Source organism: Balaenoptera ricei, chromosome 21 (assembly GCF_028023285.1).
Source record: "Balaenoptera ricei isolate mBalRic1 chromosome 21, mBalRic1.hap2, whole genome shotgun sequence".
NCBI classification, from domain to species: Eukaryota; Metazoa; Chordata; class Mammalia; order Artiodactyla; family Balaenopteridae; genus Balaenoptera; species Balaenoptera ricei.
Genome location: NC_082659.1, coordinates 29153508 through 29441865, shown reverse-complemented (window position 1 = coordinate 29441865; position 288358 = coordinate 29153508). Strand labels below are relative to the sequence as shown.

General features: G+C 40.8%; 2 protein-coding genes and 1 pseudogene across 2 annotated transcripts; 1 reads left to right on the top strand and 2 right to left on the bottom strand.

Annotated features, from left to right (window-relative positions):
* Nucleotides 1–68504: 68504 nt before the first annotated feature.
* Nucleotides 68505–70373, bottom strand: LOC132356603 (exocyst complex component 3-like; annotated as a pseudogene).
* A 7141-nt stretch (nucleotides 70374–77514) lies between these two features.
* On the bottom strand, nucleotides 77515–212679 carry KCNU1 (potassium calcium-activated channel subfamily U member 1). The gene is made up of 29 exons (XM_059909343.1): nucleotides 212461–212679; nucleotides 209326–209442; nucleotides 198824–198885; nucleotides 197623–197713; nucleotides 195773–195884; nucleotides 194744–194819; nucleotides 192957–193032; nucleotides 186797–186967; nucleotides 185764–185855; nucleotides 183153–183263; nucleotides 171386–171491; nucleotides 170255–170337; nucleotides 169101–169170; nucleotides 165647–165799; nucleotides 161555–161667; nucleotides 161118–161186; nucleotides 157557–157646; nucleotides 157320–157417; nucleotides 129490–129503; nucleotides 126613–126643; nucleotides 111190–111214; nucleotides 103941–104079; nucleotides 100418–100642; nucleotides 98922–99108; nucleotides 93311–93382; nucleotides 90208–90347; nucleotides 82515–82709; nucleotides 80567–80691; nucleotides 77515–78062 (listed from the first exon to the last, which is right to left on the bottom strand). Exons 1-29 carry the CDS (start codon nucleotides 212653–212655, stop codon nucleotides 77657–77659), a joined length of 3444 nt encoding a protein of 1147 aa, XP_059765326.1. The 5' UTR covers nucleotides 212656–212679; the 3' UTR covers nucleotides 77515–77656.
* Nucleotides 212680–282758: 70079 nt separating this feature from the next.
* On the top strand, nucleotides 282759–284865 carry LOC132356553 (dnaJ homolog subfamily C member 14-like). The gene is given in 4 exon segments (XM_059909412.1): nucleotides 282759–282793; nucleotides 282795–283477; nucleotides 283480–283622; nucleotides 283624–284865. Coding segments are annotated over 4 exon segments (2103 nt in total).
* Nucleotides 284866–288358: the final 3493 nt, after the last annotated feature.

Below are 288358 nucleotides of genomic sequence, written 5' to 3'. Positions count from 1 at the left end.
ACAAAAACCCAGAGAGTCTCCCCTGACCAGATCCTCATCTGTGCCAGCCTCGTGGGCTCCCACCGCCCCTGCACTGCCTGTGCCACCGTGATGCGTGTCACCTCCAGAGCCCCCCGGCCTCTCCTCAGCCTCCTCATGCCTTTGCATGCCCCGTTTCTTCTTCCCCCATCTTGACCACTTTCCAAACTCAACCTTTAAATCCCAGTTTAAATATCACTCCCTCTTTGAGACCTCCCCTTATTCCCCACATCTACTTGGATGTTTCTTCCTCTACGCAAGTTAGCTTATTCATAATCCCATTCAAGCAATCTCTTGGTGTATTGTAATTAATTGCTGCTTTCTCCCCTAAGTCCTTAAGCTTCCTGAATGTCTAGATAGAATCTTTTCGTCTGGTCTTCTCAGGACCTACCATGATGCAGGCATGTAACGGGTATTTTATAAGCACTTATTGAATAATAAAGAAATGTTTTCACTTCAAAACTCATTTCGGAGTGTGAGTCCAACTTTAGTAATAAGACCCTCAGGGCCAAATGTTTCTCTAGATTTTTTTTCCATGGCATGAGTGTAATTTTGGCATGTGACTCCAATGGAACAACTGCAGGTTTGCTTTTATGAGGGATTTGCACGTAAAGTATCCACCAGCAGGATCCCTGAGTTGGAAAAATGGGAGCTGGAGGAGATACGGCATTGACATGGAAGATGGGCCATCCGCTGTTTGGGACTCCTTGGCCATTTGGAGAGCTTTTCTGAAGTTAAATGAACTAATATAAATTGAATGTGTGTGATAAAACCTTTACTTTCTGCATCTTATGAAACGTATTTGGAATACTACACCAAAATGCCATCATCCCATGTGAAGAGATGCATGAGATTCACGATCCATGATTTGCACATCAGACACTTTCCCCGAATTGAGAGGTTTCTTAAGAAATGGACATCTCTGCTTCCCGTCTAGGCCTTGGTTTGACACCATGGCTTGAGGTGTTATTTGCATCATCGCGTGCTTTTTTCAAACGTAAAAACAAAAATATTTGGACCAAAGACTTCTATTTCACAACAGGACTCGCAGAAATATACGCAGAGCCACGCTGCAGTCTGCCAGCTGTCAGTTGTTAGAAAAAGCTTTGCTGGAAATTAACTTTCAAGTGCATTTTTAATAGTTGTTGATTTAAAACCAGGGAATAATGAAATGAAACAGATTCGAATTAGGATCTGCAGATTCCTAAGGATGAGAAATAAAAAGTATTATACACGATTTCTATCCAGGCAATGTGTTAGACAGTTCACATATTTTGTCTCTTTTAATTCTGATAACAGCTTTTCACGGTATCTTATTCTCACTCTCCAAATAAGAAATTAGAGGCTTTGAGGTCACATAGCTAGTTAGGAAAGAGAGCCAGTTTCAAAACAAAATGCTGTCAAATTACTAAGTTCTTTCTACTACATCCTGCTCTCTTTCTGCCTTGGTTATTTCTTATAATGAACACTTTTATTCCTCAGATACATGCACTGTTTAAATAAGCTTTTTTTGTGGTGTTTATAAATCATCTTTGAATAAGGTGACCTTATGTCTTGGTTTGCCCTGGATGGATACCCCTGGATTATGCCTGTTGCCTTGGTGAAATTATTAATAACACTGCCTTTCACTCTCAGAATTGTCCCAGTCTGGAAGGTAAATTATGTGGTCACCCTCTCTTTGGACTTGTAGATCACACTGCTTATTCAGTTACTTCCTGGTGAATCCTTTGTCCAAGCCCTAGGGGTAGTTTTTTTTTTTTTTTAATCTTAATGGCTTAGTCCCTAAGATCGTCTAGATCTTCATAAACGCAAGAGAAAAATCCATACAGAATCATTACACCACAGAGCCAACAAGGCAATGCAAGCTGATTTTAGTTCACTGAACAGATTGAGTGAAAATTTTTCCAGTTGTTCATCTGGAGAACCAGATTTAAATCGTGTTGTGTTAGAAACACTGATATGTTAAAAATGTATATATAAAAATGTATATATAAGAATCTATATACATATATAGAGATATAGATTTATATATATATATAAATTGTGTGTATATACACACACGCACACATACACACACACACATGCATCATGATGGAGAACAGGTCTCTGAAGATTTGGCAGTTGGCAGGCAGAGGCCCTGTGACTTTCAAATAAGAAAGAAGTTGATCCTCTAAGCCCTGTACAAAAATAACTTATTCTGTATTTCTTACAATCTAGAATCTCCCCTTGGATGGTAAAGCATGCCCCTGCTCTGGGTTATATAGGAGTAAAGCTAGAAAACCCAACCTTTCTTTTGCCTTAGTAAGCCTCGTCATAAGGATAAAGATCTGGTGATAAACCTTTAAAATGTGGGCTAAGCAATTCCCCCGAGCCATTGCACTCTTCCCAGCCACTGGCTTACCTTTTTAGGGGAGCCATTCTTCATCCGTGCCAGTTCTCCTTGTGGAACTCCACTTCCTGTTTTGCTCTGGCTAATTGAATTCCCTAGCGAGATGAAAGCATTTTGAGCTGGCTTGAGAACGGAAGAGCCCAAATGCATAACTGTAAATACTGATGACAACAGAATCTCATCCCTCCTGTTATTTATTTTGAGATTTTTGCTGGAGCCATAGTTTTACGTTTGACATTTATATAGGTCATGGTGAGTTAATAGCCATCTGCCATCTGGGGACGCTTTTGTAATGAACATTATAGAAGACTATGGAAGAATGCTCTGGCATTTCTGATTTGCACACAAGCTGAGATGGGGCTGATCTTTACAATATGCTCTTCCTGCTCACATTAGTCACGTGATCCACTAAGGTGCTCACTCACGCTCATGCAGGCACGCATGGCGCCCTGGGAGCCTGGGCTGGGCTGAGCCGAAGCTAATTTCTCAGTCATTCTCAGGTACATCTTTTGGCAGGAAGATGAGCTCTGACTTTCAAGCTATGGACTTCAAGAAATCTCACATGGATCTAATGGTACCTGGGCTAGACAATGGGCTTCCACTGAATCCTGCTAAGTTTGTGTTAGATTTTCAAAAGAATAATGACGTAGGAGAGTGGTCTCCAACCTTTTTGGCACCAGGGACCAGCTTCGTGGAAGACAGTTTTTCCATGGACGGGTTGGGGGGGGGTTGGTTCAGGCGGTAATGCGAGCGACGGGGAGAGATGGGGAGCAGCAGATGAAGCTTCGCTCACTTGCCCACTGCTCGCCTCCTGCTGTGCGGCCCGGTTCCTAACAGGCCATGGGCTGGTACCGGTCTACAGCCCAGGGGGTTGGGGACCCCTAATATAGGAGACAACCTCAAGTGTGTTGCCTGCAGACAGGCTGGTGCCATTAAAAGAACACATAGCGTCCAATTAGAAGACCCGCACTCATTCAAATCAGACCTTCACTTGAGTCCTTTAAGCTTCCATCTCTTCATCTATAAAATGGAAATACAACATCAACCTTATTTGTCTTGGAAATTATATGAAACACCTAACACACCACTTGGCAAATAGAATTTCCACTTTCAGTTGTTCATTTTATTTATTCTTCTTTATCTCCCCTACCTTCCTAGTAAGGATAGGGAGCCCTAGGGAGGTAGACGTAGGTAAGGAAGGATGGAAGGAGAAAAGCTTCCTTTTAATCCATGCTGCTTCTTCAGTTCTACCATTAACACCCTGGTCAGTGAGGGCCCGAGAGATTCTGATTGACGTTACAATGGCTGGTTTGTGGGTGTTGGTAAGCTCAGTTTAGCTCTTCCCAGAGGTGTGGGTTCAGCAACTGATGGAGCAGAAAAGTGCTTCACTTTATTGCAGATATTGCACTTTTTACAAATTAGAGGTTTGTGGCAACCCTGCCTTGAGCAAGTCTATAGGCATCATTTTTTTCCAACAGCATTTGTTCACTTCATGTCTCTGTGTCACATTTTGGTAATTCTCAGAATATTTCCAACTTTTTCATTATTATTATATTTGCCATGATGGTCTGTGGTCAGTGATCTTTGATGTCACTACTACAACTCACTGAAGGCTCAGCTGATGGTTAGCGTTTTTTAGCAATAAAGTATTTTTTAATTAAAGTATGTACTTTTTAAAGACATAATGCTGTTGCACACTTAATAGGCTACAGTATAGTGTGAACATAACTTTTATATGCACTAGGAAAGCAAAAAATTCTTGTGACTGAATTTATTGTATTATTTACTGATTGCAGTGGTCTGGAACTGCACTTGCAATATCTCCGAGATATGTTCCAGCCTTTCTTTGTGGGCTGTTGCCTGAGAGACCATGCAAATATTGGATTATTTTATCCCTGTGTGAACTATTATTTAACATTATTTTATCAAGTATTTACTGGCCACTTTGTGCCAGGAACCGTGCCAAGCTTCAGACGTTGATCTGCCCTGTTCCTTCGTTCTTTCTTTCATCCAGTAAAGATAAGATGACATAGAACAATTTACACTCCCTTTTGGGAGTCTAGGTCTCTCTGGTCCCCACGCTCCTTATTTGTACACTGTAGACAATGAAATAGATGTTTTCTGGTCCTAACATTAATGATTCTAAGTCTCTCTACCCAGTTCCTCTCATTCTTATTATTTCTTTCTTCTCTGGACTTGCCTCCCTCTTTTCTGGGCTTTTCTACAGACTGTCCCTGAATGGCCATATTGCCAGTGTTTCCATGATTAGGTGAAGGAGGCCAGCGACAAGTGGTCTTTCATAAATAGGAAAGGCACCTTGCGTCCATTCCAAGAGGTGTAAGTTGACAGAATCCCGTTCTTGCCTCCTGAACCATTGTCTCTTTGGCTCTGGAAATGCCCCAGCACTTTTGCACATAGGACTCCACAGCAGTGTCCCAACCACACACCAGGGATGCGAGTTTTAAACGTCGGCACTTTACGTTTCTATTCATCAATGTTTGCATATCGTTTAAAGAAACTATAACTCACAGGTCACATCGGGCATTACACCTCTCTCCCTCCACAGCAGAGTGGGGAGCTGGGCTTCGGGGAGTTCCTCCATAAGCCCAAGCCTTGTAAAGAAAATAATAAAATGAAACCAAAGCCCAAATCAGCAAAAAGCAACAGGGACATTTAATTTTATTTCCTTTATTTGGAGTTTAACGGTAAGTCACTGTTTCTGATTAAGAAGCTTCAGAGTGGGAACAAGGGCCTTTAAAGAGAAACATGTTGTGTTTTGGCAGGAAACCTTAATGACTTAGAATATAAACCTTTGTCAAAGAAGCATAAGGCCCTGAAGTTAGAGAGGACCAGGCTGAGTGCAGGAACTCACGTTGGGACGTGTTTGCTCTCTCTGCCCAGGCCAGGAAGTGGGGGACCTGGAATCTCCATCTCATATAAATGAGCTGGCTCTATAGTGTCTAATGGGGGGGCCTATTACTTTTCCTCGACTGAAGCCAACCCTGAACTTGATGAGAGCCCTGTGCAGACGTGCAGGGGGGAAGATGGCAGTCATGTCCAAAGATCAGGTGAATTTCTCCTCTGGGTTTGGGAAATGTCACCAGATGGAGGACATCTGACCAGCTTGTGGGGACCATGGGGGTAAGCTATAGAGCTGGGAGTACATTATTCTCATTCATGTATCTTTCATTGTTTCAACATTTATTGAAAACCTTCCACATTTCAGACCTGACCCCAGGCCTTGGGACACTGTGGTCCAACAGGTGCTCATGGAACAGACAGTCTCTTGAGGCAAAATGTTCCATAGCCAGATAAGCACAACACAGTGTGGTAGGCAGTGTTTTTGAAGTTCTACGGGAAGGCAGTTAAGGGAAAAATTCCTTCTGCCACAGCTGGGGTAAGGGGGGAGGCGATGGAAGTCTTTACAAAGGAGGGGAAGTTTGTGCTGAATCTACAAGCACGCATAGAAGTTCATCGGGTGAAGACGAGGAAGCACCTTTCAAGCAGGAGGAAAAGGCAGACCTTTATGTAAAACAAAGGCCTGTCGCTGAACTGGGCTGGAGTTCAGGATGCTATGCAGTGAGGGGTCCAAGATAACACAGCTCTGCCTGTAACTGTGACTTGATTTTCAGCTCGTGGTATACAATCACTTCGACTCCTAATGATTTCTTTGGAGGTTATGCATACACATATGTGAGCTCAAGACATACATGTGTATCTGAGAGCCCCAGTGACACCCCCTGCTTTAGCAAGTATTTCCCATGTCTCTCAGACACTAGGACTCTATCTGCTCATCTTGTCTACTTTTGAAGTTTAAGAAAATTCAAGAGAAAGTCACAAACAAGGATAGAAAAAGGATAGGGCCTTTTGTTTGTTTTCGTGGTGGTGAAATCCAACTTTTACCCCAACCTAGAATCATCCTATGGTCTCTGCCTTATGGTCAGGAAAAATGTCTGTTTTTTTTTTTTAAGCAGCTGAGTGTACCATTCATTATACTTAATATGAGTTATCATTATGAAACAACTCAGAGCAGGGTGGGTTAAATGCTACCTAGGTCATAAAGCCAGAGCCAGGATTTTGCAAGAAATATGATCAAAGTTAGGTCAAAATGGCAGGAGGTACATATTTTAAAAATAGAGTTAGAAGTATGTGTGCTGGACTGGGTATTTTGGAAGTGTGTTTAAATTCAGATGATTTAGACCCAGATCCAACTATAGCCTGAAGTGGAGCACGATGGACTCCTGGACCATTCATGGCAGACCTCATCCTTCCCCTGAGCCCTGGTGGAGCCAGCAGACCCTGAGGTCGAAACACATGGCTCCTTTCCACGGGACTACCAGAAGTCCAGAGAAGGGAACCTACTTCTGATGTGCAAAGGATGCAAGAGGTTTTAAAACTTGTGATTCACGTAGTGAGATTGGCCAAGGTGACTTGAACTCTTTCACCCAACAGAATGTATGGAGCACCTATGTGTGGCAGTAACTGTAATAGGGAAGAACAAGCCTGTCTCCATATTAGATCTGTTCCTTTTTCTTTAACCTTTGTGCTCTGTTGCCTGTGCTTAGTCATGCTGACTCCGCACCTTTTATAAAAGAATGTTGCCTATAGTCTGAAATATACAGGATAGCCTATTCTCAAAGCTCTGACCTTTAAGAGTCCATTCATAGAGAGATAAAAAGTTGCAGAACAGAGAATAACATTTGTCTTTTTGGATGTTTACAGGAACATCGTGACCTTGACCTACATGGACAGCTGCGAGAACAAAGGATGCCGACACCAAGAAGTTTGTAACAACCAGCCACACCCCTCCCTCACCTGGCCTTTAAAAATGCTTTGCTGAAACCCTTTGGGAAGTTCGGGGTTTTGGGGGCATGAGCCACCTGTCTTCTTGCATGGCCCTGCAATAAACCTTTCTCTGCTCCAAACTCCGATGTTTTGGTTTGTTTGGCTTCACTGTGAGTCGGGCATATGAACTTGTGTTCCGTAACATTACCATCCTCGGTGCAGTGGCTACCAGCCCACAGCACAGGAGAAGTGTTCAGGGCGCCTCCTGTGGTTGTGAGGCTTTTGCCTTGGGCAGGAACGGTCCACTGAGGGATGAAGTGGGTGGTTGCACGCAAGGTGAGCTCCTCTGGCCGAGTCTGTGCCTGAGGACCTGTGACCACCTGAGTGGGGGTGGGGCAGAGCCATTTTCTAACTCTCACAAGGGTTTATTATGCATCCTTAGAGGTCATGCAGGTGGTCTTTGCTCTCATGGAGGGGTCTTGCTCTCAAGTGGGGTGAGAGAGGCATTAAATAGGTGGACATTTTGTAAATGAGAGAATGTCATAAGAAGTGCCATAGGTGATACCTCTGACGTCCCACCCTATCCTTTTGGCCCACCTCTGATTACAGCCTGTCCCCATGGTGGACAGAATTTCCTAGATCTGCCAGGGTTCCCCTTCCAGCCTACATACTGTGTCTCCCTCTGTCTGCCACAGGGTTTTCTCAGATGCCTCCTAGGAGCTCCTTGACCAGAAGCAGGCCAGCAGTGAGGGGTGGTCCATGCTTCCAGGAGCAGGCCTCAACTCACAGGGGACACCAGGGATGGATGCGTGAGTGCCCTAGTCTCCCAAACTTCTAGGGGGATGGCGCCGGGCTGTGTTCTAAACTTTCCTCATCTCAGGAGTCTGAGTGGAATCGAGCTCCCTCTTGCCTACGTCAGGGACCATGATAATACATGTTCATGTTGGCTTTTCTCTTTTCCTCCTTCCTCACTTCTCCTTCCTGGGATCACCTGCCAAATAAATGACCTACCTTGCCTCAGGTTCTGCTTTTAAGGAAACCCAGACTTAAGACACTCTTGATGAAGGAAATAAAAAATATGGTGACTAGGAGTTGGGAGGGAACTATTCTAACTAGAGAGGCCTCCCCGAGGAGATGGTAAGTGAATTGGGATGATCACTACCTTCTTCAAGGAAGACTGTGTAAACTGTCATCAGGGCCCCATGTGCTTTTTTTATCTGGAAAGATAACTGTGACAGTAACTTCCAGATTTGCGTTAATGACCACCTGCCACCCCCCCAATGAATACCAGCGTCATCCCGTGGACAGCAGCCTCACCAGGCACCATGGCACCTGCCAAAGATGACCTGTGCTTCCCTGACCGGAGAAAGAGCAAAGCCAGTCCCTCCAACCTCCCCCTGCAGAGTGTCACAGGAGAGTGACTCCCGAGGGACAGCCCAGGAAGGCTTCTGGCACAGCTTTGATGTCACATCTGGGAGTCTGCTTCCAAAAGGAACTCAGGATCTCGCACCAAGAAAGGCAGAGAAGGTGGGATCTGAACTGGTCATGAAGGCAACATGGGTGAAGTAATTTACTAATAAGGAAAGGAAAATTGAGGATCCCCCCTCCCCCCGGGAAGTGGAAAAACTCGGGTGTTGGCAGTGAGGCAGGAAATACCATGTGTGTGGCCTTAGATGAACCAGCCTTCAGCTCCAGCTCTTTCCCCCCAGTTAGGACTGTGTAGGGACGTCTCAGGGAACACCTGGAGGAAGACAGCTTCATAACGGAAATGCCCTTCATCTCTGCAGCTCTTAACCCTTCGCAGCCAACGACATCACTGTTCCCAACGCTTGTCTTTATAGAGGACTGCGGGGCTGACCTCTGGTCCCAGCACACTTTAGTAAAGCCCTAGACAGGGACATAAAATCAGCCGGGGCTGGTATACACACCACACTTCCCCGCACCTGGAACAGACAGGCCTTTGGAAACAGTTCAATAACTGGGATTTTAAATTAATTTTCCATTCCACTCTTCTTCTCAGTTTTTGTTCCAAGGTGCTCACCCTGGCATCTTTCTGGTGACCTTGCTTCGTGCCTCAGCTCTGGGATTTTGTAGTCTGTGATGAATGACCACCACTCAGATAAATCAAAATAGGCGTGTTCGAAGGTCAAGCCGGTGCAAATGTAGCTCATTTTACACAATCAGTTGTTTCCCACAAGTGTAAATGGCTTCTCTGGGCTTATTTTTTGGAGGAGGCAGGTGCTATCTGCTAACCTAGCCAACTGATTGTTCATCCTCTGGTGATATGGCCCTGAAGTCTTGCAAATGTTAATTGCCCTGCCCTGCTCCAGCCCCTGAGTGATATATGCAATCGTACAAACATATTGTAGGAGATTGCCTTGAAAGAATCATTTGTAACATGCAAACCCTCCAATAATCATTAAACCCCACACACACCCCTCTGTTCTGTGACCTTGGTGTAGCCCTGTTGCCCGTGGCTGCCCTTGTCCACTGTCAACTTCATTTCCCACCATCCGACATTCCCTCCTCGCCACATCAGAGGCAGGTTCTTTGCGGCAGTTTCTTCTTACTGGAGCACTGCCTGGTGCTTGGTTTTTTAAACACTGAATTTTCATAAAGTGGGACTCATTTATAACAGGATATTTGTTTTGGCCTGATGGTTCTCTAGTAAATTCTAGACCATCAGAGAGAGGTCAGTATTCTATGTTGGGGGGAGTTCAGCAAGTAGCTTTGCTTAATTTGGCCTTCCCGCTACTTTATTTTATTTTAAAATTGGGTTTTAATATAAAAGTAACAGAGAGTCATGACAAAAAATTTGACCTCCCAGTCTGGGGGAGAATGCATACATGTATATGTATGGCTGAGTTGCTTTGGTGTGCACCTGAAACTATCAGAACATTGTTAATCTGCTATACTCCAATATAAAATAAAAAGTTAAAAATAAAATTTGACCTCCCACCTACCCCCCAGAGGTAACTACTGTTAAATTTCTTATGTATTCTTCCAGAACATCGATAAAGTCAATTTAAATAAATGCACACATATTCAATAGAAATTGGATTTTATTATGCATACCCTTCCACAACCTGCTTTTCTCCCATTTAAACAGGATATCTTTTCACCTTAGTGGAGGGAAGCTACTTCAGAAGCTTCTTCTTGCCTTCCTTTCCCATTGTATCTCTTGTGAAAATCTCAGGTGGTGAAACGTATGTGGATGGAATTAGGAGAAACCCAGCTAGGACTCAGGATCAGGAAGGAACAGGGTTCAATGTGTAGGTTAAGAGGCAGAAGTTGGGAAGTGTGTTTAGAACAAGAATGGGCTTTGGAGGGTGTGAGTAAAGACGAGACTGGTAATATTATACTCAAGATTGGTGGATCTGAACTCAGATGAAGGGCATGATGACCGCGGGGGCCCATTTTAATTTCTTTTTTTCCTACTAAATAGTGGGAAAGGTGTCAGACCTGCATATGCGGTAGCTTTTGCCTGGTACAAGGTTAGGCACGGGGACAAGATCTATCACAATAATTGCTACCATTTCTTGGCCACCTGGTTTTCAGAAAATGCTCACGCAAGACCTCACACATATTCTGCACTGTGTATGCATGAACCCAGATGCCTGCAGGTAGCTGTCATTAGCTGCATTTTGCAGTTAAAAGGAATGCGGCTCAGAGAGCTTAACTGATTCGCCCACAGCCTCAAACCTCGCGTGAACTGCTATCTGGTCAGCCAGTAGCCTGCCCATCGCCGGAATCCACACTCTGTCTGCCGCGTCCCTTCAGCTCCCATGATGGCGACATCCTTTTAAAATCAAACAAGCCTTTGTGAAGGAGAAAGCCACATTCATAAAATAGGAAAAACACCATTAGTAAGAACGAAACAGCTGAGCTTATTACATTTTGAATGGGCTTTCAAGTTCATGCTGCCTGCTGCCTTTTAAGCAGCCGATGCACAACCTAGTACCGGATGCCAGAGGCCCTATCAGCTGAGTCCACCATCAGACACTATCGGGCCCAGAGGAATGAAGTCTAGAAGCCATGCAATAATAATACCCGCTTAATACACAGAGTTCTAGCATTTTTTTGAATTTTTCTTTTTAAATGGAAGATATTTGTGACCTGGTTTAAGATTAAAATGGAGATTGGTAAACATGACTTTTACCTTCCCAGTCTTGGTGATGTGACAGTCCCCCTGCCTGACTTTGATTTGTCTAATTCCAGTGTGTCCTTCACATTTAACTACTTGAGTTGTTTGTCAAAGGAATGTGGTTGTATTGTAATTTCTAAGGGAAATATACATTGATTTAATGTTGCAACTCAAGAAACACTCCTAGAGATTTTTCTCAACAAAGAAATGTGTGCATATGCACAAAATCGATGTGGACAGTTGATTAGATGCAAGTGTGTCCACCTTTGGGCTGAGACCAGGCATTTACATTTTAGCCAAGGAGCAGCTCTGGTTCCCGGAGCCCCGCTGGAACGTCGGGAGCTCTGCTGGTCTCTGTGGGTGCACAAACTTCTGAGATCAAATTAGTCCCATCAAAGCAAAGAGGGTGACTGGCTGTAGCAGCTAGGCCAGCTGACACTTCTCAGGCCCCTCCAGCAGCTCCTGTAAAATAACGCCCAAACCCAGCAGTGAATAACCTAATCAAGCCACTCAAGGAAACAGAAGCCCTCTGCCCTGTTTGATTTCTTCCCATAACGATATAAAGTGCCGTTTAATGAAGTCAGAGGGGTCCCAGGCCTCTCGGTGTGTTCAGACATTGGAAGGCAGGGCTATTGAGTCCGCGGCTGATGTTCATTACCAGCCCACCTCCAGCCGGCCCAGCCGACAAACAGCCCGGGCGCTCGAGCTGCATTGTAGCTGGGGCTTTGGGGGGCAGTTTTCCGGTTGCCGTGGCCCCGCCTGCATTTTGTCTACATAAATTAGACCTTGTGCAGCATATTGGCCTGTCAGGGGACTAGGAAGAAACTGTATATTGTTTCTGGCATCCTGGAGCCCTTCTGCCCCTGACATCTGCTGCGTCTGTGACAGGGAATACATTCTTGACTCATTATCCGGGCAAGTGGAATCCCACCCTGACAGGACCATTAATCAGAATCAAGCAGTCCGGCAAATAAAAAGGAGAGCGAGCATGTGAGTGAGAGAGCGACTCCGGGAAAGAAAAGAGACACTTTCTAACTTTGGCTTTGGTGTCATTCCGGGGTCTGGACAAGTAGCAATCTATCTTTCTGAGTGACAGGACTGATGGATGGCATTATTTATGCTTTTGTGTATTAAAAGACAGCTCTGGCACTGGCTTGTCATTTTCACAGAGGTTTACAAAAAGTTGAAATTTAATTTGGAGGCAAAGGAGGGCAGGGATCAGAGGAGCCTGGCGATTTGACAGTCTGCAAGACAAGAGTGGGTGCTGAGTCCCGGGACCCGCTGGACGGAGGCGGGCAGTGGAGGCTGCCGCGTGGGCGGGTGTGCGTAGGTGTGGCTCTCGCGTGTCTGGATGGACTAGATCTCTGGGGGCTTTGAAATTGCATTCGGCATGCGTTAATCATTTTATTGAGATGAATGGGGTTTCGCTGAGAAAATAGGCAAATGGTAAATATACTGGAGGCTTGGGAATATGTTTTCACACATACGTGTGGATAAACTTTCAATGGTTATTTCCAACACTAGAGGATTGCCTGAAATTGGACCTTCATAAATGTAACTGGTGACGCTGTCATCCAGTACCCACTGAGTTCTGGCTAGCAAGTATTGGTAATTTACCTAATTCCATTCATTAAACCACCATGCTGGACCTGTGAATGTGTCTGAGTATAGCAAAGTCATAGAGATGGGTAGGGGATAAACAATTCTGTGGCATGAATTTCTCACAGTCTGTGTCATTCCTATGACCTAGAGTAGGACACAGGGGAGAGAGGAATAAAGGATATAACAAAGAGATTACAGGAATACATATTAATTAATTAACTAATTAATTATTTTCCCAGCTTTATTGAGATATAATTGACATATAACATTGTGTCAGTTTAAGGTGTACAGCGTGTTGATTTGATACATTTATATTTTGCAAAATGATGACCGCCATAGCTTTAGTGAACATCTCCATCATGTCACATAATTACCATTGCTTTTTTGTGGTGAGAACATTTAAGACCTACCGTCTCAGCAACTTTCAAGTATATACTACAGTACTGTTGATCACAGCAAGGCCTATTTATAACCTTCAGTTATAACTCTTTGCTCTTAAATCCCTTACACTTGGCTATTTCCACAGACCACCAGCCAAAATGCATCACTTGCTTTAAATTAAAACTCAAAAAACTTCCAGTCCTTGACTTGTTCTCTCTTTTCTTTTTTTTTTATCCTGGCCATGCTGGCACCCCAAACGTTCTCCCTGAGGGGTCCCCTTGGGCAGCTGCAGCACTGATGGCATTCACTGGCAAGACAAGAAAGCCCAGCTCCTGGTTCATGAGCCACAGAGGGGACAAAGCCTGCAGCTCAAGTGGGCCCAGCATCAGCCTCCAGCCCAACCATCAGCTGTTCTTCCTGCCCCTGAGTCTCCCTTTTTTCCTGGAAGGAGATCTATGGCATTCCTGCTCATCAGCTCTGCTTTTGCCAGAATCTTTCTAGGTGTTGTCGGCTCTAGGCCATGACCCTGGAGGATCTTGGGGAGGTTAGAGGATCACTGATATACCATATGTTGAGAATATACAGATGGCGTGGAATCAGAGGGCAAAGATGCTGCAAGGTAGACTATCTCAAGTTGGAGTTAAATTTAGTCTTAAAGGGAGGGCTTAGTGCAGGATAAAGGTCTAACACAAATGACTGTATGGTAACAGCAGCCTTCAGCATTTAGGATGGGATCACGTGCTCCTCATTCCAATGAACAAGCTGGTTAGAGACAAAGTAACAGGCATTAGACCAACAGTTGGCTAGTCAAGAAGTTGATGTCAACTGCCGAACTAAGTGGGAGAACTATGACAGTCAAAGAATTCTCTTGGGAAGAAGAGTTATGCTTTGTGGCAAGGACTTAGAATTCCCAAGCCACCCCACTTGCTGGTTTTGTTGTCAGACAGTCTTGGGTTCTAATATCAGCTCCTTCACTTTTTAGCTTTTGAATTCTCAATGTCCTTACGGATAAAATAAGGCTAATTATAATTACTTCTTTGAGACATAAAGATTGAAGGTGACAGCGTATTATATTGCAACATAAAAATGCTGACACATAGCAGATGCTTAAGGAACATCTCAGACTAAAGGATCTATGGGTCTCAAAAGAACAGAGTTCCCTCCTAAAGTTTTCACTGATCTCTTTAGTTCCTTATGCCCATCTGGGAAACCTTTCCTTTGAAAGACTACCTTGAACTTTCATTTAACATCGTAATGTGTCATACAGGCTTATGAACTATGTCTCAATTTGAAACTAGAAAATTAAGGATTGAAAGGGCTGAGAAGATAGAATGACCTGTGGGTAAGTATAAAAACCAGGTACAGGGGCTTCCCTGGTGGCGTAGTGGTTGAGAGTCTGCCTGCCAATGCAGGGGACACGGGTTCGAGCCCTGGTCTGGGGGGATCCCGCATGCCGCGGAGCAACTAGGCCCGTGAGCCACAACTACTGAGTCTGCGCGTCTGGAGCCTGTGCTCCGCAACAAGAGAGGCCGCGACAGTGAGAGGCCCGCGCACCGCGATGAAGAGTGGTCCCCACTCGCCGCAGCTAGAGGAAGCCCTCGCACAGAAACGAAGACCCAGCACAGACATAAATAAATAAATAAATAAATAAATATTTTTTTAAAAAAAACCAGGTACAAAGTGGAGCTTTCTAAATATGGCATTTTACCTGTCAGAAAATACCTCATCGCGTTATACTTCAGATCACGTAGAGCAGCACTGGCATGGGAGGGCACAGAGGGACAGACCGTGGGGTGTGTTTCTCGGTGGCCCCGTGGGGCTCTGAAGTTTCACCTCTCCAGGACAGAGGCTGCCCTCAGGGGTCCCCTGCAGAAGTTTGGAGCTCGCTCTTCTAGGCACACCAGCGTGCTTCCCCCTCTCTGCCATGAACAGCTGTTCCATAAACAAAGGGAAGAGAGGTGAGCTCATCTCCAACAACATACCTTTAAGACAAATCAGTTAACATTGATGGGCTTTAGTTTCTTCGTTGGCAACATGGTGAGGACCACATTTTCTTTAGAGGGTCATTAAATTACAGATATTGTCTGGAAAGTGCCCAGCCCAGCACAGTGCTTGGAGCACAGGGTTGGGTGTTCAATAAGTGGGTCTATTATTATCGTCATAGCCTGGCTCTCGGAAAACAGATTTGCACAAATGGACTGGGTGTTGACCCAGGGAAAGAATCTATAGGCAGTAACGGTCCCCAACCACCAGTGTCTTTTAAGAAAAGCCTGCTATAAATAGATGTGCTTTTATATAGGTGTCCTCCAACTGAATATTTGAGTTTGAGTGTTCTGAAACTTTTAGTCACTCCTGACAAAGATAATTAGAAAGAGAGGAACCTGTAGGTTGGGCAGAAAGAAAGGGCTCAAGGCAGAAGAGATAATAGAAAGAATAGGCACAGAGATTCCTACAATGCCTCTTTAAGAGGGGAAAAGGCCATGGAGACAAACTAAACCTGGCCTTTGGAACACATTCTTGTCCTCACAGCAAGGCAGGAGCTGAGACTTGAGTGAGAAGATGGGCAGAGCTGGTCAGGGTTAGGGTCAGGTCAGGGTTCTACTGTATTAAGTTATCAGGGGTGGAGCAGGGCTTCAGTATAAGGGGGTGATGGATTGATTAAGCTCCCCCTTTACCAGTGCAGGAGTCCAAGTTCTTCTTCATCTCTGGTCCATGGTGGGATCCCAGAGGAGGGAGTCAACAGCTGAGTCATTGTAGATAAGACTGTAAACATTTGGATGGAGCAACCACAGAGGGAAAAATCCTCTTGGTATCCATATTATCTACCACTTAAGAAAAGACATTTATATACCTCTCACTGAAACTGAGAGCCTGAAAAACTTCTGGCATGGGGACAGTGGTAGAGTGAATGGGAGTCAACTGTACAGTAGCCAATAGTATATAATTAAACATCTGCAAATAATAGTTTTTTGATAGTCTCGTTAGTGTATTGTCTTCATTAGCAAACTCAAAAATATTCTCAAAGGCTTCTATTTATCCCCTGGCCCCTTCAATTTTTCCCATAATATTTTAAGTCTCTCATTTACAAATTCTTCTACTATGGGGATTTGATGGCATGGGGAGGAAATACTACAGACACCTGCCCCATTTTTTCCAGGTGAGGTAGGTAGAAAACTTCCTGCAGATCAGGTCACCCAACTATTAGTGGAATGGACAGATGTGTCACCAGCCACTCTGGATCTGCCCTGGACTAGTCCTGTGACCTTAAGCAAATCGGCACATCATTTAAGCAACCTCTCAGCCCACCCTACCTAGTCCCCAAGCATTGGTCATATATTTTAAAATCTTGATATACTGCTTTCATGGTTTGTTAAAAAGTGCATACAGATTTCTTAGCACAGTGCCTCGCCCTTCCAATAAATGGTTTCTTTTTTTTTTATTAATTTTTATTGGAGTTTAGTTGCCTTACAATGTTGTATTAGTTTCTGCTGCACAGCGAAGTGCATCAGTTCTACATATACACATATCCACTCTTTTTTAGATTCCCTTCCCATCTAGGTCACCACAGAGCACTGAGTAGAGTTCCCTGTGCTACAGAGTAGGTTCTTAATATTTATCTATTTTATATATAGTAGTGTGTATATGTCAGTCCCAATCTCCCAATTCATCCCTCCCTTCCCCCCTTGGTCACCATAAGTTTGTTTTCTACATCTGTGACTCTGTTTCTGCTTTGCAAATAAGTTCATCTGTACCATTCTTCTAGATTCTACATATAAGCAGAGCTACCATATGACCCAGCAATCCCACTCCTGGGCATGTATCGGGAGAAAACCATAATTCGAAAGGATGCATGCACCCTGATGTTCATGGCAGCACTATTTACAATATAGCTAGGACACGGAAGCAATAAAAGGTTTATATTCTTATTGGTGTATCACATCCCTATGATAGCAGTGATCAAGTATAGATGGAAAGTCTAGGGCTGATGTATGTTATTGGTGGAGAGGGAGAGGAAAGCCACGTGGAATTGGACAATGAGGCAAACCATCTCAGGAAGACCTTCTACCATCATTTATTCCCACACAATGGTTAGCCAACCTCTCTACTTGGTGCAGAGATGCAGAGGTGGAAAGACACAGTGTTTGCACCCACAGTGGAGGGAATAAATGCGCAAACACGTAACCCCTGTGGAGCCTGGCACAGAAGAAGAGAGAGCTGCAAAGAAGCACTCCCTAAGCGGCCTCTGGGGTCAGCTAGTCGCCTCCATGTGGCCCTCTCTTTGCTCTTTGGACAGCTGAAAGTGCTGCGGTCATTCGCTCTGCAGAAAAGGGAACTCTTTCTTGCTTTCAGCTTGGAAGTTCTAAGCCCTCGGTACCTCCGAGGACCAATCTCTATTAGGCAGGCAGTTCTTCTGAGGCCCTGAAGTTCAACTGGTGAACTCAGCTGTTTGTGGAACCCAAGGGAGTTATCATTAACATCAGTAAGAAATGCCTGACAAACATCTGTCTTGTGGGGGGCTGGGCTTTGTTCATTCTACTTGGAACAACACCAGTATTAGTTCTGCTTGGATTAACACCAGCACTAATGATGACATAAGACTCTTAGTTCATTAGCCTGATGAAGGGAAAATCTTGCAGGTTCAGCCCCAGCCAAAGAACGGAGCCCAAGTCCAAGACTCAGGGGCTGAGCCTAATGAGAAAATCAGGCTAAGTGGACAGAGGAAACGATCCCAGCACGGAGGGAGGGCTGCAGTGATGTGTTAGATGGGGTACCCTGAGCCCAGGGAGACGTGTTGGGAACATCTAAGTATTTTACAGGTTATGAGGATTGGAGGCATACTGACCTGTCTCATTTTTAAAGGATGGTTAAAACAACCAGAGCACCTCTTTGGTTTTTATACCTCTAATGTTCAAATGCCTATTGGTAAAGGCAGAAATGGTCTGTTCTCAGGAAATAAAACCATCAGCAGTTTGATTTGGGGTCCGTTTCTTCTTCCCTACCCCCATCATTGGGCTCAAACACATATATACCTATAGACACACAGCTTTTCTGCTATCCACGCAGACTGCAAATATTTCATGCGTGTGCCATAAGCCTTGCCTGGTACCAGGGCTACAGCAGTAGATGAGGTAGACATGCCTCCCCCCACCGCCTCATGAAACTCAGATTGGAGTTGGACACGTAAGGACAAGGAAGCAGAAAACTGAAACCGAGGACACAGTTGAACAAGCACTTCACTCAGACGTGGGCAAAGAGGGTGGATAAGGAACCCCTGAAGCCGGAGTGAATAGGAGATGTTCAGGAGAAGGATGATACTTTGGCAGAGAGGATAGCTCTTCTAGACCCTTCAGAAGAGGGAGGCTGGTGGGTAGAGGGCCTGAGAGACTGCCAGTGAGTTTTGAAATAGAACTGGAAGCAGAGCAAGAATGGAGAAACAGACAGGAATCTAACCATAGCTTAACCATAGCTTGCCCTTTGTATTAAGGAATTTGTCAGCATCTCTGTTTCAGATGATACCATTGAAACTCTCTAACCCAGAAGCACGGTCAGAAATTCACTTCAGGAAGAACTGTCAAGTCCTACTGGCCGATGTGTTCCTATTCTTTTCTCAGGTTTAAGATATTGAGTAAGCCTGTGGCTTTGTGGTTTGCCTTCAGATTCCTCTGTAACTTCCTTGTTTCTCCCAACCTGGAAATAACAAATGTTGGGAGCAATGATTGTGTTTCTGCTGTCACTCTGACCCAGACGTGAGCAGGACACCCACCCATGGCTGCCAGTAAAAGAAGACTCTCGGATCAGGAGGTCCTGGGAAGAAACCAGGGGACCCCTTGGAGACAAGAAACCCCCTCCTTGGGGTTTGGTTTGGCTGCCTCAGCTGTCCAGGGTCACCCCACACTCAGCCCCAACTTAATAAAGTTTTATTCATCTCAACTGTTGACCTAACACTTAAGTCTCAATTGCATGTTTTTGCAAAGATAACCGGGCCCCTGTTTAAGTAATGCCATAAGTGTTTCCCATGACTCAAAAGGTAGGTCCCCTTGTGTTTACATATTGTATTAAGTGAATCCCATGTGGTAAATGAATCAAATAACCCCACAAGCTCTGCATTAGCTCCAGATCTTCAGCAGCCAGCAGATTTCATCAGTGTAGTGAGAGGCTCTAATCTTATTCCAAAACCAAGTACCTCGTTAGGGCAGGATTTGAAGACTACAGCTTAATTCCCATGAACAAACAGAAAACAGTTTGCTAGTGAAACTTCGTTGAGTTTATTATAGTTGACAATATTAAAATTAAGAGAAAAAATGGTTTTCTGCTGGTTCTACTTTCCACTGGCCTAAAGAAATGGAAAGAGACAGGAGGCAAAAGCTGGTGATTTCATTATGTTTTTCTCTCTGCGGCAGAGAGCTGAGGTCTGAGGCCTTTGCTTGTTCCCCTGGCAGCAAGAAAGCTTGCAGAGAGGGGCCAGGAGCAGCGCAGAGTGAATTCTGGGCTCTGAGTTCTTTCATGTTTTCTGCCCCTGATTTGCTGATAGCCCCTGTTCAGGAGGTTTTCACTGCCCTGTGGCCACCCCTGGTAATAAAAGAAAATGGCTATAAATGGTAGGTGGGGTCTTTGCAAACGTAAAACTTAACGAAGGCATCAGATGAAAGGAAAGTCAGTTTTAAATCTTGAGATTTTTTGGTGCGAAGAAATATGTTCCATGAGATCTGATTTAGGAGGGGAATAGATCAGATTTAGATTTAGATTTCCATGGAGAACAAGAAGTCTGAAGTAAGTCATTGCTGCTGATTAAGAAAAGCAGGGTCAGTTCTGAATCCCCATTTAAAGAAGGCCATTTCAGATATCAGGTTCCATGAATATTGAAGCCAATATTGCTTTCAAGGGGCTCTAATGTGGATTGAGTGTATATATTAAATGAATTACATATATCACTTATTTTGTTCTGCAGCTGCGTGAAGTAGACACTGGCCCTACTTACAGAGAGGAAAGTGGGGCTCAGAGAGATAAAGTAACTTGCTTAAAGACACACAGCTAAGTATTAGAGTTGGGACTTAATATGTCTGATTACAATGCTGTTCCCCTTCTGTTATCCCTCCCAAAAGGCATGGGAAAATGTGATGGGGTTTAACAAATACTGTGGTTTTTAGGTAAGATGTGTAACCACCTTTTCTATGGTGTTTTCTGGGTAGAGGAGTTGGAAGGATCAACCCTATGGTCTCTCCCACTGGATTGTCCATTGTAGGTAGATACCCTCCTCCCACCTCCAGCCCATAGGCCAGGGAGGGGTCGATACTCTCCCTATTCTAGATATGTCCTTGGCCAACCCCTTCTGCAAAGGGAATGCACATACATGCACACACACACACACACACACACACACACGACTAACTATGAATGAAATTTCAAAATCCTTTTCCATGAATCTGACTTCTCCCAAATTCCTGGATTTCTCCCCTGGCTGCAGAAGAGGATATCAAAGGCGGGGAGGTGTCTTTGCAGGGGTGAGGGGTGTGTAGAGATAATAATCACCTTACTTTTTTTTAAGAAATTCACGTTCTTTTATTTACTTATTTATGACTGTGTTGAGTCTTCGTTTCTGTGCGAGGGCTTTCTCTAGTTGCGGCAAGCGGGGGCTACTCTTCATCGCGATGCACGGGCCTCTCACCATCGCAGCCTCTCTTGTTGCGGAGCACAGGCTCCAGACGCGCAGGCTCAGTAATTGTGGCTCACGGGCCCAGTTGCTCCGTGGCATGTGGGATCTTCCCAGACCAGGGCTCGAACCCGTGTCCCCTGCATTGGCAGGCAGATTCTCAACCACTGCGCCACCAGGGAAGCCCATCACCTTATTTTTATAACCATTTACTCACGTGTCTGCTGTCTCAGCTTCCAAAGGAACCACGAATTTCAGTTTTCATACTCCGCTTTTCATTGTAGTTTCAAAGTAAAACTCAATTTAGAATTATTTTCTAGCTAAATAGTTTGAGGCTGATGTCTTTTGGGTCTTGCATAGTGGATTCTCTTGCTATCTACACATTCTGGAAACAGGCAAGGGTTAGATCCTCCAGGGTCTGCCTCTATGCTTGACTCACATGCTAATATTACCCATCTAGGAATTTCCTAGAGCTGCCCTACAAATTACCACAACTTTGGTGGCTTAAAACAACAGAAATTTTATTCTCTCACAGTTCTGGAGGCCAGAAGTCTGGAATCAAGGTGTCAGAAGGACCATACATTCTCTGGAGGCTTTGGGGAAGAATCCATTCCTTGGCTCTTCCAACCTTTGATGGCTGTCGGCATTCCTTGGCTTGTATCCATCTCTCTCTTCTCCAACTTCACATCATCTTCTCTGTGCATCTGTCTCAAACTTTTTCTGCCTCTCACCTATCACGATACATGTGATTACATTTAGGGTCCACCCCAACAACCCAGGCAAACTTCCCGCAAAGTCCTTAACGTAATTACACCTTTTGCTGTATAATGTATTATTTTCAGGTTCCAAGGATTGGGAGGTGGTGGGAGCCACCATTCTGCCCACTACACCATCTCCACATCTTGCTTTATCCCCATCTCCTGCCATCAATCCTTGCAGCATGGAACGTCTGTTCCTTCTTGAGCTGCATCACTGAAATGATGGATGATCTTTTGTCACAAGAATGATCTTCCATCTCCTCAGATCCTAAGGGCAATGGTGCACACATGCACCTGACAGTGGTGGCCACTCTCTCTCTCTCTCAGTTTTTTTTCTTTCTTGTCAATCAGCTGCAGGATTCCAAGATGGAAAATAAGCCCATGGTCTCTTGCTCAAGAGCCTATGATGCACTGTATCTCCCCTTCCCTGACCCATCCCATGTTTTGTCCCACCAGAACAATGGCAACTTCCCACAGCAACACCACCCAAGAAACATCAAACACTGCAGTACTAAACTGAAATTTTCCTTGGTCCTGGATGAGGAACATCAAGAAAGATTAAGAAAAGAAGCAACTAGTTTAGTAAGGGACATTTCCATCTTCCTTTAAACCATTGATTTCCCCTGAATGAAAATGCTTTAGAAGAAACGTGAGAAAAATGTCCAGTTCATGCAGAGCTATTGAGTCCTAGAAAATAAAACCCTGGCTGGTGATGAATTATTATTCTAGGCAAGAAATTCTCTAAGATCAGGGATTGAGAAGAAGTACAATCCAGCAACAAACATTTAGACCTGGGAATCAGGAGACCTGGATTCTAATCTTAACTCTCTCACTAAAAAGTTATATACCTGGGAAAGTTACTGTATCTTTCTGGACCTCAGGTGACTCATCTGTAAAATGGGGTTAATAGTGTCAGCTTTGCTTGCCTCACAGGGTTATTGTGAGGCTCAAGTGAGATGATAGTTGTGAGAATACTTGGGGTAGCTTGAAACACCACAGATACTGTGTGCCTTTCTTCTAGGAAGCAGACAGGAGCTTGAGCTTGCTTTATGTAGACCAACTTCAACCCTGGCTTTGGGAGACCTGCTGCCTCTCACTCCACCTTCTCCTCAGCAAGTCACTGGATTTAGAGTCTGCAGACATGGGTATGAATCATAGCCCTGCTCTTAATGTGCGTGAGATCGCAGGTAAATATTACTCTGTTCGAACCTAAGCTTTTGCATCAGAAGCATGGGGATTCTTGTCCCTATTCAATGTAGTCATGTGAAATCATGTATTGAGAAAGCCCTTTTTGAAATGACAAAGCACTACACAAATTGAAGGTCATGTTATTAAGATCACTGAATACCCATTGTCCCTCTCTTTGGATACCCAAAAAACCAAGACAAGCTATCAGATGTAGACCTCTCACCCAACCTGACCCAAGGTCAGTTCTGTACTCTGCCATGGTGCGTTCTGTACTCTGCCTTGACTTAGTGTGACAGTGGACCTGGGCTGGGAGCTGAAGGACACATCTCAGGTTTGTCCTCTTTTGTGCATCTCACCCACTAGAGTGGTGCATTAGTCAGGATGGGATAGCTGCTGTAACAAACAACAAATCTCAGTTGGCTTAATACAACAAGAGACTCTTTCTCACTCATGCCTCAGCCCAAAGCAGGGTGAAGGGAGAGGGCTGGGGGCTGAGCTCTCCACAGTCATTCAAGGTCAAGGCTCCTCCCATCCTGTGGCTCTGCCATCACCTTGAGCCTCAGAACCTTCCACTTCATTCTATGCATCCAGCCTGTTGACGAGCAAAAGGAGACAGTCTAGAGGACTATGTGGGAGATTTTAGAGGTCAGTCCTGGAAATGGTGTCCATCACCTCTACCTACACCCCACTGGCCAGAAATCAAGCACACGGCCTCACCTAATTTTAAGGCAAAAGGGAAATGTAGCCCAGTGGTACACCTAGTACACAAGGGAGAGATACACATATTGGGGAGCCCTAGCAAGCTCTGCCAAAGTGGAATCGTACAGGTTGATCTAGAGACATTTAAATTAGGATCAGTTTTGCTTGGTCCATAGCCATTGGCAATAGACTATATCTAAAAGATATTAGGCATTACTCAAAGCAAGTGGATGTGAGTACGTGTGCACCTGCACACACATGTACATTCCATACCTAATGGATGGGTGAGGTTCTTAGGATTTATGTGTAAGTCAATTGTTTAAAGTTTAAACACATTTCGTACAAAACCAGAGGAAGCTATAGAGTATACCAGTTAAGGTCTAAGACTTGGAGTCAGATAGTCTGGGTGCAAATCCCAACTCACCATGAGCTAGCTGAATAGCCTTGACAGAGTTACTTAATCTAGTGGCTTTCAAACACTTTTGAACATGCATATGCACACACATCATGTGTGTGTATATATGTATTACATATACATATGTATGTGCATATATACATACATGTATGCATATGCATTTTATGTTGTACACATTTAAGCGGGTGGAATCAACTTGATTAATTTATACCAAGTAATGGGTCATGACCTTCAGTTTGAAAATCCCTGACTTAACCTCTCATTACTTTCAGCTTCCTGAAATGAAAAAGGGGCTTGTTGAAAGCATCAAACAAACTAATGCTCATAAGAGATTTCACACACTGAACATTTGACACATTAGCAATGAATATTAATATTATTATTATGTCATTTGTAAACTATAGCTTGCCACAGTAAGAGGTAGAGACAAAATTCAAGCAAAGAATTGTTGTCTCCTTTCCATGTTAGCCCAGTAGGATCATTTAATTATTTCTTCTTTCCTCTCTTCATTTGGTCCACTAAGAAATATTTAGTGTGAAATATGTCCCAGGCATTGTGATAGCCCTGGGAATAGAGGATGAATAAATCATGACTGCTGTTCTTACACAGCTGGAATATCTACAACTGTACTGTGCAATAGTGGCTATTCACCATACGTGGCTATTTGCATCTACATTTAAATTAATTAAAATGTAATAAAATTACAAATTCATTTCCTCAGTCGCACTAGTCACATTTCAAGTATTCGACAGCCATAGGTGGCTAGTGGCTACTATATTTATCAGCACGAGTATGGAAACTTTCCATCATCACAGAAAGTCCTAAGCATAAACAAAGAGCCTTGACAGGATGGGCATCTATTCCTCAAATTTAGAAGGTGAAGAGAAAAAGAACTCACATGAAATGGCCTTCATCTTCCAAAAAGTCTTGAGAATTTCTCAGACATTTCAGAATGCCACCCACTGATCCAGCTGAACGCTGCTTTCAGTTTGCCCTGGTCTCACATACCTGGGCAGGTGCCCCTTGCTGCTGCATCTCTTCTGCTCTTTGCTGAGGGAACTACTCCCTGCAATATCCAGGCAGCTATACCTGAATTGGAAAATAGAATCCTATTCAGGAGGAAGCAAAAGGAACACAACTGATTTCCAAATACAGACGTTGGTCCCAGCTGGAGTCATTGCCTTTCTAGCATGCCCAGCTTCTGAATATAATAAATCCCTTTCTCTGGAGCCACTGAAGGGCAGACCTTTCCAGGAGCATCTTGTTTACTGGAGTGAAAGTCTGGGGAATGTCTGCAGGTGAATGTAGCCCCAGGGGCCGACTGAGAATGGGGCTATGGTCCCCTGTGTGCTGACAGTCTGACTGGATCCTGGTTCTTGCTGGAAATGGAGCCTGCCTGCTCAGCTGGTGACCTTGACCTTCTGCCTGATAACTTCCAGCCCTACTTTTGAGGTTAGATTCACTCTGGATATTCACTGGCCAGACTCCACCTTAACTTGAACAATTCTCCCTAGACATGTGGTTCTGACAGATCCCTGAAGCATAAATCTACTGTGCCCTAGAAGCATCTATCCTAACATACTGCCCCCGCCTTAAGAGAGAACCAGCACTTATGAGAACTTCCAGGGAGCAGAAACGAGTCTGATTGGGACTTGACAACTTGATGTGGATGGGATCCACTGTATTCAATGTAATGGAAAGAGCGAGACCTTTGGAAACAGTCCTGGGTTCAAAATCAGAGTCATTTACTAACTGAGAGCTTGAAAAGTTACCCATTCACTCCCACCCCCGGGACCTTTGCTCTGTAAAACAAGGATTGAAGTAGACATGCCCGTTGTCTAGGACTTAATGAAGTGAGTGGTGTAAAGGGACTTACACATGGTAGGTACAGTTTCCTTTTTCCCTTCTCCTCCACCTCCTCTCCTCCAGGCTTACCTATCCTACCCTTGAACCAGCTCTCCCTATGTGCTCTGTGCCCAGGGCCTTGCAGATTTTGCCCCCCAGTCCCTAACCTTCAAAGGATAGAGGGGAACGTCCAGAGGCAGAATGATGCAAGGTCTTGTCCAAGTGAGGGTTGGCATTGCCCTCCCTGGTGCAGTGGGGTGAAGCCTTGACCTGAACTAGGGCTGGTGGCACTGAAGGGTAAGAGCATTCCGCCTCTGAAGGCAAGTTCCCTGGGACCATGGAGCTGATGACCTGGGGACCAGCCGGTTATGAGACATATGTTTATATGGTCGGTTGGTTTATTTGCAACTCTGCAGTGAGCAGCTCTTTCACGTGGGAATGAGGAACATAAATGAGAGATCGTCATGCTGAGTGAAGTAAGTCAGACAGAGAAAGAGAAATATGGTTATCGCTTACATGCGGAATCTAAAAAGAAATGATACAAATGAACTTATTTACAAAACAGAAACAGACTCACAGACTTAGAGAAGGAACTCATGGTTACCTGGGGGAAGGGTTGGGGGGAAGGATAGTTAGGGAGTTTGGGATTGACATGTACACACTGCTATATTTAAAATAGATAACCTACAAGGGCCTAATGTATAGCACAGGGAACTCTGTTCAATATTCTGTAACCACCTAAATGGGAAAAGAATATGAAAAAGAATAAATACATGTATATGTCTAACTGAATCACTTTGCTGTACACGTATAACTAACACAACATTGTTAATCAACTATACTCCAATATAAAATTAAAAGTTATCAATACATTAAAAAGTAAATGAACTTCTACTGGGTGGAAATATGAGAGGGTTGACAGATGCAGTTCTGAGGTCACACTGGTTTCTGTTCAGGTCTTCCAACAACTCAGCTCTTTCCTGCTATATGACCCTCACATACACTCCTGCCAGGAATGCTTCTCTCCCTCCCAGGTGGCTTTTGGCTGAGCCTCCCCTGTTCAATATTCATTTCTCAGGTACCCGTATAGCCATCCTTGACACCATCCCCCTCAAAAGAAACCTTGCCACCTGCCCATTCTCCTCCCTAAGAGCACATGCTCTATTCATAACACTTATGAAAATATGGAATCACTGTATGTGTTCATTTGCATGACTAGTTTTTTATCTCTTGAGCTGGACTAGGATGCCTCTGAGACCATGGATGCATGCTTCAAGCATGGGACCATGCTTGACTTTTTCTCTCCTGCATATTCAGTGTCTAGCCCTGTAGCGTCATCCCTGTTCTCATGGCGTGCTAGTCGATGATAGCAAGAGGGCTGTGGTCCAGGTGTACACTGTTCACTCATATGCTGAACTCTGAGAATAGATACAAAAAACTGAGAAGGGCTGAGCTGCGATTGAAGAGTGAATGGATGTAGGCATTGGTAGGTAAATCTGGAGAAAGACTGCATGGAACGTAAAATTAATGTGTCAGATAATGAACTAGGAGGGGATTGACAATCTCAATTAGAAATTAGGAGGACGAGTGTAATTGCACATCAGTGAGATGGTATTGGGGCCGGCTTGCTAAGGGACCTGTTTGATTTGCCTGCGTTTATTAGTAGAGGAAACACATTCCTCCAGCCATGTTCTCTTAGACTTGTGAATAAGTATGTGTCTGGATCAATAAATACTTGTTGAATAAATGGTAGAGTTAAGATGGCTTTGAATTAAACTAAAAATAACTATAAAAAAAAACAGGATGGGGGTGGAGTCAAGATGGTGTACTAGGAGGACACGGAGTTCGCGTCTCCTCACAACTAGGGCACCTACCAGGTACCAGTGGGGGACCACGAACACCTAAGGGGATGGGAGGAACCCTCAGCAAACATCTTGAAGGATCTTGGTTCCCAAGCCAGAGGTTGGGCTCAATCTCCTGTGGTGGGAGTGCTGAGTCCAAACCGCTGGACTAACAGAGAACCTCAGACCCCAGGGAATATCAATCAGAGTGAGGCCTCCCGCAGGTCCTCATCTCAGCACCAACACCCAGTTCTATCCAACTGCCTGCAAACTCCAGTGCTGGATGTTTCAGGCCAAACAACCATTAAGACAGGAATAGAGCACCGCCCATCAAAAAAAAAAGAAACAACAAAAAAATTTGTTACAGACAAAGGAGCAAGGTTAAAACCTACAAGACCAAATAAATGAAGACGAAATAGGCAACCTACCTGAAAAAGAATTTAGAGTGATGATGGTAAAGATGATTCAAAATCTCAGAAACAGAATGGAGAAAATGCAAGAAACATTTAGCAAGGATCTAGAAGAACTAAAGAGCAAACAAACAGTGATGAACAACACAATTACTGAAATTAAAAATACTCTAGAAGGAACCAATAACAGATTAACTGAGGCAGAAGAACAGATAACTGAGCTGGAAGATAAAATGGTGGTAATAACTGCCAGGGAGCAGAATAAAGAAAAAAGAATGAAAAGAATTGAGGACAGTCTCAGAGACCTCTGGCACAACATTAAACACACCAACATTCAAATTATAGGGGTCCCAGAAGAAGAAGAGAAAAAGAAAGGGTCTGAGAAAATATTTGAAGAGATTATAGTTGAAAACTTCCCTAATATGGGAAAGGAAATTGTCAGTCAAGTCCAGGAAGCACAGAGAGTACCATACAGGATAAACCCAAACAGAAACACACCAAGACACATGTTAATCAAACTATCAAAAATTAAATACAAAGAAAAAATACTGAAAGCAGCAAGGGAAAAGCAACAAATAACATACAACGGAATCCCCATAAGGTTAACAGCAGACCTTTCAGCAGAAACTCTGCAAGCCAGAAGAGAGTGGCAGGACATATTTAAAGTGATGAAAGGGAAAAACCTACAACCAAGATTACTCAACCCAGCAAGGATCTCATTCAGATTCGACAGAGAAATTAAAACATTTACAGACAAGCAAAAGCTAAGAGAATTCAGAACCACCAAACCAGCTTTATAACAAATTCTAAAGGAACTTCTCTAAGCGGGAAACACAAGAGAAGGAAAAGACCTACAATAACAAAACCAGAACAATTAAGAAAATGGTAATAGGAACATACATATCAATAATTACCTTAAATGTAAATGGATTAAATGCTCCAACCAAAAGACATAGACTGGCTGAATGGATAAAATAACAGACCCGTATATGCTGTCTACAAGAGATCCACTTAAGACCTAGGGACATGTACAGATGGAAAGTGAGGGGATGGAAAAAGATATTCCATGCAAATGGAAATCAAAAGAAAGCTGGAGTAGCAATTCTCATATCAGACAAAATAGACTTTAAAATAAAGACTATTACAAGAGACAAAGAAGGACACTACATAATGATCAAGGGATCAATCCAAGAAGATGATATAACAATTGTAAATATTTATGCACCCATCATAGGAGCACCTCAATACATAAGGCAAATGCTAACAGCCATAAAAGGGGAAGTCAACAGTAACACAATCATAGTAGGGGAATTTAACATCCCACTTTCACCAATGGACATATCAACCAAAATGAAAATAAATAAGGAAACACAAGCTTTAAATGATACATTAAACAAGATGGACTTAGTTTATATTTATAGGACATTCCATCCAAAAACAACAGAATACACTTCTTTCTTCTCAAGTGCTCATGGAACATTTTTTTTTTTTTTCAGGCACAACTTTTTTATTATTTTTTGTTTGTTTTGTTTTGTTTTGAAAACAGTAAAAGAAACTGGGTCTTAGAAGCTGCAGTGATCTAAGCAGCAGCAAGTTTGTGCATTCATCCTTTTGTTGTTTCTTTAAATACATTTAAATTCTCCAGGATAGACCATATCTTGGGTCACTAATCAAGCCTTGGTAAATTTAAGAAAATTGAAATCGTATCAAGTAGCTTTTCTGACAACAATGCTATGAGACTAGATATCAATTACAGGAAAAAAACTGTAAAAAATACAAACACATGGAGGCTAAACAATATGCTACTAAATAACCAAGAGATCACTGAAGAAATCAAAGAGGAAATCAAAAAATACCTAAAACAAATGACAATGAAAACACGACGACCCAAAACCTACGGGATGCAGCAAAAGCAGTTCTAAGAAGGAAGTTTATAGCAATAAAATCCTACCTCAAGAAACAAACATCTCAAATAAACAACCTAACCTTACACCTAAAGCAATTAGAGAAAGAAGAACAAAAAAACCCCCAAAGTTAGCAGAAGGAAAGAAATCATAAAGATCAGATCAGAAATAAATGAAAAAGAAATGAAAGAAACAATAGAAAATATCAATAAAACTAAAAGCTGGTTCTTTGAGAAGATAAACAAAATTGACAAACCATTAGCCCGACTCATCAAGAAAAAAAGGGAGAAGACTCAAATCAACAGAATTAGAAATGAAAAAAGAGAAGTAACAATTGACACTGTAGAAATACAAAGGATGATGAGAGATTACTACAAGCAACTATATGCCAATAAAATGAACAGCCTGGGAGAAATGGAAAAATTCTTAGAAAAGCACAACCTACCAAGATTGAACAAGGAAGAAAAAGAAAATATAAACAGACCAATCACAAGCACTGAAATTGAAATTGTGATTAAAAATCTTCCAACAAACAAAAGCCCAGGATCAGATGGCTTCACAGGTAAATTCTATCAAACATTTAGAGAAGACCGAACACCTATCCATCTCAAACTCTCCCAAAATATAGCAGAGGGAGGAATACTACCAAACTCATTCTACGAGACCACCATCACCCTGATACCAAAACCAGACAAAGATGTCACAAAAAAGGAAACTACAGGCCAATATCACTGATGAACATAGATGCAAAAATCCTCAACAAAATACTAGCAAACAGAATCCAACAGCACCTTGAAAGGATCATACACCATGATCAAGTGGGGTTTATCCCAGGGATGCAAGGATTCTTCAATATACGCAAATCAATCAATGTGATACACCATATTAACAAACTGAAGGATAAAAACCATATGATAATCTCAATAGATGCAGAAAAAGTTTTTGACAAAATTCAACACCCATTTATGATAAAAACTCTCCAGAAAGTAGGCATAGAGGGAACCTACTTCAACATAATAAAGGCCATATATGACAAACCCACAGCCAACATCATTCTCAATGGTGAAAAACTGAAACCATTTCCTCTAAGATCAGGAACAAGACAAGGGTGCCCACTCTCACCACTATTATTCAACATAGTTTTGGAAGTATTAGCTACAGCAATCAGAGAAGAAAAAGAGATAAAAGGAATCCAAATTGGAAAAGAAGAAGTAAAACTGTCACTGTTTGCAGATGACATGATACTATACATAGATACTATACATCCTAAGGATGCTACCAGAAAACTACTAGAGACAATCAATGAATTTGGTAGAGTAGCAGAATACAAAATTAATGCACAGAAATCTCTTGCATTCCTATACACTAATGATGAAAAATCTGAAAGAGAAATTAAGGAAACACTCCCATTTACCATTGCAACAAAAAGAATAAAATACCTAGGAATAAACCTATCTAAGGAGACAAAAGACCTGTATGCAGAAAACTCTAAGACACTGATGGAAGAAATTAAAGGTGATACAAACAGATGGAGAGATATACCATGTTCTTGGATTGGAAGAATGAACATTGTGAAAATGACTATACTACCCAAAGCAATCTACAGATTCAATGCAATCCCTATCAAACTACCATTGGCATTTTTTCACAGAACTAGAACAAAACATTTCACAATTTTTATGGAAACACAGAAGGCCCCAAATAGCCAAAGCAATCTTGAGAAAGAAAAGCGGAGCTAGAGGAATCAGGCTCCCTGACTTCAGACTATACTACAAAGCTACAGTAATCAAGACAGTATGGTACTGGCACAAAAACAGAAATCTAGATCAATGGAATAGGATAGAAAGCTCAGAGATAAGCACAGGCACATATGGTCACCTTATTTTTGATAAAGGAGGCATCAATATACAATGGAGAAAAGACAGCCTCTTCAATAAGTGGTGCTGGGAAAACTGGACAGCTACATGTAAAAGAATGAAATGAGAACACTTCCTAGCACCATACACAAAAATAAACTCAAAATGGATTAAAGACCTAAATGTAAGGCCAGACACTATAAAACTCTTAGAGGAAAACATAGGCAGAACATTCTATGACATAAATCACTGCAAGATCCTTTTTGATCCACCTCCTAGAGAAATGGAAATAAAAACAAAAATAAACAAATGGGACCTAATGAAACTGAAAAGCTTTTGCACAGCAAAGGAAACCATAAACAAGACGAAAAGACAACCCTCAGAATGGGAGAAAATATTCGCAAACAAAGCAACTGACAAAGGATTAATCTCCAAAATATACAAGCAGCTTATGCAGCTCAATATCAAAGAAACAAACAACCCAATCCAAAAATGGGTAGAAGACCTAAACAGACATTTCTCCAAAGAAGATATACATTTTGCCAACAAACACATGAAAGGATGCTCAACATCACTAATCATTAGAGAAATGCAAATCAAAACTACAATGAGGTATCATCTCACACCAGTCAGAATGGCCATCCTCAAAAAAATCTACAAACAATAAATGCTGGAGAGGGTGTGGAGAAAAAGGAACCCACTTGAATTGTTGGTGGGAATGTAAACTGGTACAGCCACTATGGAGAACAATATGGAGGTTCCTTAAAAAACTAAAAATAGAACTACCATATTACCCAGCAATCCCACTACTGGGCATATACCCTGAGAAAACCATATTCAAAAAGAGTCATGTACCACAGTGTTAATTGCAGCACTATTTACAATAGCCAGGACATGGAAGCAACCTAAGTATCCATCAACAGATGAATGGATAAAGAAGATGTGGCACATATATACAATGGAATATTACTGAGCCATAAAAAGAAAAGAAATTGAGTTATTTGTAGTGAGGTGGATGGACCTAGGGTTTGTCATACAGAGTGAAGTAAGTCAGAAAGAGAAAAACAAATACCGTATGCTAACACATATATATGGAATCTAAAAAAAAAAAAAAGGTTTGATGAACCTAGGGGCAGGACAGGAATAAAGACACAGACGTAGAGAATGGACTTGAGGACATGGGGAGCGGGAAGGGTAAGCTGGGACGAAGTAAGAGAGTAGCATTGAGATATATACACTACCAAATGTAAAATAGATAGCTAGTGGGAAGCAGCTGCATGGCACAGGGAGATCAACTCGGTGCTTTGCAACCACCTAGAGGGGTGGGATAAGGAGGGTGGGAGGGAGACGCAAGAGGGAGGGGATATGGGCATATACATCTGCATATAGCTGATTCACTTTGTTATACAGCAGAAAGTAACACAACTCTGTAAAGCAATTATACTCCAATAAAATTAAAAAAAAATAGGATAGTAAGGGCAGAACAGAAATTTCACACACTTTGGTGTAGCTGGGAAAATTAAACCTTGTGCCACCAGCTGGCTTTCTGAGGAAGGTTGGACTAGAGGCTCTCGCAGTCGTTTCCCACCAAGAACCTGTGACTCATCTGACAGCATCTTACATTCATTATAAACACTGCTTCAGCGAGAAAGGGATTCTGAGTTCCAAATGAGGAAATCAGGACACATCCCCTTCCTGTTGAATAGAGGAATTGATGAGCCTTCTTCCAAGAGGAAGGTTACGCTCCATTCGGGCATAACTCCGTCCCAATCACTCCCAGTGTATTCTGAGGGATAAAGACTGATTTCCCTGGAAGCAGAGGAAGGGTGTAGATGGGAGTGATAAGGGTGGCTCCAAAGATAAACTCTGACTTCTTTCTCTCTCAAGAGCAATTTATTTGGTGTTTGTGTGTCTGAAAATGCCTCTACAAGGAGTGTGATGAAAGTGTTGGCATTTCATATTCTTAACTGTCTGCTGTCCATCAAGGTTCCCTCTGGGACCCAGGGAAGCAAAGTTTCCCCTCATCCTTCACGATCCAGTTCAATTCCCTGGCCTTCCTTCCATGAGGGCTTATCTGACAACTCCCAAATGAGATGTCCTCTCTCTCCTTTGACATCTTAGCATTTGTTACACTTCTCGTTGTTTCACTGGATCTTAATCACATAGAACCTTGTGGCAGCTCTTAGCTGGTTGAATTATATTGGCCAGGATGGACCATCCATTAAGGATGTTGCAATAGACAGAAAAGTGGCCCCGGAAGACATCTACATCCTATTCCCTGGAACGTGTGGATGTGTCAATTTACATGGCAAAAAGGACTCTGCAGACGTGTTCAGGATTTTGAGATGGTGAGATTACCCTGGATTATATGCGTGGGCCCAGTGTAATCACAAGGGTCTTTCTAAGAGGTAGGCAAGAGGGTATATTCAGGAGAGAAGATGTGACAAAGGAAGCAGAGGTTGGCGTGATGAGCATTAAAGATGGAGGAAAGGCTGTGAACCAAGGAATACAGGTGGCCTCTAGAGACTGGAAAAGGTAAGAAAACAGATATTCTAGAAACTTCGGAAGGAATGCAGCTCTGCTGGCACCTTAATTTTAGCTCATAAGGCCTATTTTGGACTTGTAACCTCCCGAAGTGTGAGACAAAAATGTGTGTTGTTTTAAGCCCTGACGCTGGTGGCCATCTGCTCCAGCAGCAGTAGGAAACAAATACAGTCTCGCTCAGCAAACACTTGTCTGCCTGGATTAAGGCCTCGTGGGACATTCTGCAGGCTGATAGAATTTTGAACCTATTTGGAAAACAGTGAAATGGCCATGAAATTTTTATGTAATCTATAAAGAAAATGTGGTTGTATATGGCGAGCCCTGGAGGCTGGCTAAGAATGCAGCCCCAGTCTGCTCTGAAACTAACAGTTGTTGGGCCTTAGCTGTGCTCTTAGCCTGAGGGTCACTTTGCTGGGTGGTTTGGAGCCATTAACAAAGAGAGTCGACATAGCCACCAGGAATCTAGGAAGAGGATATAGTTCATAATTTAGCTTAAAGTGGGCAAAGCCTCTGCCACTGACATCGTGGGGCTTGTCCCAGGCAAATGGAGCGGCCTTTTCTTTTCTGCTGGACCCTCTCCAGGATTCCGGTGGAGGCAACACGGCGATCCCTGTGGACATCAAAAGGCAAACTATTTACAAAAATGGTGAAGGAATCCAGCTGTCTGGCTCCCAGTTGAGACGGTGGTAGTTAAGCAGATTTCCTCCAAGCCAAGGAAGCACAAGTCTGCCAGGGAAATCAAATTAAAACAGGAAGGTGGAGAAATGATCTTCATTAAAAGCATACCTGCCACACTATTTCTTCAAGCCAATTTGGCACGGAACCTTGCCTCGACTGCTTTTAATAGGTGTGAACTGATGTTTTATTTAACTGTCCACCTTTTCCTGGCTCCTGATGCTGCCTAGAAAAATAAAGGTTTTAAAATTTATTTCTGATTTAGCTGGCCATGAGTCCAGGCTATTCCCAGGGCTACAGCCTCAGGCAAACATTAGAAAGAATACTCAGTTTTTCAGAATTAGGTATTTCATTCAAAAACTACTAAGCTCCTATGAATCACATTTGGAAACATCTGAACTGTCTTTTTTTTTAGAGGCAGTGTTATTTTTGTTTTTGTAGTATTCTTGATTTTTTTCCTCAGTGGTCATTCATCATTTAAATGTTCTTACTTTTTGAAGTAATTTGTGAGATTTATATTTTTCTATAAAATCCTTAGTTTCATCCATTTTTCTTTTTCTTTTAAAAAATTTTATTGAGGTATAATTGACATAACATTATGTTCATTTTAGGTGTATCACATAGTGATTCAATGTTTTTATACATTACGTGATCACCACGACAAGTCTAATTACCATCTGTCACCATACAAAGTTATTATGACTTTACTGACTATATTTCTCTCTGCTGTACATAATATCCTGTGACTTATTTATTTTATAACTGTATTTTTATCCATTCTTCAATTTTACTAGTGTAGTAGCAAATGAAGGGTTTTTTTTTAAAGTCATCCAATTTCCGTTAAATGTCCGGTGTTGTATACTTGTGTTTTCTTTTTTATTTCTTGATAGACAAGTTAGTGGATTCATCTGTTTTGCTGTTAAATTTTACAACACCTTAATTGGTTGACTTTTGGTTTAATCCATGAGAATTTATTTCATATGTTTACTTAGATTTGTTCACTTATACTTCCAACTTTTTGAATTAAATATTAATTATGTATAGCAGTTTTGGTTAGTAAGGATGTTGTTTAAGGCTATGAATGTTCCTCTGAGTACAATTTTGTTCACATTCAGTAAGTTTGATTGTGAAGTTTCCTTTATTGTTATTTAATGTTTAAGATTTTGACATTCTCTTTGACCTGAGGCTTTTATTAAAGTTTAAAATATTTTTATTTGTGAATTATTTGTACTTCTGTTATTTATTTCTTGTTTTGTTGCATTGTGGTTAAAAAAGGTGTCAAATTATCCTTGGAATTTATTTAAATTTTCTTCACATTTTATATAATCAACTTTTAAAACTAATGTAGCACTTACATGTAAAAAGTAGGTATATTTTTATCATATATGAAGCTTGATATACAGAGTTTTAAATTATATAATATACATCATTTGTTTTTATTCTGGATAATTTCCCTATTGCCTTGTGATCTGTGCTTGCTTGTGTATCTTTTGCTATATGCTTTGTTCCTTGTGGATCAGTTTTTTGAGACTTGTACTCTGTTTCTTCTGATTGTGAATATTTGGTGTGTTTAACTATTGTGCCAAAATTTATAATCATTACTTAATGAAAGTGAGAAAGTAAATAATAGATTAGTTTTTTTCTACTAAAGAGGCAGAAATTAGGTCATTTATACTTTGCTGTCTGGGTTTTGTTCTATCCTTGTATGGCTCTCTTAGTGAAATTATTATTACTACATTAAATTATTAAATTATATTTCAGTTATTTTCTATATTACCTACCTTGACCTTGAAGAATTAGATATCTACAATCTTTTCCTTCAATATAACTTTTTGCTAATTATATTGAAGGAAAAGATCGTAGATATCTAATTACTTGGGTCCAACTCTGTGTTTACATACATTAAATGTCTGACATTTGCTTTTTCCAAATATTCTTTATTCATGGCCTTTTTATTTTGAGTAGTTACTTAGTTGGTTAGACTCCAACCTCAAGTAGGTTTTTCAGGGGGCACAATGCTTCAATCTTTGAGTCTGTCTTTTTATTATCAATACACATGAATAGAAATTTGGCTGGATATAAAAATTCTTGGTTCACATTCCCCCACCCCTTTAAAATTCTATAAATATTGTGCCATTTCTTTCTGGAATATTTTGTTTTTGAGGTTTTGCTTTGAGGCCAGTCTCATTGTTTTTCTTTGTAAGTTAATTTTTGCCTGGCAACCTGTACCATTTTTTTCTTTACTTTTGAAATTCAGAAGATTCTTTAGGATATATCTTTAAGTTTATTGGTAATTTTGATGAAATAAGGTAATTTTTTTTTCATTCTGTAGATTGACATCTTCATTAACTCTAGATACATTTTCTTCTATTATGTCTTTGAATACTATTTCTGTCTCATGTGTTCTGTTTTCTTCTTCAAGCCCACTTATCACCTATACACTTGTTTTCTGCCTATTCTACACAAACATAACTGTTTTCAGTGTTTTGTGATTTGTCTCTATAGTTTAGCTGCTTTCTTTTTGCAAGCACTAGTCCATAGCCCTGATTCTATTGTTGTATTATTAACTCTGATCTTTGCTGGATCTTATGACATTTAAATGCAATGGCATTATCATATCAAATTGTTTTATTATTTCTAGCAATGCTCTTTAAAAAACTCAGTCAACTAATTATCCCTCTCTTTCAATTTGTTTCATAGTCTATTTTCTTTAATTGCCCTGAAAGTGTGAGGGAGTTCACATTTTCTTGTATTTCATTATTAAATCTTATTCTAGAGGATGAATGCTATCTAAAATGTATGATGTATACTCACTTTCATTTTGGGGTGTACATTTATCATTGCAGGATTTTTGCACAGGTTTGCATTTGCTTGTGTTGTTTTCCTATTCATCATTTTTTAATGAGAGAAACTCTTTCTGGGCTTGCCATTTGCCCAACTGAAGTGAGTTCTTCTTGTTTCTATTTTCAGTTTACTTGTATACCATTTTAATCTCCCCTTTAAATTTGAGCTGGAGGCCTGGATGATGGATGATGGGTTCAGTTGTTCAGTAGTCAAAGGTCAAGGAGGTGCAGCCATGGGCAGCTAAAAGAACTTGGTATAAATTCAGTCTCTCTGCAGTAGTGGAAACAACTCTACCAGGGATGTTTCTCCTTCAAACCATGTTCTCCATATTAGGAAGAGTTTGTCTTTGCTGCAGAGTCAGCCTGTGTCACCATTAGGAAGTCATGCTAGAGAGAAAAAAATGTGGCACGACTATGCAAACTTCTATCCCAACTGTTGGGCTTACAGGGTACATCTGACTTCAGCCAGGAAAGAAAATCAGAGTAGGTTGTTTGCTATTTTGCTTATGGCTGATTCATATACTCAATCTTCATTTTCATAAATTGAGGATCACAGTCTTAAAAAAATTATTATACAGAATTTCTTAATCTTCCCATGACACTGCATAGATCTCTTAGGAAGTGGAGATGGGTTGTCAGCCTTTGATGACTCATTTCAATTTGGACCAGATTGTATCTGACATATATTTCTCAGGGCTTAATGATGTAAAGTAAGGATCATTCCCTCTGTTCAGAAATAATAAAGTAGTTTTCTCTATTTTGCTTCTTTTTGGTTCTTTTCAGTAGTATATAAGATGATGGGAGTTTTGTAAACCTTCACTTACATTACCATCCTTCCCCAAAATTCTCCATGGAATTCTGTTTGTTACTTTGCTAAGCAGCTATTAACACAGTAATCTCTAGTGCCTTCTCTCTTTCCTTAACTAATCTTATGTCTTTTCCTTTTCCTAGAAACCACCTCCATTATGTCTGAGTTTTACATATCAAGCAAAAACCTAAAAGAGTCTCTCCCACTATGTGCAATCTTTCTTGAACATCACACCCTGTGGTAATGTTTCCCTCTTCAACATTTTGCATTATTACTGTAAAACATTTGGTACCTGGAACATACAAAGATATACTATTTTTCTGTGTGCCCTATACTCTATCTTCTATATTTTAGTTCCCCAATGCAATGCATTACACATAATAGGTTGCCATACATTTTTGATGGTTTGTAACAAATAGCTTTTAAGCATGAAGAAGAAAAACTGTCTTTTTAGATCCCTCCCCAAAAATGACCCCTACCCAACCCCTTCCTAGTCTGACCACCTGGATTAGTTTAGAGTTCACAAATTAGTTTTCATTACTCTAAAGTTTATTTGGTTTTTAAAATCTCTCTGAAATCTCAATTTAAAGGGTCATGAGTAGGTCAACTGTTTAAATATCTCTACCAGCAATGTAAACAGTGAATCAAATTACCTATTCACACAGGAGGCTTTAATTCCTCCTACCCCTTCATCACTCCTTCCCTTTTTATTGTTCTCGCTCATTTTATCCCTGTGGCAAGAAAAGTTAAATGAGACTGAAAAAAAAATGCAGCTGATTAGGGCAGATGAACAGAGCTCAGGGAGCCATCTTCCTAAGCCCAATCAAGTCTTTAAAACAGATCAATTTTGTTTTCCACAGACAGCCTGGCACCTGAGATATGGGTGATTTTAAAAACTCATTTGTGCTTTCTGGCTGAGCTTTAGCTTTCTAATGCCAAATAGAGTAACAGGGAAGAAGGAGGAAGAAGCAAGTTGTTAGAGGATTAATATTTTCCTGATTTCCTATACCTCCTTCAAAGATCTCTCAGTAAGTCATTTCCAGGAGGTCTTGGACATGGCAGCCTTGTAAGGGAGGTGATGATTTAGAGCAGAATTAGTCAGAGAGGGAATGAAGCTGGTAAATCTAATTCTATATTTTATCTGCAACACACACACGTGCACACTCACACAACAGTGTTATCCAGCTTCTCATTGACCGTGCACTGACCCAATAGGTCAGGATCAGTCCATGAGATTGCTGTTGCCTTTGGGGTCCCCTTGGTGGCGTCCAGGCACTTGCCATTCCTCCTGCACAGAAACTCTTTAGAAATTTGTATTCTGCCCCTTTTATCTCTATCCCTACCAAAGTCCTGCATTAGGGCCCACCACTCTTCCAAAAGCAGTGTGCCCGCTGTTTTGCACACTGCCTTTTTTCAGATGAGGGAGGGGGAAAGAGAATGAGACCACAATCTGGTGGTGGTCGCAGGTGCAGGTAATGGCAGGGCAGTCAGCAGATTCTCAAAGCCTTGTTGACAAACTGTGTGTGTTAATACCCCAGGCTCAGTGTCAACCCTTCAAAACTTCCATATTGCCTAGATGTCAGGCACTATGCTGGATGCTTCAGGCGCTCACATTGGCTGGAGAGAGTATATACACAAACACCTAGAGTATGCGGACAGCAGGTACAGAATAAGGGCTCATCAAATGTATGCATACATGGCCATGAGTGAAATTATGTTCAGGGTGAGGAAACATGCAAAACAAATAGAAAGACAAACCGTCAATGATAAAGTAAGATGCCCCATCCAACTGGAGAATGTTGTTGTCCTTCTTGACCAAGGGCTAAGTTCCTGACTTAGCATCCTGGCAGCCCCACAAATGGAAGAGGTCATGATTAGGGGACTCTGGCGAGATGACAAGTGGGATCTTCCAGGCCACGGATTTCATGAGACTATAGGAGAGGGGAAGCTGATTATGGCTATTTCAGTGTCAGCATTGTACTCTCCGAGGGAAAACTTGAGTCAAATATCCCAACAGGTCATAGGTCAGCAATTCCAGTGGGGCTGTTGATGATGTGTCAGAAGTAAGGAAGACATCAGATTTCAGCAATTTGGAGCAATAAAGTGTGGCCTCTGCTAATTCCAAAAAGGCAGGTAGATCAGATCAGGGCACAGTCACACCCAGGATATCTTGAACCACAGTGTCTGGGCTACTTTATGTGCCCAAATGTCCTAGAACACTAGAACTCTTCCAAGGCTTGGTAGGTGGGTTAGAGGTGCTGACGTATAGTGTTCCATCTTCATGGCTTGATGTTACTCTTATCATCAGTTCTACTCTCTGTTGCCCACCCCATCATTAATACTCACGATCGATCTCTTGCTTTCCCTCTTTTTCCTTTTGCTCCTGCTCTGTACATCTGCTTAGAGCAATAATTCTCAAGTATGGTTCCCAGACCAGCAGCATCAGCACCACCTGGGAACTTACTGAAATGCAAATTACCTGGTCCCACTTCAGACCTCCTGAACAAGAAACTCCGGGAATGGGTCTCAGCAATCTGTGTTTCAACACGTCCTCCAGGTGACTCTGATGTCTGCTAAAGTTTGACAGTCACCGCTTGGGCATTGGTGTTCTTCTAGGCAGTAGCAGATGGTAGCACTCAGGAAAGGAGATGACAATGAATATTCATCCATAGTCTTTCTGATGCTCCCTGTGGGAAAGGCTGCTATTTGCCTTACAAATACTTGTCCTTATTTTCCCTCTCAAAGGAAATTTTATTTTTAGCTAGGCACATTGTCCCTTGACTAAAGAATACATTTCCTGGCCTCCCTTGCAGCTAAGCATGGCCATCTATCTCAGTTTTGACCAATGGACTGCAAGTGGAGAGGTCATGTGGAAGAGGGCATGTTTTCCCAATTATCTTTGTCTATCCTGCTACTTGGATATGAATGTGATGTCTGGAATGATGGCAACTCTCTTGGGCCAAGTGAACAAAGTCTATATCCTGGGTTTTGGTGGAAGGAGCTTGATTTAATCCAGACAACTTTGGAACTACTGTTTGAGTCTTGGACTTATCTACCTACCTTCCACTTCTCTTATGTGAGAGAAATAAACCTTATTTAAATTACTCTTTTCTGGGTCCCTGTTACTGATAGACAAACCCAATCCTAAATAATGTCATCCTTACCAAATCTGCGAAACCAGACCCTTTCTTGTACTTTCACTTCCCTGATCCTTAAGAAGAGGAGGTGATTTCATATTACACTGCTAGTCGTCTCATAGGAATTCAGAGCATTTGACAGAAAATTACCTAATTTATCCACATAGTTTAGGTTTATTGACTGTTAAATGAAGCAGTGTATAAAAGGTAAAAATAATTTTCTCGTAGGTTACTTTTCATTTTGCAATGCAGTACAGGCTGCTTTGACACCTAAGGGAATATTTAGCCTCCCATAAAAGGATGAGGACTATTCTATCTGTTTTGCAGATGAACTGAGTCTAAGGAAAGGAAGTCATTTTTTTCAGATCATGTAATTGTACTGTGAACTCCTTGAGGGTAAGGATTACGTCTTATGACCTGCATGCCTATAAAAAATGCTTGGGACATAGTAAGTCTTCAATAAATTCTGCTGAGTGAGTTAATTAAATGAGAAAGAACTAGGACCAAATTCAGCTGCCCTCAGTGGGTCTATTCTATGGAGATAAATCTAGTGAAGATGAATTCTGGGTCTTCGGTGCTCTGAACTGTGTTTTAGCCTGAACTTAGTTTTAATTTGGAAGAACTGGGGAAGAGGAGAAAGTAATAATAGGAAATGTTGAATTTCCAAGAGGGAGGACATAGTAATTTTCTCATTATGACAGCTGAAGATCTCTTTACAGTCTTCGTTTTGCCTGTAGTAAATAAGCTCTAATAACTGAGATGATTCAAGAAAATTCGGTCTACATTTTATCTGGTCAGCCAGACTCTGCTCTTTGACTGTTTATTGGGGATTGTGTCAAGAAGAGGAAGCGTTTTGATGTTATTAGTCTCATCATTAACCCCCAGTCTGCCCCATTGTGGACTCCGTCACTAGCCTGTTCCTCTCAGCATCCCTCTCTAGGGTGCATTTCCCTTCATTTCTAGACTCTGTCATTGACATGACACCTCGCCAAGCCCATAAGCCCAAGCCTTTAGTTCTAACTAATGATCTACTTGAGAAGTCTCTGGCTTTAAATGCTAGCTTTGTTACCTTCTAGCTGTGTGTGTTGGGTGAGGTATTTAACCTCTCAGGATCTTATTCTCCCCATCTTTAATAGGCGAATGATGATACCACATTCACACAGTTGGAGTAAATTTAAAATAAAGAATATTTTGAATTGCCCATTGGGGAATTTTTCAGCTTCCTTAATGCAAGCAAACCCAGAGACTCCATGTTTGACAAAATTTGTGACTCTGGAGATTTACCTTCTCCTTGCGGATTTCACACTAATTTCTACACCCAGCACCAATGCTCACTGTGAATTAATATTTAAGCCTAAACTCATAGGCTGAGTTATTTTTAACAAGACAAAAAAAAAAAAAAAAAGAGAAAGAGAAAGAAAAAAAATGAGAAGTGGGGAAAATAAGCATAGAGAGTAAGATGCAATGAGCTTGTATGGTCTAGCTCATGCATCTTCAACATATGCCCATACTTGTTCTGTGTCCACTAGTTGCCAGATGCCGTATGCCCTGTGGCTGTTGAACCACATGGATGTGTGTATCTTTGGTCTTATGGAACTTACAATCTGACTGTCTCCTTACCTTGTTTCCACCTTGTCCTTTGTGGAAGGGATCATCTTTCTCCAATCGTCTAGAAATACAGTAAAAGTGGAGACTTGAGAGGGTGAGAGTCAGGAAAAGGTAACTTTCCTTTCTGGGTAGTTCAAGACTAGTTCCAGTTTCCTTTCTAAAATTCACTTCTTTTACACATACTTGACCTTCAGGAAGTCTACCCACTTCAGGAAGAGACCTCACCCTCAACCAAAGGGTTATGGGCTACTTCCTATATTTTACAGTTGTCATGTCAGAGCACAGCCAAAAGTAGAAACACAGGTCACTCTTATTAAATCCTGTCCTGAGTTTACCACATAACCTGTATCATGGATTTCAGTTCCGTTGCTCATAAGAGCATGGAGTCCAAAGAACTTTCCTTTGGAGTCCTGGATTTTACCCTCTGACGTTATATATCATTATTTCTATACTTGAACTGTCTGTTTTAGCCTAACTGGTCTACTTATTGTCCCTAAATCAAACTGTGATTTTATTTATTTTCCTCCTGAAAATTTATTTCATTATTTATTCATTTATTTAAGTCTTTCTTCTCCTTCAAGGTTAGCTCAATTTTTTCTCCCTCCAGGAAGACTTCCTGAATTATCTCAGCCCATTAAGGCCTCCTCCTGTTCAGTATTTATTATCACATTACCTGGTCAGTATTTATTTATGCTGTGGCATGCTGCTGCTTATCTGTTATGGCTAAGCCTTATTTTTCTGATTTGACCATATCTCTCTGAAGGCAGATGGAGATTACAGGGTCATAAGTGTAAGGTGTGCCCAGGAAAATCCATAGATGTTGAAAACAAGTTCTGATGAAATCTCATGCTCTATTAAATGTGTACAGTATGGAATTTTGTTTTTAAGGTTTTAAAATTATTTTCTAGACAACTCAAAATATGGCAATAGTAGGGTCAGTGGACATTTTTTTTCTACTGTTAAAAAGTAGTAGTTGTAAATCAACTATACTCCAATATAAAATTAAAAAATAAAATCTTTAGCTCATTAAAAAAAGCAGTAGCAAGGTTCTATTTCTAGGAATGGTGAGTAGCTTCTATTGGGCCTACTATTCCACAAGTAACAACTATTAATTCTGGACAGAATACAAAAAACAACTACCCAAAGACATTTATGAATGACTCAAACCAGAAACTAGAATGGAGGTCTACACTTGGCAGAAGGGAATAGCATTGGGTGAATTTTCTGATTTTTAAGGCTCTTTGGCTAGGAGTAGGCCTTAGTTTGACCCCATGTAGGGTAGCTAAAATTCTGATAGACCCTTGCAGTTTTGCAGACTGAAGAACCATAAAAGTGACCACAGAAGCCAGAAAGTGAGGGGGCATATTTTTGAACAGAGATATACAGAGAGCAAGAATCACAACTTCTGTACATAAACATCCCAAATATCTGGTTTGTATCTGCACTACACATGTGCAGGACAGACTCCAAGTGTCCAGGTAAGTCTAAAAGAACTAAATGCAGATATTAACTGCTATCCATTACAGAGAAACAGAGTTTGGAGACCAAGTCCTGAAAATTAACTGATTAAATTAACACACATGCAAAAAAAAAAGAAAAAAAATTCAAGACTCTTTGGAGGAATAGGAGGAATAGAAAAGCACCTACAATCTCTACAATTATTATTTACAATGTCCAGGATGCAATCCAAAATTACTAAACATGTAACATGAGCCATACTTAAAAGAAAAGGCAATCAATAGAGGCCATGTAATGACTAATCTTAAATGAGGAGGCTGAGAAGACTCTAAGGGGCTGGATGGGGTCCAGTGGTTGGGATGACCATGGCAGGTTATATCAGAGCTGGAGATAGAAACCAAGCGGTGAGCAGGGTCATGGGAGGAAGGAAGCAGAAACCAAACACCTCACAAAGATACTGCACTGTAATGCAGGGAGGAAAACCCTTAAGCTTTCTTATCATCGTTGGGTATTAGGTCCAAAGCTCTACGTCTTTGAATATGTATATTATGAATTCTATCTGCCATTTCTGTAATGATAGATGTCAGCTTCTGTGGATGTTGGCAGGCGGGTATAAGGAGAGAAGATCTTTCATCGGGAGGGCACACCCCTGGGAGGCGTATACTCACTTCCCTACACACAACACACTTTTCCCATCAACACACTTTTCCCATCAACACACTTTCTTCCCTTCCCCACCTTGTCTACCACTCCCTTCTCTGGCCCAGCGGCTCGTTTCCACCACCCTGAATGAACGCTTCTTTCAGCAACGGGATTTTTCCACCTGGTTGACTTGATGAAAGCTTTATGAATTGACATTATGTGAAGAAAGAACAAAGTGAGGTCAGTGCATGTGTGTGAGAATGTTTGTAGGGGCAGAGGTTGCAGCAGCTAAAAAGAGCTGCTGAAAACTTTATTACAAACTAAGAGACGTCAGAAGCAATAAATCACTCATGTGTCTGCCACGAGGCAACAGAAAACAGGGCTGGCTTTCAGGAAGAACTGGACACATACATGTCTCCTCTGCTAAAAGTCAGGCGTCCTGTTGCCCCTGGAAGTAGACCTGGGTATGGTTATGGACCTTTTCCTTTTTCTATTTCTCTCTCTTTTTCTTATCCCAAAGAATAAATCAAATCAGTCGAAAAGTATAGAATAAAAGAAAAAGCCGTTAGCCGCCTGGGAGGTGGGGCTTTTAGTTTTCCCCTGCCTGCTGGGGGAAAGTTAAGAAATTAGGCATTTGAAGCCAGGTTCATGGATTAGATGTGTATTTTTCAATTTGTTTGCCTATTTCTTGTTCTGAGGTCTCCTTAATTTTTTTCTTAATGGGGAATATAAAAATGCTTTGCCCTTACATCATTGCAGGTCCTTTCCAAAGAACACCAGGCTTTCTCGTGACCTTCACCTAGACTTTGAAATTGTCGATAGCAGTGAGAGTACCACAGGTGTTTTTTTCCTACTCACCCTCTCACCCATTGACAGGTTCCATCTGTTTGCTTCAGTGTTCTGGAGAGATCAACCCCAAGAAAGACTTTTCTAGCTCACCACAAAGGACCATCGGTTATGTTCAATGTTCCTCTCTGTACCTCATTGTCCAAGAAGCTTTGAAGTCTCCCTGGCATTTCCTGACACCCACACTCTCATCCCACAGGGCTCTGGACATTAACCCACCTATTTAATTAAAAAAAGAGGCCATTAAACTGAGGTGCCTTCATGGCTTAGTAGCCCAGTAAGCTAACCAAAACTTAGCCTGAAATGGCTCAAGGTTAAGAAATCACAGCCTAAGGACAACCAATCACAAAAGCCAACAAGAGCCTTTTCCAAATAAGGCAAATGCTTCAGCTATAGCCAATCTAATAATTTCCTTACTCTGCTTCTGCATCTTTCTTATAAAATCTTTCCCCCGGCGTCTCCTGTCCCTGGGGCACTCCTAACCACTTCCCGTTTGGTGCTGCCTGATTCAAATTGACTTTTGCTCAAATAAACTCAACATTTTAAATACACCTCAGTTTCTCTTTTAACACACCACAGGCTTTCACCCTCCTCCATCCCTTCAGATCCTTTCCTAGTGCTGTTTGCCATCAACAAACCTGGATTTGTTCAGATTTTTCTCTGATTTCTTCATTCTCCTGTTCTCCCTGAGATCTGGGTGCCTACAGGGCACTGACCTCCGCTGTGCTCTCAAACGGTGGCTGTTTTTTTTTGCCCAGCAGAGCCTTGGAGTGGAGTACTGCCCACCTTCCCCACCTTTGCAGCTTCCAGGCTTTTACCTGCTCTTTCACCTGCTTTTACCTCCATTCAGTTACAAACTGTGCTCCTGATCCCATTTGCATTCACTGAAGGTTTAGCACCGTTTCCTCCCTGCCCCTCCCCTACTATGGCGGGTCCTACCCCTTCCCCCCACCCACTATTCTTGTTTTCATTCTTGATAACTTCAACATTAAGAGCAGAAAATCATCTAATACCTGGCCTCTCAGTTCCTTAACCTCCTTCTCAGCAAGAATGCATCTTCTACTTCATTTTCGCCACACATTCCCTTGGTCATAGCTCAGTCCTTGTCATTCTCAATAATAGTACTAATCTCCCCACCTCCAATCTTGATTTCTAGCAACCCACCCTTTGATCACCACTTCCTGACATTTCTTCCAAGCAACTTAACTCCAACAAATCTTTGGGTTAACAAGGATCACCAATTTATGGACCCTAGTACTTTTTTCGCTGTTCTTACAGATCTCCACCTGCAGTAACATCATCTTATTCTTCACCCAGCAGCTTAGATCCCCTGGCCCATCACTCAGTTCCTTTCTTGCATATGCCCTCATCGCCCTTGCCTTCTCTCCCTTCATGATATTAACTTGGCAAAACCCTAACTCTGAGTCAATCCCACTCTTTACCAATGCTAAGCACTTCTGATTTTGTAGGTGCTGGGTTTGTTTTTTGTTTGTTTGTTTGTTTGCTTTTTGACATGAAATAGGCCTCATATTTTTTGATTAAGAGTCTGTAAAGGAAGGGGAAATACGTTTGGGAAGAAGTGAGTGGCCTTTTCAATTGGCCTCTCCCAGGTATCTTTAAGGCAATGGGAACCTCAGGGAAAAACCCTTCTTTGGATTAAAGGACCACGGGAGCCTTTCAGTGAAAAAGAGCTGTAAGTGTTATTGAGAGAGGAAATTATGCTTGAACAAAATGCTGGGCTAACTCAATGACTGTTAGGGACAATTTTATTCTTTATATCATCCTCCAAAAGAGAAATACATGCTCATTGAAGAAAACTTAGAAAATAAAGAGAACAGAAGAGATGCCAAAAATCATTCACAATTCCATCACCCAGAGATATCCATCGTGTCTCTACAACATGTATTTATATATGACCGTAACACATAAATATAATATTTACACCTGTGCTACACTTGGAATTGTTTTTGTGGCAGCCTCATAAAAGACTGACCAGTTAGTTTCACCATCTTTTTGATGCCTTCTGGAGACAAGAAGTCAAATCACTCCTTGGTGGCCCAGGGTGAATGATTCTTCACTGGATGATTTAAAAGGCTGCCATAGGGTTTGGTTCAGAAGTTTGAAATTTGAAAATATTATCTGTAGCTATCGTGACCAGAACTTTGTTGACCCAGCAAACTCCGTGGGAGAGAACTTCAAGGAGAAAAGCCTCCAGAATCAAGAATAAAACTGAAGTTTTTGGAGAATGTGGTTCCTTTTTCTTTTGAAAGGAAATTATTACTATTATTATTATTATTATCATTATTATTATTACCACCCCAACTCACATGGTTATTGTTATTACAATTGCAATTCTACACTACTTTAAAGTTAGGGAAAGTGTGAGTTAAAGAGGGCCTTGGTTACAAGGTCTCATTAAGTGCCAAGTGCAAAGCTAGATTTTAAAACTGTTCTTTTGTCTACAAGAGCTAGTGCTTCCTCTGTACCTTATTTCATTGGGTTAGCATATGACAACTCCCATTTTATCTCATGTAATTCTTACAGAAGTTCTTTAAATTATGCATTACTTATCCTGGGTTCTGTCTGATAGGATTGTCTGAGAAGACATACTACAATGAGTGGAAGGGTAAGTCAATGACCTTTAATCTCATGTCAAGGGAAGCTCCCTGCCAGGGTTGTAAAAAAAAAAAAAAAAAGCGGGGTGCACAGGACATGTGGATTATCTCGCAAAATTAGGTAGGTAAGGAAGCTGACATGCTCCCTTCAAGCTTTATCCTTCGCTCTCTGCCAGCTCTCCCAATTCTCCAACAGAACCAACATAGAGAGAAACCCCTGGAACAGCTCTCTTAACCGCATCTCCACCATCACCTCACGCCCAGCTTCCGCTGCCCTGTAATTATCAGCACAGCCAAATTGCCAAGCAAAGCTTTTTACAATCCACAAACAAGACCCGTTCCTCCTCCTCCACCTGGTCAGGCTGCTGTGCTCTGCATTAGCTGTGTCTGCATTCACCCTGCTCTGGTCTCTGGGGTGCTACTCTCTGGGATGCATTTTGCAACATAAGCTATTCTCTTGCTCTGTGAAGCAAAGCAAAGAATTCAAGACAAGCCTGAAATTAGAGCTACCACAGAACTGGGATTCAGAGAATCATAAAATCCTAGCATTTTTTTTTCGTTGGAAGGGACCACTGAGATCTTTTCAATCTGCTGATTTTACATGATGTGATGGGGAAGTAGAGGTGGAGACAGAAGGAGAGCGTGGAGGGGAGCTTAGAACCAGAAACACTGGTGGTGACTCTAAGTGCTAGACTAAGGGGTGGGCCAGCCAGGTGGGAAGAATAAGGGTAAACGTGCTAAATCTTAGAGTTTCCTAGCTAACATCTGAGTCTCCAGTTGTTTATGAACGTTCTGTGATTGAAAAGGCTAAACATTTTAGAACTAGAACCCAGGTCACTCCCTCCCTTTGCCCTTCACATCCTATTTTCCTTCAAATAAGTGACCTGGCCAAATGCTCTCATCCTTTAGATCTGGGCAGAGAAGGGACATTTCCCTGGAAATCATAGCATATTAAGTTCAGCTCATTTATTCGTGTTTTCAAGCAAAGCCGGAAAAGTGGGCAAAATGCTCTGAGGGGGTCTTCTGATGTGCAAAGATATTTTTTTAAAAATCCAAGGATCACTTTTTTTTCTCCCTAAAAGAAGGGATGAAGTCACTTTCAGGGAATGTGAGTTAAAGTGAGAATGGCATCCTTTCATTCCAGATGTTAACTCTTTCTAAGAGCCTACTTCTACAGAAATGTCTCATTCCCTCCTGAGGATTTCATTCTGTTTCTCTTCCTGCCTCTTGAAAGATCAGGTCATCAATGAAGCTTCCAGAGACCTTAGGACATTAAGAACCCATCGGTGGGTCATTGAGGCCATGAATAGTTTGCAAACTTCTGTGTGTTCGCACATTTTCCCAGAGTCCATAGCTTCCAGCACCTTCTCAGAAGGGTGTGTGATCCTCAAAGTTATAAACCACGAGCCTAGATTGTTAGGACTGAAAGAGCTCTGGCTCAGACCTCCCTGTATGTATCTCCAAGCAATGCTGGAGATACCAGCTGGGTGTCCTATAATTCAACTCAATTCTGACCCTGTCTACTTAGACATTCCATAGGTAAAGGGTTCAGTCCCACAAGACCACCCTCCATTTCTTCAGATGCTAATTGCAAACCCAGATTGTTACCTGTGCTTCTGACCGACTGGCTATAAATCACAGGTTCCCACCACCCCTTCTTTGGGTTCCATTCGTTGGTTAGAACAGCTCACAGAACTCAGTAAACCTGTTCACTCACTAGATTGCCAACTTATTACAAAGGTGCACAGGGACGAGGATGACAGAGGGACCACTTCTGCCTGAGGCCACGTGTCCAAGGTGCTTCTAAAAGTCACAGCCCCTGGTACTCCGTTGCAGTATGCAGTGACGGAAAGAAAACTGGATGAGAAAGCAAAATATCCGTGTTCTGGATGCCAAACACCCCTGTGATTGCACTTCCTGGAGATGCGCTCTTCGAGATGGGCAAGAGCGGGAGCTTGGGGAGGGATGTGCGGGCCCCAGCAGAGGTGGCACATTCAGACCCCAGCCTTGCTGACACGTCCCTGATTTCAGGAACCCGTTCTCGCTTTTCTTTTCTCCGGGTAATGAGCTTCTGCCTCATACTTGCGAACACTAAAAAATGAGGCCAATTGCAGCTGGCTGTGGATCACCTTTCAATAGCGGGTTGACAGGGAGAACAATGCGCTTGTTTGCGGCTGGCGAGGCTTTGGGGAGGATCTGTCATCGGTGCGGTGAGTGTCAGAGCGGTTTCAGGCTCCCTGTGACCGGCAGGAGAGAGCAGAGGAGAGAGGCAAGTTCAAACCTGCTGACACTCCTCGGGTGAAACTCTCAGCTTCCTTTTCCTCCTCTGAGTTTCAACAGGAACAAACTTTGTTCGAGTTCAAGAGGATTTTAATTATAACAATTGCACACTGCCAATTAGCGGGGGGTTTTTTCCTAGAGCGTAGTCACCCTACGCGACACATATATATTCCCGGCCACGTGGTGGAGGAAGGGTACCAGCCTTCTATAGACAGAAGTATCCACTGACGCCTAAATAGCGCGATTGTTCTTGCCTTCATTTCTCTGTTGATATTTTCTCTGCTAGAGGTGGTCTCGAGCCTCTTGGAAGATTCATTTAGGCTATGTGGGAGGGAATAAGCAGAGCAATACGCTCACTGCTGAGTCTCTGGTGAAGCTGCCCTGCTATTAGCTGGATGACCAGGGGGGAGGGCCGGCAGGGGTCTCAATTACTGGGAGATTTACCCTGAAGCACTGGACATAACCCGCTGACATGCACAGTCTTCTGCATTTTTCAAAGGACGGGAAACTTGACGGCATATGCAGAGCTGCTCAGAGATCCTGAGGCAGGGGCCCATCCCCGTGAAATTTCCACCTCCAACTGCCTACCTGCCGGTAGTCCCCCAAAGGGAGGCACAGGGGGTCCTACTTAAAGTGGAGCCCCTTGATCATAGGGCCTGTTTCCCTGTGATGCTCGGCTGTGATGATGATATTATTTGAGAGTTATGTACTAGGTCACGGTCCCTGCTTTCAGGCACCATTTCTGCCAGTTTCCTCTATGACCTGCTTTTTTGCGAGATCATTAACTTGAGTGTCTCACAATTCCCATCCCGTTGGATGTGACAGTACCTGCTTATTAATCTGGGATGCATTTTTAAAAGAATGAAATTTAGAGAAAAGCAAAAAAGACTCCTTGATGTCATTTAAATGAACCCTACACTCTCCCTCCCATCTACATTTATGAGGTCACCATCCGAAATATATTTTTTCCAACTGGGGTGGAAAGAAACATGGTGCAGAATCATCGATAAGAGATTCTGTACCATGGAAAGGAGGGAAAAAGTACTGTGAAGACTGATGAGAAAGAGCTTCTGGAAACGAAAGGGGAAGAAAAGTCATTTCCAGGATCCACTTCCTACCTTTGGCTCAGGACTCTCTTGGGTGGCACCTGACCTGCACCCCACAGTTCAATCCAGGGACTATTTATCCCGCAGAGGAGCCCAGAGCACTGAAGCCACTGTGATTCCATCAGTCCAGGAGTGAGATTGTGCATATTTTATCTCTTCTGATAAAACAGCAGGATTCAAATCCTTCTCACGGTCCTCCCTCCACCTCACCAGACAGGGCTCCTCTCCAAGAAGCATTTTATGTTCTAAAAACCATAATGACAAAACCTCCCACCTCAAGCACTTGAGACACTGGCTAAAGGTTCCTTGTCTACTCCTCACTTTTCTGAAAGAGGATTCAATTAGGAAGTCAAGAGACTGGCTCTGCCACGAATCCACTATCAGGAAGGTATTAAATAACTCAGTTTTGAAGGGTTTTTCTCACTGTAAAAGTTCCATGAAGTCCCCTCTCTGACTAGTGTCATCCAACCCCACTTTTCCACTCAATTCCATCTTCCCCTCTTCCATTAAGTTGTCCAGGGACTGTGCCCCTACCAAAGCCCTTTTATTTTGTTTGTCCCTCCTCTTTGATGTGTCCTGTGGTGTTTATGAACGTGTGTGTGCATCTGTCCTACTGGATGATAAGCCCATTGGTCACTGGCACCTAACAGCTCTTCTGAACACGTCTTTGAGTGAAGGATTTCATGACTGATTCTCGGAAGACGTGGTGTCTGAGGCTCCCAGGCTAGCATTTCCGCAGCCATTCGTGGCCAGTCTTCCTTCATCCCGTCCTATAAACAACAGCCACACTGTTCTCCATCTCAAGATCACTGCATCTGCTCTCACTTATAAAAACTGATTGGAAAAGGACTTTGTAAGCAATCTGAGAACTAAGGATAACAAGTCTCTTGGACACAACCACTAGTGCCAGCTGAGAACCACAACCATTTTTGAGGAGGGAGGTAAATCATGGAGAAACCTTGGCAAAACGTGTAGATCTAGGAATGAGATAGGAATGCAAGATGGCGCAGAGGCAGATACAAAACATAATGAGGATTTAGGTCTTTCCTGGGCTCTCACTTATCTTTCATGGATGAAGGTAAAATGTGAGGGCACCAACTACAGAGCATTTCTGATCAATAGCCTGTGAGGATTTCTGAAGAAACAGGATGTTGACATTGCTTTTTGGAACTGCTGCCTCCCCATGTGTCTGGATTGCCACAGGGGGCCTGCTGGACCTCAACTCCAGTGACCTTTTACAAAACCTGGAACGTGCTTCTTTTGAGGTTGGGTGGTTGTCCCTGGGAATGGTGGATATATTGATCTTTATTCTGTGACTCTAAAACGAGGCTATACTCTTCTACAGAAAGCCTTCATAGTAGTTTGCTAAGTTGGGACTACTTTTCTTTTTGCAAAGGAAAGCAGTTTGGCTGAGAAATCCTAGAGAACAAGGGTTGGCAAACTTTTTCTGTAAAGGTCTAGATAGTAAATAAATTAGGCATTTGGGCCACCCAGTCTCCATTGCAGCACAAAAGCAACCACAGATTATATGGAAACAAATGAGTGTGACCATATCCCCAAAAAACTATATTTATGGGCACTGGTAGTTGAACGTCATAAATTTTCCATATGCCATAATATGTTCTTCTTTTGATTTTTTTAAACCATTTTCAAGTATAAAAACCATTCTTTGCTGAACCAGGAAGAAATAGAAAATATAAACAGACCAATCACAAGCACTGAAATTGATACTGTGAGTAAAAATCTTCCAACAAACAAAAGCCCAGGATCAGATGGCTTCACAGGTGAATTCTATCAAACATTTAGAGAAGAGCTAACACCTATCCCTCTCAAACTCTTCCAAAATTTAGCAGAGGGAGGAACACTCCCAAACTCATTCTATGAGGCCACCATCACCCTGATACCAAAACCAGACAAAGATGTCACAAAGAAAGAAAACTACAGGCCAATATCACTGATGAACATAGATGCAAAAATCCTCAACAATATACTAGCAAACAGAATCCAACAGCACATTAAAAGGATCATACACTATGATCAAGTGGGGTTTATCCCAGGGATGCAAGGATTCTTCAATATATGCAAATCAATCAATGTGATACACCATATTAACAGACTGAAGGAGAAAAACCATATGATCATCTCAACAGATGCAGAAAAAGTTTTTGACAAAATTCAACACCCATTTATGATAAAAACTCTCCAGAAAGTAGGCATAGAGGGAACCTACCTCAACATAATAAAGGCCATATATGACAAACCCACAGCCAACATCGTTCTCAATCATGAAAAACTGAAACTGTTTCCTCTAAAATCAGGAACAAGACAAGTTTGTCCACTCTCACCACTATTATTCAACATAGTTTTGGAAGTTTTAGCCACAGCAATCAGAGAAGAAAAAGAAATAAAAGGAATCCAAATTGGAAAAGAAGAAGTAAAGCCGTCACTGTTTGCAGATGACATGATACTATACATAGAGAATCCTAAAGATGCCACCAGAAAACTACTAGAGATAATCAATGAATTTGGTAAAGTAGCAGGATACAAAATTAATGCACAGAAATCTCTTGCATTCCTATACACTAATAATGAAAAATCTGAAAGAGAAATTAAGGAAACACTCCCATTTACCATTGCAACAAAAAGAATAAAATACCTAGGAATAAACCTACCTAAGGAGACAAAAGACCTGTATGCAGAAAACTCTAAGACACTGATGAAAGAAATTAAAGATGATATAAACAGATGAAGAGATATATCATGTTCTTGGATTGGAAGAATGAACATTGTGAAGATGACTATACTACCCAAAGCAATCTACAGATTCAATGCAGTCCCTATCAAAGTACCAATGACATTTTTCACAGAACTAGAACAAAAAATTTCACAACTTGGATGGAAACACGAAAGACCCTGAATAGCCAAAGCAATCTTGTGAAAGAAAAAAAGAGCTGGAGGAATCAGGCTCCCTGACATCAGACTATACTACAAAGCTACAATAATCAAGACCGTACGGTACTGGCACAAAAACAGAAATCTAGATCAATGGAACAGGATAGAAAGCCCAGAGATAAACCCACGCCCATATGGTCACATATTTTTGATAAAGGAGGCAAGAATATACAATGGAGAAAAGACAGCCTCTTCAATAAGTGGTGCTGGGAAAACTGGACAGCTACATGTAAAAGAATGAAATGAGAACACTCCCTAACACCATACACAAAATATAAACTCAAAATGGATTAAAGACCTAAATGTAAGGCCAGACACTATAAAACTCTTAGAGGAAAACATAGGCAGAACACTCTATGACACAGATCACAGCAAGATCCTTTTTGACCCACCTCCGAGAGAAATGGAAATAAAAACAAAAATAAACAAATGGGACCTAATGAAACTTAAAAGCTCTTGCACAGCAAAGGAAACCATAAACAAGACAAAAAGACAACCCTCAGAATGGGAGAAAATATTTGCAAATGAAGCAACTGACAAAAAATTAATCTCCAAAATATACAAGCAGCTCATGCAGCTCAATATCAAAAACACAAACAACCCAATCCAAAAATGGGCAGAAGACCTAAATAGATATTTCTCCTAAGAAGATATACAGATTGCCAACAAACACATGAAAGGATGCTCAACATCACTAATCATTAGAGAAATGCAAATCAAAACTACAAAGAGGTATCACCTCACACCAGTCAGAATGGCCATCATCAAAAAATCTACAAACAATAAATGCTGGAGAGGGTGTGGAGAAAAGGGAACCCTCTTGCACTGTTGGTAGGAATGTAAATTGATGCAGCCACTATGGAGAACAGTATGGAGGTTCCTCAAAAAACTAAAAATAGAACTACCATATGACCCAGCAATCCCACTACTGGGCAGATACCCTGAGAAAACCATAATTCAAAAAGAGTCACGTGCCACAATGTTCATTGCAGCTCTATTTACAACAGCCAGGACATGGAAGCAACCTAAGTGTCCATTAACAGATGAATGAATAAAGAAGATGTGGCACATATATACAATGGAATATTACTCAGCCATAAAAAGAAATGAAATTGAGTTATTTGTAGTGAGGTGGATGGACTTAGAGTCTGTCATACAGAGTGAAGTAAGTCAGAAAGAGAAAAACAAATACTGTATGCTAACACATATATATGGAATCTAAAAAAATAAAAAATGGTGCTGAAGAACCAAGGGGCAAGACAGGAATAAAGACTCAGACATAGAGAATGGACTTGAGAGCACGGGGAGGGGGAAGGGTAAGCTGGGACAAAGTGAGAGAGTGGCATGGACATATATACACTACCAAATGTGAAATAGATAGCTAGTGGGAAGCAGCCGCATAGCACAGGGAGATCAGCTGGGTGCTTTGTGACCACCTAGAGGGGTGGGATAGGGAGGGTGGGAGGGAGGGAGACACAAGAGGGAAGATATATGGGGACATATGTATATGTATAGCTGATTCACTTTGTTATATAGCAGAAGCTAACACACCATTGTAAAGCAGTTATACTCCAATAAAGATGTTTAAAAAAAAAATTCTTTGCTCATTGGCCATGCAAAAATTAGGCAGCAGACCAGGCTTAGCCCGAGGGCCATAGGTTGCCGGCCAACCCCTGGTATAGAAGAAAACTGTTTACTGTGGGAATCTGTTCTTCTGAGCACTGGGTAGGTACTTACACCAGCTCTCACCGTGACAGCCAAATTAGGGTGTCTCTTCAAACCTGTGAAGCTAAATAAATGAGGGCAGGCCCCTCTTAGCATCTAGAATGCAGTGCGTGTACACTGGTGTTATTTCACATATCAGATTCCCACACGGAAAACACTGTCATGCCATTAATAATCTTCGGAGGAACACCTTGAAACTTGACTCGCTGAGGGTACATTGCAAATGGGCTCTAATGGCTTTTATTTCTCATTCTTGTCACCTCAGATCTAATCAGCTGTTTTGTCATTTTTAATTCCTATTTGGCAGGATTCTCCAACTCCCCTGGCCTTCTAGATAAAGGCTCAGAGGAGAACTAGGCCTTGAGGCATCTAGGAGTGGGGAGTAGATCAGGGAGATGGAGGGCTGAGTAGATGATGACCTTCAACCACGGCTGATTCGAGAGGACCGGGAAGGAACCTAAATCCCTGGATGACCCCCAATCCACCCTCCACCTCTCTTCTGGGGTTCACTCAAGTCCTGACATTGCTTTCTCTGGGGAAGAAGATATTTCACTCCTCAGTTCGGAATGAGCTTCAAATCTCATATCATTGTGTGTTAGCTAGGAAGAAATGAAGGTCTGAATTAGACACCTCTTAAATGGGTAACTTTTCATTATACAGAGTGATTCAGCTCCGGTTCAGCTCCTTCAAACAGGAACACCCACCCCCATCCAGCCTGAGCAACCAAAGAGCCACCTTTGATGGTGACCCTGCCTCCCTTGGAAAGCACTGAGGAATTGCGAATAATGAAAAAGAATCCATTCCATAAAAATAAAATTACAATGAAATACATGATAATTAAAAATCAGTAAATAAAACTCTTAAGAGCTATTTTTTAGTGTTTGCATGATGCTAATGATCTTACCTATATTAGCTCATTTAATCCTTACTACAACTCAAAAATATCATTGTGTTCATTATGTAAGTCAGAAAAAGAAGGTCAGAAGGCAAGTAGTTTCTCAAGGGCCACAGCTGGTGGCCTATATTAGTTCATTTAATCCTTACTACAACTCAAAAATATCATTGCGTTCATTATGTAAGTCAGAAAAAGAAGGTCAGAAGGCAAGTAGTTTCTCAAGGGCCACAGCTGGTAAGTAGCAGAGCTGTTTATAAATGCAGATATGTCTTGCTTCCGAGTCTATAATCTTAACTACCTACTAGGTGCCTGTGCATCTTTGCTAAATCATTTTACCTCTCTGAGCCTCCGTTCCCTCAGCTCTGAAATGAAGCCGAAGATGATAAAATCTCTAACCTCACTTCTAAACCAAAATTCTGATTCTATTATTTTCACCCCTCCCCTTTCAGGAGGGGAAAAAGTAAACACATAACTTCATATGGTAACTTAGTGAAAAAACAAAAACTTAATTTCCAGGGTATATCTTTGAGTCAGTATTTATGTAGTACACTCTACTATACACACCTTCTTAAAATAAACCTATGATGCAAGCAAGCAACAGTGAGTAATTAGTACTCATACCCTGCTAGACTTGGTAAAGAGATGAAATGGAGACCCGTTCTGATCTGATCTGCAAAAAACTTAAAAGAAATCTTGAAGGTAGATATAAATCAGAGCAAAGAGCTCTCCAATCAAAAATTCAAGATTTTGGATTATTTTTAAAAAGCATTATGCTTATTACACTATACTTATTAAGACCAAAAAATACTTGGCTAGCAAGATCTTTCAGCAAGGATTGAAGTTCTAGGCACTTTGGAGGTTAGCAGAAACTTGTCTGATTCATTTATTTACTCATTCTGAGTATTTCTGTTTAATTCTGAAACCTAAAGCAGCCAGTTAACTAAAGCTCTCATTCCTGGAGTGTTCCAATATTGAGTGTCAGAGACAGAGGGAAGGATCGGGGTTGGGATGATAAAATTCAAGGCCCTCCCCTGAACACTTCCTGAACAAGAGATGGGAGCAACTTCCTTCCAGCCGATTAAACTCAGAAATCTAGGATCTATCCCAGCAGGGCCATGGGGGGATTGGCTAACATTAAACCCCATGATGCAAGCCAATCAGCTCACAGGGAGAAATCCACCAACCTCCCCTTAGGACACAAGCTGTGGCATTTAAAAACAATTCAAGAGCAAGTAAGTGGCAGAAGGCAGATTTCCTTCCCTGTCCTACAGATCCTAGCAGAGTGACTTGCTCCCAGCCTCATTTATATACTTTGTTTTGGCATTTCAAATATTGATTTTTAAAATATTCTTCAAGAGAAAGCCACCTGGGGACCTTTAAGTTGGGGTTCACAAATGATGCATGCCCAGATGTGTTTATTGCAGGATGGACATATACTTTTTCCCTCTCCTCCTTCCCCTGCACCTAAGTGTCTCTTTATTCACTACTTTAATTACCTAATCGTAAATTTCTTTAGGGGGTTACTTAGAAAATTAGCATCAAAGCTTGGCAGTAAATTCAGGGGCTTTTGGAGACAGTCCAAGCTGTTTCACCTGTGATTAATTAGATGATTTTTTTTTTCCTTTAAGTGCCAGAAGGCTGTTGAGGTCTTTAAGCAGTTACATGACTGCTGGCACGACTGCAATTATGATTGATGCATGCGTCTGGAGTCTGAGACAGCAGCCTGGCTTTTGTTGATGGGGTGTGTGGGTGTGTGTGTGTGTGTGTGTGTGTGAGAGAGAGAGACAGAGACAGAGAGACAGAGACAGAGACAGAGATAGAAGGACAGAGACAGACTAGGGAAGCAATAGCTTGAAAACCTCCAAAGGTTTCCAAAACACGAGTTGCTTTTTTATCCTTGCAAGTGCAAGTCTAGAAGCTTCAGGCCAGGATCTTCTACCAAAATATCTCAGCAATTTCAGAAATGTTGCTTGAGCAGTCCTCTTCCTCACCATGAATCACTGCAGTCTTTGTGGAGTCTTTGCATAAGCTCTCTTTATGACATGCACTAAGGAATGTGTATTTTCAACAAGCCTTTTGCTATATATAAAGCAGAGCAGTCACACCTGTTTTAACATTTCACCCTGGTGAAATTCAAGAAGGGGGGAATGAAGGCTCTTTGGGTAATTCATTGCGTATGAAGTTATCCCCCAACACTGGCATAAAGTTAATGTAACCCCTTGGTATATTTAGAAAAAAAAGTGATTCTTTCCGGTCACCATTAACGTGCTTTCAAGGATGCAACAGAGAAATTCGGTGATTGTTTGATTCAGAGAGCCAGCTTGTCATTTTTTCTTTATACTCTGTGAATGAGGGAGAGAAAGGATCCTGCAAACCATCTGACTCAGTCAAGGTAGCAGAAAATTCAAAGTGTTGGCCAGCTTTTGCTGGTGTCTGTATAATCTTACAAACTCCTCAGCCCCTAGACTGGAGATCGTCTAATATTTGCTCCACTGTCCCTAATGCCCGTGACAATATTTATAGAGCAAATTCAATTATCTGATACTCACCTGCCCTCTGAGGACTAACAGGAGTGTTGGCCACATGGGATGGTGGCAGAGATTTCCCCCCAGGCCAGGGGTTGGCCAACTCCTTTTATAAAGAACCAGAGGGTCACCATTTTAGGCGTGCGGGACACAAGGTCTCCATCACGACTACTCAACACTGTGGTTGTAGTGTGAAAGCCACCTAATGAAGAGGCCAGTGAATGGACACACTGAGTACCAATGAAACGCGTTTGCTGCCCCCTGGCCTGGAGCAGTGTTTCTCAGACTTAAGTGGGCACGTGGAACACCGGGTATCTCGTTAAAATGCAGATTCTGGTTCTGAGGGTCGGGAGTGTGCCTGAGATCTGCATTTCTGACCCTCCTGACCAGATGTCAATGATGCTTCTGACCAGAGGACCTCACTTTGAGCAGCAATCCTACAGTGTCTCCTTGGAAAATGTCCTTCCTTTCTGTGTCCAGGGCATTTCCAATAACACTGAGGCTCAGAGAATAGAGACGGGCTATTGGTTCATTAGGAAGATCGCTGTAGGACTAGTCTTAGGTTTATACCCTTCAAATCTAGACTCTTCAAAGATTCATCCAGCACTCCATCCCTTGGAAGAGCCCAGATTTCCCTCTCCTGAACATCACCTTCCTTTTTTCACCTTTAAGCTTGGTGGTATAACGTCTCCTCTTCCTAAGCGGACAGATGGCTCGGGCTGTGGTGCACCTGTACACCCAGCACATCAGAGTCATTTACACCTGACTGCCAGCACCTTCCCGGCCTCGGCATGGAGGGCTCTAATGGCCAAGCAAAGGGCCCTCTGGCCCCTACCTAATTGGCTGTGATGCAAAAGCTAATGTAGGTTGAGAGACCAATTAACGGGGCTTGTTTCTACCGAGGCTGCATCTGAACATCAATTATGCTAAACAACATGCTGTATTAAGACATTTCCCTGCCACTAACATTTGCTATGGGACACCTCAGAGCAGGGTAGAGAGAAACCGCCTCTCACTGCCTGCCTGAGGCGTTTCTCTCTGTCAGTACAGACGGCTGGCAATAGGGAGCACAGGTTTAGAGCTAGGAAATCCATGACGCAGGGACACATCTGACACTAACTGATTACCTTCTCTGGGCCTCAGTCTCTAGACCATGGGGACTATGGTTCAAGAAGCCAGAGAACAGGTTGGGTGAGGGATGCTGGTAATCCTTCCACGTGACCTGCTGATTCCACTAAGAAACGGAAACCCTGAGGCTCTGGATGCTCAAAGGATACTTTCCTTTAAACTTGAAAAACAATCAATAACTGAAACTGTTGGGAGGGGGAAGATCATTGTATTTTCTTCTACAGGTCAAGCTGGTTTTGAGCTCCATTCCTCCCTCATCTCAAGCTTCTCTCTTAGAATGCATTTCTTGATTTTTACATCAACACTTTGGTCTTTAAGCTGCCCGGTTCATTTAAATTTTTCCTGATTGTGCAGCTTGTATGTACTGAAAACGGTGAGGAATCAAACCAAATTTAAGACACAACGCAGTTGACAGTTTAGCTGGGAAGACTGGACTAACATTCAGACATCTACTCATTTACTCAATCATTCATCAATTCAACAAATACTTGTTAATCACCCACTATACTTCAGGCAATCTGGGCTAGAAGCCTTTCTTTTTACTCTAAGTTTACTTCTAGATAGAAAGGTAGGTAGTCAAATGAGTAATAGTAATGCTGGGTAAGATGTGCTATTATATCTGTGATAGTAAGATGCCAAAGGGGGCACAAAATATACAAAAAACACAGAACAATAAAATTATGTCTGTTCATTAGAGCATCAAATATAATGCATATAAGGTAGGTTTACTAATTTACAATGGAGTGCCATGCCCTCTCCCATTCCTCAGGATGCTTGTATCAGAAACCTGCCACTCTCAAACTTTGGGAACTTTATGAGAAAACTGATAATATTAGGCATAAACTCCCTCAATGCCCAGCATCCAAAAGCTATCTATAGTTGCACTTATTCTCACCTCCATTTTTCTGGTCTTGCAGAAAGAGACGTAATTTCTCGTGTTAAGGCCTGTGCTCTTAGACCTGTGCTCTTGACGGACTCTCCTGCCTTATCTAGACCTTACTGAAGGAGGAAGGGAGATTCCCTTTCTCCTTCCCAAGTTGGCAACTTTGTGGCAATTGGTCCCTTCCGCAAAGCATACAATTATGACCAAGTTTGTGGGCAAAAATAAAGTCCTCCCTTGACTCTGTGTTGGACTAGCATTAGTGCTTAGGTTTGGAAGAGCAAATAAGTGTTTTACCTTGCATGCCATCTACAATCTACTGGCAGTGGCTTTGCTTACCTTCCAAGCCTAGAATTCTTTCTTCTTCACTGTTTTCTGTTATTTCCACTTTCTGCTCACTTGTTCTTCAAACACCTGCAGTCTTTGTTTGACTTCATGTTTCCTGACCTTGACCCGACATTTTCTATTAATGGCTGTCCAACTCTCTGACTCTCTTCTCTCTTTGCTTCTCTCCTAGATCTCCACTACTTCACTGACCATCCTTCTCCTGTCCTCTGTGGGCTCTTATTTCTCTGCATGTGTCTTTGCATATTGTGTTTTTCTATGCATGTTTCTTCCTTGGACTCTTCTCACTTCATACCATCACTGAGTGATCCCTTCTTGTCACCTGCTGTCACTTACCACCATGTGCTGACATTCAAAATGCGTTCAAGTCAACTCTGCTCCTATGAGCGCCGGCCCCGTCTCCCTGCTTCTTAGGCCCCTCTACTTATTCTAAAGTCATCAATTTTCCACCAAAATCTGCAACTCCTTCTGTCCTGGGGACTGGCAGTATCATACAAAACTTGGATGTTATCATCTACTCTTGTCTTTTTCTCACCCTGACACCTCATTGATCAATAAGGCCTGCCAGCTCTATTTCTCGAACCTCTATTAGATCTGTCCTCTCTTCTCTATTCCCATTTCTCTTGCCTTAATTCGGGTCTCATCATCTTTTATTTGGACAAGGGCAATTAGATTACTATCTGATGTCTTTGCCTCTGTTATGATCTCTGATTTTATACCCTTTTAGTCTACCCAACACAGTGTGGCCCGGGTTACCTTTCTAAAATACAAATCTGGTTGAAGAGAAAGGCACACACGGAACCTTCTATGGAGAGCCATGGCCTGCGGTGCTTGTCAAGCTATAGAGGAGAGGTTCAGCTGAGCCATCCGAGCAGCCGCTGGGAGAGGGGGTACAGAGGGTAATTAAGGATGTTAAATTCCAGGCTTCCCCTTTCTGCCCTCTGCACCTCACCTGGTATCGTGCTACTAGATGCTTAACAACCAACTCTCACCAAGTAAACAAACAAACCCCTTATTTGTAGAGTTTGCTGCTTTCCATGGTGCAAATACTACCACTAGGGCCAGTTTCAAGCAACTAACATCACTGGAGTTTGGAAGACATTCGCAGCTGGCTCTCACAAGACCACAGCTTTTGTTCTCTTTCCTCATACTGAGTATCTCTACAGTGGGATCCAGGTTGAAAAAGATGAACCAAAACGTTTCCCTGGCCACCTCTGGTACACTGTGGGTAACTTTCTGACAAGCCTCACCTGGAGTCAGCCAAGCCCTGGATGAAGACAGCCTTACTGGGGACTGTGCTGGACTTCAGGGAGAGGCAATGGTGGGCAGAAACTAAATGCAGATTCACGAGCTGCCCAGGCTCTGTAAACAGAAGATGAGTTGGAGCGGATGTTGATAGCATCCTTTGCAGCTGCTGGTGGGGATGCCCACTTTCCCGCACAGAGGACAGGGAGGCTCCAGAAAGGTCTGCCCTTGCTCATGGGCTGACCCACCAGCATGCTGATACCCCGCGGCCGGCCCGCCTGGAGGCCACCCTCCCAGATGGCACTGCCTCTGCTCCCCAAGGCAACACACATATGACTTTTTCATAACTGTGACGGAATGAATTACTCCTTTCTGCACAACACTGTATGTCATTGTCAACATCAAAAACTTCCCTGCTTTGCTCTGGCAGCAACTGCCTTATTGATAGGGTGCCTTCTGAACAACTCGCTCACACAAAGCAATTAAACCTGTCTGACTTCAAAAGTAACGTAAGACAAGCCACATCAAGCAGTATAGCACTCACCTAATATGATTATTTCTCCTCTTCCTGGTGATAACAGAATTATGCAAAAGCGGCCTTGACCCAGTAAGCATTTTCTCTTCAGAATCAAATCTCTGCTTTCCCCTAACTCACAACCCCTCCGCCAGCCCCCCGTTTCTTCTTGTTTTCTAGCCGTTCATTCGGCATTGCTGCCCTCCTTTGTGTACCAGCCTGCAAATCTAAGAGCTCCTTACCTGTGAAGCGGTGCAAACTGATGAAAATGTGGCCAGATGCATCTAGTAGGTAAATGATGAAGAAAAAACATCCATCTCCGTCTATTAATTCGTTCCGAAAAGTTTCTTGTCTCCAGTGTGACTGCAGTCCACTCAGGTGGCTAGATTTCATTTAAGGAGTGAGACGTTTTACAACTGTCTCAGATTTCCCCCGTTTCTCATTGTCCTCGAGTTGTCTGGATCCTGGGCAGAGGGATGTCTTGTCCCTGGGCTCTAGTAAAAAGAAGCATGGTTGATGTATTATTAAAACACTTCCATGATGGTTGATAAATAGCCATTGCCTTAAGTGACCCTAGTTTCCCTTGTACATTACAAAGTGACCAGCCTTCTAGCGCCATGCAGAATTCAACAACGATGTAACCACCACCAATGTTGGGCAGGGTTTGCTGATCAAGGGCTCTACTCCTTCTATACAGACAGCATCCAATCTGATTTTTGGTGACTGTAATCTACATGGTTCAGAGCACGCTACTGCTTAGACCCATGATTTCCAATGCCAGTAGCAGTCAACTCAGTACTTATAATTTTATAGAGATGTAAGTGGGTTTAGTGTGGGTTACTTTGTGGATATCTATTAAGGGAAACTTCTAAATCAAATCCCTAACTACAGAAGTTGCAGAAGAATCAGAGTTTCTTCTCCTGCCCCTGATTAAGCTTCTGGCCCCTTCAGCAAAAGTCCAGGCTTATGGAGTACGTGTCTTCTAGCTTTACTATCAAAGTAAAACTTATTCCAAGGTTATTCTAGGATCCAGGACAACAGAAATCAGTCAGCTGGGATAATAGTTGCCTGCCTGCTTTGGATTTTATGAGAATAAGGGTGACTTTCAGGCACCCCACAGCAAGAATTACCGTCTCTCAAACATCTGTGCACTCGATCCCCATGGGTCAGATGGAAGCAGATTTTAATCGTTGCTCTGTGCAGCACTGAGTTGCATGGACTCCACATCCCACCACCTAACCCTGAGTCAGCGGATGTCCTTATGTGGACGCTCTTTACCGTTAGCAGATCCAAGCACTGAACCCAGGTACAATCCATGTATACAATCAACTGACCACTTAGAAGAATTGTTAAACTATTAAGGTGATTGGCCTTTTCTGTTCAAAATAATGGAACAGTCCCTGCTGTGGTGGAAGACAGCCAGATATAGGGGAACATAGGAGCTTAGCTCTCTCCTGGTTGTAAAGGCACTAGTTTGGTCTTCCAGGACCAACCCTACTCAGTCACCATGGAGAGACAACAACCCGCCAGGTCCCAGAGGAGATCCATGTAGAGGAAGTATAATTTCATTGGTTCTATAATAGATTACCTTAAGTCACATTTTAAGAAAAGTTAAAGAAAGGGCATAGAAATATGAGCGTTATATAAGAACTATAGAAGCAAATAAACAATTTTATGGCATAAACTGTGTATGTTCCCCCCACACAGACAGCATCCAATCTGATTTGTGAAGCCGCTATGCCACCGTCTCTGCCAGGGAAGCCCTCCATAAGGATGCCAGTATACACGCTAAGAGTGCTTTTTCCTACCTAATTCCTTCAAACTGTCACTCCTCAAATGCGAGATAGTTTTGGAATTCAAAAATATTTTAATTGACTGGCATCCACCTACATCACCCCTGTGTCATACTTTCATTTGGCCCCTACATAGCATTGCTTTTGGCCAGAGTGATCAAAATTACGCGTGAAAACATCTCATTTGCTTTCTAGCCAAAATCAACTAGAAGTTTTGCTTCTGTCGCTGGGGTTGATAGGTGTTCTGGGAGGGCCCTTCCCCTGCAGAACAAATACACCCTGCAGAGGAAGTGTGCTTTGAGGCATTGCTAGCTTCTTCTATTTGGAAGCAATTGATAAGGATTGGCATTAATTATTCTTTAAATGTTTGGTAGAATTCACCAGTGAAGCCATCTTGCTCTGGACTTTTCTTTATTGGGAGGTTTTTGATTACTGATTCTCTCTCCCCACCATCTAAAGATATGATGAAATTCCGATCAGAATTCAAGTGGCATTTTTTCACAGAAATAGAACAAACAATTCTAAAATTTGTTTGAAACCACAAAAGAATGTAAATTGCTGCAGCCACTATTTTGTTAGTTGATAGTTACTGGCCTTTTTTCTTTTTTTTTTACTTTTTTGTCCTCTTTTTTTGATTAATCAAGGTTTTTTTTTTCCCATTTTGCTCTTTCATAGTTCATTATGCATTCCTTGTATTATTCTCTTAATCTTTACCCAAGAGATTATAATGTGCATCTTTCACTTAATAAAGTTACTATGAATTAGTATTTTCATCACTGTTTTCTACCATTTTCCAGCAATGTACAAATGTTAGGCATCTTAAGTTCCATTTATCTCTCTCTCATGTTTATTTTAAATCCCACAAAATGATATTAATATTGTTAAAAAATCAATATTAATTTGTATTTATCTATATATTTACCTTTTTCTGCTCTTCATTCTTTACTGCATTTCTGTACTTCCTTTTATGAACCTTTTCTTTTTGTCTAAAGAATTCCTTTTAGTATTTCTTTTAGTATTAGTTTGAAGGTGATAAATTCTTTCACTTTCTGTTTGGTAATTTTTGTATTTTGCATTTATTTATAAATGATATTTTCACTGGGTATAGAATGATAGGTCCTTAGTTTTCTTTGTTTACACCTTTAAATGTGTTATTCCCTTTCTCCATTGTTTCTGTAGAAAAGTCAACCTTCAATCCTTTTATAACTTTGTTGGATATATAATGTGTCTTTTTAAAAATTATAGATGCCTTTAAAATCTTTTAGTTTAGTTTAATTTGAAGGTTTTTTACTATGATGTGTTTAGGAGTTTTTTTCACTTCTCATGCTTGCGGCTCACAGAGACTCCTCTTAAATGTGTGTGTTGACGTCTTCAGTTTAGGATAATTCTTAGTATTTCCTCAGATATTTTTCTCTATCCCGTGTGCTCCCTCTCTCCCCCCCCCCCATTTTCCTGAAATTTTAAGTACATTTTAGACCTTATTACCATGTGCCATGTGTCTCGTATACACATTTGTGCATTTTTTCCATGATTTACTCTTTTTTCTACTAACCTGTTTTCCAATTCACTAATTTTACCTTCTTCTCTACTCAAACAGTTGTTAAACCCAACTATTACATTTATAATTTTACTTCTTGTACTTTTAAACTAATTTTTTGATAGATCATCATTCTCTGGTAAATTTCTCCAATTTTTGTTTTCATGTCTCTGAGTGAAGATCCACAGTGAATGAAGACAGGGCCTCTTCCCTCTCCACACACCTTTTCCACCATGATAATCAACCATGAGGCATTTTCCATCAGAGTCCTGCCTCACAAAGGATGTTTACAACAGAAATGTGAAAGCCTGAGGAACCACAGCCAGCAGGGCACTTGTTCTTCAAGAAGTCACATGCCCCGGCACCTTGCATACAACACGCTTGGCATGACAGGTGACAGCCTTGAGGACCTGAAACTTCTGACGAGAACCATCAAGAGTCACTTTTGCTTTAATACATTTCTGAGGGTGGGGACGATGAGTGCAGAATAATGTACACAAAGCTGGAAACCGACGGGTTACTTGAGAAGCTTCACCACGTTCAGACTCGGAACTACGATTTCCTTGAAGATGGGCACATAGTTTGGATTTTCCTGCCATTGGACCCTGCTCCAGATTCCTGACGATGGTCTGCTTCATGTCCTGGCTGCCGTCCCCTTGGGTGGCCAGCAGTGCCAATGTGGCCATCCTTGATGTCTGGGTATTTGCTGACCAGAGTTGAAACTTCCAGGCACAACTTCTGCAAGGGTGACAGGAGTGTTACTGTGCTCACCTGCATGTTTGCTGAATCCAGAGGCCAGCTTCTGGAATAGGAAGTGGAGCAGCTCAGCCTCCCTGACTGTCTTCTCGGCACCTCCTTGTACTCCTTGGTGCTCCAGGATGAGACGTGCTTCTGCGTGATGGCCCACAGGTACCCACCACCACTCACTCTCACCCTCTTTCTGGATGGATTTTTAGTTTCAGCAAAATCATTGAAATATTCTTCCACAGTGACACAGATGATGTGACACAGCATTTGAGCCTAACAGCCACTTCTTTGTTATCAGCTCATCGAGATGTTGCTCCAGATCCTGGAAGACCCCTTCCTGGTACCTGCTGCAGCCTCCTCGCAACAACGGTGTCTAAAATCCCATCCATGTTCGGTTGGCTCAGAGACGCGCCCTCTTCCACTTCATTTTAAAAATACTTCCTTTTAAAATTGATTAGGGGTTCCTTAAAGCTCTGACAGTTGTGATGATTGCTATCATATCCTGAACATAACAGTGTGGTGTTGCCAATTTTTCAGATGTTCTATATACAACTGAGCGTCAACTCTGTGTCTACTTAAGAAAGAATTCATTTGCTGAAGACACAAACTGGTACTTTGTTTTCAAATCTTCACTTATCTGAGTAGTAATTTACAAAATTTGTTGGAACATCTGGAAGATGGTGGTAGGGAGTGTTCCCACTTGGGCCTGCTTTGGGCTCAGTCTCTTTCATTCAGTCTGTAGTGTCTGTGTCTAGTGCTTTCTGCAGCCAGACAATGATGTTTGAAGTGAAAGCTGACATGTACAGATGGAGCAGCTCAGACACCACATTTGAAGAAAGTAAAAGCTCCAGGGCATTGACTTCCACTTCTGGGACCAGCTCCACATTCCCAGTCATCTCTGCGCTTGTATAGGGGTTTAAGACCCAGGTCAAACAGGCTCATAATCTCACTTGCTTCTAGATCTTCCTATGAGATCTGCATCCAGGTTCTCAGGGCTTGGTGGTTGAGGTTTCTGAAAATCTCATAATGGGGAGAAAAGCACGCAACCATCAGGTTTTTGGCAACAATGGGATCATCTAGGACATGCTTCCATATGATTTCCAGGTGGCAGATGAACCACACCTTGTTGGACTCCCTGGGGTTCTGCCTCTGTGCCCTCAATTCTAGCATTCGTGATTCTGTCCAAGATGACAAACATTTCCTCCTTCCAGTTCTTGGACCTCCCAAGAGGAACAAAGCTAGTTTGCATTTTTTTGGTCAAGTATGCACCGATCAATTTTTCTTCCCTTTCCATGATCCTGACAACAGAGACCAGAAAAATGGGGTCCTGGGGGATGGTGAACAGCGACCTCTGCAGCACCATCCCCAGCTGCTTGGCCAGCTCATCTGAGAGCCCCTGTGTGCTCCCAAAGTCACTGTGGATGAGGGTCATGTCCACATGGTGGTGTTCGTACATCAGCCCTTCCCAGGAGCACACTCCTGTCCCAGGTCCATCAGGTTCCAGTGGGCCTGAAGGAGTGCCCCTTGTTCAGTGAGGTCCAGGACCCCCACTCCTCACAATCTGGGACACCGAGAAGATGTTCTTGAGGCTCTCCACAGCTGCGGCGAGCTGGGTGTGCTGTACGACGGCATCCTTCATCCTTGACGTACTTGATGCTCTTGATGGATGGAACAAGTCCGCAGGCCCCCGTTGCTGTGCCAATTGTAGAAGAACTGAGCGGTAATTCCCACCCAATCTTCCCCCATCCCCTGCTTTTTAAAAGTGTGGTTGGGCTTCCCTGGTGGCGCAGTGGTTGAGAATCTGCCTGCCAATGCAGGGGACATGGGTTCGAGCCCTGGTCTGGGAAGATCCCACATGCCGCAGAGCAACTAGGCCCATGAGCCACAACTACTGAGCCTGCGCGTCTGGAGCCTGTGCTCCGCAACAAGAGAGGCCACGACAGTGAGAGGCCTACGCACCGCGATGAAGAGTGGCCCCCACTTGCCGCAACTAGAGAAAGCCCTCGCACAGAAACGAAGACCCAACATGGCTAGAAATAAGTAAATTAATTAATTTTAAAAAAACCTTAACTTTCAACTCTCACGTTGTGCATTAAAAAAAAAAAAAAAAAAAAAAGCAGGTGGAATCCACCACCCTTCCCCGCATCAGAGCAACATTATCCCTTGGCACTGCCACCCGGCGCCTGACTGGAAGTGTCATCCAATTTCTTGAACATGTTCATCACAGTTACTTTAAAATCTATGTCTTGTGTATTATATCTAGATCTGTGAGTTGTCTACATTACATATTTCTTTTCTCTTGATTTGGTCATTTGAGTCTCTCTAGTATCATTCATGGTAATTATTTATTTATTTCTTGAAGGCAAAATGGAATAAAAGAGGCTAGCGACATTGCTGTATCTCAGGAACTAGGGGGAAGCAAGGCTTGCTGGTGTGTCTGAAGGCTAACGTAGCTTGCTCGGGAAAAGCATCAAATAAGGCAGAGATGAGACTGAATCCAGCCATTCTGATTGAGTACTGGATACGGTGTATAAAACGTGTAGAAACTCTGAATAATGCTAACTTCCAGCAGATTAGAATCTATTTATTTGTTTACTCATAGGTTAGCTAGAGTAGGGCTTGGTCCCCTTGATACAATCAGTGGATGGGAGGTATTAAAGCTGGTTTCAGGCTTTGTGAGAACTGGTCTACTAGTTTGAAGTAATCCTAAAGGAAGACCTTTCAAGAATCTCAGCTGAGAGCAAAGGTTGTTAACCTGGGCCCATCACCCTTGCCAGGCCTCAGATGCCACTTCACCTCCCCAGCACTCTGAGATGGGTCAAAGCTCTGCTTAGTTTTCTAGCTTCTTAGCTGGCCTTTTATTTTGTCTTCGCAGCCTCTTATGTTGCAAATATTAGTAATAAATAATATCCTCAACGAAAAAAGCAGCACAGAATCATGCTCAGTGTTTCCATTCTCTTTTCTCTAAAACTTAGTCCTCTCAATTCCTAGCTGCCTTGATAACACTCAACCCCAATTTTTCCCCCTCCTACCCCCATGAAACTGCTGAAAGCCCTTAGCCTTGAAATGCAACTTGATCTCTTGTTTGGTACCACTTACTGATTGGCAAATGCCTTGAGGGAAAAACAGCACAGAATGGTGAACTCACCTCAATGGTTTTCTTTCCTCTTGGATCTTAGACTTTCAAGTTCTTACTGACTGTGTTGCTCTGTGATTACTTCAAACAGGTATTTAAAATTTTTTTTTAACCAGTTATAAACTTTTTTGTTGGAATGAGGCTTGGTCTGCTACAGCTACTCTCTCATGACCAGAAACATAAATTAAAAAGCATCATATTTTTATATAAAAATCAGAATTCTCATTTTCTCTTAAAAATAAAAAATTCTAGCAAAACCAGGCCCACGTTCTTGCATAGAAATAATGGCTAGAGGTAAGTAGCCCCTGTCCTTTAATTTCAGGTATACGCTCTCCAGTTTAATTATCTGGATTACTCAGTGACCCCTGAGAGTAAAAAAAGAAGAAAGTCCATAATTGAGTTTTGAGTGATATTAATACCTAATCATGTTGTATAAAAGGAGAGCTGAAGGGGACGTTGAGAAAGCATAGTCAGGAAAGTAAAAGGTTGATTAAAAGATTGTTGTATCACGCAACTCGAGGGAAGACAATGTTTCAGAACGGAGTTCGGCGGCGGGGATCATCTATGCTGAATTCTGCCGAGCCTTCAAGTTGGGCTAGTACTAAATATTCTCTAGTGAGTGACTTAAATGGAATTGGTGATCTTAGAAAGAGTCTTTTTAGCAGAATCATGGGGTTTACAGACAGAGGTTGGGGTGGCTTAAGGAGTGAATCAGAGCTGTGGAAGTAAAGTGGTGATGTAGACAACTAGTTAAAAAGTCTGATTGTGTCAGGAAGGCAAGAGAAAGAATGGTGTTGGGAAGGATGGGAGCTGAGTAATACATTTCAGAGATGAGTGGTCCTTCTTGGCTGCCTTCTTGGTGTATCAGCTGGCCTTTCCCCACTTTCTTGCAAGATGAAATGCTGCAAAGATATTTTCTTGAAGATGAGAAAGAGGGAAAGCTTGTCAGCATTTCCGTATCTCAGAAAAGAAAGAAATAAGGCTTGCTGGGCTCTCCGGAGGCTAACTGAGGTTGCTAGAGAGAGAGAAAACAGAGGCGGAGAAAAGGCTGGCTCCAGCCACTCACTGGACCCGAGTAGCCCGGCCTTGTATGACGTCATCCCCCTTCCCTGCCTTGACAGAGGCAACAATCAGAAGACAGCAGTGCAGAGGCTGCCTGAGTTTTCCTTTTGAAATACCTTTGGAGGGCTGGGACATTTTCCCCCTAGCTTCAGGGATCTGTTAATTGGCGCCCCAGTAAAATTACAGAAGCAGTCTGCCTGATAATGACTGTAAATGACAGAGACGATCAGGTTTACCTTGTGACGTCCTCAGGGGACTTGCGGTTAGTTTAGTCTGAACACAGCATCAGCTGCTCCGGTTCCTTTCTTTTCAGCAGGCAGTGGCTGGACTCATCCTGTATTCTTTCAAACCTAATTAGTGTGAGGGCTTTCCCTCCCTCTCTCCTGCCCATCCCCGCGGCCCTCCTTCCTCTCCTGCTTCCTCTCCTGTCTTGCCCGTGCTCCCTAAGCATGACGGTCTAGGCACCCAAGCAGAGTGCTTTTAGAGGGTGGGCTTTTTTGTTTCTTTGCCTTGGAAGAAACAACCCATGCCTTTGAGCTGTAGGTTATTTACTGTTCCTCCAGGAAAATATACACCAACTTGACTGAACTCCAACCTCCCTTAACTCCTTTATGGTTCGAAGGTAGTCAGGTTAAGGGTTTTATAGCTAACTAGAGATGTTTGGAATGTATTGTAGGTCTTAAACAGAAGTGAACATGCCAAATAGCTAAAGGTTGGAGGGCGTAGTTTTCATTAAAACCAAACCTCCAGATCTTTTAACTTACCAGAAGCCACCATGTGTGTATTTATGTATGTATGCATATGTATATATGTATGTGTCTGTGTGGATGTGTAATGTATATTACAGATACATGTTACACATACCTATATTGCACATACATACAAAGACACATACATACCCCTTGAAAGCCCTGCTTCTCAAACTTTAACGTGTGGATCACTTACGCATCTTGCTAAAATGCCGATTCTGATTCAACAGGTCTGGGATGGAGCCCACCTTCAGGTACTGTAGATGTTGCTGGTTTGGGGACCACATTTTGAACAGCAAATCCTGAAGAGAGTGTCACGTCTTCCCCTCCAGCTTCTTCATGGTAACCTAGTCATCCTGCTCCCCAGTTCTGTTAATTGTTGCTCCAGTGTTTCTCTAGGCTATGTGAAAGATCCATTGGATAGGGGGCATTTTTGCTATCTCCCCAAATAACAAATGCTTAGCTATTAAGTAAAGCAGACTCTGGATTTGTGTTCTGGTTTCCTGTTCTGGACAACTATGTTGGGAAATATGAAAGGTGATGTAAAATCTCTTTAGATTTATGTTAGTTTACTAATATTTCTTCAATTTGCTACATTGAGCAATTAGCTCATTCATTTTTAATTAATTAGTTTTCGTCTATTTCCAGGGATGCATATAAGGTTACGAATTCACTTCTTTGTACTGATTTATATGTATACCACGATTTTTGAAATTGCGGTCAAAAACATAAAATTTACCATCTTAACCATTTTTCAATGTACTGTACAGTAGTGTTATATATTTATATATTCTTTTGTTATAATTTACCTACCATTTCTCAGTGTTTGTAGGAGGAAGAAAATCCAGTTGAATTCAGTTAGTCATACTGCTGAAATCGTAAGTGCCAGAGTAATCTTTGAAAATATAAATGACAACACATTACTGCATTCTTTAAAATTATTAAAGAGCTTCACATTGCACTTAGAGTAAAATGTAATCTGTTCTCCTGATTAAGAGATTACATCCCTCTGGCTTATGTGCTGAGTTCTAACCACACTGACTTGCTTTCTTTTCTTGGTCATGCCAAGTTCTTTTTACTGAAATGGTTTATCCACAGGACGCTGCCACCCTTCAGTGGTCCCTGACCACCACAATTCTCTGTCACATCAATATGTTTACTTTCTTCACAGTATTTGACACAATCTGTAATTATCTTGTTCATTTATTCATTCATTTATTTTCTCCCTCCTCCATATAGTGTCTATGCTCCGTGGGGAAAGCAACTTTGTCTTCATGATTGCTCTATCCTCAGCATCTAGCACCGTGCCTGACACACGGCAAGTCGTGAATAAATATAGGTGCAAATGAATGAAGATGGATGTAATGTTCAGAATCTTCCAGTTCAACTTTCTGCTTTAAAAAAAAAGTAAAATGAGCTGGGAAAGTAGCTGAGAGAGACTTAAGAACTTGCCCAAGATCACAAATGTTTAATGAAGTATCCAAAACAAGTACTCCGGTCTCCTGACTCCCCTGCCCTGTGTTCTTTCTGGTGATCACTCCACTGGTTATTGAAGGCCTACATCAGGGATCTAGGAAGGTGATGGAGAAACTGTAGAGTGGTCCATGACTTCCCTCTGACCTATATAATGACTTTTGTGTAATACGTGCATATATTATTTTTCTCTGGCGAGGTAGACTGTAGCTTCCATACAATTTCACCAAGGTCAAAGTCTTAAAAAATCTTAAAAACCACTGGGCCACATATTCTTAAGTTCCTTGCACATTTTCTCTTGTCTTCATATCAGTTCTTCTATTGATAAGAATTGAACATCATTATGAATTAAGTATCCACCATATTACCAAAGGATGTAGTGTTATGACTTGTATTAAAATGTTGCCATCTATATGTAAAGGGTTTGGTTCTGGACTCATGGAATCACCTGACACATGAGGGGTCCTCTGTCAGTTTTATTTTTCAAGACTGGCAACATGAATGCTTAAATACTGGCTATAGTTGCATATACCTCACTCTTTCTTTAGCCATATTTTTGGTACCCATTCACCTAATATACTGCCAAATAAAGAACTTCTCATTCAAATTTCTCTGCTGCATTGGAAATGAGATCATTTGACGGCTAAGCTTTTACTCTGGAGGTTCACATGCTAAATTTAGATTAGACAATATATGTATAGCAGTGGGTTTGTGGACTTTGAATATGCGTAGGGCTAATCCATCCCTTCCTAGGAATATTTTGGTTCTACTAAACATGCTTTTGTATAAAATGGCTCGGGGAATGGGCCAGAGGAATGGTACTGTCCTTGCAGTACATGTCTGGTGGCACATCCTCCCAGGCCATGAACCATCCTCCCTTCCCCGAGGACAAGTCCTCCATTCAGAGGTACCCTGTTCCTCATCCATTGATAGCTGGGATGGAGTAGCCAAAGCTGAGCCCACTACATACTTCCTTATAGAAATCAGGATCTGAGAGGCAGAGATGGACCAGTTAAATCTTTGATGTGCCTATAACTCTATCTATAAATTTGGAATTGCAGGAAAATATATTTTGCCATGTATACGGAAAAACAAAGAAAGTCAATCTGTAAAAAGAGAAGGATGAAGATGATCTAGGTAAGCTTAAAAAAAAATTTAAAAGAGGATTTCCTTGGTCTCTGACAACTTTCCTTACAATTACTCTTTTTTCCACATATATTAAGTTGATTTCATTACAACCAAAGCTTTACTAATACAAAATTTTATTTCCTGTGGATGAATGTTTTTGTTTCATTTCTTCTATTTTGCCTGGAGGCAAATGTCTATAGGTGCTGGAGTCAAATTAACTAGGTTTAAATGTCGATCTGATCACTTACTAGCTAAGTGAGATAATTTGGACACGCTCATACTAAAAAGTTGTTTATCTAAAATTCAAATTTAACTGGGTATCCTTTCTTTTATGTGGGAATCCTATTTGTGACATAGTTTCTTCCTTTGTAAAATGGAGGTAGTGATACCAAATCAGCAAGGATGTTGAGGAAAATGTCAAGGATATAATAAACACTACGTAAAACCATTTATGAGAAATATGGCTTATTACTTTCTTTCTTCCCCCCTTCTACCTATGCTGTATCTATAACACAAGAAGGCTTACAAGGCTCACCAACTGGGAGTAAATACTTCCTGGATGTGCTGAACTTTTACTGTGTTAACAGACTAATACCGAGATGAAATGACTTTAAGATGAGGTTTACAGGGAAGTGAACTGGTTCCTTTTGGAACACGGGGAAACGCTTTATTACCTCTCATGAGATGATGTCTTTATTCTTGAATTAGGGAATTTGAAAGGCTGTATATTTCAATCTACCTGACTTCATCCAGGTACCCCATCTTGAGTATACTCTAATATTCATTCTTGTGCTAGGGTGTGCCTAGCTTTTAATTATACACAAATTTGTTTCCAATTCAAACAAGTATCTCCCCATCTGGTCTTTCTCACCTCCTATAGAAAGAGATGAGGAAAGAAAAAGCGTGAGGGAAAAAGAGAAGATGATAATATACTACTTCACTACTTGCCTGTTTGAGGATAAAGAATGTAAGACGCTTGATGTGGGGGCACTTTATTTCTTGTCTCTTATGTCTAAATCCTTCTCGTTTTTACCTTGATTACTTCTTATATTCCCTGTGTGGAGGAACCCAGCAAGTACTGAAGAATGTCTTTAACACAGGTCCAACCATCATGTTTTCTGCTCAAGAGCCACAGAGCAATGAACTTCCCTTAGAGAGGCATTTCTCATCTATTTCTTTATTTATCACACCAGATCCAGTGGGATTTGATCGGACTTTTGTCTCTTCCCAGACAGTGTGGGCTTGCCGATCCCACCCTCAGCAATGGGCACAAAAATGGCGGGCGTCCATCTTTTCCTTCCGTGTTCAAAGTCACCATCTCTGGAGATGCCTTGTAAGGAGTGAGCCAGGAGCTCCTGGGAAATACCAGCAGGTCTAGTCTGACTCTGGATAGGCAGAGGCATCTTCCACTGTGGTTTCCTCCATGTTTTCCTTTCCATCTTCTTTCGTGGTTTCACCTGGATGTATCTGGGATGAGAGTTTACCACTTGGAGTCAATACTGCTTGCTTAGGATCACCAGCGGGGATGGGTTTTGGCTCCAGCGAACAGACTGATATACTGGGCGGCTGGGCTGCAGTCTCGCTGACCTGGTCAACTGAAGGAGGAGGACAATTTATGTCTGTAAGCGTCTCTTCTGTCAGTGGCACCATATTTATAATTTCACACGGACTTGGAGGTGAAATATCCTTTTTGTAACAGGAGGTGCTGAAAGGGATGGCGCAAAACACAAGATCCGAGGGCAGCAGCATAAACTCGTTTTCTGGCCGGGTAATCACAAACCTGTAAGAAAAGCCAAAGATGAATTCTGAGCCCCTGCAGCTGGGACAGTGTGGCTGCAGGCAGTGGCCAGAATAAGAAAGCCATTTTGCTGGGCCAAAAGAGGAAACGTTTTTGTTTTGCTTTGCTTTATTTGGTTTCTGATTAATAGTAAAACAAAAAACAAAAAAAAAACACAACTCTCTGGCACAGGTCAACAGGAGAGGTCCCAGGCTAGCAACCGGGAGACTAGTCCTCATCCCTGCCTCTGAAACCAGCCACCTCTGACCTTAGGCATGCCATCTCCCTTCCGGGCCTTGCTTTTCTCATCATTTTAATGGGAGAGGGATGGGACTATGGTTTGGGCTAATTGATTTCTAATGGCTTTTCCAACTATGTTTCTCTGCTTTTAATATCCACGACCCTAATGAATTCGGTTGGCACAGTTCTGAGCACTTAGCCAAGCTTTATCAAAACTGGAAGATTACGTGCAGGCCAGATATTTCCATCCTGGGTTAGGCCTATTTTCATGTTTATGCCGCCAACTTTCACACAGAATGTAGTTTGGCCAATGGAGAAAAAAGAAAATAACCAAAGGTTTACTTGAAACCTTGACCGGTAAGCAAATAGTGAATGTCAATGAGCTTCAAAGATCACCCAGAGCCTGGACCTGCGTGGACAGAATCTGCAGAGAAGCAGGATGTCTTAGCAGGAAATCAGGCACACGGCAAATCCTCAGAGAACATGAGTCAGATTCATGAAGACGCCCGTGTCCCTGTCAGAACGCTAAGGCAGCAGAACCCTGCACGACTTTCAGTGCTGCCCCGAATAATCACCTCTTCTTCCCTAAGCACCCATCACAAGTCACCACTGATCTTTCACTGAATAATCTTCCCACTTTCCTCTCGCCCACTGAGTCCCCTGTAACCTCTGTGATCTGCTGTAACCACGTACTCTCTTTCAAACAGGAATATCATTTCCTTCCCTGAGGTCCGCCCAAGTATGGGCTGCACCTTCTCCCAATTACCACGGTCCACAGGTTTTCCAGAGGTGTTGGGGGAAGCGGAGAGAGCTCCGTCACAGGCAGACAGACAGACAGACAGAGACGGGGGTGGGGGATCAGCATCATTCAGGCTTCCGAGTGCTGTTTCCAGAGCATCCCTGCTCCCCCCCATCTTTGTGGTCCATGCTCTACAGCCCTGTCACCCTCCTCTTGACTCATTTGTGTTATCCACACACCTCCATGTTTATTTAGGCCTTTGGCACATGGGACACTTTTTCTTTCAAACTCTAGTGCCACTGTCACCTTACGTGCCTGCAGTGTCTCCGTGATTTACGACTCCAACACGCAGACCAATTTCTTTGATTTCCACTACCCAGTGATCTTTATCTCCCAACCACTTTCCTGGCCACATACTGATGTTGTAATTTCCTGACACATCCTGCCTCTAAAATCTTACCCTTCAATAAATCACTCTCTGACCACAACTTCCCCTCGTTCTTTCTCTCTCATTTCCTTACACTTGGGTACATCCGCTCTTCAGGCTATTTCCATCCCCCGTCCTTTCCCTTTGCACTGTTGCTTCTACAGATCCACAGTAAACTCCTTTTTCCATTCCTCTCAGTGACTGATGTAACTTTTACGTCTTTCTCAACTCCCTAGAAACTTTCCCCCTCTTTTCTCTCAGCCAGGGCTATGCCTGTACGTCACCGAGAAATCCTAGTGTTACGTAAACATTCCATAAGCACACCCCTCATCCACAGCCAGGTTTGCCTTGGCATCCTTTCTTTTCCTCTCTTTCTCCTGCGAGCAGAGAAGCTGTCTTTCTTCGTGTTCATGACTACTCCACTTTCAGGGATTTGACTTCCTTCCCCTTCCTCCTGAAACAGGTTCATCAATCCATTTCCACTCTATTATTTTTAATTTCTCTTCTCTACTGAGTGCTGCCCATTCCCACCACGAGACTCTTAGTCTGGACCTACATTACTGTGCTGTCTGTAGCTGGTACCCAGTACCCTTTCTTTTCTCCTCCCCCCTCCATACACATTTTCTCTCTCTTCCCCGCTACTGTCAGAATGATCTTCTTTAAACTGAAATCTCTACATATCACTCCCATATATTAGATGGACAAAGCACAGTGGTTAGAAAAAAGGCACTCAAGAAATATTTACCCAGTGAGTCTGGCAGCGAACAAGTAAATCTTGCCAGTGTGGACAGTGGCTTTTCAGCTTTAAAAAGTCACACAGGCATCGATGAGGGGTAAGTTACAAAAGAACCCTGACTGAAAATCTGGGTCTACATTTCAAATTTCACTGGGGACAGAGAAGCCCTTCTCCTTACATGGCCAATACTACCTGGATCCCAATCATCAGGGTTCATTCATATTATTTATACTGATCCTACACCATTATCTACTTCCCCAGCACCCTTTGTTGCATCTGGGGGCCCTAAGCTCTGGCCGTCTCTTTCACTCAGAATGAAGTCACTTTGGCCCCTACGCTTGGGCGGTGGCCAGCACTTTCTACACCAGCAGACTCCCCTTTTGTGCTCCGGGTTGCGCTCTTCTTCATCTATCATGCGGTATAAGCCCAGGCACAGGACTCCAAGATTATCTAACGAGCCGCAGAATATTTGCCCAAAGGTCCTTCTTGGCTGGGGAGAGAAGAGAGAAAAACTTATGTCTGGTGGCACTCGAATCAAGCTGTAACAAGCACTTACTGGAGTGTCATTTGCCTTTTCTCCCAGTGGAAGTTTGGAAGACCCAAGAGCTGCCTCCTAATACCTCTCTGGTGGCAGTAGCAAGTGGGTTGGAAATCAGGTTCACCATGAGTTTTGAGCATCTAATACCGGCAGCTGTTTTTACCACTCTGGTCTTTCAGGAGCCTGTCTGGGCGTGGTGTGGCAAGGGGCTATGCTCGTTTTTATTACTACTGCTGTCTTGGTAACGATCAAGAAGTCACAGTGAGCACCAGGTTGGAAAATTCCGTTTTTAAGGCACATAATGAGTTGGGATGTTAAGTGAGAGAGCGGCCCTCTCATCCTCCTCTTGACCTTGCTCTCAAGCTGCTGCCAACAGGCACTACGAGTAGACTGCAGGCCCCAAAGCAGCAGCCAGTGCGTTCAGGGAAGTCGAAAGAGAACAGTCTGTTTAGTTCTGTGATTCCTCAGGGTAAAGAACAGAGGACCAGACATAAATGGAGAAGAAAGGGCTGACCACATCTGGTTCCCACAGGAAGTGGCCAGTGGCAGCTGTCCAGGGCTTAGAATCACTCACAAGTCAACCTGAGATGAGGAACCCAGGACCACAGAAATTCGAAGGACCGGACCATGGAGGGAGCTTTGGAATGTTGTTTGCACCTGGAATTCAGAGGCACAGAGCGTGGGGTTCGCCCTTATTGGCAGTACCTGCCGAGACACAGCAGACACAGAGGCAGGAAGAGGGTTGTGAAGAAGGGGTTCTGCTCAGGTCCCTCTACAGGCCGGCCCCTGACGGTGACACCGCGGAGTCGAATGCCACGTCACTCAAAACTAAACCAAAAGGCAGGCTGACCAGTACATTCCTCACTGCAGCCTGGGCTCGACACAGATCCCCAAATGCCCAGAGGCCTCATTGGAATTTGCCAGAATTATTTTCTTCCTTGCTACAATCTACTGTTTGTTAGCTGAGAGGACTAAGAAAACTCAAGCATTTTTCACTAGCTAGCCCAGTCAGATTCTTAGGCCCAAACGTGGAATCCTTCTGCCTGATTTCAGGTGACATGATCAGATTTCTTTCTTTCTTTTTTTTTTTTTTTTTTTTTGGCCATGGCCTGCAGCATGCGGGATCTTGGTTCCCCGGCCAGGGATCGAACTTGTGCCCCCTGCCTTGGAAACGTGGAGTCCTATTCACTGGACTGCCAGGGAAGTCCAGATCAGATTTCTTTAGTAGTTCAAGCGTAGGGAGAGTGGGCAGGCCCTGGGTCAGACTGCCTTAGAGGGACCCTGCTTGGTCACTGGTAGGCAATACGGTCTCAGGTAAGTATTCGTTTCTCTGCACCTCAGCTTCTTAATCTGTTCAATGGAATTAATAACGATGCCTACCATGTAAACCCTTGGAGAGACTAAGTGAGAAACAAACAAACAAACAAAGCAGACAGGCCCAGGGCAAATGTTCAGTGAATATTAACGTTACACTTATTATTAAAATCCTTGTCAAGGGACAAAGTTATGGGACCTCTCTGATGCTTCCTGTGTACTTTTTTACCCAGAGGATGGGGATACTAACAATGGCTTGATCTCTCAGAATTGTTGCAAAAAACAGTTATCACGTGAAAATGCACTGTAAATTGTAAATACACTATGAATATAAATCAATTTTTGTCATTATTATTGTTATTATTTATATGCTATAGGTGATCTAGGAACCCAAACAGGTTGGATCAATTTCCAAAACTCAGGGAGGTTAGGACACTCTATTACGAGAAGAGTTGACTCACTTGAATGTCCGACAAAATGGTTTGGTTTAAGGACAGAAGCCCCAGCTTACACCGCATCTTTCCAGGTGAAACGGTAGAGTAACTGTCATTCAGCCCACAGAACTTTTCTTTATCCAAATGTTGTTCCAGCTGAGAACTTATCCCTCCTGTCACCAGCATCTGAAGTAATTCCAGAACATGGTAATTGTAGAATGCCTGGAAAGCAAGGACGAGGCATGTGCAAAGTCAGAAGGTGGAGGAGGAGAGACGTGGCGACTTAGTGGGCATCGTTGTTTGAAATGGATCTGATGGCACAAAGCAGTGTCTCTCATTATCATTATTAAAATCATCCAAAAGCTGGCAGTTTGGGTAGGGCACTGGGTTAGGCAAAGCGCAGAGAAAATAGCACTGACCCCGTTCCTGCTCTTTTGGGGAGGACTTACACTGTAATAGTAGGAGAAGAGGGGTAATGACACTGACCCCAAGGGTGTCCCCGCTTCCAAAAATGACCAGAGGAGTGTATCAGGCCACAGATACCCTAATAATCATCAACATGTATTTAAAATATGTAATGAGACTTCTAGAGATTTTCCTTAGGGGACTACTGATATTACTATTGGCGTCTACACTTGAATCTTCCAGATGTGAATCTACTTATATTCCTTTTGATTCTGACCTATTTGAGGACAGGTATTAACTTAATCTCCCACAGCTGTTACGGTGTACTTTGAAAACAGTAGGTGTGGAGTATAAAATGAATGGAATTTCAGAATATTTGGCATCAAAATGTAGCCAGAGATTGACGTGTGGGTCAACTTAGTTTGAAAGCAGCTTGAGTCTGAATAAGCCAAGCCATTTTCTTAAACTGTTTTCCCAGAGGATTCCCACACACTCAGTGTTGACTAGGCAGTGACATACATGGAAATATCATTGTAATAATTGCCCATGAGGTTTTCTTAAATCCATTGTTATCTATATAATGTTCTAAATTTCCTACCCTTTGTCTTATCTAAATCGAACTTTTATTCCAGTAGAAATGAGAATTTACATGGTTATATAGCACCTACATAAAAATCAGTAATTTTGTTTTCATTATAAATAATAAGAATGACTTCCATCGTTATTGAGAAATTTTACCATTCACTTTCTCCACGCCCCAATTCAGGGACTTGTCTTCTGAAGTCTGGGTTATGAGACAGACCTCTTTACTAGTCTTTTTCTCATTTACAATCCATTGCTCAAAATGCTTCCAGAGAGGTTGTCTAGAAACACAGATCAGATTCCGCCACCCATCCCTTGAACCTGCAGTAAAATCAAGCTCAGACTCGTTTCCACGGTCTTCAAAGCCCTCAAGATCTGACACCAGCGCTCTTTCTGAGCTCATCTCCATGAGCCATCGTTCTCTCCGGTGCACACTAGTCTATCTGCAGTTGCTCAAGTGACACTTTTACTCCTTCATGCTTTTGCTTTAGAACATCTGGTTCATCTTTCCTCTTGGCAGACTCTATACTGGCCTCCTCATCAGAATGAAATTTTCCTTTCTTTGTGATCCCATGGCCACTGGCTTTTACTCTATTTTATTCTTCTCCATTTTAGAGCTAGTTGTTTGTACGGAACACACCTGAGTTTGAATCTTGGACTGGCACATCCTAGCAGACCGAAACACCTTTGGACAATTCGTGTATTCTTTCTCAGTCATAGTTTTATGATTTTAAAGATGACATGATAATACCCACCTTGGAGCATTGTTTGCAGGATTAAATGAGATATACAGCACACACTACTGAATTGTGCTGTCTTTGACACTGGTGTTCATGTACCTGGATCACCTGGAGTGATATTCATGAGACCAGATTTCTGGGATCCCAGATCTACTGGATCAGAATTTATGTACGGGAGTGGGAATCAGAATTTAAAGGGCACCTCTGGTAGTTTTGACACTGGTGGTCCTCAAATCACACTCTGAGCAACATGCCTTAAATGATGTGTTCTTTCAGACAGACTTTGTCTACTTAACATTCACATCTTCAGGAGCACATTGGACCAGGCAGGTGTAAGAATATTCAGTGCAAAGATTACTGCAAACAATTAATTATTACAAATAATTTTTTAAAATTGAGTGCAAAAACAGCTGTCAGAATACTGAGTGCAACTGGCAGTTGATTTTTAACAAATAAACAAATACTGTTAGCAAAATGTAGAGCCCACTGGAGAAGGAGACCTAGGACATAATATAATCTATGTAAATGAAGAGAAAATAAAAAGAACTTTTACAATATTTTTCAGATTAAAGATGACTTTAAACGCCTTCTCCATCCTAATGTCCAGACTGAAAGAACGAACCCCCTGAGTGACAGTCACCTCCTTATATTCCCTCTCTGTTTCATCCTGCTACCCAGAAGGGTGCTTATGGATCTGGCCCCCTGAAATCTAGGAGGGAGCGGAGGAGGTAAATCCAGATTGGACCACAATCCGTTTAAGAACAAGTGGCCGTAATGTAGAATGATCAAACATAATGCTGTTAGAATATTTCTCCACTGATTAAAAAAAAAAAAGGTGTAATTTCTAGGGTTATCCTGGTATCAATGCCTCTAGGGAAACATGTACTTTACATATTTAACAGAGAGAGGCTTAGCTTTTGACTATATCATTTCTTCAGTTTTGACATCAAAAGGCTTGCAATTCTATATTGGGGAAAATAATGGGATTTACATGTCACCCTTATTCTGAGCTCATCTTATATTCTTAATATTCGGGGTTCCATGGCACTGCCATTATGGGTCTCTTTTTTCTTTCCTCCCTCCCTCCCTCCCTCTCTTCTTTCCTTTTTTTTTTCATTCTTTTTTTCTTTCTCAAGAAAATATCAAAGTTGAAATGTGCATGAAACATTTTAGGACTTCTAAACTTGAATAGTGTTTCTAATATACTCAGATTTATATTATCTAATATCTAATATATCTAATATCTAATGTAATCAGTTCAATCAGAATTTGAACTTCTGATGCTTGAAAATGTTGCAGCCCAAAGTGTTTTAACTTTTAGCTACAGTGAAGTTTGAGGCTTCTCTCATATTACTCCTTAATAACATAGATACTAACATCCTAGCCACTCACTACTTTTAATTCTGAGAATCTCAAAAGGTCTTAAGGCCCACATTTTATGAGAAATACTTCTAAGCTGAGAATGAGGCTATATGGTAGGAAAACTGCCACTAACCAGCTGAGTGAACTTGAGAAAGCCAGGTAACTCTTGTTATTTTCCTTACCTCCCTTATAAGTAAAGGAAAATGCTCCCTACTTCATGTCCAGTTTTGAAATCCTATTGTTATAAAGCCACACGGGAGTCCTGCTCCCATATGGAGGGGTCTGAGGGCGCCTCCATATTTTTATATAGCATTGAGCTGAGGATTAAAAGTGAATCCGAATTCCACCTTAGGGGCATGTTTCTCCACCTGGGCCAGGAGTTTACAGTAGTATTCCAGGGGATACTTGAAGTCATAGCGTTGGCTGAATCAGAAGATTTGGAGGGAAAATCCATTATTTTTATCTTGGAAAAAAAAATCACAGGGATATCAGGGGATAGAAGGGGAAAACTACATGACAGTCTAAAACAGAACTTCAGTACTTTCAGGCAGTGACAAGCTCACGCCACATTTTTCAGGCTTTGTTCTCTCCTCGGGACCTGTGAGTTCATCCTCCTGGAACCAGAACCCGGAAGCACAGTGCAGTTTTCCAGGGACAGGTGAGAAGGAAGAGAGGGCCCCGCAATATCAGGTCGAAACAGAGTTCACTGAGACGTGAGTCAAGGAGGTGACCTCATCCTGTTCCAGAAGCTGCTGAGGTGTCAGCCCCCTTTATCCTGAGGGAGCCTGTTTGGAACGCACCAGTCCGCAGCCTTTCCCTTCTGCAGAGGATGGGCACCAGGGACACACACATTTTGATTCTAAGTATAACCTCTGACTGTGCAGCCATGGGAAACAGACCTCTTGGAGCATCAAGCTGGACGGCAGGTGGGAAGAGCCGAATCTGGAACATGTTCCTTGGGGAGGGAAATTATGGGACAAAATGGATGTGCAAAATGGGGTGGAATGGCTGACTCCTGTCTCCTGGACAAGACTCCCAACTGGGAGCTGGAGACTTGACTCAGAAGACAGAGAACAGGAATCTGGCTCTCTTATTTCATGCCTCTCTGTTGGTCAGATTCTCTAACTTCTAGGCAGTGGTTTTTAAAGTCTTTTCAACAACAGAAATCCTTCTTTGAATCAAATCTTATGCAGGAGCATATATCTGGGTCTCGTATGAGACCAAGATGAGAGTAGAGTAGTTCTGACTAGGGGGAAGGGGTGGGTGGGCACTGGGGAGGGTGGGTGCACCCTGGTCTTCTCCTCCCTGCCCATCCCTCAGGGACTCCGGAGCACCCCGGGAGGCGGATTCCTCCAAGTAGAACTTCAACCTCAGTGTATTGAAAGGACACTCGTAATCACAGGAAGAGCCTTCTGGAGCAGCAGTGGATTTTATCGTAATGGATTTGGTCTGACTCTGGAACCTTAGGAATTTGGGTCTGAAAACCAACTTGTCATCTGTAAGTGCTGTGACCTTTGGCACATTATTTGCCCCTCTAGGCTTCGAGTCTTGATCTGTAAAACAAGGCTAGTAACTGTATCCTCTTGGTTAGGTTGACAGGAGAATTCAACAGATAATGCAGGTAACGCATTCAGCAAAGACCTTAAGTAAGTACCTGAGAGATGATGTTACCATTGTTCTTACCCCAGATATTGCTCTAATTATTAATATTATCTCAACAATGAAACTGTTGGAAGATGCCGCCTCAAGGGCTGTGTTGGGAAAGACTCGCAGGTGTGATGTGGAGGAGGAGACCCGTGAGTGTCAGCGGTGTCTGCCGTGGGCGTGCGATGGAGGGAGTGATGACCCAGGGCCCGTGACTGCCGCCCTAACTTTACGGGGAGATCGGGACCCTGGCCCTCCTCCCGCATGCCTGCACGAGGAGATGCTCCAATACGTATGGAGAATAAAGTGGCGCGCTGGACACATGTGGTGGAGCCACCACAGTGGCCCCAGATGGTTTCAGTGCAAGAGGATAAATGTTCTCTTCTTCTCAGAGGCTACTGCCCTCACCGCCAGTGAGCCGCTGGAAGGTCAGGAGGCCAGCCAAGACCAAACTGTCCTCGGATGAGCAGAGACAGTGAAACTGGAGGCTCAGGCCTGACCCTTGGGCGCTTTCTTTCTGTGTGGCTGATATGATAGAAAGTCACCCCCATCCTTAGAAGCCAAGTGGAGCCAGTAGTACCAGGTCCAGGGGGAGGGAAACAAGCGGGCAGCATCCCCTGAGCATTTTCAAGGGTCTAATTCAGCTCATCAGGGCCAGAGATTTGGAGTTGGAGCTCCAAACAGTGTTAAAGTGTGTTCGTTTTGCTGAGCCATTCGTCATCAAGGATTTGAGAGCTGGGGCAGGAGGCCACTAGGTAGAGATTAAGAAGTTCAAGATCCAAGCCAGCCCCCTTGACGTACAGGGTGCCTTCTACCCTGAAGCTCCAATGCCGTCCTCATGGCCTCGTCAGACGACCAAGTGCCAGTCCCAAACCAGGCACTTACCAGGAGTCCCCAAGGGCAGGCTGAGGGTCCAATGTGGCTTGTGATCTCATGTGACTGTCCCCCATCCCAGGCCACCGTATGTGGCTTTCTCTCTCTCCCACAGACTTCACCATGGGGCCTCAGAATAGACTCCTGAATTTTTACACAGCTTACTTCATTTTCCAGCAGAATGAGATACAACGGCTGAAGGCAGCCTGGGAGGAAGGGGCACTCCTCGAAGAGGTCACAGGGTCACTCTCATAAGGTGAGTGTTGAGAAGCCTCATCCCCAAGTTCGTGTTCCCCGTGCTGGCTCATGGGATGTGCTTATTGCTGGACACTCTCTCGGTCCACACTGCCCAGCCTGCTCCTCCCACTAACTCTAAACAGAGTCTGTGACTTCGCTCCTACCTGTGTGGGCCAGTGGAGTTTAACCGAGGCTGGAGTTTAATTTAAGGCACAAAGCTGCCTGCTGTCTAGGGATCTCTGAAGAGAACGGGGACCTTAAACCCTTCTAAAATGTGTCCTGCAGATAGATCCAGTTCATCACGTCACCTCCTGCCTGACACTCCGGTCCCTAATTATGGGCAGGGTAACTGAAGTATCCATGACAGGCAGGGTTTTAAAATCCTTTCCCTGACGGAGCTACCTTCCCAGGAAGGTGACCTGACTTGACTTCCCTCACTGACTCTCTGGCTCAGTCAAGGCTGAATCCTGCTTAATTTAGGAAATTCGAAGTCTATCAGCCTGTTTAATGTTAAACGATCACTGACATGGTATTACCTTTCTGAGAGCTCAATGGGGTTTATACGGACCCTCCCCCGAAAGGCTTAGGGAGACAGAGCCAAGCCGGGCAACATAATCCACTGATGCCATAAGGGCAATGCATGTGCCCTGACCACGCTCCCCTAAAATGCAGACTGCACTTTCAAGGCACTTATACGATTCAGGAATGATGCCTCTTCTATGCAGAATTCCAGAAGGCAGCCAATCTAGCAAACTGTGCTCAGAGCCTTGTGCTATGTCAGCATCTGTGCATAGATGTTCAGCCTTTTTGCAGCCCTTCTCTTGGAACGTCCGGGTAGGAGGCATCTGTGAGGGAGGGGGTTACAAGGATTTCCCCTGCAGGAGTTCTCGCAGCCATTCACAAATGGCTACGCACAGATTTCCTAAGGTTTAGTCAAATTCCTTGAACACAATGGGAGTCCTCCCACCTGACCTTCCCTCTGCCTGGAATGTTTCTTCCCCAAAGATCAGAAAGGCATGTGCTCTCCTGTTCCCAGAACTTGACTCACATACCACCCACTCAGGGCTGCCTTCCTAGGCCGCCTTATTGAACTTTCAACTCCTTCCACAAACCCTACATGTCCTATCTCACATCACCGTGGCCCGTCTGTCTATCTGACATAATACTTATCATGTGTGTATCAACCTCCTCCATAAGCATGAGCTCCACATGGGCAGAGATTGGTCTGTTTCATCACTGCTGTGTCCTCAGCACCTAGGACAGCATCCTACAAGGTGTTCAATAGGCAGTCACACAATGAATGGATTCTACTCATGGAAATCCTGCAATCCACGCAAGGGAGCTGCTCAGAGAAAGAATGACAGTGCAGTCAAAAATGCGTCCCACAAGAGGGGCAATGTGGAGGGAGACTGAACTCAGCTCTGAATAAAACTCACACCACCAAAGGCCAAACAAACAAAGCCCTTTCCTTGAACCCCGCATCCTTTCATGGCTGATTTCTGTATAGCTTGGGAATATTTTAGAGAGAAGAGAAAGCAGGATCACCACCCAAGCTCTGACGCCAAAGAGCCTGGTCAGCTAAGATGCACTTGAAGCTGAAAGGTGGGTTCTGTGGATGTGTTCATTCCTCCCGGTATTGAGTGTTCTGGCTCTAAGGGCTTCACGTTTTTAATTTTAAAAATGTGAGCATTTGGCTTCCCTTGCCAGGTAGTCATGAGCAAAGGTGAAATAATGTGCGTGGACAAGCTCTCCTGGAAAATGAACAAGCACGCAGAATTGCGAGGCGTTAGTGAGCAACACCCACCCGAGTCCTGAGCCACGCACTCTCCCCGTGGCAGGGGCTCGGTCATGGGGCTCCTCGGCTTCGGCACACCTACCGTGGCCAGGAGGGAATCCAAGAAGCTGCCGGAAAAGACAGTGCCAGTGGCAAAGGACGTGCTGAGGTGCAGGCTCATTCCCGAGAAGTCTCCTTCCATCCCACCGAGCTGTTCAATAAAGTGCATGTTGGAAGGATTTTCTGCAAGTGAAAGAGGCAAAAAGGAAAGGCGGGCAGACAAGACGAAGAATACAGGACTTCCGGACCAGGCAGGCCAAGGAGGGACCATCGCTCAAAGGATTTGATGCCTACTTTAGGGTCCAAGTGGGACCTGCCTCAACTTCAGTATATAGTTTTTTCTTTCCAAGTATTAATATCTTCATCCCCTGAAGATGGGAAGCCCCTCGGGGACCTTCATCATCAAGGAGATATCCTTGTACCTCAGGCTCAGTTTCTCCAAGCAAGTGTCCTGAATGTCACCCTTTATGATTTAACTTTCAAGACAGGACACTTCTGGAAGAAAAAGGGGCCACTTTACATAATCGCATAGGAACAAGAGACATAAATGGGACATCTGCTCACCCCCGTTATCGTCTTTTTCTCCATATACTACGTCATAGGTGGCGTGGTATTTACTTGGGTCCTTAGAGTTATTCGGGCCCAGAACGGGTTAATCAGTGCCTCTCAAAATTTAATGCGCCTAAGAATCAACTGGGGATCTTGTTATAATCTAGATCCTGATCCACTGGGTCTGAGGTGGGGCCTGAGAGTCTGCATGTCCAACAAGCCTGCAGACGCTGCTGCTGCTGCCGATTCATGGGCTACGCTTTGAGCAGCAAGGGCTTCAAGAATCACCCTCATCAGGCCAGTGCAGCAGTGGCCAAATCATCCCTTAGCAAACCTACGCTGGCCCCAGGCTGCAACTCAGACCCCCTGTAGGCAGCCTCTGCAGTCAGTGAAATCGGTCATTTCTAAGAGGACAGCAGAGGCGCTGATTGCCTTCGTTCCAAGACTACTGCTTCAAAAATGTTTGTATAGAGAATAGCATTGGAAGATAGTGATATCTCCTACCAGAGCAAAGGGAAGGCATGCTTACTGCCCATCATAAAAGATGCTGGTTCCCGAAGCTCAGGGTTCCTCTCTTACAAAGCAGTTCATGGTGGGTCCAGGTATCACTTGGACCTTTTCATGTCCCCCTGTGGGAACTAGGGCTTGGGAAGCCAGCACAAAAATGATGATACTCTGGCTACTGCTATTGATGTGAGTAATAAACTGTTCATTGTCTCTGACCCAGTGGTCTCGCATCTTCTGTCCACATCCGTGAAACTGGGCAGATTAACCTGTTAGTCCGCAAGCAGTATTAAGTCTTAGACCCTTCAAACTTCTTGACCGTCATATTACAGATCCAAACAAATCTACTGGACATACAACTCAGAGTATGTTCCTAACTAAGACCGCATTAGTCTCTAATTCTTAAAATTATTCCTTAGTACATCTGGGGGAAGTGACAGACTGCTGGTATTAATGAATCATTTTCTTCCAAGAACTACGCATCTTTACAAAAGATGAAGGAGGTATGACTGGTATCAACCCACATTTCCTATGCGCACACACATTCCTCTTCTTGCACTGCCAACCCTCAACACACACACACACACATCCCAGGAGTCTTTGTCCAGATCTTGCTGTGTCATCCTAAACCAGTGGCCTCAGCATTCCCAGACATTTTCCTGCAGGCCACTGTACAATCTGTACCAAAGTGCTGGCCATCAGACCTGCAGCTCTCATGTCACTGTGACCCTTTCTTGCTGGCCAAAGAACGAAAACTGAGTGAGCTGGCAGGTGATTTGTTAGGCTAATTTGACAGGCGCTGCCTGGTGCCAGAAAGTCTTTCCTTGAACAAAGCTGCACGTCCCTGGAGAGTGACCAGATGCATTTCTGAGGCCGGTGAGAAGCTGGCTGGTCCCTCCTGACCACTCTAACTTACATGACAGTCCTCTGATCAATGTCCTCAGTGTATATACACCTCAGAGTCAGAGATGGCTCAGAAGGGTAGCAAAATAAAAATGAAATATAAATAAGAACTGCAGCCAACAGCTTTAGGGTGGTTACAGATAGGCTGGCAGGTACGAGTCAGGCTCAAGGGATCTGAGATCTTCAAAGGTGGATTTGGAGAGCTGCAGTTCTGGGATCCAGGGTGGCTAGACTGTCGCCCGCCTGCTGCACTGCCACTCCCAAATCACGTGGTGGTGTCACCTACTGGTTCCTCTCTACGTCTGCCTGCTTCATTTCTGGGACTATGAGGTCTGCTCATCTAGTTTGGTATAAATCTCCCTCAGCCTCCACATGCTGAATCATAAAAATCCCGCTAAAACGTTTGCTACACTATGGAATCGAGTCAAATCTCACGCCCAGGAGCAGCTTTAGAGATCATCTTTGAGTTGGTCCAAACTGTGTTAAAGGTACCACCCCCTCTTCGGTAACTTGCCTTTTTCTCACCAACTATTATCAGTATTAAATCCCAGTGTCTACCCTGGTGACTCACAAACAATGCACACAGGCACCTGCCTTCCCTGCCCTTCTTGCTGCCCCCAGGGCTCCTCACGTCTAGGAGAGTTTCATATACGTGCATTTTCCATAAGGTGCTGATGAGAGGTAAGCGCTCATCCTGTTATTTCTGCATTGGGAGTATTTCCATTTTAGAAGAGCACCGCTCAGGGCTGGGATTAAGAAGACACAAGGGACACAAAATTTAAAGACCCCAAGAGTGAGCCTTTCCTTAAAGTCTACACCCTGGGGCCCTCACTTGCCTCACTCTAGTGCCTGCCCTGGTAGCACCGCAGGAGAGGAAGACGTCTGATGGGTAGAGAAGTTGGTTTAGGGAGAGCCTTTCTTGCAGTTTTCAAATCCACGTCCCCTCCCCTGGAAGAATGGAGAAGGCAGGAGCTACTCCTGCAGCCTGACACCCAGATATGACAGGCTCTGCTGGAGGATGTCACCAAAGAGGTAAAAGCCCAATATAACATCCAGTCAAACACATAATGGTCTCTGGGCCCCATTCGGGTCCTCAGTCCTTTGACTGTGGATCCTAAAGACACCCTTGGGACATCATATACAGATACAAAGACTTCTCCCTTGAATTCTGTCCTTGAAACACGACTTACTCAGTTCGGTGAGGATGGGGATCCTTCGGTACTTGGATTTCCCGGGATTGTCACCGAAGCACCGAGTACACTCTGTAGACACAGACAGCAACAAGGGAGGAATGAGATGGATAGATGCAAACGAAGTGGCTTGCGACACAGACAAGGATGCGGAAGCACACCGTGGCGCTTGGTGCTTTATCTTAGCAAAGTGACTCTCATGCCCAAATCCCAATTCTCTATATTTAGAAAAACAATGGCCTCAGCCTCTCCTTTCCAGAAGTTTGGTGTGTGTGTGCGTGTGTGGGTGGGAAGGATGTTTTCTAAATGGCACTTCAAGTGAATTACAAAAAGGGTGACGTTCTCCCTGTAGATGCTTATCGGCAGCCTAAGTTACATCCAATTATTCTCTACCGACTGGGAGTGCCGGGTGACGGCTCAGGCAGGCAGTGCCTCAAACCACATCCACTTGCTTGTGGAACTTTCAGGAAACTGTGAATAAATAGGAGGTGCTGCCCCAGGAGAGCTTGTGGAGACACAGCGACTGGCTTCCTGGCTCCTGGTGCTTCTGCCTCTTTGAGATCCTCTCTGGGCTGAGGGTCTCCTTCTTCTTCAGCAAGACTGTCTCTGCCTCCCAACTCTGGCTGGCCTCCCCAACCCCTAATGTCTTGGGAGTTCCTTAAAGACTGGGCTGGGAGGTCACGGGGCCTCTGTCTTCGCATTCAGTTCCTGCCTTAGGAGGTGAGGCCCTTCATCTCCTTCTGCGAGCCTGGAATCCCAAGGAGATTCCATGCCCGGCTCTGGTCTGGAACACAGCCCTAGCACGCGCGGACAGGTGAGGAGTTTCAAAAACAAGGATGACCCCAGAGTTTTGGTCTCCAAGTTAAACCCCCCCAGAAAAGGTAAAGAAAGAAAAGGGAAAAGAGAAAGAGGAAACTAGGATCCTGATTTTTTTAAAAAAACAACCAAACCAAACCAAACACATGATGATCTCATCAAAAGTTATGCTTTAAAACTACTGGTTACCTTTCTTGAACTTTTCTGAGAATGCTGTGTACGTAACAGGGAAATAATACTGTGAAAGTTAACATTCTGCTTGTCATTCAGATTCTCTGCTGCCTTGAAGAAGGTGAAATATGTGGAGGGTCTTTTGTTTCCCAAGTCAGGTAAGTGGTAGGGGAGGGTGGGTGAGATGAGCGAGTGGGTCAGACAGACAGCCTGAGAGACAGACAAAGGGACGGGGGTGGGGAAACTGGCCACTGAGATGGGGACGGGGGAAAGAGGAGATCCAAAGGGAGGTTTTGTTCCCAGATAGAATGCTATGCTCTACAATATAGTAAGTTCCCTACATACAGACGAGTTTCATTCCGAGAACGCGTTCATAAGTCCAATTTGTTCATAAGTCCAACAAAGTTAGCCTAGGTACCCAACTAACACAATCAGCTATATAGTACCGTACTGTAGTAGGTTTATAATACTTTTCACACAAATAATACATAAAAAAACACAGAAAATAAAGAAATCCTTTTTTATCTTACAGTACAGTACCTTGAAAAGAACAGTAGTACAGTACAATAGCTGGTATACAGGGGCTGGCATCGAGTGAACAGGCAAGAAGAGTTACTGACAGGAGGAGGGAGAGGAGGTGGGAGATGGTAGAGCTGAAGGATCGTCAGCAATAGGAGACAGAGGGCAAGCTGCCATTTCCCTCACGCCTGACGCTGATGGCACAGGTTCTGGTTCCTTGCTGGAACCAGATGCACGTTCTCATCTTTGGAAGTTCGCAACTTTAAGGTTCGTATGTAGAGGACTTACTGTATTTACCTCCACCTCCCCAAGAAATATTCCGTAAAAGAGCCACTTCTTGTTAACGCAGAGTAGAGGTGAATGCATTTCTGATTGCCACTAAAATTCTGAGTCATGCTTTCAGGTAGATTCACGGTAAACACGGAAGCGCCACAGGAGGAGCCCAACACGTGTAGTTTACAGTTAGAACAAGAAATGGCCTTAGGACTTTAGCAAAACCCTTTAGCTTCAGGTGAGGAAACAGAAGCCCCGGGGGCTAACCTCGTCCACACATCTATTGAAGAGGAGGGTTTGCGTGGTGGCTAGAGACCACATCTCCAAACTCACTGGGAAATCTTACTGCTGATGGGATCTGAATACCTTCAACTGTTTTTCCTAAACAAACTTCTGGGATTTTCATAATGCAGGGAGACTTGGGGGAAATGAGATTCTACTTTATTCTCAGAAACGTGCAAGATGCTTTATCTGCTTTAGGTACCTTTCCTTCCTTCCTTCTTTCCATTCTCGTTTCCTTCCTTTGCTATCCTCCTTCTACAAATCTTTAAAGAGTATCGACTGCAGACTAGGCCTATGAACAGTCCCTGTCCCAGTTACATGCCATATGCTGCAAATACAAAATGTTTTCAGATAGCGATGAGTACCGTGAAAAAACCCAACTTTCAGGGGCTAGTGAGTGACCTGGGGAGGTGACCTCAGATAGGGTTTGAAGAGGCTTCTCTGACATTGGAATGTCATCCTGAGTGATGAGCAAAAGCCATCCAGACAGAGGGAATGGGATAAGGAACTTAAGGCAGGAAAGAGCCAGTATGAACAGACTGGAGGAGGAGGAAGTTCGGGCTCCCTACTGGCCTGCAAGACCCTACATGATTTTCCTGTAATTGTCATGAGTCACCATTACAGGGTCTAAAGGAGGAAACTGCCATTAGCCAGTAAATATTTGTAAAAGATCCCTCGGGCTGCTGTGAGCTGGGAGGTAAGAACGACACCACGGTGCCCTCAAACCTGTGAATTAAGTCGAGTTAGACCACCTTTGAAGATGAGGAAACTGACTAAGGGTCTACATGCGTTGCCCAAGGCTACATGGTTTGTAAAGGATGGATGGGTTTTCACACCCCAACTGGCACCAAGCTCAAAGCCCATGCCCATGCCCTTTATATATTATATATGTATTAAAATACATAAGGTTTGGTTGACAATTTCAATAAAATATTGAGATCAGTTTCCCTCAAAGGGGAAAATTCTCCTTTGAGCTGCACTTTGATTCCAGTTCCCTCTAATAACGGGCTTGGACTATCCTGACTTTCAGAGTCAAATGTTCTTACTGGATAGAGAGAGATTCACATCAGCTGATGTAACTGCATAAATATCTGCTCTGACACTGGCTGGAGGACAGCGACAGAATTTCCGCCTTAACTCCATCTTTTCTGGTAGAGCAACGGTTAATTTGAATATGTGTCAGATCATAGCCTGGGTACATTTTACTAATGTCAATATTTTTGCTACCTAGTAGTACACAGTATTATACCTGAAATTCTTCCAGGCTGGCAGGGTGCTATTACAAAAGATTGCTTAATTGTAGATTACTACTGTACGTTTAAATTTCAGGAGCATATTAAGTTGTCAGACTTAATTACTGTTATATGTTTAGATTATGCCACAGATTATTTAGTTCAGTACCTAGGTTTGCCAACCTGTTCTTGTGACGTGACAGGGCAGCAATTAGAGCATCAGTGAGAAACCTAGTTTTCCACGGGGATGTCCAGGAGGCCTGGTCCTTTGGAGAGCCCTCCTTCTTGCTGTCCCCCCACCTCCAGCATCCCTTGGTGAACCACTGTATGGAACAGCCTTGGTGGTCCTAGATGGGTTTTACGTGTAACCTTGTCATGACCATGAAGATGTGGGAAAGCCCGCTGAGCCCACAAAAGGCTCAGCAGGTATGTCAGAGTGAGAGCTCTCAGTTTTGGTCCTATCGACATTTTGCACCTGTGCACCGTAGGATATTTAGCAGCACCTCTGACTTCTGCCCACTAGATGCCAATAGCACCCCCCAAGTGGTGACAACCAAGGCTGTCTCCGGACATCGCCAGACAGCCTCTGGGGTCAAAACCGCCCCTGGTTGAGAACCACTGTCTCAGAAGAAGGGAAAGAAAATGGCTCAGCGTGGAAGATGTTTTCTCCCTCCTGGCAGAATTTCACAATCCTTTATACTGATAATTCTGGAGGTGGGCATTCCCATTGCCACCTGCTTGGCATGCTGCAAGAGGAGTATTAGTATGAGATAGGAAGAATGGTTAAGAGAACCAAACAGGCTTCCCTGAGGGTTGGGAATTTCTACATGCAAACTCCAGGTAGATTCCTGTGATGCCGGAGTAATGGGTGAGGTTTCTGAGGGACAGTCCTTGGCTATTCCTATGTGCTCAGAATGTGACTTTACTGCTGCTACCTTTGTTAGGTAGCACAGGAGAGCCTGTCTGGACCTCTATTTCCTGTCACACAAATACGTACGATGACATCCACACAAGGAAAGGTGCCAGGTCTACACAGTATGTTCTTCCCTAAACTTTCCCTTTTGCCCTTGGGGAGAGCACCTACTCATACTGCATGAAGACTCAAATACTGTGACATTCTTTCATTTCCTCTTCCTTCTTCCCAACCCTTTTCCCCTCTCTCCTGTATTTCCTCCAACCAATCCTGTCAGTTTAGCAGAGTATGTGACACATACAAAATCAATATACTTTTGTTGAATGAATAAATGAATGAATGAAAGGATGAGAATCACCAGATATAAAAGAAACCAGAATTAAAATCATAGGTTTATAGCTTTTTAGCCTGTATAGGATGTGAGATTTAAAAAAATGATAATAGGAAGGACAAGTCACCCGATGATTAGCTAGGTGGCTTATGGTGTTGTCAGCTGATTACCCTCTGCTTTTACTGAGCGGGCATTTTCATTTGTACATTGATGATACTGCCTACACAGTGAATACTTTTCTGTCCAATTTTAGAAAGTTGCAAGCATGATGCAAACACACACACACACACACACACACACACACACACACTCAACCCACACACAAATCTTGTGTAAATCTGAGTGACCCTAATTGCTAAGCTAAGGACTGACATGCAGAATATAGAGGCATTTTTATGCATCTTCAGATTAGCTCAGCAGAGGTATGGCTCACACTTCCTTAGTCGGGATTTTCAATGTACTTTGATATTCAGGAAGTGCTTTGCTATTATTTATTTATTTGCAAAACACCCTGAAATCCTGGGTGCTGAGCGGTGTTTGGTTGTTTAGTGAGGGTCTGTGAAGTAGCTGGCTCACCCACCAAAGTTCACCCACCAAAGACTGGACTAGATTATTTGTAGTCTAGTCCACAAATAGTGTGGTAGAATAGTGTTCTTCATCCTCTCAATCACAAAACTAAGAATAGTAACTTGAACACCTACAGGATCCAATGAGAACCGATTAACAATAATAATACCTGTTGTTAATGATAATAAAATACCAATGGCTATGCTCACTGATATTTGATTCATAACAATAACAGCACTTACAACTCCATGATCGTCTTTAAGATGGGAAAAAAACAGTGTTATGTGTGTTCAGTTTAGAAGATGGACATCATTTTTCATTTGACTAGGATTCCCAAGGACTGAACTGTCCACTAATTCTAGTACAGAATTCTCAGAGCTGGACGGGATTTTACAGGTCATCTAGCCCAACCTCTCCTCCTCTCCATCATTAAAGTTTTTCAGAGAGGAGTTAATTCTTCCTGATCCCATTCTCTCTAGCCTCTTCCCGTCAGGGTATTGTTCTTACGTGGCTCTGAGGGTGTCTGGGCTGAGCAGCTAATCCGAAGTGATCCGATGTTGAGTGTGGCCATGATAGGCTCCATGTCCACCAAGGTCGGGCTGCTGGCTGACTTAGATGGTGAGGATAAGACAGCACACATGGAACATTCCTCTATGTTGACTGCATGGAGGTCTCCAGAATAGAGTGCAGATCCCTATTGAGAGAAAACCGGGTAGATGGTGGTGGCTTTTTGTGGATGATGCAAGTTTTTGAGCCAAAGCCTCCACTGACTTGGTTTTAAGACTTAGTTACCTGATATCTGACACTTTTATCCTTATCGTTCATGAATATCTGAGCGTGACTAAATTTTGCAGATCCTTTCTGAGAGCAAGTCTGGATGAGACAAAGTGGAGTGGAGAGAGGGGAGCCTAAACCCACTTAGATGACTCAAGTGGAAGAAAAGAATCAGAGTAAGGGTAGCAGTGGTGAGGGGAAAAAATCACAGAAGGTCCAGATCTAAAAGCCAATTCTGCGTCCTCACAGTTTTGCTTGCAGGTGACTGCATTTGTACCCTGGATTAATTAGCAAAGTGGCAGTTGCTTCTTTCCTTTGGTGGAGAAATAGGGATAGATCTGATCCCACCATTAGGTGGCTGAGATGCTAACACTGGCAATTTCTAACGCTAGCTGGATCTGGAGACTCCTGCTCATTTTCTTTCCTCCTTTTCTATGGACTAAAGTAAGTGGTGGTGCAGGGACATTTATGGTGACATTTAAAAAAAACAATTTGCTTCTTGAGACAACTGTTTCTGAAGAATATTCCTTATCTGTTGCTAGCATTATTTCTTGAAAAATCAAAAGTTTTGGTGCATTTCACACTGCATATATATATTAATCCAGGGAAATGGTGGCATATAATGAGATACAGTTCTATGACGGTTCAGAGCAAATACAATTACAACCACAATGCCACATATGCATAATGGATCCATTTCTCAGAATTCCTCCTTTTCATACATCTGTCAAGGACTACGCGGCATTATGTGTTCCATAAAAGGCGAGTCTCCAGAAAAGATGAGAAAGTTAGAGCACAAAGGCTGGCTGGTATCAGCTTAGGCTTAGCCATTAGGTCAGAATCGGACTTAGAAATGCAAAGAAACTCTATTACATAAGAAATGCAAAGAAACTCTATTACATAAAGACCATAAACATGGTTAGTGACATAAAATATGAAATATGTCTGGATTTAAACCCTAGTCCTGCTACTTACCTGCCGTGTAAACTTGGACGGGTTGCTTACTCTCTCTGTGCCTAAAGTTCAGCATCTTTAAAATTTATACCATGGGGTTATTTGGAGGGTTAAATGAGTTAATACGTGCAAAATGCTTAGAACAGTTTCTGGTACCAGTAAGCACTGTATAACTGCAAGCTATTACTGATTTATTATTATTATCATTATTAATCCTAGTACTGTTAGTATTATTATCATTATAAATATTCACTATCCCTTACTGTGACACTTACAGGCAGAATGTATATCTGGGGAAAATTCTGGAGAAATCGCCATTCTCTCTGCAGGTAATCCAGAGACCCAACGAACACAATGTCCTTCAGCTCCTGACGGGTATAGTTGCTAGCTCTCAATGGCATTACAAAATTCCGAAGCCCCATCAGTGTTGAGTGGGCATCTCCAAAGACACATGCCACAATGTGGTTCCGAAACTCATGTTTTGACTTCTCAGTTCGTTTCTAAGTATAAGCAGGCCACAGTCTGGTCATTTTTAGAAACAAGATGAGAGTCCCTTAAAGAGGGCTCCTTCCTCACATCCCAACTCTTCTAGGTCTTTACATTCACACTAGCACTTTCATAAGGATGATCGGATTTTCCAAACTACTCATAAAAAACATGGAACTTATCCACTATGGGACAATTAAGCTATGTATCTTTTCCGGGAGTTCCTTCTTATTTCGCTTTTTCCAGTTCTCTATCAGCCTGGAGTGCCTCAGTGCACTCTCAGAGCGGCATCATTGAAATCGTGAAATCATTGAACCAAATGGGGAAAACAGCTCTCATTTTCATTACATGTTTTTAGCCTCGTATGTGCTATAGTACGACTCACTGAAAAACTAAAACATTCCAAATCCCATTGCTAAACTTGTCTTCTAGTGAGCCCTGAAAAACCCCAAGTTGTACAACATGCTGCAGTTTTCAGTGGATTTTCATACATATGAAAATATACATATTAGCTTGAACCATATAAAACTGCCTTATTTCTGGGTCAAAAATGGTTGAATATTGGCAATTTCATATGGCCCCACCTACTATACTGCCCAGATTCAATAGATTCCAGAGTTGAGAAAATTTATCATGAAAAGTGCACAAAATAAATGTGAAGGTTACAAAAGTTCCATTTGATCCCAGACATTTCAATATGTCTCATACTCTTATCAGCATGGCCAATTTTTACATCTCCCCTATACTTTTAAGTTGAAGACAAAATAATATACGTGACGGATATTTAGATTAGGTTTCCCCACATTCATAGAGACCTTTAAAAACAATAAGTGTAACTTTTAGAGAAAGGAATGATATTCCCGTAGGAAACTTATTTTAAGTCTCTGTGATTGATTTCAGGGAATGAGTCGATGTCTTACTCTCCCGGTGCTGGGATAGGTAGAATAAGCACTGATTTTGTACTCTGGTAGTTATGAGTGTATGACCATAAACAAACTAGTTAACCTCACTGACCCCTAATTTCTTTGTTTAAATGGTTTAAAAATAAATAAAAGTTAATTCTTTCGTGGAAATTAAATAATATATTGAAAGTTCAGTGCTCGGCTCCTTAACGGTTGTTCAATAACTATTTAATCAAATCTGAATCTCACTGAATTCCTAGATTTTCAGAGGAGGACCCTTGGAAGCTGGTAGAGAACTTGTTAAATATATTTACAAGCACTTCCTGTTTGAGTGTGTTCTACCTTCCCAAGCACACGAAGATTCAGGATATTTCAAAGGGATGTATCATTCATCCTTATGCCAGTTTTTTGCTGGGTTAAAGGACAAGCTTCTACGAAACAGGGGCTGTTGAAATCTAACAGGATAAATAAGTCACATCTGACATCTCAACAATTAGAGTTTGTCCAATTAGCATAGACTGGGAAATAGCATAGTTTGTCCAATTAGCATAGACTGGGAAATTCCAAAGGGAATGGCCCTGTGCGGGGGTGGGGGTGGGGGGAACAAAGCTACTTGTCTGGAGAGCCTTTCTAGAGAGTGATATGAATCTTAACCAAATCTACTGAATAATTGTCTCTGGCTAATTCGGTTAGTTTTAACTTGAATAATGAAGGCTCCAACAGTATTTAATGTAACAGTCCTGAAGTCCAGAAATTGCTCTTCTAAGTAGACCTAAACAATTAGGAACGAGATACATGGCAGAGTGCAATTAATGGGCACAGCTAGAGAGGCAATTTCTCCAAGGAACTGCAGCACAAAACTGTCTCCCAGTTGAGAAAGATGGTGGCTTTTGGGGGGAGGGGGAGGATGCACTACGTGCTCCAAGTAACAAATCGACAACTTCCATTTGACTTTTCTGCAAACCAAACCAAGTTCAAAGTCGGCCCAAATTTTGTAATCGGGACATTTCTCCTCTACAGTCACAGTTTCAAAACTCTTAGGATTTCTTAAACTAGAAGCCCTTCTAAATTTATCAGAAGACTCAGCTGGTGTTCTGAACTATATTCCACACAGAGTTGCTCTATCACAGCAACCTGTCTGCGGGCTCAGTAAATAGGGTATAAGAAAATGTCTGCTATTGCCATCTCTTGGTCTCTTGGATGCTTCCATCTGCAACCCCCTCCCAACCTTTCTAAAGATTTCCCTCCCACTGGCAACATGTTTGCCTTCCTGATCAACGGATGTTTATTTTGTTTCATTTAGAATAAGACATACTTGCTAAAATGGGGAGTTTCAGCAGCCCTAACAGTTTTCCAGTTGATATGACAGCTCTGACAATTTTGTACTTCTGATCAAATGATTGATCATGCTTTTTACAAAAATTGGAACATATTCTGTCAGGACATTGGCACTGAGCTACAAAATTGTGTGTGTGTGTGTGTGTGTGTGTGTGTGTGTGTGTGTGTTTAACAGAAAAAAGTGAACTAAACTACTTTTGGAAAGCAAGAAAAATATAAAATTATCAATTAGTCACAGTTGAACACATTATATAGGGTTCTTACAACATGCAAACATCTTTTATTAGTTTATTTTTAACTAAAAAACTCCTCTTTTATTACTTAAATTTACCAGCTACTGCTTGCAAGCAAGGTAAACCACTGAGATTATCCTTGAGTTTCCAACTCTGGAAAATGAGAATAGATGGGGATCCAGAATGCAGGTATCAGAGCCTGGGATAATATGCAAGGCTTTTGCATCTTGGTTGCTGGCATTTCAGTGAGCTGAATTAGTTTGTCTCCTTAAGAGGACAGAGACAAGGACAGGATTCTAACACCTATAAGGGTTCCCTTATGCTGTGTGGGGTGGGAGGACTGAGCATTTTGGAGACACATCCTTTGCTAATGTGTTTAAGTATAGCCACCTTTAAGAAAAAATACTACAGAAAATCCAAACTTTAAAAACTAATTAAGGGAATTTTTATTTAATTAAAAAAAAGAAAGACCACAGAGTTCTTGTAAATAGTCTGTTCCCCTGGTGCATTTAAATCAATTAGATTTACTAGCAAAACAGCAAAGTTTCAGAAGAACATTATTCTGAATAACTGACTCAGCTAAACTATTAAAGGAGGGGAAAAGTAGTTGAAGAATCTGATCTAATTATTTTAAATCCCGGCATCATATTACCCACATGGTCCTTGTCAAATGCCACATCTGTTATTCTGCGTACATTCACATGGCTCATGAGGTATGTTTTTCCTTCAAAATTCACAGTTTACAAAGAGAAAGGGCAAGTGCTTATGACTAGTGGAAGGACATCATCTACCCTAAAAGGAGCTTTATTTTACCTGAGATTTGGTACAAGATCACCTACCAGAATCATTTTGTCCAAAGGGGTGGCTTTGCACCAATGAAACATGCCACTGCTATCAAGGCGGTCAGACTCTCGCTCCATTTCGTATAGCAAAGCCCTAGATACGGAGAATGGAGAGTTAGCCTGGGAACACTTGGGGCTCTGGTGTAACAAAGCATGACGTCAAACTCATTGGAGCCTCAAGCCCAAAGTGAAGAATAACATAAGGAAAATGACCTCGGGTCTATGAGACCCCCGAATAAAGATGCATGTCTGAAGGACACCAAGGGCTGAATGTCTTCACAGCTGAAGACATACTAAGCACTTTGGGCAAAAGCCATCAAGAATTGTGTGTATGTGTATGTGTGTGTGCGCATGTGTGTGTGTATGTTTAACAGACACACCAGTCTTTCTTTTTAACTTAGATTAACTGCCTTGAGGGTGGTCACTTCTGCTCTTAATTTTGCTACCGTTCTGGTGCTACTGCTGCTTGGGAGAAATCACGAGAGGTGTTTTGCGCACCTGAATACAGAACTTAAAAGGCCGTGAGATCGAATCATGAGTGGTATACCTCTCTCCTGAACCTGTTTTCCTCTTGTCTCCTTTCCATACCTTTTCTTATGGGTCTCTTTTGAAACATCCTTACTTATTAAATGCATTTTGCATCCTTTACAGCTTCCATCACCAGCCTTCATTTGACTAAAATTTGCTCAAACCTTGGTATAAGTCTCGGCAAAGCCTTCCATGTGATCACCCTACATTGCCATCAGGCACAATGCTTGTCATGTCATGTAGTCAATGACCAAAAGGGTTGGAGGAGCTTTTGAAAAATCCCACTCCCATCCCAAGGAATATATATGTGCTTCTGAGAGGAGAAAGGAAACCCTTCAAGAATCACAGAGAGGTTTGGGTTAGAAAGGGCCTGTTCAAGTCGAGAGAATCCAGGCATTGACTGCAGAAACAACCTCAAATCCCAAGAGCTTAACCCAACACAGGTTATTTCTCACCCACACTATGTATTTTACTGAGGTGAACAGGTGTCTCTGCTCTACACAGCCATTCAGAGTCTTAGGGGGACAGAGGCTCTACCATCTTAAGGGTACACCCCTTGGAACATGCATCCTCCTTGGTCATTAAGGCAAGAGAAGAGAGAGAGATGAGCCCAGGCATTTAACTGCCTTGGCCCAAATCGACAAGTCATTGCACCTCACATTTCATTGGCCAGAACGAGTCACATGGCTCACATTTCATTGGCCAGAATAAGTCACACATGGCTCACATTTCATTGGCCAGAACCAGTCACATCGCTCACATTTCACTGGCCAGAATGAGTCACATGGCTCCTGCTGACTTTACAGGGCTGAGGAACGTGGGAAGCATCTGAAATATCTGCTGAGCATTTCTGTCTCTTTCAGAGACTTTAAAGAACACCCCTTAGTTTATGGATAAAAGTCAAAGAGCTAACAGACTGTAAAGCTGACACTTGAATATAATGCTGAGGTTGAGATTACTGGTGCTCACAATGTCCAATTTTCCTTTCCTGCCTTAGCAGATGGAGGGGTTACGTGGGGCCACATGATTCATTCTGGCCAATGACATGTGAGAAGTGATGGCTGATGTAGGGAGAAGCCCTCATGTGATTCTTCAGGCTCCCTCCTAACCTGCTGCAGAAATGGCCAGCCTGAGTACATGAGTGACTATGTGGAGCCGAGTCCCTGCCTCCTTGACCTGCGCTGGGCATGTAACATGAACACGAAAGACACCATTGTTGCGCTAAGCCACTGAGATTTCACGGTTGTTCCCACAGCATTAGTCTGCCCTATCCTAATACAAATACCTTTTCCAAAATGCACGTTCCATAGTATTAGCAGCTGGAGAAGTCCCGAGGAAATGATTTCTGTAAGCAAATAAATTTTTAGAAAAGTATCCCCTCTTTGAAATTCACCCCACAGCTTAGCATATGAAAGGTTCTGAAAAGTCTTGCAAAAAAGATATCCTTTAAAATTTGTATAATCCAGTGTTTTTCACACACATCTTGGATCACAAAAACTTTTACTATTTACTTAGGTACTTACTACTTAAAAACATCTGTTACTATGCCTTGAAATGCCTTTTCCGATGTACTGTACTATGTCACACTATAGGTTCAGTCCCGGTAACCAGTAGCTTATGACAGCATTCTCCTGTGAGATTTTACTATACATCCTGGGACTAATATGACCTATTGTTCTTTGTGCTGAAGGGTTAGGGGTTTTCCCTGTGAATTAATACAGCTTGTTATTCAACACCTGGTTCAAAGACTCAGATCCAACGTAAGTATTTTGCTCTCTTTAACCAGGTTAGTTTCTAAACTACTATCTGAAGTCATACTTTTTCAGACAAAGGAACTTAAACTTAGATCGACATCAGACCTAAACTAATGGGATAGAGAGAGGACCCAGACAGAGAAGCTGGGGTGAGGGACTTGAGGCACTGGAGAAGGGTTTAGAAAAGTAGAGAGGCTAATTGCTAATGAGATCAGCCAAGGACTAGGTGCAATCCTTTATTTTCCTCTCCATTTGAGGCCTACCTACAAAGTTAGTGGATTCTAGTCATCTACCTAGGCAGAAGATGTTGTAAAGTTAAGACTCAAGGTCAGCTTGACCAAAATGAGTTATCTTGTTAATTCAAATTCACAGCTTTTGGTGGTTTAAATATCCATAAGTCATGAGTCCCAACTCAGCATCCTAAAAGCCACACAGGCTCTCTTAATGGTGATGGCTAGACAGGACCACGGTGATGGCTTTATGCCAAGCTTGTTAAGGGGAGCACACCAAGACCCTAGTCTGGTTTTGATTTTTATCAGGATTTGGAGAATTGCTGTATTACTCATTCATAGCAGCTTGTTTCTCTCCATGTGTAGTTTCCTAGACACCGTCCCTCAGGTGTTGATATAATATACCCAAGCTACCTTCAGGAGGTGGCTTCCTGCTCTGCCCTCAGCACCCATGTCTACAATAACTGCCCCTACTTTTCTTCTGGTCACTTTCTTCAGCTTTTTTGCCACTTCTTCTAATGCTTCCTTTCCCCGCGCCCACCCCGCATAATGAATAAAGAGTCCTTGGTCTGGAAATGAAAGGCCCTTTTGGCAGATGGAAGATGATCTTCTCCCAAGCACATTTAACTTGACTCAGAGTAGCAAATAAATCACTGTACACTTTTCTATCATAATAAAAAGCATGATCTATGTAGCCAAGATGTCACAGAAAACATCTTTCTTCATTCTGATGTTATGGAAAACAGATATGCCTTAGAGGAAACACCTGCTGGAGACCTGCATTAAAGAAAAGGCTGGAGGAGACCCACTTCATCATAAAGGCATCTATCCAGTGTCCTTGCTAAAGCAAAACCTGATGCGATTCAGTTCACCATCCCTTAACTAAAGCTCCCTTTTGCCATATGCCTTGCAAATGACATGATCCTTTCAGAAATATACTTCCCTAGAGAGACTAATAAATCATCTATGAGAATGTGCAGTACTAGCAGTCTTAGAACTTGGAAACAAGGATTGTATCATAAAGGCTGACTCTACTGGAGGGAAAGGTAGCCACAGGGCACCATCCAGGTCATTCAGGGCAAAGAAGAAAAGCCACATCTTGACCACAGGGAGAACCCTCTTGGGTGAGGGGGTCTTTCTGTATAAGACAGCCTGGGAGAAATAAGGTGGGAGTTATCAGAGAGTGCCCTCGGCAGGACATGGTTGGGGTGATGGTGGGGTTGGTTCACTGGTCACAAGATAGGATTCTTACTGTCCGAGCAAAGTGTGGTACCTTCCCTGGGAGAACCGAGGTGGTAACGGACCTTGAAATGTCCTCAGTCAGGTCTTGCCTTCCACCTTTGGAAACCGATAGGCTGAGTGTGCTGGGTGAGGACCTGTGGATGTGCAGAGCCATATGTGAAGGAAGCCGCCAGCTCTCTTTGCTGACAACTGCCTTCTTCAGTCTGCTTTGACATTCATGAAGCAAATGTCTTGTGAGCACAAGCTTGGACATAGCCCAGCCAAGGAAGGCAGGCTCCTTTCCTCTCTGCTTTCTGGAACCATTCTGAAGACAACTTCTATTCCTCCTGTGCCCATAGCAACTTATCTTGTATGAATCCTATCAGTTAAAGGAAAATATAAATGAAGCACCGTGTGCCTTTTGTTTCCAATGGTGGCACCCGATGAGACAGAGATCCAGCCATGCAGGGACACCTCCATTAAGAAGGTGGGGGGGGGGGTTCCCTGGTGGCGCAGTGGTTAGGAATCTGCCTGCCAATGCAGGGGACACGGGTTCGAGCCCTGGTCTGGGAAGATCCCACATGCCGCGGAGCAACTAAGCCCGTGAGCCACAACTACTGAGCCTGCGCGTCTGGAGCCTGTGCTCCGCAACGGGAGAGGCCGCGGCAGTGAGAGGCCCGTGCACCGCGATGAAGAGTGGCCCCCACTCGCCACAACTGGAGAAAGCCCTTGCACAGAAACAAAGACCCAACACAGCCAAAAATAAATAAAATAAATTAAAAAAAAAAAAGAAGGTGGGGGGTAGGTTTCAGTGCCAGGTCAGGAAGCGTGATTTCCTAGAGTGTAAGTCTGCTTCCTTATTTCCTCCAACAAACAGACTTGACTCAGATTATTCTTGAAAATGATCCACCAATGGATGAGATCCTCCCTTTCACAATATCTATTAGAAAGCTCAAAAAGCACCTACAGTTCCCTTTTTTTGTCTTTGCAGGTCTCGTTTTTGGATGTGTTAGGAAATCCTGGCACGTGACCATTCCATCTGAAACCTCTTTAAAACTCCACAGGTGGCCTGTAAATTCTTAGGAGAGAGTTTTCTGGCCTGGATGCAGAACAATATATTTTTTGCTCAAGACTTGAGTTGAATAAAAACAATATGTTTCATCAAGTCTTAGCACAGGGAGAAGGACAAGTCCCTTGGCTGAGTGCTGGGAAGGAGAGGAGGGATGTGTGCCTGTTTCCAGGAGTTTCAGGGCCCTTCTTGGTTCAGTCTTTGGAAAAATCTCTTGCCACTGCCTCTTGAAAGCAGCCATCAAGTTCCCACCAAGAACGGAGGGAAAGTTCTCAGTCCCAGGATGCCTTTGGTGCTGCTGAGGATTCTGTATCTTGCAGGCTACAGCTGCCTGCTCCCCAGGGACTTTGGCACAGGTAGTGACAAGGCTATGCAGTTCACACTTAACCTGGAAATAGTCATTTATCATCAATTCTGACTACCACCTTTTGTGTTCTGGGAAAGAGGAAATCACGTAAAATTTAGGAATGTGAGGGCACGCTGTATAATCTCTGCTTCCCCCCACCTCTCTCTCAGACTTACACACATATACACACACCTCTATACACATACACACACGCTGTAGTCAAACTTCGGAATATGAGTCTTCATGGTCACATTATGATTTCATTTTCCTGGGTTTCACCTGGATGCCACTTACTCATTACAAAGCATTATTTTTACTTTGGAGGGAAACTTAAGGCGTAAAAACGTGGATCACTTTTTGCAGCCCATTCACCTAGGAACCTGGGCACGGGCAAGTGGAAAAGGGCTCCTGTGAGCGCTGAGAAGCCTCAGGACCAAGCAACCGGGGAAGGAGCTCGGGAAGGTGAGGGCACAACTCACTTTCCCTGTTAGAAAGGGCTCTGTGATCACGTCCTTTTTGACGAGAAGGGGAAACGGAGCACCAGGCTCTGCGCCTCCCGCCCCCAGCTGGACCAGACCTCCCTGCTGAGACTCCTTTACCGGGTAAAAAGTGAGAAAGCCTGCCACGAGATCTCATGGGGCGTGACATACGTTGACAGCAGGCTGGTTATCTCCAAAGCTCCAAGCCCTCTTGCTTGTCATGTGGGAAACCTTAGGGAAGGAGGGGAATAAGAAATCCGGGGGGTGGGAGGGATAAACTGGGAGATTGGGATGGGCATATACACACTACTTTATATAACATAGATAACTAATAAGAACCTACTGTGGGCTTCCCTGGTGGCGCAGTGGTTGAGGGTCTGCCTGCCAATGCAGGGGACGCAGGTTCAAGCCCTGGTCTGGGAGGATCCCACATGCCGCGGAGCAACTGGGCCTGTGAGCCACAACTACTGAGCCTGCGCGTCTGGAGCCTGTGCTCCGCAACGGGAGAGGCCGCGATAGTGAGAGGCCCGCACACCGTGATGGAGAGTGGCCCCCGCTTGCCGCAACTAGAGAAAAGCCCTCGCACAGAAACGAAGACCCAACACAGCTAAAAATAATAAAATAAATAAATAAATAAAAATTAAAAAAAAAAAAAAAAGAACCTACTGTATAGCACAGGAACTCTACTCAATACTCTGTAAATGGCCTATATGGGAACAGAATCTAAAAAAGAGTGGACATATGTATATGTATAATTGATTCACTTTGCTGTACAGCAGAAACTAACACAACATTGTAAATCAACTATACTCCAATAAAAATTAATAATAAAAAAAGAGAAACCCATTGTGGGGCAGCTAGGGCAACCAACTCTGCTGGTTGGCTCAAGACTCTGGTGTTCCGGACAAGAGACTTCAGTACTAACACTGGTCACTCGACGGCCAGAATGGGGATACTTTTCCCTGATAATCTGAAAAGCTCCTAGAGAGAGAGGAAGAAGGGGGAAGGAAGAATAAAGCCTTGAAACGCTATGCCCAGAACACCTTCCATACCTCTATGTTTATAGGTAATTCTGGCTGATGTTCAGTGGAAGGAAAGACAGTTGGGTGGCTGGAGCCCTGGAGGTTTTACGACAAGAAGTTTCCAGTAAATTGTATCTTCCAAATTCCATCTTGTTCCTGTCTCCTAATTCCTGGCATATACAAAATCTTCCCTAAGTTATTGAGGAATTATTGACTTTAGTGGTAAAGAGTGTTGGTATGATTTTTTAAAAATCTGAAAATGATATTTTAAAAAAGAGAGGTGTTAAACTTCAGGACATCACTGTATTCAGTGTAATCTTATTTCAGTCTACACAGGAGAAAGTAAACTGTGTTCTAGCGTAAACCAAATCAGCTGTGAGTAGGGCGCTCTGTTTGCCTTTAAATGCTGCTTTCCAGATGGAGTCTATCAAGCCCATGCCCTCTGTTTTCCATGTTTACCATTTGAAATCTCCGCAAAGACATTTTTTCCACCCTCTTGCCTTAGAAGTTAGACCCGAGGTCAGAATGGCCCCGGCCCAGGTTAAGGCAAGAAGGGGAGGGTGTCTCCATTAGACAAACCCACATCTGAGCTCACACGTGACGGGTTCTCCGCTAAGTTTTGCTTTATTTCTGATGAGTGTAAACTGACAGATTCTCTGCAGAGTGTATTCTGTGAAAGCATTCATGTAGGCATCTGAGAACTTAAAATTGTTACCAGACGGGAGATGGAGGAGAGAGATAAAAAAGGACAATTTCCTCTTCCTCACCCATTCCCCAGATGGACCCTCATTTAAATCCCTTTATATTGATATTTTATGGATATTGCATTTGGGATTTCCTACAACGTGAGGACAAATGAGACAATACCCGGAGCAGCAGCTACTTTAATAAAGGCTGGAGTTTGTGCCCTGGGCAGGGGAGGCCAGGGCACAGGGCAAGCCTCACATCTCCTGGGAACGATTTCCTCAGCCAATCTTTTCACCATGAGGTTGTATTTTCAGGTGCCCTTTCCAACACTTTCTAAATATCAAACGACACAGTAAACACAGAAGTTGATCTGAATGAAAAATATTTTCCTCCCTTAGACAGTTTGGGATACAATCTTCCCTGTTCAATGAACTAGGAGCTGAACGATTAAGTCAGTTATTCCGATACTTTTGATCTTAAAAAACACATTACATGAGACAAATGCAAATTTCAGGCAAAAGACTATTACTTTTTGTGGGGAGGTAACGGAAGTGGGAGATAGGAATTTGAAATATCTGAAAACCAGTTCATTTTTCATTGTATTGATATACTTTCTAAGGTTTTAAGGGATTGAGCCTGGGTCAGAGATTAGGGTGACAAAAATGCTTTCCTTATGCAGTGGGGTGAGAGGCTTGGCCTTGACAATTACTAATAATAATACCCCCCACCAAAGACATTAGGAGTGGAAAAAATAGCATCCATCAAAATGTTACAGGTGTGGGTGTGCATGAGTGTGTGTGACAGAAAGAGAAAGAGAGGGAAGGGCATCAAACTGAAAGGTACACAAACTGTGTAGAGGACATAATTCCAGGATACGTGGATACTACTGGATTTTTTTTTTTCTAGAAAAAGGGTGTTATTTGTGAAGTCTTCTTATCCACATTCCTTAGTTTCTCTGAAACCCCAGGGGCTGAAGGTCAAAATGGAGACAAATTATTAGCATGCTGGTGATTACAGATTTTTGGAAACATTGGAAGGACCTAATGATGTGTCGAGGACCACAGACTTTAAAAACTTCCCCACATCTGGAAGCCATCTCTGGAGGGAAGCCTACGGAATAAAGGCATTCTGGGTGCTATAGCATTGTCCTTAGCACCCGTGACCTGTCAAGCAGCAACGGAGAGAATGGAGATGGACGCCACGTGGAATCAGTTGTGACACGGAGCCCTCGTCCCCCGCCATGTGTTACAAGATGGCTATTTTTTAAAAGTGGCCTGCCTCGATTGAAGGTGAAAAGTTAGAATTAGTGGTCTCTGGTGGGAGGGAAATGGTTGTGGTTAGTGTTCTTTAACAAGAAGAAGTGATTAAAGTTGGGCTGTTTGTAGGGGTGAAAGGTAAGAGTCGGGGTTTTTAGGTGGGAGACAGGAGTCACAGGGTGAGAGGGAAGGAAGGTCTCGAGCACTGTTAGCGAGGTGGCCCCTGTGTTTTAGGTCTTTACATTAAAGATGAATGAGAACAATGGGAAAGGAGGAGGATGCCCACACTGCCTTGTTCGCCTCTGAGATTAAGTTTCTGCAGCACATCAAGTACTTGACTTTTCTTATGTGTGACTACATAGGTGACGTTCATTTCTGGATTTCTTGAAGCTGAGGTCTGTTGCATCAAGAAGCCATCTGGAATGAGATATCACCTCACACCAGTCAGACTGGCCACCATCAAAAAATCTACAAACAATAAATGCTGGAGAGGGTGTGGAGAAAAGGGAACCCTCCTGCACTGTTGGTGGGAATGTAAATTGATACAGCCACTATGGAGAACAGTATGGAGGTTCCTTAAAAAACTAAAAATAGAACTACCATATGACCCAGCAATCCCATTACTGGGCATATACCCTGAGAAAACCATCATTCAAAAAGAGTCATGTACCACAATGTTCATTGCAGCTCTATTTACAATAGCCAGGACATGGAAGCAACCGAAGTGTCCATCGACAGATGAATGGATAAAGATGTGGCACATATATACAATGGAATATTACTGAGCCATAAAAGGAAACAAAATGGAGTCATTTGTAGTGAGGTGGATGGACCTAGAGTCTGTCATACAGAGTGAAGTCAGTCAGAAAGAGAAAAACAAATACCGTATGCTAACACATATATATGGAATCTAAAAAAAAAAAAAAAAGGTCATGAAGAACCTAGGGGCAGGACAGGAATAAAGACGCAGACCTACTAGAGAATGGACTCGAGGACACGGGGAGGGAGAAGGGTAAGCTGGGACAAAGTGAGAGAGTGGCATGGACATATATACACTACCAAATGTAAAATAGATAGCTAGTGGGAAGCAGTCGCATAGCACAGGGAGATCAGCTTGGTGCTTTGTGATCACCTAGAGGGGTGGAATAGGGAGGGTGGGAGGGAAGGAGATTCAAGAGGGAAGAGATATGGGGATATATGTATATGTATAGCTGATTCACTTTGTTATACAGCAGAAACTAACACAACATTGTAAAGCAATTATACTCTAATAAAGATGTTAAAAAAAAACCAAACACCATCTGGATGCCCCACCACTTCCCCCTGTTGCCTAAGGTCCAGAAGGAAACTTTGGGGAGTCATGCATTGCCTTCCCAAAATTGTCTACTTAGGTGCAGCCATTTATAGGAGGGAGAGAGGGAGAAAGGGAGACAGAGAGAGAGTGAGAGAGAGAGTTTCTACAAACTTTCTGGGAAACTTCCTATAATTTAAAAATCACCACGAAACATACACACACCTAAATGTCTCCTGTCCCATGGAACCATGGTATATGCTGATAAGTGAGTTGTGACTTGCATCTTTCTTGCTACGTCTCACAGCACAAACAAGATCACCCCATGGTCCACCACTAGTCACCCAGCAGGCAGAAGTGCATGCATGAAGAGGGCTCCACTGCCCTTGTAGACCAAATGGATGACTCAAAATAATGCATTGTCAAGGTTTTCAGCTAAGAAGCTCTGGCTTTTATAAGCTAGAGTAAACTGGCATCTGTTTAGAATTATACGGATACTTAACACAAATATAAATAATATTTAACTTCCTGGTTGGTCATTTCTGGACTGTTTTGCAAGAATGCAAATTCTTTCTTATAATTTCTTTCTCTTCCCTATCAAAATATCCATGGAAAAAGATTCTAAGTTATGCATGAGCTCTCATCACTCTGTGAAAGTAAAAAAACTACACGTTTTGTGAAATCTTCTCTCAACCTCTTCAATTTGACCATCTGCCAGGAACCCATTCTCTTTTACTCAGGATTCTAGGGCAAAAGTCTAACAAAACCACAACAAATTTCAGATGTCTTGATTTTATTCAACTCTTTGATTCTTTTATCGTCTATATTATTTTTTTAGTTTCAATGGGAAACTAAGATTATATAATTAAGGAGTCCATTGCACTTCACGGCACTCTTTATTCACCTCTATTTTTCCAAGCTGTTCAACACCCTTTTAATCTAAACTCAAATTTTTAGTAAGAGTTTGGGATGAGAATTAATGCCTTTGCGAACTTAACCTCTGCCTATTATTTCCAGACATGTGATGTGATACTGGTCAACCTAACTATCTAGAACAGGATCAAAAATTTTTTTCTGTGAAGGGCCAGGTAGTAAACATGTTAAGCTTGCGGGCCAAGACACAAAACTGATATTATGTAGATATATAACAAGACCGAAAATAAATTTTCACAATTTCTCATTGATGATGTTCAAAATATAATAATCATCATAATAAATACATTTTTGTATTACAGATCTAATTTCAAAGGTATTTTGCTAAACTGGCATTCAAAGTTAGTGTTCTTATCATCAAACTCCATTGCAAATGTTCACATGTTAATGTTAATGAGATTTAATTCAAAGATTTATCATCTTTGGAAATGTTTTTTCACACAGATAGGTAGGTACTGCCAAATACTGATAGTGCTCCATGAACGTATGATTCTAGTTGAGGATATTCATCGCTTAGAAGACATTATTAGACCCTTCTCTCCATATCTGCCTTTAGCATGTCATTATACGGCAGATTAACCACTTGCAATGGAAGGATAGGTGGAAACTCCTCAACTGAACAGCTAAATGAACTTAAAATACAGAAATTTCCCTTGCACTTGCATCAAAGTCCAAACAAACAAACAAACAGACACTACTGGAACTGAGATCAGAAAATACATCCACTGGAAATATGTATGGAAATAGTGATCACACCTTTTGTTTTAACTTCTGACATCATGGGAAATGTATAAAAGAGCATGACATTAGTTGTGATTCAAAGAACAATAATTGTCATTTTAGTGACTTTATCATAAAATGAGTTTCATATATAAGCTGTTTTGTCTTTTAATTTTATGTTGATTTCTTTAAGGAAAACAGTCAAACCTTCAGTGAATGCCAAGTTTTGAAGCCATTTAGGGTTCAGTAAGTGATCAAGGGCAGATCTCATTCAGAAAAATTTCAGTCCTGACCCAGAGTTCAAACAATGACAATAAATCTTTACCACTGCTAAGGTCTTAGATGGCTTTGCCATAGGGCAAGTCAGGATATTCAGCTTCTATTTCTGAAAAAATTCACAGAAATAACAATGGTGAAGTCCATAAGAGCAAATGAAATTCACTGCTGATGCTATTGGCCCAATAACTCAGGATAAATTAAAATATTTTCCACAAGATACCAGCTGATGATTATATTCATACATATAATGAATATACATAGTCGGTACACACCTTGCATTTCACAAGTTTTGTAAATTTGCCTATGAATTTCTGCTCCACATATATTTTTACCACTATCAGTTGTAATACATCTTAGTAGAGTCTACTTCATATTGTAATGAATTACTGTTGTCTCACCTTTTCTGAATATATTTTCACGTGGTAATTGTGCCATGCAGACCATTGACAGAGGCTAATTTTTCAGTTACTTCAAATTCAGCATTGGCTTCTTTAATAAACAACAATTAAACAGTATCAGTAACATTTATCGACTCATAATGAGCTAAGGGAAGCCACTCAAAATCATTTGCCTTATTTTTTAAATGACTACTGATATGGCTTCTAATGTCAACTATTCAAGCAACCATTTTTGCTGAAAGATTAATGGTAGTAAACAATTTCATTTTCTCTGGACACGTTTGTTGACTGCTGCAATCAAATACAATATAATGGGCTCACCATCAGAAAATGACTTCCCTTGCTTGGCTACCAAATGGGCCACTTATAAACAAACTTTTTTGCAAATTCTGTTATGATGAAATAGTCTTTTAAATTTTTCTAACTGTTGTAACAAGTGCTTTTGAATTAGGAATACTGCGTAAGTGCCTAATCTGATACTGTCAATGTATATTTCATTCATTTAGCACAGATATACTGTCACCGCAAATTCAACTGCTTTGCCATTGCAAGCCATTATAAAAAAACAAGTGGTGGGCTGGGGGTTTGGCCTGTACGATGTAATTTTCTAGCCCCCTGATCTAGAACACACCCTGACATCATGGTAAATTTTTGCATGCGTTAACTATAATTCTAACATGCTTGGTTTTTTGATTTGCAGATTAAAAGTGGCAAATTACAGTTGAAGAGAGGAGTTGCTGCAAAGAGATAGTTTTATACCAGCTTAAGCAATCATTGAAATTTTAATAGAAAGATAAAAAACAAAACTAGAAAAAGTAGCCATGGAGAAAAGCACTTCCAGATGGCAGTAAGGACATCCAAAAGTCCACTCTTTCATAAAAGCAAGGAGAATACTGACAAAAATTCTCAAAATCAACTATTTCAGAACTCTCGAAATTAGCCAGATGCCTGAAGCAATCTGAGACGTGTTCAACAAAAATGACAGAATCTTGATAAGAACAGTAAGTTTTGTTGCATTTTAACTTGCCTATTCCCATCCCCCTCTCCCCAGCTCTACAGTAGCCTTGAAGTCCAAAAGCCTCAAAATCACAGTAGCCATGAAAACCAGCAGGCTAGCATCTACTGGAGAGGGAAGAATGGATTTGAACTTCCCCAAAAGCCCTATTCACACAAAATATCATTATTTAGCTTTATGGCAGCTCCCTGGAGACACTCAATCACAGGACTTGTCTTTATTTGACCTGACTCCGAGCCTCCTCAGTGGGAATAGCTGGTTCCCCTGGGGAATTTTCCAAAAATGATGAGCAGCAATTGTTTAAAATTGCAGATACTTGAGGCAGAGATAACAGTGTGGCAAACAAGAGGCTAATCAAAATCCTTAAACAGAAAAGCTGGAGAAGGAGAAGTCCATGGGGGTGGGGGGTTTGAAAAGCTTTTACTTATTCATTCTAGGAATCTAAAAGAAAACCACATGCATGTGCAAGGCTGTGCACTTGATACCCAGGAAACACCTGAGACATCCTTAATCCCTCGCATCTGGGTGACTTTGAGACTCTGGCAAGAAGGAAGTAAAGGCTAAGGCAGAGACATAAACTGATGGAGTGTTGAAGGCATTCCCCAACATGCACACAGAGCCCCTTGGCAGAGAGACTTACTGATTCAAGGCTTTTAAGTACTGTTAAAATGGCAACACTATCCAAACTGATCTGAAGTTTCAAATCAATCTCTAAGTTAGCTGTATTTTTTTTTTGGCAGAACCTGACAAACTGATTCTAAAATTAATATGGAAATTGAATGGACCTAGAAAAACCAAACAATCCAGACAAAGAACAAAGTTGGGGAATCACACTTCCTGATTTCATAACTTACTACAAATTCCATTAATCAAGACAGTGTGCTACTTGCATAAAGATAGATATATAGATCAGTGGAATAGAATGGAGGCCAGATATAAACTCTTACTTTAAGGGTCAATTCATTTTAACAAGGGTGCCAACATAATTCAGTGGGGAAAAGAATAGTATTTCCAACAGATACTGCTGGAACAACTGAATATCCACATGGAAAAGAAAGAAGTTGGACCTTTACCTTACATTTTCTATAAAAAATTAACTTAAATGGATCAAAGACTTAAATGTAAGAACTATAATTATTAAACTCTTAGAAGAAAACAGGTATAAATCTTCAAAACCATGGATTAGGCAATGGTTTCTTAGATATAACACCAAAGAACACAGGCAGTAAAATAAAAAATAGACAATTTTGATGCCATCAAAATTAAAAACCTTTGTGGTTCAAAGGACTCCACAAAGAACGTGAAAAGACAGCTCACGGAATGTGAGAAAATATGTGCAAATAATACATCTGATAAGGAACTTGGTCAGGAAAAATAAATAACTCTTAGAATTCAACAACAAAGACAACCCAATTAAAAAATGGGTAAAAGGCTTGATAGTCATACAAATAACCAATAAGCACATGAAAAGATTCTCATCATTAGGCATCAGGGAAATTCAAATAAAAACCACAATGAGGTATCACCACACCCACTAGGATGGCTATAATAAAAAAGACAGACAATAACAAGTGTCAGAGAGGATGTAAAGACAGTGGAGCCCTTACACATTGCTGGTGTAATTGCAAAACGGTGCATCTGCCTTGCAAAATAATTCAGCAGCTCCTCAAAATGCTATGAATAGAGTTATCACATAACCTAACAATTCTACTCCTGGGTATATATCGAAGTGAACTGAAAACATGCATCTGTACTAAAACCTGCACATGAATGTCCATTGCAGCATTATTCATAACAGCCGAGGAGAGAAACAACCCAAATGTTTATCAACTAATGAAAGGATAAACAAAATGTAGTGTGCTGATACAATGGAATACTATTCAGCCCTAAAAAGGAATGAAGACTAGACATGCTACAACATGGATAAACCTAGAAACATTATGCTAAATAAAAGATGTCAGACACAAAAGGTCATATACTACATAATTCAATTTTTATGACATGTTCAGAATGGGAAAATCCATAAAGACAGAAAGTAGATTAGTGATTTTAGAGGATGTGGGAAGGGGTGAATGGTACCAAGTTTTTTCTGCGAGTGATGAACTTGTTCTGAACTTAGACGTGCCAGCTGCACAATTCTGTGACTATACTAAAAACCACTGTACTGAGTTGTATAGCAGATGAATTATATCTCAATAAGTTTTCATTATAAAAACAACAACAAAGTAGTCACAGAAGGGACAAAGCGAGGTATTCTATTTGTCTTCCCAGAGGGTCAAATTCTCCTCCAATTCAATTAACTGTAACTGTACTGTGTATTATGACACATATAATTATTGACATTCATAATGATAACTGAATAATCTATAAGAAGTTGAACTACAGTCAATACATCCTTCCATAAAGAATCAGGAAAAGGGCCTACTATGTTCCTAGGATTATTTTCATCTAAAATTATGTAAATAATAATGATGCTTAGATAAGTTCTAGGCAAAGCTAGCCAGAATGATTTGTTCCAAGATTTTTGACTCACTGAAGTTGAAAATATCTTCCAACTATTGTGAATATCTCATATGACACTGAAATTTATAGACTATAAGAAGCTACTGACATTTCCTCTCTAAGGCTTACAGAGACTTCCACATGTTTGATTGAGCTCCATGAGAACAGAGATCATGTGTATGATCTGCATCTAGCACAGTGTTTGGCACAATGCAATTATTGAGGACATTCACTGAATTCCCAATCAATATTTGTTGACTTACTGACTGGAGAATGAGTAGCTGATGAGAGCCATTGATTGTATCTCTAAACTTGGCCAGTTGCGTTGCCATATGTTACTGGTTTAAGATAGTTATAATAAGTCCAGGCCATCTCTCCTACTATCAGGAAATTCAAAATCAAAAACAAAATTAAGCTTCCTTATAGTTTACACCTTCCATGATTTTAGGGAGATTCACCATCTATCTGTAGGTACATGGTAATTACAGCAAGATGTGTCCGTTACCCACAAACTGGGAAATAACAGGTGAATTTTAAAGTAATTAAAGCCACATGATGAATACCATGGGATACACATGAGAACAAACCAAGGGATTATCTAAAGCTCCCAGATTCCTTGGGAAAAAAAGGTTCAGGATAGCAGGTTGAATATGATTGTAATTTAAGTAATGAACTTAATAAATACTATTTTCAAAGAAATGTTGTCTAAATAAACTCCCTTTGATCTAGGAAATGAAAAGAGTAACTGTAGCCAACATCACCTATCTGACCTCTTCCCATACGAAAAGTTTCTCTTGTTTTGGGGCTCAAACTCATGTGGCAACAGGCTGGGAAGGTGGCTCTGATCCTGACATGCAAATGCAACAGGCTGTGATTAGTCTAAGAGTCCTTCAACCAAGTCATTCTGCTCTAATTTCATGTTCTTCAGGCAAATTCAGATGAGAGTCTGTTTTATCATAGGTGCCATGTATTGAAGGAGCACACGTGGAAGGCATTACACTTGGTGCTTCACGTTTATTATTGCTAATCCTCACAGCAACTCTGCAATTACCTCATTTTTCAGATGAGGAGAAGCTAGGTAAATTAAGATCCTGTTGTTGCTCTGTGAATAAGGAGGGATGCACTGGCCACGCCAACATGAGCATTTAGGTTCTTATGTGGTTTTATTGTAAAGTAACATACGACTGCTTGGTTGGTACACATCTTTTCCTGGAGGGCAAATCAGAGGCTATCAAGCTGAAAAGCAGACTCTAATGTGTAGCAAATAACCAGTATGAATACAATTCTATGAAAGGGCTTGAAAGCAAGCAAATATTGCCAACTTCTCCAACTTATATACTGATATCAACGTTTAGAAAGGCAAAAGTATTGGAAATTCCTTGAAAAAATGCATTTCTGCGGTATAATGAATTCACTGGAGAACAAATGGGATGTAACGCTATGTTTCAAAATAGATACAAATTTGATCTCATTTATAAGCAACCATTTAGCCTGAGTTTTGATGGGTAGGTAATGGCTTCTGTTTTTACTATCATTATAGTTTGGTCTTTTCCAGAAGATCACTAGTTTGAATCATACAGTATATAGCTTTTTCAGACTGACTTCTTAGACAAACTTTAAGATTCATTCATGTCTTTTGCACCTTGGTAGCTCATTTTTTAAAGATTGCCGACTAAGATTCCATTCTGTGGATATAGCACAGTTTGTTATCAATTCACCTATTAAAGAACATCTTGGTTGCTTGCAGTTTTTTTGGTGATTCTGAATAAGCTGCTGTTAACGTTCACATGCAGATTTTTGGGTGGACATAAGTTTTCAAAGAAGTTGGGTTAACACCTCGGACAGAGCCCGATTACTGAATTTTACGGTAAGACTATGTTTAGTTTTATAAGAAACCTCCTGTCTTCCAAAGTGACTGTGCCATTTTGCATTCCCACCATCAATGAATGAGAGTTCCTGTTGCTAGGCATCTTTGGGAGCAATTTATATTGTCAATTTTGTTGAATTTTTTCTAAATGAATAGGTAGGTAGTGGTACCTCACTGTTGTTTTAATTTGCAATTCTGTAATGACAAATGACTTGACCATCTTTTCATGTTTATTTTCCACCTGAACATCTTCTTTGGTGAGGTGTCCTTTTAGTTATTTTGCCCATGTTTTAATTGAATTGCTTTCTTATTGAGTTTTAAGAGTTATTTATTGTGTTTATTCTTATTGAGTTTTAAGAGTTCTTTGTTTATTCAGTCCTTTATCAGACATGTATTTTGCAAATATTGTCTTACTTTTTCATTTTCTTAACAGAGTCTTTTGAAGAGCAGATGCTCTTGATTTTAATCAGTTCCAAATTATTGATTGATATTACAATATATTTTCTGTACTCATCCACAAACCCAAGTTCACGTAGATGGTCTCCTATGTCTTCTATTGATAGAAGTTTTGTACTTTTGCATTTTTACATTTACATATATAATCCATTTTGAGCCAATTTTTGTTAAAGGTGTAATATCTACATCTATGTTGCTTTTTTTTGTTTGTTTTCTTTTTGGTTTTTTGTGTGTGTGTGTGTGCCTATGGATATACAGTGGTTCCATTACCTCTCCTTGAAAAGACTATCCTTTTTCACTTGAATTTCCTTTGCTCCTTTCTCAAACATCAGTTGACCATATTTGTGTGGTCCTATTTTTGAACTTTATTATTTCTTCCACTGATTGATGTGTCTATGCTTTTATCAATACCATTATGTATTGATTAATGAAGGCTTATAGTAAATCTTGCAATTGGGGAGTATGAGTCCTCCAATGTTGTTCTTTTTTAGTACTGTGTTGGCTATTCTAGATCTTTTATCTTTTCAAATAAACTTTAGAATCAGTTTGTCAATATCTACAAAACAACTCACTGGAGGTTTGATTGAGGTTGTGCTGCAACCATAGATCAAGTTGGAAAAAACTGACATCTTAATATATTGCGTCTTCCAACCTATGAATATAGAATATATCTGCAATTTTTAGAGCTTCTTTAATTTCTTTCATCAGAGTTTTGTTTCTTGTTTATAGATTTACACATATTTTGTGAGATTTATGCATAATATTTTGGTGCTATTTTAAGTGGTATTTAAAAAATTTTAAATTCCTGTTGTTTCTATATACCAGTGGCTGGTACATAGAAAAACAATTGACTTTTGTATCCTGTGGCTTTGCTATAATCACTTAATAGTTGCAGGTATATTTTTGTAGAATCTCTAGGATTTTTACAGAGGCAATCATATCATCTGTGAAGAAAGATAATTTTATTTCTTCCTTTCCAATCTGTACAACTTTTATTTTCCTTTTCTTGCCTTATTTCACTTACTAGGACATTCTGTGCTGTTAAATCAGAATGAGGAAAGGGTGTATCCTTGCCTTGTTCCTAGAAATAGAAGTTTATGAATTGCATTGATTATTTTCAAGGAAGTACCTTCGGGTTTGTTGATTTTCTCTTTTGTCTTCCTGTTTTCATTTTAATTGATTTATCCTGTGATTTTATTATTACTTTTCTTCTTGCTTTAGGATTAGATTTTTTCTTAAGGGGGAAGCAACCAGTTTCTGACCATTAAGTATGATGTTGCCTGTAGGTTTTTTGTAGATATTCTTTATCAAGCTGAGGAAGTTCCTCTCTTTTCCTAGTTTACTGAGATTTAAAAAAAATTTATCATGAGTGAGTGTTGTATGTTGTCAAATGCTTTTTGTGCATCGACTGAAATGATCATATGATTTTTCTGCTTTAGTCTTTTGACGTGGTTGATTACATTGGTTGATTTTCAGTGTTGAACCAGACTTGCACAGCTGGAATAAATCCTACATGGTCGTGGTTTATAATTCTTTTTGTACATTGCTGTATTTGAATTGCCTTTATTTTTTTGAAGATTTTTGCATTATGTTCCTGTGAGATACTCATCTATAGTTTTCCTTTCTTGTAATATCTATATCTGGTTTCGGTATTAGGGTAATGTGGGCCTTGAGTTAGGAAGTATACACTCTGCTTCTATTTTGTGAAAGAGATTGTGGAGAATTGGTGTCACATCTTAAATATTTGGTCAAATTCACCAGTAAAAACTTTTAGGCTTGGTGCTTTTTGTGTGTGTGTGTGGGGGGGAGGTTTAATCAATGGGTATCCAATGATCAATAAAAATATATTTATTAAATTTGTTTAATAAATATAAGGCTAATTTGTTTAATAAATATAAGGCTATTCAGATTATTTTTTTCTCTTTGTGTGAGTTTTGGTATTTCTTTCAAGGAATTGTTCCATATCATCTAAATTATGAAATTTTTTGCAGGGAGTTCAAAGGATTCCTGAATTATCTTTTTAATGTCCATGGGATCAGTTTAGTCTGATCTTTGTTTAGTCTGACTAGAAGTGTATAAATTGCATTGATATTTTCAAAGAACTACCTTTGGGTTTTATTGATTTTCTCTTTGGTTTTCCTGTTTTCATTTTTATTGATTTATCCCGTAAGTTTACTATTACTTTTCTTCTGCTTGCTTTAGGATTAAAATTTTTTTTTCTCTAGTTTCTTAAGGTAGAATCTTAGATTATTGATTTTAGTTCTTTCCTCTTTTCTAATATATGCATTTAATGTGATAAATTTCCCTTTAGGCACTGCTTTTGCTGCACCCCACTAATTTTGATAATCTGTATTTTCATTTTTCTTTAGTTCAAAATGTTTTAAAGTTTCCTTTAGACTTCTTCTTGGACCTATGTGTTATTAAGAAGTTGTTTACTTACATGTATTTGGGAGATTTTCCAGCTCTCTTTCTGTTATTGATTTCTAGTTTAATTTCACTGTGTCTGAGAAATACTTTGTATGATTTCAATGCTTTTAAATTTGTTAGTGTATTTTCTATGGCCCAGAATGTAGTCTATTTTGTGCACTTAAGAATGTGCATTTTGCTATTGCTGGAGTTTTCTACAAATGTCAATTCGAACAAGTTGATCGATAACATTGTTCAGATTACTATATCCTTACTGATTTTCTGCTAACTTGATCAATTACTGACAAGGGGGTCATGAAGTCTCCAACTTTGAGTGGATTTATGTACTTTCCCTTTTGGTTTTAACAATTTTTTGCTCTGTGTATTTCGATGCTCTGTTTTTAAGTACATAAATATTTAGGATTGTTGTCTTAAAGGACTAACCTCTTCATCACTATGTAATGTCCCTCTTTATCCGTGACAATTTTACTTGTTTCAAATCTTCTTTGATTAAAATGAATACAGCTACTCAAGTTTTCTTTTTGATTAGGTTTATCATTCTCCATCTTTTCATTTTTAACCCATCCAAATATTTATGTTTAAGGTGGGTTTCTTATCGATCGTATATAATTGGGTTCTTTTCCTTTATCCACCTTGACAATATCTTTTAGTTATTTTATTTACATGACTCTCATTAGAAGTGATTATTGATATAGTTGGATTGTCTACCATGTTTGTAATTGTTTGCTATTTGTGGCATTTGTTCTTCCCCCACCCTTTTTTTCTGCCTTCTCTCGTTTTGAGCATTTTATAAGATTCCATTTTATCTCTTAGCATAGTACTCACATTTTTCTTTAAAAAACAGGAGTTGCCTTCAAATTTGCAACATACATTTTTAACTAATCTAAGTCCATCTTAAAATAACACTGTGCTGCTTCCTGTGTAGTGTTGGTGCTTATAACAGTGTATCCCCAATTCCTCCCTCCCATCTCTTATGACATTGTTGTTATTCATGTATTTACATGCTATAATCACCCAAGACAATTTTACTATTACTACTTTAAACAGTTATATTTTAGATCAATTAAGAATGAAGATACAGTGTGTGTGTGTGAAAAAAAAAAAAAAAAGAATGAAGAAAAATAAAATATTTTATTTTCCCTTCATTTATTCCTTCTCTAATGGTCTTCTTTTCTTCATGTAGATCTGAGTTTCTGACCTATATCAATTTTCTTCTTCCTGAAAAGACCTTCTTACTTTCTTACCTTCTTTTGATTTTTCTTGCAGGGCAGGTCTTCTGGTGATGTAAATTCCCTAAGTTTTTGTCTGTCTGAGAAAGTATTTTTCCTTCACTTTTTTTTTTTTTTTAATTTATTCATTTATGGCTGTGTTGGGTCTTCGTTTCTGTGTGAGGGCTTTCTCTAGTTGTGGCAAGTGGGGGCCACTCTTCATCACGGTGCACGGGCCTCTCATTATCGCGGCCTCTCTTGTTGCGGAGCACAGGCTCCAGACGCGCAGGCTCAGTAATTGTGGCTCACGGGCCCAGTCGCTCCGCAGCATGTGGGATCTTCCCAGACCAGGGCTCGAACCCGTGTCTCCTGCATTGGCAGGCAGATTCTCAACCACTGCGCCACCAGGGAAGCCCTTTCCTTCACTTTTGAAGGACAACTTCACTGCATACAACATTTTAGGTTGATGCAATTTTTCTTTTCTTTCTTTCAATACTTTAAATATTTCACTCCACTCTCTTCTTTATTACAGTTTCTGACAAAAAGACCACTGTAATTCTTAACCTTGTTTCTCCTGAGGTAGGGTGTTTTTTATTCCTCCTCTGGCTTCTTTCACAATTTTCTCTTTCTCTTTGTTGTTTTTTTTTAGCAGTTTGAATATGATATTCATAGTTTTAGATATTTTTGTATTTATTGTTCTTGGTATTCTCTGAGCTTTCTGGATCTGTGATTTGTTGTCATTAATTTTGGAAAGTTCTCAGCCAATATTAACTTCAAATATTTCTTCTGCTCCATTCTCTCTTCTCTTCATATTCCAATTATGCATATATTACACATTTTGAATTTGTCCCATATGTCTTCAATATAGTTCTGGGTTTTTTTTTTTTTTATCCTTCTTGTTTCTCTTCAATATCAGCTTGGGAATTTCTCATGACATATCTTCAAGCTTACGTATTCTTTCTTGTGCTTTGTCCAGTCCACAGGTGAGCCTATCAAGACATTTTTTAAATTTCTGCTATAGTGTTTTTAATTTCTAGCATTTCCTTTTGATTCTTTCTTAGAGATTCCATCTCTCTGCTTATATTACTCGTTTGTTTTTCTGCATTGCCTACCTTTTTCTTTAGAACCCTAAACACATTAATCAAACTCATGTTACGTTCCCTAATAATTCCAAATTGATGGCATATCTGAATCTTATTCTAATACTTGCTTTGTCTCTTCATACAGTGTTTTTCCCTGCCTTTTAGCATGCTTTGTAATTTTTTTGGCAATGGGGTATGATGTATTAGATAATAGGAACTAAGGTAAACAGATCTGTAGTGTGAGGTTTTATGTTATTCTGGCTAGCAGTTGCACTATGTTTAATGTTTGCTGTAGCTGTAGTTTCCTGAGGCTTCCAATTCCTCTAACGTCCTTGTTTTTGTCTCCTTGTCTTTGGATTTCTCAAAAACTCTTTCTTGAATAGTCTGTACCTTGAAGCTCTTTCAACTGTAATTCACTCTTGTTATACTGGAGCCCTGTTGGTATGGTAGTAATGTGTGGGAGAAGGGAAGGTTATGTAATTTTGTGATTAAATCTCAGTTTTTCAGTGGCTCTGTATCTTGGGGCTGTAATTTTTAAGCATCTCTACCTGTTCCCCTCAGGTGAGACAGGAAGGCGAGAGGGGGCTAGAATGGGAGAAACGCCCTTCCCTCACCTGAGATAAGGCATTGGGAAACTCTTTTCTCCTGGAGAGTTGGTCTTTGTTACAGAGAAACTTCTGGGTGCATTTCAGTATAGTTACTCTTCCCCTCCTTTTGCCAGAGTTACTGAGGGAATTTTTCTTGCCTCCTCCATATGAGAATTTGGTAGTATCCCTGGAGGTAAAACCCCCCAAAGTGTGGCGGTCCCTCTGAGCCTCTAGCCCCAAGGAGGCTGTCACTCTTCACCTAGACCTCACTCAACCTCCAGGAATTAACAAAAATTACTATTTAAGTGTTCCTACCAGTTTATGGTTCTAGGGACCTTTTCCCCAGGAAAGCAGAGCTCAGCTGTGACTCTCCAAATTTCAGGGTGATGGTTTGCCCTGCAACCTCAGTTCTCTGATGGGTGAAGAAAAGTCTTTAATTTTCAGTTTGTTCAATTTCTTCCTGTTTTAAGGACAGGAGTGATGAGTTCAAAGCCCTTTACATCTTTACATATGAGCTGAGACTGGAGATGTGGCGATATCTTTCCTCATTCTCTCTGATGCAAGTTTCAGGGTCTGGTTCCTCTGTGTCATGGAATCAGGCAGCTCAGTTTTCAAATATCGTTCACATCTCAGCACATCCCATCTACCTGTCTAATCTGAGAACTCCCCCTTCAGCAATTGAATATACTTTCCTTATTGGGTCATTATGATGTGATTTATGACATGAATGTAATTGTCAGGATTACTGTGGGTAATTAAAACATGAAGTGAATGCTGCCAGAGGCTTCAGTCACTCTCAGTGCCCTCATTAAAAATCAAGAGCTGACCAAATTATAAACAGACTGGTTTGCAGAAGTTCCCAGCAAAACCTAATTATGAAGCTTATCCTTATTCTATCCGAACTCACTCCATTAGTCATGCAAATTCTGAAAATGATTAAGTTATTTTATGTACTGGAATTCTGGAATTAATAATAAAGAGGTGAGTTGCAGTAATTAGACATTACTATGAAATTTTATTATGTCAGGTCGCTCTGGGTCATACTGCACCTCTTCCTGACCCTGCACGCAACAACATAATACGTACATACACACATACACACACACACACACACACACACACACACACACTCTCACACCTATAAGGTGGTTTAATGAATGACTTAATGGTTTTAGCTGATTTATGATAACGTTTTAAATGACAGCTAAAACCAGGAGGAGAAGGATTTGCAAATGCTGCATGAGTATTATCTTGGAATTGGTTAGAGAAAGAGATTTGGTGATTATCATCAGGGGAATCCTTTCTCTCCAGACAAGGCAAAGCACCACAAGGAGAAATCATTTACTATGAGGATGTTTCAAGCTATGGCAGCTGGAACAGGAGCAAGTGATAACTTAGATCTTGAAGGAGCTTTAGATGATCATGTCTCATCTCATCTAATTTTACAGATAGAGGACTTAGCCTAGAGAAATTATGTGGCTGCCAGTGAATAAGAGAGCTAGGCTCCACAGACTGGTGGGGAAACTGGAGCGCATCAGGGTTTTCTCAGCAGGGGACTGGGTGAGAGAACATGGAAGGCAGGTCCACACTTAGTTTGCAGAGAACAGAAAAGGTAAGTCACTGACTGTTTAGCTTGGAGAATCACAGCCTCATCTGAGATAAGAGAGCACTATATGGAAACAGAGATATGATGCCTATCCAAAAGAGGTTAAGAACCTTGATTCAGTACATCTCTGGGGAAGCAAAAGTAAATAAAATTTAAAAGATAAGGGGGGGATGTAAAAAGCAGGGGGAGGGAGAGAGAAAGAAAGAGACAAAAAGAAAAGCATACTTTATAGATGGATGGAAGATTCAAGAGTTACACATTTATGTATCAGTTGGATTACGGAGGTTCAGCATTGCCAATTTGGTTGGGTTGATGATGGGACTTATGCAGATGTTCCTTTGTGGGGAGCAATGGGGAAAACAGAGGTTAGGGGAGAGAAATGTGTAGTTCTTAACAGGGATACAGAAATTCAACTCTGCAGAAAACTTTCTTTGCTGCTGGAGAGAGAGACCTGAAATGAAAGACAGCAAAGCTGTGAACTTTGCCCAGAATGAACCAGTCCTCAGCCCTGCCCGCTTCAGTTGTGACTGGGTGTACCCAGATGGCATCCTCATGCAAATGTGACAAATCAAGAAACAGAAACTCGTATGGAAGGTCCTTGGGAAGGTGACATAGAAGAAGAGGAGAAGGGGGACAAAGGAGTGTGAGGTTCAGCTTGAGAGAACGGGTCTGGTCTTGGGAAGCAGCTGCTGAAGCTCAGCTTATTTGTCTACAAATCCCTCCTAGTAAGGTAACAATTTTAAGAGATGGTGGAGGGAGGCTTTGACATTAAGGGATCTGGGGATGAGGAGATGAGTAAGAGAGTGATAAATTCAAGAAAATGGAGAGCTTTATAGGAGGGAAGGCAAGAGTCTGGTTGCAACATGGTGATTAAAATACCCACCTTTGACAGATGTAGGAGCCAGTAAACTTTAAAGCGTGTGTGTGTGTGTGTGTGTGTGTGTGTGTTGTCTGCTCTGACTTTTTGCAGCAATGCCATGAGGTGAGCAGGAAAAATATCTTATCCACAATTTAGGATGGTGCAAAGTTAAGCGACTCAAAGTCGCAAGATGGTAAGCGGTGAGTCTGGGTTCCAGTCACTCAGACTCCGTGTCTACTGTGTGTTCCTCTACAACACTGCTGGTACTTTACAGAACTGCTCAGAATGGATATAGTGGAGAGCAGGAAGGTCAGTGAAGAAAATCACACGTGCTTCCTCTTAAAAAGGTGGTGGGTTTTTTAGTGGGTTCGTTCTCTCGCCTTCTCCAATGGTGGCGGAGCCTCAGGACTCTGAAGGGGGCTTGTGTGACAATTAGGCAGCTGCCTGACCCATCATCATCATCATCGGAGGAGGGGAGCTACAGACTCCCCAGGATGCGCCTAGCCTCAAAGTGCACGAGGCCTTAGAGACCTCTGTTCCTGCCTCCATGAGGGCCTGGAAAGTCCAGGGGCTCCTTGGATTCCCTTTGTATCGATTCCAAGGGCCCTGCCAGACAATTCAGATTGCACAGAATCCTTTGTGCACACCCCCCCAGGATGCTTGCACATTCGTCACTCACTCAAAACATATTAAATCCTTTCAATGTGTCTCTCTTTTTGTTCTCCTGGGTTTTTTTGAGGTTTTCTTTTTTTTTTTTTTTCAAATTTCTCAGTTTTTTAGGAAGCAAATATGATACATTCACCTCCAAATGTGGAGATGTCTCAGCGAGAGGCACTCCGAGAAAATGCCTTTGAAAACGGCATTTGTTGGCTCACTGGAGCCAGACGCAGCCACCTCAGCTCTTGCCTGAAACCCAAACAGGGTGACTGCCAGTCAGGGGTTCCAACCAGCTGGAGGAATTGGCCTAAACCATCTGACAAAAGGGATCCCTTTTCCTCAACAGCAGCTTCTCCATCTCTCTCTCTCTCTCCTTTTTTTTTGCTCGAGAATGCACAGTTTTGCATTTGCCCTTCATACAAATAACTGGAGGGTGGGAATTATTCAGAAAGCTCGTGTTCGACACCCCATCTGTTCATTCCTGACAGCAATATATAATATAAGGCTATAAAAACTTGAAAAATAATGCAACATAAAAAGGGATTGACTCAGCTCCAAGAGGCCATAAATGGTAACAAATACCACTGGATGATTTATTTCATGCTGTAATCTTTACAGTAAGTCATCTTTCAGACATTTCCTTGTGACAGGTTTTAATAATATTAATGCCCAGAGCAATCCAAATCATCGCCAATAGACGTATTTATCAAGCTGTCAATCCGAGTAAATGAAATTCTATAGGCAATAATGTAACATGTTTAAAAGAAGCTAATAAAACAAGTCAGCAGAGAAATATTACTTCAAAGTATTCTCTCCCTCTAATCCAGTCCTGTATGTTATACAGCCAAAATGCAAATCTTTCCATACTTGATTTATTGCTCCAAAAATACCAATGACCTTTTCCCAAGCTTCTGGATATTCGCTCTCACACATTCATAAAGCCTGCAGTGCAGTGCATTCTGCCAGAGCTCTGAACTCCGGAGTGCTTAGCATTTATTGTTTTGTTTGTCTTGCTTCTACGCAGGTACTTGATTGGCAGCTGCAGTGAATAACATCTAAGTTTCCAAGGCTTATTAAAATGTAACAGCTATCTGAGCCATAAACCAAGCTTTACGACACCCACTCTAGGAGGGCCTTCAAGAATACCTAAGAAAGTGACTTCATGGTTTACCAGCGGCCACGTAAATTTTATGTGAGGGAAAGCCAACCTGTGTTTTCCTTCCATCGCGTGTGCTTTGTGCTAATTACTTCTCATTCATGCAGGTCACACTATGCCAGCTGTCAAAGCATTTGGCATTTCAAACACAGCTCCAGATCTGCTTCCTGCAGGAAGCCCTCCTTATTAATTTCACTAATTTTCTGATCTCTAGCACAGTGCCTGACCCACCCCTCAACCCAACTTTCTAATGAATGAATCTCTGAAAGCACAATGCACACCCAAGGTGCTCACCAGACATTAGATGGAAATATGCATTGCATTGATTTATTCGATTCATTCTACAGTTAACTGACGCCTCGTTTTTTTCTGGCTTCTCACACACATGCTCCTTGAGGACAGATTTAGTGTTTAATGGGCACCATGAGTGTTTCCTATACCACTGGGTACCCTGTAGGTTTATGACACACATGCACACACACACACACACATATACACATATATGAATGATATACACATATGTATCATGTATCTATGCATACAAATGTATATGCATCATGTATATCATACATATATATACACATACACATATATATATTGTAATTGACATGATATTGTTTAAATGTATTTATTTATTATGATTATGGTCTTATGTTTATTTGGAGTAAATCCTTCAAGATGTCTATGAGACACAAACATGAGAAGGGAAGCACATTCTAGGTATACGCACAGGCCCAACACAGGAAAAGAAGTATGATGTGTATTTTCAGAAGTGAAAGAATATAATATTGTTCAAATTCAGAGGACTTTTGTGAGAGGCAGGGGCCATACCATGAAGGGCATTGTTAAAGATTTTGAGCTCATTCCTAAAGACACTGAAAACCCACTGAAGAGAAGCAAAATTGTCATATTTTCATTTTTCATACGTCATTCTATGTATGATACAGGAATAGAAAAGAAGGCACAAGAGGAGATGTGGGGAGACCAGGTCAAAGGCCATTTCAGTAATGGCCTAAGAAGGAAAGATGGCAGCTTGGCCTGGGATTAGAATTAGAGATGGAAAGGGTATAGAGATGCAAGATACTTTTAGAGGTAAAACAGAGAAAACAATGAGACTTGGTGGAACTTAGGTGAGAAACCCGTCTCACAGCATCCACACTTGACTCTTCAACCCCTACCAGGACTGCCAGCCCAGGTGTTGGCTGATGATAAACCCGGCTAGGTTCACTGTTCGTTTTGCCTTTGTGTTTGCCTACCTCACCGTGTGTTTTGAGTGCAGTTAATAGACGCAGGCTAGAAAGCAGGTATTTGGGGAAAGTTTTCATTTTATAATTTTTTTCCCTAATTTGGCACAGGGATATCGTTCCAGAATCTGGTTACTTTTCCTACATCTCTATTTCTTCTCTTGCCTCCTCTTCCTTTCAACATTAGCACTCCCGTCACTGTACATCCCTTATGTACACTGTGAGGCTCAGAGTGGAGACAAGCCAGCCAGGGGGGCTATTAGATCGTGGGTGTGGGTCGGGAGACGTTTCAAAGCAGCCTTCTGTCCCCAAAGTTGATATATCCACGCATATACACACCCATTCTCCTGGGAATTAGTTTCCTTCCGTCTCTACTCTTCTGCTATTTCTTGGCTTGGGAAAAAAATACACCTGGACAAATACTATGACAAGATTCAGTGGCTGAAATGGTTAAAATGAAGAAGAGCAAAGAAGGAGCCAGGCAAAGGAGGTCATGCCACAGATCTGGAGGTGGAGATGGGAATATCTGGTGAGAGAGTGGTTGATTAAGAACAATTTTCCTTTACACTCCTTCCCCCCAAGAAAGAAAAGGGTTCTAGGTGGGAAAGTGGACCTTGAAAAACCATCTGGTTGACACTCTGCTTATGTGGATTATAAAAACATGTTTCTCCTGGTCATCTGACCGAAACCTTTAACTTTGAGAGCAGATGAATGTAAGCTCACCCAGGATGGTTTCCGCCTGTTTTATTCTTTAGTATGTTCACCATTTTTTCCCTACAAATTAGCTGTTAAAAAAAAACCCCACAGAATCCGTATGGAGAAGTCAGAGCCTTGTGCCACTAGGTTCATTGATTTTCTTCCTTCCTTCCTTCCTTCCTTCCTTCCTTCCTTCCTTCCTTCCTCCCTCCCTCCCTTCCTGTCTTTTTTCCCCTTCCTTCAGAGTGTCTTCCTGGGTGAGCTGAAGGGATGCAAATGGAAATCAGTTACTCTGGGTGGAGTGTGAGTCCTGAGAACTCCTCTTGGAAGAATGAGCTCATAGGACAAGCAGATACTTGACCTGGCCTTACAAATCCTTTCCAGTTGTCTTTACCTCTGAGCCATCTCTAAGCCTCCTAATACTGGTTTCTGATACTGATCCAAAACAAGGGTTTCTCAAAGGAGTAAAACAGAAGTGGGAAAAAAAGGAAACACGTCACCCATGGTCCTGGCAGCTGAATACCTACACTGTGGGCTAAAGCTAAAACCAGGGATATTTAGAAAGGTCCAAGAATATTCAGATATATGCCCAAGCAGTGTAAAAGACAGGCACCAGGCTTGGCTGATTGCAATATCTAACGGAATATTTCAGTACAGAAGCAAATCTAGCTAATTGGTATGAAAATGTTTTTTTATGAAATATTTTAAGGACTGGAAATATTAATATGTCCTTTACTTGTAACAAAATGCAAGCATAAAGGTATTAATCATAATGATCACATCAATACAAAAATAAAAACTGAGAGCGTTTTATTTATTAATGTTGGAAGACCATTTGCACTGCTTTCCGTTACTGAGCCTCACCAATGGATTAAGGGGCTAGTTTGAATTAAAGTCTGTTGTTTGCCTCTCCTCATTTCAACCTCTCCTAGATCTTCTTGTAAACATGTACATCTGCAATGTATGTGTGTACAGGAGTGTATAAAGTATAAATGTGTAAAGTGAACCATATACAGATATAGGCACAGATATGTGTGATTTACTTTACCGATTGATTCTTATACAGCAACACCAGAAACTTCCCCCAAAGACTAATTTATCTGCAATATATGCGTTAGCAATTCTAAAAGATATGTATTAAAAATTTCTTCCATTATCTAAACTGAACATTTTAGGAGAAGTTTGAGTCTGAAAATGGCATCTCTTCTCACACTTATAACTTGCTTTACGATTTTTTTTTAAACTAGCTTTTCCCCACTGGCACCTTAAACACGGATGAGCTATAATAATAGCTACATTTTATGATCAGAAAGCAGGGAGGCAGCAAGCCGTCTGGATTAAAATTGGAACTGGGGTTAGAATCACAGCCTCGGGAAGAGGGGCAGAGCCTCGCCTGACCCACGGAGGCTCCAGCGGCAGAGAAAGCCCCCCAGCGAAGGCCAGTGGTGACACCCGTGCCATCTTGTCTGAAGACAGAGCTGTGTTCCCAACACAACACTGGGAGTAGAAGAAACTCCAGGTTTTAAAATGAAAAAAAAAAGGGGGGGGGGATTATTTCTTGTCTTTACATAAGGATTCTCCATCAAGTTACATAAAATAACTATTCATTTAGAGCAATAAACAGAATAATAGTAAGAAAAAATATGTGATGTCTACATGTTTTAAGAAACATGACTATTGCTTAAAGAGAGACGGGCTCATAAATAAAAAAGAATGGTGACGACTCGGCTTTTCCTGGGGCTCTGAGGGGAACAGAGTAGGTTTCCAGGGTTTCCAGGTTATTTGGTTCACTTTTTAGCACTATCTGCAGCAATATTTCAGAGCAAAATAAGGAGAATACCTGTTCCTTTTCATTTAGCAGCAGCAAAGGTTATAGGGAAAAAAAATAAATAAGAAATATGTAATCCCCGTGGTGTAATCCCAGGGTATGGAAACTCACTTCTCTTAAATACCTCCCTCTGGCGTAATTGACTTTTCATGTGCATTTTAATTATGATATTTTAGCAGGTTGCAAGAGAATTTTTTTTCTTCTGCTGTTGTTGTAAATTATGGTTTGGAAAAAAAAAGTGTTATAAATCTAATTACATTTTCACTTATATTAACAAGTCAGCACAATCTTCCAGCATGTTTACCAAGCAATTCCAATATTTACAGCTGACCTAATTGGTTGTGGGGTAGAAGCAATGAACAGTATTTTATTGTCCTGATAGCTGTGCATGTGCTGAAGACAGCTGCTAAGGTGTAAAGCTACCCGGTGACCCTGAAGTTTTGCCTGCCCTGTGTTTGCCTTCATCAACCAGCTGTAAAACAGGATAGAAAGCAGGAGGGAAAGAGAAAGGGTTTCTGCGGTGGGGAGGGAAGGAGTTTGTTAAAGATGTCTTCTCTGAATCCCCTTTTGGCAAGAAAGATTTTTCCAGTTATTTGGGGGCTGTTATAGACTCAAAAGTTAACTTGTTCTTGGCAAGTTTGTATAAAAAGTTATAAATAACTGCATGAAAGCCAGTAATATCTTAGGTCAACATCCCTGATATTTGATGCTAAGTTGAAGCCAATCTTGGTCCTGTCCTTGAATTTCACTGTCAAAGCCCATGTAGTCTTCAGAACCCCAGCATGGGTCTAACACAGGCTGGAAATTCTTATATTCTCACGTCCTTAGAGAACAGGCTAAAAACAAAGAATGCTCCTACCAGGCAAAGACCATATTGCTTCATGGGGAGACAGGAACTGGGTCTACCTCTCACGTTACTCACGGTGAGTTCTGCTGCAGCTTTACCACCCCTCAGATTTAAATGAAGATCACTTTTATCTCTAAGGCCTCTGTCTTTCCTACTAATGCTATTGGTGTTAACACAAATGTAGAATGCCAGTACAATTTTAGCAGAGAGCTGCTTTGAAGTGAGTCTCCAGACCATGGGTTCAATTACTGTGTGGGCCAATCTTGTCTTCTGGGTCATGATAATGATAACAATAATAAATATTAATTTATTGAGCGCTTACTCTCTGCCAGGAACTCTGCCAAGAGTCTAACATTCAGTCTTCTCATCAGCCCTGTGAGATTGGTACCACCTGTTTTACAGATGGAAGAGCTAAGCCCCAGAGCAGTGAGTGACTGGGTCACCATCATACAGCATGGAAGTCACCGAGCTGAGATAGGACCCTGGCCTGTCCATCTCTGGAGTTCCCACCGTAGCCTTGGCAGTGGGTGGCCTCCTTCTTTATCACTCTTGCCTCAACCTAAAAACTAAGACAGCACTGCACACAATAAACTTTGAGGTGTGGTTTTAGATGCACCCAGGATGCCCTTACCAAACGTTGCCTAGAATAACACCTCCCCTTCAGAAATCTCCCACATAGGACTCTGTCCCTTAGCTGAAGTCCTTGATCCTCATGAAAGTAGAACTACCCCTGGAAGGATTAATACTGTAAACTTCTGTTTTCGCAAGTGATGGTTCAAATAGTAGATGTTGACGGGGATGGGAAGTAGCTGGAAATTGTAAGTCCTGAGTAGAGGTGACGGTGGGCATCAAACAGAGGGCACAGAATGCAGAATGAAAAGTCTGTGGCAACTGCCTAAGTCACATTTACTTTTTCCCTAGGCATGTCCTTAGTCCCTGAATAGAGTTTTACTTAGAAACAGTGACTAAGCCTCCCATAATCTTCACCTTTGTCTTGTTGAGTTAGTTGGTCTTTTATATATGACCCTAAACAGACAAGGTCTCATCCCTGCCTTTTAGGAGACTGTAAGTGAGAAGAATGAAAACATGTAAAAACTAACTACTTAATGCAAATAAATACATACACACAGTAAATAATCAGTTGTCCTACAGGAATTTTCATTCCTGTATTACCCGGGCTGCTTCCTCATCTTACCATCCAGCTAAATCAATGGAAATTTCTGTACCCGTAAGTCCTAGGAGACTGTGACTTTATTTTTCTTAAGACCTGTCCACATATTCACAGAGAGGTTTAAAAAGGGCTTTTGTCTCTCTTTCATTACAGCCTTCTAAGCTAGTCAAACAGACAGGGCGAGGAAGACAAGAGTAATGAAAGGAATATGTTGAATTGTCCATGGTATTACTCTGACACTTTTATGAAGCCTAAAGCTATTTTGTCTTCTATTTTTAAGTAATGAGAATAAAATATTGTTTTTTAATATAAAGAACTCATTTATTCAATACATATCTGATGAATTATTCCTATACAGGCAGACCTCAGGGATATTGCCGGTTCATTTCCAGGCGACCACAATAAAATGAATATCGCAGTAAAGCAAGCCACACTAATTTTTTGGTTTTCCAGCACATGTAAAAGTTACGTTTACACTGCACTGTAGTCTATTAAGTGTGCAATAGCATTATGTCTAAAAAGTGTACATCCTTCAATTAAAAATATTTCGTTGATAAAAAATTCCAACCATCACCTGAAACTTCAGTGAGTTGTAATCTTTTTGCTGCTAAAGGGTCCTGCCTCCATGGTGGTGGCGGCTCACTGATCGGGGTGATGGTTGCTGAAGGCTGGGTGGCCGTGGCAGTTTCCTAAAAGGAGACAGCACTGACGTCTGCCACATCGGCTTCCCTGTAGCACGCAAAGCTGCTTGTTAGCGTTTTACCCACGGCAGAACTTTCAAAACTGGAGTCAGTCCTCTCAAACCCTGCTGCTACTTTACCAACTAAGTTTATTTAACATTCTAGATCCTTTGTGGTCATTTCAGCCATCTTCACAGCATCTTAACCAGGAGTAGATTCCATCTCAAGAAACCACTTTCTTTGCTCATCCATGAGAAGCAACTCCTCATCCATACAAGTTTATCGTGAGATTGCAGCAATTCAGTACCATCTTCAGGATCCACTTCTAATTCTAGTTCTCTTGCTATTTCCATCACATCTGAAGTTACTTCCTCCACTGCAGTCTTGAATCTCTCAAAGTCATCCATGAGGGCTGGAATCAACTTCTTCCAAACTCCTCTTCATATTGATATTGTAACCTCTTCCCATGAATCATGAATGTTCTTAATGGCATTAAGAATAGTGAATTCTTTCCAGGAGGCTTTCAATTTATTTTGCCAAGATCCATCACAGGAATCACCATGTATGGCAGCTATAGCATTACAAAATGTATTTCCTAAATAATAAGACTTGAAAGTCAAAATTACTCCTTGATCCATGGGCTGCAGAATGGATGTTGTGTCAGCAGGCATGAAGACAACATTAATCTTGTCCATCTTCATCAGAGCTCTTGGGTGACCAGGTGCATTATCAATTAGCAGAAATATTTTGAAAGAATAATTTACTAAGAAGTAGGTCGTAAGAGCGGGCTTAAAATATTCAGTAAACCATGTTGTAAAGAGATGTGCTGTCGCCCAGGCTTTGATGTTTTCATTTATAGAGCACAGGCAGGGTAGATTTAGCATAATTTTTAAAGGTCCTAGAATTTTCAGAAAGGTAAATGGCCTCAATTTAGAGTTACCAGCTGCGTTAGCCCCTAACAAGAGAGTCAGCCTGTCCTTTGACGTTTTGAAGCCAGGCATTGACTTCTCCTCTCTGGCTATCAAAATCCTAGGGCATCTTCTTCCATTACAAGGCTGTTTCATCCACACTGAAAATCTGTTCTATAGTGCAGTCACCTGCATGAATTATCTTAGCTAGATTTTCTGGAAACTTCCTGCAATTTTACATCAGCACTTGCTGCTTCACCTTGCACTTTGATGTTGTGGAGATGGCTGCTTTTCTTAAACCTCATGAACTAACCTCTGCTGGCTTCAAACTTCTTCTGCAGCTTCCTCACCTGTCCCAGCCTTCACAGAATGGGAGAGGGTTCTGGATTAGGCTTTAAAGGAATGTTGTGGCTGGTTTGATTTTCTACCCAGACCACTGAAACTTTCTCCATATCAGCAATAAGACTGTTTCACTTTCTTATCATTCGTGTGTTCACCGGGGCACCGCTTTTAATTTTTTTCAAGAACTTTTCCTTCACATCCACAACTTGACTGTTTGGCACATGAGGCCTAGCTTTTGACCTGTCTCTGCTTTCGACATGCTTTCCTCACTAAGCTTAATCGTTTCCGGGTTTTGATTTAAAGTGAGAGACGTCGACTCTTCATGTCACTTGAACACTTAGAGGCCACTGCAGGGTTATTAATTGGCCTAATTTCAATATTGCTGTATCTCAGGGAAGAGGGAGGCCCGAGGAGAGGGAGGGAGATGGGGGAACAGCTGGTCGGTGGAGCAGTCGGAACACACACAACATTTATCAATTAAGTTCATAGTCTTAAATGGGTGAGGTTCATGGTGCCCCAAAACAATTACAATAGCAACGTCAAAGACCACTGATCACAGATCACCATAACAAATATAATCATGAAGAGTTTGAAATATTACAAGAATTATCAAAATGACACAGATACACAAAGTGAACAAATGCTGTTGGAAGAATGGCACCAACAGACTTGCTTTGATGTGGGGTGGCCACAGACCTTCAATTTGTAGAAAATGCAGTATCTGGAAAGCGCAGTTAAACAAGGTATGCCTATCTATATGGTACTTTGCTAGAGTCATGGCACACCGCTTCTCAAGAAATCTGATTTCTGCCTATAGGTACAGGACAAGAACTAGAAGGGCGGTATTTAGAGGATCTAAAAGAAAGCATCTACTAATTCTTTCCTTATTCTTATTCTTTTATTCTTCTATTCCCTGGTACCCTAACTCTTTCATCTGTCTTTGGAACTCAGGCTCGTGGTACTTAAAAATAGCACTTCTAGATGTGTCTGTGTCTATCTTTATACCTATCCCCGTATCTATACCTATAATTGAACATAGATACATTTGCCTTACTGTTTTCTTTGAACTGTTAATTGAGACTTGATGAAGATGCTTACTAAACTTCATGGCCGAAATACACCCCTGCTAGTGATTCCTATGTATCCAAATAACACCAATTGAAATGAGGAAGGCATCTTCAGAGGTTCTGAAATGTAAGGTAGGAAACCACAGGATTGGGAACATAAGTGCTACCTGGACTCTTGGAGAAAGGTAACTTGGGGATGAATTACTGGCTATACGGCATTAAGTAAACATGGACTCTAGAACATGATTTGAAATCCTACAGTAAGAGAATACTCAATAAGCATGCATGAAGGAAAAAAATCAAAGACTGCTTCTGATTTACTGGTCGTGGACCATACTGTACTCAAACAGAAAAGCCTATGCTTGTCTAGAGGAAAAGTTATTTTAAAAGCTTAATATGGCAGAAAGGGGGAAAAAAAGTACCTGCTCAGATCATCTCATTTGATTAGTTTCTGCAGAAAGCTCAGATAGGATGTGGAGAGAGAAGAACCACGTATGGTGATTCGTATCCAAGCTTCTCCCCCTGGAAAGACCCTGGAAGCTGGTCCTCAGTAGGAGTTCAGGCATCTCTGAGGTTAAAAGATGGTGTTTCTCTTGCCTGGATCATCTGGGGCACAGAATTCAATAAATGTGAAGAGCTGAGAATAGAAAGAGAAGAAGGGCTCAGCTTCCTTCCCTAACATCAGTCTGTGTGTGTGTGTGTGTGTGTGTGTGTGTGTGTGTGTGTGTGTAAGGGGCATAGTACTCGAAAGTGAGAACTTGTAGGAACAGATGTCCCAGGAGCCATGCCTGGCAGAGGATGCCCTGGCAGTCCTTCTGATGGACTGTAATTTGCTCAGAAACTGAAGACTGCTGTGGGATCAGCTGGAAGACGCTGGGAAAGAGCTAAGGAAGGAGCTGGAACCGCCATGGAAAGAGTGTTCTGGAGGGGAAATGGCAAGCAACAGACAGACTTGGGCGCAACAAAGTGAGTGCGCCAGTGGGAAGTACCACATTAGGTATCTTCACTGAAAACCCTGTTGATCTGCTCCATTGAGCTGACACTCTGTGGATGGGGGGCTGTAGACAGTGCATGAAATTTTGGAAGGTCTTAAACTTCAAGCCCTCTCCCCTTGAATGAGAAAGAAATTGGCTGCAGAAGCATGGGAATCTACGAGCCAGGGAAATGATGGCAGAGGTGGTGGGCGGGGCACAGAGCCACAAGCAGGGAACCCTTTTTCACTTGCCCAATTTTTACTAGATAAGAATTTAATCTGTTTTATCTCATTCAATCCTCACAAATAACAGTTCAATTATTTCGGTTCTAATGTTATCTCTGTTTTGAAGATGAGGAAACCGAAGCCTAAAGGCTGAGGAAGGTGGTGATCTAGGGCTCATGCCTGCTGTGGGGCAATGCTCATGGCCGGTATTGATGGGCCACTTGCCTTTTAAAGAGCTAAGGCTGGACCGGACATCAGGAAAGAGAGAACAAAATACTACGCATGGTCTCTGGTATCTCTAAAAGGAAACGGGGCAGTATGAAGGCAAAGCTGATGCTATAAATGCAATCTTAGTCACAGGTTTCACAGAGACAAAGTGGGAAGGGAAACTGTGTGGAAACTTATTTAGGCTTCAGTAGAGTCTGTAAGGGTTGAAATTAGGCAGACCCAGAGGGAGGGTTTCTAGGGAAGGGCTGATATTCCCAAAGAAGACAAACCTTTCTATTAGAATTGGTTTCCTCTCCTTACCCAGATCTATCAGACACTACTTGGAAATTTCTGCCTCTCCTTGTTTCACTGATTAGCGATCTACCCATGTCCACTTGAGTTTAGAAACACCCACTTTTCAAAATACTGAATGACTTAGTATGGTTGTTGTGTTACTGGCCAGTCACAACATGAGTTAGTTGTATCTAAATCTTTTCTTTCTAATATCTAATCAAAACCGGGTTTCCTGAAGAAGTGGATTTTGATAGAGACAGAAAATAGTCAACAACTGTACAACAGTAAAATGGTCAGAACTTTCCTAAGCTCACCCAAAGTGGGGTGGCCACAGTAAAGAAACTGGAAGTGAGGGCAAAGGGGCTCCAAGAGGGTTTGAGAGGCATTTTTATTTATCACCACATTTTGCATAGGTTTAGGTCTAAGCTTATCACCCTGAAAAAAGTCAGAGGAAATATTCATCTTCCCCCTCTCGTATTATATGACCTCTCGATTTAAGGAAGCAGAACGCTGGTGAACAGAACTAGTATTTGTCTATTTGCTCAATGAATACATATTCAACCACCATCTATTAAACAGAGTTTTGTGTGCTAGTCTGAGACCCAAACTGCTATTTATATGACGTTGCTTGTTGTTGCTTATTCTGTGGGAAAAGAAAGATACCAGGGATACAATGAAATATTGGACTATAAGTTTCGCCTAAGTTAGGGCTCTCTGTACTGCTTCGAGTACTGAGGATAGAAGATAGTAGTTTCTGAACTTACCAGAAAACCCACTAGTGGCCTGAAGATTACATCTTTAAAAGCACCAAGCCCACTGTCAGCAAAACTATAAATAATCGTAGGCTGGTTTTGGAGTGTGCATGTAATACTATTAACACATCGAAAATGGATCACAAATAGCGCCTACCACACATATTACATTTTTTCCTCAATAATGCCTACTTGTCTCTATTAAGCCATCAAGTCTATTTTACCACTCGCGATTGTTACTCAGGACATGTGTTTGCTAATTTGCTAGCTGGAATATCTTTGCCCTACAAAAAGAAAAACAACAAAAAACCCCCCAAAACCAGAAAACAAAACCCACCCTATTCTGTAGTCCCAAGTGGGAGCAGTACCTGTCATATATCCCATTAACACTGGATTTCAAACAACTGAGCTGACCACTCCCTTGAGGAAATATCACAGAAATTCACTCACAAATAGCACTTATCTGTCAACGTGCATACGACCATCTCATCAGCAGTCTGGCTTTGATTAGTTTTTTTTAAGCTCTGTAGTTCATGAGAATCTGTCTTGCTTTTGAATTAAGAGGTGCAAGTGAATAAGCATCATCTTTACAGATGATCTGGATGGCAAACTATCACTATCTTTGACCTTCTTTAGGGGCTTTAAAGCATATTCAGGGATCCCCCAGCCATAGAGAGGGCTGATGGGTCCAGGTTACAGATGGACCAGGCCATCTGGACCAACTCTCCTTTTAGATGCCTGCTTTAGGCCATTTCCTTATTTATCATAGACAATAAAGGGATTAAAGAAAATGGGGAAAACATCAGTAAGTTAAATGATTTTGTTTGTATAGCTGTGTTAAAGAATGGTGGGAAAAGTCAGTGAAACTCAATGGCTGAAATTGCATTTAAGGATCTTCTGTGGGTTTTGATTATCCATGACTTGCTAATCCTCTCTTATCACAGAGAAGACAAGGGAAAGAATAAATGAAAGCATAAACATGGTTGGAGCATTTTATGTGTTACCACATATGTTATCTTTATAGTCTCAAAACACTTTTCAGATTGGAATCATGTTTTTGCAACAACTTTGCATCAACGGAACATAACATACACGCATATATTCACACACATGCACAATACCAACAACCAAGAACATATTCTTGAGAAATCTGAGACGTTATTTCTCACTCCATCACGCATCCACACCTCTAGTCAGGCTACTCGGTACATGGAAGGCTCCATGTTTTCCCCATGCGTTGCCCGTGTTACGTTCTCCACAGGAACTGAGGTTCCCTTTCTCTTACCTTTCTCCAAATCCCACTTCCTATAGGAAACATTCTGGAACAATCCACCCAGCCCCCATTGACCTCTTCCTCTTTGATCTGCTGTCAGAATCATCAATGTAGCACTGGAAGGGATGCTGCCTCATTTGGCCTCTGATTTAATTTATCCGAATTCATCTTGTTTACCCAACTAGGTTGCATGGGGGTGGAAACATGATTTCTGCATCTAAGGGCACACCAGGCATAGTGCCTACTTAGCACACAGAGCTACTCAATACTTAGCTCTTTACCAACCATTTTAAAAAGAAAGAAAAATCTACAAATCCCAATGCTAACCCCTAGCTGTTCTGTTGTCATTAAGAGTGAGGCAAAATTCCTGAAATTCCATAGAACCTTTCCTCCAAACAGATGTTAATCCTTTCCCTCCCTTCCCACAGATTATCCCACTCAGATTTCATAAAATCCTGGAATGGAAGGCAGGGAAGGGCAGAAAACATAATTCCTAGATTTTTGTATTCCTCTTAGAAAGCACACACATGAAGCGGTGGCACCTTTGGTGGCTCAGATATTTGACGCCTGCCTCACCTGCTGGACAGGTACAGCAAAACCTCCGTTAACCAGACCCATCTATCCAGAATCGTCAGTTAAACAGAAGCATGATCCTTCATGCATTAAAAGAAAGAGGTGAATTATAGCAAAAACAGGATCAAGGATTTATTTCAAAATCCACATCCTTGGAGGGCTCTGCGCCTACTACATATTCAGTCCAATCTCGTACATCTTCCTAGATACGATAATTGATCACTGCAATAGTAAGGAACATTTAATGAATGCTTACTCTCAGTCAGGAATCAAGCAAAATGGTTTAAATACCTCATCTCATTCAGTCCTTACAAAGAACCTACAGAGTATTCATTACCATTATACTCATTTAAGATATCAAAACTGAGACACCTAGAAGTAATGCAAGCTACCCAAGATCGCACAGCTTAGGGAGGGCCAGCGTTTGCATGGAACATTGTGGGATGCCAGAGAAGACGATACAGTACTTACCCATTGCCAATCACAATTCTCAATCATGAAAGATTTTCCTGGTATTTTATAGCTACTAAATTGAAATGCTGCCAACACATGACAGAGTTATTCACAATAAGATTTGGGGTGACAGAAGTTTTAGATCAACCCTCTATTTAAAAATTATTCAATAAACAGATCACACTCTTCACCTCCAACCCTGCATTCTGCTTAATCGGGGTTATCTTGGAGTAGAGAGATGCAGGGAAAAGAGAGTAGGGGAGGAAGAATTTGTTGGCCCTATTTTGCAGATTTAAAAACCAAAAGCAATCTCATCAACAATTTGTTGGAAATAAGGCATGGATTAATAATAGAAAAAACATGGGGGAAGAGTTGAAATTTTGCCCTCACCCACATTTCCTGAGTGCCTGGAGGGTGATCTGAAAGAAAACTGGGTGCATAACCTCTGGCTATCATAAGTATAAATTACTTCAGCAATGTTGTGGGAGGTATATTTGCTTAGTTCAGTCATATTGGGAGAAGTTGGGATGAATTCATGTTGGTGAGGAACAATTGTATTAGTCAGTATAGGAGCTGATAAAGCAAATATTCCTGTTTAAGTCAAATTTTTATTGCCCAGTGATTCTTAGAAAAAAAACATAGAGGACCAGGGTTCTCTGCGTCTCTTACCTGGTGGTAAAGCTCAAGTTGCTAGCCATGCTCATATGTGTCGCTGGGTAGGAGTCCTGTGTTTTGGGACCAGAGTGTTCCCTTCCGTTGTTTCTCATCACCATGACTGTTGCCCCTGCAATGTCATAGCCATCTTGGTGAGTTGGCATAATACCCCTTCATAAGGGATTTCTGGACTGTTCCTATTGGCTGAGAGAGCTCTAGCTCCTTGACTAGGGAGAGGCTGAGAATCCTCAGCTACAGACTAGTCCTAAGAGGATGGTTTGTAGAAAACTCTTTTAATTTCCTCCTACAGAGTTAGAGAGTGGGTGAAAATGATTGTGAGGATGTTAATACCATATGGTATCCTTAAAATAAGTACCTACTGAGTACTTTCTTACCCATTCTGCACCTTTCTAATCCATCATTCTTCCCATCTCATCCAGAAGTATAGCACTTGGGGAGCCTTTCGGCTGCCAGCAGTCTACAGCCACTACAGGACTCTAAGAAAAGATCGCTATACAAGGCCCCTACTCCCTTCTGCAGATACTGGTCAGCCTGCAATTCATTCTCCTTGGATACTGCTTCTTTCTACTTCATTTTTCCTTCAAGGCTTCCTTTATTATTTATTTTAACTTTTGAAGAATCTTGATCTTACCTGGGATATGTCTCAAAACATTTGTGAATTTCCACATCTGGAAATAACACAAAAGCAGATAATCTTCTCATCTGCAAAATAGGGAGAAGACTAGGACCTCAAAGGGTGATTGTTGAGGATAAATGCAAGAATGTGTGAGCAACACTAAATGAGCAACACGAAGCTGCTTTGAGATGGAAAAAAGCTGACACCTGAGCCTCCTGCACCCATCTGTTGACGCTCCATCACGCCATTTTTATTCCAGAACGGAGATTTAACCTAGGAATCCTTTCAACGCACTTGGCTAGGAAGCCATCCTTGCTCAATAAGAATTGGCACTTGGTACTGTGATGAAAAGTAACATTCTAAAGGATGCTTTGGAAGTTAAATGCTTTTCTTTCACTATTCAAAAACCCTGCATGATCTGCTTGCCTGAACCTGATTGCCAGGTGATCAGAGATGGGAAGACTGCCTGGGAAGAAGTCATCGAGGAGATGGACAGAGTCAGAGGAGCCATCACTGCTACTCCTCTTCCTTTGCCCACCTAAGTGGAGAAAAGAGACATGACCTTTCCTCCTGTGTCAATTTCAGAATCTCTCTGTACTTAAGACTACTCAGAATGGGGAGTTCCTCTGGAACAAGCCTTTAAACCCACGCCGAGCCAGGTTTTGGACAATGGCAGACAGAAAGAGCCACAGAGACATCTTGGTATCCCTCTTCTTTTGATGTAACTCTTTCTAAGCCATTTTAATCTGCAGAAAATATCAATTGAGTCAAAACACACTTTTGGAAGAAGAGGGACATCCTTTGCATATGTGATTTGTCGGTTTAAATCAGCAGTAATTGCATCATACAGGTGTACTAAGAGCCAAGTATGGAATAAGATTGCTCCCTATCTGTAATCCTCAGAAGCCTTCACTTACATATGGAATTTTGATGGGGCTTTCAGGTTGATTGATGTTTCCTTATTTTGTGGTTACCTTTTGCCCTGGGGGGAACGGCTTGGGAAGGGAACTTCTGAAGAAAAATCTAAGCGAGGACTAGCGTGTTACCAACTGTCAGTCTTTAAAGGCTAGTCGGCTTAGTACTCGTGATAGAAACTGAGCTGTGGAATGCAAAAGGCAACATGCCTAAACTGGCTTGGGAACAATGGAACTTTCGGGAAGTCTCTGTTTTCTCAGAGCCTCACTCTCCAGCCAACAACATTTGCCAGGTATTAAGAAAAGGTGGGAGGGGACATGTGGGTGAGGTGAGTGCTAGGTATGAACCCTGAGAAATTTTTGTTCAATAAAGCTTTGAATATTCCCTTGTGTCCTTAATAAAATCTCTCCTGAAAACACATGAACGATCTGCATAATGTTGGAAGCGTTCATGATTATGGAAGTACGTCCATGGATACGGGGGTTGGAAGGCGCAGTCTCGTGGGGATGGGTGGAGTCTCTGGCTGTGTGCTGCTGGCTGCCCGAAGGGGAAAGAACTGGTCCACGTGATCTCTTTGGTTCCTTCAACTCTAAGTTCTATAATCCTAATGAATTTCGCAAAAAAGTCTGAAAGTGTCCTCTCTACCAGGTTGCAGAGAGGGCTGTTAAGAAAGTGCAACAACAATTACTGCCCTTTCTCCCAGTTTCTTTGCTGCTTCAAACATCTGGGAGAAAAACCAAAGAATAAAATAAAACTAGGAAGTAAAGTCCCCTTCTCTCAAGGCAGTAGATAAGCAATTGAAGTTTCTCTGATTTTACTCTAAGAGCATTTGATCATTTGATTTATTTATATTTTAATCTATTTAGCTACAGCTGACAGTGTCCAAGTAATTATGTTTTCATATTTTAGGCAAGGGAGAAATGAAATGGATTTTTGCCTGACGCCCTAACCAGACTGTTAATGGCTTGCCATGGCTTACTATGACTTCTTCTCTATGGATATTCTAAAGAGGGCTTCCGAATAAAGCATTAGACATCAAAAAAGACATGGCATCTAAGACCTGTGGGTGACTGAAAAAAAAAAATTAAAGTCCTATGCACGGCCAGCATCTTGATTATCTTTCTCTTTTCTTCAAGAAGTGATTTCCTTGACAGCTACAGGCAACCATTTTCCTTTCCTGGCACACGTGATAGGATTGCATATTAAGACACGCCTCATATACGATTTCCATATGGAGAGCAATAATGCTACTCCCCTCTCTCCCCCTCAGGAAATCTTATCATAGTCCAAATGAGTGAAAATAATTCCTGCCTTATTTGGCTGATTCTGAATCTGCTCCAATTTACTAAGTAGCTCAATTGTTGCAAAATTTAGTATCTACCAGTCGTTGTGACACACCTAAGAAGTGATACCATGTATTCTGGATAAGAAACACTCCTCTCAGGAGCTGAAGAAGCAGCAGGACAAAAGATCAAGCCGATGCCTTCGTCTTGCAAAAGTAGGGATAACATTCATCCACCTATTTATTTTTTTATTTATATATCTGTTCATGATCAGAACTTCAGGAAAATTCTTAGAGCCATGAAAGATGGCACGGATTGGCATGAAGAGAGGCTAGATCCAGGGAAACTTGCCAGGATGCTATTATAATCATCGGGATGAGAAATAAAGAGGGCCACGGCCAAAGTGGAGATGGACACCAAGGACTCGAGAAAATGAAGCCGCACCGCCAACGGTGGGACTGACTACAAGAACAATGGCAACTGTCGTGAATACAGGAATGCAAGATACTGGTGTATGGTCTTTGTAGACTATTACCAGGTTGTTTTCCTTTTTGTTGGAATTGGGTGGACATGTGGTCCCTGGCCCTGCTTTAGAGAAGAAGAGGCATTTAGGAACACCTCTGCTCTCTCTGCTACCTATAGCCATTGGTGCAGGAGGAGAGCCAAGCTAGAGAGCTGGCAGATTCACTGCGGTGGTTAGAGCCCAACCTTCCAGGTTAGGAATGCTCATCCCTAGGGAACACTGGCTGGGCTGACTCCCTTCTTAAAGAGGTCACTTACTCTGGGATGCTGATGAAAAAAATGACCCAAGGCCAAACCTAAAGAAAACTATGAAGTAGAATAAATTCAAGTTTGGACCTCCTATTCAAACTATTTCTTATCATTTCTGCCCATCCCTGACCCCTTTTCATGCCCTCTTTCCAATTTCCTCTTCATAATTCCCCTCTCATTTACACGTGACTCCATCACAAACATTAACATTTTAAGAAGGAATCTAAAGCCTTTCTTAGGGGGTGAGGATTAGGGGAATTTGGACACAACTTTCCTAAGGCCACTCTCCCGTTGCCCACTCTCCACGCCATCACATCCAGAGACCGGTGTGTGCTTCTCCCTGCCCTGGTTGAGGACCACCACTCTAAAATCTTAGGCGTTAGAGAATTCAGTGCTGAAATGGCAGGCAGTGAACTGTTGAGTTGGAGCTGGGAAAGTTTCTGCCCAGTAACTTATCTAATTACATATGATTCCTCCTGCTCTTCAGGCTGGCCCTACCATGCATGGTCTTCATGCTCTGGATCCAAAACACACTGGGGAATGGGTTCAAATAAGTATAATCTACCAGGACTTCTCTGCCAATTCTTATTTCATCTGAATTTCATTGATGAGAAAAATAACAAGATTCTTTTTTGTGTTTGTGTTCCCACGGGTTCTATGATAATTACTATATAGGTAGTACTTACTATTTGCCAGGAACTGTTCTTAATGCTTTCTATATGAATAGACTCAACCTGTATACTCTTTATGTACTAATATTCTCATTTAACCCTCTGAGATATGTAATATTATCACCAACATTTTACAGAAATCTGAAACACTCTGAGAGCTTAAATAGCTTGCCTAAGATCACACAGCTAAGAAGTAAGTGAGCAATGCAGAATCCAACGTTTTTAACCACTGCACCCTGCTGCCTCTCTAAAATGTTAGATGATGAACTTAAGGGGAGAACCTCTGGTATGGTTCTATTCAGAAAAAAAAAAAAAAAGAAGTGATCAAAGAAGAGGGATTATAAATCATAGAACATCAGAACTGAAAAGAGCCACAGCGGTGATGAGGACTGCTGAATTTCAAAAGGATGACACTGAGATCCCAGAAGGTGATGTGTCTTCCCTAAACCGCAGTCAATCAGTGGCACTGCCGCCGTCAGAATTCAAGTCTTCTGACTTCTCGTTGAGTACAGGAGGTGGAAGAAGTTGGTGGGACTGAGCAAGCTTAATTAACTCAACGAAGAGATAATTCTTTAAAGGGAGTGGACCGGGGATACATTTCATCTGACTCTGAAATGTAAAATATTCAACCTGGAATCTGAACTATCTCTAAGTCAGTAAATTTTCTATTCTATCATCTATTGATAAGTTCCTTAGTCCTTTTAGAAAGTTAACTCTCTGGGAGAATTTCCAAGACATTATCATGACTTTTAAATCTATAAGGCCAAGTAGTCCCCTTCTACAGTGATGTCCTCTTTGGCACATTTTTGGCTAGAACTAACTCTCCAGGTTCAAATTCACACACAAGTCCACTCCCCTGGCTACCAGACCCTGAGTGTTTCATGGTACTCTGCTGCCATCGTCTGGCTGAGTGAAGTAAGAACAGCTGGCTCACTCAGAGCCTGCTATTTAAGAATCTTGGTACCAGATTAATTATAGTTGTCCTGGATGTAGTAAAAGTGGTGATGGAGGATCAGTATGGAGCAAGAAGGAAAAAAAAAAATGATTCATTATGAGAAGAATGAAAGGTTCCGGGGAAGACCAAACGTCAGATTATAAATTGAAAGTCTTACTGATTCCCTAGATACTATAAATTACCTGTTATAGAAGTGGGTGAAATTTGGCATATCTACAAATATGAATGCAGAGCTCTTCTCTTTAAACAAAAACCTTTCCATCTTTATACTAGACCAACTAACTTCCTGCTTTAAAATATTTATAACGAAAACACACTTAAAAGTCAGCTAAATGATTATTCAATTTATAAGTTTTTGTTTTGCAAAATGACTGACAGCAGTGTATGCATATGAGTGTATAACTTGCGTGCAAAAGTTTGATTTGTACACTGTGTTTACAGGGATATGTCTACTGCATGAAACAATGCTGCATTTTCATATGGGATAAAGATATGTGTAATGAGACGATACTCTTAATGTGTTATTTTTTTCTTTCTTATTCACATCTCTTTAATGGGACATTTCTCCATTTAGTCAGCCTCACCCATTGCCTCAAGAATGATTCATATTGGGCCTCCCTGGTGGCGCAGTGGTTACGTATCCGTCTGCCAATGCAGGGGACACAGGTTTGAGCCTTGGTCCGGGAAGATCCCACATGCCGTGGAGCAACTAAGCCTGTGTGCCACAACTACTGAGCCCGCGAGCCACAACTACCGAGCCCGCATGCCTAGAGCCCGTGCTCCGCAACAAGAGAAGCCACCGCAATGAGAAGCCCTCACACTGCCACTAAGAGTAGCCCCTGCTCACCGTAACGAGAAAGCCCACACGCAGCAACAAAGACCCAACACAACCAAAAATAAATAAATTACAAAAAAAGAATGATTCATATTGTTATAGAATGCAAAAGAGTCAATGTTTAACTTTTGAACCCCAAAAAGGCTCTTGAAGCCCATTTAATTAACAGTATTCTTTAGAGTCAAGCGTTCCGTTGCAAGCCCTCTAGGTAATAGGGATTTCAGGAAATGGCATAGGAATAGTTTCTTTCTATGCCCAAAATTGTCTTAGATTTTCACAAAAAAAGTTAAAGAGTCAGAGAAAATAGACATGGTTAAGATAGAGCCTTTAGGGCTTCCCTGGTGGTGCAGTGGTTGGGAGTCTGCCTGCCAATGCAGGGGACACGGGTTCGAGCCCTGGTCTGGGAAAATCCCACATGCTGCGGAGCAACTAGGCCCGTGAGCCACAACTACTGAGCCTGCGCGTCTGGAGCCTGTGCTCCACAACAAGAGAGGCCGCGATAGTGAGAGGCCCACGTACCACGATGAAGAGTGGCCCCCACTCGCCGCAACTAGAGAAAGCCCTCGCACAGAAACGAAGACCCAACACAGCCAAAAATATATAAATAAATAAATAAAAAATAAAAAAAAATAAAGGAATTCCTTTTAAAAAGAAAAAAAAAAACATAGAGCCTTTAGTTTGGAATGTGGGATGGAAGCATGAAAAGTTCCATGGACCTGCTCCTCCATGAAACAACAGTAACTAGTGAAAATTGAAACACACACACATACAAGCACAATTAAAATCTCTAGAAATTGTCCTACAGGCATGTAGCAAATGTAGACAATTTATTCAAAAAATTATACCAAACCTTAGGAAGAGCTACAAGAGCCACAGGCACTTGAGCCACAAATGGCTTCCTTTCCTCCAACCCCAACTAAGTGTGACAGAAGCTCCATTCTGGGTACGTGTGCCCGGAAATACAGAGCTACCCTTCCCTCCAGCTTCCAGGCGAGGGCTATGGTGTGTCTCGGGGAGGGGCAGGGCACCAGCATTTCTCATTCTCCCAGCCCCATGATGCAGAGGCTAAGTTTCAGGTGAGTACAACCAAGAGGATGGAGGCTCCCTTCCTCCACACAGCTCTCACTCATGGGGCAGAGGCCCTGCCCCAGCATCACAGGGTGAAAACCATGGAGCACTGAATAGCCTCATCCCAGCTCACACCCAAGGCCAAGGTTTTACAGTGGGAGAGGCAAACCAAGACCAGAAGCTACCGCCACTGCCCAGAGACCCGCTCAAAAAGCAGATGTGTCAATTCCAGAGAGGTGGACGACCGTTTCTACCCCACAGCTCCTGGGCAGTGGCTCAGAGATTCTGCCCAGAGGGAGAGGCAGGCCACTACAATACAGAGCTCTGATATTCTTCCCAAGGGAATTGGCTTTACTTGGAGTAGAGTGTGGAGAGGCTCAAGCCCAAGGATGTTCTTGAAAACAATAGTGATTTTGGTGGCAAATCATTAAGTGGATGCTGGTAGTTCCATGAGAGCAACAAGGTAAACCATGGGCCAGAATTTACCATAGTGAACCAGGAAAGAGACAGCTAATAAGTGCTCTCTCAGGGTCAGAACAAACCTCAGACTAGCCTCAGAAACTACTCCTGCAAAGGGGCTCAAATTTAATTGCATAATATTGTAAAGCAATATATGCCTCAGGGTATTGTCAAAAATAATAAGAGTCACTGGCAGCCAATGAGTGTAGCCTAAGAGCTGGGTGTGATACCAACAGAGGCAGAGAGCTTAACAGAGAGTCAGGAAAGGAGACAATTAAAAAGAGCCCAGTTAAAACCACTGTCATCCCAGGGTGACTATGTGCATCCCAAGGCTATACTCTCTGATGGGCAACACCAGAGGCTTCACACCGCAGGGGAAATAGAGTTCAATGAAATAGTCCAGCCAAGCCACTAACCCACTAACCCAACAAGAAACGACAGTACCATCCCTGGTGTCCAGAGTTGCTACAACGAAAAGTTTGTGCTTCAAATTATTTGAAGAAAATGAAAAGCCAAACCACAGGATGGGAGGAAATATTTGCAAATCACATATCTGATAAGGGACATGTATCTAGGATATTTAAAGACCTAATGCAACTTAATAATAGAAAGACAATAGCCCAATTTAAAAATGGGCAGAGGATTTGAATAGACATTTCTTCAAAGAAGATATACAAATGGCTAATAAGATCCTTATTAAAAGATGCTCAACATCTGTAGCCATTAGGGAAATTAAGTTAAAAATCACAATAAGATACCACTTTACACTCATTAGAACAGCTATTATTTTTTTTTAAAAAGGAAAATAATAAGTGTTGGTTAGCATGTGGAGAAATGGCAACCCTTGTTCTTGTGCGCTGCTGGTAGGAATGTAAAATGATGCAGCTGCTGTGTAAAACACTATGGTGGTTCCTCAAAAAATTAGACATAGACTTAATATTTGATATAGCAATTCTACTTCTAGATGTATACACAAAAATTAAAAGAGGAACTCAAACAGATATCTCTGTGCCAATATTCATAGCAACATTATCCACAATATCCAAAAGTTGGAGACAATCCAAGTGTCCATCGATAGATGAATGAGTAAACAAAAGGAAGTGTATCCACACAATGGAACATTATTCACCCATGGAAAGAAGTGAGGTATTGATACATGCTACAACATGGCTATGTGAAAGGAGCCAGATGCAGAAGGCCACGTACTGTATCACCCCCTCTTTATGACATGACCGGAAGAGGCAAATCTGTAGAGGCAGAAAGTAGGCTAGTGGCTGCCAGGGAGAGGAGGACGGGGAATGATTGCTGCTGGGTATGGAGCTTCCTTTTGCGGTATGGAAATGTCCTAAGATTGATTGTGGTGATGGTTGCGTAAATCTGCTGATATACTAAAACCCACTGAATTGCTGGACCCTTTAAAAGGATTTGGTATTTACTTCATAGTTTTTGAATTATATCTCGATAAAGCTATCAACCAAAAATGACAGAGCCTGGACCCCTGAGAAAACACTTAGTCCCTCCCAACCAACACACACACCTGGTGTCTCAGGAAGGTGAGAGGTGGTGAGACAAGGAACATAGGATAATTTTATGGTGTGTAAGGGGAGAAAATCCATAGGAAAACCCTCTTCATATGGATCCTGGTGGGCGCACTTAGAGGAGTATTTAGCAACAGTGCAAGATGACTAGAGAAGAGCTGATGGCGGCACGTGTGTGTTTAAGCAGAAGACGGCCTGAGGGCACCACCTAGGTTCCCACATCCTGACATGCACACCTACGAATGTGGGAAGACTGACAAATCCCACAGAGCAGAGAGACCGAAATAACATATGGAATAAAAAGACTAGGAGTAAAGGAAAAGGGGACTTTGTAGACCTCAAGACCAGAGGCTAAAAACTACAATGAGGCACCACCTCACACTGGTCAGAATGGCCGTCATCAAAAAGCCTACAAACAATAACTGCTGGAGAGGGTGTGGAGAAAAGGGAACCCTCTGGCACTGTTGGTGGCAATGTAAATTGGTGCAGCCACCATGCAGAACAGTATGGAGGTTCCTCAAAAAGTAAACATAGTTATCATAGGATCCAGCAATCCCAATCCTGGGCATGTATCCAGAGAAAACCATAATTCAGAAAGATACCTGCACCCCAATGTTCATTGCAGCATTATTTACAATAGCCAAGACATGGAAGCAATGTAAATGTCTATTGACAGATGACTGGATAAAGAAGATGTGGTACATATATACAATGGAATACTACTCAGCCATAAAAAAAAAACCCCAAATAATGCCATTTGTAGCAACATGGAAGGACCTAGAGATTGTCATACTAAGTGAAGTAAGTCAGACAGAGAAAGACAAATATTTTATGATATCACTTATATGTGGAATCTAAAGAAATGATACAAATGAACTTATTTACAAAACAGAAACAGACTCAGAGACATAGAAAACAAACTTACGGTTACCAAAGGGGAAAGGTGGGGGGATAAATTAGGAGTTTGGGAGTAACATATACACACAACTATATATAAAATTGATAAATGAGGACCTACTATATAGCACAGGGAACTATACTCAATATTCTGTAATAATCTATATGGGAAAATAATCTGAAAAAATATATATATGTGCATGTATATATATATATATATATATATATATATACACACATGCACATATATATATATAACTAAATCACTCTGCTGTACACCTGAACCTAACACAGCATTGTAAATCAACTACACTTCAACAAAAAATAAATAAATTTTTTTAAAAAAGAAAATTCTATCTGAAAAAAAAGACCAGAGGCAATGGCAGGGACGATGGATTTCAGTAACAAACGACAGTACGTGACCTAAATCCAGGAGGAACAGAGTCACTGGTTGCCAATGCAGAGGTCACAGAAGTTGACACTTACAGACCTCAGGAACCAGTAAGGAGGACTCTCATGAAAGGATGCTTGGCTGTCCACTATGAGAATACCATATGGTTAGGCAAGTTTTCTCCTGCATTTAGACAGAATACTACTGGGGAGAACAGAAGAGAAGAACCTTAGAGAGAAGGAGAGCCCTGATAGGAAATTCAAATTCTGAATTAAGTTTAAACGCTAAAACACTGGGATTTTACCCAAACAATCTTAACATACCTGGAAGAGACTAAGTTTCAAATCAGAAGTGATTAAGTTATCATGAATGCTTGAGATCAACTTTTCTCTTCCTGCTTTAAGTGGTAAGGGTTGTTGGTGAGCTATCGAGTTCAGCTTGAGCAAAGGGGGAAAGTTTCATTTCTTCACCACTATGCCAGAATGAGTACATTTTAAGCTCCCTACAATCCATTAAGGAACAGACTACTGTCCCTTAAGGAACGGTTTTGTTCGCAACACTAGAAGAAATGATAATTATGCTGGTGATAGAGGGGTTAGCTAATGCTACAGTGGCAATCGTATTGCAATATAAATGTATCAAATCATGTTGTACACCTTAAACTCATACAATGTTGTATGTCAAAGACATCCCGATAAAATTTAAAAAAAATAGAAATGGTCATGAGGGGGTATCCTTATACCCAACGAAGCAGTCAGATACAGGCTGAACTTTTAGACTGAAGGTGGGAAGACCTGCGTGACGTAGAGAAAAAGCAACAGGCTAATCATCAGCATGTCTGGAATTGACTTGGAAGGTGCCTCCAGCTGGCTATGTGACTTTGGACAAAATTACTGAATCTCTTTCGGAGCTCATTTGCACGGCCCGTGAAGGGGTTGAACTAGAGAACTAGTAAGGTTTCTTCCAGCTCTAAAAGACTGATTCTCAGGTCTTGGATGCCCAGTGGGGAAGTATCTGCCACTTCTTGGCCAAGTTCAAGTGGACACTGTCTTTCAGGAGATAGAGTCCCTCCCCTTTCCTTGGCCACGCCCCCAGAAGCTGGGCTGAGGACAGCCAGACAGAAAGCGCAGTTACCTGTCCTGTGTCGAGGATTCTTGCTTTTGCAGCTACATTTTCCAATTAGCTCGGGAGTATACACATCACTGTGACAGACGGCACAGTAAAAGAAGGCTCTGGACAATGAAAGCAAATCAAGAATGACTTATGTGAGGCTTCACACTAAAGAAACACGGGGCTGACTCAGTCTGCCTGCCATTAAGTTGTATTCGCTTTAGGACTTTCTCCCCATTAAAGTAATAAAAAAAAATTTACCTTTTGACATCCTTTGCAGATTCAGCAATAAAGAACCCTAGTGTGTTCTTACGGAGCTTAACTTGAGCAGGTGGATTTAGTATCAGCCCACTGGAAACAGAAAATAATAATACAGTAATTTCCCCCTCCAATTTCTGGGGCAACATCTGTTTTTACCAAAGGATTCTCTAAGTTGCAGAGTTAATAGGACTCAATCCCTTTTGACTGCCAAAATTTACAGTAGAAAATGTGAATCTGACTGCATTTAATTCATCGACTGCTGCTGAATATACTGCGGGGGGCCAGGTCACAACCCAACTGCTGAGCTGCATACACTCCCCAGACTGTGTCCTGCATCAGAAATGGTCAAAGCAGTTCAGATGCAGGAGGCCTTGCTGATGAAAGCTATCCAAGGCCAAACAGGCCAAGGCCACACAGCTGCTAGTCTTACGGTCATCCTAGTGGTGTACATCCTTAGGCTATTTGTCCTCTAAAATTAAATTCATCTAACTAACTAGCTGGATTCAAAAGTTCCTTTTATTTGCCTATACAATTTTTGAACTTGTTTATCCCTGACTTCACTTTTGTGTATCTTGATTGCAAGATTTTTGAGAGCAGGAACCACGTGAATTGTTTCTATTTCTACACTACTTGAATATTTTGATTGTCTATTTTACTATGGTTTTGTGTGTTTGAAAACGCTGCCTTATAAACTTCATCCGTGATATTTTTTGATAGGGTGCTCCATTATGACTATCTGAGCTCCTCACGTTTCTCCCTGCTGGTCAGGATCTCCCGTTTTCATTTCCTTTCATTCAGACCTCCAGCAAGGTGAGGTCTTACAACCCTATACCTCCCCTCGCTTTGTGTGTGCGTGGTCAAAGTACTCCTTTCCTCCTTTAAAACACACCTCTCCTTTCATATTCACATTGGAAAGAGGTCAAGTCTTCCTTTGGGCAAAGCTTAGTCTGTTGTTAGGATATTCCAAAGTAACGTGCAGGCGTCAGAGCCTTACAAAAACAAAAGAGCTTGTGCAACAAGAGGTCTTCAGCTCTGTGCCAAGAGCAAAAGATGCTGAAGAGCTGAGGTCAGGCAGATGACTGCACGAGACATCGTGTGGCACTTTCTGACTGACTGACACTCACATGTCCCTGCAATCACTGCTTTTAACTTTGAAAAGGAAAGGACACGGATTTGTGCCTCCCCTACCCCAGTATCATCGGTTGATATTCACTACCTAACACGCGTATGTTTAAGTTGTATCTTCATACCTCCTTTTTTAAAGGCAGGGTCCTCTGAGCTCACGTTAAATGCTTAGTTATGAAGATACTGTCATAATAATTTCTCTGGTTGCATTTGAAAGAAGAGGTGAACATCTTTCAAAGAAGTTATTGCTGGATCCTCCCCCCGCCCCCTTCATGAATCACGGCCAGCTGCTCTATTAGAGAACGCAGGCCACTGGAACTAACTCAACATTCTCTGACTGGGGTCAGATCCAGCTTCACCTCTTACCAGGTGACAAACTGTTCCCTAAGACAGATCCTGAGGATTATCCAGAGCTTTTGCACATCTTAGAGTCTAGTCAGGCGCATCAATTAGAAGAAAAAATAAAAGGTGAGAAAAAATAGGTTTTCCCCTAGTTTTTCAATATACTTGCCTGAAGCCCAGCTTTGAGATGCCCTATTTTCCTTCTGTGTACAGTGACCGTGGTGGATTTAGCACAGCCTGGTGATCAGAAGTGCCCCCAGAGTAAGTTCACATTCTCACTTGGCCCCTGGGTGTGGTGCAAGCTTGGGGAAATTATTTAACTTTTCTTGGCTTCTCCTCCGTAAAAATGGGGCTAATTGTACCCTTCTTACAGCATTGTTGGGAGGATTCGGGAGTTAATGTAAGTGAAGTGCCTAAAGCAGTGTCAGTCATGAAGTAGCAATCATGTAAGACTGCTATTACCAATATCTTTGCCAAATCAGGATTTAATTCTTTTGATGCATCTGACTCTTTGGTGAGAAACCAAAATTAAATCTCTGTTGGAGCAGCTGCCTCTTTTATTGGAGGTAGATGTACGCTAGGTAGTAAATAGCACCAGAACTTCTTGAATATATGTAGAACTTAGCTGCTTATTCATGTTTCTGTTCCACAATGTCCTGATAGTCATTCTAATAAAGTTTATAGAAATCTAGGATGTTAAATGTGGAAAGGATATTAAGAGCACTTGGTATAACAGTTTCTGAATGCCAGTGAATAAAATGACTATATCATGGGGACTCAAAAAAATTCATAGATTTTGGTTTTATAAAGTCAGAAGTGAGGTTTTGAATTCTATGTCTTTCAAACTTTGCAAATAATTCCGATGCATAACCCAGGTCATTGAAGGCCAAAGATGTTAAAACCTGATCAAGTTTTGGGCTGGTCTGAAACCCAAACTACCTGGCTCGTGAGGCTAAGACACCATCCTCTTTACTCTCACCTATTTCCCGTAGAAAGGGCACTTGTACATGGGTTTCGATTTCGAGATTTCCATCAGCATGGCAGAATTGTTAAGTAAGATTCAGCCAGCCAGATGGTACTATTCTTTACTCTCCTTAAGCACTTGCTCTGTACTGTATCCCACTGACCCCTTTTGCTCAGATACCTTCTACATCCTCTCTAATTGACACACTGTTTCTTCTTTCTAGCCTTTCATATACTTTGTAGTCCCTCTGGTATCATTCAAAATTATTGAATTTTGACTGTTTCCCTATGATTTTAGGGTTCCTGGTAATGTCAGTCTTTGAGCTGGAAGGGGTCTTAGAGATTAATTAATGTGGCTCCCCCCTTTTACAGGTGATGGACACTTTTCTACGGCCACTGGGCTGGCAAATCATAATCAGGATCAGAATCTAGTCTATTGATTCCAATTTAATTTAAGGTAGCTTCCCACTAAAAAACACACAGAAGCCAACATAAGTGTTTCTTGTTCCCCATTCCACTTAAGCCTCACTTTTTATTTTTCAGCATCTTTTATCTCTATATCATTGTGGCTGATTCTGGACTTTCTTTTTTATTATATGATAACTTCTCTTACTTCTTGTATTATTCAGTACGGATTTTCAGGAAATGCTGATGGTCTGATAAGGTTACCTCTTTCCTTTATCAACAGCACACTTTGCCCAGCAGGCCAAATTCCCATTTTTCCATATTTTGTGGACTAGTTTCTAAGGCTAGAGTTTGTGGGAACATTTTTATCACAAATAATTCTATTTCATGGTATGGTTTCATGGTCAAGACTTACAAGATCTGGTAATATACTGAGGAACAGATCTGAGAAGGTGACCATTTCTTCTGTCTCCTGATCATGAGACACAACTGGGGCAAGGCCATAGGAACAAAGGCAGAGCTCCTGCCCACCCACTAGGGCAACCATTCTAACCTCAGTCATTAGAGACAGTATTAAATGCACCACAGCAGCCTGGGTGCCTTGAGAGCCTGAGGCCGGCTCTCAACAAATAGCAAAAAGCTTAGTTACGGCTGTATGTTTGGAAGAATCTTAATCATAAAGATTCTCCTCAAAGACTCTGAAGCGATTTGAAGTCTCATTGGTACCAGTAACCGTGACACACGGACTTGTGTTCGATGGCTATCAGCATGAGGTGCATCTTCACGAAGCAGAGCCTGGGAAGGAAGACAAGCAATGGTGAGGCAAGAGAGGACAGCAGAGCACCAGGTCACAACAATACGACGGACACTCTGTGCTCTTTGCCTGGGAGGACACCACCCCCTCCGCAGGGAGAGCCCCTCAAATATGGAATGTTCACTTGAAAGTGAATCCATCCTGGAGTAACGCAGAGCCGGTGCACCAACTGGGACAGAGGTGAACCTGTCCCGCACAGACTGTAAACCTCCAGGCTGCAGACACTCAGACTTATTCATCCTTATACCTTCTGTGTTTGTCACTGAGCCTGGTCTACAGTGAGCCCTTTGTGAACACTGGGGAAAGAATGCATTGCACGAAAATGAGGACAGTGTTTCCCTTAACTTACCGGCAAACATCAGGAAAGCTCATTCCAGCAAAGTCATCAGAGAGGCGTTGAGTCAGGATTTTGTTCCTCAGGCCGCTAAAGAAATGCTTCTGCCAGGGCTCTTTAGGGCAGATCTGTAACACACAGTCAGACCACATGAGGCACAGTGATGTGGGAAATGGGATATTCAATATACACATTGTGTATTCTGCTCAGCACCAAACCAGTACCCACTGCATTCAGGTCCCAGAAAGGAGACTTGTCCTCGTGCTTAACTAGAGAAATGTCAAAGGAAGAACAAAAACTCTAACATACATCTCAACTACTTCCAGAATGAAGTAGGAGCGTCACGACTTAGTTCCTCCCCAGATGCCATCCACCCCTCCTGCTGGAAATTAATTCTTCTTCCAATAATTTCAGCAAGGTAGACTGAACCAGGAACAATAAGTCCTGTTTGAGTCAGGAACAGTAAGATGGGAAGAATAATGTGGACTCTAACTCGTCTCCCCCTAGATATGGCTGTTTAAGATTTTTTTAAAGAACATGTTAGTTTTCTACTCACATCCTGATCAATGGAAATGAGCACGTAAAAATCAAGGGCAGTGGTAGGCTTCTAGAGAAATGGGGGATGTGACAAAAGGATTTCTCTCAAAAAGAGCTAAATGTTGTCTAACTGGGGGGCGGGGGCAGATGCTGCTGAGTAACTCATCTCTGACATCCGTGTAAGATTCCCAGGGATTCTGTTTTGCTCTACTTGCATCCTCCTCATCCTCCTCCATCCGCAGCCATGAGAATCACCACCACGCTGCTCTGACCGGGCACGACTGGCCCCTTAAAGCCCAGAATCTCCAATGAAAGCCTGGAATTCCTAGGAACTCAGAAACACCATGGCAGTGGAGAGTAAAGGCCAGCTCAGAAACATTCCTCAGATGGCCATCTTGTGGTTTAGGAAGAACAAAACAAAAACAAACACACAACAAAAAAATTCTGCCCTGCTGATAAAAAGGACCACCTCTTTCCAATATACCTCATCACCGTCTCAAGATGCAGCTGACTCTCCTGCATTTTCCCCTTTCTTAAAGTCCTCTCCCTGTGCAGTTCAAGTCACTAAGTCCTCATGACCAAAGAAACTGGCTTAGTGCTGCTAATCCAAATGTTCCAGGTTTTGCAAGAGGGTAAAAAATAACCGTAAAGATGAAGATGTCCTGAGTCAGTTTTTTTTTTTTTTTTGCAATACTTATTTTATTTATTTATTTATTTTAACATCTTTATCGTATAATTGCTTACAATGGTGTGTTAGTTTCTGCTGTATAACAAAGTGAATCAGCTATACGTATACATATATCCCCATATCCCCTCCCTCTTGCGTCTCCCTCCCACCCTCCCTACCCCACCCCTGTAGGTGGTCACAAAGCACCGAGCTGACCTCCCTGTGCTATGCAGCTGCTTCCCACTAGCTATCTATTTTACATTTGGTAGTGTATATATGACCATGCCACTCTCTCACTTCGTCCCAGCTTACCCTTCCCCATTCCCGTGTCCTCAAGTCCATTCTCTACGTCTGCATCTTTATTCCCGTCCTGCCCCTAGGTTCTTCAGAACCTTTTTTTTTTTTTTTTTTTTAGATTCCATATGTATGTGTTAGCATACGGTATTTGTTTTTCTCTTTCTGACTTACTTCACTCTGTATGACAGACTCTAGAAAAAACTAAAAATAGAACTACCATATGAGCCAGCAATCCCACTACTGGGCATATACCCTGAGAAAACCATAATTCAAAAAGGGACATGTACCACAATGTTCATTGCAGCTCTATTTACAATAGCCAGGACACGGAAGCAACCTAAGTGTCCGTCAACAGATGAATGGATAAAGAAGATGTGGCACATATATGCAATGGAATATTACTCAGCCATAAAAAGAAACGAAATTGAGTTACTTGTAGTGAGGTGGATGGACCTGAGTCAGTTTTTTTTTAAATCAGAAAGGGAAACAGGATGACAAGATGGATTTTGGATTTGGATAGTAGAATCGGGAGCGTGAATAAATCAGTTAGATTAGATCTAATCTAAATTTAAGCTTAAGGCAATTCTCTGTGCCTAGAACCAACTGGAGATGCTCCTCAGACTACGATTTCTCACCATATAATCAATACAGATCAACAGAGTCAGAATACGTGGCATTGACCCAAGGCTTTCTAATCTGACTGCTCAGAAGTTTACAAATATTCATTCAATACCTGGAAAAAATCAGGTTATGAGTAGATTAGCAAGTCTTATTTCACAGATGCAGAAACTGACAAGAGAAAGTTTAAGTGCCTAATCCGAGCAAAATTGGACATAAGACACCAGCACCCTGATCCTTAAACCTAAGTTAATAGGTTTAAGTAACTAAATTAATTTTAGTTAATTAATTAAATTAATTACAGAATCTAAATCGCCAGAGCAGAGTACAACATGAAAAAATCTTGCCCTGTTTAGAATTTCTGAAAGTTTCAGACTTCACTCCCCCCTGACCAAAAAATTATCATGACCACAAATCTCTCTTAATTCCTATCTTCCAAAAGCCACCTTATGAATATTGACAGTGACCATCATCACTGAGGAGGTTCCAACTTCAGATAAACAAACAATAAAAAAAAAACAACCCAAAACCCAACAAACAACAACAGCAATAAAACCACAACAGGGCAGGTTGTACATCTCTTACCTTCTATATTTCCATGAAGGAGACAAAGTTTTCATATAGAGTTCACACTCTATTTTCTCTAGACGCAGAGATTAAAAATCACAATCCTCACAACACATATTGCAGTTATCCTGTACTTTCTAAGCTTACAACACACAGGCAATGTCCTCACAAGCCATTTCCTGGGCTACACACAGTGACCACTAAGCGAAGGTTAAAGCATGTTCGCTGTATCATCACCAAGGCTCATTCCTACTGCCTGATGGTCGATTTTATTTCTCTGTATATGGCATCTCCTCACGTTCACAGGAGGAATTACTAGAGAATGCTGTGGTTTCCAGTTAGCATTTTGCTGACCAGAGTATCTCCTGAATCTTATACCTCTTTTGCTTTTCCTTAACAGCACCAAGGGAGGGACCAGAAAAGGTGTACAGATTTTTTTAAATTTATTGGACAAAAGAAATAAAGTGCAAAGAGAAGCCAAGAAGAAAATTGGGTATAAGAAGAGGCAAACGTGGACGCATAATTAAATGGAGAGAAAGGTGACTCTCTGGAGAGGCTTTGGACAACAGGATACCAGGCCCAGCTGAGGGTTAGAACATCTTTCCCAGAGCATTTCACAGGGACGGCATTTGGAAGGCATACTATGTGCTACAGTATTTCATCCCAGCAGTCCATTTAGCCATTCATTTTGTCTCAAACAAAGGTATCAAAAGACCTGATGTAGAAGACTGGGAGAAGATATCTAACAGCCAGAGGCACAGGGCATAGTGGTGAGACTGTAAGTCAGACAATTCTACATCTGCTACTCACTAACTTACTGTTAGTTAGCAGCCATGACTGGGATACTACCTTGAAATATCGAGGGAAACACAATGTGCTTAAAATGCATGACACACAGTAGGCATTCAACATGTGGCTATTATTACTATTACTGCATAGAATATCCCAAAATAACCCGGAAAATTAGATTTTAATATTATTTGTATTATTATTTCTCTTTGATGAATATAATCTATTATTATGTCAATTACTTGGTATTTAACATATATTTAAATGTATGATTTCTCCACTAATAACATAACCATTATTTATATTTCTACCTTCAATAACTCAAAGTGCTTCTACATTTATGAATACATTTACTATCATAATGTCATGGATTGCCAGGAGGAAGCAGGGTTACGATTTCTATTTTGCAGGTAAATATTCTTAGGCAACAATAAGATAAACAACTTCTTCAAGGTCAGTGTGGTACTTGGGACTTCAATCTAGATGTCTCAATCCCTTCCCAGCTCAAGTAGAAGTCAAATCTCATTTCTTGGGGCCTTCTTGCTTCCCTCAATTTTTATTTTCTATTTCTGATATTAATTTATGAGGACATGGGGACAGAGCCAAGATTCAACATCAGTTTACAAGGTTACCTTCTTGTTTTGCTCAACAAATAGAGATGTTAGAAAGGTACACAAGCCTGGCACCAAACAGCCTTGGGCGATAAATCCAAGCTTTAATTCAGCAAAGCAGATGATGTTGTCTCCAGTATTCCAGTTCCAGCTGGGGATCTTTGGCAGAAAAACCTGTTTCACGGTAGAAAGTAGTAGAAACAGACTTGTGGATACAGAGAACAAACTAGTGGTTACCAGTGAGGAGAGGGAAAGAGGGAGGGGCAAGACAGGGGAAGGGGATTAGGAGATACAAACTACTATGTATAAAGTAAATAAGCAACAAGGACATAATGTATAGCACAGGGAAATATAGCCATTATTCTGTAATAACGTAAATGGAGTATAATCTATAAAAATATTGAATCACTATGTTGTACACCTGAAACTAATACGATATTGTAAATCAACTGTACTTCAGTAAAAGAAAAGAAAGTCAAATATTAGAAAGAAATATACCTCAAGAAAGTTCCCCGAATTTGCAATCATTTTGTTTGCTTGTTTTATGTTTTTGAAATATAATTAACGTATAACATTATATTAGTTTCAGGTGTACAACGTTCAATATTTGTATATATTGTCAAATGATGACCACAATAAGTCCAGTTAACATCCATCACTACTGTAATTACAAGTTATTTTTTCTTGTGATGGGAACTTTGAAATTCTATTCCCTTAGCAACATTTAAATATAAAATAAAGTATTATTAACTATAGTCACCATGACTCTTTTATACTAGAAATTTATACCTTTTGTCCCCGTTCCCCCATTTTGCCCACCCCCACCTCTGGCAACCACCAACCTGTTCTGTGAATCTATGAGCTCAGGGTTTCTTTTTTTGTTGTTATTCAACATATGAATGAGATCATATGGTATTTGTTTTTCTCTGTCTGACTCATTTCACTTAGCATTATGCCCTTGAGGTCCACTCGTGTTGTTGCAAATGGCAAGATTTTATTCTTTTTTATACTTTTTGAGAAGACTGTGTATTCTGGTGCTTTTGAATGCAACGTTCTGTATTTGTCTAAGTCATGCGGTATAATATGTTGTCTAAGGCCAATGTTACCTTATTGATTTTTTTATCTGAATGATCTATCCATTGAAGAAAGTAGGGTATTAAAGTCCCCAACTATTATTGTATTGCTGTCTATTTCTCCGTTTAGATTTGTTAACATCTGCTTTATAAATTTAGGTCCTCCTATGCTGGTGTCATAAATATTTACAAATGTTATATCCTCTTGCAGGATTGACCCTTTTGATAATGTAATGCCCTTCTTTTTCTCTTATTACAGTCTTTGTTTTAAAGTCTATTTTGTCTGATATAAGTATAGCTTCCCCAGATTTCTTTTGCTTTCCATTGGCATGCAATCTATTTTTCCATCCCCTCACTTTCAGTCTGTGTGTGTCCTCATATCTAAGTTTCTTGTAGGCAGCATATAGATGGGTCTTATTTTTTTGGTGTATTCAGCCATTCTATGTCTTTTGATTAGAAAATTTAGTCCATTTATATTTAAAGTAATTATTGGTAAGTATGTATTTACTGCCATTTGTCAAGTGTTTTCTGAAAGTTTTGTAATTCCACTGTTCCTTTCTTCTCCTCTTGCTCTCTTCATCTTTGATTTGATGACTTTCTGTAGCAGTATGCTTAGATTCCTTTCTCTTTATCTTATTTACTATAAATTTTTGCTTTGTGGTTACCATGAAGCTTGCATAAAACAACATACAAGTCTCTTTTAAGTTGATAATAACTTAAGTTTGATCACATCAAAAGCTCTATATTTTTATCCCCACAACCCAAGTTTTGTTTTTGATATTACAATTTACATCTTTTTATTTTATGTAACATTTTACAAATTATTGTAGTTACTTACTACTTTTGTCTTTTAATCTTCATACTAGCTTTGTAAGTGATTAATCCATCACCTTTACAACATTAGAATATTTGGAATTTTACTAAATATCTACCTTTACCAGTGAGACTTATACTTTCATATGTTTACCTTTTACTAATTACCCCTTTCATTATAGCTTAAAGAAGTTCCTTTAACATTTCTTGTAAGGTTTGTCTATTGGTGATGAACTCCTTTAACTTTTGCATGTCTGGAAACCTCTTTACCATTCCTTTGATTCTGAATGATAACTTTGCTGGGTAAAGTATCCTTGGTTGGCAGTTGTTTTTTTTTTTTCTTTTAGCACTTTGAATATATTGTGGCACTGCCTTCTGGCCTGCAAAGTTTCTGTTGAAAATCTGCTGATAATCTTATGGGAGTTCCCTTATATGTAACAAGTTATTTTTCTCTTGCTGCTTTTAAAATTCTCTCCTTGTCCTCAACTTTTGACACTTTAATTAGAATGTGCTTGATATGGGTCTCTTTGGGTTCCTTTTATTTGGAACTTTCTGGCTTTGTGGATCTGAATACCTGTTTAGGAAAGCTGACAGCCATTATTTCTTCAAGTCAGTTCTCTACCCCTTTCTCTCTCCCTTTTCCTTCTGGGACTCCTATAATGTGAATGTTGGTCCACTTGATGTTGTCCCATAAGTCCCTTTAGGCTATCTTCACTCTTTTTCATTCTTTTTTCTTTCTGCTGCTCTGATTATGTGAGGTCTACACTCTCTATCCTGTCTTCAGGTTTGCTGATCCTTTCTTCTGCTTCCTCTGGTCTGCTGTTGAACCTCTCTATTACGGTTTTTTTTTTTTTCAGTTCAGTTATTGTATTCCTCAGCACTGTGACTTCTATTTGGTACTTTTTAATATTTTCTATCTCTCTGTCGAAATTTTTACTTTGTTCATTCATTCTTCTCCTGAGCTCAGTGAGCATCTTTATGACTGTTATTTTAAACTCTCTATCAGAAAGTAACTTATATCCTTTTCATTAAGGTCTTTTTCTGAGGTTTTGTCTTGTTCTTTTGTTTGGAAGATATTCCTCTGTTTCTTCCTTTTATTTGACTCTCTGTGTTGGTTTCTGTGCATTAGACAAAAAAGCCACCTCTCCCTGCCTTGAATGAGTGGACTTGTGTAGTAGATGAATCTTATTGTTCAACCCTGCCCTAGCCCTTGGTTGTTTCTCAAACCCTTGTCATTGTCCAATCTGCCTACTTTATTTTTAGTGGCTCCCAGTACTTAAGGGTGTGCCAAGATCTGTCCATATCCCAAAGGGGAGGATCTCAGTCAGCACCTAAATTCAGAATGACTGGACTCCAGACCATCAGGCAATAGCTTTTAAAGTATGTAAACATAACTCTTTCCAAATTTACATTTTTATGTAATTAACAATCTTAATGGGGCTCCAAATTTCACCTGCAACTGGCAAAAGCTTTTTGTGTGTAGACTCATTATAAAGTAATAAGTTCATACATTACTTAGATGAACTAAGTTCATTTATTTCTACAGACTAAAAGGGGAGGAGACTGAACAGGCTATAATGTTACAATACCTTGTTATGGGACTGAAGTATCTGTATGATGACTCTGGTATTAGGGTAATAGTTCTTGATAGAGAGCACCCTATAAAAATAACAAATATGCTCATTAGTGATGTGCCATATCCAATGTCTTTATAATATAATTCAATTCAAAGTTAAGTTGATGTGTGGGTAAGCACAGGAAAACAGCACATTATAAGGTTCATTGTTATGATCTTTAATAGCACACACATGGAAGAGTGCTATGGTTTTAGTGACTTAGTAAATTAAATCTATGGAAAGGTAAGCTTTTGGTATTAACAGTGGTCTTCTGGGAGCAATTCTTGAGGAGGAAACAATCAGTTTCATATATTTTAGTCTTCAAACTCAAACACATTAATTACAGAAAAAAACAGAGACTGAATTGCTATCTATAGCTCAAAGTAGCTAACAGACTGTCTAATCCAACTTTCTCATTTTACAAATTAAGAAACTCAGATCTATCTTATATTTACTGTACGTTACAAGTTCTCAGCCTTTTCTTGCTTTTTGTAGAGTCACCCTCAACTACGTGTATTTATTTTGCTCTGGGGGCCAACAGTTAATCTGGGTTAGGTACAATGGCATTGCCCTCACAATGACAGTTTGAATCTCTTACCACAAATTGAGTTCCTGCTCATAGAAAGTTCACAGTTCAAGATGGTAACACTAACCCTAGCCATCTTGAAAATACTGCCAATAGTCAAAAGCACATCATACTGAACCATGCACAATCTTTCACCAGGACTACTGGAGAGAAACCCCAGTAAGTAAAGTCTACGAATAAGGTTCACAAACCACAAATGCCGTCTTTATTTTTGAGGGGCTGTTAGTTAGAATGGTGCTATCTGAACAGTTATCAGTTATTCGTATGCTTGCTTTTTAAATTTAGACAGCTATTATCCCTACAGAACTCCAGGAAAGTAAGTGGAGAAGCACACTGACACACAGTAAACTCTATTTTGACTTCCTTTTTCATACATCTGCACAGTCTCTGGGGCCAAAAAATAAGGCAGAAACCTGGAATATGATGAACCCTGTGCTGTGATACATGCCATCTGTTTAGTCCTATGCACGGGGCTTTATTTTAAAAGAGGTAAAAATCAGATCAGCATTGGAGCATGTAAGACACAGTGCCAGCTTCTTACCTCATGATGTTTGAAGTGTCTTCAGCATGTGAATCACTGCACAGAGGGTTGGCTATAATCAGGCATGCTTCTGCAGAGTCCACCTATTCTTCAAGATTAAACAGCAGCCACCTTGTTAATTATATGTGGGAAACGCTCACGTGTTCCCCTTTGGGGTTTTCTTATGGTTTCATCATACAATTTCCAATAAGAAAGAGAGCACACTTGGGAAGGACTTGTGATAAGGATGTCTTTACATCAGAATTACAGTCCCGCAAATGCTGAACGGGGCTGCACAGACGGACCAGGGTCTCCAACATAGATGTAGACTGCTTTAAAATGGAACAAGTGCATAATGACATTTTTCCTATCATCCAGAAACATCAATTAATGACTACTGATGAGTAATAAGATCTTTTTAAGCAACTTCCCGTATATTTATTTACCTTTCAGAATAGCAAAAAAATTATTGAAGTGGCTCTTATAACCCCAAGTCGCAGGAAAGAGAAAGATTATACTGTGCTTGTCAATTTTTGCTTCAATTCTTTGTGCTGACTCTATAGATCTCTGCTTTAAAAAAACTGAACCTTTTGCTCTATATGATTGTGCGAAACCTAAAACATGAGAGGAAGTTGGCCTTGATCTTAAACGCAAGATGTCTAGAGGGTTGGCTGTTGCTCATCTCTTTTAGTCTCAGCCTAATTGGGATCTCTGCTATTTTCCTTCGTGCCTTTCCTATCAGAGGGCATATCAGTGTGTTTAGAAGAAGCTGGTAAAAGCTGACAGACTCCTAGAAATCTGTCATCTGGTAAGAATCCTACTTGGATAGAAAGATTTAACACACTTCTGCTATCCACAACTTTTTCAGATCTCTTAGACTGGTAACATAAAACTGTTCTAGATAGAGAATTTAGTGAAATTAAAAAATTTCAATATAAATGTAGGTAAATAGTGAGGTCTGCTTGGTATCTGTCAAGAAGGATTTGGAGGTCAATTACTAACATTTCTTTATGATCAGTTTTTAAAGTTGAAGAAGTCGTATTTCCCCCAATTCAAGAGTCTGGAGTAATCCTTTGGGAAGAGCAATACACACTATCGTCTTAATTGCTGCAGCTTAGGAAAATGACAAGGAGGTAAAGAACTAGATCTCACCGCAACTCGCCTCAGATCCTCCCACTTCAGTGCAGATCCAGAAATGAAAGTTGTATAGGCCATGTAGCACTTAAATATGGTTTCCAATTCCAAAGAAGGAGGAACCCTGGACAAAGAACATAGTGCCAGATACGGAAAAAGAAGATTGGCTTTGGTTTAGAGATTGTTGTATTATTTAGTGCATTTAATAAAAACTCTAATCTTCTCTTGGAAAACATCCATCCTCCATTATTAATCCATGTCCTTAGGTGATGTAGATACCACTAGCCTAATTCCAGAAATGGGTCTGAAGCTCAGGGGTAATCAATCACAGAGACATGAAAAAATACAAATCAGATTAATGCAAAAAAAAAGGGGGGGGGGAATTACTAAGAACAAAGAAGTTCAGGATCAATGAAAACATTTCAATTATTCAAAAAGACATAGCATTCTAAGACAACTATGAATTTGATAAAATAGCTTCTAAATATACAAAAAATTTTAACAAAACAAGAGAAATAGATGAACCTGCCACTGTAATGACAGATTTCAATGCATCTCTCTCAATTACTGACAGATCAAGGAGAAAAAATAATCATCAAGTTTGATATTTATAAATTCTGCAAACAATATTTAGGATATCTAATTTAAATTTTTTTCACCTTTATTGAGGCAAAATTGACAGTTAAAATTGTAAGATATTTAGTGTACAACATGATGATTTGATGTATGTATACATTGTGAAAGGATCCCTCCCATTATTTAATTAACACATCCATCACCTCACATATTTACCTTTTTGGGGGGTGATGACATCTAAATTCTACTCTCCTAGCAAATTTCAATTATACAATACAGTGTTATCAACTATAGTCACCATGTTTTACATTAGATCCTCAGACTTTATTCATCTTAAAACTGAAAGTCTGTATTCTTTTTACCAACCTCTCCCTATTTCCCCCAATCCCCAGACCCTGGCAAACCATCCTTCTACTTTCTGTTTCTATAAGTGTGGCTTTTTAAAAAAATTCCAGATATAAGTGACACCATGTATTTGTCTTTTTCTCTCTGGCTTATTTCACCAGCTTATAATGCCTGCCAGGTTCATCCATGTTGTTGCAAGTGACAGGACTTCCTTCCTTTTTTAGGGCTGAATATTTTTAGGGCTGAATGATATTTCATATCATTCAAATATATATACCACATCTTCTTTATTCATTCATCCATAGATGGAAACTTAGGTTGTTTCCATATAATGGCTACTGTGAATAATTCTAATTTTCCTCAACAGCACACAAATATTTACCAAAATGATAATTTACTTGACCAATAAGGAAAGCCTCAACACACTGCAAAAAAAAAAAAGTTGCTGTACATATAATGACCTCTGATCACAGTACAATTAAAGTAAAAGTTAATAACAAAAATATTAAAAAATATTCATCATAGTTGGAAATTTTGAAAAACAGACTGCTAAAAATCTCATGAGCTATGAAGAAATTATAATGAAGTTTATAAAATTCTTAGAAATTAATTATGTGAAAACACTAAATATCTAAGTCTTTGGATACAATAAAAGCATGCTTTAGGGGAAAGTTACAGCTTTGGACATTAATATTGGAATAAACCCAAAGAAATAAGAAGAAAAGAGACAATAAACACAAGAGTGCAAACAGTGAAACAGAAAAGAAAAATAAAAGAGAGAAGATGAACAAAAACAAAGGCTGGTTCTTTGAAAAAAAAATCACTAATATAATAGGCAAAGCTGTAGTAAAATTGATGGAGAAAAAGAGAAGACAAAAATGACTCATAATATTGAAAGAAGATAAAAATACCTACAGGCAAAGTAGAGATTAAAAATAATAATCAAAGAATACAACAACCAACCAAATGCAACAGCTTTTAAAACCTAGACAAAATAGACAAATTACTAAAAATAAATCTTACCAGAACTAACTCTAGAAGACTATTAAAGGAAATGAAGTTTAGTTTAAAATCTCTCAAAACGAAACAAAAATGAACAAAACACATACATAGACCCACACATTAAATAAAATTTTTAAAACCACCAGTTCTAAATGGTTTAGCAGGCAACTTCTACTGCACTTTCAAGCAACAAATAATCCCATTTTTATACAGTCTTTCAAACACCTTAAAAATAGAGAATGGTCCCCAACAAATACTACAAAGCCAAAATAACCATTATAGCAAAACTATTAATTTAGTTCACCACATTAACAAATTAAAAATTACACAGCCACCTCAGATGCAGAGAAAAAATTGATTAAAATATCTTTTCACAGTTAAGAAATAAAACTCATGGTATGTTAGGAAGAGAAAAGAATATCCTTAACCAAATAAAGAGTATCTCTAAAATAAAAAGGATGGCCTTAGTGGGAAAATATTAGAAAAGTTTTCTTTAAAATGAGAAATGAAGAAGAGATACAACTATTGCTTTTTTCTCAACATTATATTTGATGTCTTAGCAAGAGCAATAAGAAAATAAAGATACACTGTACACATAATGATTAGAAAGGAAGAAATAAACTCTCTTTATCTGAACTAATATGATTATTTACATAGAAACCCCTAAGCACTACAGAAAAATAAATAGAGGCTAATTTAACAATATGGATGAATGGAAGATTAATATACAAAGGTCAATTCTGGCTTTTCATACCAAAAGCAAACAAGTAGAAAATACAATAAGACACTATTTCAAATATATCAGAAAATATCAAGTATTATAAATATATATGTCACATATATTTATTACATATATACATATGTAAAATTACATAATATATAATAAACATCAGCAAGCCTGGGAAATTACACAATATTATTGAGACACTAAATGAGATCTAAATAAGTAGACAATCATAGTATATTCAGAGTTAGAAGAATTTGTAACACAAAGAATCAATTTTAAACCAAAGTTTCAATTAGATTCCTCCCATCAATTTTCACAGGGTTTTTCATGGTTCATGGTAAAATGATTATAAAATTTATATGAAAGATAAAGGGCCAAGAAGAGCTTGTCAACTATTGAAAAAAGAAGAGCAAGGGGGGAAAACCTGCCCTAAGATATATAAGGATTAATTATGAATCTTTAGCAATTAAAAAAGTATAGTATTAGTGCAGTAAGAGATAAACTGATTAAAAAAAACACAGAATAGACCTATTTATACTGGTAGCATGTCAGATCAGTGAGGGGAAAAGGGTTTATTCAATAACTAGCATTGATAAAATGGTTATCTATGGAAGAAGCTGAAGTTTTATTCATGCATCATGCCATAAAAAAACCAAATTCCAGTATAATTAGAGATTTAAACATCAAAAAAAAATTAAAAATTCTTAATAGGAAATGTAATTAAATATCTTTTAAATATTGGGATACGGAAAAATTCCTAAACAAGAACCAAAAAAATCATTAAATACAATTGAAATGATTGAAACTTTGAACTATAATAATATTAAAAACTTTTGAATATCAAAATACTTCTAATACTCAGTGAAAAGACAAGTTATAAACTGGAAAAATATAGTTACAATTCAGATCACTGATGAAGAGTTAGTGTCAAGAATACATTAAGCACTCCTAGAAATTAAATAAGAAAAACCCCACAAACAATCCAATAGAAAAACAGGTAAAATGAATGAATAGGCTTTTCACAGAAAGAGGAAACAAGTATGGCTAATAAACACGAAGAGAAACTACATACTTAGTGATAAGAGGCTATAAATCAAAACCATGATGAGATTCCACTTTACACTGATTCCACTGCAAAGATTAAAAAGTATGACCACGCCAATTGTTAGAAAGAATGTAGATGTATAGCTACACAAAGTCACTTACACATTGCTGATAAGCTTGGAAAATGGTGCAACCACTAGTAAAAAAAATGATACTATCTCTTAAAAATGAACATTCACATTCTTCACACCATTAAACCACCCTCCCCCCACACACACATACACAGACACTCTTGCACAGGTCCACTAAGAGCCATACAGAAGCCATGTTAATAACAAAATTATTTCCAACAGAAAAATCTAGAAACAATGCAAATCACACCAAGAGTGGATAAATAAACTAAGGTTTACTCTGTCAATGAAATATCATATAACAGTAAACAACTACAGCAACACTCAGAAAAATGAGTGTATCTTAGAAATATAAAATGAGGAAAATCTAAGTACCACAAGATTCCATTGGTGTGATCTTCCTTCTGTAAGTTAAACATAGCTAAACATTTTAAGACTGTACATAATTGCAAGAAAACTATAGGAGAGATAAAGAATGATGATGATGTACAAAACAATTGAGAGAAGTATGAAATGTGGGTAGGATCATATAGTTAGATACGGGTTCTGTCCTAAATTTTGTCTTGATGGTGAGTTCATGTACTGGTGCTTAGAGCATTATTAAAAACAGCTACTTACAAAAACAAACAACCAAAATGTGCTTATGTATAAGTCAAGTACAAAGGCTGTTGTAAGAATTACGATAAATCCAATTCTAATTTCCCAACACTAAAGAAGAAAACTAAATCTACTTATGTCATCCCTCTGCTGAAAGTCCTCCAAGAATTCAGAACTGACTTGGAGAAAAGGCAACTTCCTTAAAGCCAAAACCTTATAATAGACTATACAATACTTTTGTTATCTGGCCCACTATCAACTGCAGTATTTGGAAATTCTCTGAACTTGTCAATCCTCATGAGTAAAACTTCCCCTATTCCCTTAAAACATATGTGGACAAGTGAGAGCTTTGCAGGTTTTCATATATTAAACATCACTAGAGCTGGGGCCTTTGTTTTCAGGCATAGTAAACTAGGTAATTTCAGCCAACCTTCTACTAAGGATATATAAAAATGCTGGACGAAATATAAAAATATCTAATAAATCATGAAAGACATAACCAGACCGTGAAGAATTTCCAGGCCAAAATCTAGAAGAAATCAAGGTCTTGGAGGTTAAGTCCAGTCCCCCCACCCACCAAAGCATTTAGTAATTCAGAAGATACAGCTACCAAACTGAGCTAACATTCTGGTGATGTCATAAGGTAAGGGGTCCAAAAACTTCCAGCTCCCCTGACACACAAAATGAAGACTTTAGTAACTCCTCCAAATTTTAACCTGGCATAACAAAGGTATGCAGGCATAGAAGAAGTGTAAAATTGAATAAATTAGTTTTCAGATGTACTTTCATTCTGAGTTTGTCACCTGGGTAGTACAGTGAACCTCGAGCGTTGAATTTGGATTTACGTGGTCCTAAGGCACAAGTGCCCCATTGTACTTGGAAGAAGTAAATAAATATCCTCTCTGGGGGCTTCCCTGGTGGTGCAGTGGTTGAGAATCTGCCTGCCAATGCAGGGGACATGGGTTCGAGCCCTGGTCTGGGAAGATCCCACATGCCGTGGAGCAACTAGGCCCGTGAGCCACAACTACTGAGCCTGCGCGTCTGGAGCCTGTGCTCTGCAGCAAGAGAGGCCGCGATAGTGAGAGGCCCGCGCGCCACGATGAAGAGTGGCCCCCGCTTGCCACAACTAGAGAAAGCCCTCGCATAGAAACGAAGACCCAACACAGCCATAAATAAATAAATAAAATTTAAAAAAAAATCCTCTCTGGAAGAATGTAATATTTTTCTAGGCTACAAGTTATTTCTATAAATATTTTTTAATAGAAGAATAAGCACATAATCTAAGACAAAAAAGCACACAAAGAAAAGAAGATACTATGTGTAACAACCAGTGGAAACAACAGACAAGAAAAACCAAAGACTTGAGACACTGAATTATGGGACACAAACTACAACATAATTATGTTTATTTTACTGAAATAAATAAAAGGTAACCTTGGAAACACAAGAAACTATGAAAACAGAGAATATTTGATAAAGAACCAAATATAAATTCCGGAACTGAAAAACACAATAACTCAAATTAAAAACTCAATGAATGAGTTTGTAAATAGATTAAACACAGATAAAGAGAGAAGTAGGGGCTTCCCTGGTGGCGCAGTGGTTGAGAATCTGCCTGCCGATGCAGGGGACACGGGTTCGAGCCCTGGTCTGGGAGGATCCCACATGCCGCGGAGCAACTGGGCCCGTGAGCCACAACTACTGAGCCTGTGCGTCTGGAGCCTGTGCTCCGCAACAAGAGAGGCCACGACAGTGAGAGGCCCGCACACCGCGATGAAGAGTGGCCCCCGCTTGCCACAACTAGAGAAAGCCCTCACACAGAAATGAAGACCCAACACAGCCAAAAATTAATTAATTAATTAATTAATTTTTTTAAAAAAATGAGAGAAGTAGGAACCTGGAAGGTAGTTCAGAATAAAGTATCCAGAATGTAATACAGAGATACAAAAAAGAGGAGAAATACAAAACAGAGGGTAAGAAATATATTTGGCACAGTAACAAAAGGACTAACATACTTATAACTGAATTCCCAGAAAAGGAGGAGAAAGAACATAGTGACAAGGGCAATATTTGAAGAAATTATTGAGAATCTTCCAGAAATGGTGGAAAACACCAACCCCGAGACTCAGGAAGACTCATGAATACTAAGCACAATAAATTATCAGAAATTCAAAACTACACACATCATAGTAAATGTATAACATACTTTCACATTAAGTACAATACATAATTTTTTTAAGAAGATAATTCATTAAAGAAGATAGTTTAACAGACTTCTTTAACAGCGACAACAAAAGCCAGAAATCAACAGAATAATACTTTCATGGTTCTTAAGGATAAAATGCAGCAGCTTAGAACTCTATATCCATAAAATTATCTTTCAAGAATGAAAAGAAAATAAAGATGTCCTTACATTAAAAAAAAAAAAAGAGCTTGTCACTGGCAGATCTGCACTTAATTTAGGATAAAAATGGCCAAAAAGAAGCATAATAGAAAATAATAGGAAGAAGAATATGTATATATTAAATCACCTTACTGTATACCAGAAACTAACACAACGTTGTAAATCAACTATATTCTAATTTTAAAAATGGGCAAGATAACAGCCATTTCATAAGAGGGAACCCAAATGGCTTATACATATGAATATATGCTTGGCCTCATTACTAACCAGAAAAATGAGATTATAAACCACAATAAGATACACTGTCTTGCAAAACACTATCCCAAAGAACGGCTAAAACTAAAAAGACTGACGTTTCTAAGTGTTAGGTGGGATGGGAAGCTACATTTCCAAGCGGTAGTAAGGCTGTATGGTGAAAGGAGCTCTCAGGGCTGCTGGTGGAAGTGCAGACCAGAAAAAGCATTTTGAATGACTGACAGTTCTGTTACAGGAAGATTTACTACCCTGCAATTTAATGCCTGGGGACCAGGACACATATATAAGAATTTTCAAAGCAACATTCTTCATAATAGCCAAAATTGAGGAGAAATGTCAACCAACAGTAGAATGGATTAAGAAAAATTGTGGTGTATTCATATAATGGAATGCTCTACTACACAGAAATGAAAATGAATAGGTACAGCTACACCCAGCTGCAACAAGGATGAATCTTACAAACACAACATTGAGGTAAATAAATTTATATTCCATTTATGTGAATTTAAAAACAGGAAAAACTTAAGTATTCTAAATAAACACAGGAGATAGGACAATTAATAAATGTAAGATATAAAGTCAAAATCATAATTATCTCTAGGGACTAAAGATTGGGTTATAATTGGGGAGGGTTTTCCTGGGGTGTTGGCAATAGAATATATCTTGATTTGGGTGGTGGTTACATGGGTGTTCACTTCACAGTAATTCATTTTAATGTATATTGTAATTCTATGTAATTTTCTTTCTGAGTTATAATTTGGGATAAAGAGTTTTAAACATACCGCTTAATTATCACCTTGCTATTTTAAAAATAAATGTAAGTTCTAAGATATTTTTTCTATGCTCCAGTGACTCCTGTGCAACTCTTGGGAATTTTTCACTCAACTTTTGTTCTTATGAGATTATTTAATGCTGAAAAAGTTGGAAAATATTTATTGCTATGCATGTGATATATCTATTGGAAAATATTTAATGATAGACATATAAAAAGCAGGCGATCATTAAGTACTGGAAAAAAATTTGAGGAAATGCACTGTTATCAAAGACCAACATTTATTAGCCATAATGATATAAACACTGTCGCTGTAATTACAAATTAGAAGATAACTATAATGGAACAACTGAAGAAGGGAAAGTGGTGCAGAGGGCTGAATAATATACATCTGCAAAATATCAGGTGATGAATAAATACTGTGTACAACTGAGGAGTCAAAAGAGTGATAAAACATGGATTTAAACTTAGAAGAAACAGTTATCTCTGAGCAGTAAGACTGGAAAAATAGGAAGGGGTTAAATATTTGGTGATAAGTGTTCTGCTATTTGATGTGTAAGTTATGTTCATATATTACTTTCTGGAATAGTACTATCTTCTGGATTCCTACACGGATCTGCCCCATCCCTCAACAACTGCTGAATTAGGTGACCCTTACATCAGTGGTCCGCAACTTTTCTGGCACCAGGGACCGGTTTCATGGAAGACAATTCTTCCATGGATGGGAGGCGGGGCGGTGGACGGCTCAGGCGGTAATGTGAGCGATGGGGAGCGGCTGTAAATACAGATGAAGCTCCGCTCGTTCGCCTGCCGCTCACCTCCTGCTGTGCGGCTTGGTTCCTAACCAGCTGCGGACAGGTGGGGTGAGGACCCCGGCCTTACATGTATGACAACGTGCCTGTGTGTACATGATTTTCATTTACCCTGATCAGCATTATTGTACCTTTCCAATCTGAGAACTGATATCTTTTTTTCAACTCTAGAAAGTTTTCGTCTTTTCATTTGATTGTGAAAAACTGCACATATACAAAGTGTATAGGATGTATGCGTTCAATATAAAGAATAATAAATCAATATTTATGTACCCACTCAGGCACAATAACAATACAAATTACTCAAGGAAATAAATATCTCATCATTGTTCATTGTTGTATATTCTCTAAGCCTAGTTATCTGGCTCTTTTGGATGTTTTGAGAGCTATATAATATCAATTTTTTTTTCTGTTAATTTAGCCATAGTTAGTTTTCGTTGCATGCTACTACTTATCCTGAATTATAGAAACATAAATTAATATTTTACCTTTATGACATTTCAGAACATAATATCTTGGATATTGTTTTGCTTTAAATAATAAGCAAGTAACCAAAGAAAGAAAAGTGTTAATTTCTGTATCAGTTACCTAGGTTTGCACAAAATCTGGCACAACCTTTGTGGCTTAAAATAATGAGTTATTATTTCTTGAAATTCTCTGTTTTGACTGGGCTCAGCTCAGTCAGTCTTCTGCTCCATGCGGTTTTGTTGGAGACATGACTCTGTTTAGCTGAGAGCTCTAGTGGGCCAGAACCTCTGAGATGGCATCACTTACAGGTCTGTTGCCTCAGCTGGGCTTCTGGAGGAGCTGGCAGCTGAAATGGGCCTCCTCCCCCTAGAGGAGGAGGTGAACTTCTTACATAGTGGTCCAGGGTTTCAAGACACTGAGCGCAGAAGGTAACAGGCTCCTTATGGGGTGGTCCTTTAACTGGCTCAGTCATTTACACATGTTTCATTGGTTAAAATGAGTCAAAAGGCCAGCCCAGATCAATAGAAGGGAAGCTAGAAGACTCCACTTTTGGTGGGAGGAGGGAGAATATGTGTAAACATTTGGGAGGGGTTTCTGGTAGCCATCTTTTAAAAAACAATCTACCACAGTCTTCCCTCTGCTGAATTCTATTTCTCAAGTTAAGTCAAAGGCCAGCACAGGTTTATTGAGAGGAGCAGCATGAATGTACAGTAAGGAAAAGTAATGTGAACCTCTGCACCAAAGGAAAATCCACCGCAATCACAGACTGTGATAATTGCTTTAAAGCAAATAAATGGGGTGATGAGATAGGAGGATTAGAAGACATTAATTTAGATAACTTGGCCAGGGAAGGACTCTGAGTGCTGGGAGATGAAAATAAATCAGTCACATAAAGCAGAAGAGCTTTTGAGCAGAAAGAACAGATCAATAAAGTAGCCTTTACAGAAGTTCAGGAGAGACAAGATAGGAACTTTGAATAGGGTTGTGAGAGCGGAGACAATATGGTAGAATTAGGATTTATGTAGGAGATGCAATTGATGATGAACGTGTACACAGGGTTTGAGGGAGACAGTAAAGTCAAAGACAACGCCTAGTTTTCTGTTTTAAGGACCGGCATTGATGAGGTCCCACTTGCTGAAAAAGGAAAAGCTGTTTCCTTTCCTTCTTGTTTTTTAATTTTTAATTTTTTAATTTGCCTTGTGAGATGTAAATGTTGGACATTAAATCATGAGTTTACTTTTGAAAATGTTGAGTCTGAGGGGTCTTTGAAACACTGGGGTGGAAATACCCAGTAAGCAATTAGTTGTGTGACTATGAAGCCACAGAGAATGTCTAGTGGGGGACATCAATTTTGGAGTCTTCAGAGTATAGATGTAATTGACAAAATTCTAGATAGACACTTAAAACATTTTGTACCATTTAAGAAATTTCATTCATTACCTTGACGAGTACCTACAATAACCTACATTAGGCTATGAAAATACATCAGCAGATAAAAGAAGTTACTTTCCACACATTTAATGATTTCCTCTTTGTCTCAGCTGGGTTACAATTATTAGCCTCTTATCACTGGTTTAAGCACTTTGGGGTTTTTTTTGTTTGTTTTTTTTTTTTTTTTTACTATTTTTTAAGTAAGAATTCAAGTAATACACAAATTATTGAACAGACAGGCATGACAGTGATTCTGAAGCAGAACTCTTGGCTGTCTGTCAACAGCACCATAAAGAAATTCAAAATGCTTACTGGTTATCTCACACCTGAGAGCCCAAGGTAACGGTGGGTTGAAGGTGTCAGAATGTAAAGAGTGTACAGTGTTCAACTATGAAATGCGTGAAGGCCGAGGTGATCCGATAGGCAATCCTGGATAAAATCAAAATGCCATTTCATATCTGGGTGACTTATTTAGTGAGTGACGTCTGGATAACGGATTGACCATTTGGAAAAAAATAAAGAAGTTAGTTCCCTACACATTACACAAAGTCAATTCTAGAGAGCTTAAATATAAAACATTTCAATATGAAAACCTAAAAATGCTAGAGAGATAGTTACTTAATTCTAGGACACAGGGGTCTAAGAATGTCAGAGAAGCAGAAAGCCAAAAGGAAAGAGTGGATGGATTACAGTCCATGTAAATCGGCTGCTTCCATATTCGATTTACGACAAAAGCACGCATAAAGATTAAAAAGCAAAGGGAGAGGAAAAAACATTTACAACGTATGACACAAAGCAGCTAATATAAAAATATAATGAGTGCTTAAAAGTCAGCAAAGTAACAGAGGACCCTCCTCATAGAAAAGAGGATAAAAGAAATGAAGAGCCACTTCAAAAAAACCACGAACCATCAAAACACACAAAAATTGCTCAATCTCATTAGGAACCGAAATTGTAAAATAGAACAGTTAGAAACCATGTTGCCTACTTAAAACTCTTTTTGTATTAAATAGGCATTTCCCAGTGCTTCACTGGGAAAAACATCTGGCAAGATATATTTTCAGAGTTTAACTCTGGTCATGAACTGCTTTTTCCTTACTTATTGCTTACTATTATTTCCGAATTTTAAAAATTAATACCGCAAGGGCAATTTTCTTCCATTACAAATATTCACACGTATTTCAAGTATTCCCTGCCCACGGGTCATACAGATACACTTACTCTCCCAGGAAAACAATCTCAGTATTGATCTCCCCTGCCTTATGGCGGAGAAAATTCCTCAGGAAAGCCGTCACACTGTCCACAGTGATGTTTCCACAGACCACAATGAACCTAGAAAGTGAAAACATGGGAGGTGGATCATCCCAGGAACAAAAGTATCTTCCTGTCTAGATTTAGAGATGGACAATTAGCTTAAACTTAGTTTGAAATAAAAGTTGGTATTTGATACCTCATTGTAGTTTTGATTTGCATTTCTCTAATGATTAATGATGTTGAGCATCCTTTCATGTGTTTGTTGGCAATCTGTATATCTTCTTTGGAGAAATGTCTATTTAGGTCTTCTGCCCATTTTTGGATTGGGTGGGTTGTGTTTTTCATATTGAGCTGCATGAGCTGCTTGTATATTTTGGAGGTTAATCCTTTGTCAGTTGCTTCGTTTGCAAATATTTTCTCCCGTTCTGAGGGTTGTCCTTTCGTCTTGTTTATGGTTTCCTTTGCTGTGCAAAAGCTTTTAAGTTTCATTAGGTCCCATTTGTTTATTTTTGTTTTTATTTCCATTTCTCTAGGAGGTGGGTCAAAAAGGATCTTGCTGTGATTTATGTCATAGAGTGTTCTGCCTATGTTTTCCTCTAAGAGTTTTACACTGTCTGGCTTTACATTTAGGTCTTTAATCTATTTTGAGTTTACTTTTGTGTATGGTGTTAGGAAGTGTGTAAGTCAGAAAGAGAAAAACAAATACCGTATGCTAACACATATATATGGAATCTAAAAAAAAAAAAAATGGTTCTGAAGAACCTAGGGGCAGGACAGGAATAAAGATGCTGACGAAGAGAATGGACTTGAGGACACGGGGAGGGGGAAGGGGAAGCTGGGACAAAGTGAGAGAGTGGCATGGACATATATACACTACCAGATGTAAGTAAAGTAGATAGCTAGTGGGAAGCAGCTGCATAGCACAGGGAGATCAGCTCGGTGCTTTGCAATGACAATGACGTAGAAGGGTGGGATAAGGAGGGTGGGGGGGAGACATGAGAGGGAGGGGATATGGGGTTATATGTATGCATATAGCTGATTCACTTTGTTATACAGCAGAAACTAACACAACATTGTAAAGCAATTATACTCCAATAAAGATGTTAAAAAAAAAAGTTGGTATTTGTTCCACCTAGATTTTAAACTTAGAAACACCAAGGACTGCATCTCCAATGTACAAAAGGAGCATCAGATTTCTGTAGGGAATGATTCCACACATTTGAATTACACATAGCTTTTCAGGCATTTAAGGATAACTATCGTAACTGCTAGATTTTTCTCGGTTATTTATAATTTATAATGGAGTTGCACGTGTGTTAATTTCACTTGATTTTCCACTTGACTCCTGATTGGCTGGTGTCATCTTTTTTCACTGAGGAACGACTGAGCTCAGAATGGCTCACTGATTTTCCCATAGTCAAATACTATGGCTGAGGCAGCACCAGAATCTAGGTTATTTCGGTTTATCTTCTGCATCTAAAATTATCTAGTACTCACAAAAGAAGTGAGTCCAATGGAGAGACATCTAGGACAGGTCCACAAATCTATGCATGTAACTTCTATGGTGAAAAATAGCTGTCAATTTCCTTAGGCTTCATATACATAAAGAAGCTATTTTCCTCCCATTAGTCATGTAAGAAAACTGAAAGCGTAATTTTAGTCTAAGTTAAACTTATATTTTCCAGACCTCATTGCCCTATTTAGCATGTGTGAGATGAACTGGGTTAGACTTTGGCTTATCTAGCTTATTTCATTGTTTTCAATATTTGTTTTTCATTCATTTCATTTTGTTACCTTCCTCTTCATACTCCTGGTTCAATGTTGGTTTTTATCCAACTGTGTTAAGACATCACTCCAAAGGAGTTTATCTCCACTGCGCCTCTTTCCTCTACAGCAGGTAAGAGACTAAATAAAAAAGAATCGCTTTGAATTTAAGATTTCCAATTCCTTATCTTCTTCTTAGGTATGAAAAATCATAGTGGCAATGGAGGTAACACATATCCACAGAGAAACAGAGTAAAAACAACTCCAAATCCACTTCGCTCCCAGGAACAAACAGCTGTGGCATGGACAGAACAGGTGATCTGTGAAGGACTGGAGAACAGGCTGAAGCCCTTCCTCACTCTAGCAAACCTCTTCCCATGGATGAGCTTTAGGGGAGTTTGGGCTAAGACAACAGAATTGAATTATTTTAAATTCGAACTGTGACTTTAATTTGATCCATTATGTAAAGTTAGCCATGAGTCAACCACGTGGTTAAAATGAATAAGACAATCAGTAATGGATATAAGAGAACAGTCTGAGATAAGGAATGTACAAATATTGGCACAATCAGCATGTGACACCGAATGACAACATATCTGTCATTCTAGTTTATTTAATCCTCTTATGAGCATCTAGATGGTAGTGTGTATCGAGTAGCAAATATCTTCTCATGGTATTTATTCCAGCACGGCCCTCTTTAGTGAATGAGGACCTTGCCAATATATCCACCTAGGCCAGGCAATAGCGTTTCGAAAGAGAGAGTGACTTAGTGGAATACCTCAAACTGTAGAAATCATACTTGAAAGCTACTTACTTCTTTCCTTTGACCACTTCATAGGAACTGGTGTATTTCCTCTTGTTACCAAAAAGTTCCACCATTTCAGGGACGTAGTTCGCAAACAGAACCTAAAATGATCGGCAAATAAAACCTGAGGTCTCATTACTTCCAAGGACACTCCAAAATTCCAAGATTACAAAGGAGAAAGCAGGTACATAAAACTTTCTCTCTTCTAAGAAAGGCATGACTGGGAACTGTGCTTTTAAAGGCAGACCAATTTTCTTCCTTACTTCAGCCTTTGGATTTGGTTAAAATTTAATAAAATGCTTTTCATCCTTCAAAAAGATGAAAGCAAAGACAAGCAGTAAGGCAACCTCCCCACCCATTTTGTCCTCTCATCACTTCTAACTGCCCTTCTGACTCTTTCACTTGATACTATTTGGGGCTTGGGGAAAAAATAAAGCATATGGGACAGAGTAGGGTTAAGGGAAAATGACAGAAATGAGGGGATGTAACAATGATGTGGACAGGAGGATATCAGAAACGTAGAGTGGAGAACTCGGCCATGGTTATTAAGGAATTGACATTAAAGTCACTATAAGGAAAGGAGGCTTCCTTTGTCCTTGACACACTCCTGAACCAAGCACAGATGTTCACTTATCTCCAGTAAAATGCTGGTTTAGAGAGAGTTTACTCATTTGGGCTGGAAAGAACATAACTTCCTGCAGATCAAATCTCAAATCCCCTTCCTCTTTGGAAGAAAGACTATAATCCGATGGGCAAAAGATGAAGGAAGATGCAGTTGCTCAAATCAATGCAGAGGCTAATTAGGAAAGTCTGCTCTCCTTTGTCTACCACTCTCATCCCTGGCAATTGAACAATTACATCATGTGCTCCAGGGGATGCAGTTTGGAAAATATGGGATTCATATATCTCTTCATTTTCATTTGACACCCGCTCTGAAAAATGCAACATTCACTCTCAAACATATTTCACTTTGTTTCTCACCATTAACCAAATGTTTTTGGTTTATGTAGCTATATTCAAAAGATATAAAAATATTCTTCACCAAACTCCCCAGGGTGAAGACCATGATGAAGGTCCGTCCTAGGGATGTCTTGGCTACCACATCTCCAAAGCCGACAGTCGACGTCGTTGCCATGACCAGGTAAATGGACTCAAAATATGAAATATTCTGTGAATTTCTACCTTTGAGCCAGGGATCACCAGAATTTTCCACCTGTCCAAAGAGAGAGGACTCAGGAAAGGTCTCTGAATGGAATCCAAGGGAAAGTTTATAAAGAATAAGCACAACTTTTCATTTGTTTCATTTAATTCAATCCAAATGAAAGAGTAAATGATTCCCAGGTCACTGTGAAGGGTTTGCAGATTGTGGGTAGTAACTGTGAAGTCTTGTTTCCCTTCATGGTGATTACTGCTCAAATCTGAGGGGTGTGTAGCTTGAGCCCACAATGGAGATGTTCAATGGGGGGGATGGCTGACATCTCTTTTCCTGTGGGCACATCCTCCCGTCCTGGAGCCACAGGATTCAGAGGCTGTCAGACTGAGCAATTATTATTCACCCTCATTTTACACCAGATCAGGATCATCATGAAGGAAAGCAGCACTTAAATGGGCACTTCATCTCAGTGAGCTTAAGCGCATGAATGCTGGAGTCTCAGGAAGAGCAAACAAGTTTTGCAGATTACTTTCCTCTCTCCCTGCAAAAATCTTTTCAGTGATAAAAAAGAAACTCTGAAATAAGCTACAAGGATATACTGTACAATATGGGACATATAGCCTATATTTTATAGTAACTATAAACAGAGTATAACCTTTAAAAATTGTGAATCACTATATTGTACACCTGTAACATATAATATTGTACATAAACTATACTTCAAATAAAAAAAAAAAGAAACTCTGGAAAAATCTTCCTCTGATTTTCCCCCTAAGTCTTCACATTTTAAGAAACCTAGGTTTATCCGATTTTTTTTTTTTTACATTAAACAAAAAGAGTAACTTAGGCAATGGCATTACACTTTATAGAATATATATATAAATTTATACATATATATCATTTGTTATGATATATAACAAACATTAATTATATAGCATATATACAAAATTTCCTTTGTGCTTCCGTTTTTAGACATTTTTTCCCCAAAATAGTACTTATTTCCTAGATGTTTTCCATTTCCATTTTTCCACGAGAGACGGTAAAATGCTAGAAATGGCTAGGAAAAGTAGGTTTTTTGTTTTGTTGCTAAGAACCAGAATGAAAACTAGAAATAATGTACTTTGCTTAGGTATTCGATCACTTTTTTAAAGTGGTGTGCCAACTGCTGCCTCCTTCTTAAGTTGGATGAGTAGGTTAAGAGTGTGGGCTCCTCTAATATTCCACTCCCAAATAAGGAGATTGCATGTCTATACCTAACTCTCAGGGCTGGTAGTAGATTTGGTTGCAAAGTCTACTAATCAGCTTCCACGGATCTGGAGCCTTTACTGCTTTCTAAGATTATTGTACTGCAAGAAAACCAAGTTTAAATCACACAGGTAAAACTCCTAGAGGAAAACATAGGCAGGACACTCTGACATAAATCGAAGCAATAGTTTTTTGGATCTGTCTCCTAAAGCAAAGGAAATAAAAATAAAAATAAACAAATGGGACCTAATTAAACTTAAAAGCTTTTGCACAGTGAAGGAAACCATCTACAAAATGAAAAGACAACTTACTGAATGGGAGAAAATATTTGCAAATGATATGACCGATAAGGGGTCAATATCCAAAATATATAAACAGTTCCTACAATTCAACATCAAAAAAACAAACAAAAAAAAAAATTAAAAAATGGGCCAAAGACCTGAATAGACATCTTTCCAAAGAGGACATGCAGATGGCCAACAGGCACATTAAAAGATGCCCAACATCATTAATCATGTTGCAAGTCAAATGCAAATCCAAACCACAATGAGATGTCATCTCACACCTGTCAGAACAGCCATCATCAAAAAAAACACAAATGACAAATGTTGGTGAGGATGTGGAGAAAATGGAATCCTCCTACACTGTTGGTGGGAATGTAAATTGGTGCTGCCACTGTAGAGAACAGTATGGAGGTTCCTCAAAAAATTAAAAATAGAACAACTATATGACCCAGCAATTCCACTCCTGGGTATATATCTGAGAAAAAAAAACACTAAAAAACACTAATTCAAAAAGATACATGCAACCCAATGTTCATAGCAGCATTATTTACAATTGCCAAGATAGGGAAGCAACCTAAGTGTGCAACAACAGATGAATGGAAAAAGATGTGGTATATATATATACAATGAAATACTACTCAGCCATAAAAAAGAATGACATTCTACCATTTGCAGCAACATGGATGGACTTGGACGGTACTATGCTAAGTGAAATAAGTCAGATAGAGTAAGATAAATACTGAATGATCTCATATGTGGAATCTAAAAAATACAACAAACTAATGAATATAACAAAGAATGAATAGATTCACAGATAGAGACAAACTAGTGGTTACCAGTGGGGAGAGGGAAGGGGTGAGGGGCAATATAGGGGTAGGGGAGTAAGAGGTACAAACTATTAGGTATAAAATAAGCTACAAGAATATATTGTACATCATGGGGAATATAGCCAATATTTTGTAATAACTATAAATGGAGTATAACCTTTAAAAACTGTGAATCACGATATTGTACACTGTAACATATAATACTGTACAGCAACTATACTTCAATTTTAAAAATCATATATATGATATATATACTATAATATATATGTATATACATATGTGTGTATATATGTATTTTTTCCAGGAGTTGAAGTGTTGCTTGGGACAGTTTGCTTTAAGCTAAAACCCCATAGTGTCTTGTAAACATCTTAGCACAGGGCTTCCATCATACCCTTGTACAACATGTTTTACAAACTGAAACTAAACTTATTTCAACCTAGAAATCTCCTTCACAGTAAGTTAAATAACCCTTTCCCATTTAACTCACCCTCTTTGGAAGTACTGCTTTAGTGCTGCGAACCCCTCCCCACTCCTAAGACCTGTCAGCTCCTGCTGGTCTACCTGGCCACCCTGCTCTTGCCCTGGACCATGTTAGCGTCGACCCTCAGCCCCAGATGGGAAATAACTTAAAGATGAAGGATTATGGGCCAATGTGAATATACTGAATTGTTACCTATTTTTAATGTCACATTTCAAAACTGAAACTTTACACTTTTAAACCTTATGTTTCAACCTTAGGTGAGCTGTGCTACGGAGGCGGAGGACGTGAGGACACTCTCCCATCCCTGCCTCCCTCTCCATTATTTATATTGGTTTTATTATTTTTACATGGTACATGTGTGTTCTAGTCTGTACCCACGATTCCCTTGGTCGTGTCTTTGTTCTATTTTCAATTCAGTCAGTAATCACCATCACTCCTTTTTATCATGGTTTCCTCATTCTTGAGATCTTGGTTTTGACTCGTCTCCTATGTGGCTGGATTTTATCATCAAGGTCATTTTTAAAAGGGACTCATGATGCTCTTCTCTCTTCCATGTGCTTAAAATGACGGATGGGTTACACTTGCACACAACCTTGGCAGACACTGCTCTGTCACCTCCTGCACTGACTGATGTTGGCAAGATACCTGAGGCTAGTTTCATTTCCCCCCTAATATAGACCTTTCTTTGTTCTGCTTAGATTCTCTCCTTACCCGTAAAGGTTGGTAATTGTTCCAAACTATGGTTGGACTCATTTAGGGTTATTTCTCCTGGGATACCGTATACCCTCTAATCTACAGATTCAATACTTTATATTCAAACATTTTTCTGATACCATATTTGTGTCCTCTTCTTCAGGAACATGAATTTTACAGTATGTTAAATCAACGTGACCCATCTTTCATGTTTTTTCTCCAGATCACTTAAGTATCTTTGTCCTGTTCTATGGCAGTGTTTTTGCCTCAATCCTGTCCGCCATGTTTCTGAGCATATTTCTGTCACACTTATTACATTTGTGTCCCCTCTAATGTGATTTTTGGCCCTGTAAAACTTTTTTCTTCTTTTTCTCTGGTATCTTTGGGCTGTTTTCCTGCTATTGTTTAGTAATCTTTTATTTAAAACCTTAAGTATTTTGTTTGAAGTACCATTTTCAGTTTTTTAAAGCCTTGTATACGCAGGGCTTTTCCTTAACATTTCCTTTGTTCCGTTGGGCAAATTATCTTGTTATTGTTGCTCTGACAGCCGTTATGTGATGTAATTGTTATACTGATGTCTCTGCTTTCCAACACACTCCCTGTTTCGGGCAGAATTTTAGCACAGGCACCATGTTGATTCCTTTCTGGTGGACACTCACCCTCCAATGGTATCAACTTTTAGCTGAAGGACAGTGTGAACACGGGAAGGGATGACTTGGGACAGTTGGGACAATCATAGCTTTTATTTCAGTTTGTCATTTCAAATATCCTCTGAACAAAATCTGCTAATTTTTTGCTCTGGGTTACAACTTTTCTAGGTTTTTCACATTTCAGATGTTGGTGTGGCCCACAGTAGATGGCCCTGAGTCCAAAACCATCAGGTGGCTTCTCCCTCTTTCTCTGCACACATCCTCGCTGGAGGTCTCCTCCCCAGGGTGACTGGACGCCCCATAGGAGCACATGTTCACGTGCTTAGAGGGGCCTGAGATCGTGTTCAAACCAGACACCTGTGAGATTTACAGGGAGCAGCTAATCTTCAGCTAGGGCTGTTGGTGGCCTTGGGAGAGTCGGTTGCCAGAATCTTGTGTTTTCGCAAAGAATCCAGAAATTCAGGTTTTTTAATGTGAGCTCTCTTAAAAAACTTAGCAACCAATACAAAAATAGCAAACAGATAATACAAACATCTTAGGTCCAATAAAATATGCCTGTAGGCCCCATTCAGCCTGAGAGCCCCTCATTGGAACCGCTATTAAAGGCAAAAAAAAAAAAAAAAAAAAAAAAAAAAACCAAAAAAACCTGTACCATGGTTTCTCCTTTAGCATCCTCTTGCCTACTGTTCTGTGATGGCCAACAGGTCTCTACAGGAACACTGGTGACTGCTTCTCCCAGTGTAGACCCATGCCCCTTGGGCTAAACCTCCAGATGCAGGGATCTACCTTTACTGCTGTGACACTTCTTCTCCAGAAAACCTGTCTCCTGCTTGCATGATGAGGAAGGATGTGGCTTGTTTCAGATTTTTTTTTTTTTAATTGAAGTATAGTTGATTTACAATATTGTGTTCGTTTCAGGTGTACAGCATAGTGATTCAGTAATTTTTCCTGATTATTTTCCATTATAGGTTATTACAAGATATTGAATATAATTCCCTGTGCTATAAAGTAAATCCTTGTTACTTACCTATTTTATGCATAGTAGTTTGTATCTGTTTCTTGAAACACCAAACACATTTGGTGTTTGACACTTTTCTTGATGAACTGAACATGGTTTTTTTTTAAATTTTTTTTTTCCTTTTCCTTGTGATTTTTAAATTAATTTTGAGAGAAGGGCTCAAGTGGAAAAGACTTCTGCTCTATTTTTTTGTTCGATTTTGCTTTTCTCAAAGGCCTTTGCAGGCTTTTAACATCCCACTTCAATTTCTGCATTTTCTAATGATTTCTCTTCAACTTTCCTGGAGCAATAACGTCCAGGAGTTTCTTTCCTATTGTTGAAGTCCATTTATTATGTTGCCGACTATATGGCGTGAGAACTAACCTTTCTTGTACGCGAAGGAGGCAGCTATGTATACAGATTGATTCCAGGAGAACCAAGAAAGTCTCAAAACTCCCCTTCGCAACTCAGCAACTGCTCCCTCACCCAACTCTCCAGCTTCTATAAGTACAAAATTCTCTCACTGGCTTCATTTCTCTGACCCTTTATTCTTTTTCAAATTGCTGGAACCCCTATGATGATACAGTAATAAACTTTACCTATTGCTTATACCTTAGAAGAGTAAACTTATTAAATCCTTTCCTAAGAGCAGGTTTTGAAAGTTGGAAGAAGGAACATCGATACCGTGAGTGTAGGAGATACATATTTGTGAGAAGTATGGGGTGGAGAAAACCCATCCAAAGGAGGTGAAAAGAAAAACCTCACACTGATTACAGTGATGGAGACAGGCGCTCAGAAGGTTTGCCTCCGTTTTTCACATAAAAGACATTCATGCTCACTCGCAACATCAGGGAGCTGGATGAGATGCTCACCAGGTGAATGAATCCGGCAGCAGTGAACAAGGTACTCAGAACGATGGATAACAGCTTGGAAAACTTCACTGAATTGCTAGGGGAAGAAAGACAAAGAGCTGCTGGGTTCTGACAGGTTCCCGAACAACACAAATACCTCGTCCTCTAAACTCTCGCTCCCCAAAGTGTGGGTCATGGACCAGGAGCAATGTTACACTTCCCTGGGAGCACACTGGAAATGCAGCACCCCACGCCCTGCCTTGACCGACTGATCTGCATTGTTACAGGATCCCCTGCTTGCTTCGTATACATATTAAAATCGGAGATGCACAACTCTCAGGCACACCCCGTCACACACACGTGTTCCAAAAGCTTAGGTTCTGATGATCTCCACTAGCCTAATATTATATTGAAAAAGGGCAGTGTCCCAAGGATCCAGAGAGTGGGCTTGCAAAATGAAATTGTGAGTAGATCACAGAAATGTAGTTCCATATTGCTAAACTCACACCAGGATCTTTGAATGAAGAGGATCAAACAAGCTCCTGTCTCCTAAGGGAAGCCCTAGAGTTTAGCCGAAATCTCTGTGGTTCTCAGCAAGGCTACCGACCACACAAGAACAGCCCTTTCCGATCACAAATGCTCCATAAAGCATAAACCCTTAGCAGTGAGACCCACCTGGCCGGTACTATTTGATGCTTCTAGTGAGAATGCAGAGGCATGGGGATTGTGAGTGGGTAATGTTAGACCAAATTGCCTAAAACTTTAACAGGATTGCTGCTTAAAGGTAGGTTGGATTTTTTTTTAACTGTAATTTTAATTTTTTGGAGATATTTAGGTAGCTCTATTTCTGTAAGCAAGAACTCACTGCTGCTGGTGGGCAGCTCTCAGGCTTGGAGGAATTGTCTTACATTCCTAGACAGCAGTGGATCGATTCATGCCAACGAATGTATAGAATCAAAGTGTCTGATTTCTTCAGTGATCCATTGATTATTTAGTAACATATTGTTTAGCCTTCATGTGTTTGTGTTTTTTATAGTTTTTTTCCTATAACTGATTTCTAATCTCATAGTGTTGTGGTCAGAAAAGATGCTTGATAGGATCTGAATTATCTTATATTCACCGAGGCTTGATTTGCAACCCAAGATGTGATCTATCCTGGAGAACGTTCTGTGTGCACTTGAGAAAGAAAATGTATTCTGCTGCTTTCGGATGGAATGTCCTATAAATATCAATTAAGTCTATCTGGTCTAATGTGTCATTTAAGGCTTGCGTTTCCTTATTCTCTGTCAGGACGATCTGTCCCCCACAACCATTGTGTTACTGTCGATTTCCCCTTTTATGGCTGTTAGCATTTGCCTTATATATTGAGGTGCTCCTGTGTTGGGTGCACAAATATTTACAGTTGTTATATCTTCTTCTTGGATTGATCCCTTGATCATTATGTTGTGTCCTTCCTTATCTGTTGTAACAGTCTTTATTTTAAAGTCTATTTTGTTTGAATTGCTTTGATAAAAAAAAATTTTCTTTTCGGTGCGGGGGAGAATTAAAGCCTAAATGGACTGACACACTGTAGGTCCAAGAAAGAGAGAAGAAACACACTCTTCAAGATGATTGCAAACTTTCCAGCCAGTGTTTGAGGTTAATGCAGTGAGAGAAAAGTAAGCAAATGGTATCTTGGAAAGTAAGGGATTTCGTGACTTTTGCACTGAAGTTTCTGATGGGAAATGAGCTGAGTTGAAGGTTCAGTTAACATTTGAATTTCCTAATCCGAATGAGTAAGTAGTACTTGAGGCAGAGCTGGCATTTACCTGGTCCTGATGGCTCTCAGAATTTGCAAGATTTGAGGGAGTTCCAGCAGCCGCAATGCTCTTAAGAACCTTAAACCTACAAAGCAATCAAAAAAAGAAAGCTGCCGAAAGATGAGGGTCACAAAGGGAGCAGTCTGAATTATACCACACCTGGGACTGCTTACGTTCTTTCTTTCCCTGAAATGCTCAAGTATAATATCTTACAATGTCATCAGTTTAAGACCTGAGCACTGGTTCAAATTCTGGTTCACTTAATGGCTGTTGTAATCTAAAGCAACGCCCTGAGCTTCTCTAGTTCCTCATCTGTAAAATGGGAATTATAATGATACCTACCTCGAAGCGTTGCTGAGTATTATTATTACAAAGTATGCAATAAGCACAGCTCACATTTTACTCTATTTAACTCTTCTTTAGAATGGAGAACAAATGATCCATAAACCACTTTAACTCCTGACTATAGAGTCTCTGTGATACGCTCCCCAGGGTTTGCGTGTTGTTCGCCTTTATGTAGTTTGATAGTAACACTAGTAAGAAATATTTTGTAGATAATAAATAATAATATAAGATTACATAAAAACTGACAAAAGCCACAGAATGCCCACATACTGTCAATACATCCACCTTAAAGACAAAGTAACTACTTAAAAAAATCTCTAACAGGTCACCGCGTGTCTGGATATGATGATTTATACTTTTTAAAGACCACGGGAGGCTTTTCACTTCTCCCAGTCATGTGGGATCTCAGCACAAAGGTGCCACAGGGGGCGAGGATGTTGGGGCCCTGCCCCTCAGGTGCGGATAATCCATAAACAATAAACCAAACTCGTACACCTACTGGCATCAGGCCCATCGCCAGGGACTGGGGTTAAAAAAAGAATGGGTTCTGAAAATGTCTTACAAAACCACACAATCACGGGGAGGAATTTTTTTAAACGTCATTTAGGCTTTAAAGGAAAATGAAAGGCTACTTACGGATGAATGTTGAGGGGTTTTTTTTGAGATTGCTTCTGATTCCCACAACTCACCTACCTAGCCAATTACTCTTCAAATAATAAGAAATAAAGGTTGGTGGAATGGTAAAGATGTCTACAATCGAATTCATCTCCAACCAGAACTTGACCTTGTCATCAGCTGCCACAAACTATGAAATGAAAACAGAAGACCCCAAATTCTGTTACCCTCAAAAATTTTACAGTGAACACAAGAGTGGCTTTTTTCAGGTACACTTCATCCACCAACTGAAGCTCTGACCGCATTCTATTACATACATACAATGTATACATACATACACCCATATATATTTATATAGCTATATAAGTAAATACACATTTATATATATATATATACACCTATATATTCATATAGATAAAGAGATTGTACCTTTAGGGGGTATTCAATGAATGAACATGAATCCACCTTACTTACCAGATCTTAACTCTCCTACTTCAGAATAATCACTTTGACCTTCCTACTGCTCCTAGAGCTTCCTGATATATATATAATTATATAGATAAAACCCCCTATTTGTGAGCAACGAAGATACAAGAGTTAGGATGGTCTTCAATGGAAAAGGTCTAGAAGCTTGGCTGGCCAAGGCTTGTGTTTATGAGCTTCCCTATTTGGATTAAGAAAGCAGGCGCTTCCAGAAGGGAGGGGCTGCTGTAAAAATAAGACTGTGATGGCCAGTGTGGTTGAAATAAGTTTGAAGAAAGGTCACAGAAATACATACATAACATACCTTTCATACGCACGTACATATTACATACATACACACTTATATGTGCGTATATATACCTCTGTGTGTGTGTATATATACATATGTGTATATGTTTGTGTGTGTATGTGTGTATATATATGTGTGTGTATATATATTTGTGTGAATATGTGTATATATACATGTGTATGTGTATATATATGTTTGTGTATGTGTGTATATATATGTGTGTGTGCATATATGTGTGCTGTGTATATGTGTGTATATATACGTGTGTGTAGGTGTGTGTGTATATATATGCGTGTGTATATGTGTGTGTGTATGTGTGTGTATACGTGTGTGTATATGTGTATGTGTATATATATGTGTGTGTATATATATGTGTGTGTGTATGGGTACATATATATGTGTGTGCATATGTGTGTATATATATGTGTGTGTGTGTACGTGTGTGTATATGTGGGTATATATATATGTGTATGTATATGTGTGTATATATGTGTGGGTGTATATGTGTGTATATATTTGTGTGTATATGTGTATGTGTGTCTGTGTGTATATGTGCGTATATATATGTGTGTGTCTGTCTGTGTATATGTGGGTATATATATGTGTGTGTATATATGTGTGTGTGTGTGTGTATATCTATCTCACAAACATGAGACAGATAAATCTAGAATATAGATCTAGGGTGGGCCCTCAAAAAGTGCTTGTGGAATGAGAGAACTACTGAATACATGAATGCAACAAAATTAAAGGCACAAGAGTATTTTATAGAGTTATATGGCACATATGCCATCAGTGGAGCCGATGACATTTTCAGAGGCTTGTTACTCAGGTTCTGCTCTCTTGTGATTACTAGTCACTCTTCTGAGTGGCAAGTGGGAAGCCAATGAGAAGGACAGGGTGATAGGGTGACGATATTTTAACAAGGCATCCTTTTCATTTGTGCTAAAATTGTTGACCTGGTTTACAGTTTCAAGTGCAGGAGAGAGTCTGGGGGTCTCGTTATACATTTGACAATTTAGGGCCCAGACCCTCTGGCTTTAGAGCCTGAAAGCATAGGCAGATGGTCTAAGGAAGGCATCTCTTTGTATAACACAGATCTCTTTACAGTGCGCCTGTTGTATTCCCCTGTTTACTCCCATGTTCAATAGGTACTTACTCTCAATCCAAAATAGAAACTAAAGAAAGCATTGAAAGTCAAATCAATCGGGATGGTTTTGTCTTGGTATGAAGAACAGCTTCTAACAGGGCTGGAAAAGAAACAAAGACAGTTTATAAAGGTGGACATTTTAAAAGCTGTGGCTACAGAGGACCAAATAAAGAGAACAGGTGGGCAATTTTCTATTTATTTACCATGAATGGTCAACCCAGACACTTATGTGCACATCTCAAGGAAATTACTTTTCTCTTGGGAGTAGAGGTATGCATGAACAAAACCACTGGGCCGTGAATGTAGCTGAAAATAACAGAAGAATTACCTGCTCTTCTTTTCATAGAGTTTATTGGTTCCATTTTCATTTTATCAGTGGGATTCAGAGGCACAGAGGTTATGTGGCTCTTTTGGGTGTGCAAGACCATCTTACCCAGCCAGGACAACATTTTGGCTTCAGTATACTTCTGATAGAGAGCTACTCTACGTCAAATGAACTGATCTGAAGCAAATTCCAAGGAAATGTCCCTAAAAGGTCAGTAAGGAATCCACAAAACAAGGACTCCTAGTTTCTGTAGGATCTCTAAAGTGGCCTGACCTGTGTGGCCCTGTAACCCCAGTGTTACTTTAGCTGGAAATCCAATAAAATTCCCGGAGGATCAGCATGGAGCTCAGATTAGGTTGGGTTGTGTCCAAGAAGCCGTCCTAACTTTGGCACAGGAGAAGGGAATGCCTTCAGAAAAGAACAGAGGATAGTTTGCTCCTACATCCCCGGTGAGGTCTAGCATTTTCTTTCCTCAGACCATCCAAACTTGTCTAGAACCTATGAGAAACCCTGAAATGACTAGAGAACTTCTGCTTTAACACCTAAGGAATCCAAAGGCACGTAAGGCCCACATAAACGGTCCAAAGGCGGAGACAACAGCTGGAGGCTTGTAGTCCCAGAAACTAGAATAGACATATGCACAGCACCCCAGCTCCTAGCAGCGTAGAATGACAGGATACAGGAGAAACTCATGCATGTTTTTGTTTGTTTGTGGAGTTGGGTTTAGTACTTCCTAGGGGAAACTAAACACTTATCCTTTTCTTATGAGCTTGTGTGTGTGAGTTTACGTGAAAGTATATTAAGCATTATTCCTGACAGAATATTCCAAATTAGCTGGTAAGCTACTGATATGAGCAGACAAGATTGACTGGGGATTTTACTCACTCAGTGGAGTTGATGAAATAGATTATAAGAGACCCAATGCTTAGCACAAAGACAAGGATCACCTGAAAAATACAAAACAAAAAAAAACACAGACAAATGTATAGATCCATTCTATTAGCATGAACATAGATGAATAAACATACCAACAAAATTGTGTTTTACCTTTTTCCCTTGCCTATACATCTGTAGCCATTTTTCCCCACACATTCATTTATGTTAGCATTCATTCATTCACTCAACAAAAACTGATTGGACCTTTACTGGGTATTCAATAAATGGACATGTACCTACCCATTTTACCTACCTAATTTTAACTTTCACACACTTCAGAATAAACAATTTGTCCTTTCTGCTGCTCCTAAGGTTTTCTGAGCTCAAGAAGTCCTGTTGTTTATTCATTCACTCACTCATCAAACATTTATTAAGTGCTTAATATGAGTTATGCACTTTATTACACGCTAGAAAATGAGGGCCGTGGGATACAGACTCTGAACTTGAATTGCCTATGATGTTGGAGAAGAAACAGTCCCAAACATGCCCATCTAAAGGATGGGCAGAATTCTGACAGGAGGGAACATGCTATAAAGTGAGAAGAGAAAATGAGCGCTTTAACTTGCCAATATATCTGGTCTGTAAAATAAGAATTTGTGGAATATAATCAGAAATTTACCCATTTAAAACCCTCAATACATTTGGATGAAATATTTTGCAGCCTCGGTGAATTTTTAGGTCAACTGTAGGTAATCAGTTATTTCTAGTTTCCAAACATTTAAAAAAATATGTTCAGTCCTGTGTAAAACTGTATTTTATTTACAATTAAAGCTTCACTCCCTTCCAGTTCAGGTGTTCCTTGAGCAGGCTACTAGCACGCAAAAAGGGATTCGTTTCTTCTCCGTTAACCCTTTTTGTTTTTTTAGTCCCAGCTGCCTACTGACTAGGCTACCTCTGGCCTCTGAGAATCGTAGGTCAGTGTCAGGCGGTGAACAGAAAGGGGAGCTAATAGCAGGAAATGCTGGACTTGACTGGTGTTAGATCACTACGCTCTCACCCTTGGGCTCTCCGGGCACCGGAGGTGTTTACTGTTTATTTTCCTGGGTTGTTGGAGATTCCCAATTCAATTCATATTTAAATTCAACAGATATTTCTTTAGTACCTATCATGTCTCAAGTATTATTCTGGTGATTGGGAAACATCATTCAACAACATATACAAATATCCCTGCCTTTACGGAGCTTATGGTCTAGACAATAAATAGTAATTAATATGTACCTTAGGTGGTATGTGAGAAGATGCATGCCAGGGAAATAAAGGAGAGCAACTTAAACGGATCAGAAGTGCGAGGGGAGGGGGCAGACGGGCTGCAGCTTGATAATATTTAATTGCTAAGCGTCCCCTCTGCGGTTCCCTTGAGCTGAGTGAAAGCATCCTCTCTCGCTGGTTGCTCACAACTCTTTTCTCAGTGCACCTTGCACTCTTGTATTCTACTGGAACTCTTCCCCCTCCAGATGCCTACCTGGGCAGGTTCGAGAAGACTCTCACATGTGACCCACATCTGGCCCACGGACCAGCTCAAGCACTCTTTGCCCCAGCAAACACTAGAAGGACAGATTCTCTTCAGTGTGGCCATCCCTCTTCACCAACGAGCCAGACATCAGCTCTCTGTGTCCCCAGCGTTCCAAGAGATGCCAGCTGACCTTTCTAAGTGGTCCCTCACTTGACAGGGGAGGAAAACCACCCTCCCAATACCTCTGCCACAATAAGAGCTTGTTCCAAATCCTCTTCAATTTCCAGCTTACCCAAATTTACGTGGAGTTGGTCAAGATGCTAAGAGCTTCAACTGGTCTTCTTCCAACTGCTTTGTAAGTGGCAGTGCTGAAGGTTAATGGGAGTTAGTGGCATCTATTTTTCTTGGGGTCTCAACTCTTACTGTCAGTTCCATTTTAACATCTGAATCAAGTGTTGATGGAGATATCACTAAGACTGTGGGTCTCATGGAGATATTTGGTTACAAATGTAGTCTGAAGCTCAGGAAAAATGCTGGGAGTGGATATGCGTATGTGTGTGTATATATATATATATAGAATTATTAATAGTTTCCATGAAATTGTTTTTCTTCTCCTTACATATGATTACATATTTTTTCTCTTACTAAATCCCATACGTGATTCTTCATCTATAAATCATGTACTGACAGGCTTCCAGAAATATGGTAACAAGGTCATATATTTATAGTCCTCCACACCATAAAGTTAACAAAAATAAATAAATAAAAGAAGAAAATTTTAGTTTTAGTCAATCTAAGAACAATATCAACTTCATGCCACAAACCTAAAAAGGATGATCCAGAAATTATATATAATAAGCAACAAAATGTGTACCAAACCAAAATAAAGCACTGGGAGCTAACAGCTTGTGAAGGCTGTTTGGTGAGTCAGGTAGAAATGGGAGATATTCTGAGAGGACTTATGAATTTCCCTTGGGTTGAAGGGGCAAAGTCTGGAAGCGCTGGCTATTTGGGAGGGGTAGGAAGCCCGCCACCTGAGCTGTGATTTCTACAGTGGGGCTTAAAGCCCGTTTAGTTGGTGGATGGTTATGGGCGTCTTCAGAATCCAGACAGCCACCAACGCAGTTAACAAGGGGCGCTATGAATACTCTAAATCTTCACTTGTGAATATGAGAGGACACCAGAAAATTGCCAGTTATACGGGAGGTATAAGAAAACAGGAGCACCAGGCACACAGAACACATGAGATAACCTCCAGTGAAAGAGTGAGCATAGGATATGTAATTAAACATTTAAGAATTACAATTAGTGTTGCTGGTGAGATTCTAAAAAGCTGTTAAGTAGTACTGGAGGACTGGAAAGACCAAGGAACATGGGGGTGACACAGAGGTAGTAACTGCAAGAAGCTGCACCCCCAAGGACTGGCTGGGAGATCAACAAAGGGAGGTTGGGATTCTCAACATTTAAAAACATTTGATGCCAAAGCGCATCAAAGAGGTGCCCTTTGGAGGGGGGCTTCAGACTTGGGAGGAGGGGTCCTGGGTCAGCTGGTAATGGTACATCTGAAGAGACACTGTGAGCTGGTCCTGGTACTGTTGGAAAAGCCTGGAAACTGAAACCAAGCACTGCTACTGGAAGAAAAAGCCATTGATGAAGTGAGGCTGAAAAAACTAGATGTAAAACACAGAAAGGCAGTTCCCGTCCCCTCCTCTAGAGCACAAGGGAGCTGACCAAAGAGACGTGTGGTTGCTGCGTACTAGCCTCACATCACAAAGCAGAGGAGAGAGGGTGGATTTGGAGCTGAGAGACAAGAGTTTGGTATCCTTAAGTAGCCAGAACACTTTGGAACAGCATTTACAGAGGTTTTAGGAAAAAGGATTACAAGCCAAGGATTCTAAACCCAACCAAATTATTGTTCACTTATGAGAGAAAGGGAAAAAAATTTGGGGACATACAACAATTCGGAAAGTGTACTACCCACAATTTCCCTCGCAAGTGAATATGGCAAGTACTCAAGAAAAAGAAAATTAGAAAGATAAAATACGTTATGTAAGAAAAAATGGTGCCTAATAAAACTGGTAAAATTAATGGAATTTTTAACTCTAAAGCAAATATTAAGAAGAAAATCTGACCAGCTGTACAATGCTAAAAGCCAAAAAAACTAAAAAACACAGTAGCAATCTGGAACTGAGTGTTCAGATTAATTCAACAATTTCTGCAAGGAAGGAGGGGTGGTGTGGAGGAAAAACATGCCAAAGGTCTCAGGCGAGAGCAGTATATAGATATAAAACATGCAGAGATATTATTAGAGAGAAATACAGGTGGGAAGTTTGTTCTGAATTTCATTTACTGATATACCTATGATATTCTATTAAAAATGGAAAATCCCAAGTCAAAAGATACAAAAGAAAATAAATAAAATTAACAAAAAGGAACAAATAAGGAATGTAAATATCAGCGAAGGGTCAGTACTTACTACACCCTTGAAGGGTTTACAATACTCCCTACAGTATTTTAAGGAGGTTATTCACATTATATGAAAGAAGTACAATTTGGGAAAATTAACTTGTTCAAGATGAAGTGGAGAAGCCAATGCTTAAGGTCATGTCTCTCAAAATTCTCAATCACCATGTCATTCCGCTTCTCCAGTAAGACAAGGAACTGAGATGTCACAAAGGTCCTAGTTGTTTATCCAATACCCATTCTCCCTTTCTTTACCAACACACCCCCTGTTTGTTTAAGCCACAGAAATTTAGATAGTCTATTATGCAGTAAATTCAATCCCTAAATATTATAAAGACCAATGAAACAGATCACCATAAAGGAGAATAATTAAATTCTCCAGTAAATGAACAAATAAATGCATTCTTAAATCAATAAACACAAAAGTGCAGCTACATGATATTTAAAGAGACACACTTAAGAGGTAATAAGACAGAAAGACTGAAAGAGAGCTGGGCAAAGACATCCTAATCAAGTATGAATAAAATGAAAGCAATGTTACTGGCTAACATTATGTTCTAAAGTATCCCTTGGGTAAAAAAACAAAAACAAAAACACAACAACAACAAAAACCCACTCAATGTGACAAAAATGGATATTTCATATCAGTAAAAGGCACCATCGACCAAGGAGTTATAACAGGTAACTCTATGCATTGACTGATGTTATATAAAATATATAACTCAAAATCTGTTAGAAATGTAAGATATTTGATAAAACTATAAAATCATAAATGAAAAATGTTGACATGCCCTTTTCAATCAGTCAGCAAATAATTAAGGATATGGAAAATATACACAGATTCTCTCAAAAGTCCATTACACAGTAATAAAAATTGATCATGTACTAGGCAACAAAGAATTTCCCCATAAATTCCATAAACTAGGGATCATAAAGGCAGTGATATTCTTGGACCATAAATTTTACCAAAGTAGAAAAGAGAGCCAGTCCAACACCAAGGAAACAAAAGCATACAACGCTCCTCACAATAGATGATGAATCAAGCAAGAAATCAAAATTAAAACTTAACCTAAAGACGAACTGGGCATTACTAAAAATAAGAACATTACTTGCCAAGGTCTATGAGATGTGACCAAAGAAGCGCTCTGAGGAAAAAAATTTTATAAATGAAATTCAACTGAAAAATCTGTTAAAACGAGGCCAGCCCAGAGGGCTGTCCAGGGTGAAGGCTGCGCAGTGTCGGGACCTGGCGCTGGGCATGCGCAGTGCTGTCCCGCGGCTTCCAGGCTGAGCCCCGCCGGGTGGAGCCTCCGGGATCCTGGATACAGGCGTCCCCAGGCTGACAAGGAAGACGACCGGCAGCCCTCGGCAGAGCTGACTGGGAGGAAGTGTGAGCGCGAGCTCGGGAAGACTCAGCTCATCAAAGCTGCCCCAGCGACGAAAATAAAGCCAGTGATCAGGAAATTGACCAACATGATGATTTAGGAGGGAACGAAGTACTGGCCAGGACCCTCTGACAGAATGAGGAAGGTCTGAAAAAGAAGCAGCCTGAGAAGTACCACGCCGCCTCTGCAGAGGAACAGGCAACCACCTAACATTAACTCCTGCACTCCTTCCACGGGGCACTGAAAAACTGAGCCTGGGATGGGCGGGGACCCGTCCTCAAAGGTGCCCATTCCTACCAGGTCCCAGTGATGGTAGCCAACCAGTGCGGTGGCTTCCTGGTTGGCTAGCAACAGGATATTGAAATTAAGAAGGATAAAAGTGATATTAATTACACACGATATATATATATGTATATCATGAAATGTATAAATCTCCAGCAAGGCTACATGTGACCGAAAGGGAGGGACATGGCCCATCATGAGAGGGGAATGCTGTCAGTTAGGAGTAGAAAGAGAAAAAAAAAAATCATGCTTTCTAGTCAAAGGAGAAAGGTGGAGCTGAAGCTACGGAGTAGCCGAGGAGACCTTCAGAGTTACATTCTCTTCAATGGCTCATTTTCCCTGGAAAATGTCCTGTGGCTTTGAAAAACAAAACTTTTCACTTAAAGCTAAGGCAGCTATGTCATTTATTGTCACAACACATACACTTTTAAGAATGAAAGAGACTCTATTAAACAGTTACACCAGGACAACCTGCAAAAACCTGGGCTTATACTCATCCTGCCAGAGAAGACAGAAAAATAGAAGATGGACATAAAGTGGTGCCTAGGATGATGCTAAAAGTAGATACACTTAACTAAAGATGAGCCATATTTTTGGTTCTTAAATGTTTCAGCTATCAAAACAACAGAGAAACGCAGTTACACAATTAATAGCATCCAAAAGAAGGAACAGTTTAGGAATAGGACTCTTTGGGACTAAATTCAGTAGAAAATCTCCCACAGGTAGCTGTAAAAACATGCTTGTGAAAACTAAAGCAACAAGCCCAAAGATGCTGCAGAGGTGATCGGCACATTGCCTTGTTTTATCTCTAGAAGGATCTCAGAAGGTCTCCGGTTTTGAAGATAATATTTTCTTTCCCTTTGACTATTTGCATTTTCCTCTCCTTTTCATTTTCCTTCTTTTTCATTTCATCCTTTTTTTTTTTTTTAAACAACAACTTACTCTCCTCCTCATCCTCCTCCTTCCTTTTTCTTCTTACACTGTGTTGTTGGCCACGTATCCACGTGTTTAAGACATTAGTCTACAGATGTTATTAAATTTGCCATCATTGTGGGTTTTGATATAGATACTGCACCTTCATTGAAAAAGAAAATCAGATACTTTCTTTCTTGTATTTTCTATGCCCTGGGACTACCTAATTAACATTAGAGAGATTCACTATTTGAAGATCTAGCAGACTGGACCTTGAAATTGTCTGGGTCTCCCATAGGCAGAGGGGGAGAAAGGTAGTGGTGGTGATGTTGATAAAGTCTTTGACAGTATCTTTGTATCTTCCAGTTATTTGGTCTGTTTAAGTTTCTTTCTTTTTTTCATGGTCAGTTTTGCTTATTTATGTTGTCCTAAGGAATCATTTGGTTTTCATACTTAATCGTGTGTATATCTTTCAACTTCCTTTTTATCTGTATTTATTTTCTCATTTTAATGTCTTATTCCATATATTTTGCATTTCCCCTCTTGAATTGTTTAGCCTACCTACTGATTTCTCTATTTTATTGTTTGTTTCAAATAATCAGCTCTTTTATAGTTTGTTAATTTCTAGCTTTCTTATTCTCCTTAGATTTAATGTGTTTTCTTTCTCTGACTTTTTGACATTGATAATTCATCTACTTTAACTATTTTTTATTTATCAAGATAAGTTGTTAATGTTATGCATTTAACTTAGAACAATTCCCAACTTATAATGTAGGTGCAAGGGATATGTGATGTTTTCATCATCTTTACTCTCTAAATATTCTGCAATTTTAAGTTTGATTTCTCTGAGTTAAGAGTCATTTTAGAAAGAGATATTTACAATTTTTTAGCTGTAAATTATTTGTTTTTGGTTCTTTTTTTCTGAGTTTATTATTTTCCTGTCCATTTATTGTACTGTATTCAGTTTATGTCCTCTGCATCTACTTTGTAAGTTTTTTAATTGGGATTGTTTTTGGGGGGCCTATTAATATATACTGAATTTTTACAAATAGTTTGTAGACATTTGTAGGTTTAATTTATGTTTTTACCATATGGAGTTTGATCATTTCAATCAGCTCTTTTGTTATTAATTAATTTACTTTGGTCTTCTTTATCCTTCTCCTTCTTCTTCTCCTTTTCTATTGCTTTTTTATTTCTTGTAATTTTTTATTTATTAATTATCTTGAAGTTATATTTTTGGTATAATGATACTCATGATGTTATATCTTGGTTGAAGTTAGTTACAAATTTTCATTACAAAATTATGTGTTGAATTGTGTCCCCAAAAAGGTCTGTTGAAGTCCTAACCCTTAGTACCTCAGAAAGTGACCTAGTTTGGAAATAGGGTCTTTGCAGATGTATTCAAGCTAAAATAAGGCCATAAGGGTGAACTCTAATATGACTGGTGTCCCTATAAAAAGGGGAAATTTGGACACAGGCATGAACAGAAGAAACACGATGTGAATACCATGTGAAAATGAAGCCAGAGACCTGGGCGCATTTACAAGCCCAGGAATGCCAAAGATTACCAACAAACCACCAGAATCTAGGAGACAGGCATGCACCTGACTCTCTCTCCCAGCCCTCAGAAGGAACCAACCTTTGATCTTAGACTTCTAGCCTCCAAAACTGTGAGACAATATATTTCTGTTGTTTAAGCCACTCAGTTTGTGGTACTTTGTTACAACAATCCTAGGAAACTAATACAGGCTACTTGGCTTCGTTTATTGTTTTTTTGCCTTGAATTCACACTATTGTCATTTGCCTAGTATGCCTTTGACAACTCCTTTATTTTCAAACTTTAGTGCCTCTTGAATTTCTAAAACATAATTAGACCATGTCAATCCATGCTTTAAAACCCCTCGGGTGACTCCCCTTTGCACTAGAATACAATTATTCCATTTGAATAGCCTAGCTCCTTGCTACAAAGCGCAAAGCACTGCATGGTTCTCCTGTCTCCACTCAGACCTCAGAGCCCTCTGCCCTCCTGGCCTCTAGCACAGGAACCTCATTTGGTACTTGCAGTAATCTGAGCCCTTTACATCCACAAGTCTCTTCTCTTTATTGGGAAACCTGTTCCTTCCACCGTTCAATCACTTTATCTTTCTGATTCTTCAAGTCTCAGCTCAAATCTTACCTTTTCAGAGATTTCCTCTCAGATCACTGTATCTAATGTGATCTAACACCAAAACCACCAAAACTCACAAACACATCACTCATCATTCCCTCACAGCACTGATCACCATGTGAATTTATCTTATCTATTTATGTACACATTCATCATCTCTACCCCCACTAGAATTTAAGTCCCATAAGTGCAAGATTTTTGCCTGCATATTTCATCATGTCTAGAGTATATGCTTTGCATGTAGTTGGCAAGCAGTAAATATTTGTTGAAAGAAAGAAGGAAGGAAATTACAAAGGATGGATGGGTGGAAGGAAGGAAATCTATAAGCCACTTTTTTTTCTTTCTCATCCTTTCATAAAACACTTGCTTGGAACCCTCACTGAGAGTCTCAATTCTGTGTTTCAATGCTAGACTATTTATTCTAATTTAACCTTTACTCCATGCTTCCTGTTGTTCCAACCATTTAATCACAAGCTGTAACAGATTGAAAGAACAATTTTTCCATCATTAAAGAAATAATTTTTATTGATATGTAGTCAATGATCATTCCTTCCCCACCCAATCCCTATATACAGTGCTTACATGGTAGATGGTGGAAGTTCTCTTTTGCCTCACCCCAGGGTCCTTTACTACCTAATTTCCAACATTATCCACATATAATCCAACATGATTTGAACACCTGAAGAGATCCTAACTAACAAATCCTTGATAAAAATCGTAGAGAATCATAAAATCCTTCTCTAACAGGTCATAGGGACAAGGATTTCAAAAAAGAGACCAAAACTTTAGAAGGAAAAAAAAGGAGAGACACATTTCCAGATGATTCAGTATTCCCTGCAGAGTTTATCAAAGCAGTTTTACTTATGTACTTTAAGATAAGTTTTAAGAATTAGTTAGATCGGAATTAAGCAACATTAACTAGAAAAGAACAATGTTTGTACTAATTACAAAAAGCAGAGGATAATCTTTAGTTCCCATACGTCTTCCTTCCACCATGCCACCATGGGATGGCAGCATACCCTCAAATTACAGATTGTTTTTGAATGTTTCAGATCAAACGATACTACTGAAATGACGATGGGGCAATATTCATTTACAGGGCATCTGCTATTTCCAGACAATGGGGTGTAGGCATTTCCCTGACAGTCTTTTCTCTCAAGGAGTCCACAGTGCACTAGGGTAGACAGTCTTATGCACAGATAATTTTAATTTAACAGCGTTCAATGGAAATGATAGAAACTTAGAGAGGGGGACTCTTAGCTTAATATGGAGATAAGGTAAAATTTGCCTGAGGAGATGATGCCTGGACTGAGTTTTAATATGTCAGTGTTTACCTAGATTAAAACAGGAAGGAAATGATAAATATCATAGAGGGGCAAAAAAGACCAGTTTGTAAAATGAAGAAAGGAAGCTGTTGGAATCAAAGGAGGGGAAAATAGTTGTACCTCACAGGGCAGAGAATCCACTAAAAACCAACATTTTTTGAGCAACAGCTGCACGCCAGACATCCATCTACATACAAGGAGAATGAAATGCACACAACCTTTGCCCTAATAAAGTCTTTCTTCTATTGGATAGGCTGACAACAAATAGAAAATGTAATGCCAAGTAATTATATTCACTCCAAAGAAAAAGCAAGCAGAATCATCAGTAGAGAGCATAGACAAAAGGAGACAGCCGTTGGGAGGTAGTGATATTTTAGATAAGGCCAGCAGATGCTTTCACACTGACCATACATCACACTCGTGGCTAAAGTTCGTTAGCACGTGAGCACTGGAAATGTACTCACCAACACCTGTCCCACAAAGGTCTGTGCCGAGAGCAACATTTCTACACGATCACGAAAGACTCCCTGGAAAGTGAGACTTCTTGAACGTTTACGGTCCATGCTACGTGACATTACTTCCTAGAAGCAAGAGAAAGAAATCGAGAGTGAGCTGGGTCTCAGAGAAGGTCATCTGTTTTATGTGTGTTGATGGTGTCTCCTGCTGGAGCGTCAGCCAGAACGCACTACACCTTGTCCAACCCCAGGAACCCTGAACTCACTTATTCCCTATTTCACATGATGAATTTTACTGGGTTTGCATTTTACTGCTCTTTGGCAGTATCTTCATTCTGAATTCTGCAGTCTTCACCATGCCCATCTCACATACTCTCAGCCCCAGACCCTTCACACTGACACTATTGTTACGATCAGGGTCGGGAGCAGCGAGCTTCTCTCTGTTCTGGGAATAAGTGTCTTATCCTTTTCTATCAAGATACACAGACAAAGAAAAAAATTACAAATGGATTTCTAGGTGATTACTTAAGTATCTGCTTTTTTGAGTGAGAAAGAAGAAGGAAACTTTTCGCCATTTTATGTTGATTTTAATTCCTTATTTGGTATCACATCCTGTTGAAATTATGATCCTTCCTCAAGTTTACAAACTATCTTTACTTATTATACAATCCCCACTCTGTATCCGCGGGTTCTGCAACTGCCTATTCAACCAACGTCGGATAGAAAATATTTAAAAAAAGAAATTTCAGAAAGTTCCAGAAAACAAAGCTTGAATTTATGGGGTGCTGACAACTATTTACATAGCATTTGCATTATATTTACAACTATTTGCACAGCATTTACCTTGTATTAGGTATTATAACTAATCTAGAAATGATTTGAAGTGTATGTGCACAAGTTATATGCAAGTACTATGCTATTTTATATAAGGGACTTGAGCATCCTCAGATTTGGGGGGTGTGTCCTGCAACCACAAAGGGATACAAAGGGACCACTGTCTTTGAAATTTATAATAATCCTATGAGGTAGCCAAAGTAAGTCTGATTAAATCCATTTTCTATTGATAAGGAAACCGAGGTACAGAGAAATTAAATGACCTGCCGGTGGGCAGGCCATGAGGACAGTGTGGAGTCTGAACTAGCCTCTGTGTGTGTTGACAGCCTTGAACTACCCCCGAGAAAGACGCAGGTGAACCGGGACTGACCACACCACGCGGACGAAGCCCTCTGACTTTTAGAAAAGCTCATTTTATGTGGAGACAGGCTTTTGAAATGATTGAATTTTTCTATTCGTATTTTCTGAATGGTAAGAAGAGAAGTCTCATTAAATGGCTATTTGATAGAGTTTATATCTTGATCAACGATTGCCACTAATACATATGACTCATCCTGTGCATGCCTGGGAAGTGGTCTGGGCATTGATTTTTTTAAAAAACTATTCAATGGCATGAATATGGAACACTCATTTGAATTCCATTATAAAATTGAGGTGCCTTTTGTGGCAAAACAAACTGGCCCTAAGATATAATAAAATCATACTTATGAATGTAGTAAATCTTTTAAAATGCACATTTAAGGAGAAAATTATGACTCTCCAAATAATTTTTAAAAGAACTTTCCACAGTACTTAGATTTGTGACAATTTTGCATTAGGCCAACTTTCCCAAAGGCTTAGAGAAAAATACAACACTCTCAATCTAATTAGATATGGTGAATTATTAAGAAGTCACTCAACTGTTAGGAAACTCTCTCCTCAAGATTTAGAAGCGGAACAGTATAGTCTTCTGGTTGCTCAGACCCTGCTTATTAACAATTTGTAACATCTGCTTCCTATTCGAAATGAAAAGGTACCTCTGGACTGGAGGGCAGACATAAATTATATCAAAAGAATGAAATGAAAAATACAGCAAATGTTTATGGACAAATGCGTTCTCACATTTTTGTAACCACACAAAAATGAATATAATGGGGAAGAAGATACATTTCCTGGAGCAGAAGTCTAAGGAGATTAAACAATTCCACCAATTCAGTTGTGCACTGAAAAAAAAGGCAGAAGGCATGTTCACCATATCCAGTGCCCGTTCACGCACCGTCAGTGTTGTTAAGAAATCAGAACCCCAGGATTCATTCCTCAATTGCTATGCCACTGCTTACTGTCTATAATCTAGAAATAATTAGTAACAGCATAAACTCATTTAGCAACAAAATCTATAAAATTCCATATTGGGCCCTTCTAGAATGCAGACACCTGAATTTCATATGATGACATTGGCAATGACCTTAAAAAGTTACCAAGTGATAAATTCTTTTATTTTATGTCAATGTTTAGCATCAAGAGGCAATGTTTCAAGCAACTTCTCAGTATTAATTACAAAACACAGTTGACGTGTTCTGTTATGGAAATCAGAAAAATAAAATTGGGGAAAGAAAAACCGTGAACAGATCTTTGCTTTCAACCATTGGTACCAGAACAGCCATTATGTAACATTTGAGCATTTTTATTCTCTTAAGCAGAGTCTTACCTGGATAGGATACCATTATTCTTACCATCATCATTTTCCAGTTGTTATTCAATAGTGCCCACCCTTGCAAAGCTTGTTTGGGTGTAAAGAAGTGTCCCTGAGTTTGTGGCTGGATGGCATGTGCACGTATGCATGGGTTTCTGCATGTGTGCACAACTCCATGTGTTGTATTAACGTGTATAAAAGGCAATGTATACTTGTGAGTATATGAGCATCCTGTGTGAATGATCCATGAAGGCGAGGTTGACACTGATGCTCCTTTCTGCCTTCCTCGTGGTACCCAACACAACTGGCATTTTAAAATTTGAAATAGAGGCATAGACCTCATGTTAGCGGATGGTTTTTTCAAAACAATGACATCTGTTTCCAGAGCTCACATGCACCGTCATCCACACAAGGCATTGCTTCTCCCAGCGGTGGGAGAGGAGGCCTGGCCCTGCAGCTGCACCCTTTGGCATGGCGGCCTGGGGTCCTGTTTTCCACCCCTGAGCAGGATGGACCCGTGTCTAAGCCACAGCATCAGAGCTGGCGGTTAACCCGGGAAAACTGAGTGAAGCCTCCATGGTCTTCTAAACACAAACGCATGCCAAACCTGTCTCTGATCTTCATACAGGGGAACTGACCAAGAAAATTCCTTTTCCCTCGCTCTTTTGCCATTTTTTAATGCTCCTCCAGATTAGCCTGGATATTAATAAGATGAGGAGTCCGCTGAAGAAGGTCACAAGGGAGGAAAGAATAAACGCTGCTTGGATCTCAGCTGTACAAGACATTTTCCGCAGGGCTTCCCCACTATTGTCCTCTGACTTGGTTAGACACATCAGGAGACAGAATTGTCGGGGTGCTTCTTCTATGATGTCATGATCACATGGTAATGATTCCAGGACTTGGACTTCGGTGTATTAGAGTCCTAAGCCCCATGCAGTAACAGCGAGAGGGTCCAGTACCAACCGAGGTGCCGACTCACAGGACGCAAATGAATGAACGGCAGAAGGTCCACGACGTAGGTCTTTGGAAGACCAGAATTCTAGATTGGATGCTGTTACTGACTTTCTCCACGACCCTGAGGAAATTGAATCCTTTGTGGCCATGGTCAAAGGGTCATCTATTTGGTTTGTGCAAACAACTTCAGGACAACTCTTTTTGAGTGAAATGACTTCCAACCACATGTGTGTCAACGTGCTGATTCTTCTAAGTGATGCCACATTCTCAGTAACCACAGAAGGACGGATGAGAAAAGTACTTCAGGATTTCTGCATATCCTCTCAGTCGGAAAGGCATGGTACAGAGTGCAGGAGCTGCAGGAAGCAATTTCACCCGGGTGAACGTTGGTTGGTTGCTTTTGAGCTCAGGAATCTGTTCCCCTTATCTCTTCCTTATGGGATCCTCCCCTTTCTTGCTTTTATCCCCACCCTGTCAGCAAACCCTTTGGTCCAGCGGAGGTAAAGTTCAAAATGAGAGCAATAGCTTTTATTTCCTCTGATGTTTTCAAAGGTGTAAGAAACGTCATGCCTTTCAGTGTGCACGAGTGGCAGGCGAAATGTCAGTGCCCGAGGGAGGGGCTAGTTCCCTTAGTTATTGTGAAGATGACCTGACATGAGCTGATGAGACCCAGGAGAAATGTTGTTGTCCTTCGGGGTCTGTCATGACTCTGCTACCAGTGGCAGACCTAACGATAGCATTTCCTAGAAATGCTACCACAGGTATATTTCCTTCCTTTAAGTTTACCTATAATTTGCACAAAATGCCGTCATTAAGCTAGCTAACTAGCAGAGGGCAGCATGATAAAGAACTGTGCTCTAGGAGTTCAGAGCTCTGAGCTCCAGCCCCAGTTCTTCTGTTAAGTTACTGTGTGGTGCCTACCAAGTCACTTTAATTTTTCATAGTCTTATTTTATGATAATACAGACTTGATAGAATCATTGAGGCTCAATAAGGTAGTGGGATCATATTTAGAAAAGCATAAAACTCAATACAAGAAAAGGTACTGTTAGCTATTAGAGTTCTTTTTCTGAATGGCATTGATCGTAAAGAAAGGAAGAGACAGGAGGATAAAGGAAGGAAGGGAAGGAAGGGACGGAGGGAGGAAGGGAGGGATTTATTTGTTTATATCACATACACACTATACGCCTATAGGTATTTGGAAAATAAGATCACAGTTTCCAAGTCAAAGTTCATTCACATCATTGACTTAGTCTGATTAAGCTGTCACCATCAATGAAATTTTCTCACTTCCTAACTTTTGTGATTGAATATTGTCAAAGTATTACAAATTCTTTCCAAGATGCTGTCTAGGCAACTTTCCCCCTTTTCCGGGAAACTGACCTATGAGAACAGAAAAATGTTTAATTCAATTTAAACAGACAGGTAGTTTGTTTCTCTAATGTTCTTTTACTGTGATAATATTATTAGCTTCTGTGGTGAGTCCAAAAATGTGTGGATGGTTTCAAATCAGTCTCTCCAAATTCATCCTGAACCTAGGCTGTGCACCCATCTCCGTTTCCCCAGGACTGCCTCAGGCTCAGTAGTGAAAATCCAGCACCCTGGGAGACAAACTGGGCTAGCTGATCACCCTGCACCCCATGCTGCCTCATCCACACTGTGCTCCAGCCGCACTGCTTCCTCTTAGCTACAAGAACACGCAGGCTCTGCTTTTTCCAGCCTTTACAACACTGTTCTCTCTGCCTGGATCACCCACTCCCATCTCTAGCAGCTGCTGTTTTCAAGTCTTCATCTGAATGTCCCTTCACGACCTCCTGACCATCCTACAAAAAGAAGGGCCCAGCTCCAGGATTCTGTTACGGCATCCCAACCCCCTCTTCCTTAGCACGTCATAGCACTTATAGTTCTGTTATTTCCTTGTTCCCTGGTTTATTTTCTGTCTTCCCTCACCAGACCATAAGCTCCACAAGTTTGGGGATCCTACCTCTTGTCTTCTTCACCAAGTACCCTGTGTCCAATCATACACCCAGCACATACCAGGCAAATCACATGAACTTAGTAAATAACTGGTGACTGAACGAATAAATCATCGATCTGTCAAAATATTTGTTAGGTGAATGAAATACTGAATCTATTGATACATGGATCTTAAGTTAACCACACTTTTCTACTCCATATTTCCCACGTCTCACTACAAACTGTCCTCCGAAGGAAGTGCCATCAGCAGTGTGTATATGCATAGCGTGTGGTGTGTATATGTGTGGGTGTGTACACGGTGACATGATGTGTGTGTCTATGCGCATGTGCGCAACCGCATTGAGCAACTACTATGTTCCAAGCACTGGAAGCACAGTGGTGAACAGAACAAACCTAGTTCATCCCCTCCCAGGGGATACAGTTACTGGAGGAAGACGTTTACAATTAGAAACTTGTAAAGTGTCTGGGGAAGAAGCCAAGTAGTGGAAGGAGGACCCTCACCGAGGTGAGGATCTCTAGAGGTGGTGAGGAGGCTGCCTCAAGTATGTCGTGTTTGAAGCTGGGGTCTGAAGCGTGAGAAGCTACCCGGGCCCGGAGCCCCAGTGGGCTTCGGGAAGCTGGGACAAACCTTGGGAGGCTGGGGGATTCTCGTGGGCAAAGGTGGGAAGGGAAATGGCACTTCTGGAGATGCTGGTTGGCTGGAAAGCAGTGGCCCAAGAGAAGGCTGGCAGTGTCAGAAGGGAACCTTTGTGTTCCAGTTTAAGATAAAAAGAAATACGAACAAACAAAAAATGTTATCTTAAGAGGAAACAGCTGAAGGATTTTAAAGAAGGGAGCTAAGTGATTGAAAGGACGGTCCTGGCTTCCCTACAGAGAAGACACTGGTCGGAGTGAGTGCAGGCTAGTGCAGGTGAGACCCAGGTGCTGCTGGGTGGAGTCGAGTGGGCAGGTGTGAGCGAAGTCCAGTCCAGGGGTCAGGTCTGCACGTGGGGGTGAGGATGTGTCAAGGCTGACCCCGCCCTCCGGCTGGTACTTCCGGGTGGTCGTTGGGGCCTGTCACTGCTGCGCCTTTAAGACGAGGCTTAAGAAATGAAGACTCTGCTACTGATGAACTTTTTATTTTTCAGTTCAGATGAATTTTTTTACCATGCCAGTGATTTGATTAGAAAAACAGCTTCACTTTGTACACATCTCTGTAATTTACCTCCGGGCACTCAGATATTCTGGAAAAATTATACCTTATAATGAGACTAAATAAATGTTTCATTTCAAAAATTTGCTCTCTTCTAGAAACGTGCCGTATCTGAGAAAGAACTTCATTTTTAAAGTGGACAGAGCAGCACTCGTGAATGTGTGTGTTTTGAACGCTTCTGAAAGTAATGAATAATATGGTAATGGTATCTTTTAAGGGCCTGAAACCATCCATCCTAGTTAATGGTTTAACCCTACCTTTTTCTATTTCAAAAAGCAGGGGTTTATTTCATACCCCAAGGGACATCTACACCATTGGTCAAACACACTGGTGAAGACATACGAGGCCTCAGTTCAGGCAGCTAGTCAATGACAAAATCAGGTCTAAAGTCAAGGATGAAGATGGTTTTACCTCCCCAGGACACTCATATCACAGTGGAAGCTGTGTCTGAGGTAAGCATCTTCTTGTTGACTTAATATGTCTATCACTTTGGAAATGCTGCACTGTCTCTCAAGGTATTTCCATGAAGCTATTTTAGGCACCAGATCTTTACCTTTCACCTTCTTCAGTTTTCAATTTTGGTTTAATTCCTCTCCTTAAAGTTGCACGGAATAGGAGAGATAGTAGATGAACCAATTTTAAAGAGAGATTTCTTTTGAGGGAATATGGTTTAGTCCAGGTTCTATTTAGATCCATGATCTATTGAAACTCACCGTACTTAAAAAGGGCACCGTACTTTTTTCTTCACTCTGTCATTCCCTATTTATTCTAAGTGGACAAAGCACAGAAGATGGTCCACTGTGGTAGTTATTTTAGCCCAGTAGAATGTCCATGCTATTTTGGTGAGCATATGGGTTTGTTTTTTAGAAATTATCGGCTCTGGAGAGGCTGGTATTATAAACAATGTACTTGTATTTAAAATCCATACAGAAATCTTGAGTTTTGTTTTTACCTTTTGTTGAATTTGTTGGGTTACTTCTGAAATAGAAGTCTTTCCACAGGATTCTCATGCTCCTCCAATCCTAGTTCTCTCATCAGTAAAATAAGCAGGCTGCTCTGGGGTTTGAGATTCCTACCAGCTTTGACACATTATGAATCTTTGATTCTATAAGCCCAGATTAGTTCTCTAATAGATTGGAAACACCTTTCCGTATTCCACTGTCTGACCTCATTTCCCATATGGATTCTTTTTAAAAATGAACAAGAAACTCATACAACTCAACATCAAAAAAACCCAAACAACCCAATTAAAAAGCGGGCAGAGGATCTTAATAGGTATTTTTTCCAAGGAAGACATACAGATGGCCAAGAGACACATGAAGAGATGCTCAGTATCACAAATCGTCAAGGAAATGCAAATCATGACCACCATGAGATACCACCTCACACCCGTCAGAATGGCTATCATCGAAAAGAAGTAGGAAGGATGTGGAGAAAAGGAAACCCTCGTGCACTGTTGGTGGAAGTGTAAATTGGTTCAGCCATTACGGAAAACGGTATGGAGATACCTCAAAACACTAAAAATAGAACTATCACATGATCCAGCGATTCCACTCCTGGGTATTTTAGCCAAAGAAAACGAAAAAACACTAATTTGAAAAAGTACACACACACCTATGTTCATTGCAGCATTACTTACAATAGCCAAGATATGGAAGCGACCTAAGTGCCCATCAATAGATGAATGGATAAAGAGGAAGTGATGGAGGAAAAGAGAAATAGGTGAGGGGGATTAAGAGGTGCAACCTTCCAGAAGCAAAATATAATAAATGAAGCACAGGTATGAAATGTAAAAAAAAAAAAAAAAATGAACAAGAAGGAAGAAGCATCATTTCTGAGGGTTTTTTATTGAAAGGGTGTCCCCTTTGATAAGTTAACTTGGAACACAACTTTCTTTCTTTTCAGCTCTCATGGAATTACTTTTCTTCATAGAGGAATTATGGTTACCTAGGCCATAATCTCTGATTCCATCTCTGAACCCAGAGCCTCGTTCCATGTGATCTGATTAGAAAGATGCTAACTGTTTTGCCAGAGAGGCCATCTCTTCCCATCTCTCTGCCTGGTCTCTCATCCCTTCTTCTCACTAATTTGTTTTCTGTGATACTGCAGAGTTATACTTCATTCTGGGTGATTGCAAACTTCATGTGTGTCAAATACATGGGGGTTTACTTGGGTGAATTGCTAGGTTCAAAGTGAAGAATTTCCTCAACCTCTTTAATTTTCTGATTTGTGATTTCTGATTATTATACTAGATGTTTGGAGGGTGGTCTTCATAAATCCTAGTACAAGTAGAACAAAGAAGTTGAGACATGAGCCTTCTCCATTTGGCCAGTAGATGGAAGTATTTCATAGGGAAATAACCAGCAGGGTTCTGTTTGGTTGGTTGGTTCTGGTTTTGTTGTTGTTTTTAAGAAGATGGAAGAACCGCCCGGAAAAGAAGTAGAAAGGAGAAATGAAAAACAAAAACCAAGAGACAAATCGTACAAAATACAGGGTTTCAAAAACAAAGAGACAAATCGTACAAAATACAGGGCTTCTAACCAAAAACCCATTTTCTGTTCAGGCTTTCTCTATTTATCCTCTGTGACTCTGTCCTTTCTGAAAAAATAGAAGGATAAATTAGACTGTTGATAACTCTGGAGTTTGGGGGGTTTTTTTTCCAATATAATCTCCATGGATCCTTGAGAGTCCGAAAAATCTTTTCATGAGAATGAATAATGCAATCAGCTTCTTCAGCAATCAGCCCAGCTGAACATGAAGCTGGTGATTTCACTGGAATGCTTAATGCCCACCAGCAAGAGTGGTGTGAGAGCAACAATGGGGAGGTTCATGTTGGCAGCTCCACCCAGCGATTCTGGCCGTGGTTCCAATGCAGGGATCACAAGGCCATTGCTTTGCCCATTCTGTCTACGGCTCCTGTTTGGAACTACTGGTCTACCATGGACAAGCTAAGGTGGATCACCAAGCATTGTCCCAGCAGCTGGTTGCATGATTCCTCTGGGTGCTGTGTGAGTGTGTTTCCAAAATCCCAATTTCAACGAACTGTGTGTCAGAGTCTCCAGGCAATCATATCCAACTTGGAGATCAGATTGAAAAACTGAGTTGTCACCGACAGCAGAGGAGATGAAAGCCATCTTTTCTGTATCAGCTCCCGTTGAATTGGCACGCTAACCCAAACACCCCTCTCCAAATACCCGTCTCTTTGCGAGTTTTGGCAGGAGATGCAAGGACTGGATTTTAGCTCCATCTTTGGTGTGGGGAACAACCCAGCAGTTTTCCAATTATGTCAGGAGGGAAATGAAATCTCTAGAGACACAAAATAACTTCCTAGAAACCAAGTTTCTTTTTATCTACGTATTTTTAAAGAAAATCCAAACAAGTGATATGCATGCACAAGGCAAATGAAATGCTCTGAGACTGGTTAACATCTGCTAAAACAGAGCTTGGCTTATTCGCGTAGCTCTATTATTTCTCCCATCACAGGGTAACGTTGCCCTCTTTATTAGTATTTCTGACTTTCTTCATCAGCATTGTGATTTTCATTGCATTTGTCGAAAAACTGCCTCTATAAGCAATACCCTTGATATAGAGTTTTAATGTAGCTACTGCATTAATACACTTATTTTCTTCTTTCAGTATGTCCTTGAAGTAAGGGCCTTTTGGAATATGTAAAAACTATATAGATAAGCACTGAGGTACAAGAATTACTGAGCATTAAATCTGTTCATTCCCCAAGTTCTACTTATTTTTTTTAAAATGAGGAAACCGAGATCAAGGCAGAGGAATATATTCTTCAATTTGTGAAAGCAGAGCTACCCCCGCCCATCCAAATGCACAGCATTTTGGAGGAAAAAGATAACCCTAGGATGGTGAGTAGTCATCAAGCACTAATGGTCAGCTTCTTCAGTAAAATCTTTGGGCCTCCTGAGTATTTTAAAACATCTTTTGATCTCACTTCTAACAAGCATTGAACTGATTGCTGGTTGGGCAGGGGGGTGAGGCATGGGAAGAGTGCTACAAAAGGGATATGGGTCACATCCTTTCTGGCCAAGAGATAGTGAAAGGAGAAAGCAATTTGGTGGCAAGATTTCATTTGCTGGTTGAGAAAGCCAAACTCCATGGAACGGCCATCGTTGAGCAAGGACCCCTCCCCCTCCTCATTTATACTGTCTATAATCACCAGCGCCAAGGGCCAGTGACAAGTGTCACTGCACCTACAGTCAGCCCTCCATATCTGCATATTGGCAGCTATGGAGGGCAACTTTATCACACCATTTTATATGAGACTGGAGCATCCGGGGATTCTGGTATGAGGTGGTCCTGGAACCAACATTCCCGGGACCCCAGGGACTACTGTACTCACCAAAGCAAATGTTGCTCTTTGGAAATCTTGCCACTAGGGAGCAACGCTGACTAACTTTGGCCTTGAAGGTCCGCCTTGAACCCCTATCCTTTTTTTTTAAAGGAAAAGTTAGGCTTTTTTTTGCTTTGGGGCACATACGAATAAAACCTTCTATAGTCACACCTTTGCAGTTTCCTGCTCTGAGTAGGGGGAAGAAATGGAGTTCTGAGAAACAGTGGGTAAAGGAGAGCCTGTCTCTCTCTGTCTGCAAATGCCTCGGCTCAGCTCCAGGAAGTCGGAGGAGGGACAGATGTTTGGGGCTGTGCACAGGAATCTCATTAGTCTGGGAAAGGTTGCTCTGGATACCTCTCCTCTCTGGATTTCCATACATCAGAGAATTGTTACTTATGTTTGCAAAATTAATCCTTGCCCTGAAGCACCATCCTTGGATTAGAAAATCTAATGAAAGAACCAAAATAGTAAATCATTTTATTGCGTCTCCGCTCAAAATGCTGTCTTCTGCTTGGGTTTTTCTTGCTGCAAAGACCATTTTATAAGAGTGATCTCAATCATAGACAATCCAGGACCACCCCAAAAATCAAGAAATAGGGGAATCTTTAAAAATTTCCCCATTTAATGAGATGATACAAAACAAAGCACAGAAAGGTAGAAGAAATTCAACAAGTGTCCCCTAGAAAGTCAGCGGTGCTGTAAGAAAGATGGTCCAGGACTCTCCCCCTTGGCTTTGTGAGTCCTCCTCTAATCCCTTCTCTAACTGGCAAATAAGTTGCTGGGAGCCCTTTTGGTTTCCAGATTTTTTCTAAACCCGCCACACACTGGTTGTTATTCTTTCTCACCCTATGTCTCCCACCTGCTTCTGGAGTGAAGCAGCAGTTGGCAATGGGGATGCTCAGAGTCTAGTACCCCACCCTGGCCAAATAACACTCAGATAATCACATCATTAACTGGCTATTGAGTGCGGGGTTGGGAAGAGCCAGCTCTGCTTCCCTGAGCGCTGAGGGTCCCTAGTTTGAAAAACATGCACTTCTTTCTAATAGGCAATCTGTCACTTGCCTTCTAATAGAAATCACCTGCTCCTAGAATAATCATTAAACAAATTGACAGCATGTGAGCGCTGGAGTTCTCAGCTTTAATGCTTCCTGGCTGAATCAAGCAGATGGAATGAAAACAACCAGAACACACCACTGCACATCATTTAGAAACTCATTAGTCACAGGGGAACTACAGTCTCTGCAGATGCTGGCTCTTCCCCTGGAGAGTCAAGAGGTACTTCGTGGCCAGGGGTCAGTGCCCTGGACCCTCAAGTGATGGCTTTGAGTCTTGACTTTGCTACTTACCAGATCTGGGGGAAAAAGTCTCCTAGGAGATAAAATACCTACCTTGGAAATGTCTATCTCACAGATTGCATGAGGGTCACGTTAGGTACTATGAGAAAAAGCACCTTGTAAATTTAAAGAATTAAGCCCTCAGTGGGACAGCACTTTGGACACTCAATAATAATAGCTGTCATTTTTTGAACATAGGCTCCATATTAAACACTTTATGCAGACTGTCTCACTAAATCATCACAACTGTGTACGATAGATATAAATTCCCCTACTTCAGAGATGAAAGATTTGAAGTCCAGAGAAATTCAGCAATTTGCCCAAGGTCTCTAAGCTAACAAGTGGTGATGTGGATTCAAAGCCCAGGCCCCAGTCCAGCTGACTCCAGAATCAGTGTTCTCACTGACGGGGTTCAGGACAGGTCACCCCCAAATATGGCATCTTGGCATATTAAATATCTTAAGGAATTTTTAAACAACAGGCAGAAGCAAGAAGGTCACTCTTCCCTGCCTTGTCACCCTTCTTCCCTGAAACAGGTCATAAAACTCCCCTGTGAAAGCTACCCTCCCTGTACAGGGCAGAAAGAAGACTTTCTTATCACCAGAGATAGAAAATTTAGGGCCAAGCAGGCTGTATAAGCAAACCTTGCTAAACTAACCTTCACCTTCCTAGTTACTCCTTCACCATTAACTACCCCTGGCCCAAACCCCTTTGTCTTTCCAATTCTTCACAAATTTACTATTTCCTTGTCGAAAAGGTAGAAAAACTTCTGGCTCTGGTCACTTTTTTGGTCTTCATTTTCTTGTGAAGACTCTCTCATCTACATGTAGAAATTCAATGAAATTTGTATGCTTTTCTCTGTCTTTGTCAGTTTAATTTTCAGATCAAGCCAGGGACCCTAGAAGGACTGAGCAAACATTTCCCCCCTCTGCATCACTGGTAAGCAATGCTGCCTTACAGACTGGTCTGTTACATACAGGCTGCTGCCTTTATCCTGGGCGGGGAAGGCTTCAGCTTCTGAGGCTGCTTCCCCGCAGAGAGGTTCAAGCCTCCTCCTCCCAGGCCTCACTGTTCACTACAAAGGGGCACTCGATGCTAATGAAGGACCTTTAATGGCCTTATGTAACTATCCTGATTGCCTCCACCGCTCTGATTTCGAAATCACGTTGTATCTAAGGGGAGCTCTTCAGTCTAAGGAGGAAAGAAGTGGATGGGGGTTGGAGAAAAGGGAAGGTAAGGCACACTGAAAGGGAGAGGCCAGTCAACACACCTAATTAGCAGCATTTTGCAGCCTGTACGGAGGACAGCTCTTCTAAGGAGAAGTCAGACTAGGATGGTGTGATGCTTTAATGGCAGTGGCCACCTCCTGGGAGACAGGAAGGAGAGGACGCTGGGTGGCTGGGCCAGGTCACGTAGAAATACTTCAATTTGAGGTCTCAACGCTGGAAACTGTTCAGAACAGGGAAATAGCCCCAATGTGCTGAAATGCACCGGGCAGGGCATATAATATAACCTACAATACATCATATGCCATTGAGTACTTGAAGTTTGTAGCTGGAATTATATACTTTGAAGGTGCAAGTTCCTTGTTTAGGGTCAGGCTAGCTGTAGGCATTTACTTCTTGCATATTCATTTCATTTTGATAAATGAAAAAAAAAATCAGTCAGCTGAGATTTATAGATCTTCTTTTGTCTCCTCCACTGCATCTTGCAGAAACTGTTCACACTTTAAAAGATGAGTTTAGTGGAGGAGACTGCTGTGCGGCAAAGGCAAACACACAAAAAACAGTGAGAAACTATGAAGAGGCTTTTAGTACTTAATTAGAACCTCAGGGGTGCAGCCCTAAAGAGGGACATGAGACCAGATAAGATTTTTAAGGAGGAGTGGGTAGAATTTAGAGGATGAAGGAAACAGATGAGAAAATGTCATGAAATGCAAGAATGAACATGTATGCAGAGGGGAGAGGGAGCAGAAACAAGGTAAGCGGACCCAGACCACTTGGGAAGCTTGGTTCTCAGCTCTGTCTGCGTATTAGAATCATCTGGGATGCTTTAAAAATGATGAATCCCCCCCCTTCCCCGCTGATCTCTTTTTTAGAAACTGATCTGTAAATCTCATTTCTCTTTTATAGAATCGAGCACTGAAATTAAGAGGAGACATAGTTTAAAGGAAAGAACACATGCTTCGGGACCTAAAGGTCGGGGCTTCTACCCCTGACTAGGTCTATGATCTTAGACAAGGTAACTAGCATCCTTGAGTAAATTAGGTATCAGAACACCCAGCATCCAGCACTACTGTAAAGGAGAGGCTGGAAAATGGCTAGATCCCAAAGACACTGACTTCTATCTAAGCTATTTGGAAGGGGAATAAGATGGTCATGGATAATAATAACTTAAAAAGACTACAGATAAAGTATCTTACTGGGAATCAAGAACCATAAGAAAACAAAACAATGGATTCTTGGCCTTTGTGAATAACATTTAAGATTTCAATTATTTAGGAACATGCAGTAGTCATTAGTAATTTTGCAGGCCTCGTGAAATTGAACTTGACAATCTAGAATTGGTAAAAGGCCAAGTCTCTTGGTGGGTGAGCTTACTAGGCTCCCCTGTATCTAAACTTTGACTCAACTCTGTTGTCTGCTTGGCCCTACCTATTCACTACAGCTCATGATTAAGTTTAAAAAGTAAAACAAGACCAAAAAAACTGACAATTTTAGATCTTTTGAAAAACTACCTTGAGAGAAAATCAACTAAGTTTGGGATAAAAGTTAAGCTGCTCCAAAGGTTATGTTTCTCAGCCAGAAAATAATATTAAGGAGTCAAATGGTGAGTTCAACTCAGAACTATGATGTATTCTACAGAGAGTCAAGAGTAGGCCATCAGTGAAACTATTTTACAATTGCTTCCACCAGGATTAATTTGAATAGCTGTATAAAGAAGGACTTTAGTACTGAAGTTATAGAATCATTAATTGTCTAAGGGGGTCACTTAAAATTTTAAGTTATACATTATGGCATTTTATGGAGAGAACGATAGATAACGGCAGTATTTTCAAATTTGCGGACTTGAGAAGGCCTTGGGACATTTCCCACAGGAATGCGTATTTCTTAAATTATTGATGATATGGTACAGATAAGATAAAATGACTGCAGGGGCCTGGGTGATGCCTGAGATACAGTTCAGTGATTTTATGGCTCATAGGTAATCATACTATATACAGTTGTGCATCTTTTCATTTTTTCTCCTTCAACTGTACATTAGATAGTGAATATTTTCCATGTCACTGAAATTACTTTAAAACATGTTTCAATGACTGTGTAACACGTATTATATTAATTATTTAGCCATTTCCTAGGTATTTAGGTTTTCAGTGTTTTTCATTATAAAAATGCTGCAATAAATATCTTTGTATATATTTGTCCCCTACTCGAGTGATGTCCTTGGATTGAATCCTAAAAAATGAAATTACTATGTCAAACAACATGAGCATTTTCAAAATGTTTGATATTTATTGTCGAACCTTTTCTTAGAAAGCTCTGTCATTTACATTCCCACTGGAGTTCCTGGGTCTTCTCTCTTCCACCCACATTGTTGTAGTTAACATTTTTCATGTGTCTGTTCAGTTGATAATTTATTGTATCTTATCATTTTAATTTTTATTTCTTGTTTCATGTTTAAATTGAATGTTTGTACACGTGCATTTATAAGTCACAGTTCTTCATGCAGGGCAGAAAAATGTTTTTCCTCAACCTTCTTATGGTCCCTTACTGGGTCTGAAAATTAAACTGACAAAGATGTTCAGAGAAAAGCACACAGATTTTATTGAATTTTTACATGCACAAGGGAGCCTTCATGAGAGAGGAAGGGACCCAAAGAAGTGACCAAAGCAGGAAGCTTTTATGCCTTTTAGACAAAGAATCAATACATTTGCAAAGAATTGACAAGACAAAAGGGTTTGGACTAGAGGTAGTAAACGGTGGAGAAGTAACTAGGAAGCTAAGGGCTTAACAAAGGTTTGTTTGCAGAGTCCACTGGTGCCATCTCTGGGCTGATAAGAGTCTGTATACAGTAAAGGAGAATTTATATCCTTCCTATAGGCAAAAAAAAAGGGGGGGGGGAGCTTTTTCTGTGTTTACTGCTTCTTAACTGCCTTCAGCTCAAAATAATTTTTATGTCAAAGAGGCATATTCTGGGGTGACATATTCTGGTTTCCTTTATTCACTAGTAAATTATCTGCTGATATTCATTGACGTTTTTTCCATTGGAAAGACAGTCTTGTCTTTGTTTCAGTGTTAGGAATATCTTTTTTCTTTAATTAATTAATTAAGTAATTTTGGCTGGGCCAGGTCTTGGTCGTGGCAAGCGGGATCTTCGTTCTGGCGTGCAGGACCCTTAGTTGCGGCACGCGGGATCCTCCAGTCGCGGCAGGCGGACTTCCTAGTTGCGGCATGCATGTGGGATCTGGTTCCCCGACCAGGGATCAAACCCGGGTCCCCTGCATTGGGAGCGCGGAGTCTTACTCAATGGAGCACCAGGGAAGTCCAGGAATATCTCTTATATTAATGATATTATTAACCCTTTGTCTCTTTTGTTGGTAATCCGTAGATGTCCTGGTCTCACCTACCAGTGATTACAGATTTTCTGCAATTCCACAAGTTTTAATGTTCAGAGCCTCCCCCTTTACTCAAGCACTTCGGGGGTCCACATTATTCTTTAGGAACCTGGTTAGGGAAGGAGAGGAACTCACATAAAGATCAGACATCTATACATTTCCGTGATGGCTGCTCCTTCTGTCTCCAAGTCCTTGACACCCAGCTTGATGCTTTTCTCCATATTCCCGAGCCAACATCGGGGCTGTTCTCTCTGGCCAGCCAGCTGATAGGTTCCTCTATGTTTTTACCCAGCTCTTTGGAAGAGTTTTCCACACCAGGGTAGTCGGATTCCTCAATTATCTTGCAGGCCGGTGTCCCCTTCGCAGGCAGCACAGGTGCTCCAAGTGCGAAGGTGGTGCTGTGGCAGGCGGTGGCCAGGCCACCTTCACACTCCTCTTGGAACCCGTCTCCCCACTGATCTCTAGGTTCTGGCACTTTCTTCCAGACATACTCCACAATTTTCCCCTTTCTGTCCAGTCCATCTGTCAGATCTGCAGACACATTTAAGTGTGTTCGATATTCACATTCTCTCTTTCAGACTGGCTCCTAAAGTTCTCCAAGTGCAAGGCAGACTGGAGCATCCCTTTCCTCTCCTGAATGCGCCATGGCAGTTGGGTAGCTTGTCAGCAGGCTGTTCCCTCCAGAGCGCTGGAGGGGGCGCTACAACCCGATGTCACGAGGACTCACAGCATCGGTCTGACCGCTACCCAAATACTGCTACGTATCCTGCAAATACTTTCCCCAAGTTCATTACTGATGTTTCCCAGTGTACAGAGTTCATATTTTTAAATAAACAAATTTAGGATTTTTTTCCCTTCATGATTTGTTCCATTTCATTCTACCTTGAAGGTGCCCCCAAATCTGAACTCTAGTGTTCATCTGGAGAAGATTTTCTACGAAAAGCTTAAAAGGGAAAAAGTAATAACTTGCCCCTCTCATTTATTGGAAAATTTATCAATTCACAGTGATTAAAATGGATTGACTTTGGTGAAACTATCAGGCATATGCATCTAAGTGACAGAGTAGGAAATCATAAAATAGACCTTATGTAAGCATGTAATGTGTAATAGAGAAAACACTGCAGGTGAGTGAGGAGGAAGCCTATTATTCTATGAATAGTATGGAAAATTGGCTACTTAGATAAAATACCGAGGTAGAACTTCATATAACTATGAAGTTTGTGTATAGCTATTTTAACCCAATTTCAGGTAGGCAATTTAACTTAAAGTGTCAGATTCTGTTTTGGGTATCGAGGATACAACTGTGAAATAAGTAGACAAAAACTCTGATTTATTCTAGCAAGAGAACCACACACTAAATGAATGAAAAATAAATTAATAAACAGTTTACAATAAAAATGCTACGAAGGAAAGGAACAAGGTGATAAGTTAGAGAAGAAATGGGGAGGAAGTCGATTGACTTCTGATGGGGTGGTCCTAGAAAGCTCCTCTAAGAAGATGGCGTCTGAGCAGAGGCCACAAGAGTCACCTCCTCACCGAAGGAATGAGAAAGAGCAAGATGTCTGTAGGGGACAGCAGTCAGGAGGGGTGGCACCTCTGGTCTGTGCTGATGGCCTGAGTATCAGAGGGGCTAGGATAGTGCGGAAGGAGGGAGGAGTGGTGTGGAAGAGGCAGTGGGAAGGAGAACACTCACACTGCCCCACTGCCCTGCAGGGTCGGGGATGAGAGGGAGATAAGAGGCCTCTGACTCAGGAAATGTGGGAGAAATGGAGTTCTCTAGAGAGAGACAGATTTCAGTAAAGGTCAAGAGTTAGAGGAAGGTTTACTGTTTCCAGAAAAAGGTTCACAGCAGAGGCTTTGCAGGGGCAGGGAGGTATGGGGAATGTACCAGATGATAAGATGTCCTAAACAGGAAGAGGATGAGAGTGGAGATAGCAGTAAAGAGATGAGAGTACACGTGGTGCTTCAATAAGCGGGGAAGCAGGGCATTGTGGGATTATCGTTGGTGCCCTCCTAAAGGAAAGGGAGCACTTATTTCCAGCTATAGTCCCAAGAAATTAACTAAATGATGTGGAGTGACTGCTCTCTGCAACTCCAGGTGATGTTGGTACCACAGTCACGATGGGGCTAGGACTGAGGGAGGGGGAGCAGGTTGGAAGATTCTCCTTGGGATTGAGAAGCAAGGTGCTGGTCTTTGGGTACGTATTTTCTCAATCATTTTCTATTCTAATAGACAATCATGAATACAGGAATTATTTCATAAGCTAGAGTTATAGACACGGATACCACAAGTCTTAAGTGAAACTGTCTCAACAAACAAAAGGACGTGTAAGCTGTTAGTTCTACCAAAGAGTTGCAAAGAAGTTATCTGTAAGTCAGACTAGGAGCCGTAATAATTTGGAAAAGAATTTTAAGTCCCAAGAAATTTCATCCAATACTTGTCAACAGTGCTGAAAATCACATGTATCTTTACCAGTTTGAGTTTTAGTTGCAAGAAACAGAAAACGACCCTGACAAAAAGAAAATAAATTTATATAAGAATATCAGCTACTCCCAGTAGCTTGAGTAGCTGAGAATGCTGGACAAGTAAGCTTGTGGACCACACAGCCAAAGCAATACTCCAAACAGCACCACAAATCTGGTCTGTTGGGAAACCAACATCATGGCCAACTGTGGTCGGCAAAATGGAACCCCCAATATGTCCACATCCCAATCCCCAGAACCTATAAATATAATACTTTACATGGCAAAAGGGGCTTTGCAGATGTATTTAAGGTAATGGACTCTAAGATAAAGAGACTACCTTATTTTATCCGGGTGGGTCCCATCTCATCACATGAGCCCTGAAGTAGAGAACTTTTCTGACTGGAGGCAGAAGAGATATGGCACAGGGAAGAGTCACAGAGACTGGAAGCACGAGTAAGACGCTACACCATCGGAGGCAGCAACACGATGAGGAGTGCACGTGGCCTTAAGGAGCTGAGAGAGGGTCCCGGATGACAGCTGGCCAAAGCATGGGGAGCTCAACCTACTACTACAAGGAACTGAATTCTGCTAACAACCTGACGAGCCTTAGAAGCGGATCATCAATCACACCCAAGAAAAGGCAAGGCCAAGATCAAGACCCGACTGCTTCGACTGGCAAAGATACAGTGAGCCACTTTTGGATTCAGACCGTTTCTTACTTACATAAACAGCACATGGAAGACTAGCCAAAGGCTCCGGCTGCCCACGGTCCTCGTCCCACACACCAGAAAGGATGACACTAAGCAAAAGGGGCCAGGCGACTCTAACGCAAACTGTGGAGTATCTCGTTGCTGAGGAGCCAATTCTAGGCTACAGCTCAGCAGTTTTCTACCCTACAAATCTATTCTGATGGGGGCAAGGGACAGGGTAGAAATCCCCATACCTCATCATAACCTGGGAGGTGATGAGGAAATGTCTTATGGGGAGACAGGTCCGGGGGAGATGACCTCACAGAAGCTCCTTACGATCCTCCCACGCTCTCCTGCTCTGGGAGGATCACAGGCATTCTGCCAAGGCTCAGATGAGCTGTGGTTCAAGCCTCTGCCTGCCTGGTCTACGTGGAAACCTGCAGGGTCAGCAGAGTGCATGGCAGAGCCATTCGCATACATGGGTTCTCCCTCTGAGCCTCCGGATCAGGGCTCAGGCAGGACACCACCTTGATTTCTTTCTTATGAGTCCCAGAGTGAAGAAATCAGTCAAGTCTACCCAGACTTCTGATCTACAGAACTGTAAAGACAATACATTTGCATTGTTTTAAGGTGCTAAGATGGCTGTAACGTGTTACACAGCAACAGGACACTGATGTGAGCTCTAAACACCAGAAGAGTCAGGACCTTCAACTGAATGCTGCTGTTGGCATTTCAGATGTTGGTGCTCTTGGAAACTGGATGCATCCCACATCTACTTTCAGAGAAGTTCCCTCCTGTCTTGATTTTTTGCTTTACCAGTTTCGTCTTCAAGTTCCAGAGTGAGTGCTTGTTATTGGCTTTGCGATCATGTGCCCATGTGCTAACTATAAAGGGGGCTTGGAAAGGGAGCACCTGAGCTAGAACGACAGGTAGGCTCTGCGTCTCTTCCACTCATAATATGAGAAATTCCCCAAATATTGAAAGGAGATTCAAATTATAATCAGGAAGAAAGTGTTATTACTGCTACATACCACTCTTTTGTTATCCAATATCAAGACAGACCCTGGGCTCCTATGGTTTCAATATTTCAATATTTCAGGAGAATAGTGCTTCCACTAAAAGACTCAGCAATGGTCCCACTGAATCTGAAGCTGTAACACACCTGGCTACCCTGAGCTTTTCCAGCAATTGACTAAACAAAAAGAACTGTCTGTGATATAGAAATATTGATCAAGAACATGGGTGTTGATTAATACGTTGTGCTACTGCACAAGATGAAATTTGTGCGATGGTTATTATGTGTGTAAAACTAAGAGGGGATCCTTTCACTTTGACCTCTTGGATCTTACACTTGTGCCTTCAGGGAGAAAGAGCCCCATTTCTGGTTGCTGGTGTGGAGTGAATTCCAATTCTATGTACAACACCCCTATCTTGTTTGGTGTTTTCCCCTAGTTAACAATGGGTCCTAACAAGGCATTCTACTGACTTATAGAACTAGCTGCTTCTAGATGTTGGATTGGAGGGTAAGATCAGTGAATCCCAAGGGCTTGGATTCTTTCACTGTAAAGTGAATTCACTGAAAAGTGAGTTCCTTGGAATATTGCTCTATTTTCTAAAATTTATTTGAAGTGCTTCAGTTTGGCAGTGTAAGGTGTGTGTGCATATCTAAATTAACATTGATCTAGAGTGCAGGAATGGTCACATAGTATGTGAAGTAAGCTGCTCGGTAACTTGCATTTCAGAATATAATCAGAACTGGTTGGTTAGAATCTGCAAACCTTATTGTATAGCTCCCCTTACACATATCAGTCTGATTTGGCACTGGAGGGTTTATTAATTAATGTAAAGAATATTAAATTATGTCATTGGAGAAATGAATAGTATCAGTATGTGTCAGGCAGAAAGATGTGTACAGAAAAATCTACACTTGCATGATTAACACTCTGACAATCCCAGCAGGCTAATATTTTTTGAGTAGTATCCTAAGTTTAGAACTCTACTCATTCCAGAGTTCCCCATTTGAGAGAGAATTCTTTGCTCTAATCAAACTAGGAACATAGCTGTTTCTGCCATCAGAATACTTGTTGTGGCTGGATGAGCCTTTAGTTCAAGAGACTCGTGGAGTGCCTAGAGAACAGGGTGGAAAGGATGGAGAGTGGGGACTTCACCTGACTTGCAAGACCTCATTATTCACATGTCTTGATGCCTGCTCACTAATCGATATTGGTACTTAGGTATGGTTTTTGCTTTCTTTAAAACATAATATCTGGCAATAACATTGCAGAGAAAACAAATGGCTCCAACCATCACTAATCACCAGAGGCAACCAATATTCACCGAAAAGAACCTAACAACTTGAATAGCAGATTAGCCTAGGTCAGCCTTAATAAAGATATCATTAGGGTGAATAATGCATTCAGTAGGGCCACAGATGGTGATGGTGGCAGGTATATAGTGGGCAGGGATCAATTTTCTGGTTATTCCCTTGATGGTTTCACTGATATGCAGGAATGAGTTGGCTTATGTCAACTCTGTGTCCTTGTGGATGGTGCCTGCTGCCAAATGTCTCAAAATAGGTCATTTGTCACTTTCAGTGCCATCCTTGATAAGATACTGAATCCCTGACCCAACCTACTAAGAGCTTCCACATCCTTGAGATGCCAAATGAAGCTGTATTGTCTTTGAGTCCTCCAAGTGCTAGACCCATGTGATAACCAGGAGAGCAACAGAGAGAATGACCATCTTCCTGACTCTGTGTAGACGTTCTCACCTGGGTGCTTTCTGGGCTCAGAACCTCACAAGATGTCTCAAGGAAATAATGATTTTATCCTGTGGTTTTTAACACCATTCTCCATGAGAACTGAAAAACTGCAGCTCAGAAAACACTGAGAGTGGGAGCCATTGTTCCATTACCTTTTTACACCCAATGCCTCTGTATAACATGACTTCCTCCAGCCAAAAACAAACAAGCCATATACATAAACTCACATAAACAGACACTGAAAGAGAAATAAGTGCTCATGCTTGAGTTTACGTGTGGGGAGAGCAGTGTTTCAGAATCCCATCAGTCTGTCTTTAGGATGAGGTCATATTTCACTAATGCATACCAAGGTGAAAAAATTCTATTTTGTAAAGATTAGTCATCATTCAATCTGGTGTAATTTCCTTGTTGTCCTTAAAGTCTTCTGATGCTTGGAATACTTCAGAACTTTTAGTAGAGTCGACACCTGCAAAGGCAACATCGCGTCTGCAGATACCCTAAGGTAGCTCATAAGGTAGTTACGTTCAAGCACAGAGAAATATCAAGTTGGGCCCAAAGGCAGTGTTTTAAGCTTTAAAAAATAAGTGCTTAACCTTTTTAAATCAAGAAATTTCACTTTAAAATATCCGGATTTCTGGATGTCTTAAAAAAAATGCACCCTTGTTCCTAGATGGCAGGAATAGGCTATGACTTTTAGAGGGGACATCAGTCTCCAGTTTTTTATACTTTCCACTTGCCCACTTCATTCTGTAGGTATTTATGCTTGTATTCTCTGCTTTAGAACCTCACTCAAATGGTGTATTCACATAAGTGCCCAAACTAATGCTACAGAAATCAATCTACCAAAAACTCTACAAATACCTTATCATAGACTCTTGGCCATAATTTCATCTTGTCCAGTGGTTTCCAAAAATCTGGTCATGAACCAGCACCTGGATGGCTGCAGGAAAATTAACTGGGGGAGTTTTCTGAATTTAGGTTATCAGGCTCCTGCCCTCAGAGATGTCCATCTAGATGGACATCTATATGTTTTAAAACGTCTAGCGCAATTCCATTGCACAAATGTGTTGGGAACCATTGGTCTCCTCCAGCCCTTCTTACCCTGGAGTGAGGGAGGGATGGGAGGGGCATGGAAATGCATTGACGTGACTGCTTAACAGGTCCAGGAAAACTGATAAATAAAATTAAATTTATTGGCATTAGTAATGTTTTTTTGATCTGCTAGAGGAGTCCACTGAATGAAAAGATCAAGATCTAAAAGAAAGATGGCTGAAGCCAAAATTACAGAAGCAAAAGCAGCTCAGATGTCTCTGTCCCAGGTCTCCTCTGTTTTCTCCAATCTATTCTCTGATAACACAAGCACCTCTGCCTCTTAGTTACCCAAGCTTCTTGCAAATTTTCAAAACCCTCAGCAGGGAGGTAAGCAATTGAGTGATTATTCAGTTTGATATTTCTCTAATTTTACCTCTTCTACTTTTTTCTTTAAGCTCCTCTGTCCATAGATATTCTTTGAGGTCTTTGCATAGCATCAAGATAGAACACTGACATTCCGATGGTAGGTCAAATAGATAATTATAAACTTTGATAAACTCAACTTTGATATTGATCAATATTTTTCAGGTCTTTATCGGTAGTTTTCACTGGATAATGCCCCACATGTGTTTCCTGATGTACATATTTGTTATACTCAGAGGAGGTGGATGGAGGAGAGGATAAAAAGGAATTAGAGCCTTCTGATTAGCGTCCAGAATTCCTGTGGATTCAGGAATCTGGTCAATGTCTTTACAAAAGATCACCTCACTCAAACCTCTATCAACAGCCTTGCAAAAGTAAAGCATCAGTATCCTAATAGACACAGGAAAGCAATAATGTTCTGGTATGTGGGCTTAATCGAAGGAAAAATTGTTCGGTGAGACTAAGCACCTCCCCATGGCTGGAAGCCAGATGCTGCTTCTGAACTAATGGCAAATGAAGAAATTTCTCCTGAATTGTAATGTGTTCTTTTATCTGTATGAATACTTCAAATCTCAAGTTTGATAAAATAGAAGGAATGCAACATAACTTTTGTGACTCTGCTGAATGCTACCAATACAGCAGCAACCCTGATTAAATAAAATATAGGATTCAGGACTTCATGAAGAAAGTCATCCATATGTTCAGGTCCTCTCTTCTCCCTTCCTGCCTCCTTCTCTCTTCTTTTTCTTATTCCTCCCCTTCTTCCCTCGCATCACTTATCTTTCTCTGTGCAAAACAGCACCGTAAACAGAGTAACTTAAAACAACAAACATTTATTTAGCTTCCAGCTCTGTGCGTCAGCACTTCTGTGCTCAGTGTGGTTCCTCAGTGCACCTGAGGTCAGCTTCTGGTCAGTGAGCAGGCTCTGCTTCTGAGACTTGGCTGCTTCTTAGCTGAGGTATCGGGGACAATAGAGAAACTATCTTTTAATACACAGCAGGCCAGCCTCTGTCAGTTCACATGGTGGCTGGGAGGGTTCCGGGAGAGAAGGAGGCATGCAGGGCCTCTTGAGAAGTAAGCCCAGGACTGGTACAGCATCATTCCTGCCATGTTCTGTGGTCAAAGCAAGTACAGTCCAGATGCAAAGACTGAGGAATAGGTTCTGCCTCTTGCTGGAAGTCCTGTAAAGTCACATTGCGAAGAGGCATGGATAAAGGTCGGAGTGGAGGAGTATAGCATTTTTTTTTTGGTAATCTAGCATCTCCCACTTGCAGTTTTCATGAGTCTCTTGGTGACTTACTTACAATTATTGCAGTACCTGAATGTGTAGATGCTACAAGGAGTATTATGTTGCTACATTCAAGCTCCTTATAATCTACGGGGAAGAAAAACATCAGCACCCCGCTTATAACCATCAAACACACATATGCTAGAGAGACGTGAATGAGAGGTTATTGGAAGCGGGGAGCATTTGAACCACAATGAACTTCGTTTAGCTACTTCAGCTCCCTGTTTATTTCCACCATAGTCTAAGCTCTTCTGAGGGGTTTCCAAATCCTCTTTAATCTTGTTCCACCCAACTAGGATAACCTCTTGAATTTTAAGCATTTTTTTTAAAGATTTTGTTTTTGATGTGGAACATTTTTAAAGTCTTTGTTGAATTTGTTGCAATATTGCTTCTGTTTTATGTTTTGTTTTTTTGGCTGCGAGGCATGTGGAATCTTGCCTCCCCAACCAGTGATCGAGCCTGCACCCCCTGCACTGGAAGGCGATGTCCTAACCACTGGACCACCAGGGAAGTCCCTAAGCATTTTATTTCTAACAATATTAAACATATTTAAAAGCAAGAAGAACAATACAAGCATCCTCCATATCTCACCACCTAAATCAAATTGTCAACATTTTGCCATATTTGTATCATATATACATGCTACACAGCTCACATACATAGATATATGTATAATATTAGAAAACATAAAATCCATATACGAATTTTTAAAATCAGACATTCTCAGCTGAGAGAAATTTATAGTTCTAAGTGCTTATATTAAAAAAGAACAAATGTCACAAATGAACAGCCTAACTTTATACCTTAAAGAACTAGAAAAAGAAGAAAAAACTAAATTCAAAGCTAGAAGGAAGAACATAGTAAATATTAGAGCAGAGAGAAATAAAATAGACAATAGAAAGAAAATAGAGAAAATCAATGAAACCAAGATCCTTGTTTCTGCTTCAAAAAGATCAGAAAATTAACACTCTTTAGCTAGATTAACTTAACAAAAAAAGAGAAAAGTCTCCAACAAATAAAATCAGAAATAAAAGTGGGGACATTAGTACTTACTTTACAGAAGTAAAAATAGTCACAAGGGACTACTATGAAGAACTACATGCCAACAAATTTGATAACCAGCAAGAAATGCACAAATTCCTAGATGCATACAACTTGCTAAGTCTAATCATCGAGAATTAGAAAATCTCAAAAGACCAATAAGAAATAAGGATACTTCATCAGTAATTAAAAAAAAAACCGAACAAACAAGTTTCAGGCCAGATGGCTTCACTAGTGAATTTTACCAAACGTTTGAAAAGAATTAACAGAATCTCAAATTCTTCCAAAAAGTTGAAGGGGAGGGAACATTTCCTAATTCATTCTATGAGGCCAGAATGACCCTGATTCCAAAGCGGGACAAAGACGCTACAAGGAAAGAAAACTACATACCAATATGGCTAATGAATATTGATCCAAATATTCCCAACAAAATACTAGCAAACTGAATCCAACAGCATGTTAAAAAGATATGCCCATGATTAACAAGGGTTTATACCTGGAAGGCATGGTTGGTTCAACATACAAAAATTGATCGATGTGAAACACCACAATAACAGAAAGAAAGAAAATTATTATTTCAAAAAAAATTTGAAAAAATTCAACACACTTTCATGATAAAAACACTCAACTAACTAGGAATTGAAGGAAACTACCTTAAAATAATAAAATTCGTATATGAAAAACTCACAGCTAACATCATGCTCAATGGTGAAAGATGCAAAGTTTTTCCTCTTGCATTAAGAATAAGACAAAAAGCCCTACTTTTGCCACCCCTATTTAACATAGGACTGGACGTCCTAGCCAGAGAAATTGGGCAAGAAAAATAAAGAAAGAAAAGTCATCCAAATTGGAAAGCAAAAAGTAAAATATCTCAGTTCACAGACAACATGATCTTATATGTAGAAAACACTCAAGATTTTTGTAAAACCTGTTAGAACTAATAAACTAATTCAGTGAAGTTGCAGAATACAAAGTCAACATGCAAAAATCAGCTGCATTTCTATACGTGGACAATGAACAACCCAAAAAGGAAATTAAGAAAACAATTACATTCTCAAGAGCATCCCAAAGGACAAAATACTTAAAAATAAACTTAACCAAGGAGTTAAAAGACTTGTACATTGAAAACTACAGAACACTGCTGAAAGGAATGAAAGAAAGCAAATGGAAAAATATTCTGTGTTCCTGGATTGGAAGGCTCTGCATTGTTAAGATGCCAATGCTACCCAAAGCAATCTACAGCCTCAGTGCAATCCCTACAAAAATCCCAATGATGTTTCTTGCAGATGTAGAAAAATCTATTCTAAATTTTATATGGATTCTTAAGGCACCCTGAATACCCAGAACAATATGGAAAAAGAAGAGCATGATGGGCAGTCTCACATTTAAATGCCTGTCAATAAGTGAGTGGATAAACAAAATATGTTTTTATATATGTAGAAAGGAATATTATTCAACCTTAAAAAGAAGGAAATTCTGACACACTCCATAACATGGATAATAAATCTTGATGACATTATACTAAGTGAAATAAACCAATCACAAAAGGACAAATATTGTATGATTCCACACATATGAAGTTTCTAGAATGGTCAAATTCTTAAAGACAGAGAGTGGTATGGTTGTTCCCAGGGTCTTGGGGAAGGGAGGAATGGGAAGTCAAGTTTAGCGGCTACCAAGTTTCAGTGTGGGATGATGAAAGCAAGTTCTAGTGATGGGTAGTGGTGATGGCTGCACAACAATATTGAATGTACTTAATGCCATTGAACTGTGTGCTTAGAAATGGTTAAAACAATAAATTTTATGTTATGTATATTTTATCACAGTTTTAACAAAATAACTCATTGGTGATGCTGAGTACTTTATATTGCATCATATCAGGAAGCACAAAATGACTAGTTGACTCATTACTCATGAGAGTGACAAACAGATTTCTCCACTGTAAAGGTACATTTTCCCCTTTACAACTGGGAATTAATCAGGGTGGCAGTATTTTCAGCACACCCACTTTTCACTTAATGATTTTAGCATTCACCAATGATCCTTGCCTGACTCGAGTATCTATTTGGAGCTATTCAATGGTGGTGTTTTTCTCCCTGTCATTTCATCTATAATCATTAGCTGATTTTCTTTTATAATAAAATAGTGTTTCCTCATCAATTAGGGCCATTTGGTGACATTTCATAGTCACTAAAATAAAAGTATAAATGCCTAATTAATTCTTTCTTGTTAATTTACTTTTAAAGTGAGAAGTTGGTGTAACTGTCATCTCCAGTGAAAGCTTTTTTTTTTAATGTGTGTGTAATTTCAATTTCAAATTCAAATTTCAATCCACAATGAGATATATATACATCTATATATCTACCTACCTATCTATCTGTGTGTGTGTGTGTGTGTGTGTGTGTTTCAGTGGACTGAAATTGTATATATTCAACATGCTGCAATGAAATGCATTTATTATTATTATTTTTGCTCATATTGTTTCAAGTTTTGTCAGTAGAAGCCCTTTCAACTGGGTCCTGGGTCCTTCTGACAGAACTCCATTGGTCTTTGAACGCCTCTTTGCTTACTGGTACAAAAAGATGTCCCAATACCTTGTACTTTCCCTATCAGATCTGAAGGCAGCCATTTTAAGAAAAGAACTCTGTCCCCTTTAGTGGAGAACAGTATTTAGAAAACAAACTTTGGATACGAGTGGTACTCAGTTCTACTTGGATATTCCTGCTCATGGGCCCTTTCATGGATGCATTATTTTTTAAAAAAAATCTTGAGTTTATATAATTTTCATTTCAAGTTTAACATAAGATTTAACTTAATTTCTTGAACTTCAGATTTGTGTCTCTTTTCCCATACATTGAAATCATGACATATAATATGGAAATGACTATTTGTAGCATAATACAATATTCACAAGAAAGTTTCAAAATCATAAAATAAAATAAATATTACCACGGGACTAAAACTACTGAATAAAGTTTAAGATTTCTTTGTACTTCTTTTTAAAATAAGTTTATCAGTTTTTTAAAATTGTGGTAAGAACATTTAACATGAGCTCTACCCTCTCGGCAAATTTTTCAGTGTATAATGCAGTATTGTTAATTACAGGCACGATGCTATAATGACTCTGTTGTGACATCTCTTAGTAATCTTCATACAGACTTAGCTTAGCCATGAAGTATTCCAAGTTTTCTCCAGAAATCTTCAGGCTTTTTCGTGTTACTTAGAGTGCCTGTTGTTGAACACATACTTATGAACTGTAGGACATCATAATTCTCTGTCTCAGCGTAGCCCCTACTTCTCAATAACCTGTTTCGCTGTGTAACCCGTGAGAAGGAGGGCTCATCAGTCCACACCTGACATCCTCTGTTGCATCTGTTCTTAGGAATCTAAAATTGAAATCCACATGATTGATTTCTACCTTAAAATATCTCACCATTGTGAATCCTAAAGATTTTCTGAGCTTTAGGTTATCTAACTCTCTCCGTTCTTCTACTGTTAATTGACAGAGCAATTCTCATGAATCCTCACCGAGTCCAAACTGCCTAGTTCTGAGAATATAAGAAATTTTTAAAGTGATTGGATCATACTGGTTCAGTAACACTCACACATGCAAGCACAGGTCTCTACCAAACATTCACTCAAACGTTGACTACCTTGCTGAAATAGTGTTTCTAATTTGAGAAAGGAATCACGTTTGGATTATTCCAGTGACTTATATGATCAATACAGTAGAATCCTTGGCTTGTTAAAATATATTTTATATTTTAGGTTTCAGGAATTTTGTTCTTTTCAATATTTACTGATTTAAACTTTAAGTGAAGAATATCTTACAGCAGATTCTCTTCTTTATTCTGGGAAAATGTATGTATTTTAAACCAAGAGTTTGTTGTTTTGGACATGAATGGGGGTTCCCACCTCTTACCAAGCATATAATCTCAATTATATGTGGAACTTAAAAACATTGACCTCATAGAAACAGAAAGTTTCCAAATAATAAAATAAAATAAATATTACCACGGGAATAAAACTAACTAAATAAATATCACCATGGGAATGGTGATTGCCAGGGCTTGAGGAGTTGGGGAAATGGCGAGATACCGGTCAAAGGGTGCAAACTTTCAGTTATAAGATGAATAAGATCCAGGGCTCCAGGGTACAGCGTGGTGACCATAGTTAACGATACTCTATTGGATACTTGAATGTTGCTATGAAATTAGAGCTTTAATGTTCTCACCATAACAACAGAAACAACAACAAGAAAACGGTAATTACGTGAACTAACCTTGTTAACTAACCTTATTGTGGTAAGCATTTAGCAATATATACATGTATCAAATCATCACCTTGTACACCTTAAACTCACACAATGTCATTATGTCAATTATATCTCAATAAAGCTAGGAAAAAAGAATTCAGGAAACTTAAGGAAGAGGTAAACATAATTATTAATTTGGTCAACACTAAGGGATACTGCATTATAAAAGCTTATAACTCAACCAAAGACAGTGTGATCTCAAAGTCCTGAGTATTATTTCTTTAATAAAGAAGAAATCATTCAATTCAGTCCCTCCACCCCACCACCAAAAAAATACAAGAATCAACTCCTGGTAGGGGCTGCCCATGTTCTGAGGAACAGAAAATCTATATACACTGCATTTGTTGATGCTGCCAGCTTGATTACTCTACAAATTTGATTAAAGTCCAAATGAATTCTGAGTCTGAACAAAATGCAAGGTCAGAAAATATCAGGTGACAGGAAAACTCAAAACTGGCTTCTAGTTTGGCAACTGTTCTGGGTTATGATTTCTTCTGGATTGGGCTACATCCTGAATAAATCCCAAATCCCATTTTATGCAGGAATCTAAGCTCCTACCTTGGTCTTCCATGTCCTTTGTTTTGCAGCTAAAAGTCAGGAGACAAATGAGGAGGATTAAATCCATTCAAAGCATGTGAAGAGAAGAGACCATTTTTTTCCCGGTGCATTTTTTAAAAGAGGATAAGACCTATTAAGAGAGATTTGTATTCTGTCAGATTTATCTGAGAGAATGATATTCAACATTTCAACCCATTTTTGCTAACATTTCTGAAGAGAATTTTTCTCCTTTAACATAGTGAACTCATCTCTTTGGTTTAAAATCTTACGATGATGCCACAGACATCTGATGGACTAAATTAAACAAAGGAAAGAAACATTTCTTAAACAGGATTATCTACAGTGTTGTGACTGAATGTATATTACTTTACTATTTTAAACTTTACTTCACGCTTCTTCTATGCCACATATATTTTCTTCCTACTCATGCAGTCTTGAATTACAATGTGGAACACGGAACAGATCTTCTGGAATCCAGGAGGCTGAAGTTGCAGCTATAGACATTTCTCCTAATTATATAAGTTTCTTCTTTCCCATTCTCAGCCCCTGGGCTTTGAGGTGACTAGAGAGTCCAGTGGAGCTTCTGAGGACAGAATATGGCCATGGTCCATGCATTTCCTTCAAGTTGGAAGGACAACCAGGGAGCTGTTGGTAGCCAGGGAGCTCCTGATTCTCCCCTGGGGAGCAGGTTAATCCTGGCAGAAATCTCTAGAGAGTGACTCGAAATCCTAACAGCCCTATCTATTTTCTCCATGACATTTTATTCACCAGCGAGTACCTGTGGACTAAGAGATTTCTTTCTTGGGTTCTCTTGTTAAATTTAACATCTCTCATAAGAATTAATTGCAGCAACTCAATCCTAGCAAGTCACCAATGAATTACACAACTATTTTCTGGGAAATTATAGAACAGAGATAAAGGGAAAATTAGAGTGATGGATTCTGAGAGCAGGAGCCTGCATCACCATCTCAGGAGGGCCCTGGTACCGGTGACCCCCACACAGACAGCATCAGCAAGCGGAGATGAGCCAGTCACAGGAGGGAGAGACAGAAACTTTCCAAAGACAAATCGGGCAGTTGTTGCCCCCTCCATGGGGCTGTGTGCTGCAGGCATGTGATGTATGTGTAAAGTGGAGTGGGGTGCAGAATGGCTTTTTCCTACCAGCCCGTAAATCAGGGTGCAAAGCCACCAGCCTAGGAGAGGAAAGGCCCTTCACCTTAATTTCATTTTCTTCCAGGGTTAAGAGGATATGGCCATTTTCGTTTAATCCTGTGGACAAGTTCCTCCTAATTCACCACTGTGGGCACTTTCAGTGGCTTAAGAGTAGAAGAGAACTGAGGAACTATGAACAGTGATGCAGGAATATCACATTTCAGAAAACCGTGGTAAGAGGTGAAAGAAATGTTGAGACCCTCAGCTCAAGCGGAGGGCAGAGCGCATGTCAGTGATCTAACGACACTGGGGGACCCTTGAGCTGCCCCCTCTTGCCTCTCTGCTCTTCTCAAGCATGGGCCTGGCTGCCCCTTTGCCCCACTACTTTTCATGCCTGCTATGTCCCCCGACCTGGGCAGCATGTTTTTCTGTAGTTAGAAGGTTCAAGCCCTGCCTCTGACTCATTCCTAACGTGTAACTTTAAGGGATTATCTTCATCTCTTTGAGAGATGGTACCAAGTGTTTATCACTCATGTTTAGGAGACATCAGCATCCTATTCCTAGCATCTGAATAGTGTTTTCTGATTAACCAAGTCTTTTTAATAGTTCTTTCTTTTCTGCCCTTGTTCCCCCAAATTGAGGTATACTGAAATGTTTTCTGAATTTGTCTTTAACATGCTCTGTTCCATCAAAATCTATAAATCAGGTAAATATAAGCAATGAAACTAAAATGGTATATTTTACTCCATGTGTGCTTCATATTTTTTTTGTGTGATTGATGAATTGATTGATGTATTTTGGCCTTTAAACAAACAAAACTTTTCCTATTGCAGATCCATGGTTTTATTGTGTTTTCCCTTAAAGATTTAATAAAATCCTGCCTTTTAGCACTGGTTTGGAGCTCCCAGCTTGATAACAAAACAAAGCAAAAAACCTATTAACCTTGTTCAAAATTGTTACAATGTAAGTTTCTTCCTCAAATAGATATGCTGCTCTGGACTGAATAGTTGCCCTGGAAAACTTTACAGCCCTGCTAGACAGCTGTCAGCAGTGAGAAGTAAGGGGATTTAAGCTCAGGAAGTGCGAACATACTGACATCAACCACAGTATCGTGAAGCTGATGAGAACTTGCCTCTTTAATATTCAGAGCAATGGGCCTGACATGAAGAAAAAAAAACACATATATTTTCCCAGTAAATGGGACAAACTACCCCTTGGATCTAAAATCACACCCATTCATATTGACCAGGATGATAAGGTAGAACCTCCAAATCAGCCCTAGGAAGATAGTGAGCGAAACTGTTAGCGCTGTTATTTTCCAGCTATTCTCAGTATGCATGCACCTTAGAATTCCTGAACCTATACTTAGTGCGTTTGACTTTACATTTTCCTCCAAAGAAAATTATCGCTATTTACCAATATTTATGGCATTATGAAATAAACAGGAATTGGGTCAGCCTCCCTCATACTTTGGGATCTAGCACGGTATTATATGTTTGCTAGAGATTGCTAATTCCCTTCCCCCAACATCTGGTCTCCTCTTGTTTAAATAGGGAACTCTGATTTTCAGCTGAGCACATTGCAGCCCAGAATAAAAGACTCTACCCCCAACCTTCTTTACCAGCTAGAAATGGCAAAGGGATGAATCTTTACCAAGAAGATGCATGTGGAAATGTGTAGAACTGTGGAAAGGCTCCTTGAAAAGTGCGGTCTCAGCTGAGAGAGGACCCCTCTGTGCTCTTCTGTCATTTCTCCTTCTTCTCACTCAACACAGTGATGCACATCACAAGGTGACCTTGAAAAAAAAAAAAAAAAAAAAAAGCATAGGCTGAAAGTCGTGGGATGAAAAGTCAGGAGCCCGAAGTCCTGCTAGTGCCGTCGAGCTCTCTCCCAGCCCAGAGCTGCTGACTCAGGACTTTCTCTACGCAAGAAAGAAACTTCTCTCTTATTTAAGCCACTGGTTGTTTGTTTGCTATATGAAGGTAAATCCTAAATTTTAAATATAAAGAATATCAATAACAGTGCTGTGAAGGGTCACACTGGAGCTCGAAATAAGAGGAAATTCAGTAATACTGACCCTGTCTTTATTTAAAAGTTCTGACGTTTTGTTTACATGGATTTTTGGCATACATTTTGATTTTTTAAATATTGCATTGGGATTCCCGCTTCTGAGAAGACAAATTAGACAATTTCCCCTATTCCTCCTAAGTACAACTAAAAACCTTTGTGTTGTATGTAATTATATGTAAACCACGGACTTTGGATTATACTGATGTGTCAATGCAAGTTCGCCGACTGTAAAAAATGTACCCCTCTGGTGGGGGATATTGATAAAGGGAGAGGCTGTGCGTGTGTCAGGACAAGGAATATATGGGAATCTCTGTACCTTCTACTCACTTCTGCTGTGAACTGAAAACTGCTCTAAAAAATTAAGTCGATTTTAAGAAAACCTGATAGAACTGAAAGGAGAAATAGAAGACATAATTATACCTGGAGAAATCAACACCCTTCTTTTAATAATTAGTAAAATGCTTGGACAGAAAATCAGCATGAATATAGAAAAACTCAATATGGCCAATGATCAGGATAGAATCCATTTTCATAGAAAATAAACCACATTTGGGCCATAAATCCAACATCAATAAATTTAAAGAAAAATTAATTCAGATTGCATTGTCCAACTACAAATGAATTATATATAACCCCTTAATATACTTATTAAAATCAATACATTCAGCTCTCCTCATTCTCCAAATTCTTTCCAAAGATAATAAAAATTAAGGACATGGCTTTTGGGACTGATTTAAAAATTAATCAATTAGTAAGTATTATTTAATAAAAACGTCACATTAATTGTATTAAGTGTGTACAACATGCTAGACAATGTATACATGCTAACTATTTTAAAAGTTTTAAACAAACCTTCACAGAGGACATTTTCCACTTAAGGTAGTAAATCCGGAGGAGATATCAAAATTCACTGTTGTGTGTCATAATACCCGACTCTAAACAGCTGAAGCAAATAGAAGATATGAACTTTGAATGATCCCAGTGTTCTAGATCCCTACAGACCTAACTGAAGACACTGTCCATAAAAATGAACAATGAGGCTTATTTCAACCAGTTGTGCCGGATCCATGGACTCATTCCGTTCTATCTACAATGCTAGCCTTCAGTTAACAAGTATCTGACACAGCCACCATTAACTCTGACTTTCAGGCACTTAAAATCCCTTTATTTCTTTTTCTATCCAATGAACAACTAAGTGAATTTCTTCACTGCTGTATGTTCCCTTGTTGGCAAGTTAACAGACTCAGATTTGCAATTTTTAAAAACGATATAGTTTTTCCTTCCCTTCTTCAGTCTGTCAGATTCTAAGCCCAAAGCTCTTGTATTCATCCTGTACTGCCTCTGTGTGCCCAGCACTCCCATGGGCTATGAACAATGCACATATTTATGAAATCCTGTCCTGATCCCTCAAGAGGCTATTCATCTGTTGAAGTAAATAGAGATGAAAATAAGAACATGAAAAATATTTGAAGAAAACAGAAAATGTAATTGCTGAAGAGGGAAGACGCTGAAAGCACTGGGGCCTTTACGGTAGAAGAAAAAGAGCAAAGAAAGAGACTCCAGGCAGGGATGTAGAAAATATGTAAGTAACACCAAGTGCACTAATGTTCCTGTATCAGAGGTTGATCAAGTTGTGGGGTCAGGTGTGGCTGAAGTTAGCATAAGGGATTTGTATTTTATTCTCCAACCTGATACACCAGGGGAATGTGCCCTATTCATCTCAATAACAGAAGCTGACATAACAGTGGTCCTCAAAAAAGGGCTGGGATGGGAGAGGAGGTTAAAAACTGACCACAGATTCACTGCCATAAGTCATGGGGATCTACTGGAGACCTTTGAACTGGGAGTGACAATGTAGTGACAATGGTATTTTTAAGAGATTAATAAGAAAAGTAGAAGACGGACAGTAGGAAGAGGGATGAAAAAATGATTACATATTTTAATCAAATCCAAAATTCGTTCTGAGTTGCTTATGTTGTTCAAAGAAGTAGAGTGTGGAATCAGATGTGCTGAAGTGAAATGAAAGAAAGGAGACCTCTGATGGAATGTGAGCTCTGTGACACACAGCTGGGGTGTCTTATTCACAGCTGTGTCTGGAGAGCTTGGGTCAGTGCCTGGCACACCATAGATACACAATAAATATTTTTTAAATAAATGAAAGTTAAATGATTGAATTAAAACAACACTGGAGAACTTCTGGGTTGGGTTTGTAATATGAGAATCTGGCAAATCCAGGAAAGTTTAAATTATCCTACATTGGGCTTTCTTTGATACTAGTGTCCCTAGTTATCTGAGTGGGAATTAAATTTGAGCAAATAGAATCTTTTAATTTTTAAGTTTTGAGTTTCTTACCCTGATTCTGAGATTTTATTTTATTATGGAGAGTTAGGAAGTGTTTTAACAACTAAAACTAGTAGTTTCAGCAAAAGTTAGGTCCCTGAGTCATCAAAGCTACTCTCTTTATGTTGAGACTACTTGCTCAGAAATAAAAAGTCATTTAATATTCAGGATCTGATCTTGGATTATATCAGCATGATCCAGATAACTACTGACCTAAAAACTTTTCCTTTCATAGCAAGCTCACCTAAATTCACTGGCATTCAACCTCGTACACAAGAATCACCTGGGGAACTTCAAATACCCGTGCCTGCAGCTGCCCTCAAGTATCCAGGTATCATTTGGTTTGGAAGTGGGGCCTGGACATCAGTATTTTTTGAAAGTTGCCAGGTGATTCTAATACAAAGCCAGAGTTGAGGACCATTCCCAGGTAACTTCATCTCCTGATACCCCACCTTCCTAGTGCACACACCAAACTGCACCACATGCTTCATTTTTCTCTGAAGGCACCAAGCCCTTTTACGTTTTTGTGTCATTAGTCATACTGTCCCTTGTCATTCTTACTTCATCCAGGGAATAAAAGTTTATTGTCTTTGCGACCTGGATTAAACCCAGTTCCTCCATGACAGCTACTCTGTTTGCGTGGCCAACTCTGGCATAATCCATTCCTCTCTACTGGATGTCGCCACAGCTCTCAGCTGACTTGTTTACCGTTGTTCATTTCATTTCCTCACTAGGTTGTGAGCTTGCTGAAGGGAAGAAACACAGTTCATTTCCTGTAGCATCCTGAGCGCTTGTCAACAATGGTAAACAATTAATATGTATTTGATGGAACCAAAATTATTTGAGACTATAATACAGAGTAATTTCCACGTTATGTTAAAGTCCCATCCAAAGTTTTGTTTTGTTTTAAAGCATCCTTGGTATGCATTTTATATATCACGACACAGAACTGAAAACTGAAGGTCCTATTTTCTGGTCTGGGCAGCCCTTAGATTTCCCTGAACTTAAGTTTCTTCATCTTTGAAATGAGAGAATTGTTCCAAATAATTTCTATACTCTCATAGATTTTGAAAGCAATTCGCAGAATATAAAATTATCAAATAGCCTAATGGGGTGGTAAGAAAACATGCAACTTCCTCTTTTTAAGCTATGTATATGCTAAATGCATATTAACCTCCTGAAATCATACCTTCATGGACTGGAACATCTCTGAAGCACAGAAAATCAAGATATTTGCTGACCTGTCAATCCTTTAATAAGCATCAATCACTTAATGGATGCCTATCAAATGGCAGGAAAGTCACAGCTGATTTGGTATTGTAGGTGTCTACTTCACTTATTGACCATTTATCATCAAGCTGCAATAGTATTAACATATGCTGTACTCATCCTAATAGTGTTTGTTTGACAAACAACATTGATTTCCCCTTCATTACCCTAATAGGTGAGTGCTAAGTGAGACTAATTTCAGAGGGACCACATCACTTATTCTGAGGGAACACATGGGTCCTCACTCTACAACAGAGAATTCCCAGTAGGAGGAGAATACTGTAGAACACTTACTGAGCACTTTCTATGTACCTTACACTGTACCCTATTTGTTCTCCCTCCATATAATTTTATACTCATTAAGATGGCAAGATTTATTTCAAAATTTTATAATGAAAAAATTTAAACATGTAAAAAAGTAGACAGCATAGTGTAGCGTACATCCATGTACCTATCGCCTAGATTTAATAATTTGTTAACATTTTGCTTTTATCTAATTTGTTCTAGGTTTTTAAAACCAAATTACAGATATCATGACACTTGACCATAAATTCCTTAGGCTGCATCTCATTAAAAAAAAGCATAGTTCCTGAAATAACCATTCACAATACCACTATAGCACCAAAATACAGAAATATTTCCTTAATAGCATCTAATATCAAATTCACATTAAAATGTTCCCAGGGCTTCCCTGGTGGCGCAGTGGTTGAGAAAATGCCTGCTAATGCAGGGGACACGGGTTCGAGCCCTGGTCTGGGAAGATCCCACATGCCGCGGAGCAACTAGGCCTGTGAGCCACAATTACTGAGCCTGCGCGTCTGGAGCCTGTGCTCCGCAACAAGAGAGGCCGCGATAGTGAGAGGCCCGCACACCGCGATGAAGAGTGGCCCCCGCTTGCCGCAACTAGAGAAAGCCCTAGCACAGAAATGAAGACCCAACATAGCAATCAATCAATCGATCAATAAATCTTAAAAAAAAAAAATGTTCCCAATAATATTCAGAATGTGTGGTATTTAAAAATACACCGTCCAAAGCAGTTCCCGGCCGGGCGTGAGCGGGGGGCGTCCTGCGTAAGCGTGGGGCCCACGTGCGCGTTCACGGTCAGGGCCCGGCAAAGCCTGCGCCGCCTCAGGCTCCTCCGTCTGCCCCGGGGTGGGGGGCGGGGTCGGAGGTTGTCCCGAAAGGCGGACGGCCCCCTTCGCGTCGCCGGGCCGCCGCCATCGCTCCCACGCCCGCGTGCAACCCGACGAAGGAGGGACACGCGGCGCGCGCCTGGCCAAGCCAGTCCCCGCGGCACGCGACGAGGCGGCACCCGCCCCGCCAGGGCGACAAGCGCGCCTCCCTTACCGTCTCGTCCCCACAAGAGAGCTGCTCACCGTAGCGGGCACCCGAGAGGACGAAGGCACCGCTCAGCCCCCCGCACCACAGGGGGCGACCGGGAGGACGCAGGGGCACCGCCCAGGGCGGACACGCTCCCGCACCAACGTGGGCGCGCAGGCGGCGCCGGGCCCGCCCCGCCCCCACCGCCCCGCCCCCCACCGCGGGGAGGGCCGCTCGCGAGGCACTTGCAGAGGAGCTGAGAGGCGAGAGTGTCTGCTGCTCAGAGGACCCCGGCCCCTTCCACGCCGTGAGGCAGGGGCGGGAGACCGAGAGTCCGGCCGGATGCCACACCCCGCCTTCCACGGCGGACAGGACGAAGAGCGGCCCTGTTGGCCATGAACGCCCGTTCCTCGTCCGGCCTGGGAGAGCGGGACATCACCACATGGATCGATGGACAGGTTAATTATTTCTGACAACAATTATTTATAAGTGGAGGTTATACATCATAGTACAACACTTTAGGGGGCGTGTCAGGGGCTTGATATCCCACTATTTATGATGTCAGGATTGACCATGGGGTGATGAGGTGGCTATTATTAACTTAATTTGACAGTTCGAGGTAAGCGAGACACAGAGAACTTACTACATGCTCAAGTTGTTAAGAGGTCATAGCTCATAAAGAGTGGAGTCAAAATTTGAACATGACCTGAAAGCTTTCCCCATCTATACCATACTGCTTCTGCAAGAGCACATGAGACAGTATTCACCCCAAGAATCTACTAAAGAATGACACTTGGCACTTTCTCTATCTTACCACTGAGGACTTGATGACTGTGCTAAAGGAGAGCGAAAAATGGGACCTGAACAATTAGGAAAGCCTTTGAGGATTTAAACTGGATGTTCAACCTCTGTGGGATACCAGTAGGTATTAAGAAAGATGGTGAATTCATGCATCAATATGGAATGGCTCATGCCATTGCAGAAAGGTTTCTTGAGTGTTCTGCTAAGTAGTTAGTTATTTGACTCCAAAGGGCATATTACTCCATCTGTCAAGGTAATGTCTTCTCTTGGTGCCATCACAGCCCAAAGAAAAGCCAACAGGAAATTCAATCCTATCCTGAGGTACAGTGCTAGAATGCAGGGCGGGGGGCAAATGCTAGCGTTGTGGTAGACCAGGATATGAGTTGAGTTGATGTTAACAAAATTGGATAAGTGGTCTGGCTCTGCTAACTGCCCCCTGGGACTTTGGCAATCCTCACTGTACAAATGAGAAAGATAATAATAACTTTTTAGATTGGATCCCTGGAGACAATCTGTGAGATGGGCAGTTGAATGCTGAAGGTTCACTGGGAAGTAACACCTGGAATTCATGCCTTTTAGGAAGTGAAAAAGCATTACCGGGCAGGAAGAGAAGCAACCTGCAATGGGCCTGTACTCCAGGAACTAAGATAATATGTAAATCAGCTGTACTTCAGTAAGAAAAAGAGAAAATCTTGAATCCTCAGGCTGCCTCGAAAGCTCTGAGACTGCAGAAGTGAATCACTTCCCTCAGTTGAAGACTAGTGCTCCCCATTTGTTTGAAGACTGTACAGAGACCTCTGTCTTCCATGGCAACACCCCCTCCCCCTCAAAATCTCTCTTCACGCCCCTTCATAGCCCTCATTGGTTGAGGTAGAATAACTAGGATCAAGTCATAAGATATCTTCCCAGGAAGTGGATACTGTAAGGGAGGAAAGGGCCTGTACACTGAAGGAGCTAAGGATTTCGTTGGCAAGAGCACGGGGCGTACATGTGGGACTGACGCCCACAGTAGGTACTAAATCAGAGGAGCAGACTTAAGAGTTATCTGATTTTATGAAGAATTTGTAGACATGGACATGTGGTAGTTAATGCCCTGGTGAGGACCAGAGGAGGTGACACGAATATCCTGATAGGATGCTCCTGAAAGCTTGGAGAAAGCTAAGGCCCACACTAAGTTAAACTGAGATACTAGAACTTCCATGGCACACAGTGGAAGGAGGGATCAAAACGCCCAGAGAAATGAGCATGTTGGAGGAAGGCCAACCGCATTCTAGAGGGTCTGAAAGACACTACAGTTCCCAAAGCAAGAAGGAATACACTGGAGAATTGGGCAAAAATATCATGGGAAAGCTGAGTGGTACTCTGCCTTCTGCAGGCCAGGGAAGAAGAGCAGGAGATGTTACACAACTGGGCTCCTTGATAGCAGTGGGATAATAGGAGCTGATGTCATAGGGTCCAGGTGGCTGCACTTAATAGAGTGCAGTCAAGTGCGCACAATTATTGTAATGAGTGTCAAGGTCTGAGCAGTAGCAGAGAGGCCTGGCCTGTAGGGAGCTATGAAAATGGTTACTAGGACACAGTATTCTTGGGGGCAAGATAGACAGGCAGCCACCAAGAACAATACCTATTTTATACAACAAATAAGTCAAGAATAGATGATCAGGAGGCTGAGGAAAGCTACCCCATATGATGCTAAATGGTCAGCATCCTTGCTCAGTTTCCAGATGTGAGCCAGTTCTTGGGCCCAGAATCTAATGGAGAATGGAGAAGAGGTGGGTCGAAATGAAGACGGATTCTCAACACTGGCAAGAACACACCATAGGGATTACCCAATCTTCCCCGGAGGGACCTACCACCATTTTCTCAGGTAAATGTATGCTGAGGAAAGAGAAATAGTACATAGGCCTTTCAAGAACTGTTAGGTACTGGGTCCATGCTGACATTGATATTCTGGGATACAAAGTTATCCTGCCCCCCATTAGAGTGGGATATATGGGGTTCACATAATATGTGTAATCTTGACCCAGGCCTGGCTCGTAGTGGGTCTCCTAGGTTCTCATCATGGTTAAGAGCAGTATTTCCAAGTGGGAATACGCTGGCTTCAGAACCTGAAGATATCCAACAGGGATTGTGTTTCCTTTTTAGTGATAGAAGGTATCAGGTACAATGTTTCTTCTACTGTGGAGAGAATATCCTAGCACAACCCAGACCACCAAATCCCTAATAACATTACTAATAGGGGAGCCCTTAGTGTTCATAGGGTTTATCTTCCATCCTCTGAAGCCCATTCTTACCAAGGCCCCCAACGTCATTGCCATTTTTTGTCCCTCTTTGATCAATTAACATTATATCAATAGAATGGACCAATGTAATATTCTGTGAAAAGGCCAGATAGACCAGGGCCATTTGGAGGGTGGAAGGGATGACAGGTGACAGTGTAAATGTATTCTGTGGTCAGTCAGTCCCAGGTGAGCAAGATCTGTTTCTGAACCTCTTTTCTGATAAAGAGGAAAAATAATGCATTTGCCAGATCAATAGCATGGATGCTCTTTGGAGGTGGCCACAGGCCTCATTCTGGAAGGAAGCAAAATCTTAGGTGTGGAAGCTCCCTGAGGTCAAGGGCAATGCCGCAAGGGGAGTGCAGCTATGCGCAGCCAGAGCGAATACTTCCCTGTGGCTGCTGAGTGGGTGATGGGTCCTGACGAGGAGGTCTGAGTGGGGACCACAGTAGCTATTACAATAACTAATTCCCACAGTCTTAGTGAGAATAAGTTATGTAAAACCCAGAAAGCATTATTAAGATTTTAATATTACATTTACTTACCGGATTGGAGGAGAAGAAATCTAAATCTATTAAGTAATTTATTTTTTGGAAAGTTCTATTATTCCTATCAGTACCTTTTTCCTTATTGAAGTGGATCAGAAACCCAGAGTGTTTAGCAAGATCTTCTTCATATTTTTTTCCAGTTACTATATACTCTCAGTGTGTGTATTTTAAGTTAATTTGACCTTGTCACTTGAAAAGGGTTCTCACTTGGATCCTGGAATCAATATATAGATGTGAATAGCCTTGGCCATACACAGAATGCTGACGCTTTCCAGCAGGGGGGAAGACTTACCAATAAGAATTCAACACAGAGGACCTGGCAGACTTTTGCAGGTAGAAGGAGCAGCAACCTGAATTAAGGCTTGTCTGTAATACTGTTCCAGCCAGGACTAAATGCGATAATACACATATTGATTGACCTCGCTCCTCCAGCCTCGCAGTTTGTATGGTGGTGTAGATTAGAACAATTTGATTTCTTTGTTTCTGCCTTCTGTAGTGCAGACAATTTCCCTTGGCCCTTGGGCAGCATTTCCGAGGCAGAAGAGCTCATCTTGAAGTCTTATCATAGACTTTGCCTTGGTGAATAAAGAATAAAATCTCACTCTGCCCATCTTTCTCACATGCTTGGGATCTAAATGTTGGAGAAGCAACTCACAGTTTCCCTAGGTCTCAGTCCCACTCTTTTGAAATGAAGAAGTTGAACCCATGATAACTGTGGACACTTCCCTCTCTGAAATTGTTCTCAAGGTCCTGAGATCATCTTTCTGTACTTAGATTATCCTAAAATTGACTTTCACTACCATTGGCCAATGCATCCCACATTCAATGGTGTTTGAAACAAAATCATAGTAGTATTATTATTATTATTTTATAAAAGTAATACATGATTTTCAGAAATAAGCGTCTCCAGACGTAGAGAATGGACTTGAGGACATGGGGAGGGGGAAGCTGGGACTAAATGAGAGAGTGGCATGACATATATACACTACCAAATGTAAAACAGATAGCTAGTGGGAAGCAGCCACATAGCACAGGGAGATCAGCTCAGTGCTTTGTGACCACCTAGAGGGGTGGGATAGGGAGGGTGGGAGGGAGGGAGACTCAAGAGGGAAGAGATATGGGGATATATGTATATGTATAGCTGATTCACTATGTTATAAAGCAGAAACTAACACACCATTGTAAAGCAATTATACTCCAATAAAGATGTTAAAAGAATAAAAAAAGCGTCTCTAGGAATCCAAACACTTAAAAGTAATGGTTAAAGCACAAAATTACCAATTGAAACTAGGAACTAGGGAAGTGGTGTTCCTTTCCCCAAACACATTTGTGAAAGGAAGCTGGAAAAATCTACTGCGGACAGTTACCAGAATCTGTGACTTCCATGAGGCTGCATCTTTAGAGAGGGGATGAAAGGACATAGATGTAGACTTAAGACCAAATTCGAGACAAACCACCCATGGGCACAGTTATGAGATCTATGATATCTTAAGATCACTAATATAAGACTAAGTTCTGAGCTGAGAGCTTGGAAGAAACTGAGTAAAGACAGAGACTGCCAACTAGGGAGTAGGCGTAAGTGAAGAGTAAAAAGGAGATATTCTCCCCTCCACATGTAGCCGCAAACCACAATCCCAAACACAAATAAACAACTCACGCTAAGAAAAAATACAAAATGTCAATAACCAGAACATAAATGTTCTCTAGATGATATTAAACAAATAAAACATCCTGAGAAATTTCTATAAATGTTCACATAATCAAGGAGTTAAGTGTATAGTGAGTATCAACGGAAAAGAAAAAAACACAGGCATGAAACAAGAACAGGCAGAAAAATTAGAAATGTAGTTACTGAAGTACATATTTTTTTAAAAAGTAGTTAAACTCTAGACTGAACACAGGCATAAAACTAGTAAACTGAGAGGTAGTACTAAGGGAATTATGTAGAATATGTGGAGAGACAGAGATTTTCAAAAATACATAATGCATACTTAAGAGGCATGGGGCACAAATTTTGAGACACCAACATATATATAAAAGAATTTTAATGATAAAAGGATAGAGGAGCTTCCCAAGAAACCATATTTGGAGACATAATGGGTAAGGATTTTCCATATTAAACTAAGATGAGTTTCAGATTGAAATTGCAGTCTGTATGATGAGAAGGATGAAGAAAAATAATCTGTAGACACAATGCAGTGAAACTGCAGACCACCAAGGAAAAAGGGCCTGTTGAAAAGCTACCAGAAAACTGAATGAAAAGAGAGGGAATTGGCTCTCTTCTTAATGGAGATGGAGGGGGTCTTGGTCTATTTTGTGGTATTTAATTATGTTTTCCATAAATAGGTAAAACTATACTATACTGTTTAGAGGTATAATACCCCCTGGTAAAACTCCTCTAATTAAAAAAAAGCCTCAAAACATGACAATCCTAAATGTCAAGATATTGGTTACTTCTCGAGAGAGGAGCAGAGACTCTGATTGGGACCGGACACATCATTAGCTTCTAAGATGCTGGTAATATTTTATGGGTTGGCTGAGATAGTAGTTATATGGGTGCTTACCTTCCTTAAACAAGGCATAAATATTTAATGCACCTTTCTGAATGTGTGATGTATCTGAAATATTTTAAATGTGGAAATTTAAAAAATTCCTACCAGAAATGGCAGATTTCTAACTAAAAACAAAAAATGTAGACTGACAGTTTTCTCAACAGTATAATAAAGGGCAGAAGACAATGTAGTATCTTTATAGTTTGAAGGAAACATGATCGACAACTCAGAATTTTATACCCACCTAACATATCATTTAAAAAATAAGGGGTAAAATGAAGACATTTTCAAATAGACAAAGATTAAGAAAGTTAACCATTCATTCATAATCTCTCTCTGAAAGATATTTTAAAAGTAATACTTCAGCATGAAGGAAAGGAAATGCTGAGGAAAAAAAGCAAGAATGCAAGAAATAACAGTGACAGCGACATAAATAAAATAGAATCATAAATTTGGTTAACTGGTAAAAATTACTACTTTCATTAAAAATTAGCAATACAGTCTCTAAACACCTAGCAAGATGCAGGGAGGCGAGATACTTGATTTAAATGTGATTAAAGTGTGTTCAAGTTCTTACATTTTCAGAAGTTAGCTACAGATACTCGATAACTTTAGACTTTGTTAGGAAAATTATAGTTAATTATGTATTTTAAAATAATATTTATTATAGAAAATTTGGAAAATAAAGAATGGATCAATATAGAAATGAAAATCTCATATAACATTGTCACCCAGAGAGACAAAAAATATCAATATTTGATATAATTCCTTAACATATATATGTAATTTCCTTATGTATGTATGTAATCCCTTCATATATATTTGTGAAGGGATTATATAATATATATATATGAGTGTGTGTGTATATATATATATTTATATATATAGAGAGAGAGAGATCTCCACAAAATTTTACAATGTTGTTATACTGCACACACATGGTCCAAATGTCAGCTGCGTCCCGCCCTGCCATCACTCATATCTGTGAAGCTGCCCAAATTCCAATAGCAGGGCTGACTGTCATTTGAAGTCCTCTACTATTCCTGCCCTTTCCCCAGTTTTCTATGTCTCTCTCCCTCTCTGTTCTCTCTTTCTCCCTCTCTCCCCCTCTGTTCTTTCTCTGTCTCTCCCTCTGTTCTCTCTCTCTCTGCTCTTCTCTCCGTTACCTGTGTTACAACCTCATCCCTCCTTATGTTTCATGCAGCCCAATGCCACTGTCACTCAGGTTCCCTCAGGATTGACCTTTTTCATGCCAACAACTTAAAAGTGTATTTTTCCAGTAAATGTATTGACTTTCCTAACAATATAGTCTCACTTCCTTACATTATTTGGTATCCCTTTCAGCACCCATTTTTTAAAAAACTGAATATGTTAAGGAGAATAATACTTGAAATTATGATTTTTGTTATTGGCCACACGATATTAAATAAATATGCAGTATTTGCTTATATTCCTCACCAGTATACAGAGGTCTTATTACAGTTCCTTAGGACATGTTGACTCTGATATGTCCTTAGAAGAAACATTAGGAATGTTCATTTCTCTCATCCAGTGACCTCACTTCTCAGGCTTTGTCATGTATTGAATATTTTCCTTTTCCAAGTAAGGATTGGTAAGCATCTAACCTAGCAGTGAGTAAACATATATCTCCACTTCTTAAAAGCGGTTAGCCCCGTGATAAACATGAGCCGCTCTCTAACAGGCCATACACCTGAGGAAATCATGTATATGAAGTATTAAAAATAATTAATAAAATCTCCCATTTCCACTTGAAATGCTAGAGTTCACTTCAAGAAGGAGTTTTGTTATCATCTCGTAAGTCTTAAAAGTCCCCAGTACATACATTATTGTCAGTGCACACCTTCAAACTCACCTAAACTTATGTGCTATACTAGGTTTATAAGAAATATGAGTCCTGTCTCTGAGCAGTTTAATATGAAGAATAAATCTGAAGTAGATTTATCCAGAACCTCACAACTAGTACATCTACTCCTAGGGGGGAAAAAGAAAAACAGGCATAAGTTAGTTTTTATGAGCCTTGTGGCCAAGATTTCATTTTATGTTTCATCCAAAAGGAATGATAAACAGTCTTGTCAACAAGTTAGTACTTGTTAGCACTTTAGGAACTTTACGTAAACTCTGATTGTATAATGTTGGCAAAGCTTTAAAAAATTATTCATTTCCAGAAGCATTTGGCTTGTTACTAATAAACAGATTGGCTTTCCAATGTAGGGTACAAATACTAGAGTTGATTAACTGCTCTCTGCTTTTGTTCTCTCCTAAACTTCTCCCTCCCAGTCAGATTACCATGGAAGTTGTAATAAATGTGTAGCTGGTGCTTCATTCACATTTCAGTATGATTTTGTTACTATTCAAGCCAGTGAATAGAAAACAGATTTACATCATGATAAGAGCCCAGGCAGATGCAATCCAGAATGTTAACTACTTGTCATACATGGAGATGTATTTTCTCTCCCTTGGGAAAAGGAGTTCTCATTTCTCCTTACTGTAGAGCAGGAACATTTTTTGTCCTTCAGCAAAAGCTACAAGGCATTCATGGGAATGATGTCTTTTCTCAGAATAGAGTATTACAGCTTATAGTTTCTCTCATGGGCTTTATCTCTGCCTTTAGACTATGTGACAGAGATTCTCTCTGGCAAGGAGTCTGGATAGTGAAGAGAAATTAAATCATGCAGGTGCAATCTCCTTTTTCCTATCACAGCCCACAGGGACCCCATATCAAAGCACTGGGTACCCTTAGTAGAATTCCCTGGTGAGCAAGGGGGTAAGCTACTAAAAGTGCCAGAGGCCAAGAGATAAAACACACACACACACACACACACACACACACAAACAAACAAAACACTAGCAGATGGAGTTTTATCAGTCAGCCTTAATAGAATCCACACACCGGAACTCTGTTCCCCAAAGTCAATTTTCAACCCAGATGACAGTTTGGAGCGTGCCCAGGAAGTACTCTTGCTGACAACCTGGGAGCTCTCATTCTCTGTTCTCCGTGTTAACTCCCCTCAGTGACAACCAGTGAGAGGCAAGAAAACTTTTAAAGAAGTTACGAAAATATTTTTAAGTGGGTAATGGGGACTAGTATCAGGGTTCTGTATTTTTTTTTGTACTACTACTGACAAATTTACCTTTCAAGTTTTGCAGCCAAGTGAACTGACTGCTTATGTAAGTGTCGTTGATGGTGTGGCACTGTTGACTTCTCCTGAAAGGTGAACTGTGAAGCAATTTGGAAGGGCAGAAAAATCACTGTGCTAGAAATCTGGATGGATGAGCCATACAGCTTCTCTGGAATGTAGTTTTCTTACCTGCAAAATATAAGGGTCTGATACACTTTGCTCATTCTAGCTATAATTCTTAGATTCCATGACTCAAATGCATGGTCTGTGTGTAGAAGGGGCATGGAGTAGGAGAGCATGAAAGAAAAGGAACAGAGACCTTAGAGGCAGCGAAGTTTATCTTGGATATCTTCAAATCCTGGTTCCACTACATGATAGTCAGATGGACGCAACCCCTTAATCTCCTTGAACATGTTTCTCCATTTGTAGAGAGGAGATAACAGTGCATACCCCCAAGGTATTGTTAGTGTTAAATATAAAAATATAAATAAAGAAAAAGCTTGACCACTTACTGGCCCAGAATATGCAAACTAAAAATGGCAATTGTATTCCTTTCGGTATCTAAGTTTTTCACATAGAAGTTTGAAAACCATTCATTTATGTATGACAAAGAAATAAAAGAGTAGTACACTTTAGTTGAAAGAATCCTGGATTAAACTTAGAAATTCTGGATTTAAATCCTGCTGTGTGGATGACAATAAAAATACAACATACCAAAACTTGTGGAATGGAACGAAAGATGTTCTTTAGAGTGTAATTCATTGTATATGTATACTTTTTTTAAAGAAAGGCTAAAAATTAATTATCTGAGACTCAAAATCAAGATGTTAGGAAAAAGATAGCTTAATAAACCTAAAGAAAATAGAAAAAATGAAACAATCAATGTGGGAGTAGAAATTAAAGAAGTAGAAAACAAATCTACAATAGACTAGGCAAAAATTTCTTAAATAGGACCAAAAAAGTACTAATCATAAAATAATTGATTGATAGAAGAAAACCTATTAAAATTAAGACCTTTACTTGTCAAATATATGTTTGAAAACAAAAAGGCAAGTCACGGGGTGGAGAGAGATATTTGCAATACATAATTTCATCAAAAGATTCACATCCAGAATATATAAAGATGCTAGACAAATCAATAAGAAAGTTCAGTAGAAAAAAATAGGCAATGGTCTTGAAGAAGCAATTCACAAAGGGGTTATCCATATGGCCAATAAATATATCTAAAGGTACTCAACTTCATGAGTCATCATGAATATGCAAATTAAAACTACAAAGAAGTACCATAGCAGATTCACCATAATTGCTAAAATGAACATTTTAAGTGTTAACAAGAATGTGAAACAATTAGAACTCTCACACACTTCTGGTAGAAGTGTAAATTGGAACAATCATTTTAGGAATCTGTTTGGCAATACCTACTAAAGCTGAGTATATGTGTGTATCCCAGGACCCAACATCTCCACACCTAGTTACATACCCAGGAGATAAACACATGTTCATGAACATTCATTGTAGCACTATTTGTAACAGCCTCAAACTGCAAAAAATCTAAATGTCCATCAGCAGTAAGGCAGATAAATAAATGGTGATATATTTAGAGTATGAGACAACAAGCATAGTGAACAAACTTGCATGTACAACATGTATGAATCTCACACACGTGATGATGAGTGAAAGAAACTGGTCTTAAAAAAATACTATATCATTTCATTTATATGAAGTTCAAAAGTAAGGAAAAGTAATCTATGATACTAGTTGTTAGAATAATGGTTAATTGGTGGAAAAGTATTTGCTGAGAAAGGCTTCTGGGGTGCAGGTGTTTTTTTAATTTTTTTGATTTGGATGACAGTCACATAAATATATTCAATCTGTGAAATTCATCCAGCTAGATACTTAATGATGGGTGGGCATTTTTGTATGCTTGTTATACTCCAATAAAAGGTTTCCTTATAAAAATATTGGCTCTGTGACTTTTTAGCTTTTTGTTCTTTGTAAAATCACTTATAGTCCATATCTTATTTCTCCTATTTCTGAAATAGAGGTGGATGAATAACTATTTCACAGCATATAAAATAGAATTTTGTCTCTGTTTCTCTTTAAAGTACAGCGTGGTCAATTGGTCAGCATGTTCTAGGTTCTGGGGATGCAATGGTGAACCAGATAGTTTCCCTGCCTTGACTGAAGTTGCATTTTGTTTGATTATTTGTAGATATGAGGACAAGGATCCCATTTGATCCAACCTGAATTCAACCTTCTCTTTTAACTTCCATACAAAGCATCACTAAGAAAGTGGCAAAAAGCAGTAAAATTCATACCCGATAAAGATAAAATGACATGAATTTCACCCTTTCCCCCCTTTGTCCCTTGACTGTGATATAGAGAGTATGTATAAGGTAGCCAGGACAAAGTTGAGAGCAAAAGATCTTGAGGTTAAATAATGAAGATGAAAGTTACCAGGGTAGTGTAGTTAAAAATCTTGGTGATGTTGAAAGCACTAGTGTTCTTCAAGCCTAATCTTTGTAGAGTTACTTTCCTCCTTGTCTTTTAGTTCACCATTCAGCCCTGATCGAACTTTCAAATGCAGTTACTTGCACATACTCACCTAAGATGCAGCTTACAGGGACCTTCCTGGTGACTTTCCTGGCCCAGTGCTTTCAGGACACATCTTTACCTGCCCATGGCTTGAACCTAAAGAGAAACTGGTAAATTATTACATTCCCAAGGCCACTTCCTACAGGGTTTGGGGGTCTCAACAGGAATCTCTACACCCTGATGGTGAACTACCTAGCAATGATATTAGAACACCATGGTGCATGCATAATGAAGTGAAGAGAAAATAATTCTTTCTTTAATACCTGGGCAATTGACCCAACTGCCAAAGCATGTGCATTCTCTTTAACCTGAGAGTTGGTCTAGCTTCTCTTCCAGTTCCCCAAGAAACAGTGAAATATTCAGAAACTTTTGAGTACCATTCAGCAATCAGGGTAGGTGAAAAGGGAAGATGGCTGAGGGGAGAAAACTGAAAACTCTTGAGCTCAGTAATGCTAAATTACTGTGGCTCATTAGGAATTATCAAAAGCCTTCTTTAGTAGAAATGATTTAACTTCACACAGAACAGACTGTGTTTTTCTAATATAACTCTCACATTGTGAAATGAAGGCATGAGGGGGGAGTCTGGCTTATTTCACTCAGTATAAATATTCTGGGATTCATCCACGTTGTTTTGTGTGGAGTCCATTCATTTTTATCACTGAGTAGTATTCCATTGTATGGATATACAACAGGTATTCTGTTGATGGGTATTTGAGCTGTCCAGGTTTCAGTTGTTACAAATAAGGTTGCTAAGAACATTTGGATATAAACATTCTTTGTATACATGTATTTTTATTTTTATTGTGTAAATATCTAGTAGTCAAATATTCGAGTCATATGGTTTGTTTACCATTTAAAAAAACTGCAAACTGTTTTACAAAGTGGTCGTACAATTTTGGTCATAGAATTTTACTTTGCATCTGTGTATACGAGTTCCAGTGGACTCTACATACTTGTCAATGCTTGTTACTGTCTGTTCTTTTTTCACTTCAGCCATTCTAATATGTGTATTGGATTGTGCTGTACTAGCTCTTTGTGGTTTTAATTTGCATTTCCCTAATGACTAGTGATGTTGGGTGTCTTTTCATGTGCTTATTTGCCATCTGTTTGTCTTCGGTGAATTGTCTGCTCAGATCTTTTGCCCACTTCTGGGGGTTATTTGTATACTTGTAGAGTGCATAGTAAGGTACATAGAAGGCTCTGGAAAAGAAGCAAAGAAAACTTAGGTGTGAACAATATTGTATGCCAGAGATATCTAGCACCAGCTTCTTTTATTCAGGTTAACATAGTCTTACTTTACCCCTTTCTTCTCCAAATGCATTTGATAGATTTCATGATGTACATGCCAGCATTACTTCCTTGGTCTTTTCTTGAGATGAGTTCAAGCCTGAGACCTTTTCTGTGGAACAATGTTGAGTAGAGAGAAAAGCTTCTGTTGAACAGGACTAAGTTCAAATGTTGGTTCTATTCCATGCTAGTTGAGTCACTGTGGGGAAATCCCTTATGTCTCTTGAGTCTCAGTTTCTATCTGGACAACTGGGGGAGGGGTCAATGTGGAGGTGACGGCATCCGCTTTACAGAACTATCATGAGGATCAAAAGGAGGTAAGGAAAGGAAGCATCCAAGACTGTGTTGAACTTGTGTTGTTTTAAATTTCTTTGTCTTTTTTTTTTTCCTCTGTAACTTGAGTGGGAGACAAGCAGAGATGTGTATAGGGCTTGAGAAAACAAGTACATGATATTCTTCAGGGTACTCTTTTAAACGCTCCTTAAGTAGATACCTTTATAATTATACAGGTAGGAGTGAAAGGTCTGCCACCTAGAAGTATAGGATGCCGGTGAGCTAAAGGTACCTGGCACTACGCACCAGAGTTTGTATAAATCAGCCCAGGGAATACATAAGATGAAGAATCTTCTTTCAGGTACCCGAAGCCTCACTAGGGACACAGAATATATCCCCATAATTCTTCTTTATTATTTCAAGTTACATGAAATGTTTACTTGGAAACAGAGGACCTCCTCTGGCTAATGCTGAGTGATGTTGATGTTTTTATGAAAAAATGAGATGATATTGTTAGATGGGGAGTAGACTGGGGGATTGGGATTTGAGGATCCTCGACAGTGCTAAATATTTTTAATGCATTTAAACCTGATCCAAAGTCCCTTGTGGCCAATTGTATTATTTGTTCATAAGTATTTATTCATTCCTTAGGCTTGCTTTCTCTTGATTGGAATACCCTTCTGTGTGGCCTTTTCTAACACTAAATATGTCATTTTAAGTCTCCAATTCTTCCACACTGAGTGGGTGTCCAACAATTCAGTTCTGACACTGATTACCATAGTTAGTGCAGACCCTATGGGTTAAGGGCTCTGTCCCACAAGACTGCCCCACTTCAGATGTCAGCTGCAAATGGCGGCCCCGGTGACCCACACTTCTGCCTGCTGACTACCAGTTCAGGGGTTCCAACAGCCCCCTCGCTCAGGTTCCATAATTTGCTAGAATGATTCACAGAACTCAGGAAAGCACTTCACTTAAGCAACCGGTTTATTATAAAGGATACAATTCAAGAACAGCCAAATGGAAGAGATGGGTAGGGCAAGGTGGGAGGGTGGAGGTGCAGAACTTCCGTGCCCTCTCCAGGCACACCACCATCCCAGCACATCAATGGTTCCACCAACCAGGAAGCTCCTTGAACCCATCAAGGCATTCTTATGGGGCTTTCATCACATGGGCACACTTGGTTAAATCCTAAGACATCTGTGACTGAACTCAACTGCCATCCCCTTGTCCCTCCCTGGAGCGGGGGTCAGGCTGAAAGTTCTCATTCTGTATTCACATGGCTGATTTTTCTGGTGACCAGTCCCCATCCTAAAGCTACCTAGGACCTCCTTCCCTGTGATTCATTTCATTAGCATACAAAAACCCCCAGTAAAGTCCAAGAGTTTGGGGAACTCTGTGCCAACAACCAGGGACAAGGACAAAATATCAATATCTATGTATATATATTTACTGTACCACACCTTCCAGGCTCCATTGACTGTAGGCTTCGTTATCTGACTTGCATGGAACAATGAAATGTGGGCAGCTTGGCAGCTCCAGGTGAAGGATTTAAGAGGAATTCCATGTTTTTGCTCATCCTCTTGAACTTCTGCACTCGGTCGCCAGAACAGCACACCCCAAATAGTGGCTGCTCCTTGAGCCTGGTTCCCAGAATAAAGACTAACAGAGCAGACCTGAACCCAAACGTGGCACCAAGCCCATCCAAGCCCTGTTGGACGCAGCAGAGCAACACCCAATCCACAGACCCACGAGTAAGAAAGACAGGTTTGTGTTATAAACTGCTGAGATCCTGAGTTTGCTTGCTGCCACAGCAAAAACTGACAAATGTATACATCAACATGCATTATTTCATGTTTATCCTTTGCTTACTGCTGGATTTTAAACACAGTTGTACATGTTCAAAATAAATCATATTTCACTAAATTCAGAATTGCCATCCATTGAATATTATTTATTTTTAACATCTTTATTGGAGTATAATTGCTTTACATTGTTGTGTTAGTTGCTGTTGTATAAAAAAGTGAATCAGCTATACTTATACATATATGACCATATCCCCTCCCTCTTGCGTCTCCCTCCCACCCACCCTCCCTATCCCACCCCTCTAGGTGGTCACAAAGCACTGAGCTGATCTCCCTGTGCTATGTGGCTGCTTCCCACTAGCTATCTATTTTACATTTGGTAGTGTATATATGTCCATGCCACTCTCTCACTTCGTCCCAGCTTACCCTTCCCGCTCCCCGTGTCCTCAAATCCATTCTCTACATCTGTGTCTTTATTCCTGTCCTGTGCCTAGGTTCTACAGAACCATTTTTTCTTTTTAGATTCCATATATATGTTAGCATACGGTATTTGTTTTTCTCTTTCTGACTTACTTCACTCTGTATGACAGACTCTAAGTCCTTCCACCTCACTACAGATAACTCAATTTCGTTTCTTTTTATGGCTGAGTAATATTCCATTGTATATATGTGCCACATCTTCTTTATCCATTCATCTGTCGATGGACACTTAGGTTGCTTCCATGTCCTGGCTATTGTAAATAGTGCTGCAATGAACATTGTGGTACATGACTCTTTTTGATTTATGGTTTTCTCAGGGTATATGCCAAATAGTGGGATTGCTGGGTCATATGGTAGTTCTATTTTTAGTTTTTTAAGGAACCTCCATACTGTTCTCCATAGTGGCTGTATCAATTTACATTCCCACCAACAGTGCAGGAGGGTTCCCTTTTCTCCACACCCTCTCCAGCATTTATTGTTTGTAGATTTTTTGATGATGGCCATTCTGACCGGTGTGAGAGGATATCTCATTGTAGTTTTTTTTTTTTTTTTTTTTTTAATTAATTAATTTATTTTTGGCTGTGTTGGGTCTTCGTTTCTGTGCCAGGGCTTTCCCTAGTTGCGGCGAGCGGGGGCCACTCTTCATCGCGGTGCACGGGCCTCTCACTATCGCAGCCTCTCTTGTTGCGGAGCATAGGCTCCAGACGCGCAGGCTCAGTAATTGTGGTTCACGGGCCCAGTTGTTCTGCGGCATGTGGGATCTTCCCAGACCAGGGCTCGAACCCGTGTCCCCTGCATTGGCAGGCAGATTCTCAACCACTGCACCACCAGGGAAGCCCTCATTGTAGTTTTGATTTGCATTTCTCTAATGATTAATGATGTTGAGCATTCTTTCATGTGTTTGTTGGCAATCTGTATATCTTCTTTGGAGAAATGTCTATTTAGGTCTTCTGCCCATTTTTGGACTGGGTTGTTTGTTTTTTAATATTGAGCTGCATGAGCTGCTTGTATATTTTGGAGATTAATCCTTTGTCAGTTGCTTCATTTGCAAATATTTTCTCCCATTCTGAGGATTGTCTTTTCATCTTGTTTATGGTTTCCTTTGCTGTGCATAAGCTTTTAAGTTTCATTAGATCCCATTTGTTTATTTTTGGTTTTATTTCCATTTCTCTAGGAGGTGGGTCAAAAAGGATCTTGCTGTGATTAATATCTTAGAGTGTTCTGCCTATGTTTTCCTCTAAGAGTTTGATGGTGTCTGCCCTTACATTTAGGTCTTTAATCCATTTCAAGTTTATTTTTGTGTATGGTGTTAGGGAGTGTTCTAATTTCATTCTTTTACACGTAGCTGTCCAGTTTTCCCAGCACCACTTATTGAAGAGACTGTCTTTTCTCCATTGTATATTCTTGCCTCCTTTATCAAAGATAAGGTGACCATAAGTGCGTGGGTTTATCTCTGGGCTTTCTATCCTGTTTCGTTGATCTAGATTTCTGTATCTGTGCCAGTACCATACTGTCTTGATTACTGTCGCTTTGTAGTATAGTCTGAAGTCAGGGAGCCTGATTCCTCCAGCTCTGTTTTTCTTTCTCAAGATTGCTTTGGCTATTCGGGGTCTTTTGTGTTTCCATATAAATTGTGAAATTTTTTGTTCTAGTTCTGTGAAAAATGCCATTGTAGTTTGATAGGGATTGCATTGAATCTGTAGTTTGCTTTGGTTACTAAGTCATTTTCACAATGTTGATTCTTCCAATCCAAGAACATGATATATCTCTCCATCTCTTTGTATCATCTTTAATTTCTTTCGTCAGTGTCTTAGAGTTTTCTGCATACAGGTCTTTTGTCTCCTTAGGTAGGTTTATTCCTAGGTATTTTATTCTTTTTGTTGCAATGGTGAATGGGAGTGTTTCCTTAATTTCTCTTTCATATTTTTCATCATTAGTGTATAGGAATGCAAGAGATTGCTGTGCATTAATTTTGCATCCTGCTACTTTACCAAATTCATAGATTAGCTCTAGTAGTTTTCTGGTAACATCTCTAGGATCCTCTATGTATAGTATCATGTCATCTGCAAACTGTGACAGTTTTACTTCTTCTTTTCTGATTTGGATTCCTTTTATTTCTTTTTCTTCTCTAATTGCTGTGGCTAAACCTTCCAAAACTATGTTGAATAATAGTGGTGAGAGTGGGCAACCTTGTCTTGTTCCTGATCTTAGTGGAAATGGTTTCAGTTTTTCACCATTGACAACGATGTTGGCTGTGGGTTTGTCATATATGGCCTTATTATGTTGAGGAAAGTTCCCTCTATGCCTACTTTCTGGAGAGTTTTTATCATAAATGGGTGTTGAATTTTGTCGAAAGCTATTTCTGCATCTATTGAGATGATCATACGGTTTTTATCCTTCAATTTGTTAATATGGTGTGTCACATTGATTGATTTGCATATATTGAAGAACCCTTGCATCCCTGGGATAAACCCCACTTGATCATGGTGTATGATCCTTTTAATGTGCTGTTGGATTCTGTTTGCTAGTATTTTGTTGACGATTTTTTGCATCTATGTTCATCAGTGATATTGGCCTGTAGTTTTCTTTTTTTGTGACATCTTTGTCTGGTTTTGGTATCAGGGTGATGGTGGCCTCGTAGAATGAGTTTGGGAGTGTTCCTCCCTCTGATATATTTTGGAAGAGTTTGAGAAGGATAGGTGTTAACTCTTCTCTAAATGTTTGATGGAATTTGCCTGTGAAGCCATCTGGTCCTGGGCTTTTGTCTGTTGGAAGAGATTTTTAATCACAGTTTCAATTTCAGTGCTTGTGGTTGGTCTGTTTATATTTTCTATGTCTTCCTTGTTCAGTCTTGTAAGGTTGTGCTTTTCTAAGAATTTGTGTGTTTCTTCCAGGTTGTCCATTTTATTGGCATATAGTTGCTTGTAGTAATCTCTCATGATCCTCTGTATTTCTGCAGTGTTAGTTGTTACTTCTCCTCTTTCATTTCTAATTCTGTTGATTTGAGTCTTCTCCCTTTTTTTCTTGATGAGTCTGGCTAATGGTTTGTCAATTTTGTTTATCTTCTCAAAGAACCAGCTTTTAGTTTTATTGATCTTTGCTATCATTTCCTTCATTTCTTTTTCATTTACTTCTGATCTGATCTTTATGATTTCTTTCCTTCTGCTAACTTTGGGGGTTTTTTGTTCTTCTTTCTCTAATTGGTTTAGGTGTAAGGTTAGGTTGTTTATTTGAGATTTTTCTTGTTTCTTGAGGTAGGATTTTAGTGATATAAACTTCCCTCTTAGAACTGCTTTTGTTGCATCCCATAGGTTTTGGGCCATCGTGTTTTCATTGTCATTTGTTTCTAGGTATTTTTTGATTTCCTCTTTGATTTCTTCAGTGATTTCTTGGTTATTCAGTCACGTATTGTTTAGCCTCCAAGTGTTTGTATTTTTTAGTTTTTTTCCTGTAATTGATATCTAGTCTCATAGTGTTGTGGTCAGAAAAGATACTTGATACGATTTCAATCTTCTTAAATTTACCAAGGCTTGATTTCTGACCCAAGATATGATCTATCCTGGAGAATGTTCCATAAGCACTTGAGAAGAAAGTGTATTCTGTTGTTTTTGGATGGGATGTCCTATAAATAAAATGCATCTTGTTTAATGTATCATTTAAAGCTTATGTTTTCTTATTTATTTTCATTTTAGTTGATCTGTCCATTGGTGAAAGTAGGGTGTTAAAGTCCCCTGCTATTATTGTGTTACTGTCAATTTCCCCTTTTCTGGCTATTAGCATTTGCCTTATGTATTGATGTGCTCCTATGTTGGGTGCATAAATATTTACAATTGTTATATCTTCTTCTTGGATTGATACCTTGATCATCTTGTAGTGTCCTTCTTTGTCTCTTGTAATAGTCTTATTGTACAGTCTATTTTGTCTGATATGAGAATTGCTACTCCAGCTTTCTTTTGATTTCTAGTTGCAAGGAATATCTTTTTCCATCCCCTCACTTTCAGTCTGTATGTGTCCCTAGGTCTGAAGTGGATCTCTTGTAGACAGCATATATACAGGTCTTGTTTTTGTATCCATTCAGCCAGTCTGTGTCTTTTGGTGGGAGCATTTAATCCATTTACATTTAAGGTAATTATCAGTACGTATGTTCCTATTCCCATTTTCTTAATTGTTTTGGGTTTGTTATTGTAGGTCTTTTCCTTCTCTTGTGTTTCCTGCCTAGAGAATTTCCTTTAGCATTTGTTGTAAAGCTGGTTTGGTGGTGCTGAATTCTCTTAGCTTTTGCTTGTCTGTAAAGGTTTTAATTTCTCTGTCAAGTTGAATGAGATCCTTGCTGGGTAGAGTAATCTTGGTTGTAGGTTTTTCCCTTTCATCACTTAAGTATGTCCTGCCACTCCCTTCCTCAGAATTGCCATCCATTTAGATTTTTCTTTGCATCTTGGGTTTTAAGCTGAATTTTAAAAGGCTTCATTGTCACTTGCTCCTATGGTTTCAGGCCCTCTTATATCCACAAAGGCCTGGAAATTAAAGGAAAAAATAAGTAGGTTACCTGTGGGGCAAAATCCAATGCAGACTCTGCAAAATCCAATATGTCTGAAAAATATGTTCCTTGAGCCTCTCAGTCCTAATGCCACTGGCTTCCTCCATCCCCAGTTGATAGTACATTATGTTCAGGGACTCATCAAAAATGCAGCCAGCCTGCAATTCAGACCCGCTTGCACGGAGGCGAGGTTCCCAGTGGGTGATGCCTCACAGAACTTAGTTATCTCTTGACTAAGAATGGCTAGTTAGGAATGACAGCTCTAAGAAGGAAAATGCATGCTGAAGAAATATAGATGAGAAAGGGGCAAGAAGAAAAAGGGGGAAAAAAAGAAAAAAACTCCTGAAAAAAAACCAACAACTGAAGTTTGCCCTGTAGAAATTCAGCTGTGTGTGTGTGTGTGTGTGCAATAAAACATTTCAAAGCCCAGAAAATCAAAGCAGAGAAGGTGTTAGCCTACAGTGAGAGATGATCACCCAGCTCCACTGCCTTGGTGCTGGGCAGGCGCTGGCTTGGACTAAAGAAGGGGTGAGAATTAACTAGAGCTGCTTCTGAAAGCCTTCCTTGGAACTGCCTGTTTGGGCTTTTGTGTTTTTGTTATCCCTTCATGGTGTTCTTCCAGCTACCAGGCTCCTGCAAACTCAGGTCTTGAAAGCAAACCTGACTCTGTAAGTCTACAGGAAAATGAGCACAGCAGTGTTTGTCCCTTTGATTCGTGCTCTTTTCCCATGGATCTGTTTTTTTCCCACAACCCAAAGACTCATAACAGTTAATGAACAGCCCATAGTATAGAGAACATAAAACAGATTTCCCTCCTGAATCATCCTTGATTATGGTTTCTACAAACTCATTTGTGGATTGCTGGGTCCAGACCTTCCATTTGTGGGAGGGACTGCTTATTTTCAAAGGCAAGTGTGAAGCTATTGATAAACTCAGAAGACTTTAGTTGATAAACAGCCCAATTTCAATATACTCAGCCTGAGAGTCTTCTCTTTGAAACTCATTATGTCCTTTAATATAATGCAACATTTAACCTGTCTTATATTTAGTTGTCTCTGTGGGTATTTGGCAAATTAAAATTTTCAACCAGTTTCAGCCTGAGCCATCAACATTAATTTTTTTTTCCAATTTTAGTTGGGTCACTGAAATAATTGCTGGAGCTTAGCAGATTAAGTCGGATTGACTTCCATGATCTATTACGTATCTACTACAATGTACAAGGTTGTGATTGGGGTGGAGAGACATCCTGTTTTACTGTCATTTGTTTTTCTGAGCAAGTTTAAAAAAAAAATGCTTGAGGAAAGCCAAGAGTACTTATCAAAGGCATTGCATCTATACATTAGAGAAACATCTTTAATTATTGGGGATGAATTAAAGTAGTTTCCTTCTTAAAGGTGGAGATGCTCTGTGTAGACAGTTCATCACTGTAACACTGGGATCCTGCTTGTCCTTTAGTTTCAAGTTCTTTTCTTTAGAAACGGGATTCAGCGGAAGCAAAGTCCAGGGGAGTGTGGATCCTGTTGAAAACACTCTCTTCTTAAAACATTCCGTGTCCGTGGACAACCTAGGAGAACCTGTATCCTGTAAAACAAGCCCTTCGTTTACAGGCACACTCTTCTTAGAGGTTAATTCCCCTGACCTTCCTAAATCAAACTCAGGCATAGGAGTAAACAGTGGGTAAGTGCTGGCCTGTCTACAGAGGAGCAGATTATATAACAGACTTTCATACCATCTGACATTTTTCAAACTTGAGAGAAGGATGATGGTGGAAAAGCCTCACTTGTGATGCTACCATGCAGCCAAGAGAAGAGAAGTGAAAAGAAACTGAAAGCTGTCCCTGGGCACCACCAGACTCAGATTCCTGCTTCTTCTTCCCATGGCAAGCACAGATCATTAACACTGGTAACGTCTTCACTGAATCTGCTTGGATAAAGTGACAAGTCTAATTTGTTACCGACAGACCGATGGCTGGGAGTATGTTTAAGATGCATCGCTTTTGCTCCTGGACCCTATGAGTTGCTGTGCGGAGTCTGTCAGGTAGGCTTGGCATTTGGTTAAAGACTATCTGTGATTTCATCCATCCCCCCAAAGGCCTCCCAGGGGAAAGACCTGTTGCTTCTGTTCCCTCCTTCTTTCTTCGGTTCGAGGAATAGCCTCTGCCAGCAAACCTGGAGGTGCTGTGATTTAAAATTCAGAACCCGGGGAGGGATTCCTTACGCAAGTAATTACCATTAATAATCAACCGCTCTCAGCCTGACAAATAATGGCAACAGATCTGGATCGGTGTAAACTTATTCTTTGAATCATATGGATGTAGCAATGATACTGGTTTTCATGAACTAGAAAACGTATTTGGGGTCCCATTTTAATAAGCTTTAGAGTGATTTTAAGTTAAGCTACATAGAATTTAAAAACATTATGCAAATGGGGTCTCTGAGGAATGGAGGTGAGTGAGCCTCATGAAGGAAAAGCTTAAATCATTACCTATGACCTAATATTATAATAAAGTGAATTTTATGTGGAAGATGATGATAATCTGATCCCAATGCCAACTAAATCCAGAGCAATGATTACGGATTTTAAATATGATATGAAATATTTAGATTCTACACTGAGCAGGCTTCCTCTATAAGGCAGATATTTAGCTTACGTAAGAAGCTACAGCGGAAAACGGATCAAGAGTAAACCAGCTATCTACCCACACACTACGTGCCTCACTTCTATTTAGAATTAATGGTGCTGAGTCTTTGAAAGGCATTCATGGAATTTGAGGACTGGAAGTGAGTTCCCCAAAATGTCAAAGAAACAAATATTTGCTGTGATAGATATGGGTCACAATTTAAAGCAAAATTCATGTTCTTCTTTGACTTTACACTTATTGTCCTTCTAGTTTAATGACATTGGTTTCCTGATTTAGTTTTAGAAGTTCAGTCCTTTAAAAGCATGTGCACCACGGGAATGGAATATAAACCAATAATAATCTAGCCCCTGCTAATACACCAGGCACTTTGCTAAATATTATACATACATGATCTCATTTAATCCTCTGAACCTATGATATATTTACATCTTTGCTTCAATTTTAGATAAGGAAACTGAAGTTCTAAAGATTTGGAATTTCAAGAATATGCCAATAATACACGTGTAAGATAGTGTAGGGAAATTATAGCCACGTAAAAGCAGAGTCCAGTAAAAGACTGAGACAGCCCTGATTTGGAGACAGATACAACAAGGTACTCATTATTCATTCTAAATATCAAGGACACAAAGAGAAATAAGAAATGGTCCCCATCATTGAGACCTGAGTATAATGGAACAGCTTGGGGGAGGGCATGTCCCCACAGGCAATAACCTCTGAGCTGGGTCAGGATTGTGGATGGAAACATGCCACGTCAATTCCAGGGAAGAAGCTAGACTAATAGGAGGGAATAGCTTAACACAGAGGGATGAAAAAGAGCCTGTTGCTTGTGCAACGGTGAGAAGCAGAGTGTGTCTGGAACACAGATGGCATCAGTTTGATGAAGGGGAGTGGTGAGTAAGGCAAGGGAGGGGTCTAAATTGTAGGAAATGAGGCTGGGAAGTTAGGTTGGAGCTAGACACTTAAGGAGTCTGGTATGTTGCTACATTGCTCGCAATCCCCTCAGAATAGTGTGCCTTTAGCAATGCAGTCTTCACTTTCACCTTTGGGGTTGTCCAAACTGACTCTTCCTTTCATCCTTAAAAGGGTCCAGAAACCTTTTGCTTTTGTTGAGGGCAGAAGTTCACTGGTAGTGTAAGACCAAAGGATCGGTTAATATGTCAATACTTCCCACACTGGAGAAACCACTTCTGGGCTTCAGGACCTTGGTTAGTATTCTTTCCTTACAGCTTTTTCTTCTCAGTTCTCTCTTGATGTCTAGCAGCATATACATATTGCCTCTAGGGCCACCACTGGCCTACACAGTGTCTGTGTACTTCGGCAAAAGCTGAACTTCCCCCGCTTTTCTCCTGCTACTGCTGACAGCCCCACTGATATCTGGTTTGGGAGACAGAGGTGCTACTGTACAAGGAACCCCCCTTCGTCCAGGTAGACACTGTCACTTGCAGGGCACAAGTGAAGTGAAAGACTGTTTGAGACAGCCCTGATTTGGAGATAGCTACAACAAGGCAGTCATTATTCATTCTAAATATCAAGGACACAAAGAAAAATAAGAAATGGTCCCCATCATTGAGACCTGAGTATAATGGAACAGCTTGGGGGAGGGCATTGGGTTAGTACTCTCTTTGATCACAAGACATTGTCCTGCAGAACTCAAGATGCAGATGCAACCATACTTTGTAGCACTAATCTCCAATTTCCATATAAATAGCACAATTCGATGGATCGCACTGTTTCAGAATATAGCTAGCTTCTGCCACTGCAAGTTCTAGAATAGAGGCGAAATCATCCTCACCTCTTAGTAATATTGCAAGGAAGACTTCTGTGATGGGATAGATCCTCAGATCCTTCCAGACCCAGAAATTCTGCCCCTGCCTTATGACTGTTAACAGATGAGTGGCCTGCTACCATTGATTGAAGGCCTGCGAGTATGTGAAGCTGGGTGCAAACAGCTCTTGGAGCAGATGGAAAGAACAGGTTTCTTAATGGTAATTGGTCCCTTGGATATCAGTGCTCACTTTCTACCTCATTTTTTGGAGGTCAGTGTGTCAGTAAAGACTTTTTGGATGTGAATTACTCTGTAGCCTCATGTATTGAATTTCAGTTGAATATCTTCATCTCCTACCTTGTCTCCAAACACCAAACACGTAGATGCAGAGGATTCTGAAGTCCAGATATGGCCCTGGATTTGCCATTCACTAATTGTGCAATCCTAAGTCAGTTACACTGCTTTTTGGGATCTCAAATTGCACATCTGTAAAATAAAACTAATTGAGGAAAATGCCCCACGTTTCCTGTTCCTATTTCCGACCACACTGTGAGGATGGGCACCAGCCCCCTCCCCACTTGTCACAGGTATTATCCTACAGAAGACCAGACCCGAGGCCACTCATAAACCCTCCTTCTTCCTCCTTGCCTGCTGGGAAAGCTAGCATGCTGGTGCTCTGACCATTTAGCCCTTTTCCCAGCAAGTGACACAGCCAGCAGCAAAAAGGAAGTTCTGCCTTAAAAAGTTCTTTCAATTGTTCTTGCTTTGCTCTGATGTAAAACTAAAACTAAAAATCAGTTACAGACCTCTGGAGGTTTTAGTAGAGACTCATTTAAATCATTTGCTCCTACAACTGTTATACGTCAGTGTTCACACATTGCAAGCTTTTCACACAGCAAGATGCGCCCCATCCAGTGGACTTTACTACAGAGGACTCCCATCACTCGTGTTGCTACATACTCAACACTGGCTCCACCACATATGCCTCCTTTTTAGCACATTTTGCATGCTCAGTATTCTGCTACCGATTGTACACATCACTCCGGCTATGTCAGTTGATGCTTATTTTAGAGAATAAGTATAAATGTAGGTACACTATGTGGATAGTGTATTTATATTCATGGGACACATTTCTGTGACTGTGCATATTAATTACAACATTATTCAAGTGGTTCTTGTAGAGATGGGGATATACACTGTATACAAGTCATTTAAAGTTCATTTGGGCGGAAAATATTTAGATAAACTAAAAGCAGAATCCTAGTAAATGCAACATTGACTCTTAAATTATTCTAGTATTTACTTTACATTCTGTTCTTTGTAGTGTTCAACACAAAAATAGTATTATAAATTGCTACGCAAGGGAAGTTAAACCAAAGCCACCTTCAGTTTGCGTGGACAAGAATCGGCATTAGACTTTCAACCTTGTGCTTTTGTAAGTGATGTAATAAGGGCAAGAGTGGGGCAAGAGGTGGCAAGTAGGTGCCAGTACTAGCTTCCTCTTCTCCACAAGGAAGCCTGGAGTCTGTATTGGATTCTGAGGGCATTTAGCTGCTCCAACATCCAGACGAGATGCTTTGACTCTTCTAATTTTTGCTTTGAATAATCACTGGGTGTCTAAATCCCATTAGAAATTTTCTACTTTAATTGGGTGTCAAATTATTTGTGGAAAACAGGAAGCACACTATCTATAGGGTATAGGGGTCTGTTTGGGAGAAAAAGTAGAGCTGAGATTAGAACAATACATGCCAAATCAGAAGGTTTCGCTTCAAGATGTGGGATTTGGGGCAAATCACTGAGCTTTAATTTCCTCACTAGTAGAACTAGTAGAAGATGCTTAGAAAAAACAGAGCTAATATGTGCTGTAAGTCCTCCCCAGTGTTGTCTTTAAATTGAATGAGCTTCTGTTGGTGAAGAGACACTGTAATTCAAGAGTTGAAAGCAAGTTTTTTGGTAAGAGTGGGAGAAAGGCTACAATCCCAGAGGGTCTGGGAAGTTGAAAGTTTACCAGTACTGGAACTCAGTTACTGGACCTTGAGACCAAGAGGGGCAAAGAGGCTAATTTGATGGTTCCTTTACTCTGAACCTAGAGTTCTTTAAATTCTCCCTGATGGGAGGAGGATATGTCCTAGAGTCTACACGGAGCCCAAGCCTCCAGATGGGGTCAGGCCAAGGACTGAGCTATCACTCTATAGCTTTAATCCTTGGGGAAGCATCCTAAGAATTTATTTTGGATTGGTTCCCATGAACTAAATACCTCAAGACATCAATAGGTATGAATTTAAGGGCGTTTGAAAAAATATTTGTACAATTCACAATGAAATAAAAATGCTACAAGCCCAGAAACAGTGACTATTCTGAATCATTCCTTTTATCAATGACTCAAACTCAATGCCTTTGAAAACTAACTCCAGTCAAGAGCACTTAAAACACTTTGTACTCAAGCTTCTTAAAATGAAGAATTAATCATTTCTGACTGCACTTTAAATAGAAAACAAGCTGGGCCAAGACAATTAGAAAGAATGGCACTGAGCAGCTTGTGTTGCACCCATTCTTCCCAGATATGTAATTAAAAATTACAAAATAATAATACCAAGATGTAAAATAAAAGTAAGAAAGTCCAATAAAGATCTCATTTCCCCCCAAAGATTTCTCATTTTATGGTTTTCTTAGGAAAAATCATTATTAAACCTAAGACTCTTTCAAACATCATTTTGCTGCTCCTGCTTTGCAGAGTGCCCTAAGCATATATCTTCTCTGCCTGCTGGGAAACTCAGGACTGACTGAACACAGCAGGATACGTCCCAAGAGTAGTAGCCTCTCTCTTGTACTCTCGACTGGGAGAAAGAATGAAGGCTCAGATTCAACAAACACTTGGGGCAAGAGAATGGAGGTGGACACTGAAAGAGGAAGCGGTTAATCAGGGACTGAATGTTGGTCTCCCCATTCCTCTGAGTAAGAAAAGCAAGGAGAGCTTCTCCGGAGTTCTGCAGCTACACAATCACTGAGCAGTACTTCATGAGGTAAGATCATAGCATTTCCTTCTGCAAAGACAGTGGCAATGAAAGAGCAGATGTATTTCTGCTCAGTTATTAAGTGAAGAGTCAGCAGCAAGTCTGAAGTGAACAAAATTGATAATATCTTTCTAGTCCTCCATGGAAACAAACACAAAGATAAAATCTGGCAGCCTGGCCTTTTGCCTCCCTTTTTGTTCTTGGCTGTGGCAGTAGGCTGGCTGGAAAAGACCTCCCAGCATTTGGTTCAGGGTGGAGTAGGCATACATCACTTTCATGTCTTATCTTCTAACTCCTTTCTTTAGTCTCAAAACCAAAAGTTACAAAGGTTTGTTATTGCTGGGATTCTAGGCAGTGAGTGGCCTTGGAGATTAATGGGAATAAGATTGTCCGTGAGGCATGAAAGGGGATAGGTCTAAAGAATAGAGACCAGGGCTTCCCTGGTGGCGCAGTGGTTGAGAGTCTGCCTGCCAATGCAGGGGACACAGGTTCGAGCCCTGGTCTGGGAAGATCCCACATGCCGCGGAGCGGCTGGGCCTGTGAGCCACAATTACTGAGCCTGCGCGTCTGGAGCCTGTGCTCCGCAACAAGAGAGGCCGCGATAGTGAGAGGCCCGCGCACCGCGATGAAGAGTGGCCCCCGCTTGCCACAACTGGAGAAAGCCCTGGCACAGAAACGAAGACCCAACACAGCCATAAATAGAAGTAAATAAATTAAAAAAAAAAATCATTTAAAAAAAAAAAAAAGGGACTTTCCAAAGTCTTTTTAAAAAAGAATAGAGACCAGAGTAAAAATACAAATTATAAAAAATAAAATAGGAAAGCACAGAAAAATAGTAGCTGAATAACCAAAGGGAAAGAAAAAGGAGGGAACCGGTTATAGGCTGAATTGTTTCCCCCAAAATTTATATGTTGAATCTCAACCCCTAGTGCCTTAGAATGTCACTGTATTTGGAGAAAGGGTACTTAAAGTGATGATTAAGGTAAAATGAGGCCGTGTGGATGGGCCCTAATCCAATATAGCTGGTATCCTTATAAGAATAAAAGATTAGGACACAGATTCACAAAATGGGAAGACCTTCTGAAGATACAGAGAGAAGGCGCCCATCTACAGCCAAGTGAAGAGGCCTCAGAAGAAACCAACCCTGTTGACACCTTGGTCTTGAATTTCTAGCCTCCAGGATTGAGAGAAAATAAGTTTCTGTTGTTCAAGCCACCCAGACTGTCAGAACCAGAAAATAAAAAATAAAATCCTCCAAGGATAAATAGAATAGAGGAAAGTTGCAGATAGCTAGAAATCCATAAGAAAATAAGATGGAAATAAATGAATATTAGGATGCAAGTAATAAAGGAGGGAGGAAAATGAGGGGGGCAGGAATCAAAGGACATGGTGGCATTTCTTGCTGAATTTCTGGGGAAAAGAGGAAATGAGACCTGGAAGACTAATAGGCATAGAATAAACAAATACAACAAGAGAAAGCGCACATCAGGTTTTATGTGTGCATGACTGAGGTAAAATTTGAATGTTTAGTTAAACTTCCTCACTTTTTCAAACACCAACCACAGGGAAAGCCTTGCAGTTCTTCCCAGAAACTTAGATTATTTGGGGAAATAAATAGATGCATGGGATAATCTTGATTATATATAAGAAGAATTTCAAATAAGGAATAACAGTGGGGGAAATGCCATAAGATTCTTATTTCTAAAAGAACAGATTGATCCATAGGTTGAGCAGGTAATTAAGAATTCCGTTAACGATGTCGTTAATCAGATTCATTTTCTGGTCCTATTGGAGCTCTACAGAAGTGTTTCTGGTGGTTTGCTCAATAAAATGTCACAGAAACTGTGCAAGAATGCCTGATATGGAGAGGCTCAGAAGTCAAGTGCTGAGAAGTGGAAAAAATGTGCGACAGATTTTTTGCAGATGTTCTCAGATCAAATTATGGTGTTGAAAAATTGTATAGTATGTTCAGTAGAGCATCTGAGATGAAAAGACAGTTCAGTGGTTTTGTAATCTAGATAAAAAAAGAATCGTGGAGCCGTGCTTATGTAGGGTGTAATTCACAGGTTCAGAAGTGTCAATGTTGGAGGTGATGGCAAGGAAGCATTTGACTTTTTGAATAACTTTCACATAAATTTACATATAAAAACCTGGATAATATCAATAGATCTGCCTGATTCCTTATTTTCTATATCTATTGAGTAAGCACTTAGGTTTTGTATTTTGTCTATTTATCAACCAGTACATGTTCTATACACAGGAAATGCTGAAAACATTGAGTAGATGGAAGAAAATATCCTAAGAATCATAGAATTTCAGAGTGTGGAACAAAACTAGGCATCATTTAGCTTATGTCCTTTAATTTACATTCCCATAAAACTGAGGTTCTGAGATCTAAGTGATTTTTTTTTAATGTAAGCCTGTATTTATTCACATGTAATATCATTTATTTTATGAATGGCAGCCTCTAGCCTAGATTTTACTTTCTTGAGCAGTTGACATCTAAGTGATTTGAACAAAGTCAGCTGGAGACAATGGTGGATCAAGAGTAGGACACAAACTGTGCATCTCCCAGGTTTCTGGACTTTTGAGATCTTTGAAAAAAGATGCCAAATGTTCCAATGAACATATTTGTTATTGTTTTGAAAAGAAAATAATCCCTTCGTAGACTATCCCTGATAAGAAGATATATTTAGATATAAATCTGGGACATTACAGGATATACCAAAAATGTTACAAGCCTTTATTTGGGGGGATATCATTCCCTCGCTTGTTCAATAAATCCTTACTGAGCACCTACTATGGGCCAGGCACTGTGCTAGGAACTAGGGAAATGGCAGTGAGCAAAAGAGTCAAAACTCTCTACCCTTATGGAATTCATATATTCATGTGGGGAGCACTAAAAACAAGAAAAATATATGGAACATCAGATGTAATAGCGCTGTTGAGAAGAATGAATTGGGAAGAGATAGAGAGTACAGGGGTAGGTTAAAATGACCTGATCAGATCAAGCCTCACAGAGAAAGTGATATTTATGCAAAGGTTTGAAAGAGAAAAGTGAGTGTGAGCATTGCAGCTAAAACAAGCAGTTCTGTGGAGCTGCGGAGGTATTAGGGTTAGGGTTAGGGTTGTATCATTTCGGAGGCTAAATAATCAAGATCAGTGGCCAATATTTATTACATTAAGGAGGTAATAGGGGTAAATGCCACTTGACTTTTCACTGTGTAAGGTGAAAATATTCTCAGGGGCCAAATGACCTTTCAGACTATCCTGACATATACAATCTGGCCCGGCAAAGTGGGTACATTTCATGAGCTGGTTGGTTGAAGATGGTGAAAGGAAACCTTTGATGAATTCAGTCAATAACTGGTTTTCTTTCATGTCAGTTTTTATCTGTGGACACAGTAAGACTGTTTGGGTTAAGAAATCTAAATTGGGATACTACTTTCTGACAGAAGTATGATGGATTTATTCACTGTGTCACAGCCAGAAGCATAACCCTTCTGCGGAAATGAACAATTTAGCATTTCCAGGTCACAGAAGACCGTGAAGATGATACGTCAGGCATGTTTAGTATAAATGAAAATCTTACCGAAGAGTGACATGTCAACAGGGCTTGAAATGACTCTTTTCCTTAAAAAGCAAACCTAAGAAATGGTCTTTCCCAAACATTAAATTTTTCTGCTATGGCAACCTTTACAACAACTTGATATGTGAAAAAAATTGAGAACCCAGTGCAGATACATATGAAAAGCAAACAAAAAGAGTCTCTTCTTTATATATATACACTTACTTCTTGGTTCCTGTACTTTAAAATGCATTAAAGTATGATTCATTTTACACATGTAAAATTACGTATCACTTACTAAATACGCAACTGTTGAAAATACTGAAGCTATCTTCACTATTGAGATGGTCCGCACAAACCTATTAGAGGGGCTTCTCTGGCGGTCCAGTGGCTGGGACTCCGCACTTCCACTGCAGGGGGCGCGGGTTCAATCCCTGGTCGGCTGGCTGGTCAGGGAACTAGGATCCCGCAAGCCACGTGGCACGGCCAAAAACAAACAAACAAAAACCTATTAGAGTTTTCTGGAACCCTTCACAGGCTACATACGGAAAGGGAACAGGTTAGACATAAATACTGAAGTCAAAATAGGGGCAAAGCAGGGAGATGCGCAGCCATAACAGATGGAAATGTTTTTGAGCACCTAAGGCATGAGAGTAGTGATTTGGCAAAATACTCTACTTTTGGATATACCTGAAAGTTAGATCCACAATAAGACTGACACCAAGAAGTGGTTTTCTTTCAAATAACAATGCAGTAACCCAGCTTTGTAAGCATTTTCTCTACTTGCTTAAGAAAGAACTTCCATTTAAAACCCAGAGTTGTTGTGTGTAAAGCTCTAACATTAGACATAGGGATTCAAATCTTAACTCTCATACTTACATCTGTGACTTTGACCTCTCTGTCCATTTGTCCTCCTGTTTCCCTTTAGGATTGTTGTAAATTTAAATGACATAACACACAAAAGTGCTTTGAACAGCGTTTAGTACAGTGGAAAGACTCATGTATATTAGGTATCATTATAATGTTCCAGTGGTTCCTGGAATAGAAAAGTGGAAATTGGAAATACAGGACCAGACTCTAATTTGTTGCTTGATTCATCCTGGTGTGATGTAAAGCACAGGCTTTACAGTTAGACCTGGCTTCTAACCCCAGCTCCACCTCTTAGTAGACAGTGTGACACAGTAAATTCTTTATTTGCTTTCAGCTTCAGTTTCCTCATCTGTAAAGTAGCACACCGATGCAGTCCTTACAGGGGTGTGAAAAAGTGACAAGGATTAAATGCCAATGCTCAGTAAGGAATGGCATTCCTCATATTTACCTTATCGATGTTTAATGTCATATCAGATTTTTATTGTATATAGTTATGATATCAAGAATCAAATCATATCCTGTTTCATATTAAGATCTGTAAAATATTTTTAAAGCATAAAAATAAAAATACATGGGATTTCTTAGCAGCAAAGACCCTGGGAATAATCTAGTTCAATCTTTTTATTTTACAAGCAAATGAACTGAAACTAAGCATAGGCACGTGTGTTGTTTCTGAAGTCACACGGTTAGTTCGTAGCAGATCTAAGAGCACACGCCTGCGACTAGCAGACCAGAGCTGTTACAGGTTTCTCCCATACGTACATTCCTAACAAGGCTTCTAACACATCGAAACTTTATTGCAATTGCCTATCATTTAATCTAAATAGTGAAGATCTTTGTACTTTCAAATGCAAATACTTTCACACTTCGTTTCTTCACCTCCTGTGGCTACAGATTTAAGAATATTAGATTTGCTTTAGGATAAATATTTTGGTTTTCAGGCAAATACTTTAATGATACATCTCCATGTGTCGCCTGCTAGGTTAGGGTGAGGATGTAGTAAGGGAGATATGAGAAAGGGTGTGATAGATTGTAAGCAGTGTCCATTTTCCCTTTGGCAGGAGAATTGAGGATCGGTGTCTCATTTATTATATGGCAAATACCATGAGATTTTAAAAATATCTTGGAGTTAAGTACAACATAATCATCACTCTATTTCTGGAGCCAAGATGAGAGAATGGATTATAAATTGCAGCCCGAGGTATTTGCATTGAATACATGGATCTTGGCACTGAAATAGTCATGAGATGCAATAATATATTCAGTTCATCAACTGGCTATACAGTTTCTGTAGCATCTCCTTGTTTATTTAAATAATAAGTCTGTGTCTGAGACCAATAACTTCTCAGTTCACTCAACTCAGTGAAAGAAAAAAAAAAAGAGAGACAAGACTAGTTTGCTTGATAATTCCCACCACCTCTCCTCACCCAGTAGACATTGATGTATTTCAGTCAAAATGAATGGGAATCAAAACTCCCGGTGTGGAGTGGACGGGAGGCGGAGCCGGGGGAGCTGCTCTCTAGCTCCCCCTGGCCCTCGGCCCACCTGCTCGAGGGGGAGGAGTTCCCGCCGCTCTTCGGCATCGGAACTTACCGTGATGGCTGTGACCGAAAATCCGCAGCAAGCCCTGGGGTCATGGCCCGGGAGCACCCGGAGGAGGACGGCTGTGTGGAGCCACCAGAGTGGTGGTGCCTCCCTCAGGACTTTAGGACCCGCCGTGGACCCTGACATACTTTCATTCTCAGGACTCAGGGACTCAGCTGGGCCTGCTCCTAATGGTACCCGCTGCCTCACAGAGCACTCTAGTCCGAAGTACACGCAGCCCCCAAATCCAGCCCACTGGTCAGATCCAAGCCACGGCCCTCCAAGGGGCCCAGGACCCCCTAGGGACGGAGAGGACCCTGATGAGACTGAGGCATCTTCAGAAGAGTCAGGAGTGGACCAGGAACTCCCCAGAGAGAATGAGGCTGGCTACCAGGAGGATGGGAAGCCTTCTTTTCTTTCCAGTCCATCTGCTTGTAACTTCCAGGGAACCCCTGGAATCCCTGAAGGGCCTCCTTCTGAGGGAGGAGACAGCTCTTCTAGCAACTTTTGCCACCATTGTACCTCTCCAGCTTTGGGGGAAGACGCAGAGTTGGAAGAGGAATATGATGAGGGGGAAGCTCTTAAGTTTCCCAGTGGTTCGTCACGTGTGCCCAGTGGAAAGAAACCTGCACCCCGGAGACGACAGCACCGTGTTCCAGCCGAGGAGGGAACTCGGGAGGGTGGACGCAGAGATCCCAGATCCCCTGGTCGACATCGGCTGGGTCGGAAACGGAGTCGGGCAGATAAGCGCAGAGGACTGGGAGTGTGGGGGCGGAGGAACTGCGTCAGCGTGGACGGGCAGGCTGCCGGCGGCTGACGGAACTGCTGGTATTAGTGGGGCAGTACGTGGAAACTCGTGGCCATCTCATCCATGCACGCAGGCAGCTGAAAGGCAGCGATCTGGACCTTTTTTTGGGTCTGGGTGGGAGTCTGGGCCGGGCGGCTGGGGGGCGGGGCCCAGGTGATGTCCCGATTTCCGAGCCAAGGGTTTTGCTATGGGGCAGGGCTGTTCACCCGTTTTAGGCTACTGGGTGCTTTGCTTTTCCTGGCTCTGGCCCTTTTATTGGGCTGGCTACAGTTGGGCTGGCGGTTTCTGGTGGGACTGCGTGACCGGTTAGGCCGGAGGGATAAAGCCACCTGTCTCTTCTCTTGGCTGGCTTCTCCCACCTGGCAGCGGTGCCTGATTCTGCTGAGAGACAGCAGGCCGTGGCAGCAGCTGGTAAGAATAGTTCAGTGGGGTTGGCTGGAGTTGCCTTGGGTCGAGCAGAGGACCAATAGGCAGGGGAATGCACCTGTAGCTAGTGGCCGCTACTGCCAGCCTGAAGAGGAAGTGGCTCGACTGTTGACCATGGCTGGGGTCCCTGAGGATGAGCTAAACCCTTTTCATGTGTTGGGGGTTGGAGCCACAGCATCGGATGTTGAACCGAAGAAGTCCTATAGGCAGCTGGCAGTGATGGTTCATCCTGACAAAAATAATCATCCCCGGCCTGAGGAGGCCTTCCAGGTTCTGCGGGCAGCTTGGGACATTGTCAGAAACCCTGAAAGGTGGAAGGAATATGAGATGAAGCGAATGACAGAGAATGAGCTGAGCCGGTCAGTGAATGAGTTTCTGTCCAAGCTGCAGGAGGACCTCAAAGAAGCAATGAATACTATGATGTGTGGCCGATGCCAGGGAAAGCATAGGAGGTTTGAAATGGACCGGGAACCTAGGAGTGCCAGATACTGTGCTGAGTGTAACAGGCTGCATCCTGCTGAGGAAGGAGACTTTGGGGCCGAGTCAAGCATGTTGGGCCTCAAGATCACCTACTTTGCGCTGATGGAGAGAAAGGTGTATGACATCATAGAGTGGGCTGGATGCCAGCGTGTGGGAATCTCCCCAGATACCCGCAGAGCCCCCTATCACATCTCATTTGGTTCACGGAGGCCAGGCACCAGTGGGCGGCAGAGAGCTACCCCAGGTGCCCCTCCTGCTGACCTTCAGGATTTCTTGAGCCAGGTCTTTCAAGTACCCCCAGGCCAGATGTCCAAAGGGAACTTCTTTGCAGCTCCTCAGCTGGGCCCTGGGACCACTGCAGCCTCCAAGCCCAACAGCACAGTACCCAAGGCAGAAGCCAAACCGAAGCGGTGGAAGAAAGTGAGGACGCCCTTCCAACGTTGACACCCCTCTCTTTCCTCAAATCAATGTCAGGGAGTCAAGAGGGCTGTGTAGAGCACAGGATGGAGTTTGATTTATTTTTAAATATTTAAAAAAGGTAAAATTTTAAGCTCAAATTGTTCACTCAGTACTTTTAGGAAGCCCTGGAACCACTGTCCCTCCTCCACCAGCACCCAGGAACTGAATCTTGTCTTCTGACAATACCAAAGAAATAGGGGGTGAATAGAACAAAGAACCTAAGGGCCTGGACCTGGGCTGGACCATATCTCCCATAGTAGTGTGGGAACTGGGTATTTCCCTGGGGTCTGTATCCCTTTGTCTTGTCTTTTGCTTCTAAAGCAGATGACACTTTCCCCCCTCTTTTTAAACGTGTCTGTATTATTTCTTGACCCATTTCAGGAGGGAGCCCCCTCCTTTGCCCCAATATACTAGTAAAAAGACAGAACAAGAAAGCATGTAACCCTAATTATAGGAGATACATAGAGTTCAGAGAGTGGGAACTCTCACCTCGTGGGTAATCACCCAGCTTCATGCTTGTTGCTGCAGGGATGGCCAAAACTAATAATTTTTAAAAAACAGATTCACGCCTTCTGCCCTCCAGTGACGGGGAAGGATAGAGGGGCTCCCGGCAGCCCCCTTATGCGCCAAGGGTTTGTATTTTTTTAAGTTTGTTCATATTTGTATGTACATATCTATTTAAAGCCAGGGGATTATCTTTCTATAAATACATAACTGGCAAAAAAAAAAAAAATTCCTGGTTTGAGTGTTGGTTAACTTACACTCTGTCTTGGGAATCTGTATATCTTAGAGATTCACTAAGGAACTGTGTATTTGAACCAGTGGATTTTATAAAGCACGGTGAATACTCAAAGTACTAGTATATTTCCCTCATATTCTCAGTCTAACAATACAAAGATAAGTCATACATACCGCAATCATATGTTATTGAAAAAACTGTCTTATATATACACTTAAAAAAATTTATTGAATGCTGATCATGTGTCAAATACTGTGTAATGTACTGTATTAAGTGACAGGTATATTTACAAATGTATTTTATCAAAAGAGGGAGAAAAGAAAGAGCACGGAAGCATTATTCAGCTATTCAATTATTATAAAATATGTAAACAAATATTTGTCGTGAATTGGTTTTCCTCTGTCCTGCTTCAAGATAGGAAAAGAAATTGAGAGAAACTCTAAAAGAAGTTACTCCCAGGGTTCATGTTCTAGGTTCATAGGTAGGTTTATTTTACTCCTGACTATTAACTGGCATAAGGTGAATTAAGCATCTCTTAGATACCAGGAATAAACTTCTCATCAGAAAAATTTATCAAGCCATAGAATTGTTGTTTGTGGAAAACATTCAAAGTCCCATTTCTGGAGTCCTTTAAAGAGAAAAATGAACAAGGCGATGGTGCCTTATTATAAATAACTTAGGCTCTGACTTTGTCCAGCTTTTTGTTCTATAAAGAGCCTAGTGCATTTTGGGGGCTTAATAAATTTTGAATTATAAGTAACATTCTTACACAGCCTCTGGGGATGGACTCTCAGTCCTAATAAGACTTTTCCAACCCTAATTTTCATGATTTGCTGCTGTGTAGGTAACAGTCATGAATTCAACAAGATCTATAAATGCAAAGTATTTTGTATTCAAAGTATTTTGTAGTCTCAATATGTCAAAGATAAGATTTCATTGAAAGTCGCATTAGAATGATCACTATTGAGTACCTCTAAAATGTGGATCGAAGGACGACCTATAGAATTTCATATAAGGTGAGCATTGTGTGAAGTGCTAACCCAGGTTAATTTTAAGCTGAGATTGATTGGGAAATAAGATGAAATAGAAATGGGAAGAAAGATCATTATCCAAAATGAAAGGTGCTGGAGGATTTATGGCGGCACAAAAGCAGAAAGCACCAGGACTAGTGAATTAGGTAAAAGTTCAGTATACATCAAACTTTAGACAATATATGAAAGAGCATAATGTGTATATATGGTGGTGAGATGTGAGGTACGTGTGTGTGGGGGGGATGAGGATTCAGAGAAATTGAAGTAGAGGTAAGGTTAATGCATCTTTTGGACTAATGTAGTCATAATGTAACTGATGCAAAGAGAGAGTAGGTCATAAATCGCTTCAAGGGAATCAGAGGGCAATAGGGGTCCTGGAATGACTCTCTGAATAATAGTTTCAGAGCATCTGCTGTACAATATGGTTAGAACCTTTTGAAGCCCCATTGTATAACTCACTTGTCACTTGGCTTGAGGAAGAGATGACAGATCTGCCAGGAATATTAAGGAAGCCTTTTTTTTCCCCCCAGGGAACAGAACAAGCCAGCTGCTCTTGTTGTATCGATATTTTAGCAAATGCATTGATCTTAGCATTCTGAACATACCTGGGATTTTGATATTCATATATAATATGCTGAGGGAAAATACTGCCCTAGCACCTAGAAAAGTACTCTGAAGAGACAAGATGAAACCTGGCAGATGGATTTACTTAGCAAGAAATCATTTTAAAGATTAAGAAATACCTTGTTTTATTTCCTGTGATATGCTTCATTATCTTTTCTCTAAGTTGTCCTTCACCTCATGTAATTAATTCAGAAATTTGACCTTCTCAACCTGTGTGAAAGAATAAGATTGCTAAGGCACCACTGGTAAGAAAATCCAGGGTTTGGAGAAGTAGAGGTTGTACCTCAGACACTCTCCTTCAACATACCCACCTGCCACATACACAGCCACTTCCTCCCCTGCCACACACAGGCCTTCATCTCTAAGAGTAAGCCATTTACACTTAAAGGTGCCCAAAGACCCCTGGAGTTGCCTTAGCCCTCATCTAAGCACTGCTTCTTTTAGTATCTCTATTTTCCAATCAATTGGAGAGATTTTCTTAAAATTATACCTGATTATGTCACTAATTTCCTTAAAAAACACTTGGTGTCTACTCAATGCTTTTAGTCACTTAATATGGGTGTAAAAGTTTTACTGGCCTTTCCTCCTCGTCACCCTGCACTACCCTCCACGAACTTCATGATTGGTTTCATGAGTCTGCTTGCCATTCCTGAATATGCCAGCCTTTTCCTAACAATTCTTGCCCCAGGATTGCTGCTTTTTCTGTGCAGAATTTCCTAAAGTTCCCCTTCCTCTCTTCTCTGTCAGATTAAATCCTACTCACCTGTTCTTCGTGGCTTAATTCAGTTGTCATCTCTTCTGGAAAGTCTCTCTGAAAAGTAGAGTTAGTGGTTCCCTTCTGTATGCAGTTACAATATTCTCTTCACTCCTGCTTTTGTGCTTGCCAGTTCAGTGCAGTGAGTCCTTATTGTTTTTTGTAGTGGTTTTTCTCTCAATGTTGTGAATTCATTAAATCAAGAAATATGGCTTACTTGTTTCTGAATCCTCAGGACCTAGCCTAGCTCTTGCTTATAGAAGATATCTGTTGAGTAGTTACTGATTGAGCACTGTTCCCCACCAAATGGGCTTATATTTGGGAGTCTCT

Excerpts from the sequence above, each read along its gene's own strand:
- KCNU1 (XM_059909343.1), bottom strand. The coding sequence starts at position 212,655 with ATGTGTCTAACCAAGTCAGAGGACAATAGTGGGGAAGCCCTGCGGAAA. Across the intron at positions 165,800-169,100 it reads TACTTCAGTCCCATAACAAG|GTTTTTCTGCCAAAGATCCC; the intron begins GTATTGTAACAT and ends ACCGTGAAACAG. Across the intron at positions 99,109-100,417 it reads CCCAGATATACATTCTGCCT|GGATCTGCACTCTATTCTGG; the intron begins GTAAGTGTCACA and ends TTCTCTCAATAG.